This window comes from Podarcis filfolensis, assembly GCF_964270895.1.
Source record: "Podarcis filfolensis genome assembly, chromosome: 5".
Classification (NCBI taxonomy): domain Eukaryota; kingdom Metazoa; phylum Chordata; class Lepidosauria; order Squamata; family Lacertidae; genus Podarcis; species Podarcis filfolensis.
In genome coordinates, this window is record NC_139608.1 from 47,335,449 (window position 1) to 47,590,145 (window position 254,697).

At 40.9% G+C, this 254,697-nt stretch overlaps 4 protein-coding genes and 1 long non-coding RNA gene across 22 annotated transcripts; 3 read left to right on the forward strand and 2 right to left on the reverse strand.

Annotated features, from left to right (window-relative positions):
- The first annotated feature begins 42,953 nt into the window (after positions 1–42,953).
- Positions 42,954–54,212, forward strand: DUSP5 (dual specificity phosphatase 5). The gene is made up of 4 exons (XM_083614981.1): positions 42,954–43,674; positions 48,985–49,127; positions 51,107–51,326; positions 53,351–54,212. The coding sequence occupies exons 1-4, from the start codon at positions 43,242–43,244 to the stop codon at positions 53,776–53,778; spliced, it is 1,224 nt and encodes a 407-aa protein (XP_083471107.1). The 5' UTR covers positions 42,954–43,241; the 3' UTR covers positions 53,779–54,212.
- A 19,879-nt stretch (positions 54,213–74,091) lies between these two features.
- On the forward strand, positions 74,092–102,962 carry SMC3 (structural maintenance of chromosomes 3). The gene is made up of 29 exons (XM_083616551.1): positions 74,092–74,518; positions 78,063–78,138; positions 78,632–78,670; positions 79,231–79,298; positions 79,813–79,884; positions 79,974–80,053; positions 81,471–81,549; positions 82,650–82,767; positions 83,870–84,045; positions 84,166–84,246; positions 84,901–85,065; positions 85,846–85,967; positions 86,959–87,172; positions 89,141–89,244; positions 90,413–90,512; positions 90,987–91,147; positions 91,416–91,557; positions 91,915–92,065; positions 92,472–92,624; positions 93,755–93,906; positions 94,709–94,867; positions 95,304–95,411; positions 95,771–95,879; positions 96,461–96,708; positions 96,798–97,010; positions 97,837–98,028; positions 98,125–98,302; positions 99,274–99,380; positions 101,030–102,962. The coding sequence occupies exons 1-29, from the start codon at positions 74,504–74,506 to the stop codon at positions 101,099–101,101; spliced, it is 3,654 nt and encodes a 1,217-aa protein (XP_083472677.1). The 5' UTR covers positions 74,092–74,503; the 3' UTR covers positions 101,102–102,962.
- Positions 98,304–132,088, reverse strand: LOC310763837 (uncharacterized protein). Of its 7 annotated transcripts, none has more exons than XR_014548826.1 (9): positions 131,865–132,088; positions 128,342–128,480; positions 125,515–125,622; positions 124,425–124,553; positions 117,442–117,527; positions 110,146–110,308; positions 108,496–108,597; positions 106,920–107,030; positions 98,304–98,951 (listed from the first exon to the last, which is right to left on the reverse strand). XR_014548826.1 is itself a non-coding variant. In XM_083616668.1 (7 exons), exons 2-6 carry the CDS (start codon positions 125,529–125,531, stop codon positions 108,498–108,500), a joined length of 495 nt encoding a protein of 164 aa, XP_083472794.1. In that variant the 5' UTR covers positions 125,532–125,622; positions 128,342–130,573; the 3' UTR covers positions 98,304–98,951; positions 108,496–108,497. The 7 variants fall into 7 exon arrangements, 1 of the variants encoding a protein (XP_083472794.1); XR_014548827.1 differs by lacking the exon at positions 131,865–132,088 and adding an exon at positions 131,232–131,280; XR_014548828.1 differs by lacking the exon at positions 131,865–132,088 and adding an exon at positions 130,708–130,828.
- Positions 125,710–237,064, forward strand: RBM20 (RNA binding motif protein 20; the record flags this gene model as incomplete). 12 transcript variants are annotated; one of them, XM_083616547.1, is made up of 15 exons in its annotated part: positions 198,039–198,223; positions 207,335–207,379; positions 210,454–211,591; positions 213,878–213,939; positions 214,616–214,707; positions 216,277–216,368; positions 217,394–217,537; positions 219,611–219,742; positions 221,232–221,311; positions 222,237–222,933; positions 224,409–224,504; positions 227,498–228,134; positions 229,202–229,321; positions 230,707–230,828; positions 234,101–237,064. In XM_083616547.1, 14 exons carry the CDS (start codon positions 207,348–207,350, stop codon positions 234,209–234,211), a joined length of 3,555 nt encoding a protein of 1,184 aa, XP_083472673.1. In that variant the 3' UTR covers positions 234,212–237,064. The 12 variants fall into 12 exon arrangements, with proteins under 12 accessions (XP_083472676.1, XP_083472674.1, XP_083472665.1 ...); XM_083616550.1 differs by lacking the exons at positions 198,039–198,223; positions 207,335–207,379 and adding an exon at positions 125,710–126,213 and having other exon boundaries at positions 224,457–224,504; XM_083616548.1 differs by lacking the exons at positions 198,039–198,223; positions 207,335–207,379 and adding an exon at positions 125,711–126,213.
- A 6,410-nt stretch (positions 237,065–243,474) lies between these two features.
- Positions 243,475–250,550, reverse strand: LOC310763841. Its single transcript, XR_014548834.1, has 2 exons — positions 249,053–250,550; positions 243,475–244,632 (listed from the first exon to the last, which is right to left on the reverse strand). It is a non-coding gene; the product is annotated as an uncharacterized lncRNA (long non-coding RNA).
- Between the last annotated feature and the right edge of the window lie 4,147 nt (positions 250,551–254,697).

The following is a 254,697-nucleotide window of genomic DNA, read 5'->3' on the forward strand; positions in this document are numbered from 1 at the left end:
GAGATCTTTCCTAAAAAGCTTTACGAAAAGACAATGTTTTTAAAAAATCCATCAAAACTGCACTTGCTATACTCCTGCATATCAAGCCACATTTGTACCAAGTCAACAATGAATAGTGGTGGGAAAGCAGAATGATGCAACCAACTCTGCCTAACCCCACAATAGGACCATTTAACCTGCTTTCATTGTTCATTTATGTAATGTGCAACACAACCATGAAGGGTTAAATGGCATTGTTGAGCAGCAAACAGCAGATAAGGTATGAACTAAGAAATCTTTGGTTCAGATCTTAGTGTAGCCGTGATTGACTGGGTGGCTTTAAGAAACCAACTGTCTTATCAGTATGCTGTCTTGCGTTGAGTGCTGGAATTAAGATGGTGAGTCCTGAATTCTTCCCTGCTCTTCCACAAAAGTTAGTTGGTGATGTTGGCCCCAGATACCTCTCTCTTTCAACCAGCCAACATTATATGATAGTTGTGAAGATAAGGGGGTGAACCATGTATTACATGGAAAGCAGAATAACACCCCCCCCCAAATGAATACAGTCTCAGGTCTCCCAAAAAATGGCAATAAGAACATTGGTTTGTGCCCTAAGGCTGCTGTAAGGATTCGTGAGGCAAAACCATTTAATTTCACTGCTAGATTTTATAGCAAAGGAAAATGTAAAAGGACAGAAATGCCTACCCAGATATTTAGAAAGCTAGTATGTTTTAATTAATTTTAGTCTACTCTATTGAGATTTTACCTTTTTTGTATGCTTTAAATTATGCTTGTAATTTTCTTAGTGATAATTTTATTGTTTTATCTTATTTGTAAACCATTCTGAGATTTCTTCTACAATTCCAAAGGCTGTTGTGAAATGAGATGGCAGAAGTGTGTCAGCTGCTCTGAAGGATGGGATAAATATATCATAAATAGATTGCCATGTCTATGGAGGGTGTTCTGTTTATTCTTTCCTTTTCAAAATCCAGCTAGACATTGACACTTTCCCATCAGGGAACATAGCAAAATATATCCTGGGCTTTCTTGATGTCACCACCCCCTTTTCATTTCTAATCCCTTTTAATCCATTCCCCCCAACTAGAAAGTGAATTTGTTGGCTATTTGAGACTCCAGATGGGAATTGCTATTCAGAAAGAGAGCGCAGAAGAGCAGCGTGTATCTGCACCGTTTGTAACTCCTGGGAACATTTTGATTGTCATATTTCAGGAGCTGATAATAGACATGGCTAAATAGGATGTAATTAAAAAGCTGCATCTTCTGTCTTGAATTAATGTGGCACTTCTCCCCTAAGAACCGTAGAAATAATTAGCCTCTTCAAGGCTGCATGTTAATTATCTGCTACAAGCCCACTTTCTCTTATATAATGGGGAAGAAGCACCAACTTGGCTAGCCCATAATAACTGACTGATGAAAGTGATAACTGTTTGGCATTCAGCTCTTTTGTCTCTAATTACTTTCTTTATCCAAGGAGATGTACAAGGATTAGACTGTTTACCTGAAGTAAAGAGATCGCTTCCTCTCCCTCCCTCTCTCAGTCTTTTCTTTCCCATTCTCTCCCATATTTCCAATACAGTATTAAGCAGGTGCTACAAACCTGAAAAGATTCCAAGTCCATATGCTCAAGAAAACAGGATTCATGCTACTATGTTGACCAAGGGTTTGATTCTTACTTCTTTTCTGAAACTTCAGGCTCTGCTGAAAGTTACATGTTGAGAGGAGCCTTCATTTTCCTACATACACACATGGCCAGGCATTAGCCATAACATCAGTACTTTTATTATCAGTTGGTTTGGAAGTTTTCGGTCTTTTAAGCCAATGTTCTGCTGAGTAAAGAGTCCTGAGTAGGCAGGGCTTTTTTCACCAGAACTCAGTTCTGGCACTTCTCAGGTGGGGGCCACTGCCATTATAAGAGAACAAGGGAGGTTTGCATGGTGAGTTCCGGTACCTCTTTTCCTAGAAAAGCAGCACTGTAGGCAGCAATGGAAGAAATGTGTTCTGAACATAATTTTTCACAATTTAAAGATATGGTGGAGTAGCTTCTGTCACTCCCACCCACCACCTATAAATTGTGCTCAGAAACGCACTTGCAGATCCATTGCAGACCCTTGGGTCCCAGCAACCACTCCCAGCCACCACTCTGGCAGCCGCATTCTGGATTCATTGTGTTTTCATGAAAGGGATGCTTTTGCATTTCTCATCCAACACAGCTGAAATCGGGAGCCACACTTGTATTTGACAGAACAGATAAATCTCATCTTACGGCCACAACACAAAGAGGTCTGGTTCAGGCATAAAGCTAAAGGATGATACCTCAATCTTTAACACAAGTGCTGAAGCTGAGTTTATTCAGTGGGTGAAGAACCCACTAAGAGTTCTCATGTAATGCTACATCTGTCACCACCCTAATGCACTTAAACTATGACTACTTCAGCTACTAAATGTACCCAATATAAGGCATGTTGGCCTGGTTACTGCACAAAGAACAGGTATTAATACAATCCCTGCCTAGGGGCAGATAAGATGGCTTTGAAGAAGCAGCCAGGGCCAGACACATCAATACTGGGATCAAGAGCCAGTAGAGGAGGAGCCATGAAAACAAAACATCTTGTAAGATAAGGAGATTTTTTTTAAAGGAAAGGCTTGTTTTGTTTATTTCTTATCTAAAAGCATGAGTGTCTGTTGCCCTATACAGTACATTGCATAATTAGACCTGCTTTCCCCCATGTTGATAATGAGGATGATGAAACAAACAAAAATCTTGCATGTAGCAATTATTGTATGTAGCACTTACAACACTATACCTCAAGTAACATAGGACTGAAACATTTTAATCTATTCTCTCACTGCACAGGATGAAAAGAAATTGAGACTGTGCATCCTCTTCACACAGCCAACCCTGTCTCAGAGTGGGCACCCCCCACCCCACCTGACCTCTCCTCTTTTGCATCTTCCCTCTTCTCCTTGAAAAATTTCCTGTTATTTTTCTGCCTTCCTGCAACAGGATGTAACATTCATCACAACAACAGAGTAACCTTCTAGGCAGCAAGCTAGAAGGTTGTCTTTTGTTCTCCAAATTCCTTTGTGTAAACTGGCTATCAGAAGAGAGGTTAAAATCTGTGAAATGTGATCATCTCACTCTTTTTTCTTAGTACCATTATAGAATGTTCAAGTGATTAATCAGTTTAGTATCTGTATCCATAGTAGAGCAGTGAAAGGCATCTCTACACGTGGCACACTAATGTGTGTAGTAGTGCCCTAATACCGTTTTTTAAGCAGAACTGCTTTGGGAAGAAAGAGAAGAGAGGTAGCTGGGGAGGGAAAAGGTACTTTACCCTTTCCCCATCCACCATTTCTCTCTTCCAGATTACCACTCCTGTGTGAAATTTCAAATTGTTTGTATCATTTTTATACCCCACCCTTCTCCCCAGGGCTGGATTTAGGTTTGATGAGGCCCTAAGCTACTGAAGGTAATGGGGCCCTTTATATGTCCAGCTGTCCTTTGTCAACCATAAATTGTCGCTGTTTTTTGTATTGAATATATACTATATGGTAGTTTATGGACCTAATAAGTATCTACACTGTAAAGCCATTTGCATATAACAAAATATGTATTTTATCAAAGTAATTGTTGAACTGAAATACAACTAAGAAGAAATGTATTAATAGTGAAATAATTATTAAGCTCTAACTTAAATTGATTTTTTATTCATAAGAAACTTAATGCAAACACATTGGCATTTGGCAATAGCAAAAGTTCCTTTAGAAACACAGTTGACAAAGACTCATAATCTAGTCTCTAGAAACTTGCTATTACATGAAATAATAATAGGTGTAAATATATGATGCAAACTACAAATAATTATAAATAGCAGAATGTAGGCACCCTATATATAGAAATGATCAAACCAGTGATATTTTAGGGAGCAGGCTAGCAGGCGGGGCCCATTACTTACATCATAGGCGCCTACACAGCACAAAACACTGTTGGTGTATATAGGTTTTATTTTTGTTTTGTTTTTTATCTTATATTTTGGAACTGTACATCCAGGTTTTTTTCCTTTCATTTTTTTTTGGGGGGGGGGGGCAAGAGAGTGGAGCCCTAAACTATAGTTTCTTTAGCTTATATGTAATTCCAGCACTGCTTCCCCCTGAAGGCTTGTCCTCATATTTGAAATGCTGTGAGGGATCAGCCATGATGGTGAGGCAATTGGGAGTCAGAATACAGTAATGTATGTAGGGAATAGTTAAGCGGATAGTTTAATGTTCATGTGGATAGTTATATGCAGTTTAGAAATGTGTCTTTTGTGGGATAGTAAATGTTTAAAAGAGGGACATGGGTGGCACTGTGGGTTAAACCACAGAGCCTAGGGCTTGCCAATCAGAAGGTCGGTCGTTCAAATCCCCACGATGGAGTGAGCTCCCGTTGCTTGGTCCCAGCTCTTGCCAACCTAGCAGTTTGAAAGCCTGTCAAAGTGCAAGTAGATAAATAGGTACCGCTCTGGTGGGAAGGTAAATGGCATTTCTGTGCGCTGCTCTGGTTTCGCCAGAAGCAGCTTACGGTAGTTATGCTGGCCACATGACCCAGAAAAACTGTCTGAGTAAGGACAGACACTGGCTCCCTCAGCCTGTAAAGCGAGATCAGCGCCGCAACCCCAGAGTCGTCTGCGACTGGACTTAATGGTCAGGGGTCCCCTTTACCCTTTTTAACCAAGTGCTGGGGGCAGGTTCAAAATAGAAGTGGCAGTTTAACCCTTAGTGTAACCTATCTCTTTCTTTGCTTAGCTTCTTTGGTGGGTTTCTATCTGAAAAAAGAGCATACATTTGGTATGCAGAAGACAGCACCACCCCAGGAGGTGACATCATCTTCCCTGCTGTGTAATAATAAGTGCCAGTGCTTTGACCCTGACCCTCCCTGCTTGGCTACGCCACTGGTTACTGCCCTATTTGGAAGCTATTTTAAAACTTCCTGTTACTTTTGCTTTAATTTTCAGCCTGCAACTACTCTATTAAATTACAAGACCAAAGCAGCCAGTAAGACTAGCCACAGCAATTATATAATGCCTGTATGCAGGAAACACCCCTTAAGAGCCTAATTTGATTGCCGTTTCAATATATCCTGGCTGGGTCTAATATGTAGGTTACTGGATTAGGTTATGTCACAGTTTGAGATGATCTGGTATCATAAATCTGCCACTTAAAACTAATTAAGTAATTGTGAGTATTGTTTTCAAAAGAGGATTGAGCTACTCATCCTCTGTTCCCAGTGACACCAGCAAGACTAGTTAAAGCTAGTGTCAAAGAAGTGCCCATTTAACATGCCACTATGCGCAATTCATTTAAAAAATAAATAAATCAAAACTTTATTCTAAGATCAAAATAACAGTCCAGTAAAAAAGAAAAGAAAAAAATAACCCAGCTTCAAAGTACATTATCAAGTAACTCACAATAAGTTAGATGTCAGAAAACAATAAATGACCTGATCCAAAGAGAATACAAAACAAATAAATACCAAATAAAGCCATATTTTATTAGGACTTGCCATCTCCGCGACAGACTTTTCATATGAATAACAAGCAGCTGCCAAATAGAGGCAAAATCCATAGGTTTAGCTGCACCCTGAGATACTGCTAATTTATGAGTCAATTTTTCAGAAATAAGGATAAACATGACTTAAACCAAGTATCAAAAATTGATAAAAGACATTATTTGTGGTCTAAAGGCACTATTATTTCAGAAATTTCCTTCATTGTCTCTTCCCAAAATTTGTACACACGTTTACAAGACCACCACATGTGCCAATAGGTTCCATTGCATTGCATTCCATCCCCTCCAACACAAGGGGACCTACTCTAGTTTTATGGGCGAGACAGACTGGAATAAAAACAAAAACAAAAAACTTGATTCCAGGTTATTTTTAAGAGGTTTCATTTTCCAAGGCACCTACAGTGCACTCCCAAACAAAGAAAATGAAATGAAAATAAACCCATCAAGATAAAGTCTTCGCTACCCCTTCACAGATATTAAAATTCCAATGCAATGAACCATAAAGCTATTGTCCAGATTGCTGCTAGGTGTGGGTCCAGAAACGGAAAGCCTTCCAGGAAAAAGCAGAGAGGGGTGGAACTAGAAGGAAGAGGAAAACATTACCTGGAGACAAGACATTCCATAAACAAAAGCTCCCAGACATGAATGTTATTCCTTTTTGCCTCCAAATAGGTGTGTCTTTGTTTAGGACCACAAATGACATTTTCCTACAGAGAGATAATATCAGAGCCAAACCATGGAAGATTTGTGACTGGCTCCCCTGACCTCAGGGCTTTATTTGAGAATATACTATATCACTCTCCCTAAAGCTACATCATGTCTTTTCAAGGGAAGTAACTGAGGCCTTTTCCCACACTTATCTTTTGCCTCACATTTTCCAGGCACAGGCCTGCACTTTAAAGCTCCATGTCGAAGTGCTCATTCCCCACCCCCTACGCTGGAGCTTTCCCCACAAAAATCCGCTCTTTAAAGCTGAAGCGCAACAAGCAGCAGTTCAGATTTTCCACGGATTGCCATTTGCTCCAATTCAGTGGTAAAGTTTTCGCAGGGAAAGCTCCAGACTCAGAGCAAAAAAGTGCTTGGACACAGAGCTTTAAAGCACAGACCATGCCTGGAAAGCATGGAGGAAAGGTAAGTGTGGATAAGCCCCAAGTCTGACCTGATTGGATACAAAGCCACCCCATTTTCTCTGCCCACTCCTGTCCAAGTTCTAGCATTGCCCGACATCTTTTTCCCCCTTAAAACTAGTCACAGGGGCACCAGTTTGGACTGTGTGGCACTGGAGGACCATTTCCTCAACTTAAACCATCAGACACGCAAGCTGCTATTAGCTATATACAGTAGTACCTTGGGTTACAGACGCTTCAGGTTACAGACTCTGCTAACCCAGAATTAGTACCTCGGGTTAAGAACTTTGCTTCAGGATGAGAACATAAATCGTGTGACAGCGGCAGCGGGAGGCCCCATTAACTAAAGTGGTACCTCAGGTTAAGAACAGTTTCAGGTTAAGAACGGACCTCCAGAACAAATTAAGTTCTTAACCCGAGATACCACTGTATTGGGGCCAGATGAGAAAAAGATCTACCCATATCATATTTATATTTTTTGCCCTCTGAAGCTCATAGTTGCTTTGAGAGGATGGAGTTTGATTGAGCAGATGGCCTAAGAAAAGGGTTTTTAAAAATCTATCCTCTCATTGCCCTATCCCCCCATCCTCAGCTGCTACTTTTCATCAAAGGAAAAGACATCAGGAAATCAAATCATGGGCCTCTCATGTCACATGTAGTTTGACATTCAGTCTTTAAAAAATTGTGTGCAGTGGCAAGTGTTTACCGAAGTGCATATGTCATGAAGCCATTGCCAAGTAAATAAATCTTGCGTCATAAATGACAGTCTACACCAGGTGTGGAGAACCTTTGGTTCTCCAGATGTTCCTGAACTACAGTTCCCATCAGCCCCAGCAAGGGGGTGGTCAAAAGTTCCCCACACCTATCTACACAATTTTGTTTTGCCATATGGGAAAAACATTACAGCAGAACACTGTGGTGCAGACCAAAGGTCTTGGAGTTCTGCAGTAATCCTCCAATGCCTTCTTCTGGATATCTGTCCACCAGGACACAATATCCATCATTCCTGTTCTAGCAGGACATCATTTGATGCCATTAGTACCAACAGAAGCCACTGAGTGGTCCAGCACAAGCATCTAGGATGCAGTCCCCATGCCCAGTTCCCAGCCAAGGTCATCCCCCAACACAACCCTAACTGGGGGTCAGTTCCTCACTGGGTCAGAAACAACATGAATAGAATATTCTAACTAAAGTTTGTTTAATAGTCAGAATGGCTCCTGGAAGGAGCAGAGAGAGAGGAAACTTATTGGTCTCTACAGGCACAGCAGGCACTGTAACTCTTCAATGGTTTTGAAATGTAAAATTTGTTGTGAGCCTCCTAGAGTGGCTTGGGCAACCCAGTCAGATGGGTGGCTGCTTCTTCTTCTTCTTCTTCTTCTTCTTCTTCTTCTTCTTCTTCTTCTTATACCAACATATAACACATTAAAAATTAAACATTAAAAAAGTCTCAACAAAGGGCTGCCTTCAGGTGTCTTCTAAAGGTTGTTTAGTTACTTAACTCCTGGGGCTCAGGGGTTGCATAACTCCATACCCTCCAACATTCTCTGATGAAAATAGGGACATCCTAAGGAAAAGTGGGACATTCTAGAATGAATTCAGAAACTGGGATGACTTCTGTAAATCTGGGACACTTGGAAGCTCTGGGTTTTTGCATGCACACCCAGCGGGGTCCAATTTCTGAGGATCTCTTCCGTACATTGCCTGAATGATGTTTCCACACAATCATTTTTGTTTTTCCGTTCTCCACAGCTGATTGCATATTTTCAATCTGCACTACCTTCCCCCCAACACATATACCCTATGGATGAAAATAGGCTGGATTACTCCCAATTCCAGATCTGTGTGACTAATTCCAGTGTGTTTCTTCCTTTTAAAGAGGCAAGGCTATGGATTTGAGGGGAGTGATGATCAGTTCACTATTTCTCCAAACAGGGCAGGCACACTCTGCCATTCCCCTTTCTAGAAGCTGATCCATTCTTCACCTGAAAACAAACTGCACAGCTGTAATCATGGCCAGACAGTCACCCAGCCCAGCTATTATAGAAGTGCCCATTCAGCAACACTGACGCCAACACCTGCTCTTCCTCCTCCTCCTCCTTCCTCTGCAACCTCCACTGTCCTCATTTGTGTGGCTTCCTAATCTTAATTACCGCCTGCCTGCTGTTCTTTCTTCCTCAGCTCTCAATTGCTAATATCCAAGCACAAAATGAACTCCAGGCCCATAAAATACACTTTCAGCAAACACTGGGAAAGCAAAGCACTTAGTGATGAGAGGCAGGCAGCAGCAAGGTCCTTTTGTCAGAGGGGAATTTTGCAAAGAAGCAAAAATAAAGATTCTGTGCTTCTCTTTGTAGTTGTTTGTCTGTTCGTTCTCTCTCTCTCTCTCTCTCTCTCTCTCTCTCTCTCTCTCTCTCCCACCCCCAACCTTTATTTTTTGTGCTCCAGCATACCACAGCCAGTGGCTGCATTGCAAACCAAACAGGAGCTTTCCAGTCTGCCTTATCTGTGCTTTATTTTTAGGTGAAGTCACGTTGTTGTCTACCGGCTGAAATATCTTGCAGCGCGAAGCGGACGTTTGCTACAGGAGAACCCTGGGCTGCTGCGCTAGCACACTTGGAGAAGACGTCACCGGGCTGGCACCTAGTGCAAATCTTCAGATCTGGTCCGCTTGACGTAGCCGTGCATCTGTCACTGCTTAGGCAATGAGGCGGAAATGCTTTCCTTAGCCCTGGCTAAGATGCCTGTCTCCTGTCTTCTTCATTGAAAAAAAAAGTCGACTCCAGCCAGCTTATCTGCTTTGCCCATTCATGACAACAAAGAACAGCCGCTGCTCTATGCTCATTGGGCAGAAACGGTGTTCCCTGGATTGCCTCTGACAATAAAGGTTTAAGTAAAGGCTATTGCCTTGGATGCCTCTGGTGTACATAACTGGCCCTGTAATCCAGTATTAATTCCTGTGCCCTTGAACCTTTCTGGTGCCAAATACAAGCTGTGGCTTCTACTGATTCAGCTGAGGTCTTATGCCATCCATGTTCAACCCACACAGCACAGGAGGGAGGGGAGGGGTGAGGTCAGGGTGGCCTTTACCTAATGGTGAAACTAGTTTGTGTCAGTTCCAAAGGAACAGGTCACTTTTTTGCCCTGTTAACATGAAAGTGGGATTTTTAAAAATGTCATATTGATCCTATATAGGGCACATACAGCTACCACAGTCATTCTGTCATCAAGTAGTTCCACAAACCACCCAAAGATTGTCCCTTCCACCTGCTGATGTTAAGCCTCTGTAGGCATGTCTGCCATACGTTTCCACCACATTCCCATTTCTGTTCTTCCCCAGGTTAACATGCAAACCATGATAAATTAAAACTATGCTAGGTGGGGAACATTCTTAAATTAATCAGAGATTACAGCTGCTAGAAAGGAAGACCTCCCATCCTGCTGGGTTCCCAGCAGGATATGAACCCAGACCTCATCCACTTCCTGTTCTGTTCCACAAGATAGGATTTGAATGGGGGACACCAATGACATTTGAAAGGGGGAGAAATGGTGTGCAGCTCATGCTTCTTACTTTGGGCCACCTGTTTAACCTTTGCAACACAGTGATTTTTGCATTGCTACACTTGGGAAGACACAGCCCAGTAAAGTGTATGTTACTCCAGTTACAATGGTGAGAAAAGGAGGAGTATTTTATAAGGCTAGCTAATAGGAATTACATCTTGGGAGCATATCTGGGCTGGGGCTCGAAGGCTAAGCATTTGCTTCCACCTTTGCAGTGTGAAAGCCTTGTCACCCGATGGTGGAATCAGGGGCATGGTGCCATTTGATACATTGCTATTCAAGATTTACTGCGTATACAATGTAGTATTGTATACAATAATGTATATAATTACTATGTATACAACAGATGCTAAAGAAGTGGAAAAGGACAAAGAAGGCAAAAGGGGTCCAGAATTATATGCAGTAGTTACGATCCACCCACCTTTTCTACCCATGGAGAGAGTTTCCTCAAGACATTGATAGGAAAGTCCTAGACGGGGGACTCTGGGGGATGCTTTACAGTTCTCATATCTATTTCTCCAAGGAACGAACACCCAAGCGAGAAAGAGGAAAGATGCACTGCTTAAGTTTTTTCCCTTGATTAACCTGCCCCACCTTTTCTTTCACTTATTTCGCATACTAATTCACATTGCAGGCAGGCAAGATAGAATGGAAACTGGGAACCAGTCCATTCAATGAGCTTACATGATCTTCTAAAAAATATGCCCAAATGTTTTGCTTTCCAGACATTTAGCAGCAGTAATGGAGGCAGGCATGTTTTCCTTCCTGAGAGGCAGAGTCCTTCATTAGCCATGAGGCAGTTCCTGGGAGCACCTTCTCCAAGAGAACATCCTGGTCTGGCAGCAGTGGGACAACAATAATGTTTCCTGGATGTGTGATTGTCCTGGGAGATGCCCAGCAAGCAGGACTCCCTACTGCTTCTCTACCCACCCACCCCCACAGCCCTGAGCAGCATAAGGGTCCAGCCAACAAACAGGGCAGCTCCTTGAGATTGAAAAAAATGTGAGCACTGGGAAACAAAACACAACAAATGTCCCATGACTGAAACATTTGGTAGGCATCAGCCATACAGCTAATTAGTGAGGTACTGTATTTCCATACTGTACTTAATTTTTAAGGTTGCATAGGGAGAGTTCTCAATGAAGTGTAGTACCTGGCTTGGACTGCACCACTTCAGCTGGCAGATGAGTTCTCAGAGGATGGCATTAATGTGGGTGAAAATCTTTGCAGATAGAAATCTTAACATGTCAGGGAGAAAACTAGGGTGCCACACTTTTCCTTGGCATCTAGTTTTCTATCTGCAAGGATTTCCCCCATTTTGTACGGAGGATCATCCAAATGACACATGCATGTATTTCTGTGATCCTTTAGGAACAATTTTTAAAACATGGTTTAATGACAGAGACTGCAATTTGAAACAGAAGACAGGCATGGAAGGAGCCAGACCTTCCCTCAAGGCATTTTTCAATAAACAAACCCTCCCCAGTTGCTTTTAGCCTTGCTGGGGAATTGATACATATACTCAGCGTTTTTTTCTTTAAAAAGGGTTAGCAGTACTCTCATTTTGACTCAAGAAAATCACCATTTTATAGTTCAAATCAGGAAAAATAAATACAGTAAATGGACAAAAGTCAAAGATTCACAAAATGTTTAGGGGTAGGCGTACCCCCTGTGTACCCCCAGGAAAAAAAGAACTGCATATACTTACGTCTTCCCTGTCCCCACCATCTGGATATTTTTTTTTGGGGGGGAAGCAATATTCAGTAGTGAAATGCCACAAGAGAAAACTGTTAAGAAGGTCTGTCTCCACCAACCCTTAATGGTTTTCTACTCTAAATTTCAGCCTCCCCAGAAAGTACCACAGATCTATTCATAAAGTGCCCTTCCTGAGAAAGGAAGAGACTGATCAGAAGCAAGTTTTCGAAAGGAGGCAGGCATGAGAAGGTTGCTGAAGGGTGTTGTAGGTGGAGCAATAAAATTAAAATAAAAAATAAAGTGTCCTTCCATCCTTTAGAACTAGGCCAAAGTTTTCAAAAGAGTGTGTGTTGATGGAGGAAGATCTTTTGCACTTAGGGCTTTGAGGAGACTGCTGCGTTAATGCCTCTGACGCACATAAAACCATTTTACTTCCTGAGCCATTTTACTGTGCAATTGCTTTTAACGAACTGCGAAAATTGCAGCATTAGTATCTTTTCCTAAGAAAGTCCCCTGCACCTTGTTTCTCCACCTTTTAATGTCAGATAAAATATACTGAAACTAGCAAATAAAATCAGCCCATTTGTATGACTTGGTTAGGTGCTAGGAATTAGCCGGCAGACTTTAATCCAGTGGCTCCTAGTTAACACTGCCTTTGCCTGGTAAGCTGATTATGATAAATAGGCATGCCATGTCTTAGAAGGCGGCTGGAATCAGATCAGCCAAATGCAGGTGGCCAGTCAAGCATTTAAACACACACGCACTTACTGAGGAGGAGGACTCTGAGTTAGCTTTGCTGATGGATCTCAGCAGGATTTCTCAAGAGTAATTCATGAACTGATGCCACTGACCATCTGAGTTTGAATGCCCCTAGTGAAGATGCTATGCAATTGTTAGGGTTCAAGTGAGCACTTGCTTGGTTGCTTCTGTTATTATTATCACCAACAACTGAAGCAAAGTGCTTCCCCTTGGGATGAAACATACTTCTTCATGCACACAGCTGAACTATAGAATTTGCTCCCACACAAGGCCACCAACTTGCATGGCTTCAAAAGAAGATTAGACAAATTCATGGAAGGCAAGGATTTCAATGGCTATTAGGTACAATGCCTATGCTCTGCTTCCACAGTCAGAGACAATAATGCTTCTACCAATTGCTGGAAACTGCCAGAGAGGAAGGTACTCTTGTGCCCAAGTCCTGCTGAGGCATCTGGTTGGCCACTGTGAGAACAGGATGCTGGACTAGATGGGCCATTGGCCTGATCCAGCAGAGCTCTTCTTATGTTCTTATATCAGCCATTAATTCTAAGGAGCCTCGGGCTATGAGCAAATAATTCTGAGGGTCCTAAATGGAAGAGAAGAATTAGCAGATGGACAGACTGGGATGAAGGGAGCATCAGAAGAGCACTGCTAAATCAGACCAAAGACCTATCCACTCCAATAATCTTTCCCACAGCCTCTGATCAGATGCCTATGGAAAGCCAACAAGCAGAACGTGAGGATCAAAGCCCAGTGGTGCCACTGAGGCTTGACTTTAAGGCAGAGGTGGGGAACTCCTTCCAGCCCAAAGGACACAGTTTAACAATGCATTCTGGGAAGAAGAAATGTCTCTTGCCTGTCCTGAATTTTCCACCATTGAGCTTCACTGTATCATCCTGAGTTTTGGTATTATACTGAGAGGGGAGGGACTTTCTCCACAGCATGCATGGACCTTAAATGCAGCTGTACACTGTATTTAAAATCTGTAACATTTCTACTTCTCTAAGAAGCACAGAACAGGGCACATGGGACTGCCAGACCCAGTCTCTCATCTAAGCAGTCTCCAAGTGTAGATATTCTTAGCTCCTAAAATAGAACAGCATCCCACACAATCTGACCATTTCCCATTTATTCATTACTTCCCAATTAGCTGAGTGTTCCTCCACCCCTGTCTTCTTTACTAGACTAATCTCATCACTACAAAAAGAAAGTAAGTGAAGCCAAGATCATCCTAGATGTAGTGGGAAATCAGGTACCAGTTCACTAACTAGAGCTGGGCATTCAAGTTTGATAATAAAGCTTTGATCTAATATTCTCATGCCCTCTTTCCAGTATGCAATCTCAGTGAAATGTGTTATCTGCATTTCCTGCCTGGTCCTTCAGATGTGGTTGATATGTGAGATAAGCACATCCCTCAGAGAGTTCATCTCCAAAGCAAAGGCTTTCAAGGTGTCACATAACCAAGCCATAACCAGATAAGTCATGTAGGAGGGAGTTAAGCCTGGCTTTGCTGGTTAGTTTGTGTCCTTTAGCTGCTGCTCTTTGACTGGGAAGCTCCCCCTTCTCTTGCTCTGCTATGTTGATTCAAAACAGGCCTGACACATACCGTAGGTGCAATCTGCATTAGAACTAGCCAAGGCTAAACTTAAATGAGTAGCGATACAACTCGGCTTGTTGCTAAAAAAGCGATGCGGTTTTCCGCAGAAGCCTGCAAGTCACAGCATGGAATTTTGTCTTTGGCAAAGCTTACGTGGTTACTGGAATGTCATTGCATGCAATCTGTATTTATTAGGTTTTAATTAATTTACTGGAATTTCTGCAAGCCATTGTAAGCTTTGCACATCACAAACAGGAGAGGAGAGGAAGCACTTACGATGGTGTTTCCTGCAAAACGTCCTTGGGAGAAGATGTATGTCAAGACTCACCTTAGACATTATACACAGGAAGTGCCAAGAGAGAAAGCCATGCCCTCTCTTCCTACTTCTGTGTGACTCACTAAGCCACTCTCAACAAACACTGTCAACCTAATCCAGCAAAGGAGATTCGTGTGCAGAAGTAGGCTTACGTGTGTGCAGCTGAGGTGGACGCACATCCACCTCCTTGTAACCTCAGAACCCACCTTTATCCTCAATAGTACTGATGCAAAGGCAGACTGATGCATCATCCTCTAACCCCTTCCTTACCATTGCTCACCCTTTCCCACTGCCCACTGAAGCTAAAGGGACTTTTCACTTTCAAAATATAAAATAAAATGAACTGATCTGGTCACAGCTGAGTATGTCCTTGGAACATCCAACCTAGATTGCTGTAACATGCTGAACATGGGGCTGCTGTCTCTGAAGAGTGTTTGGAGACTGGAAAATGGTCCAAAAATGCAGCTGTGAGAGTCTCCACTAGGATTCATCATATGGGAGCTCAAGCAAGTGCTCCAATATTACAACTTCGTTGGCTTCCATTCTGTTTCCAGCTCCACACGTTCAAACAGCTGGTGCTTAAGATACTGGAAGATACCTTAAGGCCCTTCTCCTCCAATACAAAACTACCCCTTCTCTCATGTCCTTCTTCTTCTGAGGCTCTGCTTTGTGTCACCATCAGAAGTAAAAGCAGGTAGCTGTGTGGGACATGGCCTTTTCAGTAATTGCGTCCCGGCTTGGGAACTCCATTCCCCAAGAAGGTCATTTGGCTCTATCACTCCTGCTTTTCACTGTATTGTGAAGACTCTGCTGTCGCAGGCAGCTTTTGACAGCTTGTTAAATTGAGTTTGCGCTGGTGCCAATTCTTTTGTCCTAGGAGGAAAGGTTACTGTGTTTTGAGCTTTTTAGTTTTGGGGGGGTGAGTAATGGAGGACAGGATAGAAGCCCTTGCTGCTTCCATGCATCAGTTCAGCATGCAAACACAGCTACATGTGGTCCAGATGGAATGGAGAGAGCTGTGAGCTGTTTGCATACTGATAACACCAAGCCCAAACTCCCTGCACCTAGTGGCTTCAAACAGATATTCAATAGCTTTGCCAGGGAGTGGGATGAGGAAAGGAACACTGTCAGGCCACGTAGCACAATTGCCCTGGAGCTGATAGCTCTGAAATGAATGAATTAAATAAAACAGCTACCCCCACAGCAAGCAGAAAACTATTACAGAATAATTAACCAAAATGTAAACACTTGGCAGTTGCTCAACCCCCACCCCGCACCCTGAAATGTCTTCTTTTGATTTCAGTGTTTAACAATTCTGAAACCTTTGAGACTAATCATGAGAAGATGGTGCTTCTGTTGGAGTCACTGGAAGGAACAAAGCTGGGAAGAAGGGAAGACAAGATGAAGACAAGATTAATCTATATGAAAGAAGCAGCTCAAAGGTAAAGTTTCCTGTTGACCACAGGAAAATCCGATCAAGCTGTTTCCTTCCTCTGTGCCTTTGATGTAGAGTGGCAAATGTTTGAAGCATCTGTTTGTTCCCCTGGCAGCTTGGAGTATCCCTGAGCCAAGTAGGTAAACACACTGCAGAGAGCTTCCTCCTACACCTCTGATGTCACCCAGATTATACTGAGCACCTAAGACCATCACGTGTGCTTCTGACTAAGCCCTGTTTGCTTACTGTAACATTTTGCGGAGGGTGGCGGGGGGGGGGAGCAAGAAGCAAATCCGGGCAAAGCAAACCGGTTCAAAGACGGTTACATCCAGGGTCTTGCCATCTCAACAGTGGGGAATGAAATAAAAAGAACTGTGATGTGGCAGCATACAACATATGTGCGCTTGTGGAACAGATAAACCCTGCATGCTCTGCTCACACGCAAGGTGTTCCAGCGACTTCAGGATAACCAACTGCAGGATTAAAGAAAGCACACTTTGATCCCCTTCTGTCATCTATGACATTTGCCCAAGGAAAGCGATTGGGATGGAGCAACCTTGCCAGTGCTTTTTTATACAATTAAAAAGAAAAAAATCCTGTTGTGCTTCTTTTGCTGTTCTACTTGGCAAGCTAGACTAAGAAAAGCTTCACCTAGTTCACATAGCTGCAACATGCAGATTTGAGGTTCAACATACCGAAATAGAATTCCAGACTCTTGTTTCAACAAGGGAAATAATTAGAGTTTCCCAGCCTAGTTGCCATGGCTGCGATTCTCACCTCTTCCCTAGATTTGAACCTCAGACAGATGAAACAAAATATAATGTTCTGAGCCTACTAGCACCTACATAAAAATTTGCAAAAGGCAAATAGCTGGTGACAATAAATGCTGGGGATGGAGGATGTGTGGGGATCTGGCACCCCTATTATCCTCCTCAGTGCCCTAGAGCTGCCTGACAAGGTGTGAATGCATGCCTGTGTGATATTATTATTATTAGATAACTTTTATATTAAAACCATAATCCTAGGTTTTGCACACCTGTGGTAGCTGGATGAACATTCAGTCTCTAAATCCAACGAGCGGTTCCGGCGGACAAATAAGCTAATTTAAATTGCAAAAGTGAAAAGATGCTTAGCCCACTCAGGTGAGGCACGGGTCCCAGGGTCAGTACTGCAGACGACAAACGAAAAATTGCTGGACTTAATTTTTTTGTTAATGAATAAATGTTACACTTCCTCAGTATTAACTAAGCTTTAACACTTTCTCTATTAATTGTTTGCTTTCTGATTTGTCTGACTTGCAAGGGGGCAAACATCTACTATTAAAAGCAGGCCAGACTGCTGCTGAAGTTAAATTGAGTTAGAAATATGCTGTAGTGTGGGTGATGCATGCTAGCACAGGTGGGAAGGAGCAGAGGGGGACACTAGATTTCATTTATGGTGCTTTGTCAGTGCCTGTGCCAGCACCTTAGGCAGCTGCAAGAGGCCGTAACACCTGGGTCTGGGAGCTGCCTGCTGTTTTAATTGCTCACAGTGCCCCTGAGCAATGCTCACAGGTCATGGTGCAGATTGCAATTCTGCTGCTGCTTCCAGCAGGTATGCCCATCAGGGGAGAAAAGCAGGAGCAGCCCACCACAGGGCACTTCCTCAGCAGTGGGAGGGAGCTGGCCCTGTGCTTCATATTGTTGCACAGTTATTAAAAACTACAGAAGAAGCACCATCTCCATCTGAAAACAGCATCCTGCTAATATCAGCATGGTTTTTAAAGCCCAGGTGTGCTGAATTTGCTTCATTCTGCCCCCCTCCCAGACCACAGCTACACATGTGCAAGCTGCCTTAACACAGAAGTCTTGATCTGAACTTCCCCCACTGGTGCCAATAGCAAACAGCAGTTTCAGAGGAGCAATAATCATTCGGACCACAGCAGGGAAAGAAAGGGTTACACTCTCCCCACCTGCTGCACAGCAGCTGCTACTGTATTTAAATGCAAACATGCAAAGATCAGTCTAGTTTTTTGCCCAAATACAGAATTGTCTTCCTTGCATATCACACTGCCCTGACACAGAAGCATTTCAAGCCATTAGTTTAAAGAGTTTCTTCAAACAACTAATAATTATTTAGCAATAGCTAGTAAATACTGATAAACTATTTTAACAAAACACATGGCACCTTACTTTTCACCAAAACATATGGCTTAAAAAGAACATTCTTTTAAATAATTTATTATTCTCTCTTACTTTTTTTTTAGTTCCTAGAAATTTACCCCCCACTCCCATGGCCATACATGAAGCCCTATTCTTCCTCCTCTGTTAGCAAGGTTTTTATTTGTTTATTAACATGTCCTAGAAGATTTTTTTAAAAAAACTATACACATACAAATTTTCATCACGACCACTGTCCTCTGTTCCCTCATCTGTTTACTTTCACACAGTTGGCCTCCTGCTGTAGCATGGTCGAAGTGGTATCCATCCAGGGCTTATATCTTTAAAGCACATTTGAAGCACAGTCTCCCCCTCAAAGAATTCTGGGTACTGTAATTTAAGGGTTGTTGGGAATTGCAAATCTGCAAGAAGTAAACTACACTGCCCAGAATTCTTTGAGGAGACAAACGTCCTTTGAATGTGTTTTAAAGGTACAGTGTATATGCAACATAAATCTTATATGGCTCCAAAAACCCACCCCACATGCCCCCTCTCTCTTTTTTCCAGATTTCCTCACCTCATGAATGTCACTTGCTCCAAGACTGATTGAGTTAGCATTTCCTAACCCATCTCTCATGATCTGGCAGGGACTTACATTTTCCTGAGAATCACATGTTTAGCAACAAGGAGTATCCTCAATAAAAATGTTGCCTGACTATATTCTATATGAATGCATACATGAAATATGGCACGGACCCCCTTAAATATATGATGGAGGAATTGAGAATCAGGGTCATACTGCTTCAGATTTCAGCTCAAAATATGATGACTGCTGGACAAGCCCACATTATGTGCGTGAGCTGTGGCCCCAGTAATTGTCCATGGTTGTTATGCCTGGAGCATGAAAGGGAGTAGGAACCCCATACACTCTAAGCATCTATTTCTACTGCATAAGCTGCAGCCTCAGGTCTGTTGCCGAGGTCTTTATTACAGTCAGAACAACGTTCCATGATTAGGCTGATGTAATATTCACTTTGCCAGTGTGATGTTTTACACTCTTGCCCCAGTGACATAACTCCAGCATGCACACACATGAGCAGTGCTTTTTTTCTGGGGGTATGCAGGGATATGCACACCCCTAAAAATGTTGTGAATCTTTGTACTTTTGTCCGTTTACTGTATTTATTTCCCCCAGTTTGAACTATAAAATGGTGAGTCATAATGAGAGTACCCCTAAACATTTTTTTAAAGAAAAAAAGCACTGCACATGACCATACCCATAAAGCTATGCTTCAGTGCAGCTGAATAACCATAGTATAAAGACACAACCATATGGTACTTTTGAGGAGCTATCAGGGTTGCGCAATAATGCTAAACCTTGCAAAGCTTTTGACAGGACAGCAGAGCAGTTGGCCAGGCACTGAAATTGATTTCTTCCTACTTGGAACCCAGCTAGATGGGCTGCATTGTTGGTGGTAATAACTGGCAAGTTTCCCCCACCCCTCTCTCATTGATAGTCCATAAAAGGAACTTTTAAGTCCTTGAGATCCTACAGTATTCATAAGTGTTCAACAGATCTTAACAGACTCAAATGAAAGATCAACACTTATTGTACACATCCTCCAGGCCAGTTGAATTAGCATTCCTTGTTCTGCAGGTGCAACAGGATATGAATGCATCTGGTTCTGGAAAACCATGTCCATGGATATGTATGTGTATATGTATGTGTAAGTGTGCGCAAGCATCATTATGTGTCTGTCTGTATACAAAATGAAATCATAGCTCCATCATCTTGATATCCGGGCACATCATTAATTTTAAAAGAGTGCGCTGTCAGCCACTGGCCTCAAGCCCAGCTATCTTTACCTCTGCTGACTAATTTCCTTTTCCCACACCTCCAGCTGCCTGACTAAAAAGGAAAAAAGAGAGAGAGAATAGGCTACATTTAATACAACATGCATCACTGCTTGTTTTGAAAGTCTCTAGACTTGGCATGAGAAAAAGAAATTCAAAACATGGGGAGCCTTCAGCATGAACTCCCACATCCACAGCTCTCATAATGGCAGCCATGACTGGGCCTATCATATGAAAACAGCAGCCAGCCTACAATTGTAAGTATGGCATAAACTTTAGATGAGGAAATGATGCTTTAATAAATCAATATCCCAGGATGTCGAGGGGTCATCATCAAGCCTTCCAGACAAAAATGTCTCTCCCATACACAATGACCCAGTTTGGATCCCGTAAAATATTTCACGTTAAGCATCTCTATGGGTACAAAGATTTTGTTTCCACCTTACAACCTCCCCCCAACTCTTGATCAGGAAACTGTCATCTGTGCATATGCAATGGCTATCTTGCTTAACTGCAAAGTAAATGTGACTTAAGTTTTCCTTTCGGGTTGATGCATTTCCCCCTCAAATCAGCTTCAAACAGCCATATTTCTCAAGAAACTGCAGGATAGCTCTGCATCATGGGTAACGTCATGGGTACAGTAGCGGGAGTTCGGTGGAGCCAGAATAACTAGAACTGTGAAGACAGTCTGAATTTATGAATGGATATTGGCACTGTTCATTGATGCAATTTGTGAGTTGTGAAAATTGTGTAAAGCTGGATCCCTAGGCACCTAATGATATGCTGAAATAGAGGCATGTCTCAGCAGATCTCAGAGTGCCATAGAGCTAGCAAGTAAAATTCCACTTTAAAATATCCCTATACAGTCAAACCTCGGTTGTCGAACGTAATCCATTCCAGAAGCCCATTTGGCTTCCGAAATATTTGACAACCAAGGCGCAGCTTCCAGTCGGCTGCAAGACCTTCCTGCACTTAAGCGGAAGCCACGTCGGATGTTCAGCTTCCAAAAAATGTTTTAAAATCAGAGCAATTACTTCCAGGTTTTTGGCATTCAGGAACCGAAATGTTCCAAAACGGAGGCGTTCAGGAACCAAGGTTTGACTGTAGCCCTTGTGGAATGTATGTTGCTATAGGCTGCATAAGAAATAAAATATCAGTAAATTAGTGATTATGTATTTTTTAAAGTATGTTGTAAGCGGCCTTGGTCATGGTTTTAACTTTGGAAGGGCCGCATACAAATAAAATGATTGACTGAGAAAAAGGATCTGCATCACCTGTGGCTCTAATATACCAGACAACGGCTTAACAAAATATGCTTTAAAAACAGGCAGCATGACACAAATCCCAGCCAGGCATGTGCAGATATGGGACTCATAAAAGGTTCATTCAAATATGTAACAGCAGTCCAGAGTTGGAAGATGCTAATGCTATGGATGTTATGTGGGTAAAACCTCAGCGCCTAGGACTTGCCGATCGCATGGTCGGCGGTTCGAATCCCCACGGCGGGGTGCGCTCCCGCCATTCGGTCCCAGCGCCTGCCAACCTAGCAGTTCGAAAGCACCCCCGGGTGCAAGTAGATAAATAGGGACCGCTTACCAGCGGGAAGGTAAACGGCGTTCCATGTGCTGCGCTGGCTCGCCAGATGCAGCTTGTCACGCTGGCCACGTGACCCGGAAGTGTCTGCGGACAGCGCTGGCTCCCGGCCTATAGAGTGAGATGAGCGCACAACCCTAGAGTCTGGCAAGACTGTGAAGTTTTCAAACTGGACAGGAAAATTGGCTTCCAGGTGGAGAGGTCAAAATTAGAAACAGAGCTATTGGAACCCAATACTAAGAATCTGTCAAGAATGTACAACTTGCTGTTGAAATGGAATACACAGGATGAGACGGTTAAATCAGCTATGATTAAATGGGCACAAGACATTGGTCATAACATTATGTTTGCTGACTGGGAACAGTTATGGACCACCGGTATAAAGTTCACGGCATGTAATGCCTTAAGAGAGAACATTATGAAAATGATATATAGGTGGTACATGACCCCAGTCAAGCTTGCAAAAATTTATCATACGCCCAATAATAAATGTTGGAAATGTAAGGAAACTGAAGGTACTTTCTACCACCTTTGGTGGACGTGCCCAAGGATCAAGGTCTTCTGGGAAATGATTTATAATGAAATGAAAAAGGTGCTTAAATGCACATTCGTGAAGAAACCAGAAGCCTTCCTCCTGGGCATGGTAGGCCAATTGGTGTCAAGGAAAGATAGGACGTTTTTTATGTATGCTACAACAGCAGCAAGAGTACTTTTAGCAAAGTATTGGAAGACACAAGAACTACCCACACTGGAAGAATGGCAGACCAAGGTGATCGACTACATGGGACTGGCGGAGATGACTGGCAGAATCCGTGACCAAGGGAAAGAGACGGTGGAAGAAGACTGGAAGAAATTTAAAGTTTATCTTAAGAATTGTTGTAAAATTAATGAATGTTAAAATGTCTTGGGTAATGCAAAATAGAATTGCAGTGACAAACAATTGGATATGAGAAAAAAGATTTAAAGAAAGTGCTATAAGAAATTGAAATTAGGGGTTGCTGGAATGATTTAAAACAGGGATGCAGAAAGGGGAGGTATGGGGAAGTCGCTGAAAGAAGGTTTTAGGAAAGAAAGGTCAAGAAATTATACGTGTTTATATGTTTGTTTGTTTATGTATTGTGTTGTATTGTCTTTAATATGTGTTGAAAAACCAATAAAAAATTTATATATAAAAAAAATAGAGTCTGGCAAGACTGGCCCGTACGCAGTGGCGTAGCGTGGGTTGTCAGCACCCGGGGCAAGGCAAGTAATTTGCGCCCCCTAACCCTAACCCCCAGATGTTGCGCCCGGTGCGGCCGGTACCCCCTGCACCCCCCACGCTACGCCACTGCCCGTACGGGCAGGGGTACCTTTACCTTTACCTTAATGTTATGGATAGTGCCCAAGATGGCCTGTCAGAGATATGCACAAATATAACAGAAATCCTTCTCACCTGCACCTGGGACTTTATAGTATCATGTCTTGTTATAGAAGGTTATACTGATTAGATGTGTATGTGTTTATTTTGGAACATCATTTGTTTCTTATAATAAACTTTTCCCCATTTTTTTTTAAAATACACCAGAGACTATTTGGCTGTGTGATGAGGCAGCAGCAGAGCTCCGACTATTCAGATATGAGCCGCACCTCTGCATCCTGTGACTCAGTTTCCCAATGACATGCAGCAGGTCACATTTGTGCTTTGTGAATATGCAAGTATGCAATCCTTAACATGCTTTCCTGGGAACAAGTTGAATTGAACCTGTGGGACTTATCTTTGGGTAGACATGTATAGGATTTTGCTCTAAATATAGTAACAGCAGGCCCAGTGTTTGGGGAAGGCGTTGCAGCTCTCTGGGACCAAAGTTTGAAATCTGAGAGTCAGAGGTTGAAGTTAGAAATCATTTCAGAGACTTGCCTAGCAACATGAGTAAAGTCTAAAACAGAAAAATGGAAGCTTATAGCAGCCAAGGTAGACCCTGTATCTGTCCATTACAGCACACCCATTTCCTGCCAGAACCTTATACAGTGGTACCTCAGGTTACATACGCTTCAGGTTACAGACTCCACTAACCCAGAAATATTACCTCAGGTTAAGAACTTTCCTTCAGGATGAGAACAGAAATTGTGCAGCGGTGGCGCAGCGGCAGCAGGAGGCCCCATTAGCTAAAGTGATGCTTCAGGTTAAGAACGGTTCAGGTTAAATACGGACCTCCAGAATGAATTAAGTACTTAACCCGAGGTACCACTGTATAACTCAAGAGTCAAGAGAGAAGGCTCTACGTAGTCAGATAAGCAGAACGGATCCATTTTAAGCAATTTATTTAAGCAGTTTATTAATGCATAATGAAGAATCTTGTTTATTAATGCATAATGAAGAATCTTGTTTGGCATCTGCTCAGTTTCACAATTAAGAGCAGCAGTGGCCTGAAAGCAACATGTGAGGATGCTGGCTCCCCGCTCTACTTTTATGGATCAGCTTGCTTCTTTTGTGTTAGATTCAGGTGCACTGTGCTGCACTGACTGTGAGCATAAGGGCAAATGCATATCCATGCAAACCAGGACTAAGATTCAGGGCACGTACATAGGACATTCTAAAGTGCATTCTATGCGCTCCAAGACCTTGTCAAAGGCTTCCACACCTCCTCCTCCTGCCCCCACCTCTGCTGCACCACCATCTCCCAGGACCAGAAGAGGATTGAAGCTGAAGGAGCAGAAGGTTGCGCGCAGGTGGAGTCTTCACCTGCTTGCACACACCTTGGAAGGGGGAGATACATAAGCCGAGGTGGGGAGGAACCTCTCTGTTGCAATGACTGCCTTATCAGGTGTACAGCTGAGAGTAGCTGAGAGACTTAGGACTGATGGACATGACTCCCCTTAACTTGTAAGTGTACTTTTGGCAATAAAGAGTCAGTTCCTCCTACTCTCAGCAGCCAAAAACATCATAGCCAGACACTGGAGAGACCTGTCAGGAGTAAGCATGGACCAATGGTATCAAATAGGATGGGAAACTGCCCTATTAGAAAAAGTAACCAATAAATAACTGACATGGGCACAAATAGAAGAAGATGCCTTCATCCCAGTATGGCTCCACTTTGTCACATACATAGCCCAACAAGACAACAACAAGAATCCACCAACAACATAGGAATCAATCTGGCTAACCTGATTAAAACACACACACACACAAAAGCAAATCTCACTACAGTGATACCTCTGGTTGCGAATGGGATCCATTCCGGAGGCCCGTTTGCAACATGAAAGGAACGCAACCCGCAGCGTCACATCTGCGTACGCGCGGGTTGCGATTCACCACTTCTGCGCATGCGTGTGACGTTATTTTGCACTTCTGCGCATGCACGAGTGGCAAAACCCGGAAGTAACCCTTTCCGGTACTTCCAGGTCGCTGCGGGACGCAACCTGAAAAAATGTAACATGAAGCAAATGTAACATGAGGTATGACTGTACAGCCAACCAACTACACCCTAAGCCACCCTCAACCTCTCTCACCACCAAGGAAATACAACAAGCTAATAGTAAGAGAACCCACACAAGTAATGCTGACACAAAACCCCACACATACACTAAATAGGAGAATAGAAGCATAACCACCCAACTCACCATTCCCCCTCCCCCTCTTCCCCCCCTAACACTGTATGTCTCACAGCAAATGAAACTGATCTGTAGAAAACACAACTTGAAAAAAGAGACAACACATGTATTTTTGTAAGATTTTGTAAGAAATCTTTAATAAAAATATATTTAAAACAAAAATAAAGAGTTAATTCCTCACACTGGACATTCTTGCATGACAGTGCAGTGACACTGAGTCTTCTTGCCAAGAAGAGCATCCCATGTTCCTGCTCCGCTAAGGTGGAAGTGGGAACTCTGCAGGCCCCGAGTGTCAGTGTGGATGTGCCCCAAAGAGTTTCTCCTTGACTTCAGCAGCAGCATTACTCACAAATAAGCAAGTCATTTGAATGCTCTACCATTTCCCCCTTCACTTCTGCCATGACTAAGAGAATAGAAACAAACACTTCCCACATGAGAATTTGTGTTGCTGGTGCTACTTCGCATGTTAATGCTGCTAGATGAGCCATGGCGGAGCAGCTTGCACTTAGCAGCAAATAAATATCTGTGCATAATCTCGGTTTGCTAATGGGCTTCCTATCCCATTGATCTTCTGTGGTCACTTAACTGTGATCCTGATAAGTGTCTCTGCCGCAACTAATTGCATCTCAGAATCCCTCATGTCTGTACTAAAAGTAGCTGGCAGATCTTTCTCTGAGATTTCACTGTTTGGAACAGGATTTATGAAGTGGCCAAATAAATTCATCATCCAGTTTGTGCCACTTTAAATAGGATATATTTCCTACAAAGTTAGCCCTTGAAGCAGGCATAGGTAGAGAATTATATCAGGAGAGACTTGTAACGCCTTGAAGAGCAACAAATTTATTCTGGCATTCATTCATTATTTATTTATTTATTTATGTAGGATCCATAAACCACTCTACATTCTGAGACTTCCTAAGACACAATGCAGATAACAAAACAGCATTAAAACACAAAACCCAGAAAGAATGAAAAACTGCAGAGAAAAAATAAGCTTTTGTGGATTAGTCAGGAGTGATGAACCTGTGGCTCTCCAGATGTTGCCCTATAACTCCAATCCACCCCAGCATGACCCATGGTCAGGGATGGTGCGGATTGTACTTTGGCAATACCTGGAAGGCCACAGGTTCCTCAACCTTGGACCCACCATTAGATGTCTCAAGAGTTGTTCTGGGCCAGGTATGAGCAGTGTTTCTTAAACTTGGGTCCCCAGCTGTTGTTGGACTACAACTCCCACCATCCCTAGCTAGCAGGACCAGTGGGATGATTGAATAAAAGATAGCTGAAGCACATACAATGGCTTCCACTAGGACATCAAGGCTTCCCCCTTTCCCCTCCATCCCAAAAGCAGCATGTGGGGGAAGGAGACAGGATATTTTTCACCAGGCAAGCAGAGATACTTGTGCTGATGGAGCAACTTCCTTAGTGCTACATTGAATTCCTCCCTCTGAGTTGCTGGTATATTATATATAAAAGGGTGTATGTGGTGAAATGTAAACAGTGACATTGGAGGGAAATGAATTAACAGTGACCATTCACAATACAGGGTTGGTGATAACAGAAACATCCTGGCACTGGTAATTAACAAATGTAGTGTGATTTAAAACAAAAACCATTGTCTGGATTCAGGCCACAGGGAGCCTCTCAATAAACTATGTCAGTAGCTTCACATTGCAGTCTCCCTTTTCAGAATAGATACCTTAAGGTCAACAGAAAAGCTTCCTGGAAGATTGAAATGTTCCATCGTGGTTGCACAAATATCTATTTCACTGTGTGAAAACACAATGAGAAGCTGTGTTTGGTTGTGCTGTCACCATGTCTGCATCTAGTGTAATGGACAATGGTGCTGTTGTCACATTTGATAATCTCTGTGTGGTTTGCCTGCTTTATTCTGTATGGGTGTTATGCTATCTGTATATGAAAATAATGATTGAAGTGACTCATGAGACTGTGGGTGACACCTGCCTGCTTGCCCAGGATGATGGGATGATAACCATTAACTTAGATAGACTTCCATGAATTTATCCAAGGCTATCAATGGTTATCAACTATGAAAGCAGCATTAGGTCTCCATGTCCGGCTTCCACTGATAGACCTTGAGGTGATCCAGCGAGACAGTTCTTATGTTCATAAGTGACAGGCATTCATCTGCAGCAGGAATTGGGTTTCTTGTCAGAGCAGCGTAGCAGCTCTGACAGGTGGACGAACCTTATGCCAATCTTCCAAATCCAGAGCTTCTTGGAAACCAGAGCTAATGAGATTCATCTATTAGAAATGACAAGCATACTAGATTCAAATGTGACAGTAGTCCCAGTTGATACCTTTTCATGATGAGAAAAAGCTGGACAAGTCCCCACACAGTCCATGTCTAATTCTAAAATATGGCTACTATAGAAGACATTCAGTACTCATAGGAGTAGCCTTCCTCAGTCAGGCTGAGGCCCAGAATATTGTTTCTGATGGTACTTGATGCTTCAGAATGGTATAAGAGCACGGGGCAATAATGGAGCAAGTCATCTCCCAGTTTTAATTGAAAGCTTCCAGCATCCTTAGGCTAAAAAGTATCTCAAGGAGGAGGATGTATGTCATCATCACCCTTGTTAATAGTCATTTGTATTGCTACCATTGGCAGTATTAGCCATCACCACATTTTTGACAGAGAATTGCACACATCTATAGTGTGCTGAATAAGCTGCCCTTAGCCACAGCTTGTTGGAATCTAAGAGTACACCATTTATCCCATATTTGCCCTGTGGCTCCTTCTACGTTTCCTGTAATAATCTGATTCTAGCTGCTGCAGGAGACAGGAAGCTGATCTTGATGCACCATCGGTCAGACTCAGTTATTATGGCATGCTGTATTACCTACTTCCTTTCTAAGGCTCTCAGCGTAGCATATCGTGCAATATCCTGCAGGCCCCGGTGTGGCACAAAGAAAAACAATATATCACATATATGATGTTTGAATCCAGTTTGTTCAGAATGCTTTGGTAGATTATGGGCAAACAATGATAATAGGTGACATGCAACCATAGATAAAAGCTTATCAATAAACACTGATAAATATCTACATTTCAAATCTGGAGGGAATCCAAGCTGACCACTTTACCACAGTCTCACTGCTGTTTAATTGTCTGGATTTTTAATGTGTTGTTTTACATATTTGTTATGTTAGGCACCTAGAAAGTTTTGTACTGAGAGGCAGGATATAAACCTGAAGAGAAAAGAATAGAACGAAACCTGAAGAGGATCTTCTCTTTTTTAAAAAAAGTGTGTAGAGTGTACTATATTAAGCAACACAGTCAGGACAGCCAAGAACTGGGATTTCAAGTAATGCTTCATTTTCAAACATCCAGTTTGGCTACTCCCTCTTGATTATTTTCTCACACTTGGTGAAATGTGCTTTGCTTTATTCTGCAGGGTGAGATGTAGTTTCCTGCTTAAAGGTGCAGCACTAAGTAGCCTAAACTTGACAAGATGCTGGCTGCAAGAAATGATTCTCAGCTGATGGTAGTATTGCCTAATCAGAAGAAGAAGAAGAAGGGCAAATGCCAAAGTAATACAGTGCCTGTTCTGAGCCTTTCAGAGTGGTTAACTGCAGTGGTTTGACATACATTTTATTAATTTCATTCTATGAGGCTGTGATATTCTTGAGCAAGCAAGCAACAGGAAATTGGGACCCAAAACTAGGGACAATCATAGGTGACTCCAGGGCCAGACTGACTTACCAGTGTTTGGATTTCTTATTCCATGCATCTGAAGATGATTGAATCAAATGCTGTAAAAATTCTTCTGCATGTTCAAGAGCTGTGTTAGCACCAAATTTCAGGGGAAAGCCTATGCAGGTCTATGCTGCATGGTTGAAAGAAAACAAACTGGAATTCTAGGTACTCTTACTTACGAGTAAGCCCCACTGAACACAGCGAAATTTACTTCCATGTAAACACACACAGAACTGGGCTATACATATCACAAGGCCAGTAAGTTCTCCAGGATCACCAGTGATTATGGCATTGTAGAAATTAAGTAGGTGTCAGTTAGACTGGAAACTCCTGGGAGTCCCTATGTCAATCATTCTAAGCTATCTATAAGATATACTCTAATTGTTTATTTTTTTATTTTTTTAAAGGCTAGAGTAGCACACTATTCTTATACTGGATACAAGTGGGACCTGTAACAAAATGTTACAGTGTGAAGTGTTGCTAATCAGAAATCTAGCCACTCCGCCTCATCCCTGCCCTGCTCCCCCATCTCCCCAACAGTCAACCAGGCCGCTGCCCATGAACAGGTCTCACTGGACTGTGAGTTTTTTTAGGGGGGAGGGGGCATCACCCTAACAACTTTTTGACTTCTGCCGACCTTAGGGTCCTCCCAAGCCTGCTGATATTTCCCACATTTTGCCTACCTAAGAAATGGCATATACAGCCTCAACATCGGAAACAGAACGGCGAAGTCATTTTGGTAGAAATGAATTGTACCAGAAGCCACTGCCCTTAACAGCCATAGTCTATGCTAGTGTGCACTGCAGGTAGACTAGATGTAAAACCACCATCTCTCCTCTGAGAACAAAGCTGGTACTCCCTTCAGAAGAAACCAGGATGTATTTCCAACATAACAAGGTGGGAAGTTGTAAGGTCAGGGCTAGGTCTCTGGGCTACCACAGTACGTATTGCATAAGAGATGACTGTGTGGCAGTCAGTGGCGGATAAATGGGACACAGTTGACAGTTCCTTACATGGCATGCTAAAAGCTGTTTGAGCCTTAGAACTGTCCATTTCCTTCTTACAGCACTAATCAGTCCGTCTGACAAGCAAGGTAGAGCTGGATAGCTGTTGGCCTTGCTTGCCAGATGCAGGATTTAGATCTGGATCCAGGAGTTACTTATTGTGCTGATGTAGCTCTTGATCAAGCTATTAGTCATCATGGCTGCCAGCAGTGAAAGATTATCTTGAATGGAACAAGCAGCTCCCCCATCGGATGTATGCCTGTGCTGTATGTTCTTCATACAATTCAAAGGAATGTATTCTTTTTATACAGCTTGTTTCCTGCTATTCATTTTTGTCTAAATCCTGGGAAATCTGAATGGAAGGTTCCTGCAACCAACCAATTCCTCCCTCCGAAAAAAGCATTTAAGAACATTTTCCACCACTCCTACTATTTTCTGAACTCTCACCCCTACAGAATCCTCCTCCCACATAATGTTTTTTCAAGCAATCTAATGTAGATGAGCTCCAGGCTGTCATTAGCGCTCTTAACTCTGGGGAAGTCCTATTAATATGTTAAAGAAAGAAACATTTCCCCTGGGAGGATTTTACATACGCACTCCTGAGCAAAGCATTGGCTAATTGAGTCTGCTAGATCAAACCTATCTGGCACTTCCTCTGCGAATAATTCCTTGAGCTAAACACACACTGCATCAGTCTCAGACTGGGAGGGCCACCCCACATCCGAATACGCTCTCCCTGGGAAAGAGACTGGTAGATAACATTGTACCCTGTGATAAAGGATGACACAACCATTCTGGCTTCAGCTTTGAAGGGCTACAAAGGATGTTGGCTTAAAATGGTTTGCGCAACTTGTTAAAATGAAATAAAAAATTGCTTGTGTGTTTCCTCAGCACCCCGGAATGTCAGAGTGACATTTGTGCCAGACAAGAGCTGTTTCAGGGGAGATCAGGCTTCTTGACAACAAAGTTTCCATTCCCTAATTCTCTCACCCCTCTGTTGTAATCTCCTATTTCCTTACATAGGCTCTTACTCGAAAAGAGAGGGCGTTGATATTTGCTCCATACCAGGTCTGTAGGTCTACATGGGAACACAACATTCCTAGTATCCAGGCATATTCTTGGGCTGGTTTCCGAGAGAAAGTCGTGGGCTGCTGGAAAGGAAATCTACACACTTGCAGCTCACAAATCAGCAGGGATGTGAGAACAGAGGATTTAACATTTGCCATGGAAAATTTCTTCACATCTCCATCCCACACTGTATTTCTTGCACCCACCAGGCACCTTGATAACTTGAATTGCTTTAGTAGCATGATATAAGGGCTTTTTCCAATGATACATGGCAATCCAAATTATTAATTGCTTTCCACGATCTTGAGAGAGTCAGTTGAGAAAATGACATTTTAACTGGTGGGTGAAGAGTTACATTTCTATCCACAGTCAACACCAGCTTTTCTAAGCAGCTTCTCTGCTGCTTAGAATACTGCAATTCTTAACGCCGCCGCCCCCCCCGCAAACTGTTTTATTTTCATTAACTTCTTTTTTGTTCAATATATTTAAGAGACCCCCATACCAAACATTCATCTCACAATCACTTTTTTATTTTTTTAAGAACCAGCACCTTCTGGAACTACCACATTTTCTTCTTTGGGCTGCCACAGAGAAAGGATTTGTTAGCCTTTTGAATTGAAACTCCAGTAGTGGTGCTAGTGAGTTTTACAGGTGAGTCACTGTGAGGAGGGGATAGAAACAGACAAGCCAGGCCTCACTTTCATCCCTGTGTTACCAGGGAGTGACTTTGAGGTAGCTGTAACTCCCTATGAGACTTATGCCATAGGATGGCAATGGGAGAGTGGTAATTGATTCTCCTTAAGGGAGGGCTGTCACCATCTGCAGTGATCATGGAGCCCAAGAAAGTAAAATCTCTCACTGCCTCCAATTCTTTCCCTTCTATTTGCCAGGAGGTCATGAAGAGCCGGATGAGGATGAGAAGAGTCATGAGGACGCGCGTGGCACTGTGGGTTAAACCACTGAGCCTAGGGCTTGTCGATCAGAAGGTCGGCAGTTCAAATCCCAGTAACGGGGTGAGGTCCCGTTGCTCAGTCCCTGCTCCTGCCAACCTAGCAGTTTGAAAGCACGTCAAAGTGCAAGTAGATAAATAGGTACCACTCCAGCAGGAAGGTAAATAGCGTTTCTGTGCGCTGCTCTGGTTCGCCAGAAGCAGCTTAATCATGCTGGCCACATGACCCAGAAGCTGTACGCCGGCTCCCTCGGCCAGTAAAGTGAGATGAGCACCGCAACCCCAGAGTCGTCCGTGACTGGACCCAACGATCAGGGGTCCCTTTACCTTTACATGAAGAGTCGGACACAACTAAATGACTAAACACCAACAACAAAGGGAGGGCAAGTTGGTAATCCCTAACGCTGGGCGAAAGGGTAAAGAGCTCTGTTAGGTAATGTGGTTCAGTGCTCCAGGGGTCAGCAAACTTTTTCAGCAGGGGGGCTGTCCCTCAGACCTTGTGGGGGGCCGGACTATATTTTGGAAAAAAAGGAGAACGAATTCCTATGCCCCACAAATAACCCAGAGATGCGTTTTAAATAAAAGCACACATTCTACTCATGTAAAAACATGCCAGTTCCTGGACCGTCCACGTGCCGGATTTAGAAGGCGATTGGGCCGGATCTGGCCCCTGGGCCTTAGTTTGCCTACCCATGTTAGGATTTGCATATACACTACTTTTCAGGGCCAACTGAACCTTCCACAGAAAAGACCGATTATATTTCTCTTCAGACAAGCATATCAGTGGCAGAGAAAATGTGGAAACCTGGCAGCACCTATCCACTGATGTTGCCTCACAGAACAGAAGGGACTGAGTTTTAGAGCACTGTTTGTCAACATTTGCTCCAAAAACATGCCCATATATTATTTTCGTGGTGGTCTTGGGAATGAATTGAAATTGCACTGAAGACCACAGTTTAAGAATAATTGTCACTGAGAAAATGTTCTCACTCTGGGAACGTTCTCACTTCTAAAATGCCTCATTTCCACATCCTTTAGCGAAAGAGTGAAAGAGGTAGCAATAAAGTGCAAATAAAATCACCATGAAAAATACTACAAGCTTCCAAAATGACACTGAGTTCCTGCTGATAAAGATGTTTACAGCAAGCTGTAGCTACAGGGAGAAACATTACAATTTGTGCTTTACAAACTTTAATGGGCAACATCAAAAATATTCAAAATACGAAAGCAATCTCCGGCTACCGGCTGATCTATGGAAGAGCTTTCGGTATTTGCCTTGAAATAACTGAGGAACAGTTTACTAAATTGCAGTGCACTTTCCTTGGGTTAAAGCTTAAAGCTTAATTTTAAAATGAGGTTAATAGGTAGCTAAAGAAAGAAAAGAGGTTAATTAATATGTAAACAGTCTTTCAGGGTTTTGTTTCTTTTCACAAAACCTGAATGTTTGTGTAATCTCAAAAACAACTGGTTTTAAAATTTCAAACCATTTTTTGATTTGGAGAAGATCCCCAATGTATGAGGGATGTTTTTAAATGATAGGACAAATTTTCTAATAACCGTAATGTGATCCAGGATCAGCCCATCATAGCCTTTAGAGTGATGAGCTGTGGTGACCCAGGACCTGCCTCTTATTGCCCATCATACAGTTATGAGATGCTGACAGGGAAGAAAAGGAATTTGGTCAAATATTCCAACACCCCCTTCCCTTCTGACACCTCCTGATTTCATAATTTGTGGCATTCGTAAACCCTCTCAACAGCAGATCTTTCTAATGGTAAATTCAGTACAAACTATCAACACATTATGGGAAAATCCATAAACCTGTCTTATTGAAAAATTGTGCTTAAGAGGTGATCTTCAGGTCAGCAAGTACTTTATTAATTCTTTTCTTTTTTTAAAAGAGGATTGGTTTCTCTGTGATTCATACCTGTGTGGGGCAATTAAACAAAGTGAGCTATTGTATTGGAATGCAAAGTATGCTTTTGGCACTATATTGGGCAAGGCCTATAAATTCTGAGGTTTTTGGCAATGAGTTATACAGCTACATTCATTTTGAGGAATTTATCGGGTTTTGATAGCTTGTACTTTGTGAATTATTATGAACAAGGAGTTTGCTTGCCAAATTCTATTCTTATCATAGTATTATCATTCAATTCCCCTGCTTTTTTGGCAGTTCCTTCCAGAAGTGCCACCGCGCAAGATATTTAAGTCCACTTCACACCTGTCTTTAGTGGCACCACACCCTTCTTCATTCAAGTCCTCCTATCCTCACATCCTCCTGGAAATACCTCCCCCCCCCCGCCTTTCTTCTTCACCCATGAATCACCCTTATGATATTGGCTCTATTTCCCCCTAAAACCTTGGGAATAGCAATTCCTTCCTTAACAGAAAGAATACATTTCTCTGCTGCCCAAACAACATAATGTTGTGGGCTTACTATCGTAAAATATAGCAGTGGCCAACTTGTACATCCTGAACTAGTCAGCTTTATCTTGCATCCCACGGTCTCTCTGCAGTGAACGGTTTGCCAGTCCGTCAATTCAAGCCCTATTCAGGTAATCAAAAGAACACATGAGGACACAAACTGGAGAGAGGCTATAGAGCCATACCCCAGCCACAGCCCTAATGTCCCTGTGTGTGGCACCCTTACATTCCTGCACTTCCCACATTGACCAGCAAGATTGGAAAAGAGATTCCAAGTCCGCTTAGATGGGTGTGCTTAGAATTCACCCTGCAGTGGGACCTTCCCATTCAGGGCAGGGAGATCGGAGCAGGCGAGGCAGGGCATGTGGTGGTGACTTGGTAGGGTGTGGTCACCCACACCTGCTGCACCGTCTGTTCCCCTGGGGCATTCTTTTCATCCCTGAATAGGACTTTGGACAAAGTGAATCTGAATAGGGCTGGGTACAGATAAGGGTTCTTCCCCTCCCTCTATCTCTCATGACACTAGAGAATCTGTTGTCCTCTGACAATGCCCGATATCAGGGGAAGACAAAAAGGAAGTATTTCTTCAAACAGTGCATAGCAGTTAAGATATGAGAATTGCTGCTCCTTGATGTGATGGCAGCCTCCAACTGAGATGGCTTCAAAGGTGGAATAGATACATTCACTGCAGAAGATAAAGGCTATCAAAGGCTACTAGTCACGAAGGCTGTAAAGAACAGAGGGGACATGCCACTTAATGTCAGTCTTTAGAGGAAACAGCAGTGGGAGCGGGCTCTTTCCCTCAGGCCCTGCTCATAGGCTTCACTTCAACATCTATCTGGTCACCATGGGAAACAGGATGTTGGATTAGATAGGCCTTTGAGCTCACCCAAGAGGGTTCTTCTGAAACTTATATTGGAGTTTCCTGTGAGAACTGACTCTAAGGTTTACTGCACCTTCCTTCATCATCAAAAAGTTAACGTTCTCTGGCCTATGTGCATGAAGCTAGAAATTCTGCTTTTGAAAACTATTGTTTTGAAAAAGAGAGTTACTGGGCCAGGAAATCTGGTTGAAGATCCTGGCTCTTGTATGCACTGCAGTGGAATCCTTCTACTGCTTTAGGGCCTAGTGGGTGATCATTAGTCATGAAGGAGCGTACTGTTGTTCTTCATTTCCTGTGAGACAAGCATAGCTATTGGATAGTGTCTGTGCCATTATTAGATACGAGTGAGAAGCCCATGAGATTTCACTGGTGGGAAGGAAGGTTGGGGTGACCCCTTATCTGTTCATGTTTCGAGTGGTGTGTCATTCCAGTCCCACATTTCATAAAAATATGCCTCTGGTGCTTTTCTGGGGCCATGCCCATCTGGTGTTGGTCCTGACTCTGTTCCTCCTGCAACCTCCCTCCTCCCATACTCCTCTAGTTCTCTTTCTCCCCTACCCTTCAGTGTACGTAGTGTTCTGCCATTCTCATAAAATCAATTTGCTGCTGTAGGCAAAAGCAAAGGGCGCAAACATAAGGGGCATCACTAAAGTGGAACTAACTAAACCTTTTCCCTGGTATCTGCAGCCATAAAGGGTCTTCTATGTGTAGAGGGATACAGTTTCCCATCCCAATTCATACTCAACACCATTCTTGTGAATTTTGTCTTTTCCCTTACATAGGTGAATTGATTGCACTGCAGTCTATTCTATTTCTTCCTTCTGGCAAGAACAGAAGAAGCATACAGCCAGGCACAGAAAAAGTCATGCAGTCCCACGAAATAAAGCGCATTCACTCATCTGACACAGCAATGTGCTCTGATCTTGCAGACCTTTGAACTCCTCTAGAACTGACTCACATCTCTCCCCTTCACTTCCCCTCAGCAAGACTACTGCCCTTTCCAGTACTGTACCTGGGAATAGGATATTGTCCTCCTGGCATTGGATTAATGCTTGCCTGAATGTAGAAATAAGTGTGTGGGTTTTCTTTCTCTGAAGGGGCTCCAGGGCAGAGCTAGCAATTCCAATTTTCTATGCTGTGTGTCAAGGTTTGCTGGAAAGAGAGGGTGAGCATCCAAAAGAAGGTAATGTTCTGGCACTGCTCAGATGACATACCTCCTTCTGCTCTTAAGATGTGTGTTGCATTTAGGAGATTTGCATGTTTTGGATGAATATGTGATGTTGCTTTAGAATATTATACAGGCAAAGACCGACTTAGGTGCGTCCGAATGACGTGCAATTGCAAACACACACACAGTGCCAAACCCAGAAGTAGCACCAAAACATCATAAAGACAATGAAAAGGGCCAGGGGCAGAGTGGGCTTGCACGCATTTCACTAACCCACACACAGTCCAGAACATAGCCCCCATGCAAAACAAAGGTTGCCTGTATTATTAAGTCTGTGAATGAAGGTAGATGTTATACATGACCCTGAAGGCACTGGGTGATAAGACCTGCAAGATAACCCTGGTGTTGTTAAACCACTTGCATAGACGGCATATTATAAGTTTACCAAGAATGCCCTCTTGACTAATGTATATGCACACCAAATCAGGGCAGTTGTCCTGCAACAGAAAACCTTTTTTGTGTAGATTACTACTACTATTATAATTTAAATATATATCCCACGCTTCGTCTCAATGGAGCTCAGGGCAGTAGACATAATAGAAGTTAAAATAATGCAACTATATATATACACTGTGTATACATACACACACACACACACACACACAAGCAGTCACATCCCTTGTAGCAAATAATTATCTAGATTACCAGAAAACGTATTTTTCAGCCATCAAATGCCTAGGTAAACAAGAAAGTTCTAAAACTCCCCTGAACAACAATATTGTGGAGACAGAATCACATCAAAGGGGAAGGCATTTCAACAAATGGGGAACCACCACCAAGAAGGCCCCATCACATATCAACGCTAGGCAGCCAGCACTACCAGGTCCTCCATTAACAATCATAGCATCGTAGTTTCATTGCTGAGCAGCTATGTGCAGAGCTCAGTGGAGTAGGAGGCCAGCCAACCAGAATAGTCTCTGAGGTATACTTACCTGGACATAGAGTCAGCATCCAATGTCAGGTTCAGTCCTAGGGTCAAGTGAACAGCAATCCATGTGGTCCAACAGTCCAGGGGTCAGAGAAACCAATGATCATAGGGTCAAGGGTCAAGACAAGCAGGAAGCAGCAAGATAGGGCAAAGAACTACAAGAGTTGTTAACAGCATCTGACTGCTGCTGGAAGCTGTGCTTAGGAAGGCTGAAGCCAGTTGGTTCTCATCAGAACCTTTTCCTCTGTGTTCTTGAAGGCTGATCAGCTTCAGGTGGAGTCAACCTTCCACACCTTCAGGCAGCTGTTCAGCAGGTGAAGCTGACTCCTGGCCTATCATGACACATAGGGCTCGATATGGTTGATATTGGGGAATATGTAGGAAGCCTTCTTTGCAGGTGTTAAGAGTCTGGACAAGACTTGCTTTAAAGAGTTATGCTCAGGATTAAGCTTGTTTGTTGAGTATAAATTGTATTTACACATAGTCATCCAGCAGCCCGTGCAAGTGACCAAAGCCCACATCCATCTCGGCTGAATGACTTGATTCATTGTGGGACAAGGTTCAGCTGTTTGTGATAATTTTACAGGGGCCCCTTCTCCTTCTGTCATAGCCCCGGGACTGGAAAAGCCAGAGGTACTTACATTCTTCTCCATTTACAGGTGTCAAAATCACCAGGAGCCTGGTCATGAGGAGAAATCCCATGGCAGCAAAATGGGGAAGAAGGAGGAGATATTGTTTGACAGGAGAAAGAAGGGGAATTTCCTACCTAAGCTGGGGTATTTTTCTTACACAGCATTTCCCTTAATAATAAAAAAGCACCTCCTTTTTCAGTTCTCAGTTTAGCAACCTGCTAGAAGTGAAACACAAGCACAGATGAGTCACGCCAAAGGGGAAGCATCTGTTATGACCCTCATTCCTTAATGCCCCTATGCGTTGGCTTAACCCCAGGCTTTCTAGAAAACATAATAAATTGCTTTCATGAGAACAGGGTGTTTTTGTTGTTTACCCTGCTGGTGTAGGCGCCCATAGGAACTGGGTTTTACAGTAGCAAAGGTTAGATATTGATACTGGGCTTTCAGATGGGAGCTGATGGGCTCAGTCCCAAAGCATCCTTCTCTAATGACAGAATGATTCCTCATCTTATGATCATCTACTAAAAGCCATTCTAGTGGCTCTCTGAGGTAGCTGTGAGCTCTGCCCCTGATGAAATAGGGGCAGGTCACCAAGCAGTTACGTGGATTGCAGCTGTTACACAGCCCATAGTGTATGAATAGCCCATAGTACAAAAATAGCCAACATGGGCCCCTCTAATGATTATGGAAAACAACTCCCATCAGCCCCAACCACCATGGCCAATGATCAGGAATGGTGTGAATTAAAGTCTAAAACATCTGAAGGGCACCGTGTTTGTTATTCCTGCCATAGTTTCTTAGAAAGGTTACCCCACTTGAAGGGAGACTAATATTGTATATATACTTGTAAGAACCTTGTGGCTTCAGAAGATAGATCTTTAAGGGGGGAAATGCACATTGGTAATAATGGAATAGTGTTACGGGTTTCATTAAAGCACTGGCTAAATCAGGGGTGGAGAACCTACTGCCCTCCAAATGTTGCCCTCCCAACTCCATCATCCCTTATCATTAGCCATACTAGCTGGGGCTGATGAGAGCTGGGGTCCAGCAGCACCCAGAAGGCTACACGTTCCCCACCCCTGGGCTGAAGAGTAAAAGACCAGGGTGTGGCTCCCAGAGAACTTTAGCAAATGATCAGGCTGCACTTGACACTTAACTAGACACAACAAATATTAGGCGAATGTTGTTGCCCAGTGTTGGAGCTGTAAGGTCCCAGATGCAAACCTTGGCATTTCCAGTTAATAGGATCTCGGATAAGAGGGCCGAGAGACACTTTTTTCTGTGAGACCTACTGGGCTGGGTGTATCCTTGATCTGACTCTGTGTAGAAAAAGCTCTTTACAGTATATATCCTACATAAAATATATAGGAAAGCAAATTTAGGAAAGCCATAGGCTCATACTTCTGAGGAAACCTGGATTTCTCTATGTGAAAGGAGAAGATGGTAAATGGTGGCCCTGTTGCCATCTTAAATGTATTCCCTTCCTTGCTAAGGCAACCAGCAAAGGCTGCCTAAAATTGAATCAGAAGAGTGATTTCCCCTTGGCTTTCCTCCCTCTGTTTCACATATTACTCCAGGGACTGTTGATATATGATAAGGGGGGAATCTTTAACAACAGTCAAATTCGCTGTAATTTTCCCAGCTCTGTCCCCAACAGTATTTTTGTGAGAAAGAGAAGCCTTTAAGCATCTGCAACAATGACATCTACGGACAGCTTCATGAGAAGGAAGAGTCTGGGGGTAAGTTTCCTGACATTCCTCAGGCATCCTGTGTGTCAGGGCTCACTCAGGCTGATATCCACATAAGACCTCCCTGGGCTGCCATACAGGAAATGGGAAAAGCAAAAGAACAAGGAAAGGAAAAGAAGTGGGGAAGGGAGGTACTTTCTTTTAGAGGGCTTTGCCCAACATTCTTCTTTATAAACTATGACCAAAGCCACACATGCCACTTAAAAAGCACGTTTGAGCCTGTGTCCTGTGAAAGACAGATAGGAGTTCCCAAACTGTGGTCCACAAGCTTCATTCAGGTGGTCCATGGCATGTCTGTGGATTTCTGATTGAATGTTCCTCATTGATTTTTATTGTATTTTATTGCATTACAATTTGAATTCTATGGAAGTACAATTGCTACAACAGGCAGAACTACCATTAATTGGTCTGCCAAGACCTTCTGCAGTTTTCAAGTGGTCTATGGAGAGAGAGAAAATTCCGCTCCACTGACCTAGGGGAAGATGGTTTTATAACCATATTTCAATCTTTTTGCATTTTTGTGTCACTTGTGAGCACGTGCTTTCTGTCTCAAGCTCATTCTTAGTCCTCCACTACCACCACTGTCCCTATTTGGATAGAGTACTTTTTCACTTTTTAACTTCTCCTCCCACTACGAAAGTGCTGAGCCATGAGCAGGGGAGCAAGTTCAGGTTTTTCCTTAAGTGCAGGAGGCTGATCAGTTATGAAGGACATGAGCCAAAGGGGTCACAAAGCATCATTTTATTTTTTAATCTCCTTGCTTTCTGCATTCAAATGTATTTGTACGGGGAGTGAGTATCTTTCTCAAGTTCTGACTCTTCTTCCCAATGCCTTGTAATCCACTGGGATCTCTCATATATTTTTATGAACTGTAAATGCAGCACACACATCAACAAAAACGACTGAAGCTATCGCACACCCTGGGTGGTGGGTTTTCTTTCCCAATGATATTACACTCATGCTGCTCCAATAAAAGAAAATACATCTGAGATGTATGCTTATTCTTCACACACACACACCTTTCCCTCCAAAGAGCTCAAGGTAGAGTACATGGTTCTTTTCCTCCTTGTTTTATTCTCACAACAACCTTGTGAGATAGGTTAGTCTGGGAGTCTGTGACTAGTACGAAGTTACTCAGTGAGCCCTGGGGACTGGAACCCTGGTCTCCCAGGCTCTATACTAACATTCTAACTACTGTACCACATTGGGGACTCAATTTGTTCTATTACCATGTCCATGAAACTGGAAACCTATCCTTTAGCTGTCTCACCTTTCTAAGGCGTTTTGTTTAAAAAGCCATACACTGGAATGAACAGTAGAGTTTTGATTTTTTCATAAGAGCATAGGAACAGCCCTGCTGGATCAGACCAAAGGTCTGTCTAATCTAGCCTATTGTTCTCATCAACTAGTGGCCAACCAAACACATATGGAACCCGCCCCCACAGGATGCCTGAGGAATGTCAGGAAATTTACCCCCAGACTCTTCCTTCTCATGAAGCTGTCCATAGATGTCATTGTTAAAGATGCTTAAAGGCTTCTCTTTCTCACAAAAATGCTGTTGGGGACAGAGCTGGGAAAATTACAGTGAGTTTGACTTGCAGAAGTGAAATTGACTAAATTTTTGCCTCAGATACAAGGATGGGTGGGCAGGTAATTCAGAGAAGTATGGCTGCGCTCTGTATTACATCTGAGTCTGCTGGCAGGCCAGCACCAGGAATAGGCAGGCCAGTGAGGGAATATGTTTCCCTGTACTAATTGGAAAGGTGTATGGTGACTTTTCAGTTGAGGAAGGCAGAACTTGTGAATGGTGGTAATCCATATTAAGAGAAGTGGGAGAAGACTGCCAAGGGATAATCAAAGGATTTTAAAATACACAGGTGCCTTCCACCTAACATGGTCATCCTGGTCTCCTAACTCCAGTTGTTGTTGTTGTTGTTTAGTCATTTAGTCGTGTCCGACTGTTCGTGACCCCATGGACCAGAGCACACCAGGCACTCCTGCCTTCCACTGCCTCCCGCAGTTTGGTCAAACTCATGCTGGTAGCTTCGAGAACACTATCCAACCATCTCGTCCTCTGTCGTCCCCTTCTCCTTGTGCCCTCCATCTTCCCCAACATCAGGTTCTTTTCTAGGGAGTCTTCTCTTCTCATGAGGTGGCCAAAGTATTGGAGCCTCAGCTTCAGGATCTGTCCTTCCAGTGAGCGCTCAGGGCTGATTTGCCCTAAAGACTAGTTGAGATCAGTGCATGACAAAGCAGCAGTTGCCCGTATGGTTTGCATCAAATCAAAATGGTACATTCTTTACAAGCCTGGATGAAGCAATGTGTAAACAACACGTATGTAATAAAACCATCCTCGAGTCATTGCTAAACTGTGTACTACAGTGATTAAGAGAGTTTGCTTCTTCCCTTTTCACATAAAATGTTTCACTCTACATAGGACTTCATGTGAGCTTACTCCCGTTTTCAAAAGGATACTTTCTAATAATAATAATGTAGTTTCTGTCAAGAAAGGCATACCACCACACATCCACCCTAGTCCTGGAGCAAAGAAAACTGTGCTGCCTCTGGAACCTGCCCTGCTAAAATGGCAGCATCCCAAGGTGTCTTGTGTGGGATGAGATGTGCTAAAACCAGCCCTCCCCAAATCTATGCTAAGCCCTTTGCACATGCCTATATATCATCTGTCCATTTAACAGCTGTGCGACAGACAGAAATTCAACAGGGGCTATTTTTCATCCGTTTGCATCCCCACTTTTAGCCATTTTAATAACTGCGGCCTGAACTGGGCAGCTTAAGGGCCTGCCCACTGCAACTCGAGCAGCGAGCAACCTCTGCTCCCCGCAGCTACCACCATCATCACCGCCACCATCGCACTTCCTTCCCTCTCTTAGTAAGTCGACGGAAGCAAGTGATGATTGAGTGAGTGTGAGTGTGAGGAGGGCTTTCTGATGACTAGAGAATTTCTGAGGCGTTCTTCAACTTCCTTTGCTTCAAGAAGTCTGACTAACGCTTTACTGAGCATCGCCTCTGCGTTCCCTCTTCCTGGGGGAGGGAATCTCCTCTCTCTCTCTCTTTCTCTCTCTCCACGAGCAGGCACGGCTTAGCAAGAAGAGGCGTGCCAGCTTGGGAACGTTTCTGTGACGTCAGTCGCCTTATATGGACAGCGCCGCGCGGCTCCGGCGTTTCATTCAGATAAATTGCCTCTTCTTGTAAGCGGAATCCCCTGACCGGAGTTACGCGAAGGGAAATGCAAAGGCTGGGAGGGGCGCGCCGCAGCCAGGAGGGGCATTAAAAGGAAGCGGGTTGGCAGCCCCTCCGGCTCCGTTTTAAAAGCAAAAAAAGGCGGGGTGCCTGTTTCCAGACCCGCTTAGTTTAATCGCTGCCTGGCTGCGCTACTTTCCCGAGCCTCCCCGAGGGAAGGGAACTATAGGGGGCAGAAGGCGACGATGAAGGTAACCGCTCTTGACTCCCGGCAGCTCAAGCAGCTCCTGCGGAAGGAGCCCGCCGGCTGCCTGGTCTTGGATTGCAGACCGTACCTCTCCTACTCGGCCTCCTGCCTCCGCGGATCGCTCAACGTGAACCTCAACTCGGTGGTGATCCGCCGCTCCCACGGGCGGCCCGTGCCCTTGCACTTCGTGGTGCCCGACGAAGCGGCCCGAGGGCGGCTGCTCCTGCCTGGGGCTTGCCCGGAGGAGGAAGAGGAGGAAAGGGAAGGGGACGCTGCGGTGCCTTCCCGGCGGCTGCTGACGGCCGTGGTCGTCCTGGATCAAAACACCCGGCACTGGCGGAAGCTGAAGAAGGAGAGCACGGCGCAGATCGTGCTGAACACGCTGCTGGCCAGCCTGCCGGAGACCGGAGCGAGGGTCTGCTTCCTGCGAGGTGAGGGGCGGCCCGAGGGGGAGAGGCGAGGACGGGGAGCCGCGGGGGCTTTGGAGGGTTGCTTTAGTGGCGGAGTTTGGCGGGAGCCTCTCCTCCCGGCCAAAGAGTTCTGCGAGTCATTTCCCTCGCCTGCACGACGGCTAAGGAGCCGGACCCCCCTGCCTGCCCTAGAAGGCGAGATCTCGGGGTAGGAAAGAGGAGCGATCGGGAAGCCAACGAGGTGTAGCCGCCTTCTGTTGCTCTGCCTCCTCGCGCTTTTGGTTAGGACGTCCGCCGACCGAAGTCTGGTCCTGCTAGGCTCGCCTCGCCCGTTTCCTTAACTTAATTTAACGCGAATGCAATAATAGTTTCACGCGAATCAGCCCGTCCCCTCAGCATCCGATGCCAGGAACCTGGAGACCCCCACCCCCATTAGTGTTTGAGGAGGAGGCGCTGATGTTGGATAAGTAATGCCGGGCTGCAAAGCTTTTGCAGATCTCGAGAGAGGCAGTGGGTTCCTCGCCTGAAGCAACGTGTGTCTTGGAGAGTGCCAAGGCACTCGCACGGCGTAGGGAATCACGACTAGAGGCTTGCTGCTGCTGGGTGGATATAGACAGAGAAAGAGGCTTGTATTTCCCCCTTTCCATAGTCTCCCCAAAGTTTTCCCCATCAACGGACAAGAGATAAATCGGCTGGTGGTGAAAATAAAACAACTTAAAATTGAATAGGTGCATTGAAATGATGTTCAGTTGTCTAGTGAAGGGAAACTTGCGTGACTAATTACGGTCAGCATCCTCACTTCCTCACTGGGTTGAAATATCAAACGTTCATCTAAAGAGAAATGTGGGATTGGGGGGATTCAGAGTTGTAGAATAAATTGCCCCTGTGGACACGGGCAAGTATCCCAAACTCCAAAATGCTGGACACTATTAAAGTGTTCCTGGCCTGCTCAGTAATACTATAATCTTTGAGTAAATTTATCGGAAATGCTGTATACTAATACATGGGATGGGTTGGAGGTAGAAACCAAGGTTTATAATACATAATAATGCCCCTGCTCTTTTAATAAAAAGGAGTTCAGCAGTGTAAAAACTCAGCAGTGCCCTCTAAAGGGCAGTTTCCTCTAAATTACGAAATTAAAAAGAAATATAGATGCCAGTGCGCACTCTTCCAGTGTCTCCCAAGACAGGCAGATGCCAACGGTCATAGATGCCAACCTCTTTTCCACCTAAATTGTGAGGGTGGGAAAAGTAAACAATTGCCTCTTTGTATGTAGCAGAATAGGACCGAGAGTTAATATGGGAGCTGGTCCTGTTAAATGTGCTGCATGTTTTTATGCAAACTGCCTGCAGGTTCGATTCTCCTTGTGTGAAAGTGGCAAAGTCCATTTTCATCACTGAGCATGAAGCAAACTTTCTGCATACAGTGTGTGCCTAATTCAAGTGGACTTTACATTTGCCCTTACCCCTATATATAAAGAACGTAGATGTACAGAAAGATTGTGGAAGTCTTGTGGCCCCTCTCTATGGAGCTAAGTGGGTGTGGGGTGGAGGAATGTGGTAGTGGGACCGCTTTCTTTCAAAGAGTGACCTTTGCACCACAAACTTCATGAGGTAAAGCTGCTAATATGTTCCCTTCCAAAGCTCCTTATTGCCACCCTGAAGCTTGGCTGCAGCTCTCTTCGCCCTCCTCCCCTACATATTGCAAGATAAGAAACCTTTTTTTATTGTAAGACAGTGTTCACAACTTGGTTCAGCTTTGGGTTATTCAGTGGCTTTGCCTACAGCACTTTAGCACAATATTCAATTCTTCTGGACGCCAATCATATCAAAGTCCCGTCCCCCACAAAGACTTCCTGCCATCCAGTCCTTAGGCATGCTGGTATGGCAAATTCTGTGCGGCTATTTGCTTTGAATTCTTCCAATCCACATTTAAAGAGTTCGCTATCTGAGCCTTTTATTCTAGGCCATCTATGTAGACTCCATACTTTTAAAGCATATTTCCCCCCTCAAAGAATTATGGGCACAGTAGCTGGTTAAAAGGGTTGCTGGGAACTACAATGCCCAGAATTCTGAAGTCAAGAATATGCATTGAATATACTTTAAAGGCATGGCATGTAAGCAGCCAAAATTGCCTGCCGATAGCAAGTGATTTTATAAAACGAAAATGAAGAGCATTTAGGAGCGTGCTGCCACAGTAGGAAACTATCTTTTTAAAAAGCGAGCCTGTAGTCTGAATGCAATCTTAAGTTGCACATCCTTAAATAGAACGCTCTGTTGTTGCCACAGGTTTCCATCTTCCAGAAGCTGGCTAAATTGGCGAATTCTGTGTGAGTCACAAGCTCTTGAGACTCTTGCTATATTTTTAGTTCCGTTTGAATGTTCACTATGAAGTAACAGAAGAGTCCCGGGGTTTATCCCAAGGGTTTTGTCTGAACTGTGACATGAGAGAGAAAATTCACGGTTGAATGGAACGAAGTTTTCCAATTGGGGTTGGACTTAGGCAGTCCTAGTGAGATAAAGGTGTGAGTCAGAACTCTTGTCAGCCGCCATAAACGCAGCCTCGCTCTTCAGGGAATTGTTTTTACTGCGGAATGACACAATCCTTTTCAGCACCCCCCCTTTTTATATAAACTTCCAGCCCTCATTAATTCATTGTATTTCATATGCTAAAATGTTTAAATTTGTGATAGGCTTTATCGTTTAAATTGTCAGCCTTGGGCACGGGGCATCCTCAAAGGGTCTAGTGTGGGCTCTTTCCCCCACCTATAAAATAAAGCAGTCATTTTTCATGAGAGAGGCTGCAGCTGTAAATGTCAATAAAAATAATGCTGGATTCTTCTGCCACTTTGTTATGCATAGGATTTTAATCATTGGTGGTGAAAATGAAGCCTACCCCTCTCACAAGATGAGTAATGTAGCATTAGCAGAAATAATAGCAACAGAGTTCAGCCAGTGGGGGAGCAGAAGTGTGTGCCTGTGTTTGTGAGAGAGAAAGAGCTGGAGGACTTGAAAAGGTGACTCACTTTAAGAACTGCCTCCAAATCTCCTGATCCCCAAAGGCTCCTGGTTTTCTATTAGCCTCCTGAGCAAAGGCACCAGCCACCCAAGAGAAATCCGTTTGGCTGGTTCCCTTGGTTTGTGAATCCATGGGCATAGAATTGAGGAAAGCTCACCATATAAAATCACTATAAATAAACTGTCAGGAGTTATAGAAAGAGGATGTGGAATGAAATAGCATTATATTTCAGAACAAGGTCGAGGAGAAAAGCTGGCTTCTAACAATAACAGTTTTCACGGCCTTCTTGAAAACCCATACAGAGAGCCCTGTTCAGGTGACCAAAGTACTCTGAAATGAGCTGTTGCTCCAGAATAGTAGTGTCTTCTCCCATTCTGCTGAGTGATCAGGAGTTTTTTTTTCCCATTCAGCAAATATTTGATAGATCAATGTAATCTTTTTTTAAAACGATATTCAGAACTTTAGTTGATAAGGGGACACATTCTCTGTTAATGTTTTTTTTTAAGGCTCAGCTAGTAGCTTTTAACAAGGGTAAACTGGAATTTTAAATGCAGGATAATTAAGCTTCTGTGTTCTGGCTGGATTAAATGAATCTGTAAAAGAGGCTCCATGGAATCTATGGAAGCCCACACTTCCACTGATTTTGGACTGGTTCCTTAGTTCTGTATTTCCTCACTGTCAATATCCTGCTAAGAATGTTTCAGCACGCAGCTACTCAAGGACATAGATTACAGGGGTCAGCAAACTTTCAGCAGGGGGCTGGTCCACTGTCCCTCAGACCTTGTGGGGGCCAGACTATATTTGGGGGGGGATGAACAAATTCCTATGCCCCACAAATAACCCAGAGATGCATTTAAAATAAAATGACACATTCTACTCATATAAAAACACATTGATTCCGATTTAGAAGGTGATTGGGCCGGATCCATCCCCTGGGCCTTCGTTTGCCTACCCATGGCATAGAATATGTAGCAGAATAGAAATCTTAAAGAGAGAAGGGTTTAAAATGCAGGCTTGTAAGATCCTAGGTGTGATTCCTTAGGTAGAGTTTCAGAACGTCAATTTATCCATTGCTGCAATTTATCTTTGAGAAGATGTAGCAGTGCAGTACAGCACTTTCCATGACAGTTATTCACTGAAACAAGTTACAGGTTTTGTTTCCCAAGTAAACATATCCTTTCAGAGACCTGAACAAAAGACATAGAAATCCACGAATATAACTTGTGTTTGAAAGCACAGGTTTGCTCAAGATGTAGCTGATTTGCATGCTTCACAATTTCATCCAAGGTCTGAGCTTAACAGATACGCTCATTTTCACTAATTGTGCAGAGAACTTAACTAATTTATATCAGGTTTTTTTAAAAAGCACTCATCTGGGGCTGTTTTGTTGTCTGATCCCATCATAGGATTTAATTAAGTTTTATGGCTCTTAATGGATCCATTTCATTTACCATAACACAACGGAATGGAAGTTATTAATCAGTACAGAACAGCCTCTTGGAACTTGCCCTTCCTCAAATGGATGCAAACATGAAGCTGTATGATAATAAATGTCTCAGAAGTAAATGAAGAATTGTTGGTGTTAGTCTTAATCTTTGAAACAGAGTCAGCTGATTTCTGCTTGCAAAGAATCACAATCTCTATCACTAACCTTTAACTGCCATACTGTTTTTCTTTTGATTGTGGCTATTTAGCTGCAGTGTTAGAAAATGGGATAGAAAAGCTAGGAGCCAAATGGCTCCTGGGATCTGGGTTGTGGGCGCAGAAACAGAATGTCTAGTCGCCATGGGTGGGGGTGTAAGTCAGCAACACTTTTTCGTTATTATTTTGATGAGCGTGAATTAATACGCAATTGACATAAGTGACACATTGTTAATATCACATTTTTAGCATAAATTAATACAGTAGATGTTTAATTTGGTATTTACAATAAAAATATTGGTACCACACCCCGGTTTTCAAAACGCTGTATCTTTATTGTTAAACTCCTTAACGTATATTGTGAGACTTCAAAGCACATACATTTCAGTAATCCTTGAGGGTCAGCCAAGTGCAAAAAATGGCACCCAGACTTTTGGAGGTGCTCGCAAATGGAGAATCTTCAGGCACAAAGCGCCTGGCGCCCTCCTAATTTTGAACCCTGTTTAGCTGTGGTAGGAAAAACTTCCCCACTTATTCATAAAATGTTCATCATGCAGTGAGAACTATCACAGCCTGAAATTAATTGACGACCAGGAACAATTAAACTATTCCACCCCACACACTTCTGAACCCTATTAATTGACATTTCTTTGTTTGCTTCTTTCTCCTCAGGAGGCTACGAAACCTTTTATTTGCAGTATCCTGAGTTTTGCATAGATGTAAAACCCATATCCCAAGAGAGACCTGAAACGGAGAGAAGCACCAGCAGCCTCTACGAGAAGCCGTGCATCCACCACAAACCAGCATATGATCAGGTGTGTTGAGGGGAAGATATGACTAATCCCACCCACGCTCTGGCTCCTCGGGGGCTCTTCCTGTCATCATCCTGTTCGTAGCTGATTAGTTCACTCTTTTATTCATGTCTGGCAATGTGACAAAAGGACTCGGCGTGCATGTTTGTCATGTTTCAAATAAGAAGTCTGAGTGTGATGCACTTTTGAAGACAAGTGGCCTTAAAACGAAGAGAGATAGATGCCGTCAAAGCCACCTATTTCCCCCCCTCCTCTTCTTCCCTAATATGTAAAGAGTTTGTAACTCTTAAGAATTGTATAGTGACATCTTTCTGTTCACACCTTTCCTTCAAGGAGCTATACATGCTTCACTCCCTCACAACAGTCCTGTAAGGTAGTTTAGCCTGAGAGACTGCATATGGCCAAGGGTTTACCCAGCAACCTTTCAAGCTGAGTGGGGATTTATCACCTTACCTCTCCCTCCCATTGCAAGCCAGCTCTTCTATTTATTGGAAGTATATATACACACACATACACAATGTGCTCCCTTAGTATTCCCTCCCACCACCTGCACCTGTTGCTGGGGCCTGTTCTTCCCCTTCTCATCTCTAAATGGTAAAATATTTTCTTCAGAAAGACTAGGAATGGAAAATATTTCTACCTAAGTATTTATATTCTGCAGAACTTAATAGTGGTATTTACATTTCTATCCCACATTTATTCCTAGGAACCCCTATAACAGTTTTTCTCCCCATTTTATTCCCACACCATCCCTTTGGGGTTGTTTAGATGAGAGTGGCAGACACATGGTCACCTCCAGTCAGCTTCAAGGCTGAGTGGATTTGAACCCAGGACTTCCCAGTCCTAGCCTTGACATGTGCAACCACTCGCCCACATGGGATCTGTTACGCATGGCATACTTTGTATTCCCACAGGTGATATATTAAAAAGAGGTTTTCCGACACCTTATGAAATATGAATGGTGCCTTGGCTTGGTTTTCTGGGCACTAAATATAATGCTGTGACGTTTTCTAGCATGTAGCTTCTTTTCTTGTTTATCGCCTTCTATTCAGAAAGGGGGAGAAGACTTGAGTGGCTGAGAGCAGCAGGGGAGAGTGTTGTGTTTCTGACGTGGCAGGGCTGAGGGCCCCATGCTGAGACTGCTTTGGGAGGCTAAGACAGCTTGAAGTCAGAGGAGGCACATGCCAGCTGCCATCCTGCAATTATTAATTAGGCACGCATGAAGAGAGTGTCATGCTAAGCCCAGTAATGTGTTCATGTTTTTCTTTCAAACTGAACTTTAAAACAAATGCACACAGTGCATAGCATTGTCAAGATACCTATGAAGCTTCTGGTTAAAGTACATCATGCCCACCAGGCTCCGTCAAGAGACACTGAACAGGCTTTGTGTCTACATTTTTAGTATGATTCTGTGGGAAAAAACTTGCCCCTGCATTTACATGGTGACAGGAGGGACAAGTAAAAATCCTTTTGGTGTGTGCTTCATGGGGGGAGGGCGGCATAAGGAAACCCACGAGTGAAATTGCTCATGATACCACACATGGCAAATGTGAATGACAAAAACCAAATCCGGTGATTTTTCGTAAGGAGTCTTCTGTTACAGTGGTTTGCTGGTGAGCTACCATGTTAGCCTATACGGGTGGGTAAGCGGTTGACCAGGACCTCCCTATCAGAGTTTTGCATTGCTCACAACCCACAGGTCTTAAGGGGCAGCCCCTGCCAGTACGGAAGTAGCAGGACTGGCAAAGCTCTCATTGTGCCAAGACCACAACAGTAATTCTACCCCCACAGCAGGAACTGCACCTCTTGCAAAGTACTTCCTGTCTGGGTGCTACAGCTCTGATCTCTGTGATGTCTGGAAAACACCCTAAAATTGTCCAAAGCTCAGCCCCTGCTGTCTGTGTTCTACTGCGTCTCTGTGTGTGTGGAAGAAAAAACAGCAAACGAGAGCCTATAATTATATGCGGTTCCTTGCCTTCCAGGGTGGCCCAGTGGAGATCCTTCCTTTCCTGTACCTTGGCAGTGCCTACCATGCTTCCAAGTGCGAGTCCCTAGCCAATCTGAACATTACAGCACTCCTGAACGTCTCCAGGAAGAGCTCCGAGCCCTTTACGGATCAATACTGCTATAAATGGATTCCAGTGGAGGACAATCACACAGCAGACATCAGCTCACATTTCCAGGAAGCAATAGAATTTATTGGTAGGTGTATTTCTCTATTGAAGATAATAGTGACCTCTATGGAGCCCGCCATCAGAGACCAAACCGTATGTCCCGAAATACATTTTGTTGGGGCTAAGGAAAAAGCCCTTCCAGAGCCTGTGATCAGGCTTTGCAGCTCTCTCACTTACCAGGAGGTGCATCTCCTTCCTGCCCCTTCTGTAGGGTGGTTAAAATATTTCATTACAGGGAAGCTTTGAGTGATAAATGGCTGTAGAGCAGGGTTTCCGAAACTTTGGTCTCCAGCTGTTTTTGGACTACAATTCCCATCATCCCTGACCAGTAGCCCTATATATATATATATGGGGAGGCTTTTAAAAAAAGAAGAAGAAAATGATTTCACTGTGTTAAACTCATTTTGCTACCCGCCTTGAGCTAACTGAGGAAAGGTGAGGTATAAACTACAGAAAAACTACTGTGGCATAGGCCTCTGTGGGCTAGATGCATCTCTCAGCCGGCAAACATGCAAGCGTACTGTGAGGCTGCATAGCGGGGACGGGTGGTGAAGGTGACAAGGGAAGGAGTTTTTAATGTGCATGACTGGAAAAGAGTCTGGGGTGCTGACCTCTGACCCAGGGCTATTTGAGATACGTAGAGAGGGCAGGATTACTAAATGATAGAAATGACTACGTCTGCCAGTGTGCCACAAGCAGTGTAACTACGCCCGTTGCTTAAGAAAAAGCTGCACAAACCTGTAGGCATGGTTCTATAGAGACCTTGATTTTTCTCCATTTTTTGAAAGGAGGAAAAACAGCTTTTTCCAATCTACCTGAGCCATAAATCAGGGAGTCCTTGGTTCAAATTTTGTTCCTAAAGCTACCCACTGTCTCTGTATGGGTTTAACAAAGCTGAGCTACCTTATAGTGTTGTTGTGAGAATTTCTGAAAACGTTAAGTGCTTTACATTTAGTGCAAGTACTATTATTTTAATGTCTGTTAATACAGTACTGTACCCTAAGCTTGGGAGCAGGAAGCAGTTTAGGACATATTATTGCATTAACAAGCATTAAAATAATGATTATATTAAAATATATGAAATAGTAACTCCATATTGAAGATGAGAAGTTTGAGGATTCAAGAAATGTTAAGATAGATGGATGCTTCAATTGTTACGGCATGCCTTTGAGGATGTGACCCAGAGCAGAATGCAGTAAGATGAAATGTGGGTAATATATTTCTCACGCCAGCCAAACAGGGCAAGTTCTATTTTTAATCAACGCGTTTTGCACAAGGAGCTTATTTTCAGAATTTTCCTTTTAATCTTATAACAATAATTGAATTGTGTGAGTAACTTGGGGGCCTCCTGTTGCGTAAAATGGTGGTTCTGCCTCAGCCATTTATAGCCTGACTTAAATCCAAGTGCCACTTATCAAGGGTTATAATTAGAGATGTTAGGCTACTTTATTGTGCATTTTGTGGTAGAAACCCCAGGAACCCAGGGACTTTACATCCCTGCTCAAAATGCATGCTGAGTGTCTACCAAAAAGGCCCACAAAAGGTGGGGACAGAAGCAGTACATTTTATGCTCTTACCCAATGGAAAAATAGGCACATCTCCTCATCAGATGGGAGGGAACATGCAGCAAGCCCACACCTTTTGCCGCAAGGTCTGTGCTGCTTTCGAAAAGAACCTAACTGTGAATTCAATTCTTTTGTGGCATTGTAGTATTTGCCTTATTACACATCTGTTGCCATAGTTCGGCTAGATGAGGGGAAGGCAAACCTCTTAACTTTATCCAAATGTGATTAATCTACCGTATAGCTATTAAGTTTTGTTATTTGAACAAATGCGTTAAATGCTTCAGCCAGTGTTAGTGAATAAAGTGGAAATTTCTTCTCTGGCATTCTGACATTAATTCCATTTGTGGAACACCTTCTGTCAGCCCATTGCCTCTTTAGGAGAATTGTTTGCAGAATGTTGTGCTGCCATTGTGGGCATCCACTTATAGTGACAGCTAACATATTCAATGCATCATCACCACCCTCTTCTGTTCTTCTTTTTCTTTAGATTGCACCAGACGGGCAGGGGGTAAGATCTTGGTGCATTGTGAAGCTGGAATTTCCCGCTCTCCCACTATCTGTATGGCGTATCTGATGAAAATGAGAAAGTTCCGCCTGGAGGAGGCTTTTGATTACATCAAGCAACGTAGGAGTCTGATCTCACCAAACTTTGGCTTCATGGGCCAGCTGCTACAGTATGAGTCAGAAATATTGTCCTCGACTCCCAGCCCTCCTGTTGCCTCTTGCAAAAGGGATGCTGTGTCTTTCTTCACCGAAGAGCTGGCTTTGGGCAAAAGCTTCGAAGGCTCCTGTTTTGCTTTTCCTACCTCAGTTTTGAATTCCGTGCCCATTCACTCACCTGTCCACCAGCTAAATATTGCTGCGTCTTCATCCTGCTGGACCCTCCTGGGAGCAAGAGACAATACAGTCCCATGAGCCTGGTAGAGAGTATAATGATACATTTCACCTACATGCAATACAGAGGACCTCATGAATTTCACCTGGAACTGGACACTTGAGGGGCTGTCTATACCTGGAAGGGGGAAAAGTCATTTTACATTGAGATGGAGTCTTTGTTCAGTGCATTTAAGTTTGGGGGATAGCTATGCCATTTCAGGTTGTTAACTTGTGCTGAGTCTAGCCAACTCCTGCTGCAGCTCAAATTGTCCTAGGCTTGTGCTTTAAACTAGAAGATAATTCTTCCTCTTCCCAGAAGTAGATGCCCTTCGTTATGGCTGAGAACATAAGTGTATGGACACTGGCTAGACCAGGCTTTCAAAAGAAGGAATGTTTTTTTAAAAAAAGAAAAGTTGTGCACTGTTTAAGGGTTTTTTAGAATAAATTCTGGACTGTTTGTGCACCCACTACTACTATACTTCCAGACTACGCTGGGGTAGAGAGAACGCCGCATAAAGTCAGTCTGGTCTGATTGCTTCTCCGTTGCTGTCTCCCTCCCTCTCTTTTAATTATAGCCTTGTTTCAAAAGTGTAAGCAATAAACAGCTGTGTCAGGAAAGCAGAGCTGTAATGAAAAGCACAATTTACAAAAGAAGCAAACACTGACATTTCGGTGATGGCAGAAACTTGAATGTTTGCTTTTTCCTGTCTTGTGTGTTTTTAATATGTACTACACCATAGGCTGCAAGTGGGTTAGAAGGTAGGAGCAGAAGACTTCTTTCTTCCCACATCCAATGACCATTGCTTACTGCTGTACAACTGGGGTCAGGTTTCTCCTTCCCCAGAGGCCTTGGGTGCTTGTCAGTTTCTAGTCTGGATAACAAAACGAGGTAGTCTTGCCAAGAGGAACTTGTGCACGTCCCAAGGCTGCAACATCATAGGGGTTCCACTCTTTCTCATCCAGTTGAATCCAGCTTGTGTTTCCAGAGATGCCTTATTTCCAGGGGATGTTTCATTCTTAAAACACCATGGTCCTATCAAAACACAAGAGGTTTCCCTTGTTCCACTGGGAACACCTGCTATGTTCTATTTCAGCCCTGAACACTATAGTAGAACCCTACCAACTCTGTAACTGGATGTAGCAACACATATTCCCAAATGGTACCACTAGAACTGTTTGTGGCTGGCATATGGTGGCCATGTTGCACCTACCCTTTGAGTGAAGTATAGTCAAATTCAGGCTGATGGTGTGCACAGATGTACTGTTACTCGGGGGGGGGGTGAATTGCTGACCTTCCAGGTGTTGTTGGACATCTGCATTGGCATGAGCTTCAGGCAGCATGGCCAAATCAGAGGTGATGAACGTTATAGTCCTGCAACATCAGGAAGGCTACACATTTTCCACACTGCCTAATCTGTTCCTGAAATCCCGTGGTTGAAAGTTCAAGTAGGGTTCTGCAATGCAGAATCTATGTTCCACAGCTTTATTTTGGCTTGATGCAAATGGCCAAGGCACAGACTGGTTCAGTTGCAGTTCAGTAACGGCCATGTGTAGGACATAGTGCTGAGCTAACAGGCTGCAAAAAATAAATGGGTGGAGCTGCACAGGTTGTTCACAGACCATATTGTCACCCCACTCCAGACTTGGACCTCTGTTGAGAGATGACTGCCGCCTCTTCTAACAGTATGCACTCACTAAAGAGCAGCAAAGAAGGAATTTTAAAAGAGCAGGCAGTTCTACAGCAGTTGGTTATGTAAAGGAATGCTTGAAAAATTTTAAATGCTTATTCAATGAAAATTTCTTTTTTTCTTTTCGTTGCAATTAGATTTACTGCATTTTAAGATTTTAAGAAAAAGTTGGAAGGGGGCAGCTTGCAAACAATGCATCTCCCCATTGAAGTGTTATCCATTTATATATTACGTGGTCTTGTTGAACGTCATGTGGCTTGCTTTTCCCTGTATTGATTGATCTCTTCCATAACACATTTCTGGCTGTGGAATAACATCATTTCCAAGCCAACTGGGGTCCTTTTTTCCAGGGGATCTGTGTGTCTAGCTTGTATGTCTACAGGTGGCTCAATGTGCTGCTGTTGCTTTGTTCAGTCACATTTTTTTCTAAATGTGAGAAATGGCAATAACTGCCTGGAAAACTTGTGAATGTGAATATGAGAACTTTTTTTAAAAAAAGAAAATAAAAACGTAAAAAAAAACAGAATTTGAAACTTTTTGTTCCGAGGATTATATGCACCAAGTCAGACAACATGTGAAAATATTATCTGCAACGTTCAAGATGCAATTCATAGAATGGAAAACTAAATGCCAACTAAAATACAGAACCCTTGAAGCTCTATAGAGATATTACTATACCATGTGGGTGCAGGGAAGCGTGTGTGTGTGTGTGTGTGTGTGTGTGTGCATGGGCACACACACCATTTTAAAAGCTCTACCTAATTAAAACATTACAACCTAGTTTCAAATGCATGTAACTATCATGGCTATTACACCAAGGACTTTGATTGCTGCTGTTCTGCAAAGAGAGTAGGAAACTGCTTAAGAAAGCTCTCAATACCCAAACTACAGCAGCTACTTTCTGAAGGAGAGCGAGTTAGGATGATCAAGCCAATAAAAAATAGGTTTCAAGGCAGTTTATTGAATGTATTTATTTATGCCTACCTATGCCCTCAAATGGAACCATGCTCTGGTGAGAGTTCTATAAAATATGGCTCACCATAGGATTTTGATGAGGTTCAAGTATTCAGTACCCATGTAAATAAGAGTGTGCTCTTTAGAAATCCCTCTGTAATGCACTGGGCTTCCACGTTAGATAAATCAAATACACGCAGGTCCCACTTTATGAACACAATGTGTTTCCTGGGAAATGTTCATTAGGCAAGTGTTTGCGTAAGGAGTCTGCAATTTCCCTTGATTGTTGTTGTTTAGTCGTTTAGTCGTGTCCGACTCTTCGTGACCCCATGGACCAGAGCACGCCAGGCACTTCTGTCTTCCACTGCCTCCCGCAGTTTAGTCAGACTCATGTTTGTAGCTTCGAAGACACTATCCAACCATCTCGTCCTCTGTCGTCCCCTTCTCCTTGTGCCCTCCATCTTTCCCAACATCAGGGTCTTTTCCAGGGAGTCTTCTCTTCTCATGAGGTGGCCAAAGTATTGGAGCCTCAGCTTCACGATCTGTCCTTCCAGTGAGCACTCAGGGCTGATTTCCTTAAGAATGGATAGGTTTGATCTTCTTGCAGTCCATGGGACTCTCAAGAGTCTCCTCCAGCACCATAATTCAAAAGCATCAATTCTTCGACGATCAGCCTTCTTTATGGTCCAGCTCTCACTTCCATACATCACTACTGGGAAAACCATAGCTTTTACTATACGGACCTTTGTTGGCAAGGTGATGTCTCTACTTTTTAAGATGCTGTCTAGGTTGGTCATTGCTTTCCTCCCAAGAAGCAGGCGTCTCTTAATTTCGTGGCTGCTGTCACCATCTGCAGTGATCATGGAACCCAAGAAAGTAAAATCTCTCACTGCCTCCATTTCTTCTCCTTCTATTTGCCAGGAGGTGATGGGACCAGTGGCCATGATCTTCGTTTTTTTGATGTTGAGCTTCAGACCATATTTTGCGCTCTCCTCTTTTACCCTCTTTTTCCCTTGATTACTATGGGGAAATTTTTAATGCATTCCCAACCATAGAAAGTGGGGGGGGGGACGGGGACCCAAATGTCCTCTGATTTGTTCAGTCACTCCCCCTCTGTTCCTCAGCCAACAAGGAAGTAAAAAATGCTTTCTGTTCCAATATCTGAATCTGCAGTGTGTATAAGTGACATTTGGGCACTAATGCCTCATGTTTGGGTAACTGAATATTTACAGAGCAAGTGTTCATAAAGCAGGACCCTCATGTATAGAACACTGCATTTCTTACATTATATTGGGCCTTGGCATTTTAAGTACAGTTGAACCTTGGATCCCAAACATCTTGGCTCCCAAACAAATCTGCTCCCAAACAATTGAAACCCAGAAGTGCGTGTTCCAGTTTTTGAACATTTTTTGGAATCCAAACATCCAGTGTGGCTTCCGCGGCTTCCGATTGGCTGCAGAATGCTCCTGGTACAACTGTATGTGCTAGTTCCCTGGCATAATACTACTAATCATTTATGTAGATCTAAATCCAACACAGAATTAGGTATGCTAGTCAAACATATGTATATGTTTTAGTTTAGGCCACAGTGATCTAGGGCAGGTGTCACCTAGTCTGCCAGTACATCCTATGGTCTTTGCGAAAGGTCCCTGGTTAATACCCCTCAAAAACCCACAATGCACAAATAGACTGCTTACTCTTCCTGCTCAGTTTCTGTTTGCACAGGCTTGGCCTCTCCTATATTGAACATGCCCTTTTAAACACTGGATATGCACACTTCCATCTCTGCGATTGAGCATGGCAGTGACTGATGTAGGTGATGTTTCTCAAAATTTCAATGCGCCCACTAGCCCAAAAAAGCTTTGCAACCCCTGATCTGGGGTGTTCAAAGCATTTCACAAATACTCAACCATGCAACCATCCTGTCAGCTATGAATATTATTTTTGTTTTTCAGAGATGGGACTGAGATCAGGAAGTAAGAGCTTGTTTAAGACCACCTGTTGCAATTATTGCTGAAATCAAGATTTGGTGTGTTTGGTTCACATTATGCTGTAACAGAAAGATAAAGAATACAGTTGCACCAAAGATGAATTAGGTTCATCAGTTTTCCTTTCTTATGCCCCTACTTTTATGCATTGATGATGAAGAGTGATGCCACCTCATTCTTATTGTTGCAAGAAAAGGCATTTGCCATGAATATGAGGAAGTAGGAATTTGGGTGTGGGAATTTGAGGTATTACCAGCAGCCTCGCGCATTTCAGTTCTCTTGACATTTGTGCTCTATCACATCGCCAGCTTGCTCTGAGACATGAGTAAATTAAATTTTCCAAATGAGGACTATGAATATAGCTGAGGAGGTGGGGTTGAGTCATCTGAGTGAATCAAATGAGGGCACACAAGTAACGGGGGATTGCAATTGCAGCATCCCATTTTGTTTTCTATCTGTATCGAAATGATGGGGCCATTTTGCTCTGGCTTTTCCAGCTTGCAAACAGAGCTGCTCTGCTATTCATAGAGTGTATTAAGATTAGGAGAGAAATTCCATTTTCCATTACCAGCAATGATGCATTTTCCTCCCTTGTCTGCAGCCTGATATATGTGCAAACTGTGTGGGCGCTTCACAAAAACTATATTGAATTTTACAGACACTGGCTCTGGGCTTGGACAACCTCACCTGATTCATATGTCACAGAGAAACAGAACCGGATGTCATCAGCATACTAATGCTGAGACCTAACAGCTTCATATAGTTAAACGGTACAGGGGCAAGATTTGGGACCCACAAAGCATAGTTGTGGTGGTGCCAATAGGCAGTCCTCTAATGCTACTCTCTGAAACCAACCCTGCAGGTAGGAGGAGAATCGCTGAAGAACACTGCTTGCAATTTTTATCTTGCAAAGTCAGTCCAAAAAGAGACAGTGCTCAATGGTATAAAAAAAACTACTGAGAGATTGCATCAGAATAACACAGCCATGCTCCATCTATCCCTCTCTTGAGAAAGGTCATCCACCATGATAGCCAAAACCATCAGATCAGAACCTTGACTGAAATGGGTCTAGATCAGCATTGGGAAACTCTTGGTTTTCCAGATGTTGCTGAATTACAACTCACATCATCCCTGGCCATTGGCTATGTTTGCTGGGTCTGGTGGGAACTGTAGTTCAGCAACATCTGGAGGGCCAAAGGTTCACCACACCTGGTTTAGATAACCAAAAGCCTCCAACAATATTTTCAGCTGTGCTGCCACAACTGTCTCAATTATGTTGCTCAAAAAGTAGGTGTTAATGACAGGATGATAGTTGTCTAAAACTATTGAATCCAGGGTGGACATTTCCAGGTTGGTAATACTATGCCTCCTTAAGGGCAGCAGGCACCACTTCCCTATATAGAGATGCATTCACCACACCTTGGACCCATCCAATGAACACACACATCCCTCTAGCAATCAGCCAAGAAGGGCAATGGTCTGGATGGAACCTGGTCAGCCTCATTCCTACAAGCACCTCGTCCACATCATCAGAGTGCATCAACTGATGCCACAAATGAGAATTGGATATACCACTGGATACCTCAGATGGATTTGCAGTCAGAGCAGCATCAAGGTCTCCATGGAGAAGAGCAAATTTATCTTCAAAGGCTCTTCTCAAAGAGTAACAGCAGGTTGCTGAGTGCCAAAGCTGCATTCGTGGAGGACGATGATAAGGCTGGCCCAGGCAGGCAGTTTCTTGTAAATAATATAATGTTCCATTAATCCCACAACTCATTTTGAAAAAGAAAATAAATCTTAGTGTTATGTCTATAGGAACATGTCTGTCTACCACAGGAATTGGGAAGGAAATCTTTAAAATAGGCAGCTACCTTACATTGCAGACCCCAGTGTAGAAGATCCATAGAACTTTTCATAAATTAAATAAGTGTGTGTGTTTCTTTTCTTATAGTTTCATATCCCCATCTAGTTAGTGTTCTGTAGTTTATTGTATCATATTTGCAAAAAGAAGAAGAGAATTAATAAATCCTAAATCCACATTACTTCAAAACCCAAATAAAAGGAGGAGTTTGAATTGCATCAGTGGGGGTGCTGGGGAAGAGGAAGGGACCTGGAAGACAGGTGAATGACAAAATCTGAACCTGTACTTTTGCAGTGCCATCTTTGTCATCACATCCAGGTTTCCATCTGCTGGATTCTGATATATTTAAGCACTAATAGACAGTGATTGGGCCGGATCTGGCCCCCGGGCCTAAGTTTGCCTACCCGTGATTTAACGCATTGCCTGGTCAATATGTACATTATCCACTTAGAAACTGTGACATGTGCTGGCAAGTTATGTAACACATCCTCAAATTATGACTTGAGGTTATGCAGATGGAGTAGACAAAGTACACAATTCCCCACTCACCCTCTCAATAGGTGCACATTTTCCACAATGCCAGACAGATGTGCACCATGGCTAGCTTGTGTGTGCATTATCCATTCAATTCATACTGACTCCAAGTTATTTATGGTGTAAACCTGCAATGTTGGCTGCAAATTGTTGGCTGATTCTTCTTCCCTACCCTCTGTAAAATGTCATGTACTTGAAATCAAAAGGTACCAGTCAACACACTTTCTACAATGGCTTAATAGTCTATGCAGAGCACGTTGTCAGCCACTCTGCAGCTAAGTAAACAATGTCAGGCCCCAGGTGGGCAGAAAAAAATGTCTGTGCTACTGAACACTAAAGAGTTGACACGGTTCAGCTTACTAAATCCAGCTGTGAAGAGCAGCTGGTTTTCTGGCCTTCAGCAGGGTGGATGCAGAGGGATATGCTTCGGAGAATTGATCAGGGGGGCACTCCTAGGGAAGAGGAAAGACAGAAGATGTTTTGTTCTGCCTGCTATGGCAGTCATAAAGTGGGCCTCTGACAGTTCTGATTGCTCCCAACAACTGGGAAGAACACTTGCTTTGCTTTTTGTTCTTTGGGCATTTGCCTGAGATGACTTGGAGAAGTGGCTCGAAAAAGTGGAGAGGAGGGGCAGCAGGGGGAAAGGAAGAGAGAGGTGTGGGGAGAGAGAGAGACCTTAAGGAAGGAACAGGAAGCTCTGAAGAAAGTGTATGGCTCATGGGATTCTGTTTTTGCCTCTCTTTTTTTAGGTCACCAAGACAAATGGGAGATGTCTGTGAACCTTCCTTGCAGGGCAAACTTCCCACTTCAAGCAACTTCACCCCATTCTTCTTTGTCTTCCAGCCCACTTCTTCCTCCTCTTCCTGTGAGGGACACCCCCCTCCCCAAGAAAAAATGAGAACAATCCACTCTTATAGAAATTCCTGCCTCAGGCTGGGAAAATCAAGGGAGGCAAGAGAGGAAGTGGTGGAGCATGAGGGGCCTGGAAGAGAGAGCAAGAATACATTAATGAACTCAAGCAGATAAAGCAAGAGAAGCACAAGACACTTATTGAGGCAGAACATTCTCCTTCAGAGCTTATTATGTGGAGTCACCATCATTGTACAGGTCACCATTCATGTCTCCTGCTCTCCCCTTCCCTCCTGCATCATGTGCTCTCACTCTATTTCTATCCAATATTAAAATGCTCAGGAAAAGGTTCCTAACATAGATGCAGTAAAACAAGGACCTCAAAGTGAAGGGTACCAGCACATAGACTGACTACAGGGGTGGGGCAGGGAATGCATGGGTCTTTATTTATAAGGCATGCATGGATTTTCTGCAGCCCTGTGGTCAGTATGTGTTTGCAGCTGGCAAAAGAGACAGATTTGTGGATGTGGATTTGATGCACAACGTGGAATATAAAAGGGTTATGTGCATTCATAGAAAACAGGTCAATTCACAGTTACTGGTTATGAAACTGCATTTGTAAGGTAACAAAACTCGGGAATGGAATATCCATGTTCAACAGCGGAATACCTCTCTGTACAAGAGTGAACAACAGGCAACAATTCAATCAAGCCTTCTTTGCAAGTTTCCCAAGAGAATTTGGTTGGCCAAATGGAAGAGAGAACACAGGCACGGCCAGTGGTCAGGGCTGATGGGAGTTGATGGCAGCAGCATCACATTAACTACTCTTGAATCTCAGGTAGATGGAACTGGGAGCCATCTACCTGGGATTCACTCAAAATCTGTTTTATGATTTCATACCCTCCAACATTTCTCCAATGAAAATAGGCGCATCCCATTCCATAACGATAATTTTACTATTTCTACCTCCCCACACCTTACCGGGTTGCCCCAGCCACTCTAGGCAGCTTCCAACATATATAAAAACATAATAAAACAGTAAATAATAAAACAGTAAACATTTAAAAAAAAAACTTCCCCATACAGGATTGCCTTCAGATGGCCCAGGGGTCAGATAACTCCACACTCTCCAAGGTTTATCCAAAGAAAATAGGGACATCCTAAGAAAATGTAGGACATTTTGGGATCAAGTAAGAAACTGGAATGGCTTCTCTAAATTAGGGACGTCCCTGGAAAATAGGGACACTTGGAGGGTCTGTGATTTGCGCCCTGACAAGTCTATTGTCTTGGCCAAGGCAGTGGAAGAATGTTCAGCCTTTGTAGTATAGAAAGAAGTTCCAGCTTCCCCAGTGCTGTGGCATAACTTAAACACAATTTTGCACAAAGCAAGCTCGACTTAGTTACAATTGCATACAGAGAAGAAAGCTTTGTTTCCTGGTACACCTAATGATCACCCTGCACTGACTGATTCAGATGAGTAAGAGTGTTGTGGAGCAGTTTAGAGAAACCTTTGAATCGCAAAGGATTAGACGACCGTAATTAGGGAGGTCTCTTCACCTCCGTATGAGCTAAGAGGGCTTTAATGGTTTCCTCCCAGGTGAGGCCATGCTCAGGAAGAGAACCCTTTGGGGCATTCAGGCCAGTTGAGGAGTATGAGTCATAACAGCAGCCTGTAGAATCCAGCTGCTTGCGTACCAGAGGCAGTATGCCTCTGAAGACCAGTCGCTGGGAATCACATGTGGGGAGATTGCTGTTGTGCTCAAGTCCTGCTTGCCAGCTTCTCATGGTCAACCTACTGTGAGAACAACATGCTTGACCTCATCCAGCAGGCCTCTTATTATGTTTATGGAGCTCTCATCCACAGAGCTTTGTCTGCATGGACTTTGTAGCAATTGATATCCCAGACATTTCTGTGTATTTCCCTGTCACTTTCTTTACTGCAAAAAGTCTTGATTTTTATTTTTTTAAGTGGGGGGATATGTTTCCTGTGAAAGCCAGCTTCACTTTAATTGTGAAGCCTTAGTATTAGATTAGCCATAAGTGTGCGGTTCATGTGCACATTAAGTCACAAATGACACCAGAGCCCCACCCAGGCAAATAGATTAGACTAATCAATAATGATAATATATTTCAGAATGAAGATCAGACTGGTGTTTTCTGGATTTTATAATATTTAAGGACACAATATTTCTAGAAAAATACTCTCAGTTTTCAACGTTTGTCAAATGTTTTTTGGTCCTCGTACCATATAAGACCTTCAGTAAAGATAAATGTGTCTTACTAATGTACATTGTGCTAACAGAAAACACAAGCATATTTCCAAAGCACTAATTGGAACGTGGTGGGAAGAAGGTCCTAAAGTAAGCCAGAATAAATAGATGTGATTCCCTTGACAGCCCAGACTTGTTTCAGCTCGCACTTCTAGCATCCAGAATATCAATCTGCAAATAATTTTCAGAAAACATTTCCTATATTTTAGGATACTTGACATATCTTAGGTAAGTAGATAGGCTGCAGCCTTAACCATGTCTACTCAAGCACATTTAATTCAGTGAGGCTTACTACCAAGTAAGTGGGGCTAGGGTTGCAGTCTTAAGCATACTTTCTCAAGATACAAAGCTGTTACTGAACTGGTGTGGGTGGTAAGCAGAATGCTCTCAGACAGTAATGCCCTAGCTTGACTGGAAATCATAAAATGGACCGTAAGGTCTGGCAATTCCTTAGAGACACAGGACAGGCTTAGAGACACGGAACATGCACAAAACAGGTTTTGATATTGCTGGCTCCAATGACATAAAGTTGATGAGTCAGATCTCTCTCAAAAGGACAGGACTAGCTTAAAATATCTGGAGGTAATGCAATAATGATAATGGATCACTTTAATGGATTTTTGGTGTACCTTACCACATTTTAAAGCTCTGTATTATTCTGCAATAACAAAAGCAAGGAATTTACTTTCCTGAAAACTCCAGACTGATGTTTTAAACGTGGAACAGCTGGGGCCACAAGCCTTAATATAAAATAAAAGGAAATGATACATTTATGATGCAACTTCGTTTATTTAAACGATTTAGTATACCGTATGTAGACTTTGGAAGTCATGCTCTGAGTAGACCCATTAAAAGCAATGGAGATAAGTCTACTCAAAATAGGACTTGGAGCTTGTCCACACTTATGTTTGTCCCCCAGGAAAAAAACCACTCTTTACTCTTGAATGGGAACAAACATCAATGGGGTTTTCCGTGGGTTGGCGTTTGCTCTGATTCAGCAGTAAAGAACCGGTTTTCCTGGGGAAAGTGGTGGGGTAAGCAGAAAACTGCTTGGACCCATGCCTAAAAAGCACCAGACAAGCAGAAAACGTCTTGAACCAATGCTTTCCAGGCACAGTACAGGTACAGATGAGCCGTAACATTGGATATTACCCCGCAACATGATAAAAAAAGAGGTGGATTTTTTCACATAGTTACACTGAATGACTACAAGAAGGTACATTAAGATAACTGAAAACTTTAAAAATTGAAGTCTGGATATGCAATTCTGTGCAGGAAAATAGCATGTCATTGTGAAGACTATTGCAATGTTGGGAAAGGGGGTAGAGAAGAGGCAAGAAGGTGGAGCAATGAGAAACTATGTTTTTCTGAAATGTATTAAACTCATTTTGATTAGGGGTTTTGTGCATTTTGTATACAGTTAGAGGACAAGTAGGAATATGAATAAATTCATGTTGAGTAGGACTGTTAATTTACTGCAATGTATTAACAAAGAAGGCTGATCGCCGGAGAATTGATGCTTTTGAATTGTGGTGCTGGAGGAGACTCTTGAGAGTCCCATGGACTGCAAAAAGATCAAGCCTATCCATTCTGAAGGAAATCGTCCCTGAGTGCTCACTGGAAAGGCAGATTCTGAAGCTGAGGCTCAAATACATTGGCTACCTCATGAGAATAGAAGACTCTCTGGAAAAAAACTCTGATGTTGGGTAAGATTGAGGGCACAAGGAGAAGGGGATGACAGAGGACGAGATGGTTGGACAGTGTAATAGAAGCAACCAACATGAATTTGATGAAACTCCAGGAGGCAGTGGAAGACAGGAGTGCCTGGCATGCTCTGGTCCATGGGGTCATGAAGAGTCGGACATGACTAATTGATTAAACGACATTAACAGAGTAAGGAAGAAGATTCAGATGGCACGTCTACTGGTTAGACTGAACTACAATATTACTATTTGCCACACATTATGTTTACATAATAAAGAGTAGAAGGCTCATTTCTTGTTGACCCTTCAGAAGCCAGAACACTTAGTGGCAGAGTACGTGCTTTGAATGCAAAAGGACTCTGAGTTTCTGGCATCTCTGGTCGGGGTGGAAAATAAGCCTGTCTGTAAGCCTGGAGAATCATTTCAGGCACTTTAGAACAGAGAAGGCCAATATAGTGCCCTCCAAATGTTAATGGACTAAAGCTCCCATCATCGTTGACCATTGGCCATGCTGGCTGTGGCTGATGGGAGTTGGACTCCAGCAACATCTGGAGGCAAAGGCAGATCTAGAAGAGCACACTTGATGTGGTTGCACTGGGCACGGAGCTTCTGGGGTCCTGCAGGGGGTGCCACAACTATGACATCCAACGGAAGACGAGAGGCATTGTATTTTGGCATCTCATAGGGCACCACTGAAATCTGAGGCATCAAGGTCTGCCATTGTTGGAGGGGAACGTATCATATTGGCTATTCTGATTTATACATTACTAAACTACATAGACCAATGGTCTGACTGACCATACAGCAGCTTCCTGTAATCTGTGTTGGTAGCACAGCCTGGCAAAGAACAGACAACATCTGCATGGCTGTCTACTGTCAGAAGCAGTACCTGTAGCAATGCCCCTCCCTTTCTGTACTTGTATCCCACTTATTTTTCCTGAGGTCTGCTGCATGCAGAACTTGAGGAAACTCAGCCGTCAGAAGTTTCTCTAGTTTTCAGAGATGTAGAAACAACCAAGAAACCCAAAGGAACAACAGAGCTGGAGGAACCTCTTATTTGTAAGGATGTAGGTTGTCATTCCATAATATCATCATAGAAGCATATTCTCTTCATTTCAGAAGTCAGTGCTAACCATTGAGCAGAGAGACAGAAACTTCCTTAGTTTACAGCTGCTTCTGAAAGCCAGACACTCTGGTATATGAATCAATGACGATGAGCTGGCATGTGGGAGAAAAATAAAACAAATAAATCCCAGCACCCTGTGTTTAAAGTATGGGATCTGAGGCTTGTACTTGCACATATTTAAACTCTCCTCTCCTTTCGCTTCCTCCTCCTCCTCCTCCTCCTCCTCCTCCTCCTCCTCCTCCTCCTCTTCCTCTCCTCCTCCTCCAGATTTCCTCACCACAAAGGCTTGTCAAACACTTGTCAGCAGCACCTCACTGTGACTGATTCACTCCAAACGCTGGAGGAGTTACTGCCTTTCACTGCTACTGTACATCTCTGGGCAGACAGGAACAGGGTGGAGAATGAGGAGTGGGAGCTATTAATAAGAAGTCCTTGGGGCTGCAACTGCCCACTGGCTGGTGGATTCACAGCTCACATCAGCAAAGGAGAAAGGACGCCTTCAGGACCTGGAAATGTGCCTCAGCTTCCTAGGGGAGTATTTGTTGGCTTTTCCTCATCCTGCCCCCACTTCCACCCCTACACAATGTCTGGTGATGATTCTTTTCCCAGACACGATTTCAGCATAAAACAGCTGTCTTCCCCTGATGTCTACTGGAGCTGAGCACAAGGAAGTGGTGTGGTTTTACAGTTCTACCACACTTCCTTAAAGGCTCCCATTTTCATCCTCCCACCCCTACCCTATCCTGCATCAAACCTTTTAGTTATCTAGTCTGTCATTATCACCCTTGACTTCATCTGCCTTGTCTGCTCCTGGGCTCTTTGACAGGAGGAGGAGGAGGAGGGGGAAAATACAGATCTGATGCTCAGATGAGGTTCATCCGGTGAGTGAATTCACCGATGTTTCTATGACTGTTAGCTCTTTCCTCTATAATTGGAATGGGTTTGGTGGTGGTGGTTTTTACTGGTTGCTGAACATACCCAGGAGAATGCAGACACACTCTTTATAGCTATATCATTATTCTCTCAAATACCAGGGATATTCCATCTCAGATGGAGAGATTGGGAATGATGAGTAAGATAATTACTTGGTGCTGCCTCCAGAGGGGGACCCTCTTGCTGCCCCCTCCTACGCGTCATGCAAATATGCTGAGTGAGTGGAAAAAAGGAACCCACATTACCATTCCGAGGAGTCTAAGCCCTTCATCTCTAAAGCCGTGCTCCCTGCATTTATTTTTTACTTAAAGTGTTGTTGTTTTTGTTGTGGCTATGATGATATAACCTCATCAGTGAAATTTAATTAGCATATGAAACCACCTTGTACTGAGTCAGACCATTGATCTTCTAGTCTACTGGTGCTATTTGTCTAGAAAAAGAGGTGCCGGAACTCACCATGAACAACTCCCTTGTTCTCTTAATGGCAGTGCCAGAACTGAGTTCCAATGAGTTCAGGCTGAAAAGTAGCCCTGTAGTCCACTATAGTCTACTTTGGCTGGGAGTGGTTCTTCAAGATCTCTCAGGCAGGCCCCCTCTTCCCCTTAGTTGAGACTGGACCTGGGACTTTCCATCTGTTTAAACTTCCTCACTCCCCCCAAACCCCAACAGTGGATATAATGACAACCTTGGACTGAGGAAATCAGGGTTCAAAACTCCATTTGGCATGTATGCTACAACGGCCGCACAGATATTGTTAGCCCAACACTGGAAAGAAGAACAAGTCCCCACTAAAGAAGATTGGCAAATCAAGCTAATGGAGTATGCTGAAATGGCCAAATTAACTGGGAAACTTAGAAATCAAGACGACAACAAATATAAAAAAAGAATGAAAAAATGTTTATTGCATATGTACAAAAGCATTGTAAGGAAGTTAATAAATGAGCAGGATTTTAAAAACACTTGTAAGGTTATGTAGAATGTTTAAATTTGGAGATAATCAAAGATAAAGACATTATTGACATACATAAATTAAGACAATACAAAGGAATCAGGGGAGGGAGTGGAGGGAAGTCAATGGTTTCGAGCAATCCCAAAACGTGGATTTAATACTATGTGAATACAGTTGAATTTGAATTTTTTATGTTTTCTTATTTTTACATTAATGTGATTTAAATTGTGAAAATTAATTTAAAAAGTGTGTGTGTGTGTGTGTGTGCACGCACACACGTGTGTGTATAACTCTATTTGGCCACAAAATTCACTGGGTGCTTACCTGTCTATTAGTATGTATTTACCCAGTGGCAGCTCCCTTGCGTCACAAGTTTTGAGGCTGATTGCTCACAGAGAGATAAAGTGAATTCTACTTTACCAGCCCTAAGAATAGTACAGTCTGCCCTACCACTCTGAAAGCTGGCAGAGAGATTGTACCAGTTCATTTAAGAAGAGGTAGATGAAATGTTGCGGTGCTGGGCAACCTTGGCCCACCATGGGAAGGAACCATAACTCAGTAGTACAGCACCTTATTTGCTGAGATCCCAGGCATCTTGAATTAAGGTAGTAAGTGATATCTGCCTGAAATTGGAGAGAGTCACTGCTTGCTGGAGTAGGCAGTTCTGGGCTAGCTGGACAAGTTTGACCTGACCTGGTATATGATAGCATCCTATGTTCAAAGAAGGGTGCAGAGTGTCACCTACTGATTGACTTGTGCACTACTTCCTGCATTCGTCTACACCAGGCTTCCTCAAACACAGCCCACTAGATGTTTTGAGACTACAGTTCCCATCATCCCTGACCAATGGTCCTGCTAGCTAGGGATCATGGGAGTTGTAGGCCAAAAAACATCTGGAGGGCCAAGTTTGAAGAAGCCTGATCTACACTTTACTGTAGATAAGAACATAGGTGCCAGGTGAAAACATTCCTCTTCAGCCAGAACTTTGGCTGTTAAACACCTTTTAAATGTGTGGTTTTCTTTTTTTTAAAAAAAAGTTATGCATTTTGTATTTTTATGCTGTAAACCACCCTGTGATCTTCCGATGATAGCAAGAATAAAAATAAGAAGAATAGTCCTGCTGGATCAGGTGAGGTGCCCATCTAGTCCAGCATTCTGTTCTCACAGTAGCCAACCAGATGCCCATGGGAAGCCTGCAAGCAGGATCTGAGCACAGCAGCATTCTCCCCTCCTGTGGCTTCCAGCAGCTGGCACTCAGAAGCATACTGCCTTTGACACTCTTAGCAGCCACTGATAGCTTTGAACTCCATGAATTTGTCTAATCCTCTTTTAAAGCTGTCCAACTTGGTGGTCGTAACTTGGTATGCCTCTTGTGGGAGCACAATCCATGCCTCTTGTGGGTATGCCTCTTGTGGGAGCACATTCCATGGTCTATCTATGCACTGTGTGAATAAGTACTTCCTTTCATTTCATAGAATTGCAGAGTTGGAAGGGATCCCAAGGGTCATCTAGTCCAACCCCCTGCAATGCAGGAATCTCAACTAAAGCATCAATGACAGATGGCCATCCAACCTCTTCTTTAAAACCTCTAAGGAAGGAGAGTCCACAACCTCCCAAGGGAGTCCGTTCCACTGTTGAACAGTTCTTACTGTCAGGTGTGTGTGCAGGAGCCAGGCCCTGTGACCAATAGGACTCTGCAGGACTGGGGCCTTCCTAAGTTTGTTCTGAAGAGGCAAGGCGCAGCCTCACAGGTGAGGCCGATTGGTAACTCACAGCACCAAGTGGCAAGAGCCGGGAAGGTATATAGGTCAGCATTTTCGCTTTGGCTCTTTGCAACATGTTCCCTGCCTTGCTGCATTTGACTCCTTGCTTCTTGATCCTCGGACCCCTGACTTCTTGACTCCCTGCTTCTTGATCCTCGGACCCCTGACTTTGTGATTCCTTGCTTCTTGATCCTCAGACCCTTGGCTTCTTGACTCCCGGCTCTCTGACCCTTGGACTCTTGGCTTTCTGACTCCTGGCTTCTGGACTCCCGTTCCTGCTCCCACCCCGCCATCTTGCCCCCGGTCCCGACGTCCCCAGCCGGGTCCCCATGAACCGGACCGTGACACTTACTGTCAGAAAGTTCTTTCTGATGGTTAGTCAGAATCTCCTTTCTTGTAACTTGAAGCCATTGGTTCAGGTCCTAGCCTCTGGAGCAGGAGAAAACAAGCTTGCTCCATCTTCCATGTGGCAACCCTTGAGATATTTTAAGATGGCTATCACATTTCCTCTGTCTCCTTTTTACCAGGCTAAACATACCCAACACCCTCAACTGTTCCCCATAGGCTTGGTTCCAGACCCTTGATCATCTTGGTCCTCCTCTGCACATGTTCCAGCTTGTCAATATGCTTCTTAAATTGTGAGACCCAGAATGGAGCACAGTATTCCAGGTGTGGTCTGACCAAGGTAGAACAGAGCAGGACTATTATTTCCCTTGATCTGGACACTACTACTGTTAATGCAGCCTGAATAGCTTTAGGTTTTTTTTACTGCTGCATCACACTGTTATGCTTGTGGTCTACTGAGACCCCTAGATGTTTTCATATGCACTACTGGCAGTCCAGGGGTTTTTTTGCACTGACACTTCTATCATGTCTTGGTCACCTTGTCTCTAAATAAAAAAGCTCCAAATGCTGTAACCTTTCCTCTTGACTGATCTTGATATGGAGGAGTAGATATTGACTAATAGCAGAGGTACTGATAACAATTTACAAATGCAAGGCTGTGAGATGGAAAGTTGAAACACATAAAGACATTATTTAAGTGTAGGAAAGCATGATTTCGTTAGTTACTGAAGAAACTTCTTAACCATGAGTGGTTGGGACACCAACTCCTCCGCCCCGATTCTTTAATTCGGACCTTTAGAATAAAGAACAAGTTCAAAGTGTGATTTCATCCCCACCACACCCCTAGAATTGAGATAATAGGGGGAGGCTTCAAACACTTGACTTACTGCTTGTCATGCAGCTATGAAAGGCAAAGGAGCCTTCGGAATTCTAGAATGCCTGCCAACAAATCTCCCAAGAAAAGGTCAAGTATATGTGCAGCTTAACAGCGCTTCATTTAATGAAAGGGTTTTATGGATTTACTGATTTTAATTGGCTATTGTGCATGTGCTTTAAGAATTCTTACCCACACTGAGCTTTTGGGTTTGGATGGGATTAAAACCTAAATAAGTACCCTTACTGGCAGTGTTCTCAGCATCAACTATTCCTTCAGGTGTTACAGGTGTTGTTGTTATTATTGCTATTAGAAGAGTGCTAAGAGCACTTTGTGATGTTGGAATGCTAATGATAAAGAAAAGTAATTGGCCAATATCTACTGCTCACAGCAGAGAGACAGGAACCAGGCAATTATGTTCTGAACAGATTTGTTTTAATAGGAAAAGGGCTAGTTGCAAAAATTCTATTATACATACAAATTGATTTTGATAATAATTACACTTCTAAAATGAGATGCTGTCAAGGTGAAAATCCCATTTCCTCTGGTAAATTTTCTTCCCACTGTTGTTACACGTCGTGCCTAAAATTGCTATAATTTACAGAAAGTAGAAATAACAATTTTCTCTTTATTCCTTCAGATTATTTTGTGGCCTTTATAGCACTCAATCAGCATGTTATTTTTCGTATAGTACTTGCAAGTAGTTGGCCTCAGTTTTCCATATTTCATATGGGAAAGACTAATAGAATCCTGTGAAAATTCACAGATGTGGTCTTTGTAAATGCTTCCTTGGTACCCATTCCCCACTCACGTGCCAAGCAAAGTCACTCAGAGAGAGTTCCCTGCTGGTGGTAGACTGTGAAAAGGGAAGATGCAAAGCTGGGATGGCACAAGAGCCACTGGATTCTGAGCAAGCCATGCTGGCATCATGTGGCAGCAGTGGGCCTGATCCAGGGATCTTCATTACACAAGCCTGGGAGCTGCCACAGTGAAGAGCTTTTCCCCTGCCTCCCTTCTTCTGCTATGGTTGGCGTAAGCAACAGGGCTATGGATGGGGTGGGAGCCTCTTCACTCCATTAAGTCCCACACTACTAGCCAAGAGTTTGGATTGCATCCTAAGCATTGATAAGAGGTAAGAGATAAGCAGCAGCGACTACAGAAATTACTACAAAATAATTGTTAAATTTATTATCTATTATATTAATATTTGATAGTAAAAGAATAAAGTAACTTTCCTTTTACTCTTTTTTCATTTACAAACTTAAACAGAAAAATAAAAATGAAAGAGAAATCATGATAGATCTAGAATGCCAATTTATATTGATTAGGGGTGACAGGAAACAGGTAAGCAGAGTGATGCAAGTATTTTCTATTAGACATCCATTGGGTGTATCAATTACCCAAGAAACTAACCCATAGCAAAAACACTCACACTACCTTTCATATATTGCAATATTTGTCATTTCCAAAATGAAGATTATTTCCATGTATGAAAAATGCGCGTGCTATAACATGTGTGGCTATGGTTATTCCTTGGAGCAGTGGACGACTTTGGGGTTTCACATTTCAGCAGTGCCTGGTTTGACACCAAAATTCAGCGGCCCCCCAGCCTCTCACCTTCCATTCTACATCATAGCTGTGGTGCCCCCTGTGGTGCGACTGAACCAGTCACCCTAAATCTGCCTCTGCTTGGAGATTGGAGTCGTCAACTTTTGGGGGCAAGTGGGCACATTTAGAGTTTTGCAAAAGTGTCATGGACAGCTATCATAGAATAGTTTCTGTGGCATAATGCAAAATGGCTGCATGTGGGTGTGTGAGTGTAGAACGGCATAACACAAAATGATATGGGCTTCCCTGGCTCAGTCAACAGAAAAAAGCACCTACATCAGCCACCATCACACTCAGATGTTCTTTGCACCAATGTGGGAATCCAATCCTGGAAATCAAATGTGGGCATGTTTAGGAGGGGGTGAGTGAGTTCAGTGGTGGGGAGAGGCCAACCCACTGCAAACAGAAGCTGCACCCGACGAGCTTGTGAATTGTGAAATTTTGAGGTGATATTTTGTAGGTGCTAAGGGACCTACAGGTTGCGCATACTGCAAGCTTTTTGGGGTGGTTTACATGTTGCTGCATACACGTGCAAAAGAACTACAGCTTGCGGGGTCCTTCAGGGGCCACAATACCCTTGGTTGCTTTTAAAAAGGCGGTGCTTACGACATAAGCAATGTTACATGCATTGCAAGAACCTACAACAAAATGTTGCAGCGTGGAGTGCTCCTGTGCAGGGAACTATCTCTCCATCCTCTTTTTCTATAAGGGTCCATTCCTCTCTTCACCCACAAATTCTCTGCTCCCCGCCCTCAACAACCAGCCATCATTTCGAACCGGGCTGTTTCGGGTTTGCCTCTTTCGTTATCGTGGATTCCCAAGAATGCTGACACTTCCCTCTTGTCCGGGTGGGGGATTTGGCACTCGGAGAACGACCCCCGCCCCGCCTTCACTACAATGACGAGCGCCCTCTAGCGCTCCTTCTGCGCTCAAGCGCCCACTCCATTACCCTCCCGTCTCCAGTTTGGCGCTCTCCTCCCGCTCCCATTGGCTGTCCTCGCCTTGGCGCCCAACACAAGTTCATGTCGGGCTGAACCAATTCCTACGAGGTGGGGGGAGTAAAGGCGTTATTAGCTCGCGGGCCTACTTCACCGAGTCCTGAATGCGACGCGAAAACCGCAGATAGAACAGCGCCTTCAAAACGTGGGAAGGGACGGGCGCCTTCCGCTGCCTCTTCGTGCTTTCCTTTCCCAACCCTCCTATTTCTAGAGAGTAAGTGGTGCGTTCCGCGGCGAACGGGATCGGGGAGGCTTGGCCGCCATTTTGTCCGTGGTTTGTGAGCGGGGCGGGCTCAGGGCTGAGGAGAGGCCGCCGCCAGCATGTATATCAAACAGGTAAACGGAGTGATGGGGCCTCTTTTTTGTGATGAGGCGGCTCCGCTGTCGCAGGGGAGGGCGGCTTCATTAAAGTATCTGATGGGGGAGGGAGACGCTGGCTACGATATTTCGCTGTGGGGGGGGGGGAATCTGGTTTGGGGAGAGAGAAGAGGGGCTTCGGCTCGAGGGGGGCTGCGGCGGCTTTTTGCTCGGGAGGTTTTTTCTCCTCACGGGATGATCCCATAGATGGAGAGAGGGGGGCAGCTGAGGCTGTCATCTCCGAAAGGGCCTTTCTGGCGGATCCCACTTTCGAATGAGGGGCGGGGGGGTCCTCTTTCTCAGACTTGCGGGGGGAGGGGGAGGAGGTGGTTTCGCCCATGGCCTGCGTGTTGCAGTGCATGGCGGGGAGAGATGTAAACACTGGGAAGTGCTGGGGCCCATCTGGAGCGGACGTTCAGAATACCATATTGGTAGCGGTGTGTCATTGCAGGGGTAGACTTTCCTCTTCAGAATCCGGAAGGATCCAGTTAAAAGGCAGGATTATGTGAATGCTAGAAAATAGTTTTTTGGTTTTTTTTTTAAGTATGCATTCCCTTCTCAGGCCTCTCTGAGTTTGTTAAAGGAAGGCCCCTGCCTTGTGCTTAAAAGCAGTAGTAGGTGAGGGGGGCAAACCTGGATTGCAACACTTCAGATTGCAGGTGGGCTTGCATGGTTGGACAGTCTCCCCTCCACCATAGAAGAAAGGCCCCCTGCATGTAGTTGTGCATCTGTCTCAGGGAGAGTTCGCCTTTGGCAGTGAAGTCAAACCGTTGGAAGGTTGCAGCGCCTGCTGTGGCTGTAGTGACCAATAGGGGAGAGACATGTTTTGTTGCAGCTAGATCTGGTTGTAGTGCTGCAGATGCACCATGTCATTTCTTCTCTTGGTGCTGTCATTCCTCCTATGGTCATTGCCTATGGTCATTCCTCCTATGGCACAACCAGACTGTCTTGTCTCCAGGCACTGCAGTTGTCTGCAAAGGACATCCCACATGGTTGGGTTGATGTTGCCAGCCTTCATGTCATGTTTGCAGACATCTTTGTATCACAAGAGCTGGTCTGCCAGTCGGCTGGGGGCTGGAAGCCAGCTACCTGTAGAGCACATCCTTGGGGATCCTGCCATCTTCCATTCTGTGAACATGACCAAGCCAACATAGATGTTGCTGAGACAGAGTTCAAATGTGCTGGGAATGTGGGCTTGGGAGAGCACATCCTTGTTTGAAACTGTCCTGCCATGTGATCCCCAAAATCCTCCTAATGCAGCACATATGGAAGGCATTGAGGCATTGCTCCTGACAGCTCTCTGCCTGCCTGTCTATTGTGAAAAGCTGCATCTCCCAAGGACACTTTGAGTCTCTGATTTGCATTCTCCTTGGCGCTAAGAGAGATAAAAACGTAATAATCTCTAACTGGTTTAAAAACCTAGCCAAAGCTCAACTTTTAACTTTACCTTCAGCCCACTCTTCAGCTTATCAGCTAAAGATTGCAACTGAAACTTGAAATTTACACTTAACTTAAGCTGAAAGCTGAACCTGCAGTGTTGAATTTAAAGATGATCTCCCCACTTTCTCAGTCTGCACTATGTGGAACTACTCTTGCGAACTATGGTTTTTTTGTTCTTGCATTTTATTTACCCTTGACTTATTCTAGCTAGGTGTTCATGGTTTCTTTCAAACCACAAGGTGGGTGCACACAAAACAATGCTAGCACATCAAGAAAAAGCAGGGGAAGCTTATTCATGTTAAACCATAGTTCAAAACAAAATAGGGTTTAACATCATGTGCAAGTGTGACCATTTGGAAGGTAACATGCATCACTGTCAAAAACCAGCACAAAAAGAGAAGCAAGGAACCATTTTCCAGCTTACAACTCTTTGTCTAATTTTCAAAGGACATGGACATTTTATACCCTATTGTGCAGTTTCTTCAGATTTCTTATCAAAACTATTTTGAATCTTAAGTGTTCTCTGGATGCTATCCACAGATCTTCTTTCCTATATATGGGTTCCTTTTCTCCCCACTAGCCCTGGATAATTTTCATTTTTTTAATGAACAGACAGTTTATACAGGCAGTGTCTTTTCCCATCATACATACCTTTCCTGTGTGGATTTGCTTCATTGTTTTCCACTGTTTGGGGAGGCATGGCCTGTCTACAAAGTTTGTGTTGTATGGGGTTTTCAAGGTTTAGCATGATTTTGTTGGTGTCATGTGGACTTTCTGATAGATCAAAAGACATTTCCTACACTCGGGACATTTATATTGTTTTTCTCTTGTGTGCAAGCTGCAATGAGTCCTGAGGTGTGTGCTCAGACTGATACATTTACCACACTCGAAGGCACTCGTTCTCCAAGTGCCAAATCCCCCACCCGGACAAGAGGGAAGTGTCAGCATTCTTGGGAATCCACGATAACGAAAGAGGCACTTGTTAGGTTTTTCTCTAGTATGCACTCTTCGATGACTAGCAAGGAGGGATATGTAAGAGAAATATTTCCCACACTGTAGGCATATGCACTCTTTTTGTCCAGAGTGGGTTGGTTGCCTGGTGACTTTCAAGATGAAACCCCTATGTCATTTCCCACAATCTGGATGTTCATAAGGTTTCTCTCCTGTGTGGACTTGTGCATTCTTAGGTGTGAGTCCTGAGTGAGGTATTTCACACACTTCAAACATTGATAGGCTTTCTCTTCTGTGCGGATTCTCTTAAGTGCTGCAAAATTTGGCTGTCAAGCAAAACTTTCCCCACATTCCAAGCACTGATAAGGCTTCGCTCCTGTGTGGCTTCTTTGTAGGCTGAACTCATGTACTTAAATTACTGAGTTGGGTGTGAAATATTTTTTGAAATTATTGTATTAGCAGAGTTGCAAACATTATATACCGGTATATGATGATAGCTGTTTACATGTCACACTGGCAAGATCTGGCTTTTTAAGGAGTTTATTGATTTAATATGATTTGGCTAAATGTAAAAAAGAAAAGCTATTGTTAAATTTGTGTCTTAATCACCTATAGAATTTGGGTTGAAGAGCCAAAAGTGAGAGGGCCGGTGCAATGTAAAGGGTATGATTTGATGCAGCAAAACCAGGTTTTATTTTCTGTGCATCTTTGATGAGTTGTTGATTTGGGGCAACTTCATAGGATTGTAATAATTAGGAACTGTATAAATAAATATTATTAATATTAATTAATATTAACAAAGTTTTCTCGATGGTATACAAAGTTTGTAAAAAACAAACAAACCTGGAGAGATGATAATAGACAATGTCTATTTTTTTGGGCATTGGATGTTGCTGCTGCTGTTGTTCTAGCTGCTCATCCATTAATGCTTCCTAGTGACTATATAGTCCTTCCCCAAGTATGCTTCCTGCTAATTCTCAAATAACTTGTAGCTTAGAAAGTACAACAATCAATATTGTACCTTTGAAAAATATTGCTCTCTTTTAAAACATGTAGTTATAAAAGCTGCAGATGATAGCAAATAATGATGGTATTGTTGGCCACTTTAAAAACTTGCACTTGTTTATTTCAGGTGATCATTCAGGGGTTCCGAAGCTACCGAGATCAGACTATAGTAGATCCCTTCAGTTCAAAGCATAATGTCATTGGTAAGTTTTTCTAGGACAATGACTATAATATTAAATGTGTATCGTTTAAGTGAGCCTCTTCATGGAGGTGATAGAAATATTATTTGTTCTTCATAGTGAGGTGGTTGCTATTCCTTGAGTGTATATATAGTTTTTCCCTGAAGGGCTTGAAGGTTTCTGCAGACAAATGAATTGGTCTCCTCCTTCACGCTCTCCCATACAGAGTGACTGGCTGTTGCTGGCATTCAAATGAGAAGGGGTAATTATACAGGACAAACACATGTTAAAGAGTCTTTCTCACTCTGCTGAGCTGCAGAGTTGATAACACACAATGGAGTCCCAGGGGGATGGGTCAGGTGGCAGTTCGGCCAACCTTATAATTTATTGTCATTGATCTTCCACTCTTTACATACATTTGTCTATCTGTTTTACAGCTGGTCTATAATCCTCAATTTAGAAACATTTAGTTACTGAAAATACACAATTTAACCTGTAACTTACTTTTTCTTTTTAGTGGGCAGAAATGGTTCTGGAAAAAGCAACTTTTTCTATGGTAAGTAAAATCTTATGTATAATAATCTAAAATGTCTTCTCCAACTCCTTCCATATCCCTATGTGCCTTGCCTGAGAAGTGCATTGCTTGGGGAACATTAATTGCAAGACAGATGAGTTTCTTTTAATCCCCTTCTCTTGCAACCTCCTTCACTCTGGCGATGGGTTCACTTGCTGAGTGGGTGGCATGTTTAGTGGTTGATATCCATGGCCAGACGCTGGCTAATGCCTGGCAGTGGACCTAGTGGAAAGTCCACTAGTGGAGTGTGTGTTTTGGGGGGAGAGGGTAGATGAAAGCAGGAAATTGTGTCTCTCAAAGCGTTATTATTATTATTTAGTTGGTCATTGTGGGGCAGGCATCTGGGTTCTGCTTCAGACTGAAGTAATTGAAAAATTCCTGAAGAGATCCTTGCTTTAACATTTGTCCAAGTTTTGCAACACATTGAATGCAACCTGTGCTGTTATTTATAAGAGATTCATAAAAACTGTTGATTGATAGTTTTGAATACTTCTGAACAGGATCCTAAAAATTAACATCTTACTTTATTTTCTTCATTATAGCAATTCAGTTTGTTCTCAGTGATGAATTCAGTCATCTTCGTCCTGAGCAAAGGTTGGCTTTGTTGCATGTAAGTGAAGATAACAGTTACATGTGATCATGCTATTGTTGTAAAATAGTTAGCTGGAATAATGGCGCGTGTTACTTGCATTTGTTGAAATGATAAGTAGGTGATGCTCTTATTTATACTTTTGGGGTTTAAACTTGATCAGCTGTCTTGGGCACTCTTTGAGGGGAAAGATGGAATAAAAATCCCTTAATAAACAGTAGGCATTCCACTGTATGGAAAAGGTTTACTTGCTTAGAGATGTAGATGTACACTTAGAACAAGAAGCCTTGAACATGCTCAGACAGATTCCCCCCCCCCCCCCCCCCCGAGAATCTGAAGTTAGCTTTGTTTCATACTTGAATTCATTAGTGGTTTCCCACCAAAAGGCTTCATTAGAGCAGGCTAATTTAGAAACCAAATGAAAAAAAAGTTGTTACAAAGCTATTAAATCGCTGAAAAATGGGCATGACATGGGGAAGATTGTAATACAAAGTACACACTTTAAAAAGTGGATTAATATGATGATCTTTCTTAGGAAGGCACAGGTCCTCGTGTTATTTCGGCTTTTGTGGAAATCATCTTTGACAACTCAGACAACAGGTTACCAGTAAGTTAAAAATAGTGTACATCAGCTTGTTTTCTTTAGTTTATATTAAGAGGCATAGTTTGCAATATCTGCCCTTCTGTTTTATTAAGATTGATAAAGAAGAAGTATCTCTTCGCAGAGTCATTGGCGCTAAAAAGGACCAGTATTTCCTAGACAAGAAAATGGTGACGTAAGCGCAGTTCCTTTTTTCTTTTAAACCAAATCTGGATTAAATGTACACCATAACAGGGGTTTTTTTGGGGGGGAATGTTTTATTGTTAAACTTGACAATCATTTTAAAAATCATGTATGTAAGTCAACTAGAGACGTTTTATATTTAGTTGACAAATGAATAGGAGGAATCCAGGATGAATGACAAGTATGTGATGCTTGCTTGCTTGCTCATAGCTGGGTGCTCTTCTGATGTCTGCAAGTTCATTTTGGAACCTAGAAAATCTCAGTCTTCAGTTTTTCTGAAAAACAGTTTTGATTACTGTTTCAGTCTTCATGTTTGCTTGTGGGGGAAGGGGCTTGAAACATTGTAGGTGGAATTCAGCGGTGTGCTCTTCCAATCTTTGTGTGTCTCCAAGACGTTGCAGAAAGTTGCACTTTGACTGCACACCCACCACTTGCTGTTCTGGAGGTGTTATTCCATATTGGGGAAAGAGGTTTGGAAGAGACAGTCCCAACTCTGGCATTTGCACCAAGCACAGTAAAGCTTTGTTAGATTTATATCTGCCCTCATCCACCTTTAAACAAACACTCGCCGTGGAAGTACGCGTTAGAATAAATCACAGGCATTTATTTTTGCAAATAAGTGAATGTGTAACGCACAGAGTTTCCAGCCAACAAGTATTCATCTTCTGGCAGTAAAATAAAGAAGAAAAAAGGTTCCAAATTGCCACCTTGCATTTGGCAAGACACAAACTATTTAAAGGGAAAGTTCTTGGTTTGCTTACAAAAAGGATCCTGCAATCTTTGGGTTAGCAAATATGTCCCACAGAGGACCTTACGGTCTTCAAACAAAAACATCTTGGAGGTCCCGGGCCACAGAGAGGTTAGGCTGGCTCAACCAGAGCCAGGGCTTTTTCGGCTGTGGCTCCGATCTGGTGGAATGCTCTGTCACAAGAAACTAGGGTCCTGCGGGACTTGACATCTTTCCGCAGGGCCTGCAAGACAGAGCTGTTCCACTAGGCCTTTGGCCAGGGCACAGCCTGACCCCCTCCTTTAGCAATCCTCACAGAACTCTAGCCCAATGGTTGCCATTAATCTGATTTGAATTGATTGTATAATTAAATGATTTTTAGAATGATTTTAGAATTTGGAGGACAAGGCAGAGCTTGTGCCAATGAATTGCAAAAGTTTGGTGCCAAGAATTGGGGAAAAGGGGGTAATGATATTTCAGTAGCAAGTATTCTGTCATCTCTGTTCAACCTGTTACTTCCCATGTAGAAGGAGGACTGAGCAGCAAGCACTTAAATGAAACAGAAGAAATTTTCATGTCTGAGTCTAGTGGAAGCAGGCCAATTGTTATTTTTGTCCTGTATTATTTAGCTCATTCTAAACTGATGCACTGAAAGCTTTACTGTTTGAAAACTTGCTTCCAGGAAAAATGATGTGATGAACCTTCTTGAAAGTGCTGGATTTTCTCGCAGCAACCCCTACTATATTGTCAAGCAAGGAAAGGTATGATGATTACTATCCTTTGAACAAAGAACAATAGTAACTTTAATGTGAAGAATAAGTAGTTCTCCAATAAGTAGGCATATTATTTTACATTCTATTTTAATTGATGTATATTTCCTTAATCATTGGATGTGTTCATAATAATTTGAAAAATCCCATGATATGTGACTGTAGCTGCTGTCTGGTTAGCATGCTTCAATTCTTGTGGTATTCTTTCTGTCAGTTACGTTTTTATGGTGCTGGAGTGTAGCAGTAGCATAATGATAGTAACAATTTAAACTGAATATTTGAGCAGTGATAAATTAACTATACCAAATTATTTTTTCCTAAAGAATCTCCTATACAGTCATATTTTCAGATGAGAAAATTGCATATAACTTTGTATGCTCAGATAGACCTGACAGTATCAGTTTTAGGCATATAGATTGGTTGAGTTTTCACCAAACATTTGTTAACACTAGTTACAAAATGTACAAGTCTTTTCCTGACTTTAGCAGAGGGGTAGTCAACCTTTTTATACCTACTGCCCACTAATGCATCTTTCTTGATGGTAAAATTTCCTTACCGCCCACCAGTCCTTGATGGAAGGAGGATTCAGCTTGTGCCATAGAACCTCCTAGCTAGAATCCTGAAACACCCACTAGTGGGCGGTAGGGACCAGGTTGACAACCCCTGCTCTAGCACATAAATGCTTAGTACAGTGGTACCTCAGGTTAAGTACTTAATTCGTTCCGGAGGTCCGTACTTAACCTGAAACTGTTCTTAATCTGAAGCACCACTTTAGCTAATGGGATCTCCTGCTGCTGCCGCGCCACCACAGCATGATTTCTGTTCTCATCCTGAAGCAAAGTTCTTAACCTGAAGCACTATTTCTGGGTTAGCGGAATCTGTAACCTGAAGCGTATGTAACCCGAGGTACCACTGTATTGTGTTGACAGTGACACCTCCTCATCACTGCTAATGCTGCTGCAGCAGTGTCATTGGAGATTTTGTTGCAATAATTTTTCGTCTAAAAAAGCATTTATGAAAAACTTTATAGTTACTTGTTGCTTTTTCAAACTGTGTCCAAAATGTTACATTATTCTTACTCTCTTTTTTAGATCAACCAGATGGCCACAGCTCCTGACTCTCAGAGATTAAAACTGTTAAGAGAAGTAGCTGGCACTAGGGTATATGATGAACGTAAAGAAGAGAGTATCTCCTTAATGAAAGAAACAGGTAAAGATTATCATTCAGTAGCATTTCAAAATATTTTCATGTCATGTTACTTTGATATATTTAGTGTATTTTCTGGCTTGCTGCGAATGCACTGAAACAGTGGATATGAAACAATGAGGTAAGACACAATCTGGAAATTATTGTTATGGTGTAGAATTCTATGATGCATCCATTATGGTCCAACTGCATATCTGCATGTTTCTATCAAGGTTGTGCATATTTAACCCCATAAAGCAGGGGGAAGGAACCCTGGGCCCAGGGGCCAAATACAGCCTATCAGGCCTCTGAGGAGCCTTTTGAGGCTAACACCCTGTCTCCTCAGGCCACACACCCCACCAGCTCTACTGTATGCCCACCTTGAATGTTTTTGCTTACCAGAAGTCTGTCCTTGAACTCTGATAATGACTCTTGCTTGTCCAGATGGAGGAGAGAGGAGTGTGTATGTAAAACTAGTGTACTGTAAAATGGTAAAATTCACATTCATTGCTCCACCCACTTTTCCCTCTTGGTTCTCCCACCCTAGCATGTAGCCCCCAGATTGTTGTCCAGAAGGGTTCATGGTCCTTGGCTAGAAAAAGGGTTCCCTGCTGTAAATCAGTCATGTTGATTCAAGGTGCACGTGACTTAGCTAAATCCAGCTGTTCTCCCAAAGAGCTTACTGGAGTTATTGGTGATTTTCCTGAGAGAGCAGTGTACTGAATCAGACTGGGAACTGCACATTTATCCCTAGTTGCGGTGTAGCTGTTTGCTACCTGCCTTCATGTTATGAGGAGTTTCTTTCAATTAATCTCTTTATTTTTCCTTTAAAATAAATCATTAATGATGCTGTATGTGGTTAACTCTGCTTTATCATTTGGTTATTTTGAACAATAGAAAATATGAATCATTGATTTTGAGATTTAGTATAAATAATGAAATCATAGGCAACTTTTTATCATAACCATTGAGAATACAAGCTATTATGTTTAGTGGATTTCCCCCAGTTAGGACATGTTGTTTAAAAGAGCATTTCTGCCATGTAGTTGGTTTTGTTGTTCTGTTTAATGACAGATTCCTGATACTAACTTAGTCTTCTAAACTCTTTCTTAAATCATTTCTAAAGAGGGGAAAAGGGAGAAAATAAATGAGCTGTTGAAATATATAGAAGAGCGATTACATACTTTGGAAGAGGAGAAAGAAGAGCTTGCTCAATATCAAAAGTGGGATAAAATGAGAAGAGCACTGGAGTACACCATTTATAATCAGGAACTTAATGAAACCAGGGCTAAACTTGATGAGGTAAGCCATTTTAAAACTATTTATTATTTTTTTCGTTACCAGCGTTTGTTTTTCAACATACGTAGTTTTAAAAAATATAGTTATGTTGTGCATGTTAACCCACAACTGATGTTTTTTCAGCTTTCTGCCAAAAGGGAAACAAGTGGAGAAAAATCAAGGCAATTAAGAGATGCACAGCAGGATGCTCGAGATAAAATGGAGGTGAGGTCTTCATTGTTCTGATCAGAACTGTTCTGATCTAAATAACTGTTTTAAAACAAATATTATTATTTATTTGTGTAGCCAAAGCCATTACAAAAAACAAACTATATAAATACCTTTAATGTGAAAAACAGAATAAAAAAATAACACAGTTTAAAAAATTATGAAAACAAGGCAGTCTGTCAGATAAAAGTTTGCTCCCCTGAAGAATTTAACTTTTCATCCCCACAAACGTTTCTCCTTAAAATTGTTCTAAAGGCAGAACAGGTCATTTTTTCAGAAGTGTAGGAGGACCTGCTCACTCATAAAAGTTAATCAAACAGCAGATCTCTCAACTGGGAGATTTAAATCTTTGCACAAGGCTGCTCTTAAGTCCTCATAGATTGGGCACATGAGTTAGTAGTTGCTTCTGTTTTACATTTGCCTTAATCCATAGTAACAAGCAACAAAGACTCTGGATGGGGTGTGAAAAAGACAGAATTGCATGTTTTCATCCATATGATGCATTGTTGATAGAGAGTGCATTTGGTGACATGTCACACTATATGTGCATCTCCCTGGCTAGACCTATCATGTACTGAGAATTGTTTTCGTTTTAAAATTATGTAACCTGTTGTACTTTTCCAATCTTCTGTTGATGTGTTGTGTTTGTAGGAAATTGAACGGCAGGTCCGAGAACTTAAAACCAAGATTTCAGCTATGAAGGAAGAAAAGGAGCAGCTCAGTGCCGAAAGACAGGAACAGATTAAACAGAGGACCAAACTAGAGCTTAAAACAAAAGACTTGCAAGATGAACTGGCTGGAAATAGTGAACAACGGGTAAGGGCTGGAGGCTAGTTGTAGGATAACATGTCAAGGTGTATTTTATTTTGTCTTTTGGGACTCTCTCATTAGAATGTAAAAACTGCAGGGCAAATAATTCTTCTGTTTTATAAAAGGACAGCAGGGGTACGATGACAGTTGTTCTCTGTTATCTGGTTATCTAGACTGCCATAGTGAAAAAAGACCACCTGTCTTTCTAATTAAAACACAGCAAGGTTATTCTTTTTCTCTATTTGGATCAAAACTGGTTTGGGGGGGGGTAACACATTAAAGTACAATATTTCATAAGAAACAACAGAGTAGATATGAATTATGGCTAACTTTGTTTATGTACCACTTTCCAAGCCAATGCTGAGTGTGCCATGGGTGCAGAGTAAACAGAAGTCTGTACATAGTCTACGGTTGGTACATATTGAGAAAATCTATAAAAGCAGCCAATTGTAGATTGATTTGAACTATATCAAGCTTTCGTGCTGTCTGTATAAATTTCTTATTGAAGTTCTTATTTAATAGCATTCCACAAGAAGAGCTTGTTCACAGATTGCTGTTCTTGTTAAAGGCAGCAGTCTATGATAGCTTATTGCTAAGTAGCTCTATTAAAATTGGGGATGCACAGATGCTGCTCTGAAGTTTGGTAAGCTGTAAACTAGACCAAAGCTTTTCTGAACATATAATTTCTAGTGCTTCTATAGCTACTGATTCTTTTCACCCCCAAAAACATTCTGATAAACCACTTCCCGTACTTATTGTTGACCTTCATATTGTCTGTTTTTCCAGAAAAGACTCTTGAAAGAGAGGCAGAAACTTCTTGAGAAAATTGAAGAAAAACAGAAAGAACTAGCAGAAACAGAACCAAAGTTCAATAGTGTAAAAGAAAAAGAGGAACGAGGAATTGCCAGGTCTGTGTGCTGATTAGCAGTGGTATGAAGGGCAAATATTTAGCATGTGCAATGAGGAATACTTCTGCATATACAAGCTCTTCTTTTGTGAAGGAATTGGAAAGGTTCTAGTATAGATCATGCGATGAGCAAGAAAATAATTTGGAATACATTTGGCATGGTTAACTCGGTTAGAGCATGGTGTTGATAATGCCAAGTTTGCAGGTTCAATCCCCATAAGGGACAGCTGCATATTCCAGCATTGCTGGGGTTTGACTATAAGATTCTCAGGGTCCCTTCCAACTCTATGATTCTATGATCTTTGAACTGCCCTGTAAGAGAGAGAAGACACATACTAGTAGAATGGATGGAGCTGTCCTCTGTAAGAAGTAGTGGCACAGGATTGAGTAGAAGAGCTTAGTGTTTTCCTTCTGCCACTTGAAAACAAAATGTTTTCTGTCAACGGATAGAGGCTTGGGATTTTTATGTTTGAAAGTGCTGACCAATCTGAGCCTAACAGTTCAGTCCTAGAGATGTCTGCTCAGAAGTAAATCCTATTGCATTCCCGAGTAAATGTGTTTATGTTTGGAGTTAGAGAGCTTGATAAAATTCCAAAATAATAATAATAGGTATTTGAGCAAAACACAGAATAAAATAAAAGAAATAGTATATATCTTATCTCACTATCAAAAAAATTTCAAAGCGCTCTCTCTCTCTCTCTCTCTCTCTCTCTCTCTCTCTCTCTCTGCCTCTGCTTTTTGAGACCTGTTGAAATAGAAGATGATTGAGTAGAAAGTGATAAAACAAGTTTAAAAGAGAAGCAATTGTTAAATAACAAAATTAAAAGAAAAGAACACAAGTGTTTCTTGAAATGACTTCTTTCAGTTCCCTGCTACAGTTTAATTCAAATTTGATGTGTCATGTTAAATATGAAGAATATGCTTCTCTGTTAGGTTTATAGCATTATAATTTCATGATAAAAGGTTTCAGTTATATTTTTCTCTTCCAACAGACTGGCACAGGCCACCCAGGAAAGAACAGATCTTTATGCAAAGCAAGGTCGAGGAAGTCAGTTTACATCAAAAGAAGAGAGAGATAAATGGATTAAAAAAGAACTGAAATCCTTAGATCAAGCCATCAATGACAAGAAACGGCAGATTGCTGCTATACATAAAGATTTAGAAGACACGGAGGCTAACAAAGAGAAGAATCTGGAGCAGTATAGTGTAAGGATTTGAGTTTGGTGGTACAGAAATATTTGAATCGGTAAATTATAAGTACTGTATATAATCAGGGTTTCTGTATGTTGGGTGTGGCTTCATATGTGTTGGGTTGCGTTGAGCACTATGCTGGCACAGTGGAAATTCCTTGCCCCCTCTCTCCCGTAAATACTCTTGAGATTCAGGGAACCCTTGAGAAACATCTGGAATGTGAGAAGGAGGCATTAGGAGACGCTCCTGTGGTGTTACCCTACAAAGGAGGGTGGAATAAAAGCACTGATCCTTCAGCCAAAAGAAGACAAACTCAGCACGTGGAAGGAGTTCATATTTGTTGCTGCAACATAAATCTAGAGGCCCCAGTAGATATCTCTGAAAAGCTGGAACCCCAAACAAAGGGTGCAGAAAACTTTAATAATTTTATAGAAAAGAGTGCATTTATGACAGAAGCTTAAGCCATCCTAATTGGCTATCTCTACGCATGCTCAAGACATGCTCCTACGTACTGTGCAGTACCATAGTTCTAAGCAAAGAAAATAAATTTACTATTGACTCATACAAATGTTGCATTCTATGCTGCCAGCCTTTCTGCTGTCTGTTACATGAAGCCTAATCTGGGTAAGAAGAATGTACTGCTTCTCTTCTTAGAAGATCTACCAAGGTTAGCTTGCTTTTCTCTGCTTTGGAAGCTGATAAGAGAGACACTGCTTGTTAGCAAAAAGACAAAAATGCAGCTTCTATTCTCAGATGGGGGTTGCAGGGGAAATTAGCAAGCTATCCAAGCTTCAAGGCCAAGACAGCACTGAATTCCTTGCAAAATAAGCAGGCAGGAGAGAGATGGCTATATTTCCAGTACATTTCCAGTACAGGACAGTTGTGGTTGTGGCTGTGATAATGTGTTTAAGCAGCCTCAGCACTTAGGAAGCTGAGGTCACTTGTGTACAGTATCAGAGATGTGTTCTGTGACAGAGGGTGTGAGCATAGGTGTGCTTGCTATGGGTTCTGACATACGTCCTAGGCCACAACATCCATCTGGGTCCCAGGTCATGACACCTAGGAATCGGTGGGGAGGAGGCATACCATTGGTGACTAATCAAAGGCATCTCAAAAAAAGAGACCTTTGACACGATCTGGTCTCCCTTTTTCTCTTTTATTGAAGAAGAGCAGCATAGTTTAATGCCATCACCATCACAGAGGTGTCTGTGGAGGGGATATGTTGATAGAAAATGTATTGTAACTTTCGAATACATTTTTTTGGGGGGGGGAGTGGTGAGGAAGAAGAAATGGCAAGTTCTCCTTGTGTGAGCTACCTTGTGTGAACTCCCTGTTAGATGTAACCCATTATCTTAAGTTCTATGATTTTGTTTTTAAAAACTGGAGGTGTAATTATGGTATAATTAAGCAAGTTACAAGTTCAACCCTATATTTTGTCATCCTGTTTCCTGAATATTTTTAGAAGACATGCAGTGTGAGTTTGGAACTCTACTGCCCAATCCTGCCTCATGTAAACTACTAACCCCTTAACCTGGTCTCTCATTTTTCCATGCATAGGACATGTTGAATGGGGGGGGGGGGGAGGCGGGTTACAGAGCAAAGATTGTACAGGTTGGACCTGGGCTCATTAAATGTGCAGATGTAAAATGGATCTGGAGTATGTGGGGCCAGTACAATATAAAGAGCATACTCCATATCACCTTGCTGTTCACATGGGCTTGAGCCGTGAATGAAAACCTTCCAAGCAATTGGCAAATATGACTGTTCTATCTTTGTAGTCAAATGTACCCTATGCTGAAAGTAGCCAAAAATCTAACTTGCTCAGTTGTAGCTTTAGTTTCTTATCAATGTTCTCTACAAGCTGTAAATAGGATCTTTTATTTTATTCTGAACATAATTCTGCCGCTTAAGGGAACAAAATGTATTGGAGTCAATTAAAATCATGAGATGCTGAATTTTAAAATACCTTCTTTTATGCATTAGAAACTGGATCAGGATCTTAATGAAGTGAAAGCTCGTGTTGAAGAACTGGACAGAAAATACTATGAAGTGAAAAACAAAAAAGATGAACTACAGAGTGAGAGAAAGTTAGTATTTTTTTTTTAAGGGTTGACCTAACCTATGTTGTGCGAATATGTACAGTGATGTATATAAATATTGATTACTCAGACATTAATAAATATGGTTTCATTGTTTAACTTTTATTGGTATAGGGTACCATCCATTGGGGGCCCTCACACTCAGGATAGGGCTTTTGTTCCAATAGAGATGTTTGGTAATAAAAAAGGAGAAAACACTGTTATTACTGATGACTCCTGCAGTCCCCGTGCCACTTTCGACATTGTTCTGAAGGGTATTTCAACTTTATGGAGCTGCTTTTAGCAGGTTACTGGGAGTTGCAGAAGGGAAGAGAGACTGAAAAAAATCACTCATCCTCTAGTGTTAGTGCACACAACTTATGAATCAAAATCCCTTCTGTCAGTGGAAGGGGACCAGTTGGATTCATCCATGTACCAGAAGAGTGCACTGTACCTGGAAGCAAAGATTATAGCAGTGCTTGAACTTCTGTCATCTTATTAGTATAGGCACTGTTATACTCCAGGCCATGGAGTTGACTCATAAAATCTGTGTTGAGATAGAAAACAATTATGGAGTGGAATATAGCTTCCTGGGAATCTGAGCTTTCATAATTTCCAGAGATTATAGCCATGATAGTTCTGGAGAAATGTTTGAGAATGTGTAAGCACTGTTTTACCATCAGAGGGAACCTCATTCGTGGATTCTAGCAATTAGGGCCTGGTTTTTAATTCTGTTTAATTCCAGGTTCCTACATATGATGGCTGTTCTCCAACTTTCCCTTGCACTTCTTTTAGTACTCCAGCTATTTCAAAAATATTCTAAATTTCCCAAAATGTGAAACCTGGAGGCAGGGGGCTTGCATGAAGTAAGGTGTATCTAATTTTTTGTTCTCCAATCTTGGTGGCAAGGATTTTTGCTGTGTTAGAAAAAAGGAGTGATACTTTAAGAGATATGTGACATATTGTCTCTTCTTGTTAGGGATAATAAATCAGTTTGAGGAGCTATACACTGTAGAAGAGATTTAACAAAAGAGTTAATAGCGTTAAAAAATGCGGAAAGCTTTAGATTAGGACAAGGTTATTAAAGACCTTGTAATACCACTACCCTGATCTGGTATTTTATTCTGTTTTTCCTTGAAGATACATTTTGTAATATGGAAGTGTACTATTTTTTCAGTTACTTGTGGAGAGAAGAGAATGCAGAACAGCAAGCTCTTGCTGCAAAACGGGAGGACTTGGAAAAGAAACAGCAGCTTCTTAGAGCAGCAACAGGAAAGGTGAGAGTCATAGCATGCTGTCATAATTATGATAGAGATTTTCAGTAACTAATATAGTTCCTTTTCCTTCTGAAGAATTTTGTGGGGAACGGTCAGGCCAAAAGTAAAAATCAAAACTGTCTAAAGACAAATTCATTTGTATTAAAACAAGTATTTATGACTTACCAAGTCACAAATACATACCAAACTGTTTTTTTTAATTAGCTTCTGTGGTCACCAATCACTTGCTTAAGTGCATACAGTTGCCCTATACCTAAGCTTCAGTAGCTGTGTATATTAACTTGTCTGAACAAATAATGGATTCAGTGTTGTGTGCATTATAATGATCATTGCATAACTTTGCCCTGTTGGTATAAAACTGAAGATAACTAAAAGTGGAGGAAATCCTTAAAGAGAGAGAGAGAAATAGAGATGGGGTTTACCCTATTTCCACAAAGTATAGGAAGCTCAAGTAATTCTGCTTTATTATGACAGGCTATTCTAAATGGCATTGACAGCATAAACAAAGTCTTGGAGCATTTCCGTCGCAAAGGCATTAACCAACATGTTCAGAATGGCTATCATGGAATAGTAATGAATAACTTTGAGTGTGAGCCTGCTTTCTACACCTGTGTTGAAGTTACTGCAGGAAACAGGTATAGTTCTGATTACTAGGCTTTTTTCCTGTAGAAATGTTCAATGTGAACATATTAACTATAAACCATTGTCTGCTAGCACATAAAATGGTGAATTGGGCGTTTTTCTAATAAATATTAGTGCATAAAACTTTTTGGTTCCATAGGATTTTTTTCTTGGTAGTGCTTGATGGCATGTAGGAGGGGAGACAATGCGGTTTTAATTTAAGATAAAACATTCATTCATTCATTCATTCATTCAACTTTGTTCTCTCTCTTTTCATGTTAGGCTTTTTTATCATATTGTAGATTCTGATGAAGTTAGTACCAAGATATTAATGGAGTTCAATAAAATGAATCTACCTGGAGAAGTAACTTTTCTGCCTCTGAACAAGCTGGATGTTAGAGATACTGCATACCCTGAAACCAATGTGAGTCTGCCGTCATCGTTTTCTTTAAATAGCAAATTGTCCTGCTAGGCCTACATACTTGTAATCGTTTCAGTGCTATTCTGGCCACAAATAAAATGATTGCAAAGGTGGATGCAACCTGTATTTCATATGTCCCTGCATGTTGCCGTTCTAAATCTGTCTTTTAGCCAGGTTATTTTCCTTTAATTTAAGGGAATTGTTGTGTGATTTACTTACATTCTAGATTATTATAGTCTACATTTCAATTATTTGTATTTTTGATACCAGGTTGGCTTTTTTATAGTATACATTTTGTACCTGAAAATAAATGCAGTACTCTTGTACTTCTTTTTAACTGTTTAATATTCTTGCTTTCAGGATGCTATTCCTATGATCAGTAAACTAAGATACAATCCAAGATTTGATAAAGCCTTCAAGCATGTTTTTGGAAAGACTCTTATTTGTCGTAGTATGGAAGTGTCTACCCAGCTGGCCAGAGCTTTTACTATGGATTGTATTACTCTGGAAGGTATGACTTTGGTTCAGTTTTATTTGCAAAGGAAAGGGATTTCACCGTTTACTTGGCTCTTTGTCAGCAATTCAACAAAGCATATATAATTCAGTGTGTTCTGATAAGCTGAATTTGTTGCATACTAGTTCTCTCCCAAACCCTGTTCTGGCTATGTATTGAAAAGGCCAGTTCATACAAATGTAATTGCTCGATTCTTAGAATAACTTAGGTAGAGCTGTAAATGTTTTTCATTAAGTGTTAATAATAATTTTAAAGTAGCAGAAGGGGAATCTCCAGCCCATAGGCCTAACTAGTTCTTCTAGGCCTTTCAACTTGGCTGGCAGGGCCATTTCAACCAAGTCACACTCACCTGCCCTACATCAGATTAGCATCTATTCTTCACAAATATATTCCCCACTCCCAGGTGATCAAGTCAGCCACCGAGGGGCTTTGACTGGGGGTTATTATGACACAAGAAAGTCTCGACTTGAACTGCAGAAAGATGTAAGAAAGGTGGAAGAAGAACTAGGAGAACTTGAAGCAAAGCTCAATGAAAACCTGCGAAGAAACATTGAAAATATCCTTCATAGTGCTTGTTCATATGTGGAGGATGTTGTTGGTGGGATTGCTTATTTGCCTGTTTCTCAGTAAAATAACTGCATTGTGTGTAAGAGAATGGATGACTGAGGTACAAATAGTGTGTGAATGCTGTTGGTAGTTTTGTATGTCTCTCAGTGTACATGCATTTGTCTTCTGCATGACGGCGAGTAAGAGATGACATAATAGAAGTTTATAAAATTAACCCTGGCATGGAGAAAGTAGATAGAGAAAAGTGGGGTCCCCCCCTGTCTCATGACACTAGAACTCATGAGCAACCAATGAATCAGTGTAGGAAGATTCAAGATGTATAAAAGAAACTACTTCTTCATGCAACACATGGTTAAACTGTGGAACTCACTCCCACAGGAGGCAGTGATGGCCATGAACTTGGGTGGTTTTAAGAGTAGTGGCCAAATTCATGAAGGAAAGGGCTGTCAGTGGTTCCTGGCCATGATGGTTATGCTCTTCCTCCAATGCTTCTGAATACCAGTTGCTGGAAACCACAGAGGGGAGAGTGCTCTTGTGGTCAAATCCTGCTTGCTGGTTTCTGACAGGCAGCCGTTCAGCCACTGTAAGAACAGGTTGCTGGACTAGATGGGCCACTGGCCTGATCCAGCAGGCTCTTCTTACGTTCTTATGCTTTGGTCACTGTTCAGGAAACTCAGAAGGGCTGGTTGTTGTTAAGAAAAAGTAGTGTAGGTATATTCTGTTGCCGAGAATCAGTCAAGATTTGCTCAGCCTAGAAGAACAGAAAAAGGGGTCTTAACCGTATATTTGCAGAGAGTAGCTCTTCACCAGTAGCGTTGTAGAAACTGAACAAATATGCCAGCAGCTTTGCTCAAAAAGTGCACATGAGATTGTTTTTGCTGGGTTTGTGGTCAAGTCTGGTAGGTGATTAGCTTGTAAGTACAATTTTCAGCCATACTGTAACTTGCATTTGTTTATAGAAGGTTGTGGCATGTAGTATTTCTGTCATGTTAATATGCTATGATTTGTAAACAGCCTTCATTGCTGTAAAAGGATTCATTTTTTAAGACCAACAACATACTGATTTTATATCATTCATAATGTACATGTTGATCAGAATTTTTCCTTAGCACACTGCATGGATTAATAATGAAATTGATCAGCTAATGAATCAGATGCAGCAGATTGAAACCCAACAAAGAAAATTCAAAGCTTCCAGAGACAGCATCTTATCGGAGATGAAAATGTTGAAAGAGAAGAGACAGCAGTCAGAAAAAACATTTATGCCCAAGGTATGGGATCATAGATTTGTAGAGTTGGAAGGGATCACGAGGGTCATCTAGCCCAACTCTCTGCAATACAGGAATATTTTGCTCAACGTGGGGCTCGAACTCACAGCCCTGAGATTAAGAATCTATTTCTCTACTGATTGAGCTATCAACAGATATAACTATAATCCTAACACTTGACTCGCAAGTGACTGGCTGGTTTAATGGAATAGAGCAACCACTGGTGCATCCACAGCCCAGTCACTTGTGCCAGTCATGTCAGCAGCAGGAAAAAAACGCCCCTTTGCTAGTTCAGTTCCTTTGCTGAATTATGCTAATTGCCATCTTATGACAGTGGTAGGGCCTGCTCAGGATCCAGCAGATCCTGTGCTTACAAGTGAGCATTCCCCTGATGGTGGAGCTTCCCCAGCAGCAGTCTAGTAAAGGGCCACCTCCGCTCCATCCAAACACCCTCCAGCATGACAGTTCAAGGGCTTTGATTGCTCTTCCTGCACAGCAGATTATACTTTCATTATCTGGATTGTTCAGTGTGCTATCCAGTAGATTAACTGGTTTTAAAAAAGGAATGAAGCAAGTGATAGTAATAGTAATGCTTATGATTATTTCTCAGTCCAGTTTCATAGTCCCTGATAGTCCGTAAGGCTGCGGAGTAGGATTTTACTTCTGAGTAGGTACATATATGAGTGAGATCACTGTTGTTGCTTATTGCGTTTAAGCCTTTTTATATGGCATTTGCTGCTAGGTCACATAATTAGATAAATTGGAAGGCTGCTTTCGTGATACTCACATTTAATTTTTTCTTCAGCAACGCAGCTTACAAAGTTTGGAGGCAAGTTTACATGCTATGGAATCAACCCGGGAGTCTTTAAAAGCAGAACTGGGGACAGACCTGTTGTCGCAGCTCAGTTTAGAGGACCAGAAACGAGTTGATGCACTTAATGATGAGATCCGACAGCTACAGCAAGTAAGGACACTTAAAATGAAAAATAAAATTGCTGTGATTAAGAACGTTGGGAAATTATTTACAAAAGCCTGTTCAGAACTATTCCCTTCCCCACTTTCTACCTTTGCTACCTTTTCATTTGGTAGCAAAAATAGTGTGATACCAACGTTCATCATTCATAGAGCTGATCCACTGAAATCAATGCATGCCCATAGATTTCAGTGGGCTTGCTAGAATGTACTTATAAAACATGTATGTAAATAGTGGAGAGCATAAAGCATTTAATGAAATACTAGTAAAACTGTTTAATCTGATAATTTTAGTTTGGTAAACCACTTTGAGGTTTTAGTAACATAAAGCGATGTATAAATATTGTGAAATAAAATTATTTTTTAAAACAATCAGCCAACAATATTTAGTTGTTTTTGTATATCCGTATGTATTTCTTGGTTTATAGGAAAACAGACAGCTTTTGAATGAAAGGATCAAGCTTGAGGGGATCATCACACGAGTCGAGACTTATCTCAATGAGAATTTGAGAAAGCGCTTAGACCAAGTTGAACAAGTAAGATATTTTATTTTGATCCACTCCATTCTTAACATTTTTTTAAAAAACTATTTTAAAATCATCACAGTGACTCGGTATTTACTGGTGTGTCTCTAAGTTAGTGGATGTTCACGTAATATTTATTTATTGAACTGCCAACATTCAACAAATTTTGGAGAATCCTATGATGACACAAATATAAATTCTCTTTATGCAATTTTTGGGGTGAAGCTGCAATCTATATATTTCTAATCAATTATAAAAATGAGCTATTCAATAATATATTGTAAACCATGAAAAGTAACCTCTTCTATGTAGTATAGTTTCCTTATTTGCATCGGCTGCACTTGCATGCTGTTAACATTTTGCATTTTTAGGAACTGAATGAGCTGAGAGAGACAGAAGGTGGCACTGTGCTTACAGCAACAACATCAGAGCTTGAGGCTATCAACAAACGAGTGAAAGATACGCTGGCACGCTCAGAAGGTTGGTAATCAAGAGAAGGCGTCATATCTAGTATATTTTATTAAAATATTCTAAAATACAGTTAACTTAAAGTATTCCAAGAACAATTAACTTAACAAAGTTTAAAACACTGAAATGAAATCATGTTCAAAGAGTACGCAGTACAAATAGCACAAAGAAGGATAAAGAATAACTAGAACTGGTAGCACAAGCCTGGACACATTAGCTGTGCTTCCCATTAAGCCCTCCAGAAGGATACAAACTATACAAGCTTACTGGACTCCCTTAATGCAATGGATTCCATGGCTTCTTTCTGAAGCTGCTGCTAGAAGTTGTAGTGGATGCTGTGCTTGACATAATCTTAACATACCTTCATTTCTTTATACTGGCACATCTGGATTTTGTTGTCTTGTTCTTCATCACCTTTGGGAGTTTATTAACAACATTCCAGAGTACATTCCCACCCTACCCTGGTTATATTTTAAAATCATAGATATTATTAATAAAGATTTATCAATGTTCTGCATTTTCTTTGTATATCAAGTTGTAAGGCTCAATTTCAACTATATGTTTTTATACTATTCTTTGATTTGTTATACTAGATCTGGACAATTCAATTGATAAAACAGAAGCAGGAATCAAAGAACTCCAAAAAAGCATGGAGCGCTGGAAGAACATGGAGAAAGAGCACATGGATGCTATTAATCATGACACAAAAGAGCTTGAAAAAATGACTAACCGGCAAGGCATGCTTCTGAAGAAGAAGGAGGAGTGTATGAAGAAAATCAGGGAATTGGGATCACTTCCCCAGGAAGCATTCGAAAAATACCAGACTTTGAGCCTGAAGCAGGTAACAAAAGTGCTGAGTGCTCATCTCCAGAGACAGTGAGTGGTGGTTCATACCATGCTCTGATGGATTTTCTCAATTCTTTTATACAGCTATTTCGCAAACTGGAACAATGCAACACAGAACTGAAAAAATACAGTCATGTCAATAAAAAAGCTCTAGATCAGTTTGTGAACTTCTCAGAGCAGAAGGAGAAGTTGATAAAACGTCAAGAAGAGTTGGACAGGGGCTACAAGTCCATCATGGAGTTGATGAATGTCCTTGAACTCAGAAAATATGAAGCTATCCAGCTGACATTCAAACAGGTATTATTTGGCACCCATTGTGAGTGACAGGGCTGTTTGATATGTTTTGAATTGCATGTTGGAAACAATTGTATTATGTATTTTGCATGTGTTCATATTTGTAAAGTTCATAAGTTGTCACCTGGTTTTATTTTTACAAGCAAACTGAGGTTACTGAAATCTTAGCAAGAACTTACTGTATGAAAAGGTCCTAACAGAGGCACATGTCTCAGACTAGATTCTAACCAGATTGTAAATAGTTGTAGGTGCTAGAAATTTTTTATACTGTACTACATTTACCACAATTGCTATGAGTTTGATACAGGATAAACCTGCCCTTGACCCCACCAACTGCAGTATTGGCATTTGGTGCATGTGTGAAGAGACTCTGCTTGCATATCAATGCTCTACACAAGAGAAGAGATCCTGAGCCAATCCAGATTCTCTATCCCCACCCCCTCCCCTGTGCACATGTGGAGGAGCTTTGTGTACATATGTTGTTGCAAGCATAGGGTCCCTTATACACACAGAGTATAGGGAGCCAGCCCATACAGTCCCCAGTCTTTTGTCATTCAAGTTTTTTGTTTTGCCACAAGCGCCAGTGGCAAACACCAGTTTGCTACTTTGTGTTTAGTGCACTTTGGAAACACTGAATCAGCAATTATTAGAGTACTTCTTTAATCAGGTGATGGGATGGGATGTGATTTTCTAGGATGAACTCTTATGGCAATACTTTACCAAAGTAGCTTTTGAAATCCTTTTAAATTACTTTTACAAATATTTGTCAGAAAAAGCCTTCAGGTTCTTTGTGCAAAGATTAATATGGATTGAATTACACTTTCTCAAGGTCTCAAAGAACTTCAGTGAAGTCTTTCAGAAGCTGGTGCCTGGGGGGAAAGCTACACTCGTGATGAAGAAAGGTGATGTGGAAGGCAGTCAGTCTCAAGATGAAGGTGAAGGTGGTGCTGAGAGTGAAAAGGGATCAGGATCTCAAAGTAGTGTTCCTTCTGTAGACCAGTTCACTGGAGTTGGGATTAGGGTAATGGAATATTTTACCTTGCACTCTCATGACCACAAATTATATTATGGTAATGCTTAAGAATTAGCAGTAACTAACCTTTCATTGTTCCTGCAGGTGTCATTTACTGGCAAACAAGGTGAAATGAGAGAGATGCAGCAGCTTTCTGGTGGACAGAAGTCACTTGTGGCTCTAGCCTTAATTTTTGCTATCCAGAAATGTGACCCTGCGCCGTTTTACCTCTTTGATGAAATTGATCAAGCCCTAGATGCCCAGCATAGAAAGGCAGTTTCAGGTAGAGTCTTGGGTATTTTATTGTTCAACACAATGCTACATATTAATTCTCTATCTAATTGCAGTTACAAAGAAAGCTCATAATAAAAATAATTGGGATTATAATTTCACTATAGCTGCTTAATGTGGCCTATGTGTGTCTTGTGGCTGTCCTTCTCTGGGGTACAGAAGTGAACTGCTGTTATGCTTTTTGAGAACATGGTTGGCTGTTTCACTGTAGCTGAAGGAAGGAACACAGGGAGATATTTGCCACTTCAAGTTGACCAGTTCCCTAGCTCTGTTGATTCCCCAGATATGTCTGGGTCTCACTGATGGGAATGACATTGTAATAGTAAGGCAGAGTATGACTTCTAGAAGGTAATCTGGCTTTATTAAGATGTGTAAACCTTATAAACCAACCTGTGGCCCTTCTTCGTGTGCCTCCTCTACATGACGTCCAGAGGAGGACAACATGAGAATGGGCCTTTTCTGCAGTGGCTCCCTGTTTGTGGAATACTCTCCCCAGGGAAATTAGTCTGGTGCCTTCATTATATATATTTTTAGATACCAGGCGAAAGCATTCTTCTTCAACCAAGCCTTATTGCTACTGCTTCCATCAGCCTTGGAAAAGTTTTCATAGTGGCAGCCCCAATACTGCTCTGGCATATTTTCTGGAATGACAAAAGAGCAGTGCAGCAGCCAGGAAGATGGATTTGATTTCTTGACTGGTATATTCCCAATTATATCTTTCTTCCAAGTCCTTCCACATTTATTCCATACATGATTAATCAAATGCTGACCAAATCGAGCTCCTATGACAGTTTGCAGAATAGTCATGTGATGCCCACTTGAGCCCATTGATGAAATTTGCTTGCATTTTAATATCACACTTTGTTATGTACCAGAACTTGCTGCATTTTATTACTTACCCACTAAAGAAATGCCTGGAAAATTATTTCAATGTTCATTGAGAAATTTGTTTTACTTCCCCAGATATGATCATGGAACTGGCAGAACATGCTCAGTTTATTACCACAACTTTCAGGCCGGAACTGCTGGAGTCTGCTGATAAATTTTATGGTGTAAAATTCAGAAATAAGGTATGCAGTTATAAAACATGTTAAATAAATTATTGTAGGCAATGGCTGAAATCCCTCCAAAGCATGATGGGACACTGTTACCATAAATAATAAATCTGGAACTTGCTTATAAATCACTTCATTAACAATAAAGGCACATGAATTCAACAGGCTTATGTTAAAGGCTGCGATGGCCTCTGACACATTTCTAGTGACTTGATTGCTAGTGTTTGCATAGATTTCAGCTTCATTTGACTGGCTGAAGGCAAGGGTAGTACTGCACAGATGTCTAGATACACAGACATTTCGGAGCATATGACTGGAGGGTTTTTATTTTTTACCTTTATTATTTTTAGTACAAAGTACGTGCTGTCCTCCTTCTAGGCTGCTTTCTGTAGATGACAGTCTAAAAGTAGGAGAGTATGCACTCCATTCTATTAGAGATCCTGTGCCAAGAGTTTGAATTGTGCTGTTTGTATAAAATACGCAACTCTTGTCATTTAGAGTGCTGACCAAAGCCGTGGGGGTGGTGTGTGTGGATGGGATGGTCACTCTCCACCAGCCCAGAACAGCCCCACTGACTGTGAAGTGTAGCTCTATTAACTTGCTCCATTTTTCTTCCACTGAAAGTGCAGGCTGGCAGAACCACCACTGGCATGAAGGTTCAAAACAGGGTGTTTGAGCGCTGCCCCGCTGGCCTCACTTGATGGCCTGTACCCACCCCTGGGAGGGACAAGCTTGTGGATACAGTGGTTGCTTTGCCACTTCATTGTGTTGCCCTGCTGCCCAGCCAGGGTTTGAATTGCTCTGGCTGATTATTTTGTTCTGCCTTTGCTGTTCATAGATGGTGGGATCAGGTATGCAGGACTCTAAAGCTCTGAGTAATGGAAATCTTGTTCTGACACTCACCACTCCAGTTTCTGAAACATCACAAGGCAGTGTCCATTCACTTTCAAATACAGGCGTCTCCCCACTTATGCTGGGGTTACATTCTGGGGCCCTGCATGCATAAGCAAATATTTTGTAAGTGGAGCTAAAAAGCCTCCAAATGCCCGTTTCCCCCTGCTGTCCAGCAATCTCTTTCCCACTCTCTCTCCACACCTAGAGTTAAAGTTCTGGGGCCAGCTGGAGACTGGAGGTTGCACAGAGAAGTGGCTGCTGTGCTACTGTGCACGTCAGTTGCTAGGTGGGGAGAATGAACAGCCTACACAAAGCCCTGCTGTATCTCTCATCTCCTTGGGGCTTCCTCCACCCTCACTGAAGTCCTCCTGGGGCTCTGGGGAAGGTCTCCTCACTGGCCACAAGGACTCTCCAGCTCTCTCCTGCCATTTCCTGGTTTTAATCTCTTTATTTATTTCCTGACACCGTGCATATTTGTGGTAACGTGCAAGTTGATTGTGTCTAAGTGGGAGGATGCCTGTACATATTTCCAAGCATAAAGGTTAGAAATGGAAGCTGGATTTAGGATGCAGTATTGCATGCTGAGATTTTCAAAATATAGAGTTGTGTGTGGAACATTTGGTAGAATGATTTTGCCTGGCTCATACATTAATTACACAGTTACAAATTTACAGTACTGTTGAGGGACAGTGCTTCATAAACAGCATGGAGCTGTTATGTTGGCTAGCATCTTCATTGATTTCAATACTGTGTTTCTTTTTCTGATTTAGGTCAGTCATATTGATGTGATCACAGCAGAGATGGCCAAAGACTTTGTGGAAGATGATACTACTCATGGATAAGTGGCAGAGAGCTGTCAGCCTGTTGGGAAAGTCTGTAAAATATTTGTTTCTACACTGGGCAGCTGTGTAAAATCTGAAATACATTGTGACTGTTCAAAAGCTATTTTAACATAAGTTAATGGAGCATCTGAATATTATGACTTCTGTATACATTGGATTCCATTTTACATATGTGCTGTTAAATTCTTTTATAAAATACCTGTTAATTTTACCTTCATACTATACCTGTAGCTTGAAAAATGTACTTTTAATGTGTCTTTTTTGCTGTTTTAACTTTTTGGAGTTTTAAATGCCAGTTCTTCCTTCCCAGTTACAATTTTAATGTTTATACTGCCTCACATGGTTTTTTAAAATAGCTTCAATAAAATAATTGTTTTTAATGCTGTAATTTAGATACATGTTCTTGATATTGGGAACTGCTATACTGTCTTCTATCACTTCATGTAGAATGCAGTTTGTTTATGTGTATGGAGATCAATATTTGGCAATAGAGCTTATAGATGAATTTACTCCTGGCTTGTAGGTCACTGGCTTTTTTAGATGTCATGATAGGTTACAGAGATTGGTTGTGAATCTTTATGTAAGCTTCTGCTTGTGATTTATGGGCTTCAGTGCCTCACAATCAGATAAAGATGATGGAATAGAAAACCTGTTTTATAGTTTAGGAACTTATGCAACTCTGTACACCTATCATGCTCCACTTCAAGTTAGTTATATGCACAGCATCTGTTCTGGTTAAATGAAATATCTCATATTTCTACCATTTTCATTGCTAGATAGCATGGGGTGGGAAATTTTGATTCTACATAATTTGATGTATTAGTGCAACATACTTATTCTACAGATGTTTTACAACAGGTGTGGGGAAACTTTGGCCTTCCAGTTATTACTGAACTACAACTCCCATCACTGCTAGCGAAGTTGGCCAATGGCCAGGGATTATGAAAGCTGTAGTTCAGCAGCAACTGGGTCATTCATATAGATTCTCCCACAAATTATATCTAAGATTAAAATCATGAGTTATCCCAATCTATGAGTGACTCCACAAGTATGTTACCTCCTTTCAGGTTTCAGTATAGCCATGTCAAAGAGAGAGAGGTTTACATCCTTCACACATGATATCATTGCAGAAGTGGAGCACTCTGGAGAGCAAGACTTATGTGAGAATTTACCTCAAAGTACCTTCCTTGATCATCTTCAATTGTACAAAGCAAGCAAGCAAACAAAAACAAAAACCCATTCAGATGCATCAGCTGTGCTGCATTAGCAGGAAAAAGATATTAGTTTGGTTTAATACTGACCCCCTCCCCTAGTAATTTAGGATAGTAGCCAAGCAATGTAGGATTAGTTCCATGTTTATGTCTGACTAGATTCAGATGGGCGATCCAAAATATATTATTTGCTATTGGCAGAGCCAAACTAGCAGCTGGTGGCATTGTAAAATAAAACTTTTAGAATGCCAAGCCAGGGAGGCAAGCCAAGGCTTCATTTAGTGTTGCTCGAGTAAACAATCTCTTAATACTTCAAAGTGTTTTAAAAATCTGTGCATAGGTTTACTTTCTTTTTTACAAATTACAGTTTTTAAGGAGCTGATCAATAAATGCTTTTTTAAAAAAAATATGAAATTGCATTGTTGAAGCTGTTGCACGATAAAAACATTTTTCCTTAGTGTCACTATTGTACCAGATTAGGCATTAGCACGTGGCATTCTTGGCAGGTGAGCAGCCACCCCACCCCACCCGCTCAACATGTTTTGTTTTAAACTGTTTTAAATGTTGTATTTTAAATTGTTGTAACCTGCCCTCACCCTTACGGGTGAAGAAATTTATTATTATTAATAATAAAAAATAAAAGTCAGAAAGCTGTGTTTGGGCTTTGTAAGATAACAGCATTACAGTTAGCTCCTTTCCAAAGAACATGAAACCAGGGTAAGCACTGCGACCCTGGAATTTCTTACTTCTTGGAATATAGTGAGGTGAGCCCAAGAGTATTTTCAAATCTTTGTTCTCCATTCTTTTGTGAAATGGAGGACAGGAGACATTCCTATTATCAGCAGCAGATAATATATAATAACTTCACCTCAACTCAGAATCTGTGGATTTTGCTCGAAAATTCTCCAGGTTTTTACACATTCTCTGAATATTTGTTATCGAGCTGGTTCCCCCACACTAGTATTTGCTTAATACACAATGGATGGTTTTTAGTATTGACAAGTGTTAGTTGTTACACCATGGTTTATCACCCTTGTTTTCAGACTCTTGGTCATCAGGGATTCATTTCCACATCTGCCAAGGATTCCCTGCATATCTGGTCACAGAAGCCTTGTAGACCACACAGAATTCTAGTGCATGTCTTAGGAGAGGTGCAGGGGAACTAGTAGCCCTCCAGATTTGTTGGACTACAACTACCATTCCTGACAATTGGCTGTGCTGACTGGAGCTGATGGGAGCTGGGGTGGACACAGATTCTATATCAAGTTCTAGAAGTACTGACTGTGGAGCAGAACACATCCAATTTTAATGTTGGTGGACAAACTAATTTCAGACATGAGATTAATTGAACCTGGCAGGCGTAAAGTGTGCATTCTACCACTGAGCTGTGGCCCCTATCCTCATGATAGGCTTAATTAGTTCTAGAATCTGATTTCAGTGCCAGGGCTGAATCCTAGAATGGATGTGCAGAACTTTTCGACAGTTGATTAGGGATGGGCAAATCTGCCAATTTTTATTTCTCTGTTTTCTCATTTTTCAAAGCTTAAGTTCCATTCTCCACATTTCCACTTTACTGTGTGAATCTTATTCAAAACCCTCATGAACACCCATCATTTTAGCATGATATTTGATTGTATCCAGTTTTCCCTAACACATTTTTGCAAAGCAATTTTCCATTTTATACATACATATATATATATATATATATATATATATATATATATATATATATATATAATATATATATATATATATATATATATATATATATATATGCACACTTTACCCCAGAAGATGCATTTTTGTAAACATTACTAGACGAGACCTGCATTGCAAAATTCAGAGGTCAAATTTGAAGGATGGCTGTGTTTTGGTTCTTGTAATGTTTTGGAAAGTGTGAATTTGATGAATTCTCTTTTAAATGCAAACTGAATCAAATCCGCCCCCGCCCCCCCCCATCTCTATTACTGACCAATTTGGTGTTTTATTTTGTTCTGAAAAAAAGCATGCTAAACTACATCCCTTCCTCATCTGATACTGCACATCTAATTGATTGGCTGAGAAGTACCGGTATGTGGTAACAGCACATTTCAGCATCACTGGGGAGTTCTCAGGGTAGCTTCTAGTTTCCCTTTTGATGCCATATCCACTCCTCAACTATCCTGGGATTTAATAGCTGCAGATCCCACCCTGGACCAGGGAAGAAGATGTGCAAAATAATTCTCCACCAGTCAGCTCCTGCTACTCCCAAATTTCAAGCAACCACCAACACAACAGGCTCTATTTTGTGAAGTGGGCTGCTGGAGCACAAGGAGGGGATCAATTGGAGTAGGGGTTATTTTAATGGACAGTGGGCCCTGGTACCATTCTTGGGCTCAGCTTGTGTCCAGAGGTCCCTTGTTTCTCAGTTCTGTGGCCCTGCCTACGATATTAAGCATTTTTGGCAGCATTTTTGTACAGCCCTACACTTACATTCCCAGGGTGGTTTGCATTTTAATATTTTTAAATAGTAAGATAAAAGCCACAAAACAACAAAAAGCATAAAGCAGCAGGATTAAAAAAAAATATATCTAAAAAGCTTGGGAAAGATGAAAGTTTATTGCCGAGGCCAAAAAGGCAGTGAAGTAGGCTTGCAACAAGCTTCTTTGGGGAAAGCATTCCACAACTGAGATTTAACCGCTCCGTACAGGCCCCACTCGCTCTGGTAATTATATATATAAAAAATTCTGCTATAGAGGCAGTGGCTGGCCTCATACAAATCACACATCTCTTGGCATAATATGAAGAATCAGAGTGTTACTGTTTTGTTGCTTTTGACCAGGTTTCGACCAGTCATTTGTAGGGTTTGTTAGTAGAATCTATGATCTCTAGTACGTTTGTCTTGGTTAATTGGCCTCTGAACCTCTGTTCTGTGTATAATGGATTGTGAGGTTCTAGTTTTGAAAAAGAATGCCCACACTAAATTATGCAAACCTGAAGCCTGCCTACCCTTGCCCTGAAGCAGGGCTGGAGGGACTTATGGCCCTCCAGATTCTGTCAGACTCTCACTGCCAGCAGCCCTAACCAGCATGGCCAATAGTCAGAAATCATGGGAGTTGCAGTGCAGCAACATCTGGAGGGCCAGAGGAGCCTCAACACAGCAGGAATAAGGCTTTCCGCGTCAGAGGGCATTTTTAAAAATACCTGACAGTATTTGGTAGATAAATGTAGATGTTATTTGCTGATGACAGCGTATTTTCTTTATTGACAAAGCTTGACAAAATCAGAACCACCAGGAGTCAATAATATGCATTTTAACTGTTTTACTTTCAAGTGTCCAATTCAAAATGCAAATTAAAACTTGCTTGAAATGGTCTCCTGAGAAAAATTAATGTGGAAAAATGGAAAACTCTGCCATTTTAAACATTTATGGGAATTCATTTCAGCTCTGCTTGCTGTATGTGTTTACAGCCGCCAGGTGGTGTCTCTAACCTGACATTGCATGGCCAAGCCCATGTTTTTCTTTAACTTGCCAGCTGTTTCATATTAGTCAAATAGCAATGTGCAACTTCAAAGTGTTGCTGCCTTCAGGTTCCATTCTTCGTAAGGTTAATGGACAAAGTGTGAAGTAGTTTATGTTTCTTGAAGCAAGCAGTTGCTTTTAGCGTGCCTGCTTATAAGCACAGCGGGTGAGCATCAATTTTCAGTGCTACTGGAAGCTTGACGCAGCTGTTTCAAATTACATTTCATGCACTGGCAATTATCTGCTTTGTTTGTTCCAAAAATTGCTGCATTCCTTCCTTCCTTTGACTCAATTTTTTAAACTAATTTACTCCAGTAGTACATGGCAATATTAGTATATGCTGGAAGGGGGGTGGGGAGGCCCAGCCTGATGGAAATATGATGGAATAAATTGCAAAGTGAGTCTCGATACTTGAGACACTGAGACGCCCAACCGTTCCTTGCTTAATAGACGTGTGATCATTTTAGCTCAGGAAGCATCGCCATCAGGAATCCGGGTATTACTGTTACATAAGTATGCGAACCTCAGTGTTCATTTGTGTTCAAACCTTAAAATAATGTTTTTAAGGTATTTCACAGATTTTTGTCCTGCTTTTAAAAATAATGTCCTATTCAAAGCCGATCACCAATAAGTAACTATATAAAACACACTCAACTGTTCTTTAACAGTTTTTTAAATTAAAAAAACTTAATAACTTCATTATTGTGTGCAAAAGAAATGTGAGAGGAGTGTGTTCTAAACCATGAGAAAGAAAAAAAGAACTCTATATATTTCACATCCTTGTGATTTATGGACCTTCTTTTGTGCCAATTAATGATTTACTGAGTTTGTGCCGATTAACGATTATGAACATTGACAGCAATCCTATGTATATCTCCTTAAAAGTAAGTCTCACTGCATTAAATGGGCCTTACTCTCAGGCAAAAATTGCATACACAAAGTCACAATACCAAAGCTTCACTATTGGTACGTCTGCACCCAATTAGATTATTAAAGGGGTGAACTGTGGACAGAAAAGTTTTCTCAATTGTTAATCTGACTTGCATTGTTTCCTAATAATAAAATTCCACACAAACAAACAGAATTTCGACTCTTCTACACTTACAATTTCTGGTTGTATAGTTGCTGTTTGATCCAGTGTGTACCTTTGGTCACATGTTGTTTCTTCTTAGAGTTAGTGGAGGATTTTCCTTTCCACACTAATGCAGGGTTGTGCCTGAACAGAGAAAAGTTTGATGGGTGTGATCACACCTCTTAAATACTATCATTTTCCTTCAGTCTGTGAATGTCTGAGCTATGAGCATGTGCGTCGGGATAGCCCTTTTGTGGCTTTGCAGGCCGGGTATTGGTATTAAATGTCTAGTATTGCAGAATTCTAACCTTGCCAGAGAATAGGAGATTCAGCAAGAAACTATTATTCAACTGGTTACTGTGACAACATTTTGCCTGTAGCTAATGAATGCTGTCATGGGCAGTACAGTGGTACCTCGGGTTACAGACACTTCAGGTTACAGACTCTGTTAACCCAGAAATAGTACCTCAGGTTGAGTACTTTGCTTCAGGATGAGAACAGAAATTGCGCGGTAGCGGCAGTGGGAGGCCCCATTAGCTAAAGTGGTACCTCAGGTTAAGAACAGTTTCAAGTTAAGAACGGACCTCCAGAACGAATTAAGTTCTTAACCCGAGGTACCACTGTACTTTACTCAGTATCATTATCTTTATTTGCCTCATCTCTCCTCTAAACTGAGCTTGCAAACTGACAGCTCACACCAATCAGTAGGAAATGGCTTGAAACAGATGTCTCCCAAACCTTGCCCACCGACCCCTCCACAAAGAAACACAGGTGATGCTTCTACATATGCCATACAAATGAAAAATACTGAGGATCTGTTCTGGATCTTTCACAAAAGTTGGATTTTTTATGGTAGGAGAAAAAGTGGTTTTTCTAGTACATTATTCCAAAATGGTAGCTGAATACTGATGATGTCATGTAGCAGCATGCCAAAAAAATAAAAATAAAAAAATCCACCCCACCCCTGAACTATACCACTGTAAATGGGAAGTTTGGAAAGGCACTTACTTTAGTGCTGTCATCTAAGCAGCAGGAATTTAAACAGAACTGTATCAGAGGATGTATGTGAGCAATTATTTCTTTTCCATCCAACATGCCATACATTAGACATAGGCAACCTTTGGCCCTCCAGATGTTTTGGCCTACAACTCCCATGATCCCTAGCTAACAGGATCAGTGGTCAGGGATGATGGGAATTGTAGTCCAAAACATCTGGAGGGCCGAAGGTTGCCTATGCTTGCCATACATCATACATCACTGCTTCCTTAGATTCAGGCTTATCCACACTTCCTCTCGTCCTGCTGCTTTCTCCTGGGGAAAGCCACTCTTTAGCACTCAATCAGAGCAAACAACAATTCAGGTTTCCTCTGGACCAGTGCTTTCTAGGCATGGGACAAGCAGAAGTTTGGACGAGCGCTCCGTTTTGTGGATTGATCTTCCCACTTTTGATCTAATTGATTTACTCAACATCACATGTTAGGATTGTAGCCTTAGAGGCTGTACATGCTTATTTTGAGAAGCAATTGGAGAAGCATAGCTCATCCAGCAGTAGTAAAAACAGTACCAGCTCCTTTATACAGGAATCTTTGTAGCAGTTTAATAAGCTTACCCTCATTTATTTCTAAATTCTGTTATCTGCAGTGCAACTTTAGCAATATGGCAAAAGTTCCATCTCTCTACCAGTTCAGGTAAGATCCACATCCCAAATGTCCTAGGAAGGAAAAAAAAGTTAAGTCAGTTCGAGCCACGGCATTAAGTTGCATTCTGGGCATTTATCAGTTTAAAAAGTCCTTTGTTTATTGTGATAAAATTCCAGAAAAGCTGCAGCAGAAGGTTAGGATTCCATGCCAACAATGCAGTCATTGCGGGAATGCCTTTCTACTCCATTCATGCTGTTTGTAATACAAGCAGGCTCCTCCAGAAATAAGACTGAATGTTTGGAATTAAACTGATTAAGGCCGCAATCCTGTGCACCCTTAACTGTGAGTTAAGTCCCACTGAGCTGTTGAATTTCTTTCCCAAAAAAATATGCTTTGCACCAGTATTTAGAATGTTCTGCTGTGCAACAGCAGAAGTTCAGAATCAATAATAGAGCTTGTCTCAATGTCCCCACAGTTTGCACGTCATAGTCTTGCCCCTACAGAAGCAACAGCTTCACTGCTTCACTATTCATTTTAACAGAGAGGTTTGGCAGCACCCAACATTGCAGGGCAGCAGACACATTCAATGTAAACCCCAAATAGTTTACTAAATCTGAATGCAATTAATCCTTTGCATGTTCATTCAGAAGTGCTTTCCATTATAAGCCATGAGTCTTACACCCTACTAAGTGTGTTTCAGATTGCAATCTATGGACCAGTTTGGATAGCCCATTTTGACAGCAGCTGTCTGAGGCTCAACCAGATCCCGATTTACTGCATTCCATATTCCAAAAGCGTTGGTTGTGGTGTAGAAAGTCAGGGTCTAAGCATGCCGTGGAGCATGTCAGTAACTGCTTTGCCATATGCACACACAAAATAAATTGACAAAAAACTAATCACACACTGAATATAAATGGGTCATGTGACTTGGCCCTGTTTCCTGTTTCATTCCTACCTCAAATTTACTTGCTCTGTCATTTGGCCACCCCACCCCCTACCTCATCTACTTCGGAATAGAAAAAGAATCCTGCTATTCCAGCAGAAAGTTTGTCTGCTAAAAGAGAAACCTAGTCATATAAGGTAAAAGTCAGGGTGGGGAGAGAAGGGCGGGAGAGGTCTTTTGATTTGCACACGTCTCGTTCCTAATCAGAAGGAATGATTTTGCCAGAGTTCTCTGATTACAGTGCTTTGGGGAAACGGATGTTGATGTGATATGTCACCTTTTTGTCTGTCCTGTGATCTTCAGCGATGGTGCTTGCTCAGAAACTGCTGGACATTCCAGTTTCTTTTTTGCCTCTGTGCCACATGCCCACACATTCACTCCTGTGAAATCAGTTTTGCACTTAGTTCCTCTGACTTTTGATGCAAATTGAGCAGAATACAAGCCTGAAGCTGGTTCTTTCATTCATCTTAAGTCTCTATCTTCTACACCGATCCTCCTTGAATGTTGCAGGTTACTCAGGGGCAGTTTTATTACATGCAGCATTATCATAATAAAATCATTGGTCAAAACTACAGGGAGGTTTAAAAAATCCCTTTGAGCTCACTCCTCTCCAAATCAGTATTAGAGATGCCTAGCATAAAAAAAACCCCTGGACTTTTTTCTCTGTAATTCTCACCTAGTGGTATCTCTATAACGTTTTCTGTTTTCATACACAGGACCCATAAAACAGTAAGGGAGATTAAGTGCATCCTTTTTCAACCACTCTAGAACAGTAAAGCCTGCTCCTCCAGGAAAACCACTGCAGCCATCCTTCTGGAATTGTGAAAGGTCATCTAATTCTGTTAAATAAATAAATAAAAAATAATAATGGCCTTTCCTTTTTAAATTGTGCCCTGAGCAAAAAATCCCTGCAAATCTCATAAAATTCTGACAAAAAGAATGCTGGGGAGAGCATTCCACAAAACAGGAGCCACTTTAGAAAAGCTCCCCAAACTGCATACCCACTCCTTTAGAGCCAGTGTAACCCAATAAACCTCCCACCTATCAGATAACTCCATCAACCTCCCATCCACCAAGACTAGGGAACCATCCACTAAGAGTGTCCCAGTCTTATCTGGATTGAGCTTGAGTTTATTGGATCTCATCCAGTCCATTACCGAGGCAAGACAATGGTCCATCACATCCACTTGCCTCACCTGCAGACGTGAAAGGAGATGTAGAGCTGTGTGTCACCAGAACACTGCTGACAACGTACTCCAAACTTCCGGGTAACCCCATTCAGCGGTTTAATGTAGATGTTAAGTCATGCTTTGTATCATGAGACACATTAGAACAGCCTCCAAAGCATTTCAACTTCTGCTGTTTTCCAATGTGCTATTATCAGGATCTGAACTGAAACTTGTATTTGGTGTGCACCCTTAGTACCCAGCGCATAGTAACTGAGGCAGGCTCTACCTTCTCAAGACAGGGTCACAGTTGGCAAACCAGCTGAAGATGGTAAAATGCACAGTTAGCTACCAGGGCCATTGCTACTGATGTTTTGGTTACAGGGCAGCTGGGCGCATTGCCAAGTGCAGTGTTGAGACACCCTATATACATTTAATACAGAATTGTATTACGGGCCTGGGCCCTGAGTCTTTAAACTGCCTAGCAATCCTTCTGATAAACAATGATGTTAACTGGGCGCCTGGAAATATGAAATGAAATTTTACCATTTCACAAACACTGAGGGCAACTACACACACACACACACACCTTATCAAAGGCTGCAGGGATAAATGCTTCTCCCTTTCCACTCAGAAACAAATGGGCTGTTTAAAATCAGCCACCTGGCAAACTTCCTGTCAAATAATATCTTTCAGGGGATTTGAAAGATTTGGACTCTGTAAGTAATTAGGGACTGGACACTGTGGGTAATTAGGAATCCACCACTTCTGTTGTTTTTTTATTAATGAAATAAAACCAGAGCCCCATTTTTGTAGACTACATTTGTCAGTCAAGCGTTCATAACTTTGCAGAAAGGAAAAAAACCCCAAAATCTGAATTGTCTAAGATAGTAGCAAGTGAACAAGACAGGCACTAGCAGTGTCCTTAACCTCCCCACCCCAGATCACTGACTTGGCAGGCGTTGATGACTTGTGATCTAGTTGTACAAGGGGGAAAAATCCAACTATAATTTGCAAGAAATTGCCATTTCTGTGCCTTGCAAGTATCCCATACAAAATTTCAAAGTTAAATAATCCCTCCTTTAATGTGGTGGTCATCCTTTCTGCAAGCTGCAGACTAGAAGGATCAAAGTATCAACAAAATGAAAATGTAGCAACTTCTGTAAAATCATAGTACAGATGGATTGCTCTTATTTATTACTGAAGATAGTTAAATGTGAAGTTTAAAGATAAATTGTTTTTAAAGACCACAGCACTGCTAAAGTAAATCTGCTATGGTGTAAATAAATATTTCTGTTTGGGGAACACATTCCTGGAACTAAGATTAAAAATAGCATCGAAATTATGGAGTAATTGACTGCCCTTATGAAGACTTAACACAAAATTAATTTCCTAGACAGGAATAATGTCTATATAATCTGTTGCATGTTCCTATGTTTACACTGTCACAAGTGATGACTGTGACATATGTCTGTTCTGCTGCAGGTAATGCAATGAGAAGCAGGCTCATTCTTCATGTACACACAACAAAATAAATATGTGTGCATTTGCTATATATGCAATTGGGTATGGAAGGCACATGCGTTCCTCTGAGAAGGGATATCCATGTACTAATATGGTCTAAAGTTCTTAAACTAAATGTATTTTCAGCAAATAATAGACAAATCATTTTCTCTCTCCCTCACTTGCCAGTACTTGCTCAACATCCCATGAAGAAATAAACATGGACAGGGGAGATGTCCAATCCTTTCTGAGCAAAGTTGAGTTAGAGAAATGACCATGGCACAGTGGCAAGGAGGATGAGTTACGACATCAGTTCCTGGCATTTCCTGTTAAGAAATAATCAGGTAACAGATGAGAGGAAAGGCCTCTTCCTGAGACTGGGTAGAAAATACTGGGCCTTATAGACAAACAAACTGACCCAGTATAAAACGGATTGAGTATTACAAAGCACTTCTTGCAAAATGAAATATGATAGACATGCACAGAATTACGACGTACAAGTACATAGAGGGTTCAGAAAATAATGGAAAGTTCAAACTGATGAAACGAATTACATCATACTGCAGAGAACACATATCATCTTTTTAATTAGTAATTTGCAACATATGGAATCGTAAGATGAAACTCCTCTAATTATCTCCCGTGCTGCTTCAAAGAAAACAGAAAATTTCTGTATATAGAAATGCCATGCTGTGCATACTTCACATTTTTATGTCTTTGATCTTCTGCCAACATATAGATATGAGTCCTAGACTCTATTGTAAATCCCTCTATACTTTAATGCCTGAAATGTCTTTCAGGCACTTGTTAGTGCAGTGATGATCCAAACATATTCCATAGCCAATTTCCAGTTGTTAACCTTCTCCTATCTTGAAACTGATTCTGTTTTCCCACTTGAGATAAGCCCAAACATTGACTGGCCTAACCATTCAAAAGCATGAAGTAGCTGCCTCAGGTAACAGATAGTAGGGGACAATGTTAAGGTGCTGAAAGACAGAGGTCTGGGAGTTGCATGGCCTGTGCTGTACATCCTAACCTCTTTGCTGGCCTTAGGCATGATGGAGAATGCTGCCCCATCAACAGTGTTGGTCTTTGCTTCAGGCCACATAATAACTTCTCTGCCAGTGGAAGAGTAGGTAGTGTGAGTAATTGTATTATTTTTATGATATAACACATTGATTACAACACAAACTCTTGAAATACAAACACTGCAACTAGCAAAGGGAGGAATTCAGGAAATGGGTGGGACAAGGGTCCATAGCAGCATTCCCCAACTGAGTGCCCTCCAGATGTTTTGGACTCCAACTCCCATCAGCCCCATCCAGTGTGGCATCTGGATCCAAGGGCAGACAGTGGTTAACAACTGGGAACAGACACACAATTCAATCCTCTGATGCACACTCACCATTTGCAAGCAGAAGCATATTGCATTAGTTTTAACATAGTTCTTTTATGTTTGTGTATCATGATCCAGTGCAGGTCTATGCAGAAAGAATAGTGGTTACACACACACACACACACACACACACTGCACAAACTTTGATTACTGGATTGTGTTAAGTATTGGCAACAGGGTAGTTCTAGTTCTTAATGCTTACTGGGAAACAGCTCCTATTTCCTCAAGAGTTACAGCAAGTCCCCATTCACATGGATAGGTAAGTCTGGAGAGTCTGAGTAGACAATACTATTTTTGTAAAATCCACATTGCTTGCCAGCACTAGCTGGAGCTGTTTCTGCTTTTTACATACCATCACATCTAGTTTTCATATGTGGGAGACCTTGAATCCAGGCTCAGCTCAGTGTATAGTTGTATAGTGGATACAGCACCAGGCAACTTTAATGTGACTGGTTTAACTCCTGGCAGTGCTGGTGAAAACCTCTGCAGTCTAACTAAAAAAAAAAAATCACTGCCACAGCTTGGTCAAATGGTCTGTGAATGAGTCAAGCCCAAATTTGTCAATTTCATCATGAGGCTCCCAAGCACAGAAGTTCTGTCCAAGTGAACAACTCACAACTCCAAAGTTCTCTCTTTCTAAAGTTAGGGATGATATAGGTGGATCCTGTGTCTGGTAAAAGTAACAAGAGCAAAATGTTTTTATCAATTCCCCATAGACGATTATTGGGAGTTACTGAGCTAACATAAAATTGCAGCTGTTTTTAAAACACAATTAAATCAATCTTCTGTGAAATTTTCAAATAAGCATTAGCCTCTTCTCCACCCAACCTGTTTCTGTTATGTGAAAACTCTTTGCCTCTTTAAACATTTAGTTGTGTGTAGGAAACAGATTATCCTGTTTGCCTTTATTATGATACATGTCACTCTCTGATCCCTTTCATGATTTGTCAATTCTTCGGATTATTTAACAGCTCCACAGTGAAGTTTCAAGAGGTGACCTCAGGACTCTGCCATTATTTCCCCAACAGACAGAAAAGGACAGGGACCTTGGTGTGAGCCCTTGACCTTAGCTGACAGCCCAGCGGCGCCGACAACATGCCAGCAGGGGAGTGTTGGGGGCGGACATAAAAGACAGATGGCCCAATTCATCATACACTAGGAATAAATAAAAGCAGCTTCAAGCACTGCTAGTGCAGTGATGACTGCACAGTCCACAAATATGGAAGCCTGCCAAACAATTATAAACACAAAGGATAGAATGGCTGATGCAAAGTGAGCCTAAGAAAGAACAGGAGGTGGAAGAGTGCGATGTCTACCTTCCTAAAGAAGTACTTAAACGAATGTGATTTACACTAGCACAATGTATGCAAGCAGGTCTATTTTTCTGTCCTGTAAAAAATTAAACACCACAGTCAGAAGCTAACTTTAACTGTCAGGATAAGGCTGCACACTTAACATGGGAGTAAGTCTCAGTGAACTGAATAAGACTTTTGAGTAGGCAGGCATAGGAGTTCACCATTGATGACTGAACTTTCGCATTTGTGTTAGCAAAGGCACTTCAACACAGATGGTGTCCAGAGAGAAAAGAAACTGAAAATACTTTGCTGCAGTGTTTCCCAACCTTTTTCTGACCATGGCCCCCTTCCAACCTTGTTTCCTTCCTGTGCCCCCTTTTACAATAAGTAAAAACCAATGCAAATCAATACAAATCTGAGGTTCTGCCCCCTAACAAAAATCCTGGCTATGCCCATGTTCTACCGGTAGAAGCATAACTATTTTAATGTTTTCTTTATAAACAGAATATGTTTTCTTTATAATTTTTATAATTTATACAGAATATAATTACATAAAATGATAGGAACACAATGAAATATTGTTGAAGCAGAAAAACATAGAATCATAGAGCTGGAAGGGACCCCAAAGGTCATCTTTCTAGCGCAGCCGCCTACAACATAGGAAACTCAGCTAAAACCTCTATGACAGATGGCCATCCAACCTCTGCTTAGAAACCTCGAGGAAGGAGAGTCCAGAACCTCTCGAAGGAGATCCGTCTTCCATCTATTATAAAAAGTAAACAACACTTATTTGACCCGTTATTTGACACAGGGGGGAAACCTAAAGATACAGTCCAAAAGGTGCACAGGGAGTTCTATATATATGAGAGAATTTAAAAAAGTAAGTGGTCCCCACTGACCTGGTGCAAAAAGATCTTGTCATCCGTAGGAGCCCTAGCTGCCTAGATAAAACACTATAGCCCCACACATCCTTACCTGGGAGTAAGGTTCACTGAATGCAGTGAGGCTTTCTTCTGAGTAGACACTTAGTTATTTACTAGATGCAAGTCAGCAACACCAGATGACCCCTCTCGGCTAGGTCCTGGGGTAGATTTCATCCGGCACCTTGCAGAGCCGGGCTGCCGCTGCTGACAGGCCCTGCATCCCTTGGCAACATCTGAAGGCACCAGTCCGCTAGGTGCTGGTGTGGATTGCTCCCTGTGCCTTGCAGAGTTAGCTCAGGCTGCCACTGGGCTCAACACCAGTGGCAGCAACAAGCAGCTCTGGCTCACCCAGCCCTACCCATTGCCACCCCACCACTGCACATACCTGACAAACGGGTTCTGGGCTGCAGGCTCTACTGGCCAAAATGGGGGCCATAGCAATTGCCCTCTCCCACTAGAAACAAAGACTGCTCCCAAAAAATGTGTATGGCAAAAAGGCGCACTAGGCCCTGGTGGCCTGGCCCTTTCTTATGTCAAGCTGCTTGTGATTGGCCAAGCGGATAGCCAGTTAATCAGGATTTAAAAACAAACAAACAAACAAACATTCTCACTTCCCTCTGTGGCCCTCTAGCCTTGTGCTGTGGCCCCCGTTTCCATGATTTTCACCTGTAGTCCCCTTAGGGATATCATGGGGTTCCCCAGGGGGGCCATATGCCTCCCGGTTGGGAAACAATACTTTACTGGGTAAATTGAAGAACACTGTATAACTTGAAGAGCAATAAACAGAGGGCTTTTGTCTTTTTATGTCAGGCCTTGTTCACATCCGAAATACATTCAACAGCTAAACTTATGGGGCTGAAACTTCCACAGAACTGCACAGTCATTGAGAGCACGAATTAGCTCAGTAAGGGTCATGCCATTCTGACTCATTGTTGCTAGGCAATACCTTCAACTTCACCCACCCCAGGTGGCTAACTATGAACAGAATTAACCCTTTAGTTACTAAGTGAATGATGCCTGCTATTGCACTTCCAACTATTTGTATCCTCCCTTTTTCCCCCCAAGAGCTCAGGGTGGCATACATTGGAATGTCTTATTTTATCATCTCAACAATCCTGTGAAGTAGGGTAAGCTGAGAGTGCATGACTGGCCACAGTTGCACAGTGAGCTGCATGAGTGAACATAGATATTGAACTTATGACTGGTCCAAGTATTACAGTACACTCAGTGTAGGCAGACTTCCATCTTGCATAATCTACTTTAATTTCTACTAGCCCTCAAGGTCCAGTAATGGAAGCTAAGGGCAAAGAGATACACAAAAGACATGAACTCTTGAGCACATGCACAGCCCCAGAACTGTTTTATTATCTCAACTGAGCTCAGTCTTTTTACACAAAAATCTGCTCCTGATTCCTTCCAACAAGCTTTCTTTGCACAGCAGCCTAATTCAGACATTTTGTTATTGTTCTTGTGAAATAAATGGGAATCTGAAACTGTTGTTTATGTACTGCAAACCAGTGTTCTACCAGTAGATCCCAGTCTCTTACATAAATGTTACAAAATTTCCTTTACAGAATCATTCAAAACTAAATCAGGGGCCACATGCAAATAATAATATGTCTGATGGATAAAATGTCATCACGTAAAGCTTTCCCCATAATTGTATTCCCATGCTAGAAAAAGGCTTACCCTGTTTAATTTGTGCTAGCCACACAGCTGGCACAAGGCAACATTCTTTTTGTTCCTGGACCGAGACTTCTTGCTGCGAGCTCTTCCTGTTGGAAGAGAATAAAACGCTTCAGAAGGGAAATTACAAGAAATGCCTCACATGCCTTCCTCCAATTGCTTAACAACAGTGCTGCATTATTAACAACAGCAGCACTTCCATATCTACCCTAATGAGCCTCAGAGAATTGGCTCCATGTTTTGCTTTCTAACTTTCTTTATATGTGTCCAAAATGACTTTTCTTTCTTTTTTAATGGGGGTAGCAGGGTTGGATGAACATGAAGATGAACTAGAAAATATTCAGAGTTCTACCCCCAAATGAACTTATTTCACCTTTCATTCATCTGGCACTTATGGGAACTACTTTCAGGTGCAGTTCAGAGAGTTTTGAACTAGTTCAGTGAACTTCATTCAATTGAACTAGTTCATTCTAAGAACTAAAAGTCCCTACCCACGCACTATGGATGCTGATTTAATAAATGTCTATACTGCCCTTCATCTGAGGATCACAGGGCAGTTTACAATATAAAAACACAAAAACACATAATATAGTAACAAACAAAAACAATAACCACCCACGCTGCCTGTTTGCTGTACAGGATGATAATAGCCTGGTCTTTTTCACATATGGAAAGACGTGATAGTAGTAAAGAATACATGCAAGATAACGTACATCAAATACACATACAATACAGACTCTATGATGAGAGCTCGCACTTCATGCAACACTACAGTCCTAACTCCATTTACCTGGGAGTAAGCCCCATGTAATTCACTAGGACTTACTTCTGAGTCTGTGAATCTACATAATTATGATCTGTGCCTGTCTGCGCAGGCATGCAATTAGGATTGGACAAATCAGCCTATCAGGATGTGTTTTTAATGTATAAATGAGCAATCATTATTTATTACCAGTTGGTAGTATTTTCCCCACACTGTGTAAATAACTTAATCAAACATACTTATTCAAAAGTAGCAATTGCTATAGAAACTTCACCTTCAGGCACAAACAGAAATTCTGTTTCTGATGTTTCCCTTTTTACAAGCTAACGAAAAAGCCAGACATTAAATGTGGCTTCCTTTTTGCAGACATATTTGTTGCTGCTGTTAGCACTACCACAGACTCATGGGCCTCCACAATTTGTTTTTACTATAATTCTTTTACTCTAACAGGTGCTCTGTAACACCTGTGTTTCTGTGGTTTTACCATTCAGCTAGTAGATGTTTGAAAGCTATTTGGAAAGCAGACAGAGATGAAGTATGTCTCTAATGAAGTAGTAACTCAATGGGTAGTGTATTTCTGGAGGATTATCTGAGGCCTCAGACACGTTGTAAGACATGAGGCTGAAGGCCAAGTACTTTCAACCCCCTGCAAATGCAATAATCCACCAGAAATGCTTTGACTGGTTTGTACCATCTTATTGAAGGCTCTGAAGCAACAATAATTTAAGAGAGTGATGGGTTAAAACAAGTGTGCTGCCTCACTTAATGGGGATTATCAGTATTCAGTTAGGAAGTGTGACTTGCTCTTACAACTATAAAATAGGTTTCATTTCTTAAATCAACTTAAAAAAAAAAGTCACATGAGACTTTCCGGACAGCACATTGCAATAAAACTTTTACAAGCCAAGCAATCCACAAATCATTTTGACTGATGCGTCCATGACAGAGCTGTATTTGTTGGCAAGCATTTTCACCTTTCATCCCTTCTAAGGAAGTGCCTTAATTAAGTCTCTGCAGTTGCTTTGGCAGCCACACCCTATGTAAAAATATTCACAAGGCTGTGCTGTGTGTATTAGTTAACATCTTGGTGATGTCTTCGAATACCACAGGATGGCTAGTTTCAAAATCACTGCTTGCTGACTTCCCCAAATACAGCATTCTAGTTTTATGACTAACACTGTTTGCATATCAGAAAACATGCCAAAATTATTCTAAGTGTCTTCGCATGAAACCAATACCCACTCTGTTTGGAAACCATATCTAAGCTATACATATAGAGCTGGAGACAGACTAAGTGTGCAAGTCTGTTAATCTGTACTCAGAAGTAAGCATCGTTGAGTTCAATGGGACTTATTCCCAGATGTGTATAGGTTTGCAAGCTAAATTTATTGAATTTAGCTCTCATAGAAATCCATGGAATTTAGGTAATGACTAACTCATCCCATTGATTTCAATAGGATCTAAGTTCAATTTTCTTAGATCAAGCCCGTAATGTGTGTTAATGGATGTTCCCCTGGAGTTTAAAATTAAGAATAGCAGTTATAAATGCTGAGCTCCATCTTCAATTAATCTGGATATGGCAACAGCTTCACCTTTACTCAAAAAGAAACGTCTGACATCTTCTGAACTGATTTAGAACACTAAGCCCCAAACATCTCAATAATGAGATTTTATGCTTAAAATAAGATGACTGTTATCACTAGCAGAGTCTGATAATAATGCATGTGACGGGAGTCAACTGCTTTTAGTTTTGTAAAACTAGCATGCAAACTTTCTTCCATACCATTGTTTCATATGAAAATGAAACGTCAAGGTATCTTTCATTTACTTTTGATCTTCTCTAGAATCATACTTTGGTACTATAAGCTTCCCTGTATGATTGTGTGTGCATGTATGTATGTACACACACACACACACACACACACACACTTTGTGCTGCTTGGTCTATTAGGTGTGTGGGGGGGGACTACAAACAGCAACACACAACATTGGAAAGATTGTTGTCTGCATTAACCTTTTCAGAAGGGGTTTATCCCTGTGCACTGGGAATTATGACATGAAATACTCCACTGTTGAAATTCGGTGTGAGGATTATCATCAGACTCATGTTTTGTTAACCTACAGCAGTTCCAGGCTCCTGTTGGCACACTAATAGTCTGAGGCTCTTATTGCAAAGTTTTTGAAGCATTAGCGCTTAGTACTAGGGAATGAAAATAAGAAACATTTCAACATCATGGCCATGCGGTGTGCTAATGACTGCTCGGTGATACCTTTTGTGTGTTTATGTCTTCAAACCCATATATGGTTCTTACAAAAATGAAAGCAGATGGATCTGCAGCAGCATAAGTATCCAAAGCCTAGCTCAGAAGCAAATGCGCATTGACCTCAGGGAAGGTTACATTCACTGGTGAACTTTGCATCTAGATTTTCAAATAACTAGATTTTCCTGTGGTAAAATATTTCCAATGCATCTTCCCAAGTGGCGTATGAAGGAGGGTGCAGTGGGTGCGGACCGCCTGGGTATCATCCCTGAAGGGGATGACAAAATGGCTATGGGCTATGTGACACGGTGGCTCGGGCACCTGCAGGCGCCACACTGCCCAAAATGGCAGCATGGGGCTTGCATCCATCCGCTGCCTCTCCCTCAGCCACCCTACAGCTGGGGGGGCAGTGGCGAGGCTCGATGCAGTGCGCCCTGCCCCAGCTTGCCCCGCCCAGTGGGTGGCTTACCTTGCGCACGTGATGCTCCAGGGGCCTGAGCTACGCCGCTGCATGGGGGGGGGAATGAGCTACAGATTGCAAACAACAGGAGCAAAGCATAGCAAACAGGTCTGCAATCAACTACCCCTCTCAGAAGGCTTCAGCTGGGCAATTTGGAATGGGCAGCAAGCAGAGGGGTGCTGTGGGTGCCGTGGTCTTGGGCCCAATTTTGAGAGGGGGCGCAAATAGGCGCCCCCACAGCAGGCTCCTTCATTGGAGCCTGACTCTGCGCCACCAGTTGCTAGAGATCTGTGGATTGCAGATTTAGCACCCAGCGCCGAGGGCCTTCTGGGGGTTCCCTCATTGCGAGAAGTTAGGTTACAGGGAACCAGACAGAGGGCCTTCTCGGTAGTGGTGCCCACCCTGTGGAACACCCTCCCTTCAGATGTGAAGGAAATAAGCAGTTATCCTATCTTTAAAAGACATCTGAAGGCAGCCCTGTTCAGGGAAGTTTTTAATATTTAACGCTGTACTGTTTTTAACACTTGATTGGGAGCCGCCCAAAGTGGCTGGGGAAACTCAGCCAGATGGGCGGGGTGTAAATACATCATCATCATCATCATCATCATTATTATTATTATTATTATTATTATTATTATTATTATTATTCAGTGGTACCTCTGGTTACGTACTTAATTCGTTCCGGAGGTCTGTACTTAACCTGAAACTGTTCTTAACCTGAAGCACCACTTTAGCTAATGGGGCCTCCTGCTGCTGCTGCGCCGCCGGAGCACGATTTCTGTTCTCATCCTGAAGCAAAGTTCTTAACCCGAGGTACTATTTCTGGGTTAGCAGAGTCTGTAACCTGAAGTATATGTAACCTGAAGCGTATGTAACCCGAGGTACCACTGTATATATAATGCAAAAAAACCTTGGCCTCATATGTTTATTTATTCATTTTATATAGGCACTCGTCTATAGCACGGATGGGTTTCAAACATAACAGTACTAAAAATGCCAAATAATAAGTAGCAATAAAATATACATATTTCAGCTGTTTCTGGGCACAATTCAAAGTGCTGGTTATCACCTATAACACCCTACATGATGTAGGTCCAAGCTATCTGAAACACCATATTCCTGCATATGAGAACCTGCCCAGGTTTTGAGATCTTCAGGGATGCCCTTCTCAGTCCTACTACCCTCACAGGCCTGCTTGGTGCAGACATGGGAGAGGGTCTTCTCAGTGGCTGCTCCCAAACTCTGCAACTGCCTCTTTGGAGAAGCTAGACTGTCTCCCTCCTAGTTGTCCTTCAACTGGCAGGTGAAGACTTTCTTTTCCAAAAGGCCTTTGGGAACTGACTGCTATAATGAAAGGACTGGTGCTGTGCTGTTTTTATGTAATTATTCGTATTTTTAAAACAATAAAATACAATGTTTAATTGTATTTTAATGATTGATTTTTCTATACAGTGGTACCTCGGGATGCGAACGGGATCTGTTACGGAGCCCCGTTCGCATCCCGAACGGAACGCAAGACGCGACGGCGCATCTGCGGGTCGCTGCTTTCACGCATACGCGTGACATCATTTTGAGCGTCTGCGCATGCGGCGAAACCCTGAAGTAACACGCTCCGTTACTTCCGGGTTGCCGCAGAGCGCAACTCGAACACACTCAACCCGAAGCACATTTAACTCGAGGTATGACTGTATTTTTAGTGGGTTTTATCTGTAAACTGCTTTGGATTTTGTCAGGAAAAAAGGTGAAGTACAAATAACTGTATAACAACAACAACAACATAAATAAATAAAAATAAAATAAAATAATTTCTTTCCCAGATGTTTCTGGCTGGAGTTAGGCATTGGTTACATGTTTCCAGTTCAGTAGCCCATGGAATGATAAAGGGCAAAGCCTTTGCATCTGAAGAGGTGACCAGTCTGCGTTCTAGATTGGGATTACCTCACCAAAACAATGTTTAGAAGGTGGTTTAAAGTAAGTTAGCTCCAGAGTGTGGGCAGAGTGCAAATCCCAAGCTTGTAAGCAACAATGAGAAACTTTCTTCCAATTATACCTGGGGTGACCCCTTCATACTTTACTTGTGGGCTTTGGGAGACAACTGTTGACCACGAGGGAAGGAGGATTCTGGACTAGCACTAAAATGAAGCCAATGAGGTTGAACCTAAGGTAAGTGTGCATAGGATTGCAGCCTTTATTTTTAGTGCGATCTAACAGGGCTCTTCCTCTGTTCTTATTCCCTTAAAAATAGAGGACATACCCAAGCTAAAACAGAGGTAAATATGTTCCAATATGCTTCTTCTACTTAAATATTTAGACCTTTATGGTGGCAGTGCAAGATTTAGGAAAGATATACCACAGCATCCATGAGTCTTGCGCTGAACCTGCTGGTTATTTTGCAATCAAATACTCTACTGTCACTTATACATGCAAAAAAGCTGACTTACCAGATGGTCCGAGCTATGGCAACTTATTTCTTTATTGACAATATGCATATTTTACTATTACATTTTGGTGAAGGCTGCCACTGATGTGCAATCTTTATAACTACAACTAATCTAGAATGTAGCAGCTAGACTGGTGACTGGGAGTGGCCACCGAGACCACATAACACCGGTCTTGAAAGACCTACACTGGCTCCCAGTGTTTCTGAGCACAATTCAAAGTGTTGGTGCTGACCTTTAAAACCCTAAATGGCTTCAGTCTAGTATATCTGAAGGAGCGTCTCCACCCCCTTCGTTCTACCCAGACACTGAGGTCCAGCGCCGAGGGTCTTCTGGCGGTTCCCTCACTGCAAGAAGCCAAGTTACAGGGAAGCAGGCAGAGAGCCTTCTCAGTAGTGGCACCTGCTCTGTGGAACACCCTCCCACCAGATGTCAAAGAGAACAACTACCAGACTTTTAGAAGACATCTGAAGGCAGCCCTGTTTAGGGAAGCTTTTAATGTTTGATGCATTACTGTATTTTAATATTTTGTTGGAAGCCCCCCAGAGTGGCTGGGGAAGCCCAGCCAGATGGGCGGGGTATAAATAATAATAATAAATAATAATAATAATAATTATTATTATTATTATTATTATTATTATTATTATCAGTTGTTGCTGTTTTAATTGTAATTTTGCATCCACGAGCTGCAGAATTTGAAAGCGACATTTTTGTTTTGATATGCAGTGCTTGTTATTTCAAGTGACTTACACAAATCCGCATGCACCATAATTAAAATTGTGTCCTAATCATCAAAGGAAAGTGAAGGCCAAGGCAATGCATGTCATGCATATCTTGTTTCTCCACTGATCATCCGGTAAAAATAAATCACAACGGATGCCACATAACCTCTCCTTTCATTGTTTAAACAGCTAGAAAGGCTAATGTGCAAAACCCATTCTAGGAATCCCGTATGAGTATGAAAATATGCTGTACCATAACTATTAAACATTTCTATAATAACTCCAATACTTTTTAGTATTATAAATAATGTTACAGCCTAGTTAGTACAAGAGTGTTTCTACCTGCCTCGTCTTTGCTGCTGAAGGGGCTTAGGGTACAGCAGATGTGCATGTCCAATGCCCTCTGCCAGGAGGGGGGCTTTAATGTTGTGGAGGCTTCTTCTGCGATCACATAAATTGCAGTTGATAGGACTGCTGGTGATAGCAAACAAAGAGATTCAAGGCAGATTGTTATGAACTGGGAGTGGAGCAGAGCCAGCCATGCATCTGCTGGTTCCAAAGCTGATCTGTTCCCTAGAGCAAAAGATTATCTCCTCATTCCCTCACAAAAGTCTGCTTTGAATTGATCTGCCCTGTACAGTACTTTCCCCACTTCCTCTGTTGTGTCCCCGTGTCAATTTTTAGATTGTGGATTTCTCAGGGCTAGGCCCTCTTGAACCATGAATGGCACCATGCACATTGATGCTGCTATATGAGTAGTAAATAAAAACATGGCTATCTTACAGCACAAAGAGAAATGAAACTAGTTTATATCTCAGAGTGCTACTGTATAATGGTAGTGTGTAAATGCTGTTAATGTTTTTAGAAGGTGAAACTGGGATGCGGGTGGCGCTGTGGTCTAAACCACAGAGCCTAAGGCTTGCCGATCAGAAGGTCCGTGGTTCGAATCCACATGACGGGGTGAGCTCCCATTGTTTGGTCCCAGCTCCTGCCCACCTAGCAGTTTGAAAGCACTTGAAAAGATTATACCATCCCAATCAAAGTTACAATAGTGACAATTCAAAGTTGATTGAAACCCTAAAATTGTGGTTATGTGTCATCAAGACTCAAGCAGGTGAAGATTTACAGTGGAGTAAAATGGTATTTTACAGAGACAAGACCATCACACAAACTTCCACAGATTCCACATTTGTCCAGGTTATCATGTGATAGGGGAAACTTTCCAACAGAGAGGCTTAGTCAGCTGATGAAAGCCACACACTGTAACTGTCTCCTCCTGATTCAAGAAAGCATTTGCTAAAGTAATATTGTCTTTTGCATGTATAGTGAAGGGATATTACTGCCTTACCCACCACCTAAAGCTGGTGACAGCATAATCCTTGATCTACATTCTGAAAGTTTAGAAAAGACTGGAGTGTGAAACTTACCATACCTTTGATGTTTACACATGCTCTTGGATCCCAAAATACTGCCCCATGTAATGAGTGACTATTTTCTGTTCCCTTCTTAATTCTGAAACAGCAACTGTTCACCACTAAAGCTAAAAGAAAAGAAACTGAGCAAAACATAATATGCTCCTAATTCACAATTATTATTTTAAAATTATTTTTATTGGATTTTACTGTGCACAAACTCTGTGAGATTTGTGGGGCCAAACAGGAATGTTATAGCAGAACAAGCAACATTCAGATCAGTGTGCTAGTTGCTCACCCAAGCCCACGTCTATAAGCAGAACTTGTAGTCAATGAAGTTTACTCAGAGTAGGCCCACTGAAATTAATGAACATGACTAAGTTAGGTCCATTGATTTAAATGGGCCTATTCTGCGTAAAACTTAGTTAAATACCACCCAGAAATATTTGCATTTTTCATCTGGACGTGCTCACTCAAGAAGTTTCAGCCACAGAGACAGGAGGGAGGAGCAAAGCCCTATAATAATCAGGGCCATTAATCCCAGGAACAGTGGGAGTCAGTGCTGCTTGTAACACTTGCATGCTCAAAATATAAGTAAATGAAAAAGTGAGTAAATATCTATTCACAAGTATCTCAGAATTTTCTTTGTGAATTGTTGCATCTGGAGGGCAGGAAACTACCGTACTTTTGGAAAGGAGGATGAACTACCCTCATTTACAGTAAGTTACAAAATACAGCAACAACTACATTTCACTGAAGTTTTCATAGCCCCAGGGGGCAAGAATGGTTAAACCTCCTAACTATTTTGTCTATTGAGTGTGAACTTGCAAGAAATCAATTTTGGGGAGATGATGTTTTTGTAATAAAAAATAAACTTTAAAATGAATTGATCTGTTTATGGAATGTTTGGTGCTGTGTTAGTAAACTAGAATAAAAAAAATAAAAACAGTGAAAGGATATTAATTTTATGAATACCAGTCAAAAAGTTACTAAATAGCAGAATGTTTCTTCAAGCCAGTTGTTATGTTAAACAAAAGTAGCAGACAGGATGTGCGTGTTTGCGGGGCATGGTAGAAAAATCCCAGTGTGGGTCAGAGTGTAATTTCAAACATATGGCAAATGCAATTTCAGAATTAGAATGTAAACTTTTATTGCATGAGTTGTGATATTGTATTAATAGCATGGGACTGTGGTATGTGTGATGGAGGGGGCCTGTCTTGGATGGTTGTACTGGGCCCTTAAATTTAGAGCATTAAATAGCAGTTTAACATATAAACAAACTGACACGCAAGTTCTGTTATAGTATAAGCTGATTATTCAGGAAGCATAACCTGAATAGTTTGAAACTTTTAAAATTAATTGGAAAATTGCCTAAAAACACCACTGAAGAAAAACATTGAATTAAAGTAATTCTTTAGAAGAGCTAGTGGCAAAGGTTCTGTGAGCGACTATATTTTGCTGTTCTTTTCTTCCATTGTTTTTGCATGTGGCAAAATCATTTTCACTTCAGCCAAGTGGATGTAAACTGTGTGTAATTGGAATTTTCCACTTATTCAGAGTGGTTATTGTATTTTTACAGCCGCTGTACACACTTCATGTACAGGTGTGAATGTCTATAGGAGACAGGGCAGTTGGAAATAGGCAGGGCATATTTCACAAAAGAGTAGACATTTTAAAATCTGAGAATAAACTGAAGTCTAAAATACATTTTGGCTTACTATGACACAAGACAATCATATAGGATTGGGTTGTGCAGCCTTGGTTCTTTGTTGCTCCGTCTCTTCCAGGCTCTTGTTTAGATCCTATCAACCTCCCATTTTTCATAGCCTTGCAACACAGCTGGCATTTAAGGAATCAAAAGCATTTGAATAATTCAGACCTTTCCTTTTCATCTCAAAGCCCAATATGGATTGCCAGGTTCAAAAGCAAAAATTAAGAAATGATTTCACCTACTTAAAAACATGGTAGGAGAAGGGGGGCAAATCTACAGCACACTTGAACTGGACATTTTCCGTTTTCTGAAACCCTTGGAATGATAGGTTTTCTATAGGGTGCTGTATGGGAGGAGCCCATGGTTCTCTAACTATATGGTTTTCAGAGGGCAAAGTGTGGGAGCACAAAGTTGGACATTGTATATGTGTATGCGTAATCTTGCACCATTTTTTATATATAGAAGATCCCAAGTTTTCCTAAATGATTTCCAGTGCAGGTAATTTACCTCTTGTTCCTTCAGAAACAGGGGAAAATATCCTAAGGCTGGCAAAACATACAAGAAAAAAGAGCAATTGCTTTGAAACTTTAGAACCAGGAATAGTCTGGGACAGGACACTGTTTTGCTACCTTGTTTTTGCTCCTTAACCTTGAAATTGTTACATTTTCATAAACCCTTTGTCTTTTAATTATCTATAGCCTTTTTGTGTGGATAGGGTGTTTAAACTAGTTTTTAAAAAGTAAAAGTGTCTTCTAGATTGTTTAGATTGTTGGTTTTTTACTGCTGGTTTTAATGTATGTTTGTGTTTGCGTATGCTTGCTTGTTTTGCTTAAAAGTCACTTTGAGTTGCCATGGCAAAAAAGCAACAAATAAAATAATACCATGAAATTACAGACACTTTTGAGACTTTCTAATCCTATCTCTAACAGATAATTCTCAGAAGTCTCACCAAACTAAAATTCCCAATATTTTTAATGGAAAGCCATAGCAGTACAATTAGTACAAACCAATATTTATAAGTCTGTAGTGTATATGTGGTCTTGATGAGAAGGAAGCATAGTTTAATGGAATGGGCCAAAAGTATAAAGAAAACTTGTAAAGCAAAATGGAAGTTGATGAAAGGGAACACTACATACCTGAGTTTGGAACTGTAAAAACATTTCTGAGTTCAAGAGGAGACGAAAAGCACAAGCAGATGTAAAAGTTATGAAAGAGGTGTAAATCCTTACTGTAGTAGTAGTAAGGCTAGTGAAATTAGAAGATGGAAAAGCGCACCTGCAGTAAATACAATAGTAAATCAGGCATAGTTTGGGATTACACATTGCAGTCTGACTACTCTCATTTTATTGTTGTGAAATTGTTCTTCCTAGTTTCCCACCCTCCATTCATTTTGTGTAACAGACACTAAATCACCACTTAGCCTGAATATGAAAAAAACTATAATTTAAAAGCAATCCCCTGCCAACTGAACAGCTTTTTTTGTTTAATGCCACCTAAATAGTCTTCACATAAATATTTTCCCGTAGTGTTTAGTTTTAACTACTGAATATAACTGACATTTTAAAGGTCCTTTATCTTGTTTCACTTTCAGATATATTATTCCTTGATATAAAATGGTGTCCCATATACACTTTACCCTCCTGTCTTCTATTTGCATAGATACCGGGGTTTAAATTGGTAATATTGTTTCAAAATTAAACTCCATTATTGTAGGTGTTATTTTCCTTTCTTCTCTACCAAGAAACTTGCGTAGAAAACATTGCCTGTTCAGGAAATTACAGACATATGTATGCACACAGAAAAAGTGCAAGCTTAAGGCACAATGTGAACAAATCAAAGATTAACCTTCTGTAAGGCCAACTTAATTTTTCGAATCTTTATGCTTTATGAAAAATCAATTAGCTTCAGAGGCTGAAGCAGGTAGGCAGCTGCTGAGCCTCAAGAGAGCCGCCTCATATGGGTCACACCGATCTGACTAGCTGCCACTGAGGAAAAACAGACACTGCTGTTGAGAGGGCCCCATGGGAGACTTAGTTCTACTTGGGTGATCCTCTCTCTGTGCTAAAACGGTACACCCTGCAGCAGCCCCTCCTTCCATCCCATCCCAAGCAAGTAACTGAGCGACAGTTCAAGAGAACAGCCACCTCCACTTGCTTGCCTGCCCTTTCCTGCTGCATTGGCACTGGGGATTGGGCCCAGCACTGCCACTCAGATCGGTAAATGAGCAGATGAGTGATGATGGGAAGGGGCAACCACCACTTCCGCAGTGTGGAAGCTCAGATGCTACACTCTCCACAGACTCACATTCCCTCTGGGTAATGCAGCGAGCCCTGCACAGAGATAATGACCACAGGTGGTAGCAATTGCCATGGCAAGCAGCAGATGCTGCCTCCTTCCATACTTTATCCCTCTGGGTGGCACAGTAGGTCTTCTGGGTCCAACTGCACCCACTGCACCACCCAGAAAGAATGAAAGCAGCAATAGCTGCTCCTTGCAGGTGCCTGCTTAGGTGAGCAAGCAGTGGAAGCTGCAACCAGCGGCTGCCTCCTGCTTCTTGCTACTCTCAATCGCCCTCTGAGTGGTGGTGATGGGCCTCCTAGGGGAGTGAGGCAGGGAAGCAAAGGAGGATGAGACCTGCCAATGCCATGTTGCTGAGGAAATTCCAGAAAAATGACATGTGCCGACCATGTGACAGTCAAATACACTTTGTGGCATGACTATTAGCTGGGAATTTTCTCAGTGCATCTGTAAGAAATGCATGGATGTGCAATCATCCAATGCGGCAATCTACTTGCAGGTTTCACAGTTAACCACTGTATATGGAAGGGATTTTTGTCTAAGGGTCCTTCCAGATTGAATCCTATGTGAAAATAGTGACAATCACATATTGGCAAAATCAGGTTGCGCAATGGAAGCTGACCTGGCGCTCTTGCTCAACAAACCTGCTTCTTCAGAAAAACACAAATCTTTTGCGATAAGGAAAGTGACAGGGAAATGCACTCTATTGACTTTTCGCAGCAACGGTTGCTTCAAAAGTTTACTGAGCATTTGTCTTGATTTGTTCACACTAAGTTTGTGAGGAGCTCATATGCTGCTTATTGAACACTCAATGGAGATGTCAAGCAATTGTTTCCCCTTTCCTTGGGGTAAATAACCATGGGGTGGGGAAGGGGAGCATATTTGCTGTGCAAGAACAGCACAGAAACTTTATTTGTGCAACCTGAATTTGTTGGTATTTGATTGAATTCCACCCTAAAATAAGAACAATCCGAGGAAAGGGGAAAATACACTGGAAATGGCTTGAGGCAAGGCCCTCAAGCTCCCAGGGAACAGATCGAAATGAGCAATCAGCAAAAAGGTCGTCTGGAAACATAACGGGGCGAAAAGTCTCCTCAACCACTTTGGCTGCAATGTGGGGTTTTAGGGTTCCTGTGAAGGGCTGAAACACACGCTGTCTTGAGGAGGCGAAACAACGCTGCTTGAGGCGCGAGGAAAAGGCCACCTTATTCCCACAGGCGAATAGAGGCGCGCAGGCGGCTACGCGAGCGAACCTCTCGCAAAGGACAGGAGGGCGACGCGAGTGGGCCAGGCGCCACGTGCGCGCGAGAGTGGCTGCGCGCGCCAAAAAAAAACCCCTGGCGGGTGCAGGCGCGAGGCGCGGAATGGCGCCAAAACGTCCTGAGGGGAGAAGGAAAACAACATGTCGCTGCGCCCCCCGAAGGCCGCGCAGGGGGGGACCGAGACGCTGTTGGCGGAACCGGGGGATTTCTCGGTCCGCGCGTCCCAGGAGGAAATGATGGAAGCCTCCCCTGTCCGTTATGGGAGACTTCTTACTACTATCCTAGGTCACGGGCGCCCCGTCGCCTCACTGCAGCGCCCCTTCCCCGTCAGCAAAATCCCCGCCATGGCCATAAGCCTCCGTCCTGGCGTAGGAGGGGGCCCCTCCTCCCTCCATTGGCTCCGCTGCACCAGGCATCGCCATAAATGCCTCTCCGCAGCCTCCCGCTGCCCCCTCAGCACAGACACCTTCCAGAAGGGCGAGCGGCCGCGAGGGGCACTTGCCGCCACCGCCGCCTGCGTCGAGTTCCTGCTGCACACGCTGCCCGGCCGGGGTCGGGTGTCTGGCGCTCTCCCCGCGGCTTCCCAGGGAGGCTCGGGTGGTGCTGGCTGACCCGCCGCCAGCTGCCTGAATGGTCCCCGCGGCTGCCATGAACCAGGCCCCGGACCCCAATGGCCCCGAGCAGCCTGAGAGCAGAGATGCCCGCGCCTCGGCTCCTCTCCAAGCCGGAGCCGGAGGCGGCGGCGGCCCCTCCAGGGGGATGCCGCCGCCGGCGCCGAACCTGCCCCAACTCATCCAGAAGTAAGAGCCGCGCCGGGACGTTGCTTGGGGCGAGGAGGGCGGAGGGCGGCGGGGGGGAGAGAGAGACGGCGGAGAGGGGGGTCTCCGAGCTTCCCCTTCGGCTCGGTGGCGCTTTCTCTCCTCCCTCTTCAGCGCAGGGCCAGCGAGGTTTGTTTGCATATAGGCTTCCCTCAGGGGTTGTTTAATAACTTCAGCGGTCTTTCCCCCTCCTTTCCCTGGAGTATCTCCTCGTGGGGCACATACAAAAAAAGGGATCCCCATTTTATTCTCCAGGGATTAAAAAAAAAAACCTTTCTGACCTTCCGCAGCAGCCGTGAGATTTTCTTTGATATATAAAAGCCTATGGATGTGGCTCAATTTTATTCCTGCGCTTTGGTCGCCCGCTGCATTTTCTTTTAGGGAGAAAGCCTCGCTCAACTTATGTTTACAAGCATGAGGGTATTTCTTCTACACTCTTCTTGTTCACATATTAATGTTGCAGCTTTCGCGTTTCTTGCCCACTTTTTAAAGGCTCCTCTTGCTAAGGCCTCGATGGGAATTAGATGTGCGGGAATGGAAATCCAGGACAAGTTGCTGCTGTATATAAAGAGCAGCAACCCCAGTGGGTGAAATGGGCTTGCTTTTTACAATCGTACTGGTCGTAAAAACACTGATAAGAAAGTTTGCATAATTACAGCAGACTGATCTATTTCAATTTCCGCATATATCCATCGTGGAGGAAAATTGGTATGTTAATCTGCCCATGGGCTCTATGTATTTTCTTCTTAATTAAATGAAACGCCTGAAGATTAGCTGAAATTGAAATAACACTGTGTAACAGATGCCATTGGCCTGAAGGAAAATGGTTATATGTATTGGATTCCACCCCATCCCCCCCAAAAATCTGGCTAGAACATTAGTATAAAATAAATCCTGGCTAAATTTTAAATAAATCGGAAAGTGGTTACAATAGCAGACGTTGCTATAAGAGTCATCGTTTGCCTTGATGACTAAAAAAGACATGGTGGAGGGATAATTTTGCATGTGGTAAAAAGTCAGCTTTTAATATCATTGCCTAGAGGTCCCAGAGAAAGTAGTTCTTTCTGTTGATTCATCAAATTTGCTTTATGAAGAAGAAAGGCTGTGGTGGTTTGTGGAGTAATCCTAACTTTCTTAATATTTGCGCACTTGTAAAGCTGCCTCCCATTGAGAAAGATGATCTAGGCCTTCAAAATATGGTATGGTGCTGTAGACCTTACTTATACATTATTTTGGGGGGTTCCACAACCACAAAATTTGATGGAAGCATATTTCAGTATTATTTTCTGATTGTTCTTCTATCCATGCAATCCTTTGCATAATTTCTCAGAACTAACTATTTTCTCACTGAACCACTGATTTCAGTGGGGCTTATTTCTTCATGTTTTTGATTGCAGCCTAAGCACGACAACTTTATTAGAAATTATAGTGGTCTAAAACAATATATTTTTCAGAAACATTTTTGTTGGTTAATGCTGAAATACACAACCTGCTATCATTATGTGTCTTAAAAAATGAAGCTAAAGAAGATAGTTCTAGTCATTCTTTATCATGGCAGCATGGCGTAAAATTGCAAATGTCAAACTTCCATCTATGGTAGTGGAACATGATCGCGGTATTTGTAACTGCGTTGCATAATTTAATCTCTTCTTGCATGTTGACATAATTAATATGCTTCAATATTAACTGTAGTAAACAGAAAATGAATAGATACATGTTGCTATTGGGTTCATTTTCTGAAATAGTTGGAAAATAATATAGAAAGTGATTGGCATAAGAATTTTGAAAAGTGTTTTGCGAACTGAACATGCTATTAAATTAAGTTAAATTAAAACAGCTATTAGAGGAACAACTCAAAGAGTAGGCCTTCAAATTATTTTGACTTAATTATTTTCTATTACTTTTACACATGTAGAAAAGTTCCGAAAATGGCTTTGCTTGTAGGTACTTAATTGTCATCACATACATTTTGTTTTGCTCTATTTATTTTCATATTGCTGAAGCAGAAGTGAACTGTGTTTTACAAGATTCACCAATATTCTAATATTCCTACTCATAAAATGGTTAGAAATTGATATTATTGTAAAAATATGTAAAATGGTAGGTAAAATGTTTATTATTTTATAGTAAAACAAATGAAATAGCAGTCTTAACTCTTTATAGGAAAGAACTTGATTACACTCTGAGCAATTCAGTCCAGTATACTGGTAAGGAAGTATTCTGCGCTTTCTGGACAGAAATATTTTTCACAGGTGTAATTAAAAGCATTATACATTGAAAGTTATATATTCATTTATACACAACCATTGACTAAATCTCATAATTATAAGGTTTTAGCTAATAGCTTTACATTTACATTTATAGAAAGGGTACAATTTCAGATGGAATATAGTAATTTTTGCTGTGGGGTGTGGTTTTTAATCTGGAAAAATACGGTTTTGTGTAGTGGGGAAATTGCAAGGAAGAGAAGGACTAAGAATGCAGCATCCTGTATCCTAAATTAATATGGAAGTTTAAATCTTTTAACAAATCAAATTATTACATATTAAAAGTAATTTAAAACATGATGAGAAATAATGAGTTCTGTGTTCATGGGAGACTCTTCAAATCTCCACTCAGATATCGAATTTGTGTAGCTCTCTGGGTGGCCTTGGGCAAGGCAGCATCTTCTGCGGACTTCGTGTTAATTCTTTATTACCCATGTCCTGCAGTTGTAGATTTGTATTCCGGTGTTTCAAATATAATATCAGTTTTGGTTAGGCACCTGCGATATACTGATTACATTATTTCACCTGTTCTTTGTTTGAGTGGTAATGCATAAATGCCACCTGATTTAGGATTTTTAAACTGGGACATCTGACTTCCTAGGGGGTGGAGGATTAGTGAAGAGCCGAGGTCTCAGATGGGGAAAGCAGCCGCTCCTTAAGAATGTGGAATCTGGATGAAATTACCAGTATATGGGCATGTTTAGGCAATGGTATTACAGACATGAAAAGGATTTGGCTGTATTCTGGCTGGGTGAGCGGAGTTCTGAAGAGAGGGCAGAAGGTTGTGGCAGCGCAATGTTTGAGAGCTTGCAATCGAAACCAATGGATCTTGGATATCTATGGGGCATTTACCGTGGTGGTACATGATTGGGGAAAAAATATTGAAATAACGCTGATGGGAAACAAACAGCATCAGAAGGGACTGGATGAAACAAATTTTAGAGGCAGCAATCCACTTCAAGTTTAATCAGACTTAAATTGAAATCCTCTATGTGCCTACCCAGAAGTAAGCCATATTGAGCACAGTGGGAATTGCACCCAAGTAAATGTGTATAGGATTCCAGACTTAAAAGTATGATTGAGGAATGTGCGTGCACATCCTTGATGACATCCACAGTAGAGGTTAGTTCTGGGAGAATTCTGTTCTCAGACCAGTGGGAGTAAGAAAGGAAGACTGCAGCAAGAGATTGGATTGTCCCTTATAATCCTGCCATCAACATGATTTAAGCATATCTGGCTTTTTCCCAATTTCTAGCCACTATAAGTTGAAAAAAAATGACAAAGCTGTGTGAATAAATCCTTCAAGGGAATGTCAGGATTTAGTCTGGGCCTTTTCATGGATTGCAGATTTTAAGATGAGTTCTATACTCCCTGCCCCTTGTACACAGTGTGACGTACTTCTGAGAAGACCTGTATAGAGTTGTACTGTAATATATGAACAAGTTCTATACTCCCATTTCTTCCAAATGAGCATGCGTAGGACCACATGCTATTAGTGTTTTTGTTTTACATATGTTGATACAGTATTAAGATTTCCTATCAACAATTCCCTAAAAACAAACATTTTGGGGAAAAGTAAGTACTGCAAGAGTTGTGGGGAAAGCTCACTTAATGAAATACCAAGAATAGATGTGGCCTTTCGTACCTTATGTACTCTTGAAATAATCTAATTTAGTTGCTCTTTTTGACATAGTATTTAAGACAAAGTAGTGTAAGATTTGCTTATTGAGTTTCAGTTTAGTTATTTAAAACTGATTTATTTTGTTTTCTGTTGACTGGTGCGAGGCATCAAGATGTAGGATTAGTCTTTGTAACAAAAAAAGCTTTTGATGTAGTTTGCTTATAATTATATTTCTAGTGGTTTGACTTTCCAAATGAGTTTCGTATTATCATTCCTTTGTGGGTGTTTTATATGTATTTGAAAGTTTCATATAAATAACAAATAAGTTTCTCCGTTTTGGGATTTTGATTTCCACTGCCTCAGCCCACCCCTCAGTCCACATGAAGGACACGTCAGATAAACTACCCCCCCCCCATCTTGCCACTTTTGTAAAAATAAACAGGAAGTAAATTGATGTTCATGCATATTAAGAAACAGCAAAAAGAACTAATCAGAAGCTTACTAAGCTACATTTTTCTTTATGGTAAGTTCCACATCGAATTACTTTTACCGCATGTTGTGTCTAAATATGTTAGTTTTGTCTTAAACATATCACATAAGACATTGTATACCTAATGAACTACTTCTTTGACAGTGATTAATAAGATAGTCAACCAGAACTAAGAGTTCTTAAAACCCGGTGGTAGGCATGGTAATCCAAACTGAAAGATGTTGGCGTTTAAGAGAAATAGAAGATTCAGGGGGAAATGAAGGTCCACCATAATTTTATGGTTCTTTCATAATTTATTTCACCTGTTGCTGTTTGGTGTACATGAGGAAATGGACTGTGTATATATCAGCTGTTGTCTGATGCACAGTATGGAATATAGAAACAGACTAGTTGCTGTTTAATATCTCATAAGTATACAAACTTTTTTCAGTTTCCCTGTGGGATATGAGATGTAACATTTGGAAAGACTTTCATTGTGAGATTTATGCAGCATGGGAAAAAGCTTTTGAAGCCTTTTAGAGAAAGTTCTGAGGTAGAAGAAATGTAATATTAAGTTGAAATGCTTTCCTTTCAAAGATTGCGGAAACCCCTTATGAATAGAGATTTCCCTTCTTATCTGTGTTTCATTGTTAGTTCTAGTCATTAGCCAATTTGGAATGGTCCTGTAGAACATGGTGCTTTTGTAGACTGTAAAGGGGAAAGGATCATTGATTTCCACAGAACATGGATTGGAATTGCAACAATGCCTGTAAATTCCATGATGTGTTTTTTCTCAATAGAATAATGAGAATTTATCTAAATTAAGCAAACACATGACAGTGAATTCCTGTTAACTGCAACAAAATTACCCAGAGTTTTTAGAAACTGAGAATTTAATATTGCTGTTCCCATGAGTGGAGACACTAGGAAATGTTTATTTTATTAAATCAGTCTACTCTCTAAAAAAATTGAGTTCATTCAAATGCTGAAACTGCCTATGAAATTAGCACATTATGATCAATTTTCTAAATACTTCTTATGAAGTGTCTCTCTAAAGAGGAACAAATCACAGAAAAATATTTCAGTTAATATATTTTTTCTTTAAATTCATAAAAATTATACATTAGGAATTTTAAGGGAGCAAATGCTCCACAATTGTACATTATAGAGACTAATTTTGGAATTCTTCACAGTCATCATTTTAAATTGTAGTTTTTAAAAATTGTGACAGCATTTTATTCTAACTGTTTGCAGCTAAACATTGTGATTACAGTTATGATTTTTTTTCTTTTATTACTTTTATTATTCCCTTTATGGGCTTTGTGGCAAGTTCTAATGTATAAAGATATGATCAATCTGTTGTCCTGTGCCCCTTTAAGTTTATTAACTGTCAATTACAAGCTGTTGTTTTAAATCCTTAATAAGATCTAGCAAAGCTCCACTTGCATTGTAGAAATGTTAATGCCTTCATTGTTTTGGCAACTCATTCATAATTACTGTCATGGCTATTTCATGTCTCTTGATGGGATGCAATGGACAACGGTTGTGCTTACATGATGACAGGGTGCATATGTGTTCTAGGGAGCCTCAGGCTCACATGCTGTTCTGCCTTCCATGCAACCAAGAGGAGGAGCTTGCATATCTAATTATTGGAGTGGTTTGGCAGTAGCTGTTGTGTCTGGAGTTCTAAGGTGAAGCAGCTGAAAACATCTGAAACAGATCTGGGATAGGAAGTTTTCCTAACAGTCTCTTTCTAATATATGTTCTGAGACAAGGCTGTTTGCATGAGGTACTTTTTTTTAATATGAGTGCTCTTTTTCCATAGTTCCTCTTTGTGTGTTCTAAGTGTACATGATGTGTGGTCAGTGTCTGCGAGATATAGCTGTGTGCCCCTGAAATGCGGTCTCCTTGTCTAGGGTTCATACACTGCTCTTTATGATGGGCTGAATTCTGTACTCTGTTGTGATGATGTGGGCAAGGCAGGATGAGGGGAGGATTTTTAAAATATTTTTTTTGGCTCTCTGTTGTTTCAGCAGGTAAGTTTTTGCTTACGTTAGATTTATGGTCAGTGTAGCATTATACTAACATTGTAGGTGGGATGAGGATCTGAGTGGCATATCTCCACTCTTTAGCCTGTCACATCCTTTTCTCTAGCCAGTTTTGGGCTTTCTATTAGTGGATTCACACCAGGTAATGTGGATTTGCATGGTGTATCTAAGGAGCTGTGCTATCGGATCTACACTAGCTGCACCGTATATGAAAATATGCCATATTCTAGAGTTCTGCTGCTGATATATCTTATTATAGGATTATAATCTTGGATTTATTATTATTTCATTTTGGCTGTTTGGAGATGGAAAGCATTGTTTACCTACAGGATAACTAGTTTTTTTCCTCCCATCAGGTATTCATTAAATTTGAAAAGATTTTGCAGAGAGATTTAACATAAGAATTCTCATGAAGTTGCAAAGCCTGTACTCCCCAAGGTTTCCAGGGGGAACCACAGGTAGTGAAACTTCTGTTTCTCAAGGTATTTTAATTTATTCACAATTGTAATTCAATCTGAACAGTTTTTTCTTGGCTAAGTGATTTTATATGTCCATCCTACATTCTAATTATGACCGAGCCCTTTGAGCACTGTTGCTTATGAAACCAAAATGAACAACAGGGAGATATTAGTAGACTTGGAAAAACACAAAGGTTTGCAGAAGTATACAAATAAGGAAAAAAGAACTCTGAGAGGGTAACTTGACAAAACAGTCCAATGAAGACCAAGTATGCTCAGTGCCATTGGAATTGTTTTGAGGGAAACAGTCATATGGTAGATGGAGAACAGTGGAGTGGCCGGGAAAAGAGGATGGAGGAAGAGCCACATAGAATCATAGAATCATATAATTGTAGAAAGGTTGGACAAAACTGGATAGCTTATTTCCAAGTTCACACTGATAAGCTACACAGTGGTACCTCTGGTTACGTACTTAATTCGTTCCGGAGATCCGTTCTTAACCTGAAACTGTTCTTAACCTGAAGCACCACTTTAGCTAATGGGGCCTGCCGCGCTGCCGTCACACGATTTCTGTTCTCAGCCTGAAGCAAAGTTCTTAACCCGAGGTATTATTTCTGGGTTAGCGGAGTCTGTAACTTGAAGCGTATGTAACCCAAGGTACCACTGTATTTAAATGTATGTAAGGAACACAAGAGGGACGCGGGTGGCGCTGTGGGTTAAACCACAGAGCCTAGGACTTGCCGATCAGAAGGTCGGTGGTTCAAATCCCCTCGACGGAGTGAGCTCCCGTTGCTCGGTCCCTGCTCCTGCCAACCTAGCAGTTCGAAAGCACGTCAAAGTGCAAGTAGATCAATAGGTACCGCTCCGGCGGGAAGGTAAACGGCATTTCCGTGTGCTGCTCTGGTTTGCCAGAAGTGGCTTAGTCATGATGGCCACATGATCCGGAAGCTGTACGTCGGCTCCCTCGGCCAATAAAGCGAGATGAGCGCCGCAACCCCAGAGTCGGTCACGACTGGACCTAATGGTCAGGGGTCCCTTTACCTTTACTAAGGAACACAAGTGAGAGCTGCCTGTAGAAATCAAGAGCTACCCATTGAGAAATCCAATATTTTAATGCAGGTTGGATTTAGGCACCAGTGTGCCCACCCCGGCCTAACCCCCTCTCCACAAATGAACCAACCTAATCCTTATTAGGCTCAGGCATGCTCAGGAAGCATTGAATGCTAGGTGATGGGGGGGGGTAAACTGCAGGGGAGGGTGACTGCAATGGAATAGCTGGAACTCTGAACAAAAGCACACCATGTTGAACATTTTGTGTGTGTGTACACACACACACACACACACACACACACACTTCAGTTCTGTAAGTGCCGCTGCCTATGCAACTAAGACTGCATCACTCACTCTCAAGAGAAGAGGTATCAGCATACTCAGTGTAAGTTGCAGCTTTTAATACAGTGGATTATTAAACAGCTTGGGAGTTGCTTTTCTGTGATTCTGTTCATACCTGTATGTGACTGTTCTGTGTATGTTTGTCAGTGTCAAGTAAAACTGCTTTGAGGTTTTTTCTTACAATTCAGTGGTATATAAATTTTATGAAATAAATGACTGAAGTAGCCACAATTATTTCAGAGGCATTTACTCTCATATGACATTTTAAAGAGTTTAGGATTTTCCCTGCTTTTGGGGACTTTGTGTATATATCATGGACAAAACTTTTTCCACACTATCCCTTATTAGATATATTTTCTGTAACTCACTGCTTTCTCTCACCTGGCCAAAAATAAATAAAAATAATACGGTGGATGGTATTCATTCATTATGATTACAATGCCAAAGGGTGTTTAAAGATAAAAAATAAGTAATTAATATTCATCAGAGTGTAAAAAAGTAAAGGAGATTGCTTTATAATCTCCATGTGTACTTGATAACAAATTTAGCATTTTATCATTTAATTTTTTAATAAAAGGTCATGCCCAAATGCATCCCCTGTAAAGAAAATTATGTGCTGACAACTTAAACCATCTATGAACTCTTTCTGTTATTCAAAAAAGATTGGTTGTCTTTTTATAGCTATTTCATGCTAATGGTTATAATGTTTCATGCAAGTTCAGAAACAGTATACTTTTGGTCAAATAAAATGAGGCCTGTTGATAAAATAATCCACATGTCAAAAGAGTGCTGGAGATTTGGGTTTCATTTCTTTTATACAAGAATAAAAAATTGTATTGGTTAACAAGTATAATTCTCTACTCTTATCTCTATTTATCTTCTTTAAATGCTTCCTATTAGCACTTCTTAACATTCATGAGTATCCATATTCGCCAAGCCACCTATTTGTACTCTACTCTTTCGCCACCTGGGCACTTGGCACATTCTTTGCCGGTCACCACCCTCCTCCCACTTATGCATCATGCTCTTCCTTCACTTTACAGCTTTATTCAAGGTCACTACACATACAGGAGCTTTCCTTCCTATCTTCTGTGAGAAGTCTGACCCTGATTGTGAGTTGTGAAGGCATGTAAATGAGCTATCCAGAAATAATTTGTAGTTTTATCCTCTTAATTATTGGACTTCTTTTTTTAAAAAAAGAAAGATTTTTTTTCCTATGTGAAGAGAATTCTTAAATATTTTTTAAAAACAAAGTAAAATTAGCTCTACATTCTAGGCAGCTCATCTCTTTGTGATTGGCTGGAGTGCAACCGAGTATACTGAACTCCCAGCACTGTGATAACAGATCAAATGAAAAAGCTGGTGCTACAAAATGAAATCAGAAGCTAGGACAAACTTTGGGCCAAGTATGAAAAATTGGGTAGGGAAAAATATTTAGTCTGAGATGCTTGAGAGGCCTCTTTGGAAACACTATACCACAATTTTGATGCTAGTATAGAGAATGCTCTGCCATGCTCAGTCAGATATTTCACATCCTAAAAATGTGGGACAAACAGCAAGGCCCTTTGAAAGGGTATTAAGATGTAGGGAGTTTTAAGACAAAGCTTTCAAGTACTCTGAGAGAGTGAATGGAGTGGAGAGAGCAAGAGATTGCAGGATCTTCAAAGAGCAAAATAAGAGTATGTATAACTCAAGAGAACCATGAACCAAGTTCTTCTTTTGCAATGCTTTTTATCCACTTCCTACTTGCTGCTGCTTCCCTTTGCACCATGGAAAAGCCGAACTCGGGGGTTGCCTCTCACTGAATAGCATGAGCTGTCGCACATGAAGTAATACGTTGGAAGGAAGGAGAAATACAGTGGAACCTTGGGTTGTGAATGTGATCCGTGCGGGAGGCACGTTCGCAACCCACAGCGCCGCATCTGCGCACACGCGGGTCGGGATTTGGCGCTTATGCGCAAAGCGCGATGTAGTGTTTTTGCACGAGAGCCGAAACCCGGAAGTAACCCGTTCCGGTACTTCTGGATTCGGCACAGTGCACAGCCCGAATCATGTAACCTGAAGCGTCTGTAACCCGAGATACCACTGTAATCTGATTTAAGATATGCATGCCTTAAGTACCAGAATATGCTATCACAATTAAGTAATCATTTTCAATAATGCTTCTCTGCTTTTTGAGATAAGCTCAGTTGGTTAGAGCATGGTGCTGATAATGTCAAGGTTGCAAGTTTGATTCCTGTATGAGTCAGCTACGCTTACCTGTATTGCAGGGGTGGACTAGATGATCATCAGGGGTCCTTCCAATTCTACAATTCTTTGAATTCTATGATTTAAAGGATAATGAATTTTTGTACAATAAAAAATCCCATTTCCCTCCACTAAACCAGAATTTTGCCCCACCCCTGCTCCTGCTGCTCACAATCAGCTGTAACATAAGAAAAATGAACTAGAGCAGTAACAACCATAGTCAACAGGTGCAGTGGAAAAGGGGGCTAGTGGAAGGAAGAAAAGGTGAGATGGAGAAAGGCTTCCCATAGGCATCAGGTTGGTCACTGTGAGAACGGGATGCTGGACTATATGGGCCACTGACCTGATCCAGCAGGCTGTTCTTATGCGGTTATCTTAAGTTACGTGTACAAGTACACCTATGAATTGTCATGATCCAGAGCAAGGATTCATACTGTTCAAGAAATGTAGACTAGAAGGAAATAATATTTTTTTTGCATATGTCGTATTAATTCATCGCAACCATGTCCTAAACAATAGATCATTCTAGATTCTAAAATCATAAGAGTTCCTTGGTTAATATCTCAGCATTTGGTGCAAGTGAGACCTTCCAGTACTGAAGGCAGAAGCATTCAGCATGCAGTGTTACGCCACACAACTGAGCTCTCTCCAGCTTTGCTGCTGCTGCAGTATGGAATAGTGAGAGGTGAAATCAGTATGGTACAAACACAGTAGCAGAACCAATCTGACATTCCTGCTGATCTGTTTTTATACTGTACTATGTCTATGCTCCTCCATCTCTCCATCCCTGTATGCAGCATTGATGCAAACAGAGGGAGTTAAGGTGAGTGGTGTAGCTCCACTACACTGTCTGCTACTGATTGAAGGTTGAATATGAAACTGGCAGAAGGAATTTGGGAGTAGAATATAGGAATGGAGGTATACTGTGGATGTGGTCAAATATGTGCAGGAATGTTATAGTGACCTAAAATTTTAAATCCAGGAGCATTCTATCTGTGGACTCAAGCAAAATAGAAAAACATTGCTTACTGATGTGCTGGGAAGTGTCACATGTGATGTGCAATTAGTAGAATGTGCATTTAATTATCTAGGGGGGGAAATAAAAGAATGCTTGGTTATAATTTCTCCCCCATTTTTATTCCGTTATGATGATTAGGTAAGTTATATGTCATCAGGAAAGCTTTGAATTGGGAAAGCGCAATTCAACATTGAAGAACTAAGAAAAGCTTGATGAAATAAGTTTTACAGCACAGTCCTAACTATGCCTCTTCAGAAGAAATTCCTACTGAATTCAGTGGGGCTTAGTTCCAGATAAATGGGGTTAGGATTGCAGCCAGGATAAGTGTTATCCCAAGGGACACAGAAAGCACCAGATACCCCTTTCTGAGTGTAAAACAAGCAAGTAAGCTGTGATTTCAGAGAGGTATAACCAATGTCAAATTCCTCCTCCTTCCATCATAGAAACTTGCCACCACAGAAACCCTGCCCCTACCGATCTTGGATTCTCCCTGTTGGTAGGACTGAAAAGGAGTTGTGCTGGATGTGGACCAAGGGCAGATTCAAAGGATCAAACACCTGCCCAGTTCCCCCAAAAGCCCCCAACAGGGGAATTAAGTATTCTAGCTATAGTGTATTTCCCTCCTGCTGTTTCTAATGGGCGACATATTAATTAAAGGGGGAGAGAGAAACATAAAAGGATAGTAGAGCTTAAGAGTGATGATCTACTTCTGCCCTGCTGATTAGAGCCCAGCAAGGTTTTGAATGAGGTGTATCAACTTTTAGGAGTGCATCCTAAAATTTTTTTTATTGCCATCTGATTAATGATTCATAATTTCACATTTCATATTTCTACTCATTGTTGCCATGTCAATTTGAATGCCTTATCTGTGATGCAGCATTTTTTATACACAGAAGACCACGTGCACAAGTAATCTGTCTATGAACAAAGCAAATATTTAGCATGCGTATTGACAAATTATTAGGTACATGGAGTATTTCCTTTCACACAAATGAGTGAAGAGCCATTGGGTCACACACAGTGGTTGCTTATGCTTCTCAGGAGAGAGCATTTGGGGAGGATCATCCAGTAGGTCAGGTTGAGGAATGTCATGTCCATGGGCCAAATGCAGCTCTCCATGTCTGTCTGGTCTTTGGGACTCTCTCCACGCCTCAACCGCTTCCTAGCCATATCCATTCTCTCTAGGCCACACCCATCATTGGCTCTGCTTCACACCTACCTACACTGAGTGTTTTCGCCTGTCTGGAATGTGTCCTTGAACTCTGATAATGACGCTCGTTGGATGGAAGATAGAGAGAGGTGTGTGAGTGTATTCTCTTGTACAAAGGCAACTTTTACATCAATTGCTCTGCCTATTTTTGCGTCTGGCCCTGACAGTCACTGGCATGTGACTATCCCCCTCCTGAAAGCTGCCCAGAAGGGAATCTCACCTTTGAGCTAAAAAACTTCAACACATCATGCTTCACTTATGGATCATAGCAGAAATTCATGTGCCCCTTACCTGAAGTCCTCCAATATACCAGAACTATCATTCTCCTTTCTTCTTTACAGTATTGGTCTATTTGTAAGCCGGCACTGTTAGAAAGTGTTATGCTGCTTAGCAATGCACAGTTTACCGAATTAAATTTGACTGAAGTTTTTTATTAGATAATAATTTTTTTTGCATATGCTGCTTACTTGAGATAATTATTTTGCAGCCTCTGAATTTGACAATTTTAACTTTCTAGTTTGTGGAATTTTCCTGTTTGAATCGTGATAAACTGAAATCTTTGCTCTTGGGATTTTCTCGTTGTAATCAATTTACATTAGAGCATGGGCAAGGAACTTTGCAAAAACATAACTCTGCCTGCCTTTTCTTTCAGTGTAGACAAAGAGAAATAACTTTTTATTGGCTGTGTCTGAATTTAAAATCCCTTCAGCCTTTTCTTCACAAGGTAAAACTGAAGCTCTCCCATAAATCAGTTAAAAATAATGCCTGTATTTAATAACACATGAAGGCAAAGTGAAAGAAGATCTCTTAAACTATATATCAAGTAGTAGAAAGAAGAAAAGCTGCTCGTCTCTCTCCTTTTATATTCAGGCTTTCGGTTGTCCTCTACCTCAGGAATATTTCTGTCACCAGCAATAGTACGTTACGCACGTATTGACCAAATTGTATTTCAAAAGCTAATTTAAATGATTGTTCTTTCACTGAAAAGTTTACCAGCTGTTTTACTGATGCAGACAGAAAAGAAAAAGAATCAAAATAACCTTTGAAAAACATACTGTCTTCTGACTAAGATTATAAAGACGTTTTAAAATGCCTGGCAATAAGACAGCATATTTGATTTAAGAAAGACATCCAATGTAAAATAAAAGGATCACTTACTGTCATCGATCCAGCTTTTAAGTGGTCTTGCACTTCATTTGTTGCAAGAGTATCTTAAGCAGAGGTCATCACTCTCATAGCAGAAATATGATGTTACTGATGCCTGAGCCAGGGAGAAGAGGGACCTGTGCCTAAATCAGTGTTAGATGAAGAGTTTGAAGGGAAATAGAATATAGCAATCTCTGCATGCTAAACAAGAAGTCAGGCCTGGATGATTGAGTGTCACTGAACATTGAGTGCTTCTATGAGAAAATATTTCAGAAACATTGGAGGCATTTTCAAAATTATGAAGCAAGGCAGAGTTATAAAAATGAAATCAGAATAGTAAAGAAATAGGGATACAAACAAATCTGAGATAAAACTGCAATTGCATTAGAATGACAAAGATTTATGTTAGCATCTCAGTAGGTATTGCCACTGCAATGCCAGTATGACATAATTAGTTTAATGTCAGAATAGAGGAGTAGCAACATTTTTCCATCTTGAGTTGGGATCCAATGTGTTTCTTAGAGTACTTCTTCTGCTAGCTCGGTGGAGGCCCCCCCTTTTGAATAAATGACCCCCATGCTACAATCTGCTTTTCAAATGCTCTTCCATTTCAAAAGAAGCTTGACCCCATATATTTACATTACATTTAAAAGCCTATACAAGTAATACCTCCATTTATCCAATGTATGATTACCTGAATAGTTTAGATTTGGATAATCATGGGCTGTTAGGATTACTGAGATTATTGTACTATACAGGAAGATCTAGAGTGCCTTCCATTAATACATGCACATACACACTTGAAAATTCAAAGATGAACAGTTTTAGAATATCAGCTGCTTCTAAAGCAGGAAATAAAATCACCCTGTAGTCCTGTTCCTACTTTCTCTTCCAAGGCTGAATGCCTGGAGAGCGATCATACTGGCTGAACCAGCGCCTCACTTCTGCATGTCTTCTGGCTCTAATTTCCATGTTTCAATCAAAGAGTGGGAGTTGTCCTATGTCTGTATAACTGTACACCTATTGGGACCTCTGATATGATAGGAATTTACATTGCTATTCGCACCTTTGGCTAATATCTTAGATGTCAAGCACAGGGTTAGCCAGTGCAATCTTGGTTCCCCTCCGTGTGTTTAGTTGTGTGGAATAAGGGGTTGGAATTAGCTTTTGCACCTCCTGAATGTTCCAATTGTAGTTCATGGCTGAAAAAAGAATAAAAATGTTTTTAGAAATGCATTTTTTGAGAAAGAGCATGTTTAAAAATACTATTCTTTTTGATCATTTTTTCAATTAAAAATGCAGAAGCAGGATGAAACATTTTTACAGATGAACATATGCGAAAGTGACATAAACTGGAAATCTGCCAATTGTCCACAATGATATATTAAAGATACAATGTTTCTTCTCTAAAATAAATGAAAGCTTTATACAGTGTTGCACATTATTTTTCTGACATTTTTGCACATTATTATAGTTTATTAACTAAAATGTTGATAAACATATTTTCTTAGGGGAATGAATAACTAAACTGTTAAATGCTTTGCATTTCCATAAAGTTCTACAATTGCATGTTGAGATTGATTGACCTATAGTAGCTAGCAAAAGCATTCTCCTGATGCACAGGGTATACAGATTTAACCGTGGCTGCAGGAGTTATTAATAGAACATGCTACATTTCCTTCATATAAACATATGATGAGCACTTTGCTGAAGAAGAAAAAAACTGCTGTGCCTTTCAGTATTTAGGGCCAGTTCATCACCAAGCTAAAATTAAAAAGTGAAGTCAGACAGTTCTAGTATTCTATTTTTAATCCATTTAAGCATGTGAATGTGAAATCTTTCTTTAGGATTCTGTTAATTCAATTACCCACTTATTCAAAACATTCTCTTCTCATGTTACTGTACTGTAACACTGTAAACTTATATGCTGGACATACTAAAAAAGTTTGCATTTAAATGGGCCTTTTATTATCTTTTGTAACCCTGCCAGTAATATTTTTATTGTGCTTTGTGGTTGAGGAACAAGAGACAGCTCAGTAATCTGCTTATTTTCTATACAGTACTAACCATGCAAACTTGCAGCCTCTGTGTTTACGTGTGCAGAGCAGTCAGTGTTTATTCTCACATATGTGTCTTTGTGTGCAAAGGCCTATTGCATTATGTCCACACGTGTTAAGTTTCCTACCTTTTTGCTCCATGCACTACTTTCACAGACAAGAATCAGGCCTTCCCATCCTTTGAGTTGTTATGTGATCATGGCAGCCTAAAGTACATTTCTGCTTCTCAATGTTTTCCTTAATGCAGTGCCTGCTGAGACCTTCCATGACACCCATGAGATCCTGAAGCCTTCCAAAACTAAAAAACAACAACACATTTGTGCTGAGTGGCTGGGTGTGCTCCAGAGCAAAGTACCAGACAAGGCTGCAGTTGCCTGCCATCTTCATTTCTAAAATAGCCCCTGGATGCCACATGGGCCCAAAGGCATTTTGTAGAAATTGTGGTGTGTAGCTGGAGCCTTACCTGCTACCTTGCTTTGTAGTGCACCTGGCTGCCAGGGTAAAATGTAAGAAAGGGGAACCCCCTTCTAAACTTGGGCGGCAGGAAGGAAGGCAGCAAAACACCTGAGGTTGGGGGAGGTAGAAAAGTTGGGGATGTGTGTGTGTAAAGAGTAGGGTAGCGGACCCCAAGAGATAAGTTTTCATAATTTTAATTTGATAATTTTATCTGCTTCGTAGTGTTTATACAGTGGTACCTCGGGTTACATACGCTTCAGGTTACAGACTCTGCTAACCCAGAAATATTACCTCAGGTTAAGAACTTTGCTTCAGGATGAGAACTGAAATCGTGCAGCGGCAGCTGGAGGCCCCATTAGCTAAAGTGGTGCTTCAGGTCAAGAACAGTTTCAGGTTAAGAACAGACCTCCAGAACAAATTAAGTTCTTAACCCAAGGTACCACTGTATATGCTTGTACTCTGACAACATATTGCAGTGGCTAGTGAATGATATTTATCTATCTAAAGCCCATTCTATTAGTTTTGGAATGAGATCATTTTGGAGCAATTTTTGCTAAAAGATTTCAGAGCCTTTCAATGTAAATGGATGCCACTTATTTCTGATGTATAATGATGGTGGTACCTCCATGTCGCCATGTCCATGTATGCATGTTACCCTACAGAGGGAGTCTGGAAATATGCCGGTCCTCTTTAGCCAAATAAAGACAGCAGCGTCATGGAAAGAGTTCATATTTATTGCAGGCTGCAGCAAGAATAAATGACCCAGAGGAATTCTCGAAATTCTGGACCCCGAATACAAAATTCAAGACTCTTTTATAACAATTACATGCATGATCACCTCATGTGCGATCTTTTCAGTAATATGATTGGATAGCAGAACACATTGGCAGCTTGTGGACTCTAAAAACTAATTTCATTGGTCAGAACACTTGCCCCTAATTACTATGGCAACAGGTATCTTTAAGCAAAGTTTGTAAATTCACTATTCTTCTGTCGCATACAAAATGTTGCTTTTCTGTGATCTGCTACATGAAGCCTAATCTGGGTCAGGAAAATTTACTGTTTCTCTTCCTTGACGATTTCCCAATATTTCTTCTGCTCAATGTTAGCTTGCTCTTCTCTGCTTTGGAAGCTGATAAGAGATGCCCACAATGGGTGCTATGCCAGCAAAATACATAAATGCACCTTCTTATTCACAGGTAGGGGGTTCAGGGTGAATTAGCAAGCTGTTAGAGCTTCAAGGCAGCAATAAATTCCTTGCAAAATAAGCAGACAGTAGAGAGATTGCTATATTTCCAATACATTGCCAATGCAGGGCAATGGCACGGATACCTTGTGGTTGTGGCTGTAATAACGTGTTTATGCAGACTGAACACTTAGCAGGCTGAGGCCAGTTGTGTATCAGAGATGTGTTCTGTGACAGAAGGTGTGCTCATAGGTGTGTTTGCTGTGGGTTCTGACATACTTCCTGGGCCACAACATTCACCTGGGTCCTAGGTCATGACACCCAGGTATCATATAAACATGAATCAATTTGAAAGTCAACAACAGTTGGATGCAGAATGATTATGCATAACTGCAGAATGGTTATGCACTCAATAGTTTTAAATGAAAAGGGTTGGGTAGGGAGGAGAATTATATATGGTTGTTATTGCCTAGTTACAGATAAGACATGTACACATCTAAGAATGATGAGCAAAATCACTTACTAGAAGGCTAAGTTCACAATCCTGTGCATCCTTTTTTTTTTTTTTTTTTTGAGAAACAAGTATCACTGAAGAAATTAGAACTCTCTTTTGAGTAAATATGTGCATGATTGAGCAGTAATAATTTCCAGAACTTGCCAAAATCAAGCAGTGGTAGTTACTGTATTTTTCCGTGTATAAGACACCCCCATGTATAAGACGATCCCTATTTTTTTAACCCAAAATTAAGTTGTTTAGCTTTTTTTGGGGGGGACGTCACTTCCACCAATCGCTCACCTGCCTGCCCGCTATTGCCGATCGCTTGCCACAGTCACTGCCAATCGCACACTTCACCGCAGCCACCAATTGTCTGCCCGCTTGCCTCCACCAACAGCCCGGCCACTTGCTGCAGCCGCCAGTCACCTTCCCAATTGCCGCAGCCACAGCCAATCGCCAGCAGGTCTTGCTGCAGCCAGCAATCACCCGCCCAATCACCGCTGCCAATCTCCTGCTTTCTGCTGCCATTAATCACACATCCCCCCTCTGCATAGACTATCTGTGTATAAGACAACACCCAATTTTTGCCTAAGTTTTTTTTAGCAAAAGCATTGTCTTATGTACGGAAAAATACAGTATTATACAAAATAATGTTTCTCCATAAGATGGAAGATGAATGTACGTGAATATTAATAAGTGCCAGAGTGGTAGTCGTGTTGAATTATTGTAGAAACACATGCACACAAGCACATTAATGATTAACAAATTTATAATGACATAAGTTTTCTTGGGACTGTCCTGAGTTGCAGGTATAGATATGCATGATAGAGGTGTATTTAAATGTAAACAGTAGGTTGGAAGGGAAGGAAATGCAAAAAATGCACGGACAATGGTAACTGCATTATTCATGGCCATTCTCTCTCTCTCTCTCTCTCTCTCTCTCTCTCTCTCTCTCTCTCTCACACACACACACACACACACACACACACACAGTAGCTATACATAAACTTCCTGACATTGGTAAGCCAATCAACACATGTCATGGAAGAAAAGCTATATGTCACATGAGAAAAAATGTATTTTTAGCAGACTATATATGTTAATTTGCTTACCAGTGCGAAAAAATCTTGTGTTATCAATTGCTATATGTTGTGAATGGGTCCTGTTTGTGAGATAATTGGGAATCTCTGAGCCCCCCCCCCCGAATTTCCTTTCCTTATGGCATACCTGTTTACAATTCCCTGCTATATATCTACTTGCAGCTCAGAATAACATGCATCTGTTGAAGCGGATAATAATAATAGTAATAATAATTTTTGTCATCTTTAAGATGCCAAACTCTCAAAACTGAACACATAACCGAGCTTAAGTAGCTGGGAATGAAACAGGAGTACATAATCTGCCACATGGGCTCAATGTACGATCCTGGTAAGATACAGGTTAGCATTAATATGGGTTCAAGTACCTGTGGCCTCAAGTATCAAACTACAGGTGGTGACCATTTTAGGCACATCCAAATGACTTACGATTGCTGATGCGTGGGCCCTTTTGGACCCAGAACAGGGAAGAACAGGAGGCGGGGCAGGGCATGTTTAGGCATACTCCGCTGATGCGTGCAGTGGCTGGGAATGGAATCCCTGCAAGAAATGGTTGTCACCCTTATTACATCAATACATGAACGATACATGTGCTGTGAAGCTGTTTCCTGTACAAGCCCTTAGTAAGAGGTTGAAAACTTAGTTTTAGAAGATGGTAAATTTACATCAAGTTTAGATTTCATTTTAAACCAGGTTATTTTAAAAAGAAAAACTTCTTATAGCTGAAATTTGGGGAAGAAACCAATTAACATTTTCAAAAAACCTGATTTAAATAATATTATCTATTTTTTTGTCAGCTCTATACACTATGGAATATACGGTAAGCTGTAGTCTTTTGAGGGGGGCAGTCTATATTTGTAATATAGTCTTCCCTCGCACCAAGGAATTCTGGGTGGCATATCTTAATTAATCCTCACAATAACTGTGAGAACACTATGAGATGCTGGCTTGTCCAAATCCACTCAGTGAGTTTTATAACGTTGTAGAGCTGTCTTATCCAAGTTGCTTACTCTGTGTCATTCTCATTCTTACTTCTTTCATTAGTTACTGTAGAAGAGGAAGAGATAATTCCTTAGGCAATTTCAGCTGAGGGGAAAAAAATGTCTCTAAGGTTCTGAAATTTTTATTTGAGAATGAAAAATATATTTAAGAACAGTTGATTCTGCTGTATGTTTTCTACAAAGTGCTGTGTTCTAGTAACTTTTGGAACCCTTAAATGTGAAGCTATTGTATTTAAGAAGAAAATCATTTTCTGAGTCTTAAACTTATAAAAAGTTTCTACCTTGGCATGGTCATGATGCAAAGAGTCTGTAACGAGAATAAGATATAAGATACTGATTAAATGGTGTAATAAAATATCATCTAAAATTGGTTAAAATAGAAGAGAATATAATAATTACTGCTTAAAATTTGTTAGATGACAATGATACCAACATTGCCTATAGCTAATTACTGTGTGAATGTCTGCAAATCACTTTAAAGTAAAAAGTGAGCTTTAGGGAATGGTCCGATTACTTTCAAAGAGATTAAAAGGGATTTACAGTCAGTAAGTTAAGGGAAATTGGGATAGTTACATGAAAAATAATGATCTGTTTAGAAATCACAGCCATATGTTTAAGAATCTTACTGGTTTCAGTCTGTCTGGTGTAAGACATGTAGTACCTGGATTAAATTACTAGAAAGTTAGAAACCTTGTATTTAAACTGCTTGTATTTTTATTAGAATGCTGTACTTCTCTTATATAGATTAAGGAAAGAAAGTTTTCTGTTTTCAGTTTTGTTAAAAAAACAATTCTTACTGTGTGTGCACATACTAGAAGCCTGTAGTCAAAGAACTAGCTGGTTAGTTCAGATGTAAAATTCAGGTTTTTTCCTATTCTACCCTCACTGCTAATTGCCATTTAGTCTTTTTGTCTTGCTGGGTCACATTGCTGCAATGGCATTGGAAATGACAGCTGACAGCACTTTCCTATTAGGGACTAAGCTTTAGACTTGAAACCTTATGTACAGTCCTTAGTCCTTCCTCGATTTCCTACTTCCCACTTCTCACTGCACTTGTAGTACACATTCCCAGTCATACTTTTTCTTTGGCCCTTCCATTTCTCCAGTACCCGTTGTTTCCCCAGATCACACTTTTCACTTGTATTTCTACATAATGCTGAGACATGGTTTGTTTTAACCATGGTCTGTTCAACAAATCAGGAATCACCTCACAAACAAGCAGACCAGCCACAGCTTGTTTTCCAGCTGCAGTGGCGTAGCGTGGGGGGTGCAGGGGGGGCCGGCCGCACCGGGCGCAACATCTGGGGTTAGGGCAAATCCACGGGTTAGGGTGCGCAAATCCACGGGTTAGGAGGCGCAAATCCATGGGTTAGGGGGTGCAAATTACTTGCCTTGCCCCGGGTGCTGACAACCCACGCTACGCCACTGTCCAGCTGTTCTTGTCGTGTGCCTCTGTAGTTTAGTGAACATATGTGATTGGCTGGCTAAAGAAACTATGGTCAAGCAAGGCTGTTCAATTTTGCCATAATGGTAAGCTATGGTTCATAAGCAAAGAACAAACATGACTTCATATTGTGGCTGGCAACCAGAAAACAAACATTTGCTTATGTTAGAACCAGGTCATTGCCTATAATAATTTAATAATTTATTATTTATACCCCACCTATCTGGCTGGATTTCCCCAGCCACTCTACCTTGCCTACCTTGTCAGTTCCTTTTGCCAACCTGACCACATTTCCTTACTTCCACTCCTCTGTAATATTGACACCATCAGGTTTATTTTAAGCTCTAGGAAGTTTATTCAGAACCATGTCTGATCATCCTCTCTGCCCTTTACATCAAGTTCTGTTCTTCATTTACTCTTCCTACTTCTTTCTTTTTCCATTACTTACATTTCCTTCAGCCTCTGCCTCTGGGTTGCCTACCCCTTAGCTTTCTTTCATTATGGTCCATAATCATCTCCATGTGAAAAATCCATCCTCTCTCAGAAACTGCAAACTTTTGTCCCATGAATTATTTAACAGTGCTGGATAGTCAAGTGATTTGCTAGTGGAAAATGCCAATCATTGCTGTGCAGTGATAATGGAAAGAATGGAATTCCTGCCCGTAACTGCTAGGCAGTGGAGACAGAGGGCACCTTAGTACCGTGCAAATGTGCAGTTACTGACTGACTAGCAGCCCCTGGTGTGAGCTTCAACTATAATCGAGGGCAGACTGCTAGTTGGCAGTTATGTGCTTCCTCAGTGCTGATTGAGGCACCCCCTGTCTACAACAAAAGAACATTCAGACTTTATAATGGTGTATTGAAAAAGGGATACATTTTAACTGTAATGCTGCTTCCATAGCTCCATAACAATGGTGCTCAAAGCATGCATTAGTTAATCTTTATTAAAGCTGCTATAACATGCCAATCTTCCTGCTGTTTAATCTAGGTATTTATTACAGTCAATCTGTTGAGTACTTAAAGTAGATAATTGGTTTGAGAGTCATTCTCAATGTCACATTAAGTTAAGATACCTACAGGATTGACTATTTCCCATGGAAAGCTGGTTTTGAAGAGCACATTAGCAATTAACAGATCTTGCCAGTGTTTATGTACTGGGAAACTGGATGAATGAAGGGCATGGTCCAGTCCAGGTTAAGTACTTTTAACCTGTTGATTTAAATGGATTAGTTAGCATTTGTTTTAATCTCTGGTTTTGGAATCAATGGGATTTTAGTTTGTATGTGGATCATACTTGCTGTTATGAATCTAATTGTTAAAATTACTGAAATCTAGTTTGCAGTTTGGGAGTAATCACACAATATATGGCATTTCATTGGCTCTTTCCTATAGAAATAATTAGAACTTTAAAGGGCCTAACTTTGGCTGGATTGTGCTCCAGTTTTTTGGTTGGAAACATTTCTCAAAGTAAATAACAAGTCATCTATGAATATCTAGATTTTTTTCAGTGGAAAAGGTACTATTGCGGATAGGAACCTGAGTTCTAAGTTGTTGTAGCCAGACACATGAGGGGCAACTGGATGATTCACATAACCATTTCATGACAGTCACTGGAAGGACTAATTGTGACTTTTAGCAGTTTTAGCTCCATAATGTTGCTTCAGCTCCCTTGATGAATTACACATTAAGCCCAGTTTTGGTTTTTTATATACTGGGAGAGGGATTCTAATGACGTACCAAGAATTGAATTCAACCTGTGGCAGTACCTGTGGCCAGCTCTGTATTGACTGAAGCCCTCAGCTGAAGTCAGCATAGGCTAGTCTTTCCAACAGCTGTGTAAATTGACACTTACTAACAGCACTGTGGATTTTTCATTATAGCGTATCTTCAGACCTGTGAGTGGATAATGCAGTTTTAAAATCTTGTAAACAATTTCTTGTCTTTCAGCAGAAACTGTTGATTGTATACCATATCTGACATATAATAAAAAGGTAAGGTTGTTGTCATCATGGAGCAGTTTGTTTGGTGGCTGACAGGTGGTGCCACAAGGTACAGCATGACAACAGCCTTCTGAAAGCTACTGGGCCATCACTGCAGTGTTGAAAGGTGAGGAGAAGGGAAGCAAAGGGGAAGATTGAGACAGGTGGCTCAGGCGAGCCACAAACAACTAACTTTAAGGGGAAGCAGTAGTGGATTTGGCAGAGAAGATGGTGGGTTGGGGGCTGGGGATAGGCAGGATTAGTGAGTGAAGTGAGCAGGGACACAGCACTAGGTTAATCACAATCTGAATAGATGCACTAAAATTAATGGACATGACTACCTCAGATCCATTAATTTAAGTGTGTCTGCTGTAAGTAGAGTATAGTTGGATACAATCCTGTTGCAATGTGGCAGTTTTCACATAGTGTCCAATAACGTGTTTTATCAAAGCAAGTGATATGTATATGGAATAATGGGTGGGGGTTTTATTAATTAATGAGAGAGAGAGAGAGTGCTTATGGTGTTTTTCTGGATAGGTATAAAGCTGCTTTTCAAAATAATTTCATGTGGAATTGTGATATTACTTCTAACAATGTTTGTTTTACATTACTGGTTGTTACTCTAGCTTAATTAGCCATGGTGTTCTATTTTGATTTTCAAGAAAACATCCAGTCCTGCCATTAAAATATATTATTCTGTAATCCGAAGTTATTTAAAATATTTGTGCTTAGTTATTCCAAAGTCTTTCATTAATGTAATATTCCAAATTTTATGATTTTTTTGTGAGTGACAGTTTGCTGTTAAGATTATTTGAAACAGTTGGTACATTTTGGAAGAGGGTACAAATTCCTTTTATCAATGATTCCTAAGTGGTATACCATGCATTGGTTATACAGTGGTGCCCCGCAAGACGAATGCCTCGCAAAACGAAAAACGCGCAAGACGAAAGGGTTTTTCGGTTTTTGCGTCACTTCGCTAGACAATTTTCCCTATGGGCTTGCTTCGCAAGACGAAACGTCTTGCGAGTTCTTGCGAGTTTGTTTCCTTTTTCTTAAAGCCGCTAAGCCGCTAATAGCCGCTAAGCCGCTAATAGCTGTGCTTCGCAAGACGAAAAAACCGCAAGACGAAGAGACTCGCGGAACGGATTAATTTCGTCTTGCGAGGCACCACTGTACATAATTTAGTTGTACATGGGAGTAGACTGTAACATGAATTTTCTCCCAATTTTCTTTTATTGCACATATAATGAATTAGTGAAATATGTTTGGTGACATTTCTAGGAATAACATTTTAAACACAAAAATACTGTAAAAGAATGAAGCATAATATATTTGTTATATTAATTTCTAATGTGTTCTGGCTGCCATGACTGATATTGTCTGTCTCAAACCATATTTTTGTGAAAATAGCATTGCATTCAGGCCTGACTATCCTTTGTTTTGTTTGTTTTGTATTGTATTGATTCCACGTGTCAACTATGTTTAGAAGCCTTTCTCATGCAACACTTCCTGGTTAAGTAGTCATTAGCTTCTACTGGGCAAATGATCTCTTTGCCACAGTTGGATGTCATGGAAAAACCACAACTTGAATCTTCAACTGGCTTCACTGACTTTACATAGTCTGAGAGAGCCAGATGGGCACTGCTTTGCAGAGAGGATGCCTAGGGGCAACTGTATTAATTCCCTGTTCCAGCTCAGGGTTCAAAACCTCTGAGCTAATGAATTTCCCACCCACACTGTTCCATTCAACAAAGAATAGATGCACCCTCTCCCCCCTCCCTATCATCCCTTGAATGCAGGTTCCTGTAAACAGGCATGGCCAAACTTGGCCCTCCAGATATTTTGAGACTACAACTCCCATCATCCCTAGCTAACAGGACCAGTGGTCAGGGATGATGGGAATTGTAGTCCCAAAACATCTGGGGGGCCAAGTTGGGCTATGCGTAACATCTTCTATATGTAAGATGTTAGATACCTGATTTCCAGGTCCCAACCTTTTTTTATGTGAACTGCCTGTCATTCACTTTCTGACCAGCAGTCTTGGTGGAGCAGGGAATATATTTGAGCCCCATGGTGAGTGATACTCTTTCATGGTTCATTGCATATTCAAACAGCTGTTGGGCTTGATAAATCAAGTCAGGTTGATTTCAAAGCAGCCTTGTCATTTTATAATTGCTTTTACAGTCCTAAATATGCTACTATCAATTAAGGCTGATTTCAAAACAAACTCATCATTTAATGATGAGCTTTTGCAGCACTACAAAAGTATTATATTTAGATAATAAACATACAAATAATATAGATATACATAAATAGATATACACATATTATATATTAAAATAATGTTTTGTGATTGTTTTGAATAAATCTGTAAAGTTTTACTGCAAATGATTAGACCAGTGGTTCCCAGCTGGTGGTCTGTGGACCCAAAGGATCGACATAACCCACCCAAGGGATCAGTGCACCATTCACATAACAATCAGTCTGCAGAAATTTGTTATGAAACTCAAATTGATTCTAATGCGCTTGATATTTTGATATTATTGGTTGTTTTCTTGCAATATTTTCCAAAATGATGTAACTTTACTATGCTGATTCATTCAGCAAGATTAAAAACATCCCCTGGAAGCTCAGGAGCCTAATACAACTGTAACTTGTTTAATTCAAACTCGCCGTTACTGCGTTATGAATAACGTAGATTAACAAGTCAGCAGGCAGTGAATACCAGAAGATTGATTACCTCTTAAATCTCTCGTATAACAAGAAATCTTGTGTATTAAGTAACACAAACTGTTCACTAGTTGATAAATTGCATTCTAATAAATTCTCAATCAACCACATGCAGTACCTTCCCACTATAAGGACTTTTTGGTGGACTTCTTTGTGGGTATTATAATAGTCTATATTTTAAGTTTATCAAAGTTTTTCTAGTTTAGAATGTGCACAATATTTTGTTGCTTATCTTAAGAGTTTGCTCCCCGCCCCTATTTGTTTGTGTACCTCTTGTGTTTTTCAGGGCATATGGTTTATTCCCAATTCTATTTTCAGCATGTATTTAGCCATATCTATTCTTGGGAGTAGAGTTTGAAGTTTTTGCAAGAAGTTCCTAGGTAATTTAATACCAAATGCAGTGTATTTTTAGGATTTGGTGTAGTTGAGTAGAAGTATTAGAATTGTATTTGTATTTGTATTTTAAAAAACCATTTCAGACTTTTAAAAAAACGCCAGAGCTAGACCTTTGGAATGTTGAGAGGTGCTGCTTGTGGATGACATCAAATAGTCATAGGCTGGTGTATATGTTTCTGCATAATAAGCACAGTACATAAGACAAAAAAAGATTGTGTTATATATGTTCGCCATCTTGCATTACTCACATATTTTCACTTATCTGTTTGTCATTTTAAGTGCTCTTGGCAAGTACTGTGGCAGTTATAGCCCCTCACTCATCTGGTAGGATGCACAAAGCAGTTAGAGTCAGTGGCGGAGGTCTGTACCTTTCAATGTGTTCTAAACTGGAACAACCCCTCCAATTTCTCTGCCTCAATTTGACCAGATGTGGATATGGTCCTCTCAGTGGCTAGCAACTGCCTTTTTAAAATCCCCAAGCATCCCCTCAGAATGATGAGAGGACTTCCAAGATTGTTTGTTTGTAGTTACTGCTAGCTGCTGCAAGAAGTGCCGCTAGCTTTATTCAACAACTGGGAGAAGTGAAGAAAAGAAATGTGAGCTTGGAGTTTCAGTTTCAGGGGACCTTTTGCTCTCTCCACATTGCAAGCTGAAAGTTTTCTATAGCAAACATTTGGCTCAGGTGTAGTGGCATGAAATCTTGAAGAACACTTTCAAAGTCTTTAGCTTTATTGGCTACATAACCAGATGGTGAAAAGAAACAATGCAATAATCAGCCTTACCTCTTAACCTAGACTCAGAAATAAAGGTTTCACAAATTTCTTCTCTCCTCTGTGTCTTGTTAAAGTGTCAAAGGAAATGCCTGTTTTTGTTAGGTCCACTTGTCAAGGCTTTATTTCAGATTTATTGGTAGGAATTTAGTATTCTGGGGCTTGCCCTTTAACCAATTGAAGGGGAATAATGCAGTAGCTGAACACATGTTGCTTATATTCAACCAGTTGTAGCTCATTTCTGGAAAGAAATAATGTACAACTCATGAATTCCTGCTCGACTGAAACCTAATTTATGGTCAATTAATGGTATCCCTTTAGAGCAGGTCAGTTGCTTCAAATACCTGGGTCAGGTTGTACGATCAAATAGGTCCTTCTTGGCGCACAGAGAATACATAGCCTCGAACGCATCCAAAGCAGCCTTGGTGATTAGAACCCTGTACTCCAAGAAACAGGCACAAACTGTCAAAGTTGCCTTGCGACTCTTTAAAATGAAAGTCCTCCCTCTTCTGCTGGTGGGCATTGCCTTGGGCTCACGTAGGGACTTTGAAAAATTGGAATCTATCCAAACCCAATTCCTCAGGGCCATACTCAGGATCCCCCCCTCTGTGGCAGGCGCGATCATGAGATTGGAAACCGGTTGTCAAGCCTTTAGGTATGTGGCCCTGAAAGCGAAGTTATGGCTATGGCTCAAGCTCTGTTTCAGACCGGTGGGTTTGGCCCCCTTGATTCTGAGGGATAACTTTAAATCTCCATGGGAAGGGGAGATAGTGGAGGAAGTGCAGAAGTGCGGGTTGTCCTCCCTTTATACAGAGTCCATGACGTATAGCCACGCAAAGGCGGTGATTGCTCAAAGATTAAGGGATATTGCCAGACAGGAGGACATAGCCCGTGTGAAACCTGGGTTGTTTCTGGGGGAGCAGTTGTATCGGGCTGCTCCAGCTCGCTACCTGGCGGATATCCACTACGTGGAATACCGCAGACTATTTACTGCGGCTAGGCTGAATGTTCTTGACTCGGCGGTTCTGAAGGGAAGATACGGAGGAGTCCCATATGACCAGAGATTATGCCACTGTGCATTGGGTGAGGTAGAATCCACAGAGCACATTTTACTGAGCTGTCCCATCTACAACAATTTAAGACAGTACCTTATAACTCCATACTTACCCCAGCTCAGTTCCCGACAAAGAGGAAAGCAGACAGCATATCTGCTAAATAAGTCTTCTGGGAAAACAACTTTGTCAGTGGCTAAATTCCTTTTCCTGGCACTTAAGTGTCGGAAACGTATAACTGAATGCTTTGATGTGGGTTATCTGTGAGAGGTCTAGTACTGTGGCCCTACCTTATTTATGTACCCCTATGATGTTATAGTTTACAATTATTGTGTAATGTTTTATTTTTAACTATCGGTCGAATAAAGGAAATTGATTGATTGACTCATGAATTCTTGAAACTTTGACAAGCTATTGCTAGACACACAGTTGGTTTTGTCCAAGAATAAACATTCACAAATTTATTTACCTTTAGGAAGTTTTCAAAAATAGGAAAGCCACACATTGCTTTATTGTGTAATTTTAGGTGTGTAGCCTTATAGCTAACAACATTTAGAAGAGATTTATTCAGCCTGTGTACTCACCATACATGTAAAGCTTATTATTTTCCCTAAAGAATCTTTGGAAATGTAGGGTACTAGGAACTGTCGCTCTGTGAGGGTAAACTACAGTTCCCAAGATTCTTTGGAGGAAGCCATGTGCTTTAAATATACAGTGGTACCTCAGGTTACATACGCTTCAAGTTACATACGCTTCAGGTTACAGACTCCGCTAACCCAGAAATATTAGGGTTAAGAACTTTGTTTCAGGATGAGAACAGAAATCGTGCTCCGGGGGCGCGGCAGCAGCAGCAGCAGGAGGCCCCATTAGCTAAAGTGGTGCTTCAGGTTAAGAACAGTTTCAGTTAAGAACGGACCTCCAGAACGAATTAAGTACTTAACCCGAGGTACCACTGTACAGCCTTACTCTTTGGGTAGCATCTTACCTAATGAAGGGTTCTGGAGTACTCTAAACCAGGGATGTCCAACAGGTCGATCGCAATCTAACGGTTGATCACGGGGCATCCCCACAAAAAGCTCAACAACAACTTTGGGTCTCCCTTTCCCAAAGAAGCTCAACAACTTTGGGTCTTCCTCCCCAAACAAAGCTCAACAACTCTGATCAATGCTCCCCCAAAAAAGCTCAACAATTTTGGTCAATACAATGAGTAGAGCACTGCCAGTTTTTTTTTTTAGTGGGAGTAGATCGCAGTCTCTTGGAAGTTGTACATCCCTGCTCTAAACTAAAGCTTGCTACTACTTTGTGACTTTTTGGATTGTCTTAATAAAGGTACTGTCCAGCTGTGGTTAGTAGTTCTTTATTTTTAGTTGAATTTATTTCAATCTAACCTAGTGCTTAGGATCACATTCTGAAGAGCTGTGAAAGTGCTAGATCCATATTCAGCTGTACTCATAATCAGATTCGGGAGGGGCACAGAGCTATCCGCCTGACAGTGGTGTCACAGCTGCTTACCAGGATGCAACCAATTCCATGTGCTTGTCAATGTGTTGACACAGACCCAACATCTTTGCCACCCTGCATTGTCCCAGGAAGTGGTAGTGATGCCATGATTGTGACAGTCATGGCTTCAAGGCACTTGATGTGTTTATTTACCTGATCCTATGCATTTGTATTTTGGACTAAAGGATAGGAATATGGCTTTGGGCCAGCTACTGAGTCCCTATTATTATAATGATTTCTCTTGAAAAACTGCATATTAATGCTCACGATCGCATTGTTTTTTCAAGGCTTTTGGGAGAAAGGGATATTTTTATAGAGGTAATAGCAGTACCAGATTCCTTTATATCAAGTGCTTAATAGATTCCATAGAATTGACTTTATCTGACATAACTATGGAAATGTGTGCAGCTGCTTTCCCAGTTAAGAGTATCTATTTTTGACATTGAAGTGATTAACCAGACCTGGCTTTTGTCAGGTCAAGTGGCAGAAACAGAGAACCTTATCACCTTTTCTTTGTTGACAGCATATCATTATCCATGGTAGGTCATAGGGGGATACATAGATAGTTGTGGTATTTAAATACCTAGATAGTGCCATAGCTTTTGGATTTCTATTTTTAATTTTACTCAGTCATGGCTGCTATCGAGGCCCAAGTAAAGAAATGGGCTGGGGGAGTATTTGAAAAAAACCATTAGAAGGTTTAAAAGGTCACAAACAGGTATATTTTGATTACTTCCTAACAAGCTTTTTGAAAAATACAAAGGTACTGGGTATGTAAAGCTTTGAAAACTAGTTAGTGATGTGTAGAAAGCTGTATTTTATATATTTTAGAATGTGATAAACTTTTAACTCTCCCTGCTCCCGCATTTTTCTTGGTCTTCAATTTAGAATGCAAATGTTTTTTGTCAGCGTGTACTACATTCAGGTTAATCTTAATCACGGAAACAACATTTATGTGCTTGTATATGTTAATATTTTTTTTCCTGAAAAACCCAGTGAAGGCTAAAAGAATGGAACACTAGTTTGTACATCAAACTTTAATGAAAAAAATACTGAATGTTAAATATCTAATCAAATGTGTGTTTGTGTTACCCAAGGCAAACAAATTATACAATAGTTGCAACAGTAGACCAAAAGCCACATTACTCATTAAAGAGTATGAATATACAAAATGTGTTCTGTAAGCCAAAAATTGAGCTGAGTATCTATGCATGTACTCTAAATCGGCTTATTTTAGATAGTGGCTAACAAAATGGTATTAAACTTCTTGGAGGACATATTTTAAAATGTTAGCCTTAATATAACTCTGTATGCTTCATTTATGCGGACAGCAACTGTATAAATTTGCTGAAATAATAATGCCTCATTCTAAAGGAAATGTCTAACTTACAACTGTAACTAGAAGGTACTAGCAAAACAATATGCCAAAATAAATTGCATGAAATGTACCAAGAAAGGAAAGAAAATAATGCCAAATTAATATATTTATTTTTAATAAATTTTGGCAGAATTGATAAAATATATAAAGTTACAGAAATCCTAAACAAAAGATATTACTGCTTTTGGTTCTGAGATGAGGTTGTACTGAAGAGAGATGGATTAGAGTTTTTAATAATCTGATATACATGCCGGCCTAATAATTCATAGAATCAGGCCTTAAATATGCTAAACTAAAGAGTTTCTGGAAGCAGTTGGCTCATAGTCTCTGGATTCAGGAGAAACAAGTTATCTGTATTTAAATCAGACTCTTGTGATAAGTGAGTGAAGCTCCTTTTGCTTTAGAACATTTTTTTTTTTTTAGTATTTTAACCAGCACTCTCCGAAACTTTTTTTTCTTTTATAGCCTAATCCTAACCATAGTTACTTGCAAGTAAGTGTTGCTGATTTCAAGACGACTGGGTGTCCAGTAAGGCTGCAACACTATGCATACATTTACTTTCAAAGCATGCATAGCTACAGCACAATCCTATATTTAAGGTTACAAGCTTAGATATAAATATTAAAGTACCACTGAAGACAATTGGATACATATACTGTGTACAATGAATATGGGAGAAAGCTGTACTTATAAAAGGGAGATGTGTGTACAAGTTAATTGTTGTAAAGAAACAGACCAACAAATACATTACTTTTTGAAAGCTGATAAATTGGATTTGTTACACTTTGCTACATTGGAACTCGGCAGTCTGGATTCTTCAGATTTATTCTGTCTCTGCTGTTTCTTCCGTCACTGAGAGCTGTGCCAAACGGGTTTCCAAGATGTATATAATGTGGGTGCTTAAAGTTGTGCGTCTATATTTTATTTTAGGCACTTTACTCATTTACTGCAGGAAATATTTGTATAACAGTGGAATTTCTTGCTGCAATTATATGGGTTAGCACTGCCCTGATTTTTTTATTTTGTAAACAACTAAAAGGGGGGAAATAACAATTTGAAAAGTATGAGTGGAAACAGTTTTTAAAATAGGCATGCTTTCCCCTTTGGATTTGTATTACAAATCACATCCTCAGTACTGTTCCAATAAAATACTGTTAGTTTCAGTTGACCTCTATTGGAATAATCATCAGGGGACACTAAGAGGTAAAGTATGGCTCAAGCTCACCAAGTGAGCTACATGGATGAGCAGAGATTTAAAGCTGTTTTTTCCTAGTGCTTGTTAAATGTTCTAACCGCAACATCACTCTGGTTCTTCAAACTGGGACAAGCAGCAGCAGCACATGTGAATGCGGCTGATGACCGAATATGTGATTGTGTTGAATAGCTGGAATTACGCTTATATGGTTTGGAGGCTTGAAATCTGAACAAATACATTGATGAATTATTATTAGTTTACTGATAAAATACCATGGTTCTATGCCTTGCCTTCCTGTTCACTTGCTAGAATACGTTAATGTGTGTCAGCTGTTTAAGTTAAGATACTTCACTCATGTACTTTCAAAGATCACTACTATAACTTAAACCAAAGAAAACACAGGTGCAGAGATCATAAATAAGATTGCACATGTGCTAGTCATTCCATGTAATGAACTAGTTAATTATACACTTCTCTAGTTGTAACTGAATATATCTAAACCAGGCTCATGTTTATGGATAGCAATGAGTGATATTTCATAGGAGATTTCTTGATGAGTTTACCGTATCGCCTATCTGACTCTCTTCCTCAAAACCTGCTTCCTTAGTTTTGTGCCTGACCAAAGCTGCAGCCTCTTTGGTGGCTCAATGACAGCTAAGGCTCAGTTTTCACTTGAATGTAAACTGGCATCTCTTTTGATCTTGATTTGAAATAGTGCTTTGATCATGTTTTATGTCATTAAAATATCTATTTGATTTTAAGAATAATTGATATCATTGTTTTCAAAGCATTAATAGTAAAGTAAATACATCTGACTAGGGAACACATTTATGATAGAAAACATAAGTTTCTGTGTTCAGATTAGAAAGTTGAACCCACATCAATGGGGGTGATGGATTTTCAGTTTTTTGGAGTATTGAGAGGTGTCAGTATCAGACAAAATTGATGCCATAGCTAATCATAAAGACTAATGGTGGGAAATGAATTAACTTCTGTTCTTAATAGACAGTTCTTCATAAATTGGAAAAGGAGGGAGGAATACGTAACTGGAATACATAACAGTTAAAGTTTTTGCTACTTTTGTTTTGTGGTTAAAACAGCTTTGAAACTTTTGACAACTCAAAGTTTTTTATTTCCAACGCTCACAAATGTTCAGATTTTGGAATTATGTACAGTTGTCTTAGAATAACATTCTGCAAATAGGAATACGTTTCATGTATCGTTTTGTCAAAATACTGTAACAAATGTAGAGAATGCAATCCAAGGAGAAATAATAACTTGTGACATGTTTAATATTAAAATTTAAATACAAAATATATATTTTAATATAAGAGATAACTGACATTGTCGATGACTAGATCCTTAGTGAAATTACCAAATGCAGAGTCCTGTGTGCTCATAAAGGCATTGGTGGCTAGGTCCATAGTTTTGCCAGCTTTTCTATCAGGTATCATGAGCAATTTGTGCCTTGAGCATCCCTCTTCTGTAACAGTTATGTGAGTCATATTCTTGTACAGAAGAGCAAGAGAAGGACTCCAGAGTCAGCATCCAGTAGCTCAGTTATTGCATTGCTTTGTGCTTACCAGGATTGTTTCATACTTAAAATTGTTTTCTGCTTAGCACTATCATACAGCTCAGCACACTCAGAAACCAGAAAGTACCTAGTTAAACTATGGAATTCTCTACCACAAGTTGTGGTGATGACCACCAACTTAGATGGCTTAAAGAGGGGATTAAGACGTTCCTCTTGGAAAATAGGACAGATATATAATAGAGAATAAGGCTGGCAGTGGCTACTAGTCAATGTCTATGTCTGCAGTCCTGGAAGTGCTATGCCTCTGAATAAAGGTAAAAGGTAAAGGACCCCTGGACAGTTAAGTCCAGTCAAAGGCAACTATGGGTTTGCAGCGCTCACCTCGTTTTCAGGCTGAGGGAGCCGGTGTTTGTTCACAGACAGCTTTCCAGGTCATGTGGTCAGCATGACTAAACCACTTCCGGCACAACAGGACACCGTGACAGAAACCAGAGGGCACGGAAACACCGTTTACCTTCCCTCCGTAGGGGTACCTATTTATCTACTTGCACTGGAGTTCTTTCAAACTGCTGGGTTGGCAGGAGCTGGGACAGAGCAACAGGAGCTCATCCTGTTGTGCAGATTAAAACCACCGCCCTTCTGACTGGCAAGCCCAAGAGACTCAGTGGTTAAGACCACAGTGCCACCAGTGTCTCTGAATACTAGCTACTGGGGAACAGGTATAGGGTTGCTATATGTCTGGATTTTCCTGGACATAACTGGAAAACTGCAGTCAGCAGCAGGTTCTGGGCAGGAATTGGACAAATGTCTGGGAAAATCCAGACGTATGTTAGCCCATGTCGGCAGTGCCGTTTTTCCAGAAAAATAACTCAAAAATGGCTTCTTTTTTTCTTTGCAGTTTTGCCCAAAAAGCTCAACTTTGGGGGAAACTAAAAAAAAAAAAGCTTTGGTCTGATCCAGCAGCATTCTTTTTATGTTTTTATGAAACAAATACATGTTCTTCGGATGTGGCAGTGAAAGGTGGATTTATATCCTTAAATAGTATGGTAGGCTTTCTTCCAAGAAATTGAAGCAGCAATATATTCTTCTGTAAGTTGTCCACATGAGAAAATGTGTGTTGAATTAATGATTTTTATCATAGACACTATAAATTGATATTAGAGTGGTTTGTTTCTTCACAGAAAACTGCTTTTTGTTTTCAATTCTGGTCATTTGTGGTTGTTTTTTTCATTTTAAAAATGTATTACACTTTCGTCTTACTAATGGTGAATTAAGTTAATGAGTACTAACAGGACTGAAGCCATGGTGAAACATGATGGATTTACTTTGAGGCTTTGCAAAAGTAAAAAAACAAAACAAAAATTTTCAAAAAATAAGACCTATGGGAGAATCCTCCCTCCCAAAAAATGCTGAATGAGGAATGAGCATGCTTAGTAGTTATAGAATGTTGAGTGCTAGTTGGACCAAAAAACCCTAAACTAAACTAAACTCTGAAAATGTGACTATGGTGGGATGGATTTTCTTGAAGGACAGCAAGACTGGCTGGCTAAAACCCTAAAGAACTTTTGCTGGGAGGTGAAAATCCATACCAGAATGTTATTACTTACCCCACTTTCAAGGAATAAAATTTCAGGTGTAGACCTTTGTGGGGGGCTACTTGGCATTTTGCCTTTGCTCCCACATTCTTCTGGAGACTCCTAATAGTAGACAGCAGCTTGAACATTGTCTTGATATAGTTTATGTGAACCAGGTTCACACTCTCACTGGCTATGAGGAAGGGTGCAGTAATCCAGGGATGCGTAACCTGTGATCCTTCAGATGTTGATCAACTCCCAAGTACCATCATCCCTAGCCACTATGATCAGTGGTCAGGGATGATGAGAGTGTTGTCCAGCATCATCTGGAGGACCACATGTTCCCTATCTCTGCAGTAGCTTAAGTGAAAATGTATGAAAGAGGAAACACAATGCCGTGCTCTTGTTTTTAATCCAATTTAGGCTGCTATTTCCCTGGTGAGAATAGGTTCTTAAGTTTCTCTCCATTGAGCTTGCTCTGGAAAACTAGTAGTGGTAATCAGAAAGAGGCCAATCAAACAAAAAATAAAGTAAATTGGAATTTTTTATTAAAATCAGAGCACAAAAATGATGAAAATATACAGACTGAGCTATAACTGAAATATTACAATAAAATTAACATATGAATGAAATACAACAGCAATATGTAAATGGAAAGCCATATTAGATTTTCAAATAAAAATAATTAACCAAAGAGCTACAAAATTGCATCCTATTAAAATGGCCACGAGTTCATCTATGTTCAATTCACCCACTCCCCCTCTTCCCTGACCCCCTTCTTTGGATTGTTCTGTCCATCTAATTTGATCAGTATAGGAACTTTGTGAAAATACAGATTCCTTAAACTAGGTTAGCTTTGGAAATATTTATTGCTAAACATGGTACCTTGAGAATTTTAAAAAATAATCTAACAATGTTTCTTATATCTCTATGCAAAATGCTATTTATATTTTAGAGTTTTCAGCTTGAGTTTTTATAATCACAAAATGTTCAAAAAATTCCAGTGGTTTTAAAATATAAACTACAGTACTTTGTGTTCTTTAATAAGAAAACTGAATCCTTAACCAATATTTGAGATATATAATCAGATACAATCTCTAGCATATAGTAGCAGTTAACTATCACAAGGAATCTGATAAGAAAAAAGCTCTCTAATTGCAGAGATAAATACAGTTAATAAATACAGTTAATATAAAATATGCTATAATTAAAAATCTAATAATATGATAAATTTGGTGTTAATTGTATGCTTGTCCGATATATATGAGAACTAAGGTGTATATTAGAGAAAGACTGCTCTCTGAAGGTGTATGACAGAAAGAGTTTGCTGTTGCTCAGCTGTGCCAGTAATTTCATATGCTCCTAGGAGTCACTCCATTTTTATTCCAGGAGTATGATACATCGTCTGGACATAAGCTGGCATTATGCATATGTTTGCCAAGTCACGCACAGTGGAAGCAATAAGCAAGTGTTGAAGTTGGATTTTGTTGTTGTATGTGACTTGTTCTCAACCTATGCTTTGGATTGCATATTATTTTTTGGTCAGCCTTCTATTACCTCCATGTAACAAAATGTAAACCGTCAAATACATTAATATTCTAGAGGTTTTAATACCATGGAAAAGTCCAAGTGAAGGGTACATAATTCCCCCCCCCCAACTTCAACAAACGGTTTGTGGCTTTGTTGATAATTTTTATGAAGTGTGAAGAATATACAAGGTTGTATTCTTCAAAAATCTCAAGGACAAGAAGAAAAAGTTTCGTTATGGAAAGTACCTCCCCACTTTTCTCACTTTCTTGGGAATATGGAGTTTTCTCAAAGCACATCAAAGTGAATCTCCTACTTGAAACATTTTCTCCAGAGCGGGATTCCCATGTGTGCTATGCCTGCATGACTGGCCATTCCTATCATGTTCTGTTGTAGTAATATTGCAACCCTTCCAGCAGGAAGGGAGATGGTGGATTCAGAACAGCTGTCTTGTTTGATAAATGTCTCTCTGTGGAATAACCCAGGCTTTGACACTTCTGTTATTCCTTCCTGATAATCTGAAAATCTGCTATGCTAGTTTTGCCCCAGGCCTCTCTCTTTGGAATGTCAAACCACACTGTGTTTCATTTGCTGGCCCTTGCATTATGAGCTTGGATGGGTTGAAACTGCTAAGTTTCAAGGCCACCCCAGTAGTTCAGAAAACTACATTCACTGGTTATATTTCCAAGAGATATGATTAGAAGCAGCACGTTATATTTTACAAAAAGTTTCCCTGCTTTTTCTCAGATTATAAAATAGGAGAAAATGGTGATACACACTTTTCTTTTTGCAGAATGCTTACATGAAAACATTCTCCTATCACTGTCATAATGTCACTAATCTGCTTTATTCTTTATACTGCCTGTGCATTATTTTGCAGAATGTCTCATGAGTAGGGAAAAACTCTGGCTATGATGGTTTAATTGCACCATTCCCTTGTGTGATAGAGTATGTCACACAGCCATTGTGTCATTGGATGTTCCCAGGATGTGGAACAATTAAAATGAGAGTTGATCTTATGAGGAGTAGAGTGGGCATCCAGATCCAAGGAAATGGGACACTGCCTACTCTGTTGCTCTTGATAGTGAAAGTGGTGTGGATGAGGGTTCTCTATCTTCACCCTCCGTCCTGTCATTTGAAATGGAAGGAGGAACTAGACATAGAAGAGGAACTGGAGTCTGGAAAATGTTCTCACCAACACCATTTACGTGTTTTCTACTTGGAAATTTTGACAGGACCCTTTCTGACAAGGTGATTAAGCTAGCCCAATGGTGTGGTGAGGGGAAAGGGCAATATAGAGACACCATACATTTTTTGAGTTGTTTGAGGCAGGTAAGTTCAAAGTGTGAACAGGCCCATGGGTCTTTTTCAAAGACTGTTGTGTCTGGGGAAGAGACAATGTTGATGTTTCCTTCTGGCCTCTTCACCTTAAGTTTTTTGGTACATCTCTTGGCCTGAAGTGTTGCTTGCAGAGTGCCAACAGAATTCTCTAGACCCTGTACAGTGTATGTGGCTTGTGTCCTTTGACTAATCTCCAGAGGAGGACACAGATTTGTATAAAAATTGCATTTGTTTTGTGTCATATCCAAATTAGTGTCCTCGTTTGCAGGTGGCCCAAAAATAAACCAGAGGCTACAGAAAACGAGTCAGAAAGAATGTGAATGGGCGAAACTTTCCCCATAATTGTATTTCCATACTAGAAAAGGCTTACCCTACTGAATTTCTGCCTACCACACAGCTGCTAAAGGCACAAGAACCTTGTTTTCTTCCAGTGCCAACCCCAAACTAAAACCTAGGCTGCAATCCCAGGGAGTAAGTCCAATTTAACACATATATGTACTTCTAAGTAGATATGTATTCCATTGCACTGTAAGTTAACTACCGTATTTTTCGCTCTATAGCACGCACCCGACCATAACACGCACATAGTTTTTAGAGGAGGAAAACAAGAAAAAAATATTCTAAACGAAACAGTGGATGTATGATTTTTGTGGTTCATGCTGTGGCCACAGACATGTGATCTGACAGTGAGTTTGGAGTAGCCCAATGCAAAAATCCTGAGGATCCATGTGGATCCGTGCTTTGTAACCATGTTTTAAGTGGGGAGGGAAGGAAAAGCACTCAAGGGACAAGGAGCATGCGTGGGGTGGGTGGAGAAGGATGCTGCTAATAATGAAGAAGAGGGGTATAAGGGGAGAAGGCTCCTCTCCTCTCCCGCTTTGCTCCTTTAAAGAAGCAGGCTCTCTGTCCCTCTCTCCTCCCCACTCAGCGGCTCTTCTCCCGCTTTGCTGTTTCAAAGCGAGCCACAGAGGAGGAAAGGAAGGGGAACCATGGATCCTCTGCTCACGACTGCAGCAGATCCCCCCCCCGCCACCTGTAGGCATTCCCTCCATAACATGCACAGACAATTCCCCTTACTTTCTAGGAGGAAAAAAGTGAGTGTTGTGGTGCAAAAAATACGGTATGTAGGGAATTCGTCATGCTTGCCTGCCGTTCAGCTCCTAGACAGCAAGAGGCTTGTCTAAGCCTCTTTGCAAAGTTTTCACATTTTGCGCTTAGTGTTTGTGGGTGAGAGTTGGTTGATCCTTTTTAACATTCACCTGCACATACTGTGTAGTTTTATTGACAAAAATAACTGTTAGGGATTACCTGGCCACCAGATGAACCTCATACAGGAAAGATGCATCAGAGTTGCTAGGGGGGAAAAGGAAGGACAAACTATGGAGATTCCAAGGAGTAGAAAACATGACAGAAGCAGGAAAAGTGTGCTAAAAAGATAGGGGAAAGCAGCACCTCTTTTGGACCATACGCATCTGCCAGTTGACTCATTGACTAAAAACACTGAAGGGCAGAAGCAACCAGGCAACTCAGATCTCGCTTAGGAGGTACCTGCACATTTTGCTTCATAATTTTCTAGGAGGGCTAGAGATGCGTATGTGTTTTAAAAAAAGAAATCTCAGAGACCGGGGCCCTGCTTGATGTTGTTTACTTCAGGATAAATGACTGTGCAATGGTCTTCAGCATTGTGATATCTTTTATCCAGCTATAAAAGGAGATTGAAGTTGAATCTAAGCTTCGGCTAAGGGAAGCAAAAGGGTAGTGAACAAGAATAATCAAGGAAATAATTATACGATTTAGAAAAACCATTGAAAATAGAGCAATTCTGAATTTTGAATGTGACAGAAATATATAATATATTTAGACCTGTTTGTGTGGCATGGCATTGATTCAGAAATTATAGTAAGCAGTCACCCATATTGCACAATGCAGTATTACATTAATTATAGCGTGAGCAGCAGGAATTCTGAAGTGTGACTGTCTTAATTGCCACACATTCCTGATTTTAAAAGATTAATCTTTCATATTAAACTTTTCTGTCAGGCATCTATTCTAAAATTTGGATCTGTGCTTTTTCTTTTTGCTTCCCTTGTACAGATGGTGGTGTTTAATCTCCCAAATAATTTGTCTACTGTTTTAGTAATGCCCTGTGGGTTTTTTTGTGTGTATTGTAAACACAGCAGCTGTACAAAACTGTAAATCTCAAAAAGAGCAGTCCATCTATACATTTTTGTAGCAAATAGATGCATTAAATGTTGGGAAGTTTTTCAGTTGGCCAGAAAAACTTATATGTGTTTTTTATAACGCTCTGTAATAAACAACTCTCACTTGAAATAAATAAGGCAACATACAAGTGATAAGCCATATTGTTAAAATGTTTATTTTGCCACTTTTACTATGCTCGATTTAACAGCCAATAAACACTTTAGTTGATTTCATTACTATATAGTCAAGATTATACTTTTCTAAATTCTGTTTTACATTTTTAATTTTGTGATTAAAATAAATAAAAATAACTGTTTGGAATATATTTACCCTGGGAAGAATATAAATGTAAGAATACTGTGTGTGTGTGTGTGTGTGTGTGTGTGTGTGTGTGTGTATACATACAAATGAAGGGTGACAGAACAGAATAAAATCTTAGACACACATACGAATCAATATAGATGCCACTGGAAAATAGTTTTGCATGGCAGTGCTCTGTGTGAGGATTATGAGTATGTTTCTTTGTACTCTTTGGAGCTGAAGAGCTCCATGTTTCTTATCATTATACGAATTCAAACGTTAAAACTCCATGCTCTGAAAACTCACCTCCCCAGGAAAGCATGACAATAGTATGAATGACTGAAGTTATCTGTGTGAAGACAGGATTTCCATACCATCTGCCCTCCCACCTGCCTCCATGATATGCTGTGCTTTCGACCAGCTTTGGTTGGTAGGCCACCGGCATCCTTTCCTTGACAGTGGTAGCCTGGCCGCAATGATCAATGCCATGGTAACCTCTGGATTAGAATATATGTTATTAGCGTATGAGGGACGACCTTTGGAAACCATAGTTAGTACAAAATACAACTTGTAAAATCTAATGTTAACTAACTGGATGAGTATTTTTATGTTTTGTTGGGAATTCAGCACTAAGGTATTCTTTTAAAATATATGCCGTTATAGTCATGTTGCAAGTTGTTTTCATCTTTTTAAAATATTCTGTTTTAATTTTGTAACCCACCCTGGGACCTTAGAAGGGCGGTTAAAAAAATTAGTAACAATAATAATATTATCTGTGTTCTATAGGAAAATGCCACAGATAGTTACCAAATAATACACGGGTTTCTGGGGATCTCTAGCCATTTCTGTGTGTCTGACACTGTAGCCTTATATCACTATTCTGGCAGTAGTTATGCTACTCATGGTATACTTGAAATGTTAACTCCTTCCAGGAGTTTATGTGATTAGACATGGGCATAGCCAGGATTTTCGTTACGGGGGCAGAACAAGCTGTTAGTTAATAATTTCTATTTATTTATTTGATTTGGGGGAGAGCTTCTCTCCCACCCCCTTTTGGCTATGCCCATGTGACTAGATCCCATTGTAGTAATATAAACCAGACTGCACAGAAAATGCAAAATGAAGCTAAAAGCTAAACGTTTGTGGCATTCCTTGCTATGCTGGAAAATATTCGTGTATTTTATGTTTATTCTGAAATATTCATGCATTTATTTTTAACCTAATTGATAAATCCCTTACAGATTAAATTCTGTGCTTTTATTAAAAGTATAATGAATAACGTGTAGCTTTCATCAGGGATCCTGGTACAGTATAAACAACCTGCTTACCAAGGGCCCCTTTTTGTCCCAGTATTGCTGGGGGTGGACAGTGGACCGTCAGAGAGTTCTGTAGTAGGTTTGTGCACGGTGACACAGTCCAGCCGCTGCTTGGCTGTGCTGCAGCTTAGCCTCCACCAGGGGAACAAACAGGTGCACCCTCTGATTTCCCCAAGGCGTGACTGTGGCATGTACTAGATGGAGAACCTATCCCATCTAGTCTACTTCTGAGCAATAAATTTAGATGACCAATTAGACCTCAGCTAGTGCCAGTTTCACTGTCCTGGGCTGCTTCTCTCATCTTACACTGTTTATCAGTTACCTTGCTATGGACACATGCTAGCTGTCAGTTGATGGGTCTGGGAAGGAATTTTACCCGCAATCGCATTTGGCCTAGTGAGCGGTTTTGCCTTCTCAATACAAAATGTATTTAGTTATTGGTTCTATTTTGGTGTTACCTGTTTTTGTCACAACTGTTCAGATTGGTGTTCAAAACATGGGGCAGGATTCATAGCAGAGCGTAAGTGGAGTCGGCTCTCCAGATTCCACTGGGAAATCACTTTAAGGAGTCCTGGGAGTGTCCATTCAAGGTCTAGCACAGGTCAGGTGCTGGCATGACTGTTTCATCCCAAGTTGGCATGAATCGTCACAGTATCGGTTGTCTTCAATTTGCCTTCCACTCATTAAGATTTCCCTAGATTGGGTAATGGGACCGACATAAATACTGTGATTAGTTTTTACCCACCTATCATTTCAGTGTGGTTCTTGCTTTCCCACTGTGGCTGACTCACACTGTGGAGCACAATCCCAATTAGACATGTAAGAGCATGGGTAGGCAAACTAAGGCCGGGGGCCGAATCCGGCCCTATCGCCTTCTAAATCCGGCCCATGGATGGTCCAGGAATCAGCGTGTTTTTACATGAGTAGAATGGGTCCTTTTATTTAAAATGCATCTCTGGGTTATTTGTGGTGCTTGCCTGGTGTTTTTATATGAGTAGATTGCGTGCTTTTATTTAAAACACATCTCTGGGTTATTTGTGGGGCATAGGAATTAGTTCTTTCTTTTTTTCAAAATATAGTCTGGCCCCCCACAAGGTCTGAGGGACAGTGGACTGGCCCCCTGCTCAAAAAGTTTGCTGACCCCTGTGTAAGAGGAAGGGAAAGAGCAACTGCCCCAGATTTAATACTGAAAAGACACAGTTAATCTATATCCTGCTTCTCAACTCAGTTAATCTACATCTGTATGACCAAAACCAAAAATTAGAAAGTTAGTCAGGGCAGTTGAAGACCTCTAGCCATGAGAGGGACTCTCTACACTTCGAAAAGCATAATGCCCCATTAGCAATGCAATGCTTGCTAAGCATTCATATCTGGGAGATTTGATATGGCTTAGCACATAAGCTGAGTTCTGCCCCAAGGCAGTCTCAGCAACTCTACTTGATTAGAGATTACTGCCTCCCTTCTTTGTCATTTCTTGCCACTGCCCCATCTGTTGAAGGATAAGGGGTAAGGAGGGCATTTGGAGTTCTGGGAGAAAAGGGGAACTGGAGAAAAATAGTGTGGGGAAGGAGCAGGTAGACATGGTGATGTGTGCATGGAAGAGAGAGCATTAAAGGACACTCCCTCTGCCATTTTCAATTCACTTACACTGTGTGCCCATGTGTATTGTATAATGTGTAGGTATGCCCATTTGTAAATTTGTGTGCACATGAATGTGAGAGCATGTGTGCGCGCGCATATACACATGCATGTGTGTGTGTTTGTGTATGTTTAGTCGTTTAGTCGTGTCTGACTCTTCATGACCCCATGGACCAGAGCACGCCAGGCACTCCTGTCTTCCACTGCCTCCCGCAGTTTGGTCAAACTCATGTTGGTAGCTCATGTTTTGTGTGTGTGTGTGTGTGTGTGTGCGTGCGTGCGTGCATGCATGCATGCGTGCAGTGGAGGAGAGAGCGGATTCATCCTTCTGTCCCTTCCCTAATGTAGCACGTAGCATAAAATAAGCTTTGCACTTAGAGTTTTATTACCCTAAAGGTTCTCTTGTTGATGGATTCGTACCAGGCTCATTCCAGCACTCCCAGCTACACCATATCTTGGAGTGAAAGATCATGTGATGCAGATGAGGTCAGTAGCTGCTGTTGACAGATATGTGGGCCAGTGCCCTGGCTGGATATCACAGCAGTCTCCACAGGATTGCGTCTGCTGTTCTCAGATCACTTGATTATAAAGAATGAGGCTTGACAAATGTTTCTTTGTGTGGAAATTATTTGGATTATTGGTCATTGTTCAGTCCTGAAGATGATAGCGCATATGTGTAACACTATCTAGAGTAAAAACTCTACTGATTATTTTTTAGAGAGATAGCTTGTCTCAGTGAAAGCGAGGATGTTGCTTTACATGTGCAGTACATTGCAAGATTGTACAGGGAGTGCAGGAGGGATAAAAAAATTCAACAGGAAATGTGAGGATTACTGATGTAGGTATAGACTAAGGGCCATTTCACTTGTGATGGGGAGGCAAAACTGGATTCTCCAGTCAAATGTATACCATATAAAGAACTGGAGCCAACTACAGCTCCATGATGAGTGTACCTGAATGAGTGTACCATGATGAGTGTACCTGTATGTATCTCTAGACATATGTTTGTCACAACCATACTTTACAAATCTGGGTGTGAACAGGTCAGGCGTAACTAAAAGGGGATGTTGTGGGAAACTTTTTTTCTTATGTAGGAAGTGGATAGTTTTTCATTGGAAGCCATTAAAGGTCTTAACAAGTGAAGTGCTATGGATTAACAAGCATGTTTTCTATTCCTTTGCTCACATTAAAGATTGTAATGTTGGGAATGGGAACATGTTATTTATGTTTGCACATTGATAGCCTTGCATAAAGTATCAGATTAACCTCAGTACCTCAGCATCTCAAAAGCACAGGGTTATTCCTTGTTCTTTGCTGGATTGGAAGTCTCCTTGCTAATACATGTCTTTTTTAAAAGTAGAGGAAACTTACTTTTCAAAGTGACAGACCTGTAAGTTTTATACAGTGCCTGCTGTTCAGATGTAAATTAGTTCCCTTTTGCATCTGTTTTCTGTGAACAGTTTGCTGTTCCAGGTTATTTATATCCTGTAATATTTGCCAAATATATGATGTAATTTCCTAACTTGTGGCATCATGATTAGTTGCCAGTGGTCTTGTGCTTCAGAAATAGCATGAATGAAATACAGACTTTACACATCTTTAAAACTATCCATTCCTGTCCAATTTTTCCTCCTTTTTTACCCATTTATCTGGGCCATCCAACAGTCATATCTAGAATACTTTACCAGGATAGATAGATAGATAGATAGATAGATAGATAGATAGATATTAGAAATACCTAATGTATCTTGATTTTAGCAACCCAGACCTGCCAAAAGTGCTTGGCCAGATATACCACATGTCACAGTCATGCATTTTGGGGAGTCTAAAAGTCCTGTGGTTTGAATACAGAAGAGCAGCTTTAAACCCAATGCTGTTATAAAAACAATAATGTTATGGTTTATTGCTATGTGGCGTGTGCACAGTAGGTCAGGCTGATTGGTAACACCAGGGCTTCCCGTGAAACCTCTGGGATTGACAGCCACAGCTTGATAACGATGACAGATGGAAATCTGCTGTGTCTGCAAGCGATCACACCCAACAGATTTTAAGGCTGTAGCACTGTGAAAATCGTTCAGAGAGCAAAGCCAAGTCTTCAGTCCCTGGATCAGTTAAAATTCAGAGAAATTAGTACTCTTAATAATGATAGGCGTGCAAAGTTATCCCATAAGACAGATGATCATTTAAATTAGTTTGTTTCTGGAGTTTTCTTGGGGTGTACCTGTATTTCTTTTGCTTTCTGTTCTTTGTTCAGGCATGATTTCCCTATGCAGGAATTACTTAATTTTTTTCCTAATTCTGCCTGGACACATGGTTAGTAATCCCTTCCATAGCTGTACCAGTTTCCTGTGGTCATTGGCTTAATTCCATTTTCCAGGGGAAAGATTTCCGTTTTTCTTAATGTTCTGTGTGCTGCTATGCTGTGTTACAGTGTTTGTTAATAGTTGATAATCAAAAATATAACTTGGATTCACTCCTTTTATTTATTTGAATAAAAAAAACTTATATATTACCCTTCTGTTTCAAAAACTCCTAGGGAAAATAACATATATTAATAAAACAAATGAATTTTTCAAAATTATAGAAATCAGCAGAGCACAGAAAAATAAGCACTAGCAAACAAAAGAACATATTTCAGAACTATAACAAGAGCCCTCCTGGGTTAGCCCAAAGGCCAAGCTGTTTCCCCATAGAGGTCAGCCAGATGTCTCTGGGAAACGTGCAAGCAGGACATTAAGGTAATAGTCTTTTCCCAAAGTTGTCCCCTTCATCATGGAGGTAGGATATAGTCATCATGGCTAATAGTCATTGACAGCCTTATCCTCCATTAATTTATTGAATCCCCTTTTAAAGCAGTCAAAGTTCATCATTGTCAATTTCACTCTTGGATAAGTACCTTTTTTTGTCTGTTCTCAATCTTCCACTATTCCACTTCATTGGATGACCCCAGATTTTAGTGTTATGAGAATGGAAGAAGTGTAGTTGTACTACAGTGCTGTATAAAGGACTTGTGATATTGTCAGTTCTCTTTTCAATCCCTTCGGTAGTAATCCATAGCATGAAATTTGCCTTTTTCACAGCTGCCATATACTGGTTTGGCATTTTCGTTGTGTTAACCACCATGACCCCAATATCTTTTTCTCCCATCAGTCACTGCCCCATCAATGTGTATGTGAAGTCAGGACTTTGTGCCCCAGTGAGTATCGCATTACACTTAAAAGTATACAATGTTAACTTAATTGTACATTCCTTGTGTTGTCCAGTCAGATGTCAAGGATCTTTGTGAATGCTGCATAAAAAGCTGTACTCTCACAGAGGTTGAAAAGAAAAGGAAAAGTCCAGGGAAAGGAAAAGTCCAGAGAGTCCAGCAAGTGGGAGTCTCTTGTCCAAATAATTTTCTGCCAACTGCATATTAGTGGGTTTTCCTATTGTAAACCTTCCATCTGTTCAAGCTTTCCATGACAACCTGAGCAGCATCTATATGAGGATGCCCTGCAGTGCTAATGTGGGAGCTCAGTCAACTCTTACCCAAAATTTCAAACCTTGTGTCCTGTAGACAATAGCCATTGGATGTTATTTTCAGCCATAAACCAATAGAAGCCGTGGGCAGTATCCAAAGAAGTACTTCTGTTAGCAGAAGGTATTCTGGATGCTGAGTGGAATTTCCTCTCCCTCTCACTACGCATCCCCCAAAATCTGTTCAGGGGCTTTCCTAATCCTCTGGAGGAGATTTGGAGAGGGCACTCGAGTGCACTAGTGGAAATGCTTGTGCTAGGAGATGTACTTTGTTGGATTATTGCTGATGAGTTTTCCTTGCACTATGAAATCTTGGGGGAGGGGGCGTTGTCCCACATGCAATTGTTTGTTCTTCCTAACATTTTCTAAGTGCTTAAGAGTAAGTACAGTGTTTCAAATGTGAATTTATGAGTAGAAATTCTAACATGGTGATGTTATAAGAAGATAGTATTGAAAATAACAAATCAGTGAGGCTTACTTTGAGAAAACAAAATATTATTCTTGGCTTAACTCTTAAGGTTATGAGCAGAAATATACTTCATGCCTCCCTGCTGTGTGTGTGTGTGTGTGTGTGTGTGTGTGTGAGAGAGAGAGAGAGAGAGAGAGAGAGAGAGAGAGTTGGATATTCATTTTACAACATTGTGACTATGCCTTTTAATTAGACAAACCTTATACTAGAAATGTTCAGATATCTGTCAGAGACCATGGTAACTGATCTCTCAGACTCACAGACAGTAGCTAACATAAAATGATTTATTGTTACTGTAAATAGAAGTGCCCCCACACTAGCTTGCATCCCAGTGTTGGGCATAATTGTAAAGGTCAAGAAGTCTATGTGTATGTCTGTGGATCAGGAGAATTTTTTCACTGGCGACCCATATTAATTTCATATCGCACTGAAAATACTTTAATTATTTTAGGTTATTTGCATTAAGCAAGCAAATCTTCAAATTGGCTGTGTGCCGTTTTTGATGTCTGGCAACCATGTCTATAACTTTACGGAGCATGAAGATATGCTTATCTAGCTCATTTTCTCATATTGAAATATTATATCTTCTAATCTTGGTACATCAAATTTAACACCAGCTTTTGTGTTTGCCTTTTCTGAGCAGCCTGCTAAAGTGAATTCAGTTGCAAAGCAAGCCCCTAGAGTGTTTGAGAGCACTTAAAACACAGTAATATAAAATTAAAGACTACACTATCATGTACCGTGCTTTAAGCAATCAAAGGAGATTTAAGGTTTTCTTTGCTTTAAGCCTGGGATACTCAGCGTAGTGTTCTCCAGATGTTGAGGACTACAACTCTTTATCAGCCCCAGCAAGCATAGCTAATGGTAAGGGGTGATGGGAGTTGTAGTTCAGCAACATTTGGGTAACACTGTGTTGGTTGTGCCTGTTTTAAGCTTGGAAAAGCTGATTCACTCTAAAGGTGCCCTGTGTTGAGCAGAGAGTCACATAGGTTGTTCAAGTTGCCACCCAGACCTCTGCCAGTTTCTTCCTCCACATCCCAGTTTATTTTAGAAGTGCAAGCCAAACAGTTATACTTAACATCAGGCAATATTTAATACAGTGGTACCTCAGGTTAAGTACTTAATTCGTTCCGGAGGTCCGTACTTAACCTGAAACTGTTCTTAACCTGAAGCACCACTTTAGCTAATGGGGCCTCCTGCTGCCACCGTGCCGCTGGAGCACGATTTCTGTTCTCACCCTGAAGCAAAGTTCTTAACCTGAAGCACTATTTCTGGGTTAGCGGAGTCTGTAACCTGAAGCGTATGTAACCTGAAGCGTATGTAACCTGAGGTACCACTGTATTTAGAAAGGTTGGTGTACAACTCCCAGAAAATCAGATTCCTTTCTATGTGAAAAGCTAATCGATTACATATAATTTCAGTTCACATAAAATATATATTCCTGAAAGGTTAATTGATAATGGTGTGGATTCAGATGCTGCTTCCTACAAACTTCTAATCCAGTGAAGGACTTCAAAAGAGGGGAGGAGGAGATTTTCATTAAATCTGAAATATCTTGGAAAGTGCATAATCTTTCAGTGGGAAAACATTATTTTTTCACATTTGTATCCCACCCTTTGTTCAAGGAATTTAGAGCAGGGTACTGCCCATTTACTACTCAAGGCAGCTTATGACAATTTAAAATCACAGCAGAATAAGCCCATAACTTGAATTTACTGAAATTAGGGTTGCTGCTTATACCAGCAGTTGGACCTGGTAGCTTGGATTTATGTAGCAAATTTAAGACTTAATCCCAAACTAAGAGAGTTATGTGGAATACTCCCAACTTTTCTAGGGATTTGTAAGAATTTGTAAGAATTTAAACAACCTCTGTAGAACTTTTCTCTCTGTTTTATAGAATTCAGTGGAGCTAGATGGTGAATGCTAGATGACAATTGTGTTAGAAAAGTATGCCATATTTTGAAAAAAACAGGGCATATCTTAAAACAAATAGGCTAAAATGTGGGTGTCCAGGTTTTTTAAAAAAAAAACGATAAGAAAAAATAAAAAACCGATAAAAAACCCCCGATAAGAGAAATAGCATGTGTCATAAAAGGTAAAGGGACCCCTGACCATTAGATCCAGTTGCAGATGGCTCTGGGATTGCAGCGCTCATCTTGCTTTACTGGCCGAGGGAGCTGGCATACAGCTTCTGGGTCATGTGGCCAGCATGACTAAGCCGCTTCTGGCAAACCAGAAACGCCGTTTACCTTCCCGCCGGAGCGGTATCTATTTATCTACTTGCACTTAGATGTGCTTTTGAACTGCTAGGTGGGCAGGAGCTGGGACTGAGCAACAGGAGCTCACCCCGTCACGGGGATTCGAACCGCCGACCTTCTGATCGGCAAGCCCTAGGCTCTGTGATTTAGACCACAGCTCCACCCGCATCCCTAGTATGTGTCATAGTATTATACAAAAACTCTAGTTTTGTATGCTTGGAAAGAAATTCAATCTTTTGGCAGCAAATGAAAAACAACATATGTTGAAGTATGTTAAATTCATAACTTCCCAGGAGCTTGGAAGGTGTGGGAGGCACATATTTTTGTAGATGAAACATCAAGGCTGTTTGACTTGTCTGGATAGGATTTCAAACATAACTAACCTTCTGCTTCATGTATTGCTCTTGAAGATAGGCTGCCACCAATGTGAAGCAAACCTTCCCTCATCACTGTAGTCTTTGAATTACACAGCTGTGATTAAGACTCTTCTGTTTTTTATTTAACACTCTATTTTTATGGCATTAAGTAAAAGTTGGTTTTAATCTAGTGTTTTATGATGTCCTGCACAATAAAGCTTGTCCCCCATTATCAAACCAGGAAGAATCAAAGAACAGGTGTAACAGCAGCAAATTGTAAATAATGTTAAATGTGTCTCTGCATGTAATATGTGCACTAAATAAATAGATAGATAGATAGGCCAGTTGTGGTGGTGGTGGCGGCTGGTAGATTTTAGACCTGCAGCAAGGGTAGAAAAGGGATATTTTGTCCATGCATGTGATTCTGATCATCCTGATAAGATGACAAGAAGGAGAAGCATGTACACTACCTTGAGTTCCTGGAGGAAAGGTGGGATATAAATGCAATAAACAAATAAAATAATTACCACACCACCTCCAGCAGTTGATGGTTAGATTTTTAAAAATGCATTTTATATTCAAAGCCACATTTGATATGATGTCATATTTGGGCCTGAGTAACAAATTATTAAGAAACTGAGGAGTTTCTCCCCTTCCTCCTGCAAAAACATATTGTGACATTTTTCCTAGGTAAATATAAAAAGAGGAACTGTAATGTCTTTTGCTAATATGTGATAGAATGTGCAGTTCTCAAACCCTCTGTGTTTACTCTTTTATTTTAAGTTTATTTTACTTTGCACTTATTATACACATAGAAGATTCATGGAAAACTAAATATAATATGTTAGAACATAAATAATAATTTATTTTTTCCTTCTATTTTTCTATCTTTTAACATATTTTAAAAAAATAATAAGTTATATCTTTTTCTTTAATAAAAATGAATTAAACATGACAAAATAAAAATAAAGACAAAATAAAATAGAGATATAAATTCAAAGCAACAGAACTAAACAGATGAAAAAGCAGTTGCTGCCTAAAATTAAATCCCATCAAATGCTTTAAATAAAATTGTTTTACCTGACACCTTAAGAAATTGAAACAGGTGCTATGCCCAAATTTCAATTCTCCTCCCTATACCTACCTACTGAACTCCCTTTTACACTTTATTTCCGAACATCTGGAACATAATAGCACTGCCTTGGTTTTCTCTCTTCCAGTTTTTCTCTTGACCTTCTACATTCTCACTTTCTGCCTCTGCACTAAAGCTGCCATGATCTCAGCACCATATCTAAAGAACTCTTTTCTGATCTCATCGTACTTGAGATCTCTGCTGTCTTTGATACAGCCAACCATCTCCTTTAGTCCTACTAGAGCACCATATCTAAAGGACTTTTCTCTGATCTCATTCTGCTTGAGATTTCTGATGCCTTTGAACCATTTCCTCAAGTCCCTCCATGACCTAACTCTCTGTGACTCACTTCTTGAGAGGAGTTTAGAAGTCAGTGATTATAATGAAGACCTGAAAATTGCATGTACTTCAGCGTTTTCATCACCAAGTATCTATGGGGGGATGTCAGGAAATTTCAATGAAAATGGAAACAGGGGAGGAAATTGCTGATGCTCACTTATTATCCCATGTCCGAAATGGAAATCAATCCAGTGAATATGATCAGTAATAATAGTTGCTCTTGCTCAGTCTGCAAATGATATGTAATTGGTTGTGGTATTTCCCCCATTTGCATTGCATTTCCTTTGCAATGGAATGAATGAGGTGGCATAATTTACATAAGTTACATAATTTCACCACAACAAGATGAATAACATAGTTTTGGGCAGAAGATGAATTGCAGTGGAAGGGAAACAGTGTTGTATGTGATAAATACAGGGCCGAATGGAAAATGATGTTTTCTTATGGAAGATATAGGACCAAATGTAAAATGATGTCTTCCCTAATAGGAAGAGAAAAAGTTAATTATGTGTCTGTATCCAGCAGCTACTTGAGATAGAATTATGCATCTCTTCTGCAAATGCATGTTCTGTTGCTCCACTTTAAACAAATAGGTTCAGTATCTGCCTGGTTGGAATCTGCACCCTGGTCTCCCAGTGAGATCTTGCTTGCTTGGCTTGCACCACAGCAAGGTTTAACACTGGCTGACTCCCGTAGTTCAGGTTTGGAATGATCCAAACCCAGCAGATCCATTCCATGGGGCTTGTGGAATGATGAACTGATCCTGGGACCCAATGCCATGCCAACCCTGGCCCTGCCTGCTTCTGTCAATAAATATTTGGCCTGATTTTATCCTATCACTATTGTTGTTTTTGTTGTTTAGTCGTGTCCGACTCTTCGTGACCCCATGGACCAGAGCACGCCAGGCACTTCTGTCTTCCACTGCCTCCCGCAGTTTGGTCAAACTCATGCTGGTAGCTTCGAGAACACTATCCAACCATCTCGTCCTCTGTCGTCCCCTTCTCCTTGTCTTTCCCAACATCAGGGTCTTTTCCAGGGAGTCTTCTCTTATGAGGTGGCCAAAGTATTGGAGCCTCAGCTTCACGATCTGTCCTTCCAGTGAGCACTCAGGGCTGATTTCCTTAAGACTGGAGAGGTTTGATCTTCTTGCAGTCCATGGGACTCTCAAGAGTCTCCTCCAGTACCATAATTCAAAAGCATCAATTCTTCGGCGATCAGCCTTCTTTATGGTCCAGCTTTCACTTCCATACATCACTACTGGGAAAACCATAGCTTTTACTATACGGACCTTTGTTGGCAAGGTGATGTCTCTGCTTTTTAAGATGCTGTCTAGGTTTGTCATTGCTTTTCTCCCAAGAAGCAGGCGTCTTTTGATTTCGTGGCTGCTCTCACCATCTGCAGTGATCATGGAGCCCAAGAAAGTAAAATCTCTCACTGCCTCCATTTCTTCCCCTTCTATTTGCCAGGAGGTGATGGGACCAGTGGCCATGATCTTCGTTTTTTTGATGTTTTTTTGATGTTGAGCTTCACTATTGTACAGTCTGATTATTTTACTGCTCTTATGGGTCACATAATGTGCCTGTCTGAGCAAACAAATATCATAGCACTAGAAAAAAGAACAGTACAAATAGAGCTTATTTATAATGCTAATTTTGTTGTGGGAGTTATAACACTGGAGCTTACAGTCACTCAATGAAATAATGATGATGATGATGATGATGATATACTAAATTTTTGTATACCACCCTTCATCCAAAGATCACAGGGTGGTTCACAACACAAAGTTACAAAACGAGGACACAAAATACATATAAAAAACCCCCAAACAAACCAATAGCTCCCTTCCTACAAACATGTTTAAAAAGCCTTAGATTGTTTAACCAGCCAAAGGCTTGGTATCCATGTCTATTAGCCACAGTAGGTAAACTTGCCTCGGTAATAAACTGGATGAGAGCCAACAAATCAAAGCTCAATCCAGATAAGACTGAGGCCCTGTTAGTGGGTGGTTCCTCAGACTGGATGGTTGGGAGATCGCCTGCTCTTGATGGGTTTACACTGCCCCTGAAGGAGCAGGTTCATAGCTTGGGGGTACTCCTGGATTCTTTGCTGTCGCTTGAGGCCCAGGTGGCCTCAGTGGCCCAGAGTGCCTTCCATCAGCTTCAGCTGGTGGCCCAGCTACGCCCCTATCTGGACAGGGATCACCTAACTACTGTTGTCTATGCTCTGGTAACCTCAAGGTTAGATTACTGCAAGATTACTCAAGGTTAGATTACTGTTATACGTAGGGCTGCCTCTGAAGATGGTTTGGAAACTTCATCTGCTGCAGAACTCAGCGGCCAGGTTGCTCACCAGAACAAAACAGATTGAGCATATTTCATGATCCTGGTCCAACTGCACTGGCTACCAATTAGTTTCTGGGCTCAATTCCGGGCCCAATCCAGTGCTGATTTTGGCCTATAAAGCCTTAAACAGCTCAGGACCGCAATGCCTTAAGGACTGCCTCTTCCCATATGAACCTACCCGGACCCTGAGATCATCTTCTAAGGCCCTTGTTTGTGTACCTCCTCCTCGAGAGGTCAGGAGAGTGGCAACACGAGAATGGGCTTTCTCTGCCAGGCGAAAACATTCCTCTTCAACCAGGCCTTTGCCTAATCTGACATCCTATACCCTTTTTAAAATGCTGGCTCTTTTCGGGTGGGGGTGGGGGTAATCTGGTTTTTGTTTTGATTTTATGTAAGTGATTTTTAATGTGAACCGCCCTGAGACCTTTGGGTATAGGGTGGTATAGAAACAACAACAACAACTGGTGAAGCTGAAATATGAGTAATTTGCACAAGAGACTTGAGTACAAGGCAGAGGTGAGGTCTGAGCCACAGAACATAGGCCATCTCATTTGAACTCTGCTTTCTGTTCCAACAATATATACTTTCAGAGAAGGCAAACTCTTTTCTTTCTGCCAGACAACTTACCCTCCTCATCACTCCCTCTCCCTCTACACGCATGTACATCCTTTCTCTTTTGTCACTTGGACGCAATTGTGCTATCTTTTGCTTTCCAGGATTATTGCTCAAACACACATGGCCCCCTCTTCCCTTATGGCTGTTCCATTTCCATCCCATTTCTCCCCTCACAGATTTTCATTCCCCTCCACCCATGGTTGCTGTTTTTTTGCTTCTGTCCTCTTCCGCAAGGCTACTTAAGGAAGGGTGTCTCCCCCTTATGTTTGCTTAATTTTTTAGAACCATCCTCCTCGCTTTATGGCTACTTAGTGGTAGGCAGGTAGCAGAGCTGGGGGATATATCACTATGTCATCTAAAAGCAGTTTGAAGTCCATATCGTGATATCAGTTTCATAATTTTTGACCTGGAAATATATCGTGAATCATGGTGTGTGTGTGTGCATGCTATGCAAAAATCACAATGTAGGAAAAACTGTGAAGCCAGCCAGTGCTTCTCTTGATTCCAGCAGCCCGTATTAACACTGCTGACTCAGCTCTTTTTTGGTTTGCTTGGTCCTCTTCTCTTACCCCCTTCTCTAAACAGGCAAACCCACCTCTTCCTTTGTTTCTTTCTATTTGCCTCCCCTCCTCTTTGTATGCTGGCATCCAGTGAAAATACTCCTAGTGTCTCTCCTCCAGTCAACACAGCAGCCGGGGGCCTTAGCAGACAACATGGGAAAGCTAGCAGGGAGGACTTGGGACTGCTTCATCAACTTTATCCTTAGAATCCATCACAGAGGGGGAGGAAAAGTGTGCCTTGGTAGGACTTCATGGTCACCATGGTGCCCACAGGCACCACACTGGGGAACCCAGATCTGTTGTATGGGAATCAGATCTTTGAACCAGGACTTGCAGAGTTATGCTACAAAGTTATGTTTTGAATGGGTCATATACCTGAATCCTAAAAAAAACCAAAACTTGATAAGCTGCTAATGAACTGTTTTATACTCGTATGTTGCTTGTATTATGGAGATGGACTGAGAGTTACTGTTGTTCTCTTCTCTTGCCTATCCATATGTCCTGAGAATACCTAATTAGGATTTTTTTCTGATAGACAATGCATTTATTTATTTCAGACAAATTTTACAATCTCTCCCTTCCCACCGCCCCATCAATTACAATGGAATGCAGTAGCGTTCTGTTTTGAATAGTTTCCTTTGTGAGTTATGCAAAGGAATTTAGTCTTTTAGTTAACTTCTCTTTATCAGCATTTGTCCATTTATTTCCCTTGAAATGTACAGTATGTCTTAAAATCCACTGGTGGCATAAACGTAACTATAAACCCATTTATGGGGGAAATATTCAGAGATCAATTCAAGGGCTTTGTTTGGTTTTAAACCTCAGTCTTAGGGATATACTTGCTCTGAATAACCATAAACATAGACCTCTTTCTGTCTCTGGAAAGAATAGGTTTTTAAATTTGCATGGCAAGTCTCATTTGCATTATAAACACATTGTAAATGAAACAGAGAAAACCTGTTGAAAGTACAAGAAAGAGAGAGGCATATTGCATTTCCCCAAAACATTACTTGGGATTTTTTTTTTGTAGGGTCCTAAAAGACTTAACTATGTTTCTGAAACATATAATAGGTCTTAGGTGAATGTAGTTTTTCTTCTATGTTTTTATTGAGATAATTTTAAGGAGATAAATTCCCTCCAGTTCCTAGATTTATCTTTCCCTCAGTATAGATGCATACAACACAAGCAACCTATTTAATATTGATTTAGTCAGACATCTCCATCTAGTGGTGATTTGTTTTTAAATTCACAGCTTGTGTCCACTGATCTCTCATTTAGCACTGCCCAGGTGGGAAAAATGGTCGACATTTTCCAACATCACACCATTAAGTTGGATTTGTGGTGTTGCAAAGATATTTAGGATGTTTTGGAGATCATTCTCTGAGTGTGCACACTGTACGTTGTCATCAGCATACTGAAGCTCTATGACGGAAGTTACAGTAACTTTACTCTTTGCTTTTAGCCTACTCAGATTAAAGAGCTTTCCATCTGTTTGATATATGATTTCTACCCCAGTGGGGAATTTCCCTTTGACAATATGTAGGATCATGGTGATGAAGATAATAAATAGAGCTGGGGTGATAACACATTCCTGTTTAATGCCTGACTCCACTGTGAATGGTTCACTTTGAGAGCCATTGTTATCTGCAATTGTTGCCATCATATTATCGTGAAGGAGCTGAAGGATGTTCACAAATTTACCTGGGCAGCCGATTTTCAGAAGGACAGTCTACATGGCAGTGTGTTTTACAGTGTCGAAGGCCTTAGTCAGGTCAATAAATGCCATATACGGGGGGTTGGTTTTGCTCTCTGCATTTTTCTTGAAGCTATCAAGCATTGAAAATCATACCCACTCTCCCCCTAGAGGTCGCAAACCATTTTGGGATTCATGAAGGATATCCTTGGATATAGTTAGGGGATGGTTTGCTAAGATCCTTGCAAGAATTTTGCTGGCTGCAGCTAATAAAGAGATGCCTCGATAATTTCCATAGTCCTTTCTATCACCATTTAAAAAAAATAATGATGATGATTTTGGCATCGCTAAAGTCTGGTGGGATCTCCTCTCTCCCCCAGAGTTTTGTGATGAGCTTGTAAAGTTGTTGTGTAAGTTTAATTCCGCCCACTTTGAAGATTTGTGAGAGGACCTCAGCAGCTACGGGTCCACAGATGGTCTTTGTGGCTTTAAAGAAGACCCATGCATCATGAGTAATGATGCATGAGCTAAGTGCTAGATCTCTTGAGCTTTTTTTATCCACCAGGTGTTCTTTAGTTCTCTGGTTTTTCTTTGAACCTCAACCTTAGCATTGGCATAGGTTTTTTCCCCTTAGTGGCACAGTTTCTATCTCTTTGCCAGATCTGAAAGACCTTCCTTTTTTTGTTGATAATGCATTCAATCTTGGTGTCATTCTCATCAAACCAGTCCTGGTGTTTCTTGGTTTGGTATCCAATAGTTTGTTCACAACATGGTCCAGTGTTCCTCAATATTGTCAGGGAACTCTGAAAGCAGATGGCCCTTAAAGAGTCATTTGGAAGCAGTCCCACTTATAAGATCTTGAAGGGTTTGAGTGTTCATTTTGCGCCTTGGTTTCCTTCCTTGAAGCCTGCATTGAGATATCATTTTGATAACCATCATGGAACATATTAATCAGTGATCTGTCCAGCAGTCATCGGCACTCGTCATCGCTCTGGTAAGGAGAACATCGCGGCAATCTTTGGCTCAGACAATTACATAGTCTAAGAGGTGCCAGTGGTTCTGAGGGTGCTTCCATGATGTTTTAAGAGTGTGTTGGTTATAACAAGTTTGTGCGCTTGACATACAGTGGTACCTCGGGTTAAGTACTTAATTCGTTCCGGAGGTCCGTACTTAACCTGAAACTGTTCTTAACCTGAAGCACCACTTTAGCTAGTGGGGCCTCCTGCTGCTGCTGTACTGCCGGAGCCCGATTTCTGTTCTTATCCTGAAGCAAAGTTCTTAACCTGAAGCACTATTTCTGGGTTAGCGGAGTGTGTAACCTGAAGCGTATGTAACCTGAAGCGTATGTAACCCGAGGTACCACTGTATAGTCAAAGAGTAAAATTCTGTTCTTGTTGCTTTTGCCAATTCCTTCTTTCCCAATAGTCCCTGGCCACAGATCGGAATTTTGCCCAACTCTTGCATTAAAGTCACCCAGGAAGCTAATTTTATCCTCCTTAGGCATCTCTGGTAGGATGGCATCCTGCTGAGAATAATTTTTTTCTTTAATGTCTTCATCAACATCCACTGTTGGTGCATTAGCATGTAAAATATTTGTCTGCTGGTTTTTGGTGTGCTTTATTTGAAGGGTTGAAACTCACTCATTAATGCCAATAGGGACTTCTGACAAGAGCTTTATAAGATCATTTTTTATAGCAAAGCCTACGCCATGTATTCATCATTTTTGTTCAGGTAGACCATTCAAGAAGAATGTATTTCCTTCTTTTTCTTCCTTCAGTTGTCCCTCTCTTGCTCTTTGAGTTTCTTGAAGTGCTGCATTATTGATATTAAAACTTTGCAGCTTACAATGATGACACTCCTGTGTTCGGGATATTCATTATCTGTGTTATCCAGCAAAGTCTGTATAATCCATGTTGCAAATTTCACTTGTCTTTTACGACCGCTGGGTGGTGACACCACTGGGTGTGGTAATCCATTCAGGAGAAAAAGAGGCAGACTATGTTTAGCCCCCCTCCCCCTTTTCGGGGTGAAGAGAGTGGATCCTAAATAGGGCTGCTCAGTCGTGGATACAGCCGGGCTACTCAACTGCCTCATCCTTAAGTCAGAACGACTGAATCTGTATCCACCACCCATGTTCATGACTAGGGGCTTCCAGGTTTCATGGTCCTGCCCCTGTTATCATTTGCCGATCGCCATGGGGCTTTTTGGGGGATGGGTGAGTTGGGCTTGGGGTGTGTTTCTGGAAGACGCCTGTGAGCCTTATGTGTGGAGATCAGTGCACGCTGACCAATGCACAGTCTTTGCAGTAAGGCTCTATTCTGATGGCATGAGTATCACGGTGACTGGTAGATTCTTATTTGCTGCAGCCTTCATCTGCCGTCACAGCCATTGTAGTATTTCCCTTGTTATCTTCCGCCTGTTTTGCCATTGGGGACTTCTTAAATCATTCTATGCCTAGCTCTTCTCCCTTGACCTTACCATCTTGCTGGGAGTACGGTACTCCTGACAGTTTCGCTCACAAGGATCACAGGAACGTGCAAGCCCACTCACCACTACAAGGTGATGATCCAGAGAGTGGGTCATCAACAACTTGGGCAGTGCTACCAGAATTACTCAAGCTGGAGAAAATAAACATCACAACCTCACTGAGAGCAGTTGCTGGTGAAATATCTTATAAATCTGCTTCTTTCTCTCAACTTGCCTGTCACAAGCTTTATACCTTTTTCTGTAATGGGAACGCTCTATGATTTTATTGTCACCTGCAGTGTGCCTTTCTGTTATCTTAAATAGATCAATCCTGCACTGGTAGTAATTAGCTTTTGGTAGCTGTCTTGCTGGGGTACAAGGATGGGGGAGTGAAACGGCTGATGTCTCATTAAAACAAAAGATGTGAACTTCATTGCTGAAACCTGAAAAGAACTAGATAAAATTGGGTTGGGGGGGCGGAGTAAAAAATAATGAAATGGCAGGACAGGACAGTATGAAGAGGCTACTGTACTTGCACCTTAAAAAAAGACCAGGTGACTGCTTAATGAGAATTGTGATGGCTGTGTGTGCATCCCTCAAGTGGAATCATTCATTCATACAAATAGTACCTCCATCTACACACCTCCTATCTGCAAGTTTGGTCCTTTCTCCTGAGATGATAATTCCTGAATTGCTGACCTAGGTGTGTCACGAACTGGTGTAAATTAGGTCCTAATATATTTGTTTTCATTTCTCTTTTCTTTTTATAACCAAAGACTTGTTGTGTTTGGTTGTGTTTGGTTGGAAAAGAGAAAAAATGCTCTGGGGCTCATATCTGACTAAGTAATCATACTTTGACTTAAAGACCATTAATTTTAGGGGGCCTGTTCTGAGTATAACTAAACATTGGATGTCACTCTTTATAGAATTTTCCCATCAGCAGTAGTGTGTTTCATACTATTATTATTATTATTCTTTTTCTAGATTCCCCCCCCCCAAAATATCACCACTTACATTTTTATTAAGAATGCAGTTTTGTATTGAAGCAACGGGCGTATTGACTATACAGATACATCAGTTTTGGATTTTGATTCAAAATACAGTAAAATGTTAAAATGCCTCAGCAAACAGTGCAGTGTTGTAAATTATTATAAAACGTGGACATGTCTACAAAATGAAAAATCCTAATTAGTTTTTTAAAAAAAGATATACAAATTTTTAACCACAGTAGTTAAGAAACAAGAATCTTCAGATTCTCAGCTTATAAGAATTGTCTGTTTTCTTTTTATTGAAAAGCCACTTATCAAATCAGGAAATCCAAATGAATGGAAGAGCTACTGTATGTGATTGTCCTGATGCAGAATAATAAAATGACGGACCTTTTAACAATAGTTGATTGATAGTATGATCCCATTCATGTCTACTCAGAAGTAAGACCCACTGAACTCAGTTGGTTTTACTCTTAGCTTTATAGGATTGGAGCCTAAAACTGCTGTAAGCTTACAAATCTACCACAAGCTTTCACCTTTTCAACTCTTACCACAAAATTGCACAGTTAAACGGTATCATTTCACTGTTATAATGTGGAACCGACATGGCTACAAACGCCATTATTGAAATTTGTCGTATCATAGTAATAGAGCAGAACTATAACTGGTGAAGTATCTTGGGTTTCTGTGTTTGGCAAGTTGCACATTCTAGCTTTAAAGGTCTACTGCTGAATGAGGTTTGAAAAGTGTTGGACCATGCTTAATTTTTTAAAATAATGCATTGCAACAGTTTTGTCTGCAGGATTGATGAGCTTGCTATCATTTCCCTTTCTTTACCAATGAAATTTTAATCCTGTTCTGCATGTAAGTCAGTCAATCAATCAATTTGTTACGATTAATAGACCAAAAATAAAAAAACATACAGTACAAAAGAATCTCAGAGCAAAGGAGATTTTTCTCATGTTATACTTTATTATCATGTCAAGCTACATTAATCTCAAGTTGGTCGCTGAAGGTAGTCTTTCAGGTGGTGAGTTGTTCTCTTGTGTCAAATCTGGGTTCAAATGCAGATTAGCACACAAGAGGCAGAGTCTGTCAGTTCAGTTAATCCTTTATTCACAAAAAATGTCATACATCTCAGCAACACTTCCCAGCAGATCTTGCCCCTTTATAGCAGTTGCCAGGACTGACGGTGCTCACCTTCTACCAAGACTCCGCCCCTGCTGGGTGTTCCCCAAGCAACCTCCAACTGTGTCTGGGAACCTTTAATCTCTGTTCTGCTTTACACATCATCCTGCATGTCCTTGGAGACAAGGAGAAGGGGAGCTAATTGCATCAGGAGAGGCAAACTCCTGTTGCAGTCTCTTACCCCACCTCCTCTGCATCAGCCTCTGAGTCTGAACTGCTCCCTGTCACCAGCTCTCCTTGATCACTAAATTCTGTTGCCTCTTCAGCATCCCACAACTCCTAATATTCTTCTCCCTCTGACCTCTCCACAGAATCAATTATTCCTTTTTTGCATTACCGACAATAGGAGGTCTCACCCAAAAAATTTTCCATGCAAAAAACAATTTTAGGAAGAATCCATTGTTGGTATTAGTTCAGTTGTGTAGAAAGTCAAGAAGTTGCTGCAGCTGGACTTGCCTTCAGGCCAGGTCTTCCTTGGAGAGTGTGCCAAACAGAGTGGATCATCACAGCAGTCTGTGCTAGGCTCCATGCTCTTTGACAGTTTTATAAATTACTTGAATGTTGAAGAGTGTATAGATGTGTACGAGGGATGCTTTTCAAATTTGCAGATGATCCAAAGCTGGGAGGGGTAGCTGACACCATAAAATACAGAATCAAGTTTCAAAATGATCTTGGCAGGCAGGAATGCTGAGCTAAAGCAAGCATGATAAAATGAACATAATTGTAAAGTTCTGCATTTAGGTACAAAGCATCAAAGGCACAAGTATAGGGTGGAGGAGACGTGGCTTGGCACTAGTGCATGTGAAACAGATCTAGTTTTAGTTGATCACAAGCTAAACATGAGCCAGCGCTGCAAAGTGGCTGCTAAAAACAGAAGTCTAGTGTCTAGATCACAAGAAGTAATAAGTCCACTCCATTCTCCACTAGCCAGGCTGCATCTACAATAATCTGTCATAGGAACAGAAGAGCTTTGCTAAATCAAACCAAAATGTCTTCTAGTCCAGCATCCTCTTCTCACAGCAGCCATATAGATGCCTATGTAAAGCCCACAAAGAGGACATAAGTGTGACAGCAGTCTCCCCACATGTGACTCTCAGAATTAGTATTCAGGGACATTGTGCCCCTGACAGTGGAGGTAGAACATAGCCACTGTGGCAGAGAGCCGTGGGTAGCCTTATCCTGCATGAAATATTGTCTAATCATTTCAAGCCATCCAAGTTTGTGGTGATCTTTTGGGAGCAAATTCCATAGTTTAAACTTTGAACAAAGCCTTAGTCAGAAACAGGAAGTTTATATCAAAATAGTGGAAAACAGTGATGAATATCACAAGTCTAATTAAGCTACTTGGAAAGGAATAGATTCTGTTCCATCTCCAATAAGTTTGTAGCTTCAAAACCACTCTTATATGGTGGCTCTGACATCACTATAACCTTATTAAACGTGTAGCTCTGTCAACTCACTCAAACTTGAATGTGTAAGTATATTTGAAAATGCTACCATGTAGGCCCAAATAGCCTTTGACCTAAGCGCCTGAGTTCTGACATTTATCCTAGACATTTTCCTTGCCTCATTCTTCCACCCAAAAAGATACAGAATAGGTGGGAATGATCAAGAACAATAGTATTTTATCTTTTCCTTCAAGAGAAGATTATCACAGGCATATACCACATACTGGATGCGGGTGGCGCTGTGGTCTAAACTACTGAGCCTCTTGGGCTTGCCGATCAGAAGGTCAGTGGTTTGAATCCCGTTGCTCTGACCCAGATCCTGCCAACCTAGCAGTTCGAAAGCCTACCAGTTGCAAGTAGATGAATAGGTACCACAGCGGTGGGAAAGTAAACAGCATTTTCGTGCGCTCCTGCACTCGTCACGGTGTTGGTTTGCGCCAGAAGCAGTTTAGTCATGCTGTCCACATGACCCAGAAAGCTGTCTTTGGACAAACACTGGCTCTCTCGGCCTGAAAAGCGAGATGAGCGCCACAACCCCATAGTCACCTTCTGCCCAGGGGTCCTTTACCTTTCCTACCACACACTATAAGAAAGAGGAGGACTTTATTGTCTTGATTATTTTTGCTGGAGTCATTGCCATTTAATGCTTTGTTTCTCTCTAGCATTTTTTCACACTACAGATGGTTTTAATGATTTTCTCTTACACCCGTGCAATTTAAGATGTGTCTATGAATTCCCTTGAGTTACAGATTGTTCAGACACCCTATTACACAAACAGCTGGGCATGCATGTAGACAGATGGTTGACCATCTATATGGATCAAGTGTGGGTTAGAGATTAGACCAGAATTCCCATCTGAAAACAGTAAAATGGCTCCTAGTCCTGATGTTACATATCAAGTACAGAAAGGCTGTACCATCACAAATCCATCTCTCCACTGGATTAATTTTCAGATGTCAAATAAGGCAAGAACCCTTAAAAGACTTTATTTTGGTCATTTAATTGTAGCTATGAGCAAAGGGAAAGGTGCATTATACTTCTTTATATTTTATGGGGAGCAATGCTTTCTTGAAAGGAAGAAATCCATATTTGGTGGTTAAATTGAAATTCCTTATTGGGGTGGGTGGGAAATTACATTCCACAAGAGTGAGGCTTGCCATGGTTCATTGAAATGCTGTTATTTGGGGCAGTTTCTCCCCAAGGTGCTGAGTGAAATAAAAATGTTGGATGACAAACTAAATTTTAGACTGTAATAGGGGACAACGTAAGACTAAGCAATTGGAATATTGCTTGCCCTAGACTTAAAATACTGGGAGCAGGCTGTACGCTAGGTAGAAGGAATCTTACTAATTTGGGTTGCTTTACTCTGTCGTCAGTCCATCTTGACTTGTAGGAGACGGACATTTAGTCTGTGCAAAGAACGGGTCTCAAGATCGACCCATGCTGTAGGATGGCTGAGTCGCTGGAACCGAAAGGAACCCCAGAATCCAGGTGCTAGTTATACTCAAGACTTTGGTGAGGATTGGTTTCGTTGTTGGATTTAGAAATCGACTGTGATTATTAGGCTAGTCATACCATATGTATTTCCGCACGCTTCTCGGAAACTTTACGTGAAACAGATTCATTGTGGAGGTTTGATAACGATAGTATGTAATGTGTTTTTAGTACTCTTAATAGGATATGCCCAGCATGTTCATATATATTTTTTTGACACATGTGTTACGGAGCTTTCTATAGCTTTTTCTGGACTTTTCGGCTATTTTCTACTGTTGAAGTTTCATGCAACGGAAGACCATCTGTTGAGGACTCTCCATTTTAGTTAAACTTCAAGCGAGCTTCTATAGAGATACGACGGCCCTAAATCATGCCATTAAATTCTTTAAAGAAAATATTTTTGAGATGTTACAAATAAAACACAGCAAAAAGTCAGTCTTGGAGCAAATCTATAATGTTACGAAAGCATTTTTAGCAAATTGAGTTTTCTTCCAAATATATTTTTAGTTTGATTATCTAAGGTACAAAAACTTAGTAAACTACAAATAAATGCCCTCTATGGTTCAACAGATTCATAGATTAACAACGCTTACTAAATGATATTTGGAAAAGAGATGTCTTTCTTAGGATCTTTTAAAGATGAATCAGATGAACTGCAAAAAAATTAATTGTAAAAGAAATTATCTGATTGGTGCAACAATATGCTTTATTTAAAAAACCTCATATGCAAAACCCGTAGCCCACACACACACACTGCCTAAAAATTGTAGTTAACTGAATATTTGAACTCGTCTGTTACGTAAATAAAAGGTAAAGTTTAACTCTTTAAAAATATTTATTTTATAATAAATCTTAATAGCAGGGCAATTTAATAAGCTACTTTTTCAAGCCTATCTATTGAAACAATCATTCCTGTTCTTTCAGACTTGAATTATAATACTAAATTTCACACTAAAGTTTTTTAATGTCAGTAATTATGTAATTCCAGTTAGAGCTTCAGTAATATATATGCTTACTGGTTATATATATTTATTCTGATAGTAGCACAAGTGTATTCATTTTTTCTACAATATTTATTGAGTGTAGGGGCATCTCCTGCCACTTTCTGAATGTATTAGGAATATAATACAAAACGTGTTCAATAATGTATGGTGTACAAGTATATTGTATGAGGTATAAATATAAATGAAGGTATTAAAATATGAGATTTGGTAACACTGCGTTTGGGTGACAATTTGGCCGATCGAGTACAATGTAAATGTTCCAGTGCTTGCTTTTAAGCTTCATAGGTTTATTCATTCCAGTGTTTTTTTCCTATTCAAAAGCAAACTGATTCCTTTTTGCTATGCAGAATCTATTAAACTAGAATATCCTCTCCTCTTCAGGATTCTTTGAATTATGTCTCTGCTGTGGTGGTAATAATGTGAGGAGACGGAACATATGGCATAAACATCAACTGATATTGTTTGCCATTTACACTCAGTATGTGTAATGCAATAAGAATGGCACCCAGAGCCATGTGACCTATCTTCCAGTCGTGGATGTAGCTGTGTGTGTGTTTGTGTGTGTGTGTGTGTGTGTGTGTGTGTGTGTGTGTGTGTGTTGTTTAAGCAGGGAAAACGTGTAAATGAAATTTTACAAGACTGTGTATAACACCAGAAATGACTACTTCACTATCCTTTTTCATGATCAGAACGATATATTATTTTCATTTTGGTATGCTCCAAAAGGTAAGATTCTCTTATGTCATTCAGTCTGCTGTTATGGAAGTGAAACAGGTTTCTATCATCTCCATAATGTTGTTCTTTCCCCCTGTACAGTAGTGACTATAGTATAAAATTGTCTGATTGGTTTATAATTTAAATTGAAACAAAACTTTGTGTTACAACAGAAGTTAACAACTGAATGTTCTGTTAAATTATTCTGTCACATTTTAAAAATGTGTTACATTACCAAGGGATTGCGTTTTTATGTGTACATTTTACTTGTTGATATTTAGGCACTGGGCATCGAACTATTTGAGAAAAGTGAAACTGAATAACAAAACATGAGCCTAAGTTATTTTCATGTTTCATTTCTGGAAAACAAGAGTTATGAAATCTTATAAAATTATAAACAAGTATATTTCTTTTTATTAATATTTGAATCTTATATATTTAAGATTCAAGCGTTTCTTAAAACAAACAGTGTAAACTTAAATACAGTTATACGTAAAATTCATTTATTTCCATGGGACAACTGCTCATAACTGAAAGTATACTGCATCACAGTTTTAGAATAATACTACAGCAAAAATAAATGCATTTAATCTAATGTTAGATTAATAGGAATACTGATACATTTCCAAACTTTTTTCAGCATTTTCATAATATAAAGGAATACCAATATTCACCTAAAATTCTTTGGAGCGATAGAGTTTGGGTAATAACCTTTTGCTACTTTCTCTTTCTGCTGCTTTCCCACGCAACTCTATGGAATTTGATATTTTGAACAAAATTCAGGTCTACTTTTCAACATATTATACTCAGTTATCATTTTTGCTAGCAGCAACTGCAAACATTTTTATTAGTAGTAGTAGTTATTAACCTTCCACATTTATATCTCAAGGAAATATAATAGTAATAATAATAGTAATAATAATAATAATAATAATAATAATAATGGCACAAAAATAACATAAACAACACAAAACGGTAATATTTCAGAATCTCATCTACATGTAGTTAACAATGAAAGCTGGAATGGGAGAACATATCAGTATAATAAATGTTTTAAAATTTATGATACCTATTTCATAAAAAATTGATGGGTTCATTTTTTAGTATTGCTAGTACATGTTTATGTGGTTTATTTTATTTTATGGTTAGTTGCAGTGAATTATATTTATGTACTTTGTACCGGGACAGCACTGGAACAGGTGCTATTTTTTATTTAGCTGTACAATAGTGTATTTGTTTTGTTTCTATACTCGCAGCAGGCAGATTTGAACATTTTAAAAACACTTGCTTAATCAAAAAACACAGTCGCTAACACAGTTTCAGTCACTAGTAAGGTTTGCATTTACTGATCTGAAGGGGTTTCCCTTAGAGAGAGAGACCCTTGGCATATGCAGGAAAGCTAGTTTTTAACCCCCACCCCAAACCTAGGGATGTAAGGAGGCAGGGATTTCCATCCCATCCTGTGTTTGTCAAAGTCAACACTGTTTCCCTTCCACTACAATTTGGCTTCGATTAAAACCCTCATTATTCATCTCACTATTTGTGAAGGCCAAAACTAATGCAATTTATTCTATATTTAATTTCTAGGGAAGGGAAATGTCAAAAACAATGCAGATAATAATGTATTTACAGTGGTACCTCGCAAGACGAATGCCTCGGAAGACGAAAAACTCGCAAGACGAAATAGTTTTTCGTTTTTTGAGTTGCTTCGCAAGATGATTTTCCCTATGGGCTTGCTTCGCAAGACAAAAACGTCTTGCGAGTTTGTTTCCTTTTTTTAAAAAACCGCTTGAAGAGGTGCAGTTGCGACTGACCGTGCTTCGCAAGACGAAAAACATCGCAAGACGAAAAGACTCGCGGAACGAATTAATTTCGTCTTGTGAGGCACCACTGTATTTATCTATCATTTGCGGACTACAGAAACAGTAATAGTAAATATCGCTCATATTCACTTGTGCGATTTCCATTCATGGCTTTAGATGAACATGCAAATTGTGGGCAATTTTTGCTCACATTTCCATATCCAACAGAATTATCTGACATTGCTGACTAAACCACAGGTCCCAAGAGCTGAAAGTTATGCTGAAAAGAAACAGCCTGATGCTTGCTTCCCATCAGCCTAGGAGAAAAGAGTTGACTAGGGATGACAAGCATGTATCCTCTGAGTTCAGTTCACTGCACTACTCCTTAGAATTACTGGAACTGTGAGGCAGACAGATGATTTGCAGCTTAAAGGTAGGAAGACTGCTCCCCCACCCCACCAGCTCTCTTAGTCTCAGCTAGCACTGGTCTTCTTGTTTACTGCCCCTAGTCTCTGCTAGGCATCAGCTACATCCTGAGTCTCAGTTCATGGCTGCCACTAGCTGCTCACCAGCTATATGAAGCCACAGACCAAGCAAGACAGCAGTCTGCCAAGCAGTAGCCAATTTTTAATTTAACATTGTAGTGTATTATATATGTTAGTAGCATATTTAAACATCTTGTTTGTGACTGGACTAGCCTCTTCTGTGGCAAAAAGCAGCCACTGAACAGAATACGCTGTTTTCCTGCTAAATCTGCTATTTGCCCCTGAAGAGCAAATATGTGCAAATAGCAGACTTAGGGAGTATTTTTGGCAGCAAAGATTTAACCCCCCTTCTCTGCAGCCCTGAACATCACTTGGCTGGTTTTTGTTAGGAAAGAGTCAAAAGCATGATATTTAAACACCCACTAACAAACAGGTAGGAAACATGTGGCTTGGGAATCACATGCACTCACAGCCTCATTTTATATAGCTCCCAAGGCTTCTTGTAGGTATCCCATTCTCAGTTAATAACTAATGCACCATGTAGTTTGGCCCCCAGCTTTCAAGCTTCTCCATCTATAGAACTGAACCCATAGTAAATTGTAAAGGTAAATACACATCTGAGCCATGCTTTGAAAGTTCGTTTCTAAAAAGTAGTTTGTTCTATTTCAAGTTCATCTTGTCCACAAGGAACTAGTTCCAGTTTTTTCCTTTTATAAAAGGAACTGGTTCAGCTCAAGTTTATCCAAATGAACTTTTTAGTTCATAAAAAGTTCTTCCTCAGCATTTCCCCCCCTAGCATTCAGAATGTTGCAAGCTGTTGTGATGAAAAATCATGGGTCACAAATAATAAGATGCCTGGCAGACAGAATGTCAACTGGTGAAGCTTTCCCTATAATTGTATTTCCAGACCAGAAAAGCCTTGCTTCTTTAATTTGTGCCAGCTGCACAGCTGTTAAAGGCACACAGTTTCATTCAGTATGTTCCTGGACTTGTGTATGTGTTGCTGCAAGCTGCTCCTGTTGGAAGGGAGTGAATCTCTTTAGCAGGAAATGTCTCACATTCCTTCACAGCTGAAATTAAGGTGGAATTCATATAAGTTTTACTCAGAGTAGACCTACTGAAATCAATGAACTTAATTTAGTTATGTTAATTTCAATATGTCTGCTTTAAGTAAAACTTAGGTGACTAAGTGTCCCTAACAACAGTTGGGCCTCTGTATTTACCTAATAAGCTTTACAGTGGTATCTCAGGTTAAGTACTTAATTCGTTCCGGAGGTCCGTACTTAACCTGAAACTGTTCTTAACTTGAAGCACCACTTTAGCTAATGGGGCCTCCTGCTGGTGCCACGCCACCGGAGCCCGATTTCTGTTCTCATCCTGAAGCAAAGTTCTTAACCTGAAGCACTATTTCTGGGTTAGCAGAGTCTGTAACCTGAAGCGTATGTAACCTGAAGCGTATGTAACCTGAGGTACCACTGTATACTGTTGCCTCCACATTTTGCTTTCTAACTTTTCTTATAGATGTCCCATTGACTTTAAAAAACAAAAGAAAGCTAAGTGTTTGGGCCTCTGGCCGGGGGTCGAGAGGAGCGGATGAATGTGAAGATGAACTAGAGGGCCCATAGAATGACAGCTTAAACATATTTTCCATTATCTGTAATTGCTTCAGAATCTGCATGTTTCTCAGTTTCTTGGAAGCATGTAGTTCTGGTTCGGACATAATAAGGGGCTAAATTTTCTATATAATATTTTAACTAGAGCCTGATTTTTCCCTGTACTTAAACTGTACAAAAAGTATGCTTAACAGTTTAGAGAGTGGAAAAAGAAAGATTAGGGGCCTAGGTATTTCATCTGCTTCAATAAGTCTAGGTGCACAGGTGGCTGTTTTGGGCAGTGGCAAATGAGCAATTTCATAAAACACCAAACACTATTGCAGCAGCTACAACAGGGGTCGGCAAGGTTTATCTCGCCTGGGCCAGTTCACTCCAGCAGAGATACTTCTAGCCACGATTTCCAGAATCTGTGTCTGCACAGACACGATTTCCAGCATCTGCACAGACGTGATTTTCAGCGTCTGAGCATGTGCAGACACTATTTCTGGCACTGCGGAAGCGAGTACCCATCTGTGCTGTGCCAGTTTAGCATAGCGTGTGGGGACTCACCGAGCGGGTTGCTCGGTTCGGGGGTAGCTTGTGGGCCAGTTAAACGACCCCCGTGGGCCGCTTGTGGCCCATGGGCCTTAGGTTGCCTACTACTGAGCTACAGTATTGCTAATGGATAGCTATACTTTATCATTACAGTGTGCTAAATATGGAGCTGTCTGTAAAAAGAATTAGAAATTGTTAATTTGTAGTTGTTAATCAGGAACTGTCATGAATAACATATTTCCCCAGTAGTTAATGAATGTCACTGGATTCCAGTTTGTATCCAGGCACAATAGAAGGTGTTGATTTTTACCAGAAAGCCCTTAATGTTGTGGGGCCAGGGTTTCTAAAGAAGTGCTTTCTTCCATATAAACCTGCCCAACAATTGGGGTTTTTTCATTTGAGAGCCTTCTCTGAGTGCCTCTGGCTTCAGAGGTCATGTGTGTAGCCACCAGTGAAAGTACGTTTTATGTGAAATTCCCTCTCTAGGCAAATTTACTTTGCTCATTTGTTTTGTTTTCCCCGAGAAACCAGGCTCAGACTGTTCTGTTTACCAGAACTTTTAACAACAATTGAAATCCAGTCAGCTTTTAAAAACTTTGTTAATAGTACTGCTGTTGGTATTTTATTGTGCCAGCATCATAGAGTTCATTTTCCAGGAGCAAAGACTACACATAGGATAAACAGTTAAGGTTATTGCAGCTCATTGAGTTTGGCAGTGCAAGGATTCCACCATCAGGCAGCCTACCTGCTGGCAAATGCAACCCCCCCCCCTTACTAGCACAATGCTGATAAGAACGCCTGGCATATTGAGTCCACTCCTCTATAAGCAACCTGTGAACCTGGAGATATAGCTGGCACGCCAGACCCTGCGCTGGACCTGGACTAAGAAGCAAAATGGCAGGATCGCTGAAGAGGATCTCCATTGGGGACCAGGGTTTCCACCCCCACTTATATATATTTGTCCCAATACCTTCCTTGTAAGGAATAAAGTTAAAACTGTATAATGGGACCAAAATCATAGAGCGATTTACTCTATTATTGTTAAAGAACAAATCATAGTCATGCATAGAGGAGGAAAAAAGCCCACAGCCTGCAATGCAGAGCCAACTGTGGGTAAAATTCCTTATAGCAATATCCATAGTCATGTAGTAGGGAGAATGGGTAGGGAAGCCAGTGACTTATCATCCGTCATTTTTAAGGAATGAGACATCCCACATATCCAAAATACTAAGATCTGTGTTAACTTAAAACAACAGCACCCTAATAATCATAAGAATAGGATGGTCTGGATTAAGTGTAGTATTTCCACAGTTGGCACCATATCAGCATCATTCACTGGCTAGGAAGTAGACTTTGCTCAGAGAGAGGAAAAAATGAGATGCTGCCAATTTTTGAAGTGGTGTGTTGAATAGATAGCATGTTGTTAAAATTAGTGCTATGTCCATGATAGTTAAACATTACCATCTGCGTTAGCCAGCGGATTTATGTACAAGTACTTCGTACAGTGTTAACTGCCATCACCTCCTAATCCTTATTGTGGAACTAGTTTTCAGTTTACCTTTCAGACCCTTCCTTGCAGAAATATGTAAAAGTTTGGCGTTATAGGCTGTCACTGGTTTGGGAATCTGATTAGACTCCCTGTGAAAATTCCAAACACACCTGCTGATAGTGAATTATTGGATGTAAGGCTTGATTCCCATTCATTCATTTTATATACTGCCCTTCATCACAAAATCTCTGGGAGGTTCATATCATAAAAGACAAGGTAAAAACACAAGTAAATAGTTAAAACTACAACCTCTCCCCTTCCCACAAACACATTTAAAAGGCTGTAGAATATAAATCAGCCAAAAACCTGATTCCTCTGATCCTTTCTTCATATTTGTTTAAAGCAGAGCTTTTCATGTTGGTGACACACTTTTTAGACAAGCATCATTTCATGACACAGTAATTCAGTTTTGCAACATTTCGCAACACAGTAATTCAGTTTTACTAGCAAACTGGAGGTTAAACTAACCCCTTTCCAGCCCCAGGACGCGCAACATACCTACACACTGCAGCCAACACACTAGCGTGTTGTGCCACACCGTTTGGAAAGCTCTGGTTTAAAGGGATAATTAATTAAATGCAATGCCTACTATCATAGTTACAGTGTGGTTTGCAAGACAACTAGGTTGCAGACTAATTTAATATTCTGTTACCTAATGGTCAGCCCACCAGTTGAAGTCAATCATTCTACAAATGTTATTCAAAGATGTTTTGTTTCTAAAAATAGAAATATAGTTTTTTAAAGCACATGCACAACTACTTAATTTGCTATTTATTTTGGCTTTGAATAAGCAATCATCAGATTATTTGAATGTTTGAAGGGGCATATTTTCTGCTTAGCTTTTCATCACTTTCACAGAAGGGATTACTTTACTAATCCAGAGATCTAGATAACTTACCATAAACAACTATAGGTTCTTGAATGTTAATGGCGGCAGAAGTGGTGGGGTGACTCAGCTGCACTGGTTGTGTGGTATGTATCAAAAGAAATACATCCACAATTTTCCAAAATGCAATTAGTTGTTTATTTAATAAATTTATATCCCACCTTTCTCTTAAATTGGAATTCAAAGTGGCTTACAACATTTTAAAATATAAAATAATAAAACAACATTATAAAATACAAAATAATAAAAACTAGCTAAAAGCAATAATTAAAACATATCCAAACACATTTAGAACCAGCAATTAAAAACAGTTTCCCCTAACAGCAGCCTAGTGATCAGCATCATCTGCAGCTTAATTTTCAAAGGTCTGTCGGAATTAAAAGGTCTTAAGCTGCCAGCAGACAGATAACAAAGAGGGAGCTCCATATTCGTATTCCATATTCGTAAAACCTTTTATTGGCATCACATACAACATCCAAAACAAAACAAAATCAATACAGAATTGCCATTTCCCCAGTGGCACAAAACATTTGCTAAAAGAAAGGAGGCAGAGCAGTCTGTTGTCACAACTCTTGGTCTCCAGGGAGATCAGACGTCTGCAGTGGAAAGAGGGAGCTAGTCTAACCTCCTGGGAGAAAATGCCACAATATGGGAGCAGCCACAGAAAAGGCTGTCTCTTGCGTCACTCTGTGCTTCTATGATTGATGCATCCAAGAGAAGTTGCTCACCCAAGGATCTTAGCAGGTTTGTATAGGGAAATACAATCTTTCAGGTAGTTTGGGCCCAAGCCATATTGATTTTTCATATTTTTAGTATTTCGAAAAATGGTTGCGTCAATATTAATCATGATGATGACAGAATGAAAATGGCAATAGACAACTATAAGCCTGAAATAATACTAATCACAAAATGTTCATTTCAGCAGGCTTACTTTAAATCCAGCCTTTCTCATCTCTCCAGATTCCTATCCACTTCCCTCTTGCAGTTTTCTGTATGACATATTGTTCAATTTTTCCACAACTAATGTGAGCTACAAGGAGATGAAACAAACACCCCAAGGAAATCCCCTTCCTGTCCTGCTGCTACCCATCTCTCAATAGTCTGATCTAGGCCTTTTGCTAAGTAGTCTAAGTCTAACCTTAAACTTCGTACCTGTTACAGACTAAAATGTATTTCCCCACCTCATGCATTTTTTTAAAAAAGAAGCTGTGTTGTCTGTGCTGGGGACTTCTTTTATATATCGAACAAAGACTAGTCCCATAAAATAGCTTCCACACTTGGAGGGACAGCAAAAAAGCAAAATAAAATAAAATTCAGCCTCTCAAGGCTGTGGCACAAGGCCATTACATAGGAAACAAGCAAAAACAAACCCTTCCTAGTTAGGGAATTCCAAAGTCTGGGTGCTGCAAAGGTCACTTGTACTCTAAAACAGCTGCACAAAACAACCCAAACATTTTGCCACAGGGACACAACCTCACCTTCTGTTCTGCTACTAAGCAGACTCGTATTTGCTTTAGCAACTGAAGCTGGATCTTCACACTATCCTTACCCGCTGAGTTGTTCATTTTGCTCCTGTAATGAAATTTTGGTATTCTAAAACAATGTCCTTAGGGATGGATCAGCCCTCTCAGATTAACTGGTTTATTTATTTATGGTGTGGAAAGCCCCTGGTGCATTCAAGACTTACTATGACAGCATGCAGAAGAGATGAATGATTTTACTGTATCTCTCAGGTGCCCATTCCATGAATCTCACAGATAGTAGAAAGTTTTAGACTGCCACTGCAGCTGTTGAACTAGTCTGAGTTGTGCCTGCTAATGCATGCACTTTCGTTTGGTCAAATTAAAGAAACACTATTTGCTCTTCTAAAATAATAAGGAATTAAAAGGTAATTCAAACTCCACTTTTAAAATTGAAATTACTATTTCATGTTCATTAACACACATTTGAGTCAAGTTGCCTAAAAAACATTTGGTATGATTAGCAGAATATGGATAAGGAATAAAACAATAGTTGTAATTGTTGTGATACCCACATAGCAAAGTATAAAATGTAGCATTCCAGATGCCAGCTACACAGTCTATCTTTCATAGCATATAATTCGGCATGAGTGTGCCTAATTCTCTAGTAGGAGTAATGACATGCATGGGAGTTTCTGATCAAATCACATATGTTGGGACGCTAAGGTTTGGTACATAATGGCTTGAATCTTGTAAAGCTGAACACTCTCAAATCTTGACATTAGTTTTTATAGGTTGGGTGGGTTGATGGGAGAAAGCCTTGGCCCAAGCAGAAACAAGTTGGTGTTTATGAATGTGAAGTATATTATTTGTAAGCAAGTCTTAAGGTTAAACTCTCATGAAATCAGTTGAAATGCTAAGCGGTGGGGTGTCTGTGAAAGGAAAATATTATTTATTTATTTATTTATTCATTCATTCATTCATTTATTAAAATAAATAAATAAATAAATAAATAAATAAATAAATAAATAAATAAAGTGAAGCCAGTTATTTAGAGCATGTTCAACTGATACGAAGTTGCATAACTGCATTACAAATCATTTGTACCAACTTGAGTTTTTATTTTTTTATTTTTCTGGCAATAAATATACCCTCTTTCTAGTCCAGATTTTGTATGTTGGGTGTGAAATATTCCTTTCCTCATAATCATGTCATTTTCCAGTGTGGTGTTATTTAATCGGTTCATTGCTCATCAGTGAAGCTCCTTACTACACCAGCTCCCTTTACCACTGTTAAGCCATTATTCTTCCAGTTGGTACTCTTCAATCAGTTGAAAGCAGAATTGAAATTGCAGTTCCATATGACACATTGCACTGTATTACCCATAGGACAGCTCATATTTTCTCAGAAGTACCGTAAGTCCCATTCAGTACAAATTGTGTTCAACTTTCAATCATCAATAGTTCAATACTTTTTTAAGCAGCTGCTTTCTTTTTCCAGGCACTGCCATTATTGAAATTCGTTGTTTCAATTAGCTGATTTCTTAACTGGTTCCTTACCATGCCTGAAGTTGACCTTTTAATTATTTCCCTAGAAACAGATTTCTAGTTTTTCATCATCTGTGAAGGGGTAAAGGGGACAGTGGGATAGCAAGGATGAAAGCCTAATGGCTACGTCCTCTCCTCACTATAGAACTCTGAAAGAGATAAGTGCCATATCTGAGTGAAGATCTGGCAATCCTGTTTAGTAAATGGTTTAAATTTTCATCTGCCAGTATTAATGATAGCAGAAGTGCAGATGAAGGAGGACAGGAAAGTTACAATCAAATTTGCTTTTGAAATCCACGTTTGGTTGTTTGGCTCATCATTCTTGTTCATTTCAGCATTATAAGTAGTGTAACTAATTGTGGAAACGGAGAACAACCATTTGAAGCATGCTGATTATTTATGGCACAAGTCAATGAGGCAGTTAACAGTGTAAAATCCAACAAACAATGTTGCAGATATGAAAAGCAGCTGTACTCATTCCTCTGCATCTAACTGCCATCGTTTGAACAATAGAATGTATTGCTCACAGAGTGTAACTTACAATAATAGTATAAGCTAGATATCTTGGATTTGGAGATATGTAACTTGGTTGGAATGACAAAGGATAGTCATTTGTGTTCCATCAGTTCCTCACTTGACACTCAACTGCTATCAATTTCCCCTCCAAAATATGTCAGATCAACTTCCTATTTTAAATGAAACACACACATAAATGTTATATTGTGAATTCTTTGTATACTTTGAGTAAATTTTCCCTACAAATATGCATTTCATGAGAACAATAATTAAACTAATAAAGTTGGTTAAAATAAACATCTGTTTGTAAATAACTTTTGCCAGAAAGCCATTCCTATTCTATATGCTTATAGTAATTACAGTAATAGCAAACAATGAAACAATTTGCCATGCCTATATTTTCAAGGTGTTCATTCTCAGTCCCTTGAACCCAAGTTGACCAATAATCCTAAACCAGAAGCCCATCTCCAAAATGCCCTTGGGTGGGGAGGGTTAGTGAAGAGTGGTCAGTAGTTGCATTCCTGGAAAAAATCATTATCATGTTTCTAATCTAGTAGTCAATGGACGTGTTTACTAGCTGTTTTAAGGATGAATATGATTTTATGGTTTTAATTTACTCTATTGTATATTTGGGTGTGATTTGTAAACTGCTCTGGGATTTTTAAAAGTAAGAGTGGTGTCTGAATTAGTCTAATAAGCAAATGCTGATCCTTCAAAGCCTTAAGGCATAATCCTAAACACAATAGCCTATAGTTGAAGGGCTAAAAGGACTTGGCAGAAGCCTCACTGGACTGGCAGAACACCTGATACATCACTGCCATTGCAGATAATACTGGCAGAACATCTCAGATACACCACTGGAACATGCTGTTGGGCAGGTTGCCTGAAACAGGGAAACAGTCATGTGAGTTGCACATGGTTGGCACAGGGAAGGACACTTGCCCCTTCAATCCACAGCCATGCCTTAATCAATGGCACTTTACACTAGCCCTAGATTATAGAATACAGTAATAGAATTGTAGAGTTGGGAGGGACCCCGAACATAATCTACTCTAACACCCAGCAGTGCTAAAACTAAAGCTCTATATTTGCTCTCTGTCGTTTTAACACCGTTTTTGTAATTTTTGTCATGTGTATTTCCCCTTCCTGCCTGAGCATACATTGGAAACAGTGACAATTCTGCTTGTGCAGTAGCAATGAATATCTGGTACCTTAAGAAACTAGGAAGCTACCTTCTGAGTCATACCATTGACCCATTTAGCTTAATATTGCTGGGACTGATGGGACTTGTTGTCATAGCTGTCAACTTTTCCCTTTTCTTGCGAGGAATCCTATTCGGAATAAGGGAATTTCCCTTTAAAAAAGGGAAAAGTTGACAGCTATGCTTGTAGTCCAACAACATCTGGAGGACACCAGGTTGGTGAAAGCTGACCTGCACTGACTGGCTTCTTATACTTGGCAAATTTAATTTTCACTGGCTTATTTGTTACAAGGAAAGCGCCCATCTATTAACTGCTCAGTAATGGGCTTATAAGAAAACCCACTGGATTCAATGAAGTCCTTCCATTGACCTTCACATAGTTTTTTGGCTTGGGTCCCAAATGAACATAAGCCTCTTTTTAAATCTTTGAAACACTGATCTGCCTTTAGCATCATAACTGAAATGAATATAGTTCCAGACACATTAGGGGACGGGCTGGGTTAATAGTATGTCATAAATCACTTTCCTTCCTTCCAGGGGTTTAGCAAGGATAGATATCATGGGTAGCATCTTACCACTTAGTCATGGTGACAAGGGTCTACTGTTAAATTACTAATTTAAACTAAAACTATTGCCTGTTGTTTTGCAGTGCTGCCAAGCTTCTGGACAAGAATCTGTTCTCTGTCAGCACCCCGAATCCTCTGCTTCCTTCTCCTGCAGGTCTTCAGCTTGCTCAGCTGCAAGCCCAGCTTACCCTGCACAGGCTAAAATTGGCTCAGACAGCAGTCACCAACAACACAGCAGCTGCGACTGTCCTGAATCAAGTTCTCTCCAAAGTGGCCATGTCTCAGCCTCTGTTCAACCAATTAAGACATCCATCCATGTTTAACGCTCCTCAGGGACATGTTGGAGGGCCTGGAGTTACCAACTCTAGATTCCCACCTGGTGGAATACATTTTCCAGCACAAAACCCCGCTTTGGCAGTACCGAGTGGAACTCTGGGGCCTGTAAATAACCTTCAAAATCAAAACCCAAATGCTGTTGTCATAAATCCTTTTGGAGGTGTAATATCTCAGACAGCTGGACAACAGGCTGTAGTTATGGGACTAAATAAGTCTGGCATCTCCTCTGCTACAGGTGGATTTTATGACTATGGTAAACAAGTATTTCCCTCTGATACAGAACAGTGCAGCCAGCATGGCTTTGTGACCACTGCGTCTCATTCAGTCCCAACTTCTTCTGGAGTTGGAACCTATGATGGTCATTTTGGTAAGCATGACAACCATCCAGGATTTCAGAAAGACTTTTATGGAGTGAGTTCTAAAGGCCAGCATACAGCTGGTGTACAGACTTTGACTTTTGCTGCTGATCCACATAATTCTCATCAGATTATAAATCAAAAAGGCGAGGCGGGTTCTGTAATACATGAAACAGAAACAAAGCAGTGGGAAAATCCTTCTATTTTCCCTAGCCAAAATAAGCCTGACACCATGCCCAATGCCAGCATGTGGCCATCAACAAGTGCCCCATATGAAATAAGAAACGATCTCTACAACCCTGAAGAACCAACGCCTGACACAAAGTTCAGTGCTGGCGCTCCACTTCCTTTCAGCAGAACCAAAAGCAGTAAGCAGAATTTCAGCAACTCACGAATGAGACAGAAGCAGGAAGCAGATTTGTCAGTGAGACCTCTTCAGTCTCATGAGCTAAATGACTTTCATAGTATAGCACCTGTTTGCTTCCCTCACATCTGCACCTTATGCGATAAGAAGGTCTTTGATCTAAAGGTACGTCTTGGGGAGAACTGGACATCTTTCTAGTACTTGGAAGTGTGTTTCATTAAATTAACTCCAAGGCATTCCTGATATAAGTTGTGTAACTGTTGAGTTTATTAGATTTTTTAAATCTGTGTATTTGTGGGTTGTTACATGGGTCTTACAAGTTTACTCAAGAGCAGACCCACTGAAATGAATGACCGCTACTATGTTGTGTCCATTCATTTCAATAAGTTTCTCTGAGTAAAACTTTGTTAAATATCACCCAAAAGCTACAATCCTAAAAAGATTTAGCCATTAAAATTAGCAGGGCTTGCTTCAAGCTAAATATGCTTTAAAACATTCTGTTAGTTGTACACTGAGGAAATTTATTATACACACAGATGGATTATAAATGTAGAACTTTCCTTATATCTGAAGCACTTTGGGGAGAAGAGCTGTAGTATTTCAATGATTTGTCAGACTGCTTCACGAAGAGCAGATATTAAAATAGTAGATAAATTAAGCACGATTCTGCAATAGCTAGGTTCTGCTCTCATCCAGTTGTCACAAGTAAGGCCATGTTATTTTATTTTACAAGATGGCTGTTTTTGTGAAATGATGAACTTCCTCCATAAGAAAATATTAATACTAATGGAGTTACATTTCTGGTGTTAGGAAAAGTGTATCCTTTAGAACAAAACTTGGTAAGAGAAATGTCTGTCCCAACCTAGCTTCCCATCTTGCCATGGTACTGTAGTAATCTACCAGCTTCTGGTACCAGTTTCTTATCCTCAGGTAATATGTATTTGGAGCCTGATTCATATTTGTAAGTGATTTATGTCAGATTGTTCCTCATATGGTGAGAAATAAACTGTTTTTAATGTTGTAACCTTCCGTGATACCTTAAGGTGACAGATAGGTAAGAAATTAATATTATTATCATCAATAAATACATAATTTGACATGTTAAGAAAAGAATCATATCTCAGGGTTGATATATTTTTCATCTTTGTTGTCAAAAACTCTCCTTATTGGAAATTTTGGTAAATGAACAAAGATTTTTTTTTAGTTTGTTTTTAAATGTCACATACATTGAAATAAATATTTTTAAAAAACATTTGTGGGCACTCAAAGTATATTCGGCACTTCAGAAATTTTCGCTACATTAATTTTACTCAACCTCCCTTATATAATCCTTTTAAAAAACAGAAATATTGCAGTCAGGAGATTTCTTGTCACCCGGCTTTTTTGGTTCTTATATTTTGCAATTAAAAACAAAAAGCCTGAGTACCAGTTCTGCTGCACTGTAGGGCACTGTGCAGATAGGCATGGAGGAGGAATTTGTCTGGTTTGCTCTTTTACAGTTGCTCAACCTGATCTAGTGCTCGTAATTTGCTTGTGGATAAGAATGTAACTCCCAGTCTGACTATACACTTCTTCAGATGCAGTTGAGATGCAGTTTCACTGCACAGAAATATGCATGAAAGCAATATATTATGTGACACAAAATGTTTATTTTACAAATGAATGCATTGAAAATTGTGCAGTTTATGTTACAAGCGTGTACAAAATACACACCATTTAAATGTAGACTTCTTGTGTATTCTTTCAAAAAATAAGCATAAAATGAATTAATGAGTGAATGATGTTTGCACCTTGCTGTCCATTAGTTGCTGCATTTGTTAATTGTATGTCTACCCTGAGGTATTGACTGCTGCTTTAATACATACTGTGATTTTAATATATTCTTTATTGTACACCACCTTGTGATTTCAAATGAAATAAATAAATAAATAAGAAAATGGGACAGAATGAACCTACAACTGAGCACCAGCAAGACTGAAGTGGGATGGATTTAGGTGGATCAGATATGGCTCCTTCACATATAAACCCCCCATCCAGAGTAGGGGTTCAGAAAACATCCTGTCCTGTTTCAGTGTTCCTCCAATGATACTGCTGTGAATGGGATGAGCAATTCCAGCAGCTGTTGGAACAGCTTAATTCAGCCACAGTAGAGTCACTGGAAGGAGCACAGTAGTAGGGCTTGGCAGTTTGTGGACTCCAGCTATGGCTAGGAATTTATGGGCCTCGATACTTGCATAGTGCATGTTTGCAGAGTTTAAGTGGGTCAGATTTGTTTCATCTGGAGTAATTTCATGTCAAATTTTGGAATAGTATGGAATTTTCTACAAAAACAAAAATCCCCGGAAACTTCTAATACAGCCATTCATATGGCCTATTATAGCAAATGCTGCTGCACGTGTTTTCTTCTATTTTCCCACGATTTTATTATATTTTCTCACTATTTTTACGTAGGACTGGGATCAGCATATTAAAGGAAATCTTCACATTCAAAAATGCATTGCTTTCTCAGAGAAGTGAGTGTTAAGTAAAGAAACAATTTTGTGCCTGCTTTGTGACTTATATTACTGTTTTATTTAGTTTCTTGTACATGCTTCTTGAATTAAAGTTGTGATCTAATCATAAAACATGTTAACCATAAATACTGTGTGGATGTAAATTCTAGTAATGAACACAGGAACCTTTTGCAAATGAATGTATGTGTTTCAAATCTTCTACAGACAATGCATGCATGACAAATGACATCAAGATGTAGACTAGAGTACCGAGGTACAATTATTTGTCTTGCAAAACAACTATATTGCAAGACAGATGTATATGCACACATACTGCTGTTCTTACTGGAAGCAGAAGGAATGCATGCTATCTCCAGATACAATTTTCATCTGAAACCCATAGCTTCACACTGGCTTATGCTATTTTTGACAATCCTAACCATTATTTTGCCACTCCCACTTCATTTGCATGCTTGATCCTTATGGGTTGACATTCTTGAAGAGGCTGCAGCGAAACCAATAGTGCAAATGCCCTACAAAGCAGTCCTAATACGTCAGTGATGTAATGTCCCTGGAATAACAGAATAATTTCTGGTAGTGAACAGGGGCGTTTCTGTGATAACTTTGAGTATTTAGGCCAAGATCTTTTCCAGTTTTCCTACTGTGTTGCTGAATGTCAACCTTTGTTTCTTTTTAGTTCCAAGATACGGTGTGTGCTAAGTTCAGCAGAAGGAATGCTGCACTCTTCTCCAAATAACACATCTGCATTTAATCTTTCTGGTTCCGAAGGTAAATTACAATATAAAAAATATATCATTAACAGTGCACTCCTATATGTGTCTACTCAGAAGTAAGACCTTTTGAGTTGAACAAGACTTACTCCTGGTAAGCGAGCATAGGATTGCATCCTTAACCTTTTCCCAGTTGGCATACTGTTGCAGCAAGCAGGGTTACGTTTAATTGTATGTTTATTCGGACATGACATAATATTAGCTATACGTTAATGTATTTGTGTTCAAAGTTTAAACAAAAAAAAAGCTTTATGCGATAATGTAGCATTATGCAATAATATATAAAGAAAGAACAAATATACTGTATATTTGGATATATTTATAACTGTTCTGATTGAGCCCATCCAGACATTTTTGATAGCAAATGAACTAGATCATCTGTCCAGGAGGCCACCTATCACCCAAATCATGCATACAGCCAAAGGAGAACGCCCCATAGCTCTGTCACTGTTGCCATACTCTAATAAATCTTTTAAATGAATCTAAGCCTTTATAATGAATAGCAAGTCTGGTTTTATTCCTCTGACTGCTGGCTGACGATGTGTTTATTTTTGTATACTTTACTGCTTTACTTCAATTGGATTTGTTGGTTTATCTGCTTTTTATTGCCATTTTACATTACTTCAGTTTTTATATATTTAAATTTATTGAGATTTCTTAAATGTAGATTTATTTTTAATACTTGTTCGTCACTCTAAAAACTTTTAGTTGAAAAATTGTTTAAAAAATATATATCTGAAGACAGGCATGGGGAAAGTCTGAATCAGACTGCTATGCCCCCTTGGCTGTTTGCCTTTTCCAACAAAGATCCTAAAAACAACAAATAGCACATCTCAAGGTCAGACAATGGTGCTACAGTGAATAAATCAGAATGGTGGGAGATTCAGGACAGACCAAAGGAAGTACATCTTCATTCACACAATGCATAGTTAAACTATGGAGCACACTAAACATTCTTAGCCAATGGAATTTGATACTAATGTTCTGGTGATGGCTACCAAGCTAGATGGTTTTAAAAGGGGCTTAAACAAAATTCATCACAGAGGATGGTGCTATCAGGTGCCATCAGTCATAATGGCTACATAGTATATCTTGGATTAGAAGTACTATGCCTCTGAATACCAGTTCTGAAGAACAAGAGAATGCTGCACTCGTTTCATATTTGTGGGCTTCCCATAGGCATTTTGTCCATTGTGAGAACAGAATTCTTGACTAGATAGTTGCTTGGTCACTTCCAGCAGGGTTCTCCTTATGTTCATCTTGCCCAGCATAAACAATACCATGATGGATATTGACTTGATGCCTCAGTGGGCTCAGGAAATCACCCCAGCCCACCCTCTATTTGTAGAATTTCTCCAGAGAATCATTGACAGTGGTAGCCTATCATTAGAGAAAGACTGCTTTGTAGGATGGGCTTATACCTCCATGAACCTGAAAGGCAGTGACAGATAGGATTTGCTTTCCCAATGTTAGAAAGATACTAGTTATTTAAGAAAGTAGCACTTCTTCATTTTTTTTACATTATACACATTTCTGGGTTGTCACTGAATATGTTCCATTTGTTTAGATTACTCTTTAAACGTGGGGACATCATACAACTCTACACCTTCATTTGGCCAGCCCGGTTCTACGTTTTCTTCTGTACCATCCGGAGTAAATGTGAGTATCTCACACAATATACTAAGTATAGTTCATCATTCAGCTCTTAGTGAACATCAGGGTTTTCTTTAACAGCATTAAAACAATATAATTGAATATACTTCAATGATATAACAGTATTTCTAATTAATTTTGAATTAATTGCTGGCCTGCATGTAGCCCAGGGCTGGGCCCATAGTCCTTCCACATTCATGTATATGCTTCCTCTCTGGTTAAGTGATATGTAGAAAATAAAATTAAAAGGCTTTAAAAGCACCCTGTAGAACTGTGCAGTGTTAGGTTTTCAGCATTGCAATGTATCACCAGCCAAAGATCGTGATCTGGTGCTACATTGTGATGTCAGAAGGGAGGGGCGAGCTGCTTCATTCCCAGCCCTGCAAGGCGCAGGGGTGAAACCACCTCAGCTTGGAGCTGAGGCGGTTTCCTCCCAGTGCTTTGGAGGCCCAGGGATGAGGCAGCTTGCTCCTCCTGCCTGGCACTTGTCTGCTGAGAGGAAGGCAGCTGTGTGCGCCTTGATGTAGAAGTATAATGGAGCCCCCGCCCCACCTCCAGCTTGTGCAAGCCAGAGGCTAGGTGGGGGCTCCTTCTCCACTGAGGTGCACACAGCTGCCCACCCCTCAGAGGCAGGGTGGGGGCTCCATTGTTTTATGGTTTCAACTTCATTTTAATGTTTTTATTATTAGCCACCCTGAGACAGGAAAGTCAGTGTATTTCATATTAACTATTTACAGTAGTATAATTATGGCTAGGATAGACTTAAATCCCATTCTGTCCTAACTGTTGATCAAGGTGTTTATTGTTACTAGATCTGATCTTAATGTATTTTGAGCAGTGTATGGAAAACTGGTATGTCTGAGATATGAAATGAATGCATAGGATTACAGGAGAAAGACAACACATAGATTTGCCTTTAAGGCTTGTATTCCTATACAGTGCAAGTTAAGAAAGAGGGTTTTTTTAAAGTATGCGTCTAGTTGGATGCTGTTTTAGATATCTGTATATACATTTATTTTTAATAATTTCAGCTGCCACAAAGGAAAAGTACACCAGGTCGAGTAGTACACATTTGTAATCTTCCTGAAGGAAGCTGTACAGAGAATGATGTTATTAATCTTGGACTTCCCTTTGGAAAAGTCACTAATTATATCCTTATGAAATCTACCAATCAAGTATGTCCTTCTTTTTATTGTTTGCTATAATGAAAGCATAAATATGTAAATGTATTGTTTGAGTTTTTAACATAAATTGCATTTTCTTAAAGTGCAGTAGTTACCGGTATTTCAAAAGTGACTGTGTGTAGATAGCTCTTTAGTTCTTCCAGAATAATTGCTTGTTTTATTTATAAGGTGAATTGTGTATACTCTAGTTCAGATGCCCAGTTTAGATCGTTGTATTTTCAGATGCCTGCATATTTTACAGGAACTTTGTAAAGCAAACACAGGATTGCATTGTAGGAGATTAGTGGCTTTAGTGACCTTTTCTCAGTGGAGGAGAACATCCTTGTATAGGTTAGGTTTTCCTGTCCACTCTTAAGAGCCAGTCTTAAGGATGGATAAATCTGTTGATTTTGTGTCTCTCTATTTCTCATTTTTCCTACCTAAAGTTTGCATCTCCACATTTTCACACTAGTTTGCAAATTTATTCAGTAACTTTCATCAGAACTGTAATGCACATTTCTCCTGATAATACACATTTTGGATGCAATTTTGGCCTTTATCTAGATATACCGTATTTTTCGCCCTATAGGACGCACTTTTTCCCCTCCAAAAATGAAGGGGAAATGTGTGTGCGTCCTATGGGGCGAATGCAGGCTTTCGCTGAAGCCTGGAGAGCGAGAGGCTTCAGGAAGCTATCCGCAAGCCTCACGCGCCCGGCGGGACGAGGCTTGCGGGCAGCAGCCTGCAGCCCGAAGCACGGGGAGAGCTGCGGAGCCCGCCCCATGCTTCGGGCAGATGTCCGCAAGCCGCACGCGCCCTGCAGGAGGTCCTGCCGGTCGCGCAAGGCTTGGGGCGGCAGCCCGAAGTACGGGGCGAGCTACAGAGCCCGCCCCGTGCTTTGGGCAGATGTCGGCAAGCCTTGCGCGCCCGGCGGGAGGTCCCGCTGGGAGCGCAAGGCTTGGGGCGGCAGCCTGCAGCCCGAAGCACAGGGCGAGCTGCGGAGCCCGCCCCGTGCTTTGGGCAGATGTCCACAAGCTTCGCGCGCCCTGCAGGAGGTCCTGCCGGGCGCGCAAGGCTTGGGGCGGCAGCCTGCAGCCCGAAGCACGCCGGGCTCCCAAGGCTTGCAGGCAGCAGCCTGTTCTGGGGGATGGTGCTGTTTTCACTAGGCATGCTTTCTCCCAATATAAACATTTTTGTACACGTTATTTGGTTGGAAAAATGCATTGTAAAATCCAGAAGTGTGAAATTTGAAGGAAGGCTGTTTCAGTGTGCATGTTGTTTTAAGGAATGTGATTTAGGTAGGTTCATATTGAAATGCAAAGTTAACCAAATATCTCTTCCAACCCCTATCATGGTTGAGGAAGAGAAACTTTAAACCCGATGCCCAGTTCAGATGACATGCTAAGCCACACCTTGATTTAGCTGCTGCACTGTGCTCAAAGGACCAAGGCAAAGTGGGTACAGGCTGCTCTCCAGAATGCATCAGTTTGCACAGCTTCAGTAAACCACTTTTTGGATTACCATGATGTGTCAATGAGGCCAGTGTTCCTTTCCTTCTGCATATAGTTTATAGTTAAACTGTAGTAATCAATTATCATTCTTTTAAAACCCACATTTATGAGTTTCCGTTCTACTAATTTTTTTGTGCCCGGTCCCATGAAAATTACTTGAAATCTTTCACAGGGCTCGGGATAAATTTTTCCTTGTGTGGCTAGATGCAAAGGAGGGCAAGGCTCTTGTACCGTTAGTACAAGATGGAAATCTTAGCAGACTGTCCTTTCAACGTCCCTGATTACAAGATGCATCTACCAAGCTACTTTCTTTCACATATCAGTGGAAGCTACTGGTGTCCTGTCTTTCTGTGTAACTAAAATTATGCCTGTGTGTGTGTGTGTGTACGCGCGCACCCACACATATCTTGATTAGTAGAGAAATAAGTGTGTCTACTTACCAACACATAAATATCACAATATATTAAGATAATCTTACTATTTATTCTAATGATCTTCACTTTAATATACTATGAAGATGCAGTTTTTGTCATGTTTTTCTTTTTTTATTAATACAGTTTCTGTATTATAACAGGCTTTTCTAGAAATGGCCTACACTGAGGCAGCTCAGGCTATGGTGCAGTACTACAAAGAAAAACCTGCAATGATAAATGATGACAAATTGCTCATTAGAATGTCTAAAAGATACAGAGAACTTCAGTTGAAGGTAAATTAATTAGTTATCCTGTCTTACTGTGAATTTTGCTGTTAGTTGTTCAACTGCTTTCATTGCTAGTATGCTGTTTTCAGATAAGCTTTCATAAATTCTTTTCTACTGTTTTCCCCTTCACCATGTCATTGTTTAGATACCTGTGGTATCATTTATTGGGCAAGCCTGCCTTTTCTGCTTAGACTGAGTATTAGACTAAAGTATTGGACAAATAAGACCCCTGATTTCTCCCATAGACTCCATCTGCACTGTGTATACATTTAAAGAGCTATCATAGTATTTTAAACAGTCATGGTTTCCTGCAAAGAATCCTTGGGAACAGTAGATTGTTAAGAGTGCTGAGAGTTGTTGGAAGACCCCTATTCCCCTCACAGACCCTGTGTTCCCTGGGAATTGGGATTGATAGTTAACCACTCTTGGTAATAAACTCCTGTGTAGAGAAGATTTCAGCAAAACTTTATCTATGGGGCTTTTCTGTAAACAATACATCAACGGAAACGTGTAGCTTGTGCCATTGCTGATGAGTTGTGTGACATGTTTGTAGTTTTTATTAAAAAGGCATTTTTGTAGCCGGTGTTAGTCAGTGGGCTCTCGCATGTGCTCAGTATGAGCCTGCTGTGAAAGGAGTGAGTGTGGGCTGAATGGAATGTTGGGTGGGTAAGAATAAATGCCCAGTAAAGATGATCAGTTTGGTACTTGTAATGTGGAATGGTAGCTTCAGCTGCATGGCTGCTTCAGTTCTGTAGGCTCCATGTGTCTGTTCCAGCGAACAGACAAATCTGGGACTTCTTCTTTTATGTGTTCTGGAACCTCTGTAGTGTGGTGGTGCCGACAGAGGCAGAGGTCAGCACAGCACTCAGGTCAACAACTTGGGGTGGGTGCTCCCCCTAAGAAAAAGGTCAACAAGTTCTGGCACCTCTTTCTATAGAAAAAAGCCCTGTCCAGAACTAACCACAGGATGAGATACTATACCATATAAATATTGTCTAAATAATGTGTCTATTAGGGCTCTTAATAGCTGTAATTTCTCAGCAGTTTGAGTGGAAATGTAAAGCCACTAGCCAGCAATGGATGCTATAGTGGGGCAGCGGACTCACTTGACCTGCAACCGTATCACTCCTGCTTACCAGCAGGGGCAAGGCTGGTGTACTGCAAATGCACTGGGCCCGCTTCGCTCCTTCTCCTCTGCCTCCTGGTTTGCAGCAGCAACATGACTGATGCAATGTCAGGTATTATGCTGCTGCCTTCACCACCATCTTGTACTGTCCTTAGCAACTTCTTTAACCAAATGGTTTCTTGCCAATTGAATAATTGTTTTTAGTTGATTAGTTTTCTCTTATTCAACAGTAAGAAACTAAGTCATAGCATTCTGCAAAGTAAGCATAATAAAATAATTGAAAATATTCATACCAGTGCTTCTCTTTAAATAGCTTGAAGTGTGAAGCTTATTTACGATTATTAATCTGTATGTTTATATTTGGCTTAGAAACCAGGTAAGAATGTGGCAGCAATAATCCAAGACATCCATTCTCAGAGGGAGCGGGACATGTTGCGGGAGACAGACAGGTATTACACAATGTTAACAGTTGATGGCAGAAAGACGCTGAGATTGCTTTATAGAACAGAGATGCTTTTGGATAATACAAAAATAGGCAGACAGGAGACATTTCTGCAAGTCTAAAGCTAGGAACAACAGCTTTTACTTTTTTGATTTGAAATCTTTTTTTTGAAAAGTTAAGAGACTTAAAAATTGTTTGGTATACAGCGGTACCTCGGTTTACAAAATTCATTCTGGAGGTCCATTCTTAACCTGAAATCGTTCTTAACCTGAGGTGTGCTTTCACTAATGGGGCCTCCTGCTGCTGCTGCGCCACTGGCGCGTGATTTCCATTCTTATCCTGGGGCAAAGTTCGCAACCCGAGGTACTACTTCTGGGTTAGCTGAGTTTGTTACTCGAAGCGTTTGTAACCCGAGGTACCACTGTGTTAAGAAAATGCATGCTGAAATACTGACATTCTCAGTAAAATCTGCTGAGCACAAACTACAACGTGTTTCTGAAATTTTCAAGAAGAAAATGCCAAATGCACAGACACTGTGAAATACCAGTTTTAAATAAAATATTAATCCACTTTATATTATTTCCTGTTTATTGTTTTCTATAGTTAAGACAAAAAACTAGTAGATAAACTCATAAATTATCTTTTTACTTGTAGTTAAGGTACTTGTAGTTAAGGTATTTTAGTCATTCTCTAGAGCTAATATATGTAGATGGCTGGATATGCATTCAGTTCAAAATCATCAGATTGTTTGGTTATGTGAACAAATCTTAATGTCCTTAAGATTGTTACTGGATAGTGTAATGTTTTACGATGGTATGAACTGCTTTGGTGTTTCTGTCTTGTGATTGAAAAGTGGTATAAAATATTATAAAATTATTATAAAACAACGATAAGAATAATAAGTAGCATCCTTCTTTTTCTTTGTGTTATAGATATGGACCTGAAAGGCCTCGGTCTCGCAGCCCTATAAGCCGTTCTCTTTCCCCGAGATCACACACTCCAAGCTTTACTTCCTGCAGTTCCCCACATAGTCCGCTGAGCACAAACTGGACAGACTGGGGAAATGGAAGAGAGCAATGGGATCAGTCTTCATATTCCCGAAGGGAGGAAGAAAGAGACTCAATGCCCTGGAGAGAGAATGGGGAAGAGAAAAGAGATAGAACTGACACATGGGTGCATGAGAGAAAACATTATGTGCGCCATTTGGATAAACTAGACTCGGAAGAACGTTCTGAAGGAACCAGAAGCTACAGAGAAAAATATTTAAGAGGGGGGTCACCCAGTGCAAAGGGGATTCATGGTTTGCCTGGATATAAGAACAGAGAAGAAGACTATTATAGGAAACCAACAAAGCAAAAATCCGATAAGTATTCAAAACAGACACTGGATACAGCTCCAAAGTGTAAAAGGAAGGAAGAAGCAAGATTGAAAGAACACAAGCATTCTCACTGTGAAGATCCAACAAGAGAAGAAAAATTAGAACAGAAACCCAACAAGGTCCCTGACAGTATCAAGCAAAAGCAAAGTGATAAGGAAAAATTCAAGGATTCTGATAAAAAGTCAGAGGAAGAAGTACCTGATGAGGCTGAAAGAGTTAATGTGAAGACAGGGGCAGGAACTGAAAATGAGGTAATAAGTGATTTAAGTTACTATTGGAAAATTTTATGAGACACACTGTAATTAAAAGTACCTCTTCTATAAAATAACTTGGGTGTGAATTTACAGAATGAACATGCACAGATGTAAATTAGACTCCCATCAACACTGTCTCTCCTTGCTTATTTCTACATATCAGATTAAATAATCCCCCCCCATGTTGCAGGCATCACCTCCTAGTGTATATTTATATTATTATATTATATTATATTATTATATTATATTATATTATATTATATTATATTATATTATATTATTATTTTATTTTATTTTATTTTATTTTATTTTATTTTATATTATTTATATTATTTGTGTGTGTGTGTGTGTGTGTGTGTGTATCTGTTGTGTTGATTATATGTCACCACTTTGTCATTCTGCCAGTGAACAACCTCAACGGAACTGACTATTTAAGAATTTGTGTGTTGTTTATTTGTTAATTAAGGGATTTGAAATTAGGAGCAAATGTTGTTGTTAAGTAAAATCACAAGGACATACAAGCTAAAGTTTCCAATGGAATAGAATAGAAAAAGATACCCAAGAAGCATATTGCAACAGTTTAATTTAGAATTCCTGGTGCAGATTATCACTATGGAACAGCAGTCACATTTGATAAAACTTGCGTAAAGCTATTTACTGCAATGTTCAGTACAGCTGTATATCCCTGCCCAGTGTATCATTACTTATGCTGAGAAGTGACTTACTGTTAATTATAATCAAATTACTTTTACAATTTTCCCCATTATAATTATTGTCCTGAGAACTGGATCACATTCATTTTTATTTCATAACTGTCATAATGTGGAAGGTAATTCACTGATTTTGTGACATTTTAAAATAGCAAATCCTGATAACTCCAGTATTCAGCATTATTATTTTGCTCTTTGTAGCTGGGAACCTAAGATCAGCTTAAGTTCACAAAGAGGTGGTGAGGGGAGGGGAGGATTGCAGAGTGCAGTAAAAATTAATTTAAAACAAAACAAAACAAAAACCAGGTAACCCATCTCATAACCTGGGAGAAAGGGCAATACTAGGAGCTTATCCACACTTCCTCTTGTTCCACTGTTTTCCCCCAGGGAAAACTGCTCTTTAGAACTCAGTTGGAGCAAGCGACAATTGGGTTTTCTGCACATTCCCGTTTGTTCTTATTTAAAACTCAAGAGCAGATTTTCCCTGGGAAAGCAATAGGACAAGGGGGAAATTGCTCGGACCCCTGCCTAGAAAGCATGAGTCAAGCAGAATATTGCCAAGACCCATGCTTTCTAGGCACGGGACAAGTGGAAGTGTGGATGAGGCCTTCACTAAATCAGCATTTGATTTTCTGGTATGTACATCCATCCATCAAATTGTGAAGGCGGGAGGAAGAGGGCTCACATCAGGAATAAGGGATGCAATGTAAGTTCACTTTTTATATTACATCTGTCTTCACCCATAGACAATCTCTGTCTTAGGTTAAAAAAATATATTCTAATATGGAGATACCCTTTCCCGCAAATAAGCAGATGAAAGAAGCAGAAGATTCTATGGAAAACTCAAGAAAAGAAAAGGTGAGATTTATACGTTCATGGGCCTTGATATCTGGTGTAAAATTTGTTTGAAAATTTCTTGAGTCACTTGGCTGCCACATATTCAGTATATAATCAAAACCATGAAAAATACAAACAACACTAAAATCAGATAGAAACACATAGCACAATGAAGGTGCAAATCTTCAGGAAGGCAACACATTCATGAGCATGGCCTGTGGTGTGTTGCTTTAAAACAGGATCTTCACAGTTGGCAGCACCTCAACAGTAGGACATTTCCCTCCACTAGGGAAGTGTGATCATATCTAATACTGTCAAATTTCAGATTTTAGCTGAAAATGTTTTTGTTCATCCAGACTTTGGGGACATATGTTTTGTATGGGGTCTTGTATTACTTTGCTGCTGTATAAAGTTATAATTTTAATCATGCTGTTTTAAAATGTTTTAAATGATTGTGTACAATTGCTGTGTTTTTTATTATGCTGATGACTGCCCTGGGTTCCATCATGAGGAAGGGTGGTCTATTAATAGTAGCAATAGCCAGTACGGTTATATTAATTTTAAAAAACAGCCACCAGATTTATTTGATTAATTAATTTTTGTAAATAGTTAAGTTTTTGTGTGCCCCCTAAAATCCAGAAATGCAATTACAATCTGGGGAGCAGAGTCTAACTTTTACTGAAAAGAAGTTAATGCAGAAGGCGGCTCTCTGTATGGCACAGAGAACCCAAGCTGTTTAGGATTTTAAGGGCAATAAGCAGCACTTTGAATTGGGTCTGGAAGGGCACTTCCAAAAGTATTTAGGTGTGGGGATGACACTCATTGTTGTGTGAGGAGGACTTCCCTTTCATCTCTTCCTCCCACAACTCCCCACATCCAAATCTGCTCCAGAAAGTACCCCAAACCTCTGCATCATTTTATGGGAGTATGTGGGATGCTGCAGGGGTGAAGATCCATTGCTCCAATGGTGTGTATTCTGCTTGTAGAAGGACACTACTGGATTTCACCCAAAGGCTTTACAAATTATGTCATCATGACCTTTGCTTCTTTGGACAGATCCTCAGACTCTTTTTTTAGTTGTTCTCTACATACTTAGATTGATTTGAATACTTGGCACTGGCTTTCAAAAATGTGGCATCTTTGAAAAGCTATAGAGTTTTAAAAATTAAATCCAAGCATTAGGCTAACTTGTCACTTTGAGCAGGAGCAAATTAAATAAAGTTAAAGTGAGAACTTATTGAATGGATACATAAGTGAAAAGCTAGTCCCTCAGTCCAGCTCTGAAGAAACATAGGCCAATGTCCTTGGATGTTTTCCAGCATCATATCTTTAGGGTCATGAGCTGATCATCAGATGTGAAAGCTAGCAGTATCTATAGCAGCAGGAAACTGATCTCCCAAGAGTATCTAACCTCCGCGCCTTTCTAGGACACTAGAAGGATAAGTTTAATAGAGCAAACAGGAGAGAAACAAATAGGCTTAGCTTTTATATTTTTGGAAGTTTCCTTCCCCCGACCCTTTACAATTGCTCCTCCCAGGGCATATGACAAAAATTGTCATAACAATGAAAAATAGTAAGGTCAAAAGTTCAAATGGGACTACAACAGCAGAGCCATAGGCACACTGCATTGGGCACACATAAGGATTCTAACAGCTGATGTGTGCCATATGCAGCCTTTTGAACAGAAGCAAAAGTTGTTAGGCAAAACGTTCCTCTGGCTGCTATCAAAATCTTTTTTCAAGTTTGATTCATCATCCATCTAAAAATTCCTAGCATTTCTGCCAGGCTGTTTTATCATAAATGATAGGGGGGAAAGGGGGCTAGTGAAAACCATACAGATTCTTCAATGCTGGCTGATGCACATTGGGACTGGTAGGGCAGAAAGCAGGGAGGCTGAGAGTAGGCAAAGCCAATGAGGGGCAGAGCTGGAACCAGTGAGGGGCAGAGCCAACTAATTCTACTTTTAATCCCTTTGTTGTTATTTATTAAATTGATATATCACCCTTCCACCTAAGATCAGAGTGGTCTACAGTATAAAAACACAAAATATATAACATAATAACAAAATAAACAAAAATCATACCCCCCAACATATTTTAATGGCCATAGATGGATTAATCAGCCAGAGGCCCAGATAAAGAAGAATGTTTTCACCTGGTGCCTAAAGATATGTAATGAAGATGCCAGGAGAGTCTCCCTGGAAAGAGCATTCCACAAATGGGGAGCCACCCCAGAAAAGGCCTTTTCTTATGTGGCCACTCTCCAGACCATCTTCATCTACAAGGGCAACACTGAGACACTAAGGAGAAGGTAACACACAGTGCATCCCCTGGACTGGTTGTAAAAAAGCAAACAGGTGGGGCAGACTGTGGATAATGGGGCAGTTCCCCACTTGGCCTAATGGAACAGCCTCACCTGCGGTTCCTCATTGTTGCGATATACCAGGAGTGGCAGGCTATAAAATTGACTGAGTCAAAAGTTATGCACAGGCATGGAATCTGGAGGAGGTTATAATAGAGTAGAGAAATTGGATTAAAAACAACTGCTGGTGCCAAGAGAGAAAAATACCTGGGCTTTAGTATTAGTGCAATGTGCAGGACCTGTATATGGTAACCACCTTGGTCTACAAACCCGAATACAAAAGGTGTGATCTCTTAGAGCAATCAAATGAAACCTTAACACATGGCATGATAAAAGTCCATAGTTTTATCAGGACAAGTTACTTGTTCTTTACTGTTATAAGAATTGTTTTCTCACAATTTATCTTCTGTTCTATGAAAATAAATAAAAACAGCATTTTTAAAAAGGGGGAAGCAGAAGTTTTCAATCTCCACATGTGCATAATAATAATAATAATAATAATGAGAGGGGAGAGAAGGAACGTGTTAGCCTGTGACTTGCTGTGACTCATTATTAAAATAATGAACCATGGTGTGTTGTTGCATCTGAACTGGACCTCCAATAATATCCTCTTTATTGGCATATTGACAATGGGATGTACATCTTTGTTACAGGACTGGGAGAGCGGAAGTGAGATGGAAGCTGAGACCTGGTATCCAACTAATATGGAAGAGCTTGTAACTGTAGATGAGGTGGGAGAAGACGACCTTATAATGGAACCGGATATAACTGAACTTGAAGAAATAGTAACAGTAGGTCAGAAAGACCAAGAATGTCCTTTAGTGAGTTCTTTAGCTGCTGGATTACAGGTGAAGAATGAGCACAGCTTATTAAGTGGAAGTAAAAACAAATCAAATGCAATGGAATCAAGCTTAGGGTCAGAAGAGGAAAACGCAGGGGATCTCCCTGGCTCTGAAGGTGATAATGCAGCTGATAAAGCACTACATCTAAATCTGGACACTGAGCAGAAGCCAGATGAATTGCAAGAAGACAGACCTCTAAGGGATTCTGATTACCATGTTAAGCAAAGAAAAATAAAAGAAAGCACTAACATTCATTTAAGGATGGAAGAGCAGTGTGTATCTTCTGATCCTCCAAAAGAAGAGCTCTTCCAGCCAAATGACACACTCGTAGGTGATGATAAAGCAATGGAATCATTAGAAAGCGAGAGTAGAAAAGCTATGGAAATGCTGGTAAAAAACTCCCAGGAGGAAACAAGCTGTGGAAGTCAGGAACATCAAAAGGCACCGGGTAACTAGTATATTTTTCCTTCTCTCCCTTTGCTAGATCAGTTTTGTTGTCCTTTTCCTGTTCTGTGTTTTTAGTTATTTTGTCATTAAGAGTAAACATTGTTCAAAGCGTTGTGATTTTCCTAGGAAGAAACTCAGTTGAAGAACAGGACTGTCAAAATTAAGCTTCTTATTCAGTTGTGTCAAGGAAATTAGATATGTATCAAGCAAATGTTCTGGAAGAGACATCCGTTATTATGGTCACTTCTGGGTTCATACAAGTTGAGCTGAACCTTTGGAGCACCCAGCTTAAATTACTTAGAATTGTTAATGGGAAGACCAGGTCAACAACTAAATTATTTATGTCTGGTTGATAAAAAAATATTCCTTAGATATCTTTAAAAGATTAATTTGGCATGAAATGGCTTTTGGGATTGCCACATTTCATTCTTTTTTCATGCCAGAGCATAATAATTTATTTTTCCTGATTTGTTTTTGTTACCCATATGTTTCTTTGTTCATGATTTATGTTAATAGTTCAGAATTTATTGTTCTAGTCAAAGGCCATGGCTGTAGCTGGTATTCAAACAGTGGGATTGTGGTTCAGATGTTGTATAGCCTCAAGACACAGCTAACTTCAGATATCTTTATCTAGCTGATCTTTATGACAATTTGAATTCAAATGTGTCCCATACAGGCACAGCACAAAACAACCTGTTACTTTTGGCAAACTATCATGTTTCTCTTCTCAATAACTGAGGCTCAGATTGTAGGAGTCCTTCTGACAGATCTTCAAACCTCATATAGCTTGCCAACTTCTAAAGCCTAGAGTTGCCATCTGTTCACCTAAAAATTATAGCTATTCCTTATTGAGGTCTGAAGCAAGAGAGGATATGTATATACATTGTACCTCCCAAAAAACACTGGAATGCAATGTATGTCAACCATGTCATCTGAATTCTCTTTAAAACTTGATGGGGGGGTATTTAGTGTAGAAGCAACACTGGATTGATCTAGAAAATATGTTGGGTTCAGGTTATAAATATTGCATGGAAACTGATTTTACTCAGTGTGCTTTTGCTTTCAAAGCAAATTGTAGGTATCAGGAAATGAAAACTACTGACTTCCCAGAGGTAGAATCCAAAAGATCTTACTTTTCACCATCATGGGAACAAGAAGATGTTTTTACGGAGCTCAGCATTCCGCTAGGTATGTCTTATTATAAGCGATACACATTAAACTCTTTACAATACATTTGTTTTGCAAGAATACCATGGTATCTGTTTCAGATTATTTAAAAGAGTTACTAGCTTCTGAAAAGAGAAGTTTCTGTTGCTCTCACTCAGTTGGCATTAGGCAATATATTAATAGCAGTGTTTAGTCAGGTTAGGCACATAAGGGGAAATAATAAATTAAAAATAGACAGAGTCAAGTCAACCTTCTGATTTTCTCCAGAGGCACTGAATAGCATTGAAACTGGGACAGAGATGTCAAATACAGGAGGTGAGCCTCTATTTAGTCAGTAATTTGGTGTTCAAAGCCCTTCTCGTGAATTATGTTATGTAATTGTTAATAAGAAGACTGCAAGGTAGGTCAATATTTTAAAACTTCTATTTATTATTAATGCATATACAATACCCTGCAAAAATATAATCCATGACAAGTATAAAAGATAAACTTAACATAAATATCAGTCTCATTGTTATCAGACAAAAAAAAGTACATCTCTAAAGACAGATACTTAAAATAAGCATCATTTTTAATATGTGACAGAATGTGCCCATCTATTTAATAATTCATGACAGTTTATATTCACCTCTTGAATGTATATCAGACTTGTCACCTGATCCATTTAAACTACCTTCAACCATTCTGGCAGCACAAGGCCTGCATTATCTTTATTCATTCACTCATTCATTCATTCTATACCACCCTTCATCTGAAGATCACAGAGCTGTTTACAATATAAAGACACAAAAATATATAAAGTAATAACAAAAAAAAAATAACACACACACAGACTTTAAAAGGCCTCCACTGGACAGAGAGCCTGGAGAGAGAGAATTTCTATAGACCACAGCAACTCTCCCTCCCCAGCCTTCAAGTCTGCCCTGGTGCTCCACAGGTGGGTACAGCTGGGTGAGACCAACTCCACCCTGTTCACCCACCCAAAACTCAGGAATACAGACCAGATCAGCCTCCTCATTGACAACCAGGTTAGACCTAAAGGCTGACTAATGGGACAACCACAATTCCCTAGGTTACGGGAAGGGCTGGCACATGGCACAGTCAGGTAGGAGAGAGAGTAAGAAAAAGTGACTTAGCCAAGACCACTAGTGAGAGACAATGGACCCATGGTCTGACTCTATATAGGGGAGTCCTCCTATGCTACATTGCTCTATATTATTTTTGATAGAGAAATTATAAATATCTGAGAAGTGAAAGCACTATACTTTAATAAATTCCGGTGACGCCAAAATAAGTTCAACCATTTTTCTCCCCATGGAAAGAAATTTTCTTTATAAGGCTATCTGATTCCCACCCCACCCCACCCCACCCCCTGGTAATAATTGCAAGTCAATATTGTTTTATAGGCATGGAATTTGTTGTGCCCAGAACTGGCTTTTACTGCAAACTCTGTGGACTTTTCTATACAAATGAGGAGATAGCAAAGACTCGTCATTGCAGAAGTACTGTTCACTACAAAAATCTTCAGGTAACAACTGATTTATTCATGCAAATTAGTATCTGAAATGTAATGGCACGCATAAACAAGTTTGGTGCATACCTCCTGCACTACTGCATGTTCACCACCCTTGTGATGTGAAGCACTTACCACTGTCTACTTGTGAATCCAAGTTAGATTATTTTCAACCCATTTTTCAGTTCTACAGCTCATTTATTGCAGCATTTTATAGTCTATGGGCAGTATTCAACTATAGCAAAAAAAATGACACAGATTAGGGGGATGGATCAGTCTTGCCCTCTAGGATCAACCTTTCAAGCTTCTTTTCCTGGAGCCTTAGGAGTTATAGCAGCTATGGCAAAGCTTAGAAATTGTTTCTAGTAAAGCACCTCCTAAGGGTGGCTGAAGCCATGGCATCTATGCTCTGGGAAGAAGCATGATGCAGGGGTGTCTGGCTTCCTTCCTACCTGTTACCTAGGTGTTTTGGAACATCCTCAGCTTGGTGGGTGCCTGGTTGAACATCTATAGGCAGTGCAGTCATTGTCAGCAGGGAGTATATGAGTATGTGTGCTGCACATCATGTACAAATAATGGGATATTGATTGTTAGCTGTTGAGTTCAGTACTGAACACCTAGTATAAGACAGCAGTGAGGAGAGATGGGTGTATGAGTCTAAGTTCATTCTGTGAACATTCTAAGCCTACATGTAAATTGTACACATTTTGTACACTCTCTGCCTGTGAAGTACACATTTTTCAATGCATTTCAATGTATTTTGATTAATTTCCTCTAACCGCAGCACAAAATCTAGAGAATTGCATAATCCAATTAATAGTAGTCTTCCAATCTGCAAGCAAGTTCAGGAACGTAGAATTCTGTTGATCTACTAACAAAGCAGACCAAATGAACTCCTCCTATATCTCTAATAACTAAAAAGCACTGGTCTTAATGCAATCACACCCAATTCACTTTCTGAAATCCACCTTTTCTCTCTTTGCTTTCTTCTTTCAAAATGTATTTATTTATATTAAATTTATATACTGCTCTTCATCCAAAGATCACAGGGCGGTTTAGAAATATATCTTACATGTCAAATGAAGTGAATAAAGAAGTATGTCACTGGAATTTTCTGGTACAGAACAACCTATAGATAACAAGAGCTGAAGATTTACTGTAACCACATGTTGCATACTTCTGTTTCAGATAAATAAGCCTTTTCTATTTGGATATGTGTTTGTCTACAGCTCTCTGCTCTGACTTTCAAGAACTTCCATTGCTGTTTTCATCATAAATTCTGGCCATTTCAGACCTCTATATTTTGTGTGATTACAGTTAAGGCCTTCTGTTAAATCTCGCAAGTTGTCAAAACCAACTAGAAGCTAAAGAGCTTTGGTTCAATTCCCTTGCTGCACATATCAAAAGTCATTGCGCATCAAATTGTTACACATCACGAGAAGATTAACTGTCACCCAGCCTTGGCCTTTCTCTAGAAAATGAAGTGCATGCTGCAAGTTAATACAGAATGCTGTGTAGAGCACGGTAGCAAGTCACGCACAAGTCTAAGTGAAAGGGGAGATGGCAACAGGTGAAAGGCTTGCCTTCGGGATTCTTTTTCTCCCTTTAGGGCAGCCACTAATCCAAGACCAAAGCAGTTTTAAATAGCTGGAAAAATATGCATTTGCTCATTAAAAGTCTATATACATTAATGGTTTTAGTGAACCTAAGCAACAGATGAATCTCTTTTTAAGAGCGTGAAGTAACTGGCATTTCCTTGGCAGCGAGTCAGGAGAAGAAGCACTTAGACAGTTGTCAGCTTCACCACACCCCTTGTGTGCATTTATACTGAATCCAGCTTCTCATTAGGTGCACAGCTGGTCTATACTAAGAGCACTGCCCTGTGTAGGGCTGTGATGTCATTGAGTAGCAGAAGAGAAGTGACGTCATGTGTGATTCATAGTTGCTGTTGCAGCTTGGCATGTAGGAGTTGGGGGCTGATCAGAAATGATGTGAAGCACCCTTCCTGCTACAAAAGTAGGGCCATAAAATGGGGAGGGGTAAGGGAATTAAAGGAGAGCCACCACCTCCCCTTAATATCAAATGCAATAGATAAACTGGCCCTGATTCTAGATGTAGTTTCTAAACGGTCTCACTGCCATTATATAACAACCCTGCATTGACTATTAGGTGTACAGGGCAGCATGAAGCCACATCAATCCCAGTTCCCTGGCATTTCTATATGAATGATATGTGTGGTGGGAAAACATATTTGTGTGTACACAATTCCATCTCAAATATATATCTAAAACATGCTGTGTATATGTATGTTGTGTGAAGCAACTCTTAGATGGGCTATCCTACTCTCCTTCATGGCTGAGCACTAGAATGGCTGGACATTATGAACTTTATAAATGTCATATTGACTGGTGTGTTTCACTTCCTTTCCTGGTACTGCAAATAATGTGGACAGTATATTCATGGGATTATTACTCAGTTTGATGGGAGAAGGCTCGCTACACATATTCAGAAGTACTTTGCTTTAATACTTCACATGTTCCCAAGTTTAGACCTTGTTCAAATCAAGCTCTGAACAGAGCTATTGTTACAGAACAAACCAATAGTGAATTAACGTTTGGCTAAATACTAATGATGTGGCTCCCCCTCCTTGCACTGCTCAGAGGTGCAAGCTGACAAAGCAACCTAGTTATGAGGAAAAAGAGGACAGCTGTTCCTACAAGCTCACAGTCACTGCTGTGGCAGTATTTCTCATCCCTAGCTAGTTCCTGTCCACCTGTTCCTTTGGGTGGCAAAATAGGTAGTGTTTTCTTCCTGTTGGGCAGGAGGTGAGGTGAGGTTGCAGGCAGATCAACAGTAATAAGATGTGGTGTAAAATAATGATCTTTCGTTCAGCTGTGGGGTCCTTTGGTGGCATATGAGCCTTGGTAAATGCCTGGTTATGCTGACTTCTGTTTTTGGGCCTAGATATCATATTGGTATTTCCTTCATTTTAGGAGTTATGTGAGCATTAGAATCATAGAACTGTTGGAAGGGACCTCATAGAGTTGGAAGGGACCACAAGGATCATCTAGTCCAACCCCCTGCAATGCAGGAATCTTTCACCAAACATGGGGCTCAAACCCATGACTCTGAGATTAAGAGTCCCATGCTCTACAAGCTGAGCCTATCCCTCAAGGCATCTTCAGCCCTATGGAGTGACATAAGCATTTGTGGCAGTGGCTTGAAGGCATGAAGTTATATGGTTGAAAATCAAATTACCTATATTTTCATTATTTCATTCACCACAGAAGTACCTATCCCAGCTTGCAGAAGAGAATCTGAAGATGAATGAGAAAGAAAGCAGTTTGCCACAAGATGATAATGGGATTGTCCCTCACTTTGAGGAGAAAAAGCTATGAGGTGAACACTAATGGTTTTCTGCTGATCCTGCTTATGCACCTTTTGTTTGCACTGTTGAAAGGCAAGCATAATGAGAAGCTTGTTCTATGCATCTACACTGACAGCACCATTTAAAAACAATGTCTGAAATACAGTGAAGCAAAGTGACATATCTGATAGCAGTAAAGCTCCACTTTCCCAGCCTGTAATAGGCACAACAGCTCTCTTTAAACTAGAATTCTCAGGGATTCTCTCAGTGTTGGTTCAGGTAAATTGTTTAGTGAAAATATTCTGGGAGTGAGGAAGAAATAACCTGAAAAATCCTTGGTTAAAATACTTTTATTTACATCACCTAGTCCAGCAGTGAACTACGGGTCTTGTAAGTACATCTATAAGTTATTGTTGTGTTACTGCTGATAACATGGGTTCAATCAGATGATAACAATATCCATGTCTTGTATGAAATACTCACAGTTCATATATTCAAAGGGCTTACAATCTACATTGGGGTGGGGGGGCAGAAGCATTGAAGCCCTTTCCCCCTTCAGTGCCTTGACAACATTTCAGAAGACTAAATATGTTCCACGTTTTGCCTCTGGTAGGATTACTTATCTCTTCTCTTCTTTCCTTAAGGTTTTATTCTTCCTAATTTTAGAAATCAACCAGGCACTTAATTTTGTTTCATTCAGAGCCATCGCCCAATTTAAGAAACCTTAGTCGACTAACAGTATAAGTGTATTAAGTCTGCATAAATTTGCACATGAATAAAAGAAGTCCTAAAGTAGGGACATCTTCCTTTGTCTCAGATGATGAACATACTTGTTGCACCATCTTAGAATGTGCAATGAGGGATGCAGGAGGGAGGTGGTGGCGCATGATGGTGGGAAGGTTTGGTCCCAGGGCATGGTTGAAAACAAGATGCAGCAGCCTTGCTGAAACTAAGCAGGTTGGGTGTGGTCTGTGCCTGCATGGGGAAATGATTGAGGAGCATCTGGTATGCTTTGAGTTGCATAATGGAAGAAAGGCAGATATACAGTTAAAGAAAAAATATCCTGCATTTGCCCAGTTGATCAGACACACCATCTAAATTAATTAAAATGTTTTTAATGATTGATCAGCTAAAGCTCTGAGCAGACTTTGAATTTCACTTCCATTAATTTCTATGTTGATGATATAGGTGCCCAGTATAGTATTATTATAGTTGTGTTTCAGCAATATGTGTGTTTATATCACCCAGAGTTCCACTAAAGTAAACTGCTTTACTTTTTTGTTGTTTTAGTAAGGCTTGGAGTGGTAAAATGCATAGATTCTGTAAAACTGTTAGTAGCATTAATCACAGGATGATCTTTTAAAAAATGTACCAGGTACCATTTGAGTTGCTGAGCCATATCTAAAATCAGAGCAAGTGTATTTGTTGCATTTCTTTTTTTTAATGTTTTTAAAGAAAATTTGAGAAATTATAGGAAAAATATCTGTGAATGTATCTTCCCATCATTCACTGCCTTTATAAAGTTTACCATATTATATTTTCTTGCTATCGGCACCTTTAAGCATTTTCTTATCTATGAGTAAATTAACACAAAAAAATTGCCCAGTTGCCAAGATCTCCCAATAAAAATATATTACCTGTTTCATATTAAAATATTTTTTTGTGGGAGGAAATGGAACCAGCATCTTCAGTTAACTTTCTTTGTTATCTTGTAAGTGTGTGCTGTCACTAGGCTAGGTTCCATTTCATTAAATGGCAGAAACATTCCATTTATTACCATCAGAGATGAGGTCAAACAGCACATTTCAGATTCATAAACTTTAGAGCTTTTGAGGTCCTGACCTTCGGCTAGGCAATGTAAGTAAGAGGCAGGGGCAGACATGGCTTTCAAGCACACATCTAATCCCACGTATCAGGTGTACTGAACTTTGCATCCATCCACTTTAAAACATTTTATTCCACCTTTCAGCATAAAAATTTCAAAGGTGGATAAGAGAGTTTTAAGTCTCTTAAAATAGAAAAATGAAAACCAGCAATAAAAAATAAATGTTTACGGCTGGCTTTTAGAAATATGAATACTCTTGCACTGTTACAGGAAAGTCATAATTAATCTGTGGAGGGAGCATGGAGATCTTTATTTTGCCATCAGTAAAAATGCTGACATGGGCAGTTCCCAATGAAGGATGCATATCCTGCTGGGAGATAACCACACATAGCTGTGGAGGTGGGAGGCTCTTCTCTTGCAACAATGGGCCACCTTGGCTTGGAATTTTTGCACCAAAAATCTGAAACTTAAGAAATGCTATTTTCATACCTGACTGAATTCTTCACAAATGTCATTTGTACACATTAAGTTGTATGTATAGCACAATGCAGACTATTTATTACTACTATGTAAAAAGCTTTCTTATTTATAAAGTGTTGCAAAATATCTCAGATAATTTTTTTAAAGTATTTAGAACTAGTAATAATTTCTTATTTGTCTTTACTTACTACTGTAATGGGTGTTAAGTATCCCATGTATTATTATTATTATTATTATTATTTTTCATTCTAAAACCAAAGAATCTAAGAATTGCCCCCCCCCCAAAAAAACTTGACAACTATGCTACTGGCCTGCACACTAGTTTAGTATCAGGCTTTCAGGGTTTTTCTGTCTCTGTAAGTCTGTGTTTGTTGGTATATACTTGAACTGGACCAGACGTTACTATTTATTGAGTTCACACAATCTTGTTTAATCATTGGCTTGTAAACATTTAGAATGTATTAGAATTTAAGTTATTTAGGAAGCATCACAAGTTTTAATTGCTCTGTGTACCTGAGATTTCAAATTGTGTTTATTAAAATGGACAAATTATTGTAATAAAGAGAATTTTAATGGCTATGCAAGAACTGGTGATCTTTTCTTTCAATGGCACATGCCTCTCTCTGTAGATGTAATGCTACTGATCCTTTTAATTACAGTGTGGAGGTCAGGAGCAAGCTGCAAGATCACATCCTGTTCCCCCAGATCCTTTCCACGCAATGCAACCAAAATATTTAAGCTTAATTTGTTTAAGCTAACATGCAGAGTCCAGACTTCACAGTGTTCTCATCCTGATTCTGCAAGTGAGATGGACAAATCCAAAGCCCAGGACAGGTGCCTCTACTGCTCAAACAAACATTTTGTTTGTCTGCATCCAGGCCAAGGCATTCAGAAGGTCATTCCAGAACAAAGCCTGACCCTAGCTATAATCATGTTCATATCATAACTGTGGCACATCAGGGTATGGCTGAAGATTTAACTGTTCATTTGTCAGAAGAAAAGAACTCTGTAAACTGGCCTTAAGCAGGTATTATGGGGTAGGGGATATAGATGAAAGCTTACTAAAACACACTTCTTTTTACAGGAACCTCAAATAACTTTCCTGTGTAGTGCTAAAGAAATAAGTCAGGTGAAATTCATTCTTGTCCCCATTTTTAAGTCTTTTTTCCTTTTCCATTTTATTAAAATATATTGCTTTTCCTTTTTTAGATTTGATATGTATATTGTATTCCCCCTACTGGACAGTTAATTATTGCAGCAATGGCATGAGTCAGTATTTCAGCTTTTAATCTAACATTGTGTATGAAGTAGTACATTTAAAATACCAGTGGCAAACTGCTGTACAATCCAATTATCTCTTGGATAAATAATTTGAATTTCATAATTTTACTTGATGCATATTTGTGAATGAATGTCTATTAGCTACATTTCACTGGTTTTGAAACTGATACTCAAATGTGGCATTTAGGAGTTACGTACCAGATGTGATGCGGAGACTTTTAGGTTTTATGCATTCTTGCATTTTAGGGTGTGTGTTGTTGTTTTTTGCATTGCAGTCTTGTGTGTGTATTTTTAAGACACAAATTCCATTGCTGTGTAGACTGGGAGCACTTCGGAAGCAGCGCTGTGGAGGAATGCAAACCATGTGTTCTACAGCAGCCTAAACCGTAACAGCAAGATTTTTAAGTTCCTAAAAATCAGATTGCTACCCACAGATTATTGGGAACGATTTCACTTCTGCAGTTTCGAACCTTGAAAGTTTTTGTTGAAGTTGCTAGGTGGAAACCCTGTAAACTAAGTTTGCAAGGCAATTGGAAAGTGTGCAGATGCCATGCTTCCACATAGTTCGTCAATTAAAGACCGTTCTCATCCTCTGCTCCCATCTGCTGTGGAATAAGGCCCAAATCCCTGCTTGCTGCACAGGGAACAGGGAACTGTGAAGAAACTGGGCTGCAGGACATAATAGTTCTACTTCAGTCTACATTGCATTGCCCTTCCATTTATTAATTATCCTTGTGGGCATGAAGGCCAAAGTGGCTTTTTGTCCAGTCACCTTTGTTTGTAGGGCAAATATTACACATCTGATTAAACTTGACCGGTCAACGCTACTGCTTTCCCACTAAGCCACAGAGCTGACCTTCAGAAAGCAGAAGACACGCAATCAGTAAACCATATTGATTCGGATTCAGTAACGGATAAGGTGACCCAAACCCAATATCAGATCAACATTTGCCAATGGCATACACCATTTCCTCTAACTCAGCTCAGTCAGGAATGAGACAGGTATGTATGAAACCTCATGCTACATTAAACAAGTTATAGCCTGTTTCCATGTACTGCAACCCATTAAGCAGGTACTAGTTACCGTATCTTTAGCTCTATAAGACGCACCAGACTACAAGACGCACATAGTTTTTGGAGGAGGAAAACAAGAAAAAAAATATTCTGAATCTCAGAAGCCAGAACAGCAAGAGGGATCGCTGCGCAGTGAAAGCAGCAATCCCTCTTGCTGTTCTGGCTTCTGGGATAGCTGCACAGTCTGCATTCGCTCCATAAGACGCACACACATTTCCCCTTACTTTTTAGGAGGGAAAAAGTGAGTCTTATAGAGCAAAAAATACGGTAATTACCAAGTTCTTCCACCAGGTGCTAGGTGGGGCCTGTGATGCAAATGTCACCTTCCCTTGGCATAACATTTACCCTTCATCGTTCCAAAACTTGGGATCTGTCGTATCTTGGGTTATGAAATCTCTCCTTGAGGCTTTTTGGAACTTGTCTGAACGTGTATTCTTTGTTCTGGTCTTAAAAGAGAAGAAAGAAGTAGCAACTGATTCTGTTGTTGGTAGGCTTGGCAAAGCAGCTTGGCTTACTTAAGCTTATCTTCAACAGATAGCAGCCAGCTGGTGGCCACAGACGCTTACCTTGAACTAGAGGGGAGGGTGTTGCCTCAGCTGAAAGATCTGCATCTGTTGACGGGAAACCTGGCCTGGCTGCAAAAAGTGAAGTTGCACAAATGGAACTGATTACAGCACTGAAAACACAGTCGTATGTCACATAGCTACGGCATGCTGGCAGATCCAAATCATGTAACAGTGTGTTGAGGTGAAAGTGGGAACTTGCCGTTATTGTCCTCCAGTGTCATCTTTCAAGGCAAGAAAAATAGGTGAATTAAGAATTGATGCCATTTCCCCATTTTCACCTACTGTGGTATCACAGTCTGCTTCAAACAAAGCAGAGAGACTCTACAAGCACTGTGAGGAGTAACTGGGTGTTTCAAGAGAAAAGCCATGTTTGTGTTGGAGCATGAAATGAGTAGGCCACCCATGCAGCCTGTAGTCACAGCTTTGAACTAAGTGGTGGAGCTGGACCAGGATCTCTTAACTTTGCCCAGTAATGGAGAAGTGCCTCCACCAAAGTAAGCTAAAGACGGAGTGGGAAAATGAAGTTCAGCAACACCTCTCCTGGCTTAGGTCCTGTGGGGTTTGCCACAGGTGTTGCCCCTTTCAGATTTCCACTAGCCTGCCTCTAGTTCCTGTGTCTACTTCCTATCCTCCCCCCTTCCTCCTATCTCCCTGCCTTGAAACCTGCTTGAAGATTCATGTGATGCCCCACAGCAGAAATACGTTGCAATAAATTAATAATAATTTTTAAAAACAACACAACTTCTGACTAGACCATAATATTGGCTGGAAACTCTGCTGTTGGTGACTTTGATGAATATGTTCTGGGTTGGAAGAGGGAGAGGGAGTGTGGTACATGCAGTAGAGCATACTTAGTGGTGGCATCTCATGTGCAAACTCCAAGTACAGGTCAGATTGTTTCCCATTTACATTCACATGCCAACTTGAAACATTTATTTGTATTGGCCTTTGGAGCATAAGGAGGGCAGCTCTATTGGCTTATACTACTGTGCAACTGACTGTGTTGGTTTGGAGTAAATGTATTTTATGCTGGTTAATTCATTTTTAATGTTGTGTTTCTTAGGATTTTTTTGTTGTATTTTATATTTGTTGTTAGCCACTCTGGGCTCTGCTTTGAGAAAGAACCAGTAAGCTAGTAGTAGTAGTAATACCTGCACATGATGTACAATTTTTCTGTAAATCATGGGTGGGGAACCTGTGGCTTTCCAGATGTTGGACTCCACCACCGATCATCCCTGACCATTGGCCATGCTGGTTTGGGCCAATGCAGTCCATCACCATCAGGAGGACCAGAGGTTTTAAAGGGAAAGGTGGTTCTCAACAGCTCTTTGGCAACTTGTTTTTCCTGTACATTCATTGTTGTATTATTCATGAAAAATTTCCTAGGACAAAATCATAGCCTACTTCTAATAAAAGCTTTCTATCTGAGATGTGCTAGATGTCCTCATCGGGACTTTGGAGCTACCAAATACCCCCTGGTGTACCCAGTTGTTAGAGGCATTGCAAGCATCATTGCAAGCATGGCACTTTTATGTGGTGTATATGATTAGTATTGTTCTGCAGCAGGTAGAAGATGAGATATTAAGTGAGTGGCCTAAGGTTGCATGCCAAGTCAGTAGTTAGATGGAAGAGAATTACCTAGACATGCTCAGCCTAGACCTGTGCTTAGTAGCAAATGATATCATTTGTGGCATTTAGCACATGACTCATTGTATCTGTGCATTCTGTTGAAGCCAATGATTGATAAACAAGTAAACTTATTACAATTAGAAGACCATTAACAGTGCAGCTGGCTAGCAATCCATGGCTATAAGCCATCCTACCAGGCCTTTGGGTTGGAAGAAGCTGTGAGATTATTTTGCCCTGGGGGGTTTGAGGACAAGGATAATTGAACACTTGGAGATGGCTAGAAACAGGGTTAGCCCAAGAGCTTTCTTTGTCCTAGGCAAATTAAATGTTTGCTGTTCTTCTTTCCATTGTGATAATATCTAGGGAGCTCCTTAAGATATCATCTCATGAAGAGTGATTGGGAAGAACTTTCTGACAGTAAGCTGTACAACAGTGGAACTGACTACATTGAAAGGTGGTGGACTCGCCTTCATTGGAAATTTTTAAACAGAGGTTGGATGCCCATTCTTAAGTTGTGATTTCTGCATTGCTGGGGGTCGGACAAGATGACCCTTTGGATCCCATCCAACACTACAGTTCTATGATGGGGCGGGGGGTCATGTCATACGTTTGCCTGTAGAAATACAAGAGCTTTCAGCTACTGGCTACTTAGATTTTTAAAAAAAAATATAACTCTTTTCTTCCTCTTGCTTCTGCCTAGAACTTGTTGACAATATTGAACTGCTGATCACATTTTAGCACCACTTCCCAGTTAAAAAAAACAAAGAAAGCTTATTACAGTTGGCAAAGGTGGCACTGGAATCAGTCAGGTGATTTCACTTGGCTTGGATGCTGGATCATGTGCAGCCTCTGTTGATTACATTACATCTTTTCCAAACAGAGGGATCCGGATTTCCTTTTAAGAAACTTAACTCTTTAGTTGAGACTGAAGAAATGGGAAAAGGCACAGCAGCAAACAAGGACTCTTCAGCGAGGGGACTGGGATAACAATCTTATCTTAGATCCTTATCTTAAATGTCAGCAGCAAATGTCATCCTGTCATCTCATAAGGCCCTTCTTGTGGCCAATGTGCAAGCCAGACAAAAAGATACGGTGATATGAATAAACTTATTGCTAAGCCTTCTTGTGGGCTGCCAAACCCAAACCCAAAAAAACACAATTCAGCCACACAACTGTCCATCTCAGAAGATGGAAAGTTAGGTCATTTTGGCCACCATGAGCATCCACATCCTGCAGAAAAATGCTATGAACTTCAAAGCTTGCACACTCTCCCAAAAGACCATTATTCTGCCTAGGGCATGCACCATCAGATTTTCTTGAGTCAAAGAAAGAAAAACTTCATAATATAAAGCTCAAAGGCTTTATCATCAGTAGGCATGAAGTATTCGTCCTATCTTCACCATTGTTAGCAGTTTTAGCTAACTAACAGAGCCCTTGAAGATCACATGCCTAGAAACTCTAGGCAACTGTTGTTTTCCCATCCAAATCTACTGAGACTCTCTTACTGATAACTGAAATCCCAAGACTGATTGATGAATACTGGTTACTGTTTGCAAACCCATTACTCTGCAATTAATTACTGAGGGAGAAAGTAAACGCCCAAATGACCATGCTCTACACAGCTGCAAACTTTCACATACATGTTTTGCACACTTATCTCCAGAACGACTCAGTCATGATAAGTATGTTATATAGATCCATAGGCGCAGCACTCAATAAAAGGTTGCTGTGTGACTGTGATACTGTGCAATCAGAGACACAACAGCACCTAAGACGGGATACAGCTCTGCTATAAGGCAGCTTCTAGGACACTAATTACAGTTCCAGCACTCGGGGAACCTGTTAAGTGCCTAAAGCATGAGTAAGCAAACTAAGGCCCGGGGGCCGGATCCAGCCCAATCGCCTTCTAAATCTGGCCCACTGACAGGTCTGGGAATCCATGTTTTTACATGAGTAGAATGTATCCTTTTATTTAAAATGCATCTCTGGATTATTTGTGGGGCCTGCCTAGTGTTTTTACATGAGTAGAATGTATGCTTTTATTTAAAATGCATCTCCGGGTTATTTGTGGGGCATAGGAATTTGTTCATTATTATTTTTTCAAAATATAGTCCGGCCCCCCCACAAGGTCTGAGGGACAGTGGGCTGGCCCCCCGCTGAAAAAGTTTGCTGACCCCTGGCCTAAAGTGACTTGCAGTTAGGGTTGCCATATTTAAGCCAAATCCAGACAGCATTGTGATGCACCAACCCCATGCACCACAGGCAGCTACTAGTGGCACATAATACATCCATGCAGTGCTTTTCTTCTAGAAAAAAAGGTGTCGGTACTCACCATGAAGTTGTTACAGTATGTGCCACACTTCTAACCAGTGCTTTTCTGCCAGAAAAAGGTGCCAGTATTGCACACCCTTGAGTACCCCTAGAAAAAAAAGCACTGCATCCATGCATCATTTTATTTGTATGCCTCTTTTCCATGCTCAAGGCAGCTTCTGAGAAAGATAATTACAAACATAACAAAAATAGCCATAAACAATAAATACAAAGTATACAACCAAATTGAAACAATTTCCACATAAATCATCATAAGATCTAAAATAAAGATACAAAAAAATTAATATCAATAACAACACACACACACACACACACACACACACACACACACAAACCCAACAAAACTTCCTAAACCATATCCCAGCCCTAGCATCTGTTCAGCAGTCTCAACTTTTCGAGTCAGTCAGGGCCCCGCGCTCCCAGACCAGGTAGGAAAAGCCTAGCAAGGCAGGCAGCAGGTCTTCCAGGACTCACAACTGAGATGGTCTCCAGAGCTGGATCAGGGTGTCAGTGTTGGAGTGCTGAGGCCACAGCTTTGCCATTAGTTGGCCACGTAGCCTTAGGCAAGCTGTTTTCTCTCAGCCACTGTCCCCCATCTGCTCTGTGTGTGTGTGGGGGGGAATAATCCTCACTTCACCTTGCAGGGTTGTTGTAAGGATTATAACTAGATAATGCATGAGGAGCACTCTGAATATTTGAAAGCACTATGCAAATGTTAAATATGATAACAAGTGGGACCTACAACAAAATGGTGCAGCGTGCGCACTCACTGTTAAGTGTTGAAGCTATTCCCTTGCCCCATTCCTGGTTTCTCATCCCCTCTCCGCAGCCAGTCAGCATTCCATGCCTTCTAAATATACTCAGTTTTTGGTCTCTCCACTTTTAGGTTTTCCCCTCCCCTAAAGGATTTTTTTTGGGGGGGAGGGGAGTAACTTCTGTGAACCACTGGGTTATCCTGCGCATACCAGTGCTGCCTCCTTGTATCTGGGTGCTGATGTATTGGTTACTTATGCAACCACACTCTGGTAACTGAGATTTCTGTTAGTATGTAGTAATAGCAGCAGCAGCAGCAATAATAATAGCCTCTAATAGTACAAACTTGTGGGTGTAGCTGGGAAACCAGACATGTGACTCCTTCATGCTGAAGCAAAGTCTGTTCAGCGTTGTTTGTTTCTCTCCGTGGAGAATTCATTCTGGCTCAATCAGATCATGGTGCACTTTCTCTTGCGCTGCTCTTGGTAGGTGGAGTGCTTCCAAAGTGCATGTCTTGTTGCGGCAAGAATGGACAGAAAAACAAATGACTTGTGATCCCAAAAGACGTGTCTGGCTCTGTTATCAACATATTGCAAAACACCCTGGGCCCCTCTTCCTTTTTTATATTCAGCATATATTTTAAAGAGGATCACCTGGCTGAAAACTTAGGATATATTATTCAGCTGTTGATTTACACACCGTGATATCACATCTGCCTTTTAATAATCATGTGGGAATCTTCTTGGGTTCGCGTACATGACCACCACTCACAAATTCTGCTTTTCATAGTGTAAATGTCACTACAGGCAGCTCACCAGCTACTTTGCCCTCACCCCCACCCCACATGGCCCATAATGCCTATAATCAGATACTATTCCATAATACAGGGGGGGGGGACACTGGTTTTCTGAATTGCCACCCTGCAGAGTTCGCAAACTGTGGTCCACATGAGCTTCAGTCAAGTGGTCTCTGGCATGTGTGCAAAGAACATCCATTGAGCTAAAAATCCACTTGTTGCATTTTTCACATAGATATTCCTATTGATTTTTAAATGTATTGAAATTTCACATGTCGCATCTAGCGCAGTGCATTACATTTGCTAAACAAGACGCAGAAACATCCTTTAATTGTCTGCCACGAACCTTAGCGATTTTCAAGTGACGGTGGATTCATTCTTAGTTTATATAGAGCAGTGACTCCTACTGGAAAGAAGGCAAAAACTTTCCAGTAGGAGGCGTGGTCCTCAGCAGGAACGTTTTCCTGCAGCATCTACACGCAGAAAGCCTTAGTAAGTCAAATTTCCGTTTCCCCCTTCCATACTTCTGAGAAGCCAGCGTGTTCCTGTTTCTTCCGTAACCACCCAGGCACGCCCACCCGTCGCTTTCGGGTATGCGTGCAGTTCCTCCATTTTTCAGTTTAATTTGTTGCACTTCTTAGCATTCAGGGAAGCTTTTCATTGAAATCAGCGGCACTTGCTTATCTGCAAATATGATCACGATCGATCTGCAAGTAGGTTCAAGACCAAGGTTTGTAAGGCAATCGTGGCTCTCTACCCAGCAGGGCTCGCGGGAGAGTTCCTTCCCAATAAATGTTCTGTCGAAGTCATTACTTTTGCACGCAGCAGAATATATGGGGAATATTCAAATGTTAGGGTATGCCCTCCCACCGCTGTAAAAATGTTTTGTGAGATTATAACTGCAATGCAATCAAAAAATTAAAGTAACGAAGCTGATCCATTGGCATGTTAACTCTCTTTGGAAGGTTTGCAACTGATAAATTCTGACGTTGGAGTAAATCGGCATGTAAAATACTGCAGCGTTAAAGGAATCTCAAAAGCAAACTAGCCTTGCCAACAGGCCGGAAATCGACGGAACGCCTCTAAGCAAAATCATCTGCGCCAGTGAAAAATGGCTGTTAAAGGAGCTTCTGACAACCCCGGAAAAAAAGTCTCACAAACACCCGCCCTTCTCGGGTGGGAAGGCCCACTATTCTAATTATGCGGGCAACCTCGTCCAATAGCTTTCCTCCTTCCGCTCCGTAGGCGGGACTACCCCGCCACTTTAAACGTGGGGGGAAGTACAAGGTTGTTTGAAAACAGTCGCAAGTGGAGAAATCTGGTGCTGATCTGCCGAGGAGAAAGCTAGGCGAGAGAGAGAGAGGGAGAGTTTGTGGGCCAGAGTTTTATGATCAACAGCTTCTGGGTAAAAGCAAGAGGAGGAAAAGGGTGACTTTCTCACATTTTCATTCTTTAAGTAGCTGTTGATTTAGGCTGCTACGTCTTTGCCTCTCGTTGTCATTTGCTGCTGAAAAGAAACCCAGACATGCAAAGCAAGCGGCGTGCGAGCTCGGTGCAAAAATGTGAGCGGAAATCCCCGTATCTGAGCAAAAGGAGCTGTTCCTAAACGGCTTCTCGGCAATCGAGTTCGGCTCGATTTTTTTAAAAAGCGAATTGATAATGCATTTTGGCTATAACGGTTGGGAAAGGGGATAACAATTTTATGATTGCTGCCTCTTTTTTAGTGTTTCGTCATACTGCACCCCGATTTTATGCATGCTTTTTCGAAATTAAGTTCCACTGTATGCAGTGAACTTTGCTCCAGGCAAGGGTGTGTTTCCTTAGACTGCGCTTTTTGCCGATCCTGTGCTGTTCTGGGACATAAATTCCATTGTGTTCATAGATTTTGCAAGCGAGAAAATGGGCATAAGACTGTAATCTGTGGGCGGCATGTAACCCGAACCTCTGCATCTTTCCTCGGAAGGAAGCCCCTTTCGTACAAAGTGCATAGAATCGAAAGTGGTGTCAGCGGGACTTTTCACCTGGGTCCTGTAGCAAGTCATTTCGGAAATTAGCCCAATGGCGCCCAAGGGGGCATGCTCCTAGGTAAGCGTGCAGTGGAATGGTGTGCGCCTTGCTGCAGATGCGCCCAGTTGCTTTAAGTAGGATTGTGGTGGGGAAAATGAAGTGCTGCTATTGCGTGTCAGTGGTCTTTTATTCGGTTTTCTGAAGGTTGCTGCTTTTGTGATCTGTTCTGGCTACTACTTGGGCTTGTTTAGATGCATCTAGACTTCCCACCTAGTTTAATGGAGGCTTCGATAAACTTATGCAGGGTGCATTCGGATTCATTTTCAGTGCTTCAGTTAGGGGCTAGTGGTATTGTGAAGTGCGAGGCGACGACATTGGCGTTTAGATGGCATAATTTGCAGGTAAGTCGAGAGAACCAGTAAACTCCCTAACTGGAGGTAGGACGCTGCGTAGCACAGTTGCGATTGGCCAGTGCAACTTCTCTTCCAGAGACTTGCCAATAGGTTTCGCTTATCTTCATTGCCTGATTGGGAAGGAATGTTTTCCCCGTGTCTGATTGGCTAGCGACTTTGATGGTGTTTTGCTTTTCCTGCAACACGTGGCTTGGCATTTGGTTTGCTGGAGTCTTGTGGTGCAGTGCTATTTGCCTAGTTGGAGTGCGATATTTCTAAGATATCCTTTCTTTATGCTTGGGTCACTTTCTGGTTAGATGGCTTTGGATTTGAACAAGGAAACTGACTAGAGAGTAGCTTTGGTTCTTTCAGACAGCATGGTTTTGTGACTCTTTGAGAAACAATAAGCCAGGTTTCAGCCTCTCATAATTGCTCAGCTACTAAATTGCAATTTAGACTCTTTACAGAGTTTTATGCAACGCTTCAAAGGACACCTTGTGGGAACTAGGGCAGTGGAGTGTTTAGGGCAATGTGGAGACAGGAGTTTGAAAATATGCTTCTCTTGGATCACGACAGCAATATTCTTACCTCCTAAGTTTTCTTAATGGTGAGACTTTAATGAGTGATACAAATTTGTGCATCAATAGAAACTCATTTTGCAGCATTTCCCCCCTTTGATTGCTCACTGCCACAGAATCTAGTGATGGCCACAGACTTGAAGGATAAGGCTATCAGTGGCTATTATTGTAGGTGGTAGGCCAGTGAATACCATTTTCAGTGAATCACCTGAAACCGTGTTCATGTCCTACTTGTGGACTTCTCATCTTTAGTCTGACCCAGAAAGGCTCCTCTTCTGCTTTTAGGATGTAGTTCCAACCTGTGGTACGGGTAATGGATTCTGCAGTACCCCTGGATAAAAACAGGAGGGTGCAGCAGAGGCTGCATATTTTATATATATATATATATATATATATATATATATATATATATATGCTAGCAGTGTTTAAAAAGCTCAGCACCAGTGGTTTAACATATCCCATGTAGCAATTATTTTCTATAGCTAGAGGATTTGTGTGCTTAAATGATTCCAGGGAATGGCTGGATGTGAAGAGGCGGTGGGATGATATTCTGTTTGTTGTTAGGAAGGATACCAACTTTTGATTTGTGGAGATTCTGCCTGGCGGAAGCAAATTCTGGCATCGGTGAATCTGCTTGCTAGGTAAATGTTCACATGGTAAATTTCTGCCTGTCATATAGCTCTAAAGGCAAAAGAGGCCTGCGAGGTAAAACCTAGCAGTGCTTAGTTCTTGAATGTTTATAAGTTACAACTTGGGTGCTTGTGCTTCAAAACATTTCAAAGACAAATCAGGAAGTGACTTGTGGATCTCAAACTGTTGTCGGTGTGCATTTATAATTAAGCCATTAGAGTGGCGTCATTACCTCTTTCCAAACTACATCTGGGAATCTGCATAAACACAGTAAATATGTTACTCATGTACTTATACAGATTCCCTGATGTTTACATTACAGGTTAGGTATGCGTTGCATGTTGACATACAAACAATTACTGACTTGCGTTAAGAACCTGTAGTAACAACACTAGCCTTTTAATTCTTGTATAGCTCTTAACTACTTAAGTTTATGTTGAAGCCTGTGCTATTACAGTTCAGAACCTTACATTTAAACTGCCCTGTACTCAAGGGGGTGCATCTATAGACAGATCAATACATTTGCTTACAGAGGAGAAATACAGTCACAGAATGGGACTACACCATATATAATCTTATCCCTAAAAGAGCTCTGGGATGTGGCATCCTGGGAGAATCAGTGATGTATATCAGCTTGTCTTGGCAATGAATATCTAAGAGTAATAATATTTCATAACAACATTAGCATTAAGCCTTCTAATTAAGTACGGCTGTACAGCATTCAGTGTTATGCACAGTATGTAATTAATAGGGAGGCTCTGAGTATACTTTAAGAAAATAAATTAAACTGTCTGTAAGGTCAAGAAAAGGTCTTTTTGAGAGGGTGGAGGTTGGTTAATCATAAGCTGTGTGCACATATCAATCTTCAAACTGCTTAAGCCAGCCATTTCAGAGACTCTGACTACATAGGATTTAACTCGTTTACTTGCAATTTTGTGACCTTTGCATTTTTTATGCGAGCTTAACATAAATAGGATTTTGTAGGCTCACTTTCATTTTTTAGTACTGACTCTGAAGACTGCAGTTGTGAATCAGTTGTTCGAAACTTCAGGAACAGCCATCTTCCCAACCATAGCCTTGTGCTGGCTCAGTAAACTTCAAACATCAAAGGGCCTTCATGATTTGCTTGGGGCAGGAATAGCAAGGAGAGGAAAAAGAGGCAAAAGGTTCTTGTTTCAGACATCAGACAATAGCATGAAGATAACAAAGGGCCAAATACAGAATGACCTTGACAGCTTGAGACACATTATCTAAGGCAATGTCCTATGTTCCTTGATAGAACAAATTCACTTGATTTTACTAACTGCACAATCCTGTGTATTTTTAATGGTATTTATTATTACATTTGTATCCCATTTTTTCTCTAAGTTCCTCACACAGCAAACCTGTGAGGTAGGTTAGAATGAAAAACAGTGACTGATCCAGCGTCACCCAGCTGAGTGAGGATTTGAACCCTGGGCTCCCAGCACCTAGTTTAACAATCTAACCATTACACCACCCTCACTCAGTAGTAAAGTATTTCTCATTAAGTGCAATGAAAATTACTTCCTAGTTAGTGAGCAGTGCAGCCTAAAAGTGTTTTGAAATGTGTGGTATAGGGTTGACAACCTTTTTCAGGCTGTCATGGAGCTGACACAAATGCTTTTTTAAAAAATGCAGCAATTGCATTCTTTCTCATCATAGCAGCTCTTTACTGGGTACCGGTAAGTGCCACCTCCTTAATTTTTTCTCATGTGGTAGGTGTGAAAGGCTGAGCTCCTCCAACTTTAAGCATAACCATTTGCACCTTTACCTGTAAGCCCCAATAATGGGACTTCCTTGAAAGTAAACATATGGAAGCTCGAGGATAAAATGTAATAAACAGATCTCTAGGCCATGTGCTTCTCTATAACTTGATAGCCTCTGGGAAGAACTGGAGTTTTATTTGATACATGACTGGGAGCCAAAGAAGCGAGAGCCCTCCACCACACCTTTTTATCAGCCCCAAGCAGAAAATGTTGAGTGGGCAAATCTCCAGGCTACAGTGAGGCAGCTCTATGGCTTCCTCTGTGGCCCCTTGGCTAAAGATACTTCCCCCACCCTCCACCCCCACCTGGATTTTCGATGGTCTCACCCACCCGTCGCGTCACGTCACACGCCCTTTCCCGTCCCCTCCATTTTGACACTCATAACTCATTTGTTTTCCAACTGGTTTTTTGTTTTGAACGCCCTTTCGGAGTCCCTTTTTCCATTGGCTGTTGCGGGCCCCAGGGCGAGGCTGAGCCAATCAGGGTCGGCCGCTCGTGGCCGTGTTGCTGGGCAGAACAAAAACAAACACCGTGTGGCGCAGCTCCGGGGCCGCCGCCTACGGTAATGTCCCCACCCCCACCACGGCCCCAGAAACGTGAGCACGGGAATGGGGGGGGGGTCTCCCGTTAGGGCTGTGCCCTCCCGCCTTTCGCGACGCCGAGCGGAGAGGGACGTACGTGTCTGCCGACTCCTCAGGAGGAGGAGGAAGGGGGCCCATTTCCTCGCCTTTCCGCCTCCCTCATGCCCGTCATTTGGCCGGTGTATTGGCCGCCCTGCCCCACCTTAGCTCATGAACTGGCCTCACACGACCGATAACGCTCTCCGTAGACAGCGCTGGGCTAGATGGACGAACAGCCTGGCTTGGCCTAGTGCCGCTTCCCGTGTATTAAAAGGGAGGGGAGAGCTGCTGTTATGCTGAGTACAGGCCGTATCATTTATTGGGGCTTCCCATCGTTTTACCTCAGGAGTATATTCTTTCCCTCAGGAAGGGCTTTCTCCGTGATGTGAAGACCGTGCTCAGGAAAATCCTGCTGCTCTTTGAAAGCATTTTTATTTTTGTTTTGAGGCCGCGTGTTGATTTCAAGGGTGGCAGTTGGGTTTCCACGCAAAAGGCAGTTTGCCTTCCACTGCTGGCCTCACCTCCTAATGTGTGACTGCTGGGGAGCACTGAGGGGGGCCCCTAGCGGCTATGCTCTTTGTGGAGCAAATGTGAAAACCAGCGGAGACCTAAGTCATTGAATGTGCACCTTGTAACATGCCCCAGAACTCTGCTGCACACAAGGGGTTTGTGGCAGGCAAATCAATGTCGAAATGGTTAATTGATGTTTGAAAACCACCATTGTCCTGCCTTATGCATCAAATGCTGATTCACTTACCTGCCAGCTTGCATCTCAGCAGGCTAGATGGTTGATCCTGCATTTTAATGCTTTTGGGGTCAGGATGAAGTTGCACTAATTTTTGTACAACACTCCCTCCACTGGATTATATCAGTTTATGTGCACTGATTTTCCCCAACTTGTTCTTGGGACAACTGGATATCAGTATAGATATTGTTATAGTCCTCTGTATTTCTCAAAAAGATACCCCGTTACGTTTACTTTTGCTGCTAAATGCTTATCCTTCTGAATCTGGTTAAGCATCGGAATATCCCCTTCTGTGAAATGCAGTAATAAGGGACTCACTGGACTTGGAAGTTTAATATTACAGAATCCATAAGATTTCATTGCCAAAATCGTCTTCTGAAGAATGAGAGCGTTACCTCACTTTGTAGTTGTTTACTATGCCACTTTGTCAGCATTATCTAAAGACACTTTTATTAGGGTTCATTAGTCAAGCTTTGGCATTTGAATTTAAGGCTTCAGCATACCTTAGTCTACTTACAATTTGTGTGACCACAAAAAGTATAACAATGTTATGAGTGTCTATTATATTTTATTGGAATGATTAGTCCTTGAAGTGTACAAGTTTAATGAAGTTCAAATAAATGAAGCCCCTGTAAACAACTTAACGTTGCTTTTCAGGATACAATGGTGTGATTCAGACATAACAGCAAACCATAGCTTCCTGTTTTGAAAATGAATTATAGCAAGCTTGAGGCCCACCACACTTCATTCTCCCATCCAGAAAAGGAGACAGAAAGATTTTGCCTTTGAATTTAAACTTACCACTATTCCCTGTCTGTGGTCTGTTTAAAGTTAAAGTGAGAGAACAAGCTATGATTTGAAACCATGTTTTTCTGGTTTGTTGTTACGAACTATAGGGTAAAGAAACCATAGCTCCTTAAATTTGGATGTCAGGGAACTGTGACTAGTTTTACACTGAAGTTCCTTCAGGGAGGAGAAAGTACATAAACCTGAGGTATGATGCAATTTAATATTGTAGTTGAAAACCATTTCCCCATTACATCTGAACCAGGCCAGTTTCTTCACATGGAAACATCCTCAATAAAGCATTTAATGATTAACAAAATAGTTTTCACGACCATATTGACTCTCTTTACTTAATTTGGATTATGTTTATATTATTTGGTAATCTGGATTAATTTAATTTGGCATTCAGGATAAACAAACTGATTGGGTGAGGAGTCTGCTACCACATACCCTTTCAGTACTCTAGAACTACAGGACTGTTTTTGTTGTTGAGAATAATGATTTAATGTGTGTTGCCTGCTGTTCAGAAACACCATAGAGAAACTACAACATTCTAAGTGCTGTAAGATCAAAAATGAAATGCCTCCTAAACCACAGTTTCCTTTACCATTTAAAGGTCTAGCAACAGATGTCACTTAAAAAGTTTAAAAAGATCAACTAACCATACAACCACTTCCCTTTCTTATTTTTAAAGTGTGTGTCAAACAAGTTGAACACAGGCAGTCATCTGCAGGAGGCAGGTTTTCCATATTATAGACTTCAGGCCTTCAAAAAATTCTGTACTTTTAGAGACTGTTCATTGCCAGCTGGAGTGTATGTGTAATAGCAATCGTGAACTGTGTCTCATCAGATGCTTCATTAATTTTGCTATTCTTGTAGCCTCAGGCTCACAGTTGCCACAAAACCAGGATGGTTTAGCAAGCATGGCTTGCAGTATGTGGCAGACCTGTATTTGTGCAGTCTGATGACTTGTGGATTTCCAGGCCAGTAGTTTCCAGGCATGTAACAGAAGTGAGAAGAGTTTTCTTCTTAATGAATTTTGTTTTGTTCCTATCCTACACATCCCATTTACCCTTGTGTTAGAGTTAATTTGTTTATGCTGCAGCACCACATCTCATGGCGTTGGTATGTAGTACTTTTACAACATTTGTGTGTGGCTATGCTGTTAAACTAGAAGTTAATTCTGTGGTTTTGAACTAGTGGGTTACTATCTAGAACAAGGATGCCCCCCAAGGATTCAGCATTGGCTCCCTCTGCTGTCCTAAGAGATGTGTGGGAAGGGTTTTGGTTTGCTTGCCACTCCCTACCCATGCTGTCACTTAGAAATTATTTTAATTTCATGAAGGGTTGTACATTTGCATATCCGCGAGATACTGAAGATACATAATTCCAGTGTTTAATTATACATTTTTCTATATAAACATTGTGCTTTTCCTTTGGATTTGAAGGAGAGTTGATGCATGTAATGGAATACCAAGAGGACAAAAATTAACCTTACAAGCTAATAAATCAACTCTCCAATCTTCTGCCTTTTGAGAGATCTGAGGAAACTCTTCTATCGAAAGGAAAGTGCTTCAGAACGTTGCAAACTTCTGAATGATTGGCTAAGGTAATGTTGAAAAACTCTTTGCTATGAGGTATGATGTGAAAGACCTGATGTCATAATCTCACCACTCAACAATGCATAGTGTTTGCTAGATAAAAGGTGGGGGAAGGAGGAAAAAAACTTGGGGCAGATACTGCCTGGGAACACAAATGAGACTGCTGAATGTTTAATGAAAGCTACACAGGTAAAAATTGTGATGCAAGATATAAGATCTGTTAGGATTATCTGCATACTTTCCCTCTAGTGGAAGTGTTGTAGCTTTGCTATCTAAAACAAATGTGATTAGATTTGGATGATGCCAACTTATTTGAGAGTACTACCATGGGGTAAAACACTGGATGAGCTGCAGGTTGGAGGTGAACAGAGAGCAACAGGAATTCCCAGAAGGTGGTGATCTGTTCTTAGAGTAAAAGGATAAATACAAATAAAGTATCTTTTTCGTTGTTTGATCTGCATGGTATTTTGACAGGACTGATAAAACAATGGAAGAATTACCAAAAAACAGGTGCTATCCCTACAAAATACCTAAGCAGAACTGGTGCTATATAAATATTAAAACATGGTAGTAAGACTTGCAGCCTAAATAATTTCTATTTTGTTGATGTACATAGGTACATAGATGCAAACACTC

Coding starts and splice junctions, on each gene's coding strand:
- DUSP5 (XM_083614981.1), top strand. CDS start 43,242: ATGAAGGTAACCGCTCTTGACTCCCGGCAGCTCAAGCAGCTCCTGCGG. Junction 43,675..48,984: donor GAGGGTCTGCTTCCTGCGAG/GTGAGGGGCGGC, acceptor CTTTCTCCTCAG/GAGGCTACGAAACCTTTTAT. Junction 51,327..53,350: donor GGAAGCAATAGAATTTATTG/GTAGGTGTATTT, acceptor CTTTTTCTTTAG/ATTGCACCAGACGGGCAGGG.
- SMC3 (XM_083616551.1), top strand. Junction 82,768..83,869: donor CTCCTTAATGAAAGAAACAG/GTAAAGATTATC, acceptor TCATTTCTAAAG/AGGGGAAAAGGGAGAAAATA. Junction 92,625..93,754: donor CCTGCGAAGAAACATTGAAA/ATATCCTTCATA, acceptor AGCACACTGCAT/GGATTAATAATGAAATTGAT.
- LOC310763837 (XM_083616668.1), bottom strand. Junction 117,528..124,424: donor CAGCAGCAAAGACGAGGCAG/GTAGAAACACTC, acceptor CTCTTCCAACAG/GAAGAGCTCGCAGCAAGAAG. Junction 110,309..117,441: donor GCTAGCACAAATTAAACAGG/GTAAGCCTTTTT, acceptor TTTATTTAACAG/AATTAGATGACCTTTCACAA.